Source organism: Phalacrocorax carbo, chromosome 10 (assembly GCF_963921805.1).
Source record: "Phalacrocorax carbo chromosome 10, bPhaCar2.1, whole genome shotgun sequence".
Taxonomy (NCBI): Eukaryota; Metazoa; Chordata; class Aves; order Suliformes; family Phalacrocoracidae; genus Phalacrocorax; species Phalacrocorax carbo.
Window position 1 is genome coordinate 10251413 of NC_087522.1, and position 288358 is coordinate 10539770.

Here is a 288358-nt window from a genome sequence, read left to right on the forward strand (position 1 = left end):
CTTAAAGCTCCACAAATCCTGAAGCCATTAAACACACAAAGACTTGGGCCTCGGTGGAGCTACTTGCATATTATTACATAAGTTTATACAAAGGCATTTAGCTGGTCAAAGACATCAGAAACCTAGATAATATCTATTTGCAATTATATGTACTAATTGGTCATGTAGCTCAGTGGGAAAGCTTCCATTTGCATACACAAGTGCCTGATGGATATTAGTCATCTGTGTGTACCTGCAAAGCCCAGCACTTCATGCACAGGTTTGCTAAAACCCAGCACTGACATGGCCGTTGATGCAGCCCTGCGCTTGAGAACGGCAAGATGATTCCCTCTATAAAGCCAATGGAAAGAGTCGACTTATTTCCCTGGAGTCAGAGCTGCTTTAGATTGCCCTTCAGTTGGAAACTTGGTTTTATCTGTGTTGAGTTTGGGAAGTTATCACACGCCCAGAGGTTGGGGTGCTTTTACTTACAAGCCTGTTTATGTTTGTGCACCACATGGAGCAGTTTAATACTTGCTTTTTTTGTGAAGCTCGAGTGTCTGCTTTTAATAAGATCGCCTGCAAGCATTCAGATTTGCTCTTGCATAGGGTAATAAATGTCTCATGTGCCTTTTAGAGGTCCCATTCCTTCAAAGCAGACATACAGCAAGCTGCTTTGCTCCCTTTTTTGGCCTAGGGCTTTATTCCACTCTCTCTTTATATATGTATATATATCCCATGCTATATACATAGTGTAGAATAAAGTATGTATGTATACATGTATGTATGTGGACTCTGGGCACGAAGAAAAAGATCTATATGTAAATATATGGAGTGAACCTTTTGGCAGGGAGACTCAGCTGTGGAAGGATCCACCAGGCTGGATCCTAAGACCACTGGAGTTGAGGAAAGACTCTCATGACTGGGAAGTTGTGTTCCTGGTCACATTTTTCCTCCCTCTCTCTTTCCTATTACCTAGAAGAAAATAAAAGCCTTAAAGCTTTACAGCTGGTGTAGTTTAAGGAAGTGGGGGTCAGCTTTTTGGTTGTAAATAGGGATTATTTGGGAAAAGCGATGGACAGTGCATTGTTGATCAAATGCCCAGGCTGTGTCTTTGCTTTGGGAACCTCCAAAGCAAACAGGTTTGGTACCAAGTGAGCAAACCTGCAGTACCTGGAAATAAATGAAGGCTAAATTCATCCCTGTTGTCTCCAGTGTGAACGATCTGGGGGGCGGAAAAAATAAGCAAAACATTATAGTTGGCTATTTCTGCTCCAGAAATACAGAGAAAGCCATGGCAGTGAGTATCTCAGACCCCTGTCGTGGTTCAGCCTCAGCTGGCAACTGAACACCACGCAGCCGCTCGCTCACCCCCCCACCCCTGTGGGATGGGGAAGAGAATCGGACGAGCAAAAGAACTTGTGGGTTGAGATAAGCACAGTTTAATGATTACAATAAAATGATAATGATAAATGATTATGATAATAATGACAATAATGTTAATATAATAAAAGGGAAAAGGAAGGGAAAGGGAAAAACAGGGAGAAAAAAAACCACAGAAACACAAACGATACACCCGCTCACCACCCGCCGACCGACGCTGCCCGTCCCTGAGCTGCGATTGCTCCCCCCTCCCAGGTCACATACTGGGCATGACGTTACATGGTATGGAATATCCCTTTGGTCAGTTTGAATCCGCTCTCTTGGCTGTGCCCCCTCCCCTCCCGGCTTCTTGTGCACCCAGCAGAGCATGGGAGGCTGGACATGTCCTTGACTAGTACAAGCGCTACCCAGTAACAGCCTAAACATCTGTGTGTTATCTCAACAGGTTTTTTTTTCCATGCTAATTTCAAAGCACAGCACTACACCAGCTAGAGTGAAGAAAATTAACTCTATCCCAGCTAAAACCATGACACCCCTCTGAGGCTTTTCCCACTCTGAACTCATGTAGTGTAGCCAAAAAGTACAGGCAGGATCCTGCCTTCTGCGACTGGTGGTGAAATACACTGTGAGAAATTCAGTGTTATGTTATATGCATTGAAGGATATATTTCCGTCTATATTTGCATCTAGATCCCAAGAGTATCTAGATCAGGCTGGTCTTTCAGTTTAACAGTTAAATGGAGAAGCGTAAGATATTTCTGAGTTGACCTGGGGCTGAAAGAAAAAATGGGAAAATAAACAGCCAATGGTTCCCATTTGGGATTATTTTTTGTCAGCTCAAAATTAAAATGGTGTTTGGGTTGGATTGGGTTTGGTTTTGGTTTTTTTTTGGTCTTTTAACTTTCCTTAAAACAGACATGAAACTGGATTCCAAAGGAATTTACCTTAAAACCCAGCAGCAAGGTTAAAAGCCAAGATATGGCCCATTTTATCTGAAGAAAGAAAATGTTCCTGTAGTGTTCTCAAGGCTGAAAAGCAGAGGTGTGCTGGAGCTGAACCTCACTAATCACAAGTACTGTATAAACACATGAACATTGCCCCAGATTCCTGGTCGGCGGGGCCGGCGAGCCCTCCATCCCTCCCTCAGCCTTGCACGCGGCTCAACCTTGGCTTTTGGCAAAGGCAAGTCTAGGAGCAACCGTGACTGATCCCAGAGAGATCTTTCCCCAGGTCTTGCCATGGGGAAAGCAGATGCATTTGCTTCATGATAATAGTTTACAGGAAGAAAGCCTTATTTTCCCCAAAAAGTGCAGCTTTGAAAAGCCACAGCTCTTTGTGGCTTCCCACAATGTATGTGAAAGACAGGTCTGGTCGCTGAAGAGTGTGCAGTTAAGTAGTACTTGAGAAAAATAAGCCACGGAAGTTGTTGGGTTTTTTGGACTGTTTTCAAACAATGAGCCTGTAAAAGCTGGTTAACTACTTATAACATGGTGCTGAGTCAAGTCCTGTTCCTCTGGATGGGAAAGACTCGTGATTCACTGAGGAACGTAAATTGTCGGTTTTTTATATATTTCTTCCATCCCTTTTATTCAAAATTGAAAGAATTAGTATAAATTGGGCTAATTTTTTGCTCCACCCGCCAAACAAAAATATTTTTGTTAATTAGAAAATTATTAGGTAGGTATATAGGTTCAATGCTGCTTTGCTACAAAGAATGTACTGAGGGTGAGGGGGACAGGCAGAGTTAGATGTGGAAGCAGAAATTCTCTAGTGAGATTTGATCTAGGGGGCTAAAACATCCACAATCACCAGCTCATGGGGGAAAAAAAACCTTTTTTCCTGCCCTGTGCAGCCCCCAAAAGGTTTTCTGGGAGCTTTAGGGGCACGGGTGGTCTTAGGGGCTGTTTCTCAGACCCTGAGACTGTACAGGTGTTATGTAACAGAAAAGACAGATTTATGCTATGTAAAGGACTCCTGGGGTGTGCACAGAGCAGGGTTGAGCCCTTGGACAGAGGCTCCAAGGGGAGCACCTATTCTTCACCTCCTGTATTCCCCCACCCCAGCAGTCGTCCAAACATGAGGCTTCCGGGGGGAAAAAAAACACAGAACATGTCATTCTTTGGTGAACTTTATTTTGACTATGCCTGTAACTGAAAAGATTTTGAATCAAAGCTGTTTCCACAGGGAACCAAAGAGTTCAGGATGTTTGTTTATCTCCTTGTCACTAATAAAACAAAATTGCTTTTCAAAATAGTCCTTGTGCCTTATGCAAACAGGCAGGGAATGATGCAGCAGGCGGGGAATGAGACGGGAAAATAAGTGATCTCAAAATTATTTCTCCATCTGCCATGAGGTTTGGGGAAGCTCCCAGGTCCCTTCGTTGTTGCGCGAAGCCCTGGGGATACAGCACCCTCCTGCCAGGAGGTGTTTGCTACTGCCTGTGATGTACAGCCCCTGTGGCCATCACGCTTCAGGGCTCGCAGCCCTCTGCGTCCCCAGCCTTGTACTGTGAGCGCCCGCTGACATGAGTTGCAGATTGCGTGTTATCAGAAATAAGCTACCCCTTTCTTCTCTCGGGACATCGCGGTACTAACACCTCTCTTCTCAAGCGCGTGCCAGACACAAACATCTCTCTCTAGCCCATCTTGCTACCCAGCAGCAACCTACCACAGAGGAATGGGTTTTCCTCCCTTGTCATTTAGTGACTGCAACCAACAATCAGGCTGGGAACCACCGGTGCTTTAATGAAAATATTTTTAGGGCCAAAACCTCAAATAGGACCCAGGGTAGCAACCTCCTGAGGAGCTGATCAATTGAATATAAGAATTCCTTGGAAAACCAGTCATTCTTTTCTCATTAGATGTGATTTTTATGCCAGATTCTCCTGTCAGACCCAACACAATGTACATGCTGGGGGCGGGGGGAGGATGGGTGGGTGGGTGGGAGTGGTGAGGGAGACTCCTCCTGGTGCAAAGAGCCAAAGAAAGGAGCCACAGGAGGGTGGCTGCTCCTTCCCTTGCTAGTGCACCCTGCTAACAATAGCCATTGTGTCTCCAGAGGGAGGAAAAAAACCAAAAATCACTCCATGTGCTGGGGCAACCTAATTGGATATTCAATATTTGTGTAACAAGCTGCAACCAGGAGAAGTAGAAGGGCTGTTGTAACACTCTGAGCAAATGAGAATGGAGGGACTCCCAGTGTGTTGCGAGCTGCAGGTCAGCCAGCGACTGGCAGTGAGGAGGGCTGGCGTGGGCATCTGTTGGGTTTACACCTGTGAGTTCTCATATTAAAGGTCTTGATAAAGCAGAAGAATGAGGCTCAAAGTGCAAGAACAGGAGAAAGGATGGGACAAACCTGAAGAAACTGCACTGCCTAAACCCACGCATGATCTTTCAGCTTTTTCTTAAGTAATGTTAGTTTTCTAATGTTTCATTTATTCCTGGCTAAATGAATGCTGTCGCCTCTGGGGCCAGCAGTGAAGATGCAATACTGGCGTATGAGGGAACTACTACATGGTCTTGCATTTGCAAAATGTTTTTAAAGGGCACATTTGTCAGCATATAAAAGCAACATTGAAATAATTAGGAATAAAACAACAGCAGGAAGCTGTGGACATGGCCTCAGATGGCAGAACCCTTCATCTTTAATCACTGATCTGTATCTTAAAATTTAGATCAAAATTAAACAGAGCTGAGACTGAAAAAAGCACACACCTCTATAAGTGAGTAACCGTGCCTTTCAGGGCCCGGTGCTGAATGCCTTTTTCCTAAACCCTTGAGCCTAGGTGGGAAGACTTCTTACCACACGACATAATGCTGCTGACTGACATCAGTAAAGCTCTGCACATGCACAAACGTCTGCAAGTTTGGTGTTTATAATCCAGCCAAGATTATAATTCTCCAGGGTGGGCCATTAATATTAGACGAAAGCTCAGATAATGACAATGGCTTTTATAGCAAAGAGCATTTTGTTACCTCCCAAGAAACAATAAGGTCCCACGTGTTACACTTCATTTTTTCTGGGCATTGGTCTTCCTTCAGGTAGGTCCTTTATAAAAGGCAAGGTATGAATCCAAGAACCTGACTTTACTCAGCAGAGTACTCTCTCAATTAGGGAGTAGAGATTTTTCCCCTCTGATTAGGGAAAAAAGGTCAGGAATGACCATACCTCTTTCTACCTAATTCGCCACACTTCATTATGATGCTCCAGAGAAGGCGGGGTGGAGGGGCGTGGGACAAGAGGAGATGGGGATGGCGGGGTGTATGAGACTTGGTAGCCTTCATGGTGCTGTTTGGCTCCTCCATGGGTCACAGTGGCTGTTTGAGCCCTTCTGCAAGAGGAAAGGTCAGGAGGCTTCCCTGCAATGGAGAGCCCATGTGAAACAACTCTGCCACCAAACAGTCAGCCCCATTCAGAGAGCAGAAAGAGATTTGCTGACTATTTTTGTCGTGTGACACAAACGTCACCCAAAGGACTGCTGCTGTCTCAGAGACGCAGTGCAAAGGTGTGTACCGTATCCTCCCACCGGCTTCAGGACTGTGCTTTCTGGGCCAGCAGCTCTGAGCCCAAGTGCCCTTGCCTACAGCTGTGTGCCACCTTCCACTGCAGTGCTGACCCACTAATGAGGGCTTTGACATTCCTCTTTCTAGTTAGATGTTGCCTTATTATTCAAATTGGAGGAGAGTGAGATAAGACAAAAAGCATGTTCCAAAAGGTTCATATCATGTTATACTGGCCATTAAACCCACCTTACTTCAGCAGGATACCTGGACCATGGCACATAGAAATACTGAGACCTAATGCTTACAAAGTCACTAATTCCTAACTTTTTCCAGAAGTTAAACACAGCAGAACATGTACTTCAGCACAGTAAACTGGTGCAAGGCTGTAATGTCTAGCAATAGAGCCCTGCTTTTTTTCTCCAAAAGCAAGTCTCAGTGCACCTCCTTCCCTTCCCTTTTTGCACATGCGTGTGTGTGTCCCCAGCACCCTCCAGCTCTGTCCCTCGCTCCTGGTGCATGCTCCCTGCCCTGCCCCACTGCAGTAGACTGCAGGCAGGCAAGCCCTAAGGCAACGCATGGGGCACACAGTAATATTTAACACTTTGCAGTTATTGATTAGTCACTCAGGGCCTTACAAACAATGCATCCTGAATAATAACATACAGTGAGCGCAGATGCAGTGACTGTCAACACATCAAATGTTAGGGAGAAGGAAAGAGCCTTCCCCAGAAACTTTTTTGCGCGGACAGGTGCAATTCTGTGTGGGTAGAATATTTCACTAACTTTGCCGTGCAGTAACGGATGGGTTACAAAACACCTCCAAAAAAAAGATAGAATAGGCATGTTAAAGCACAGAAGAGCTTTACATGAGATTTCCTTTAATATGAAGCAAAACCGAAACAATGCTGTAATTTTTGCAGCAACTCGCTATCGGCTCAGGGGCCAGGTAAGTCCACGTAAAGGTGAGCTGGGAGTACCAGATTTGGTTAAGCACGTCGAAGTGTGAGTGAGGCCTGTGGCAGGTGTTACTCACCGTGAGGAGGCCGTGTGGAGGGCTCACAGGGTTTGTGCGGGAGCTGCAGGCGGAGGGACAGCCTCGATCACTCTGGCTGCAGCAGCCTGAGGCTTGGCAGGGCTGCGCTCAACAGCAGGCGCCCAACGCAGCAGGGTGCTTTAAGGCACAAGGTCCCAGCAGCCCAAGGAGGATTTTTATGGGGCTCAGCCCTGCCAGTTGCTGCCTCAGCCCTGGGCTCTGGCTTTAGGAGCGCAGCTTGGAGCCCCCAGCTAGCAAAGGGAGGTGTGCACCCTTCAGAAATATTTGTCAGCATTGCTCTCCTGATGCTGCAGCTCATTTCCCAGTTATGTTTGGAGATGACAGTGCTGTCACTCAGCTGTGCTTTTTTACAGTCATTGAAATGTCTCATAGTAAACAAAACTCCCAAGCTCCTGAGGAATCCTGCCTCAGGAGGGAGTCTTCTCGTCAGAATATTGACTGGTGTTTTGCTAAAAGGCATGTGTTAAAACCTAGTCCCAACTTTGCTGAAATACAGAAGAAAATGGGATTAATTGGTATTACATATTGCTGAACTATTCTGTGGGGCTGAGGTAAGTGAAAGGGTTTGTCCCAGCACTATTAGAAATGTCACACGGAGGATTTCGTGCTGGTCAAAGTCTTTCAGCTAACAGCACCTACATGAGAGGGTGTCTAAACCCTCACCCACCAAAGGCTGAGCCCCTCCACTCTACGTCACTTCCCACCAAGCCCCCAGAGGAAAAAAATTAGGAATTAGAGAAAACAAATCAGAACAAAAATCCCGCAAACTTAGGCTATGCTCTGCTTTTAGCACACACTTGAGCTGGTTTTATTTGACTTTAAGCAATTGTGGCTTATGTTTTCCTTACCCTCCTTATTTTTAAACACTCTAAAAAAGACCGTCAAGGCTTGGTCTGGCATCGTCCATTGGCCCCGTGCTGGTGTTAGCCCCTTGCATGGACAGGATCTCCTCCATGGCACTGCGGTTCTTCCAGCATGCCAGAAAAAATTCCTTTAAACATGCCCACAGTGTAACTCATCTGACTTAGTGCTGCTGCTAACTGTGAGAGGAGAACCACTGAATCACTTGCAAATGAATATTAAATTTGGCTGGAAAAGGAACCAAAAGAAGAACTGAGTCAATGCAGCCTTTCTTCCCCTTGGGAGACAGCGCTGCTTTTGGGTGGCAGCAGAGATCCCCTTGTCACAGCCCGCGCATGCTGCAGGCGTGTTTAGAGTGCAGCATCTGCATGTCTGCATGCAGCCCTGGTGCTGAACGTGGATTTTTGATGTGCTGCAATGGCCATCACTTTATGGAATCTCTTAGCAACAAATTGTAGGGATGAGCCAAGACAAAGTTCTCAAAGTGTTTCACTCCGCTTCCCAGGGGCTGTGCTCCCCACCTCCTCTCGCAGGAGGAATAAATGTCGCCTTTCCCCGGCAATGACAGGGCAGGCTGATCCAAACCTTTCGTTCATCCCCATCCAGACCCAGTGAGACCAAGGCGGGACCCCGTGTGCTCCAGGGTGCACAGGGCAGATGTGCTGCCGTCACCCTGCCGGGTCTTCTGCAGAGCGCAGGGACTGCCCGGTGGGGTTTTTGCAATAATTCGTGTTTCTCTGTAGGACCTACTAGATAGCTCAGGTTTCTGTGGAGCCACACTAGAAAAATGCGGATGAACTTGTCAGAAGACACAAACTATGCTGCAGTGTAAGAAAGATGGACATGGAAAAGGGCCAGGCTCAGCTTTTCTTTTCACAACCATTTAAGTGTCATTTCAACATATTTTAAATAGATAATATTTACTGTTTTTGATTCAGCATAATCCATCAAAAGTCCTAAAAGAATTAGAGTGAGAAAAAGAAGTCAAGGATGGTCAGCAATTGAGCCAAAATGTTAGGCAAATACAGAAAGAAAACCAGCCTGCTTGTGTGAGAGCAATAGTATTTGGGGTTAATGACACATTTTATCCAGACTGGAGTGGTGCAAAGGAAATTCTCAAGACTTAAAAATATTGCTATAAAGTGAACCGTAGTTCTTAGCCAGCTCTTGTTTTGAAGTTATTTATTTACCATGACTAAATCAGACTTGAAAGTGTGATCATTGCCTCACACGTGGCATTGCCTGGGCTCTCTGGGCACCAGGACTTGAGGCACTTGGAACCCAGGGATGAAACGCTGCCGGTTCCCACCAGCAGTGCCAGCCTTGCTCCAGAGCTTGAAAATAAAAAATCATTAACACTGAGTTTCTAAAATGCATTTCACGTATGTTCACGGTGATGCTCATGTAACAAGATTAAAGCATAGGTGCAGAATCAAATCGCTGCCTCACTATTTCTCATCCTGCCCTATTTTTTTTATAATTAATCAGCCTGGAGACACTAAGCAGCCAAGTGTTGTGGCAGCGCAGGGGTGATTTGGGAGGGGTCAGTGGGCTGCAAAGCTCCCAGTAGCGGGACCAGCTCCTGGCTCAGCTCTGCAGCCCCTGTTGTAAGGGTAAATGTGTTCTTAACTGTGTTCACCTGACCATCACTTCTCACTTTCTGTGGCCGGGGAGCAGGGTGAGACAGGCAGCATTTCAAACACAGGTGTGTGTCACCTCCCCCCCTCCCCCCCCCCAAACATCTCCGCTGTGGGTCAAAGAGAGTGTGTCCTGCTCCCTCTTTCCCTGCACAGGCAGCCTCTTGATCTGCCATTAATAAGGATGAGAAAGGTAGCTTTGGGGAGATTCTGGCTTCAGTTATGTCAGTGCCACTTTCAGATGCCTTCAGTTCTGTGTGACGCACATCGGGCACGAGCCGAGCTGCACCAGGCGGAGAGCTGGGCTAAAAATAAACCTGGAGCGTCACTGCTGTGTTAGTCTCCCGTTAAGATTTCTTGGTTTGTTTTATTACATCTTCAAGGCCAGTTGAAGGTGGGGGGTGGGGTGGGGAATGCAGGGCGCGGGGAGGAGGGAATAGAATTTTTGGGTTTGGGGCTGGATCAAGAGCTAGCTGGTACAAGTCAGTGTCATTGCGTTGAGTGGATACACAGCAGTACGGTCACTTTGCTACTGGTTCACACTCATGCTAAGGCATTCTAAATAAAAAGTATACAGTTTGTGCTAATTTTTAATGCATTCTTACATTGATACCAGTGTATTTTATGTTAATTAAATGAATGAACAAATTAATTCAGCATTTACCTACCCATGTAAAAGAAAGGGACCGTGGTGCAACTCAGACTCAGCAAGTAGCTGAGTGTTGCACCCCAAAAGAAAGACCGGGGTAACAGGAGGTGGTGGTTCAGCAGACCTTTGGTTAAGGACTTATCGGCTCCATGGAGGGGACTAAATCAGCGAGAAAAGCTTCTGAACAGGGAAGTTTGGAAAGAAAGTTCATGCTTTTAAATATATTCGGACATTACAATAATGGTCTGGAAGGTGTAAGGTCTCTGCAATGCTGGTCCCCATACTGCAGGTGCCAGGTACACTTTCCCCAGCCCATTACCGTGGGTCAGTATCTGCATGGGCAAGGGCACGGCCGCATCCCGCCCCAGTGATGGGCACCACGCAGGGCCAGGGTGCTGCCCTGCACTGTGCCTCCCTGGGGACACCCGCCTGCCCCTCGGCCCGTCCTGCTGTGGCTGGGCTGCTGGAAATTAGCTCACATCACTTTTAGTTTTTTTTCCTGGAGGCAAAAAGTTGTTTCTTCTTCTGAAGGCCGAGGCCAGTGGCGTTGTCTGCTAATGAATGCAAACCATCAGTGAGCAGTAATGGAAAATCTGGGATGACATGGCAGGCAGTGGCTTGCTTTCAATGCACAAAAAAAAGGCCATTTAAATTTAGCGAGGAATTAAAAGCACATATAGGCGGACTCCATTAGAAAGTGAAATATTTGATCTTGGCTATTAATCTTTTATAAGAATACTTTCATTCCTTTCCCATATGTATCTAGTGATAGAGTTTCATAAATGAGATTGCAATAAAATGTACTTTATGTTTCTAGTCAAAACTCTTTTATTATTATGCAAGTCCTAGTTAGGGAAAAAAAAAACAATTACAGAAGAAGGCTAAGAGGAGTAAATTATTTTAAGTCATTTATACAAGTGAAATCCTGCTCCTACTTGAAGCCTATGCATTCTGCAATACTAAAATGCCTTGGGAAAGCATTGCTCCATCACAGCCATGCTACCATCTCTAGGATAGCTTATAGGTAGTGGAAATACAAATAGAGCCTAAGAGTGGCTCATGTAGCACTGGGTTGCAATGTCTCAAGTCTTGACGCCATCCAGACACATGGGGACTGACTACAACCTAGCTATACCATGTTTGTTCATTATTATTGACCTTTTCAGAGCTGTCTGGGAGGCTCTAAACTGTCTCTTACAGTGGCTGGGAGAGGCATGTAAACCTGAGAGACTGCTTGGACCCCCCCCAACACACTGACCCCAGTGTCCAGCCTATGAAGCTAAAAAAAAAAAAAAGGCCACAAAAAAAAAAAACCACAACCCCAAACCAAAGCAAACACCCATCTAAACACCACCCAACCAAAAAAAACCACACCAAACCCTGAAAAACACCTAGCCACCGCACTCCGCAAAAAAAATAACCCAACGCCCACAAACTAAACCACCAACAAAAAGAAAATACCGTTTGTAATAAGTTTCTTCAGCAGCCAACAGACTTGCAAGTTCAGCGCACGGGCTGCCCTCCTGCAGCTCTGTCACCCTGTGACTGCAGCTGCACAGCGACGTGGCGACGCATTGCTGCACTTCTCCCAGTTGCTGTGCCTGTAAAAGATAAAAAGTATGGACTGGTAGACTTGGGGCAGCACCAAAATAGTCCAGAGCCCTGAGAAAGGCTGCCGTGACTGTGCAGGCGGTTCTGAGGCAACGAGCTCAATCAGCGGCGCTTGGAAAGGTGCTTCACCTTCACAGAGCATCATCTGGTGCTGGCGAGTGGTGTGGGGGCGTCAGCCCCATCCTTGTCCCTGAGCGGGCTGGGGTCATGCCAGGGCTCCCGTGGTGGGACGTGGGAATCCAGCCTATATGGTTTTGGATGGAAGCGAGTATACGGCCCTTGTTTTAGTCTAAGCTGTTCTGGCGTCAAGCAGAGAATGTGCTCAGACGCCCTCCCCAAGTGTCCTGCCAACCAGAATTATTCTGCAGTTCTAATTTTATATATCTATAAATGCAGACATACTCGTGTATTTTTATATATATGTACATTCACATATACTTATTATGTTTGGCCTGTAATTAATGTGAGCTGGTGCTGCTGGAACTCTGCACCACCAGTGGACAAGGGCTGTACAGCGTTTCCATTTGGCTCGTGAGGCTGGGAGGCGCCGCGCCTCCAGCTCTCACCGCTGCAGCTGCGCTCCGCCAGCGGCTGCCCTGCCCAGGACGGTGGCCGGCTGCAGGGGCTGCAGCTGGAGAGCTGCATGGTGTGTTTTGGTGGAGGTATTAATTCAGAGGTGAAGGGACCATTGGCAGCCTGAAACCAGCACAGAAGAACACGTCCGAGAAAAGGAAAAAGTGATGTACATCTTACAGCTTACATTGGCAGATTAAGCACAAATGTCTGTTTTATGCCTTAAATATCTGGGCACTCAAAGCCACGTCATAGTCCTGCTGCATTGCAAACATCTTTTCCATTCAAGCAGGCTGAGAGACGACCCAGCAGGGACCACGGCACCTGATCATTCATGCTGCTGCAGAAAGCTTTGCTTCTGGATTCACAAACACTGGATTCAAACATTTCCCCAGGACAGGGCAGTTATTGCTGCAGAGGAAACACATACATTTACGTCATGCATTATCTGAAGCTGAGGAGAAAAGTCCAAGCTGGCCTTTTCTAGAAGAGGGGCACAACTAGAGTCTGGATCAGGCTTAAATTTGCAAAATGCAGCATACCTATAGATTCTGGTAATACTATTAATAACCTGACACGCCTTGCCCATGAAATTAAGGTCCTGGTGTGAAACCACTTCGGTTGCACGCTGTGTAGAACAAACTGGTGTTTGGCAATTGATGCCAGGCAGCTCGGTGTCTGAGCCAGCCCCCACGATTTCCCCCAGCTCCAGGTTCAGCCCTTCCTTGGCAGGGCAGGATTAGCAGTCGGTGTCTCAGCTGTGCCCTATTTCATAGCCCTGCAAGCCAGGGCTTCCAGCCAAGAGCAGCCAGGTGAAGGAATAAACCATGCTGAAGTGCTGATTTGGCACCAACATAGCCAAGCTCATCTTTCATAACAGAATGAAAAATTGCCATCCATGTCTGGTTTTAACTATAGTAGAATATCATGAAGCTCCTGCTTTTCAGTAATTACTAGACAGCAAAGATTTACAGCTGTTTGCATTTGTGAAGACTCAGATTACTAACCGTTTCTGATTTTTTAGAAAATAGGCTACAAATTCTTTAGCAATGGATGAAGAAATGTCAAATATCCAGGCAATGAAACGAAATCCTTATTGTCAAGGCAATTAAATACCTTGTTCCTGTTGCACTTGGTTTACTGTGCCTTCCTAGCGGCAAACTGCTCTACAGTGAGTTTTGTGTCATTACCATGAATTAACCATGTTCTACACTCTATAAATATTAGTTATGATCAAGACAAATTAAGCATAGCAGATGCAAAAATGTGATGATGGTATCTCAAGCAGACAGAGCTACATAGCCTTTCAAGCCAGCATGACACTGTAGAAGAGCTCAGACAGCTCTTTCTGTGATGCACTGGGATTTTTTGTGCATAGCCTCCAAAAGCATGCAGATTCGAGCTGAAGTCCACAAAGAAAACACTTGACATCTGGTAGATTGATGCTTTTTTTTTTCCCCTCTTTTCTTTAAAGTAGCGGCCAACGACACATTTGGAGATAATTAAAACAAAGGTTGAGCTTTTTTTAATATGCCACGAGTATTAGCAGCTGGTTGAGGAATAAGCCAGCAAAAAAAAGCAGCAAACTTCTTATACCATCTAGCAATAAAAGCAGGCTTCATAACTGAGAGAGCAGCCTTTTTTTTTTCTTTTTTTTTTTCCCCCTCTACCCTCCACAGAAAACCTTTTCTTTGTGCCAGGACTAAAATATTAGCACTGTGTTCCCTCCTCTGTTTAAACAGACCTCATTGCATCTAAGTGCCAAAAAAAGTGGAATTCCTGAACAGCAGGTGAAAAGAAAACACAAGATCAAAAGCAGTTCTGGCTGCCAAGAGAACCTGCAGCACTGCTTGGGGGTGCATGAAAAAGTCACGCAGACTCCTGGTGGTGTCAAAGACTTTTGGAAGGTCATCAAGGAGTTTTTTTTCAAGCATCCCACATCAAAAAGCAGCACTAGGAGACAAACCTGCAATACATCATGAGGCTGGTGCTAAAGATACCAATCACACACTGGTAGGAAAATTTAACTGGTTTTCCCCATCGCAGCCATGGAAGCGGCTCTAAGGAATCAGGGCTCAGAGTGGAGCCTGTGGTTAAGAAAATACATTTACATGCTCGCACTGGGTGAACGTTAGGCAATGGCTGGTTTGGGTCTGTAACCCCCTGGGGGAAATACGGAAGAAATTTGTCTTTCTGAGCTCATCCTTTCAGTAAAGGCAAAGGATCCATATTTTGCTGTCCTTGTAACCAGCCAGCCCTAACATTAATTCCTATTTCTGCACCCAGCTGCCTATTCGTATGCCCACGACTAAGTCCCTTCTCTTTGGGATGACGTACGCTCTGGGGGTGTGTGGGGAAGAAACTGCTCCAACGCTCCGCATAGTTAACAGAAAAGAGACCTAAGTCAAGCTCTGTGTTAATCCCTTCTGCCTATCATTCCTTGATATCTTTGGAAAAGCCAGGGAGAATCTGCCCAAAAGTAGTCATCTGAGTTTGAAAAGTAGGAGAACTTGGCCCAAAAAACTTGGATGTGTCTCTGGCTCCCACAGTGCAGGCAGCGCTGGGAGCCCTGCAGAGTCCGACCCATCTCCCACCGCTGCCGCCGGCGGGGGCACCCCCCGTCAGGCTGCAATTAGCACCGTGCGCCTGCGGGGGCTCGGCTTGACCAGCAAAAATTGATTTCTGAAAGGTGTCCCTGAACATTTCCCCCGTAATTGCTATGGCTGGGAAATGGAGCCAGGGAAATGACTGACCAGGCAGCGAGCTGGCATCAGCCCTGGGATCACAGATCAGTAGTGCTTGGTCCCATTTTTCCTCCTAAATATCACCAAGCAGCAAAGTTCTTTTAAATAAAGACTTATATTAGTGGGGTAGAAAACAATACGAAGTACACATCTGTTCCTAAAGACAGCCTTTTTTTTTTTTTTATTTTAAAATTCTGCTTCTGAAAACACAGTATGACAGAAAGCAATTATATACAACTGCAGTGTTTTTGGTATAATACAGTATTTAATACATCCATTTCTTTTTCTGCAAAAAAATTTGCTTTGTCGGACAAAAAACCAAACTCCCATTGACAAAGAACACAGCTAAGGCACATTGTTTTCTGCTAAATGAAAGACAAAAGGGTGCAAAAACGGGTAGTGCAATAATTGCTGAAAATCACATTCTACTACAAGAAAAGCATTCTGACTTTGAACTTTGATTACCGGTCAATTTAAGACATTTCAATATCTCATAAAATATTCCTTTAAATAAATAGCAAAATATCTACATCTTTCAGTGTGTTTCATTTGAATTTCCAATTTTTTTTAAACTTTGCTGTATATACATGGTTTTCTTTTTTCTTATTCAATAGCTTACAAAATATTTCTGTACAGTTTTATGCATATAATGATCTATAACAAAATAGTTATTTCTTAAAACTATATTACCACCAGTCTTTGAAAATGACAGAATAGGAATAACTTATTATGGACTATGTTAGGCAATACAAAAATCCAATCAACCCAAAATAAAACCAAAATGACAAAGTCAGAAAAATAATTTCATTAACTCAAATTAATTCTTTTTGTTTCACAAACCTTGTTTTATATGTAAACCCTTTTCAGTTGCCTTTGGGTTATATCTGCATCTGAATACCAAAACAGGATAGGATTTGGGATTCCTAAAAGCACTGCAGCCTGCCGGGAATATTGGTGCTACTGAAACACGACAGTTCTCCATGGAGAAAAGTATGAAAGAAACCCAACAGATACAAGCCTTAGCAGCAGTCCTTGGTTTCTGCTGACTTTGACAACCTTTGGCTGAAGCTCCAAAACCAAGATTTCTGGAAATGCTTTTATGACTTTGATGACACAGCCAGACTCCTCTGTCTCCTAAGTGTACTGCTAGATTCCCAACCGTCATGCAAAATCTGGCCCCAAGTGATGAAGTTCTTCAGATTTTAAGACCATACCATTAAGAGGTTATATCTTCTCTCAGCTACCAGTACAAATCTGAAAGGAGTGGTACCACGTCATGTCAAAATGAGTGAAAATACCCCAGAATTTGCCTTGTGCATCTGAAAGCAGTCTGTCCTGCTATAGTCTGAAGATAAATTAGAAGTTATTAAGTTTGTACTTTGCAGGTAATTAAATCAACCTTCCTTACCTACAGTGAGTTGCGAAAGACAGAGCTCATAATTTCCCAAGGTCTGTATGAACATCCGAGCCTTCCTTTTGCCCAAAGGGAAGGTCATTTTCTTCCCTTAAAGACTGCATTTGTAAGCAATTTCTATTGTATCTGTGAAGTGTAAGCTGACAGCAACACAACTGAGCTGTAATAGAAATCTCAAGGTGCCTTTTATTCCTTCCACAACAAACAGAAAAAGTGAGCAAGACACAGACAACATCTAACTTCCTAACACAGTTTAAGGCCACATTTAGAAAGGATGAAAGTAAGGCTTTCTTTAAGGGGCAACGCACTGGATGCCACAAAGGGAACAGACACCGAGTAAGCCAAAGCTGATAGGATCCACCCGAGGAAAATCTGAAACAACATCCTAATTTTGCCCAGGAGGTCTGTGCCTTCTTTTGGATGTAAGCAGGAAAATAAAATGAAATGCCATAGACATCCTCCTCCAGAATATTCCCAGCAAACTGAAGGTGCTCTCCTAGCAAGAGGTTGCTATCTTCTCAGTCGAGGGTGTTAATTACAACAGAACCAGAGACAAATCAAGTCATTACAATATACAAATGCAGCGCAATGAACCGCGCCTAAAATTGTCACTCTGTTATCAGAGGCACCTGTACAGATCTTGCTGCTTATTTGGCAAGGTTACAAGTAATACTTCTAGGTTTTAACAAAGTAGAAAGAGAATTTGCATAGATTGTACATTCAGTTCAAGGAGATTTCTGGTACCTTTTTTTTGTTGTTATCAGGTAAAGGTGTTTGCAGACACAGTGAGGTAGCAGCTGTGATAGCACCCATGAGCAAAAGAAGGTAACCAAGGCAGAAGCAAAGAGCAGAGAGTGATCTACACACTACTGTTAGTATAAAGGAGCAAAGTCAACACGGTACCTGCAGTATCACATCATGAGGATTAATCGCTGCCAACACCACACTTAACCGGAGACAGCCTAATGCTACTGTGGTCCTGGGTAACATGGGCTGTAGGATCTTCTTGTCTCGTTTTTAAATGCTCTCAGCCTGATTCTTCTTTCCCTTACTGTGAGGGTGGTGGCAAAGGTTTTCAAAGGCCAGACTCTTCTACTCTATGCCTTCAAAGGGTGTTACAATTCAGAGCATTTGCTCACTCTTGAAGAGTGTACAGGAAAAAAGGTATTTCCCTACAAATTCTTCCTCGCTGCCCTTGACCCTAATTCACATTTGTTTGGCTCCTCTGTGCCTGGCTGCAGGAGCAACTCCCCTCAGCAGGGGCTCTGCAGGCAGGTATTCCTGCTCTCAGTGCCTCCTGCTGGGCCCCTAGACGGGCAGCGTCCTGTCCTTTCCACCGCTACGGCACTCCTACCCTCTCTGTGGGCATCAGATCGGGAGCTGTCTTGCCAGAAGCCTGAGGTTTGGTCTAGAAAAACTTTTTTACATGATGTTTTCAATTGTCATTTAATATGGGTTTAATGTAATGGCTCCTGAATCCTTAAGACTATCTTGGAGGCCTTGAACGGTTGAAATAAAAGTACATATGGATCATTATCTTTTCACAACCAGACTGAAGCAAAGGCCAGTGGGAATCACCACTAGCCACTTTCTACCAGGTTGGTCTTACGCTGTTGCTGAAATAATCACACCTACTATTACACATATTAAATACCCATGCCTGAAATTCAGGAAATTGCTATCACTTTTACCAATCCCTTCACGTGTGTCAGTACTGAGCTGACTGAAGGCTGCTCTCAAAAGCAAATGTTTCTAATCTGCAGCTAGGGTTTCTGAAGAAGCTTAAGGGATTTGGCTCACACAAGCACAAAGCTTCCCGCTCAGTGGAAGGCAGTGGAGTTGGCCAAGGTTTCATGTGGCCAACTCCTGAAGTTTTGGGATCTGGGAAGACAATGAGGAGGGTGTGATAGCCGTCAGCAAGCTGGCAGTTCTCTGACAGCTGTGCTGGAAGAGAACTAGAGATATCAACAGAAAGTTGGTCCTCATTGCCTGGCCCCAGTAATAATCTGGATCTTCTTTTCTTTTTATCTGGGAAGTCAAAGCTGAGATCTCACGGCATCAGTGCTTCTCAACCTTGCTGTGCAGAAGGCACCCAGTTTGTTCAAAGTTTTGTTGCAGCACAATTATGTCAAACTTTTGCACAGTTTCAGCATCTTCTTTACCGTCCGCCTCTCCCTTTGGCCAGGTTTAGAATATCCCAGTTTTGATTCACTGAATTCACTACTCTGTTCACTATAATTGTAGCTAAGAGTGATGGAGACTTCATTAGTATTGCAATTAGTGCTGTAGGAGATGGACGGAAGGTGCGTACACATTAGCTGGTCCTTTTGAGGGAGCTGCAGGACCATCGTTAATATGCCATTAAACAACTGTACATGCATTGTGCGCTGAAGCAATACCTGGGAAAGTCAATTTGTAACACACGAATGCACATTCCTGTATCTGTAGGCTGAGCAATAACGAAGGCTTCACAACAGAGATACAGATGGACTTCCCTGTATAACACTTGCTATCATGAAGGAATTGTTAAAATTCTCCGCTTGCCGAGAGCACAAAAAATGAAGACATACTTTCAATTCTAAAAAACCCTTGAATATCAGAAAATGAAAATACAAATATTACTACTCAGTGTCCAAATGTCATCAAAGAAAGAATTGGATAAATCTGAAAATAAACTGTCATTTGAGCTACTTCTATTAGCCTCAAGGTTCAACATTACCATATAAACAGGTTTGCATAATGCTAAGACTGACTTTGGACATAATTCATTACATCATGTATGTAGATATTCTGCATTTTGCCACATTCGTTTTCTGTGTAATACTGATTGATCACAGAAGTGTTACATGGCTATCGTGCAGCATGGGCAGGGAGTTAAAACGAGCAAAGCATTACACCCAGAGGACAAACGTGTGCACATGAAAATACACCCCCCTCCCACAGAAAGGGATTTTGGTCAGAACTGTCTTTCAGCCGGAGTCCTATTCAGCAGGAACTAGCCTTGTGATGGGAAAATAACACTTGCACATTCAAATGAAGATGCATAACTTGCTTGTTTTGTACAAACTGTGGGTCCCTGCTCTGAATTCTCCTTTTCACCAAATGTAAGATCTGTGAAGTTATTCTCTTCTAAAAATATCCAGTATTCATCACAGGCTCCAAGTGCCTGCCATTTCAGAACCAGAAAAGCCACTAAGCAGAACGTGGGTCTTAGCAGCTCTACCACAGCATCAGCTTGGAGCAAGCTCTGATCCCTGATGCAAAGTCTTGTTTTCCATGGTTTTTCTTCAAAACTACAGCACTTTGTAACTCAGACACAGTGTCCCATATATAACTTCTGTTTCTGTGTCTGCGTATTAACAGCTATAGTAGGGTTGTCATCTAGGTCTAAAGCTTGACACTGCCCCCAGAGGATGTTCCAAACACGGCAGCTCATCCTTTGATGACTTCAAAGGCAGACAGTATATACCCATAGCATTCTGTCACACCTTTTATTTATGCTGGACTTGACTCTGAAGTCCTTACTCAGCATCAGCACTCTGTGGAAATGTTGCCTGCGAAAGGACTGCAGGACCAGACTCTTCAGTTTTACATCACACACTTTAACAGCTGCACTGGGATTGCCAGCTTGCTACAAAACTTCTTTGTGTAGATGCTTTTTGTCTTTCAGAAAATAAACTAATATAAATTTTGGTTTGAGATATTTTAAACCTAGCATATAATGTAAATAGATATATCAGCAACTATTTGTTTTCTTTCCCTTTTTTGTACTGAAACAAAATAAATTGCACCTTACGTTTTAAATGATCAAAGTGGCAGATTTTCTTCTAACCACAAAAGACGGGATGGTTGCCACTTTCTGCTTGGTCTAGTTAATAATGAGAACTTGCCAACAAAGCACTTAAAAACGTTCCTGCTTAAGAATAAAAAAGTATCAAATTTAAAAACCAAGTTATCTGCATGCGTGTGTGTGTGGGCGCACCCTTATGCATATACTTATGTGCAAGACAGACTGAAGATTTTGTGACTACCCTGGTAGCCTTATTAGGAACAATCACTGACTGGGATTGTTAATGAATTTTATTGTGTGCCCTAAATGTGGTGTTCTTGATTTAATCTGCAGGGCTTGAACTGTGCAGTTGCCATTGCATCAGTGTGACTAAACCCCCGGATTTCACAGTGAGGATTGGAGGTTCCCAGAAAATTTGAACTTCACGAAGGAATGTTAGATTAAAAACAAGCACTGTTAAGAAAAACCCTACTGAATAAGTAATAACACTGTGTTTCTATTATATAAACCTGTTGGCAACCCTGGTTTTAAACATGCTTGCCTCTAGAGCCAGTTGAAAAGCTGGAACGTTATCTTCACTGAAATATTTCAACCAGCTCTCATTGCTACAAGCTTTCCTAAAACTACGGCTCTTGTGACTGTCAAAAATCAAGACAAAAAAAGAACGGGAGGTGTGAGGGGAGGAAGGCCTTTTCTTAATAAAGGCAGCTTCAGTTAGTAAGATAACATAATCTTCAAGCTGCAACAGCAGCACCTACTAATTAGTCATTGACTAAAACATAAATAATAAATACCTAAATTGTTCCTTCTATGCATCCGTTTTTGTGCCAGATAAACATTTCAATGCTCTGCCTTAATGCCAGCACAGCTGACACCACAATTTCAAGTCCAAAGCAAACTGCAAGTAGCTTTAAACCAATACTACAGAGAGAGATACTACAAGCCACCGGGATCTGTGTTATGGTCATTCTGCAACTGTTTAAAAGGGAATTCAACCTTTCTGTGAGATGCGATTACAGAATGATTTAAGGGTCTATCTCCCTCCTGATGTGGATGCTTAACTCTCATCAGCAGAAAGTTAGCCATCCACACAGAAGGGTAAACAGATACCTTACTTTATTACATCAACAGGATTTTTTTCCTAATTAACCCAACAGCTTTTAACAGCCTTTTTGGGTTATGTTGTTAACAAGAGATTACCACAGCAACAACAACAAAGTGCATGTTTTACACTAATGTAAAATGCATTAGTTGGAGATGAATTTACATATAAAACATATACTTTAAAAAGCTCTTGGAATGTAAATGGATTTTTTTCCTACTGTAGAAAATGCAGCTTAAAATGATGCAAAACATGCCCATTTAAAACAGGATGCAGCCTGCTAGAAATTCTGAAGACAGGCAAGGCTAGGATTGTTGCCAGAATAAAGTAAAAGCACTGAGAAATATGGCATTGCTCTCCTTCACGTTCAGCTCATGGCTTCAGTTGGGAACCCGTGTCCTGCACAGCCTTCCAGATGCCCTGCACAAGCCTAGAAGGACCCTTCACAAAGGGCTAGTAGATCTGAGATCAAGGGAGGGAATTAGTGTTAACACTTACTAGCCACTAGTCAGATTAGGGAAGAAATGTGTTGTTGCAGATTTAGGTCCCAATTCCACCATTTTACTGGTTCTGTGCAACTCCACTGCCTGAGAAAAAACTCAGCTCAGCTTACCAGCAAAATCAGCAAAGGGTGTGAGCAGACTCATCACAACCCACCCCCAACCTACACATACACACTTGCTGTACTGAAAGTCTGCAAAAATGCTTAGGTGCTGGTGGGCTTAGAAAAAAACTTGCAGATTTGAAAGGACTGAAATCCAAAATGCTTCTTTGTTCTTTAAACTAATACTCTTAGAATCCAGACCCTGAACCTGACTGCATGAGACATAAAAGACTAATACAGCAAAACACTACTTCCGTTTCGAGGTTATAATGAAATGAGTCTAAAAAAAAAATCTCTGAAAAGAATTGGAAAGTTTCTGCTTTTGCTCGTTTTCTCTAACTAGGATAACAACAGACATTAGCTGAGTCCAGAATTATTTTGTGTTATTAAAAAAAAGAGGGTGTACCATAATTATTTCATGTTCTGTGAGGTAATGCAGCCATACAGGCTTTAGCCTGCAGTAACCATCCTCCCCAGGAAGCCGAAGTAGAAGGGAATTTTGCTGTGATTTATTCATGGTAGCAAAATAATAAAAGCCTATGAAACAGCAGAGGAACAGACAAATTTACTTTTAAAAAACACTTTTAGCAGCTGCTCCTTCAATGCCCTCTCTGTGGCTTGCTGCCACAGCTGTTTTGAAACCCGCAGAGGCAGCGGGTGTGCGGTACGGCCAGGGCCCCATGGGACAGCAGAGGCTGTGGGATGACCGAAGGTGCTCTTGGCCGAGCTGATAGAGAGGGCAGTGCCAAAGGCCTTGTCGGAACTCTTTTTTTTGTTGTTTTTTTTTTTTTTTAAATTAATTATATTGCAATAAGTAACAAAAAAGTATAATGTTCCCTTAGGTTTCTGAAATCTGGTGTGAGATTCTCATACGAGCAAGGTTAAATTCCCTTTTAAAAAACCCTATGCCGGAGGAGAGCATACTGGATGCTACCTCAAGCGACCGTCAGGTTTGACAGGGCCCAGCTCGGATTTGGGGTCTGGGCTCAGGGAGCTCCAGGCTGTCTGAGCGCAGCCCTGCATGACTGGGCAGGCAGTGGGGCCGGTGCTGCAGATGTCCACGGCTGACCAGACGCTGCTGACTAGAGAGTCCACCCAGGCTTCCAGCCGGGCACCCACAAGCCCTGCATTCCTCTTGGCCTGGTCCACGCGGGCGGCACTGATGGGGATATTCAGGACGGGGTTCAAGCCCTGGAAACTCTGCTCCATGTACGCGTTCTTTGGAGGCCCACTGTGATACTTCATGGCTTCCTCTGGAAATGCAGAAATAAACCCAAATATTAGCGCATTAAAAAAAAACAAACAACAAAAGCTTCAGGATCTAAGGGTACAGCAAATGAAGAGGCAAAAGTTAGTGGTGCGCTATAGTCTGTTTCCCCAGCATGGAGGACAAACTGCATCCTGAGGACAGCTGGCTATGCTCAGCTTTTCAGCTCGTCATGCTCACCACTACAAGCTCCACTCACCGTGATGCTAACCCTGCAAGCGATGCGTTAGCAGGGTGATGCACTGAGACTGAAAGCAGCATCGTCATTATCACCACATACAACTGGCATCCCCAGAGCTGTAGGATACCCAGGCATGACACACAGCTGTTTGGCACAGCACAACAAAAAGGCAGGCCCAGCTTCAAGGGCATCCCAGCTACGAGCTATTGTCTGTACCTAGAGCCTAATCAACATGCAGCTCCTTCTTGGGAGAAACCCATTTTGCATTCAGGAGAAGCTCATTTTGCCAGAGAAGTCTGGCAGATAAGTCCTGTGCAGCTCAACACCCAGGGAAGGCTGTACTTTGAAATTAGGAAACAGTTCAAGGATGCTTGGTGTGAGAAGGCTGCTGACCCTTATCAGACCTTCAAGTGCTATCATTGATTTGTCTACGAGGAAGAGCCAAGATCTCAGCCAGTTTATTTTATTAAACTGATGAACCTTGCCCTACTGTGGAAAAGTCACAACATTTGTTAGCTCAATCTGCCTCCAAAAACCAGGTGGTGCCACTCCTGGCACTGGAAGAACCCCACCATGGCCTTCGACAGACCAGACCCAAATGAAAAATGTATAGCCCCAGCATCATTTCTGGAAGTGCTCCAGTCTCGCTGGGAAACTATTCTCTAATGACAATTATGTTTCAAGCACTTGTGCCGAATAATGGATCACAACCATTTCCTAATGATACTTTTCTTTGCATTGTGGTTGCTTTCCTTACAGTAACTCTTCTACCTCAGCAAAATGCAGTACATCACTCCAAAACTGTATTATTGCAGTAAAAATCCTCGTCAGGCTGTGATAATGCCTTCAAAGACCTTGGATTAGATACTGCAAGTCAGACTGCCCCTGTCTAAAGCTGGCTGACTTCTTAAGGTCTGAGAGTGGACCAAGGTGCTGCTCACAAAATCAGAATGGTACGCTCCAAAATGTTCCCTACATGCCTCTTGGGAGTAAATTTTCAACCATTTCTTTCTGTTCTCAGCTGACTTCCCTAGAATCGTCACTCTGGCAGCACAGAGGATCTGTTTAGCTCTGCCAACATACACACTGTCTAGAACATAAAATGGGCCCATTCAGGGCGCTCCAGGCTAGGAAAGCCACTGTGCTCAGATAGTGTTTAGAGGCCAGGAATTACATATTCATGGCTACAATTCCTTCCACATGTCCTTGCTGCCTGCACTGCAGCCTGACACTGAGTCCTTTCTTCCATGCAGAGGACAGTATCTCAGGCAGTGGCAATAAATTAGGACATTTACTTTGAGGGAAAAGGGACATGTAAGTGGAGCTTCACTGCTACGTTTGCAAAGTCTTTAATGTCAAATACTGTGCAAGTCCATTACTTCAAATCCACAATTAAATTAGTTCGGCACATCCCCATCACCATTATACATCACTTAATTGCTCCTGCATTAATCTAAACCCCTCTTTTTTTTTTTATATGGTAGATATCCACAATAACCTCTAGTCAAAATGAGTTTTTTCCATGCACACGTGTCAGAAGTGTGCTCTGCCAGAGCACTGCAGTTTAAGAAACAGAACAAGTACACGATTAAATTTCCTCCTTTGGAAGCAATTAAATATGGAAGACTCTTTGTCAACATATTAATTAAATAGGAACATTCTAAGTAAAAACTCCAAAACAAATAAGAGTTGGCATTACTACCAGGATCATCTGATTGAAACAGGCAATTCAGAGAGCTTGTTGAATTAAAGCCTGTTGTGCTCATGTTTAGTACATGGAACAAGAGAGACCTTTTTTCAGACAAGTAACAGGATGAAATGGAGCTTGGTCTTTACTCTGGCTCAGTCTCACACTTGTTCCAGGCTTCAGGACTTGGTGGATTAGCAGGACTGGAAGGAATGAAACCTACAGAAACTGTAGGAGCCAGTGCTGGCAATGCAGCAGGAGATCATCTTTTTCTCTGAGTCTGTGACCCTTGTTGTTTAAGATCAGTGGGCTGCTTTTGCTAAAATAAGGGTTATAACCTCAGTGTCTTCAACAAATTTAAATTTCTCCACTCTGCTATTGCTGTAATTGTGTCGGATATGCTATGCTTCTCACACCAACACACTGCTCTTTTGGTCTGCACCACTAAGTGACTGCTGTGCTCTCCTCCAGAACTGGCTGTGCTGCAAGGGCTCGCTGGCAGGTACAACAGTAATAGCCTTTAATGGGACTGAAAAGAAAATTTTTGGAAAAACCACACACAAGTATCAGCAGATAGGAAAAGACTGCTGAGGTCAGCACTAAAGGGAGCAAACCACTGTTTTTCAGTGTGTTAAGGGCTACTGCTGCCCACAGTGAAAATGTGCTTCTCCAACGTGAGAACCAATAGGGATTGCTTGGCCCCACAGCAGAACAAACACTCCAAGTTAGGTGTCTACATGTCCTATAAAGAAAGAGCTCGGTAACAGGAGAAAGTAAGGAGGATGCTGCTCATCCAAGCTATGGCAGATGTGGGATATTCCTCTTTGCATTAAAGGAAAAATAAATGAGAGGTAATCATGACTGTAACTTACTGGGCTGGGACATGAGAGGGACAGTGCTCATCCCAAGCCCTGAAATACTGTACTAAGAGGAGGCCAGAGCTACCGGGCATACTTTTAAAGCACTGACACTTCAGTGGTTGCTTATGAAAAAAATAACGAAAAAGCTTGCCCCTATGAGATGTGTGTTTAGCTATTTAATTCTGTACAGTTAGAGCAACCAATTCAAAATTAGTTGAATTGCAGACATTAAGCTAGTTTTTTTTTTTTGCCAGCAAACACATCCAAATAGCCCTTTGGCTTCAAAAGGACATGTATCAATGCAAAATATATTCCATTGACTCTAAACTATAGCTTTAAAAAGATGAGTTATTTTTGTTTGCTCTTCACTCTGGGAGGACACTTCATTTCTCAACTGCCTTTTCTTAGTATAACTTCTGTGGACTAAATACACAGCCTGTAGTCAGCTGCATAGCCTGGGATTTCAGCATTTTTGTGGGGGTTTGCTCTTCATTTTGCAGAAAAAGCAAATGAGTTTAGACATAGAGTGACAGAGGCTAAGGAACGAAAAACGTGGTTACCTTGGTACACATTAAGGCGCCAGACCTGTGGGTTTTTTTTAAAACAAAACAGCATGTACAGCTTTATTTCCTTACTTGAATTGTGTTGAAACCCTCTGGCAAAGAGGTAATTTTTTTATTGACATTTTGTTTGTTTTCTCTTGCAGCAAACAAGACAGTGCTGCATTTGCTCACTGTGAAGCTAATCGACTCCTTGTCAACTGGATCTGAACTAAATTTCAAGGCAAATCCCGGTCTTCAGGGTTTTTCTCAGAATAACGATTCCAGGGCATGCCTATTCTTCTGCAGCCATGCACTTGCCTGCTGCTATTACTGCATTTATCAAGAACATGTCATGTTACCTCTGGTTAATTTAAAGAAATCACAGCCGTTCTGACACAAGTTGCCACCCACTTTATAATCCGTATAGACGCAATTAGAGTTGATTAAGCCACTGCAAACAACCAACGGCAAAACAAAGGCTTCCCAGTATATACTTAATTAAGATGGTCTATAAATATGGATTAGGTTAAAAGGCCTTTGAGATGCATGTGTGCACTGCAGTACGTCTGCTAATGCCATCAAGCCTTTGAAAGAGGCGGCTGCAGGTAGAAGGCACAGGGACCAGGAGCTGGTGTTCAAGGCTCCCTGTCCCATTGTGGAGCACCAGAGATCAAAAGCAACACATCCAGGGCATGTGATCAAGCTAGGAACTGAACATGAAAGGCCTCTCTTAAAGAGAAGGAGGAGGATGCTCTTCACTGCCCTCCCTGTTTGAAGGAAGAAAGGTTTTATTTATTCATTATTTACTTTCAATCCAGTGTTTGGTATCGAGGTTTGGGGCTCTTTCTGCCCCAGATGTGAATCCGCCTACTGGCTCACAGTAACCTATTTAGCTTTAATGAAACTGGTCCTATACATTACGCGCATGACAACTCATTATCGCCACTCCAGCTGGGAGATTGCTGTGGAAACTTTGCCATGAATATAAACTCAAATTAAAAAATGAAATTGCTTTGGTTTCTTTTCTGCCCCTCAGAGGCATGTGTGATCATACTCGGCATGACTGCTTCACGTGGACTTTGTAGAGCAGAGAGGGGTGGGAAAGTGGGATGCAGAGCCAACCTCTGCTGAATTAGCTGTTTCCTTAGGAATTGAAATCTACTTGGTAGCTTGGATTATGATTGGTGCACTGCTGGCTAAATGCTCTAAATTATACCTTTTGTTTGGCTCTGCCTCTCCAGTCCCTATGCAGGGGACCTGAACATCTGGCCTCAAGCCTCCAAACTGCACTTAAATTCATGCTGCCTAAAGCAGATGGCAAGAAACCCCCATTCCTGTCTATTATCACTGCTAGTGATCTTCTGATCTTCTCCCTGTTTTGTCTCCTCCACATGTTACATTCCCTCTCTGTCTTGGCACAATTTAATCCTGGGGCGTCCTGCTGGTCCTTGGCAGCCCTCCTACGTCCTTACAGTAAGCATGGAGTACTTGGCTTTAACAAGGCCGTATGGTAAGGAACTCAAAATTGCCTTTTAGAAGAATAAAAGAAAATCTGGCTGTGCAGGACGTAGGGGGAGGAAGTAGGGTGTAGGGTGGAGCAAGTGAACGTCATTTCACCAAATTATTTATTTCACAAATTCATTTATTTTTCCTTTTTTTTCATTTATTTCTTTCTCCAGCCAGGCAAACACTTGAAGGTGCTGTCGAGCCAGAGGATCTGCTGAAGGTAGAGCTGATCAGTGACACAGCTCACCCTAGAGAAAATAGACACAGGTTTGGATGACTGGAGGGGAAGAGGAGCAAGAAAGAATAAAAAATATCATATTATAGGCTTTCCAATGGAATAGCTTTGGGAGCCTCATTTAGAGTGGGAACACGCCAAACCTCCCAGCATACTCAGTAGTTCCATATTAGAACTGATCTCTCTAACACTTACAGATCCAGGTTTTGAAAAGGTCAGTGAATGTGTGCTTTTAAAACAATTTACATTGTGTCAGTTACGCACATCTGGACACAATATCAAAGAAAACACCTGCTCTTGATTTGCCTTTATGGTTTTACTTACATGCACAGACTCTAGGCCAATATTAATAAATAAATTGGAATAGAAAATTAATAAACTAGCTGCATATACTGGTTTTATAAACTGTTAAACAAAATGTGTTTGCTGGTAGCTGTCCCATGATTAATTTTTTTTTAATTGTAATCATGAATTTTGAGAGTCAGGATAATGGAACGAACAGGTTTCACTTTGCTTATTCATAAGAGGAGCAAGTGGCTCCCTTCATGGTGCTGGGAAACTGAAATGAACTTTGCCTGGTTATGCTCTGTGGTGAAGTGATGTGTAGATAAGTAACGATTTAGGAAATACAGTGACTGTTGTTGTGTTCGTGCTCTCAAAATACAAGATTTTAGTGGCTACTGTGCTGCTGCCAGATTTGTGCAAATGCTTTTTAGAATGACACAGACAAATTACACACAAGACCTCGGACAGATTTTTGTGTATGTAACTACGTGGACTCCAGTTTCTACATCTGGAGTGTATGAGACAGAGGGGGCCAAATCACTATCAAGCAAATGACATGCAAAGTGGTATGAAATGTATCAGTCATTTAAAAAGCTTCTGGAGTAGCAAATTACTTTCCAGGGTAATCTTTCTGACAAGAGCTATAGCTTTTTTTTCCTCCGCCCTTTTTTTTTCGGGTGGGGGCGGTGGGGGTGAGGAAGGATGGTTGGAAGAAGAAAATTTTAAATAAATCCCTAATAAATCATATTTCCCTCTTCTGCTGACAACTCCTGGCTAAGTCTGATGTATGTTTTATTTTCAGTGTTAAGACATGACAATAATACTATCCCTTCATTTTAGAAGATTTTTGGCAGCTTTCACATTGTTTACAATAGTAACACAAATTGTTCTTTTAGAAATTCTAATTCTTCCGTCATACTCTCACAATGCCTTTATTTGGCAGAGAAACATGTATTTAAATAATAAAGTGGTGACAAACTGACAAAAGCTGAAATTCAAAGCTAAATGACAATTGCCTGCATAGACCACAATAGTCTCACTGAGACAGAAAGCCTTAAAAAACCCAAACAACAGGAATTTGCATTGTAAATACAATTCTAACTGCAGCAGAGTGTCACTATCTGCCCCTCTAATTAATTTTCTTTACCTTCATGCCTCAGACACCTGGAGATGACATATCACATCGTCAGTAGCAAACCACTCCTGAGGCTTTTTTCCTAGATAATATTGTTCCCAAGCTTTATACTTCATTCCTATAGTAGATTCTAGTTACCCTATGCATGAACAGGGCTCCTTAACAAAAAATATGAACCAGATCTTCTCCTAGGATATTAATGGGCAACATGGAGTAAATCCATAATTTCAGTGGAATTATTCCAGATTCAGAGTTTGGACTAAAGGGAGTTTTGCTTTTAAACCATAAAGTGTGGGCTCATGACTGAAGTCTGAGACATGCTTATACTGTCCACAGGGCTCTCATATTATAGGGAAAAGCAGCAAGGTTGCTGCTTTTACATGCCATATTTTCTACCCAGTTTATGCCTCAACTGTTAAATTAGCAAAGAACATAGAATTCATTGATTTCCAGGAGATGAGTCAGTAACAGCTGCATTTAGAAATAGGTTGCCTCAAACATTAAAATTTATTCCTTCTACACATGGCATTTCTTCACAATTTATCATTGCCTATTAGTTAATAACAGCAGTAGGTTGTTGGTGGTATAGTTTCTGCTTAAGAAACGATGCCACCAAATGTTAGAAGAAGAAATCAGTTAGTTAGCTCTTTTGCTGAGAAATGTGTAGAATCAAGCTCCTGTTGAGCAAGATAAGGGCTGCATTAGCTCTCAGCAGTTGTCTGTGGTGTTTGCATTACAGAAGCAGCACGTTATACTGGAAGGTAAATGCCTGACTCAGTTTATTTGCTGCCTTGTCAGGAGAACTTCTGAAAACTTAATAGGATCATTCCTGTATCTAGCAACTTTAAGATGTCTAAAGTTATGAATATTAATACTGGGCAGATGGAAGCACTTGAGCACATTAAGAGGAATGGTAAAGATATTCATAGCAACAAACTTGTTTTGATCTTACTGAATAAGAAACCAGGTGTGGCTACAAAATGTTCTCTCTTCTCCCAGCCCAATATCCTCAGCACTGGCTGAAGGTCCGAGCACTCGAACAATCCCTGTGCCAGTGTAAACTGCTGCTGGGAGCTTGTAGACATTGGCTCAGGGCTGCTGTGGTGGGGAGGAAGATTGCTGCTTTCTAAAAAATGTCAACGTGGGTCTGATAGTGTACTTACCGGGACCACTGTATTCATAGAAACTTTTTGTAACACAACTGCATTGCGTGCACTGAGCCGGTTTTGGCAGGTGTCAAGCAAGAGCAAATGCCTGTGCCTGGCGATATGTCAGGTGAGCTCTGGCCTATGGTAATTCTGTGTATTAATGCTTTTACCATCAAACATGCAGGTTTTGTGAAGACAACAGTCTAAACATCTGTAACTATGAGCAAATGTGAATGAAAAGCAGTAGAGAAAGGTTCTCTTTTTTTTCTATTTTTAAATTATGGCTTTTATGATAGCTGTTAGATTATTGAGATCCTGAAATTCTCTGGATTCTGAACTGTGCATATTTTAAAGATATAAATAGCCTTTCGTTCAAAGTGTCTGTGTTTTACAGACTGGATACAGACACTTCTACTTGTCTTAGTGCAACAATTTCTTCTGATTTAGTATCTATAAAATTCCTTTCTTTTCTCCTTTTCCAATACAGCACTACTTCATTTTTAACAGCAGCATTTACAGTGAATACAGACACAATAATTGGATTATTCTTGTACCAAATAACAAAACTTACCTTGTTTGATAGGCTGCCGATTAGAGAAGGTGAGAGGAGTAACAAGGAATTTGGTTTCAGCTACCTGCACCCAGTGGTACAGAATTTTTATCGTCCAGACACCGGGTCGCAGGGGCAAATTCAAAGGTGGTTTGTAGTGAGTAAATTCAGCACTGGATTCAATAAGAATATCATATGTTGCTGCAATTACATTAACAGGATCCACCCAAATGACAGTAATGGTGACATTGGGGCCTTTTCCCCATTTCTGCATGCCAACTGGCTCATCTGTTGGCCCGAGGAGTCCTCCAAAATTCCGGAAAAGTCTTTCCTTGGCATCCCATTCGGTGCCAATCTGAAATTGAAGACCACAGTGCTGTTACCATCATCTCTGTAAGTATCTGAGACCCTTACATCAACTAAGGGCTCTCAAGACACACAAATCTTATTACAGGAATTATGCATACATATAAAGGTTGGCAGTAACATGACCTAAAATCATAATGCGTACACAAATTGTGAGACAACCTTGAATGCTAGGCTTGGTTTTTGGTCCAGTTGTCCTCTTTTGATTGATATAAGGGTTTTCTTTACATTAAGAGTGACATAACAGGCTATAGCAGCTCTCCTTTTTCTCCACATGGAAGCTGTCAATAAAGGACCAAGCCTGAATACAGCCTATGGATAGAAAAAAATATGACCCGTCATCTCCTGGGTCATGAAAATGTATAATACTTGTGAGAGATGGACACTGCAGTAGAGACCTACCCAGTTACTGCTAAGGGAAAGGAAGAGGCTTTTGCTGAATTTAGGACAAATCACACCAGGTCCTTTACTACAATCTATCCGTGAGATGCTGTCTCCTTGCACTCCCTTCCTGCCTGATGTGGGGAGCTATTTCTGGTAAACTCTTTTCTAACTGCCATAACAGTGAGATTGTTTTTTATTTATTCACTAACTAACAGTAAAGCAGCTGATTCACAATCTAGTGTAAATATTTATTGGACCATTCTTTTGCTTAGTAGCTTTCATATTTCAGATCTCTTGATATGAATTTTAATGGTTAACCCATAACCCACAGGATGATACAAACTTAGAAGCTGTTGCCATTAACACTTGTACACTACTGAAAATAAGCACCTCTAAACAGATAGCATAAAAATGTAGTAACTAACTGGTATTCTGAGGCCAACTGAAATATATTTTACTATCCCAGCATAAATCTAGCAGTGTTTATGAGGCTGACCGTTAATGCACCACTTCCAACAATTCTTAAGAAGGCAACCTGGTGGACCACAGTATCAAAGGCTGCATATTTGCTTTTGGAGGAAGTGTCCACCTCCCTTCTCCCAAGAGGTCCTGTTCCCATGGTCTCAAATCAAAAGTGATCAATGCCAAACACAAAAAGATTTGAGGGACCCCATTTGAAGTGAAGAACAGGAGAACCCCTTGGCTCCTTTTGTCAAGCAGACATCTGACGTTATTTCTCAGAGAGACATACAGATGTTTTGGCCAGCCTGGTACCGAAACCCCTCACAGTCCTTCAGGTTTTTTCTGGCCTTCATCTCCAAACAGTGTAGATGATCTTAGAGTTGATTTGTTCTTTATACTACAGAAACCATGGGATTGTCTCAAGTGGTCTCCAGAGGCCCATGCATGCACAGACAGGATCCCCTTTTTCAGCATATGTAGATATTGAAGATTTCCCCAACACAGAGCTGTCCTTGTCCCTAATCTTCACCTCACATGGGCATGGTCAGAACCTGCTTTCCTCAACACATAACAAATAATTGTAGCTCATTTGCTTCAGAGATTTTTCGCCTAGATTTCATCTCATTTGATGAGGATAAGTCGTTCCAATATAATGCCAAAATCCCCCCAAATCCATAAAATGTAACAATTACCTCATGCTTACTACCACCGATACCTGTACTGGAAACTGTCCAGACCCCAAACCCTTCTAAATAAATCACTGTGGTGGACAGACAAATTACAGCAGGACTGGAAGCAAAAAGCTACAAGGCCAGTAGAATAAAAACCTACCATCCTAAATCCATCTGTCATCATACAAATTCCTCCTACCAGACTACGACACTGCAGAATATGAGACAAAATGAGCCATCCACCACTCTGCAATCAACACAGCAGAATCGCTGGTATTCCAGAGGTATTTCACCTAGCACACCAGCTAATCAAACCAGACAGCGTAGCCCAGATATCAGACCCAAGCATTGACTGCCTCGAGGAGCTGTCAGTGCGTACTCTCCTGACAAGACTGACTGAATATGTATGGAAATAAGCTCAGAAAGAAAATTTCCTGACCAGATCTTATTATCTACTTTGCCAGCCTTCACTGAATGCGGCCATGTCACACCTACTGGAGCTCAAGCGACCTGGAAAAAATAAAGCCATAACACGTGAAACAAATCTACACCCTCCTGGGCAAAAAAAAAACCTAGAAGGAAACTCCTTCCATCACATCCAATATTTCTTACTAAAGAACTCCTCAAAGAAAGTTTATGTCATCCTCAAAAAATCAACATTCATCCTGACGTACAACTATTTCACAGAATCATAGGATGCTCTGGATTGGAAGGGACCTTTAGAGGTCATCTAGTTCAACGACCCTGCAATGAGCAGGGACACCTTCAACTAGATCATGTCGCTCAGAGCCCCGTTCAACCTGACCTTGAATGTTTCTAGGGATGGGGCATCTACCACCTCTCTGGGCAACCCGTTCCAGTGCTTTACTACCCTCACTGTAACAAATCTTTTCCTTATATCCAGTCTAAATCTACCCTTCTTTAGTTTAAAACCATTATCCCTTGTCCTGTCACAACAGGCCTTGCTAAAAGATTGTCCTCATCCCCATTTCCCCCTGTTTAGTCTCTCATCCCTTGGAAAAGAAATCAGGAAGTTATAATCCCCATGCTCCAACCTCAAGCTGACATTGTTCAACAAGCAGGTTTCACAAAAGAAGTTATGTGTTCATATGTGCAAAGGTTTATTAGAGTAGAATAGAAGAGCCAAGGTTACTATTGGGTAAAAATTTTAACAAAATTGTTGGCTGGTTAAGCTCTGTGCAGGCATGTTATTGAGTTCCCTAATGTAAACCAGAAGTTACTACTGGGAGGAAGGGACAATTCTCACACTGGTGGCAATCACTTCCCATGAGAACCTGTCACAACACCACTGTCAGGGTGTGCAGGTCCATGAAAACAGCAGCACAAAAACAACAAGGAGAAGATACTGTCACAGAGCAGGCCCTCAGCAACACAAAGGCAAGGCACATGGGCACCCTGCAACACCCTGCATGCCTTAGAGCCAGGGCTTACACCAAGACAAGGTGCTGACACTGCATGGGGCTGTGCACCACAGGCACCTTAGGGAAAGGAAAGGCAAGGAGCTGCACACATCTGTTTACAGGATATGTCCTTTATGTCCAGTTTCCAGCTGGGGGACATACTTCCCCATGCTGCACAGCTTACAGCACAAGCTGCTTTTAGAAGCACAGTGTTCTAAAGAGAATTTTACTTAAAGCGCTAGTTAGAGGTTTATACCTCTTTCCTTGAACTCTACATAGCTGAGTTCCCAGTACTGAGATGTCTGATTTTTACAGGCAATGAGATACTACAGTACTATAATATTTTTCATATCCCCTTAAAACATTATAAGTAGGCTTTCACTTTCAAATGGAATACACAATGTATGGGATGGAATCAAGCCGTAATGAATATCTGATAAATCATGAAGGGATGCGGCACAGAAACTCACATTTTCCACATCATTATTTTAATCACCATGATTTTGAGCTTCAAGAGCAGGCACTGTGCACAGGGTGTGTTTGGAATGCTGGAACTCTCTCATTGGCTTAAAACTCCTGTTTCTATCTCTGTTCGGTCCCAAGATAAAATTTTCCCAAGATAAATTATGCCTTGATTATGGGTTTGTGTCTCATTGCTCACCACAAACAGGACCATTAGGTTCACACAATGCACACTAATTGCCTGCCACCTAGTTTATTTTATTCTCTGTGATGAATCACAAGTCTTAACAAGACCAGAAATGAACTTAGTGTTCAACTGATACTCGCTGAGCTGAGACTTTTAGTACTGTACAGCAAATCAATCTTCTGCCCGCCATGTAAAAGTTGTCACGAACCCAGGCTGGTAGGATACACACTGTGTGTGCTGTGCACAAGCCAATTTTAGGAGGTGTGGGAATCATCTCTCTTGGACTTCCTGTAAGTTTATTTTACTCAGCCCAAGACTGAGTGCAGGATCCATCTGCCATTGAAGCGCTATCATTAACCCCACTGGCCATTAAGCAGCCCAGCTGGCTGATTTTTTTCCACGTGTCTTTACATGGTATATGGTGAAATCTGCTACTCGGGAAGCAAAGTCTGAGAAGCAAAGCAAAGGAGTGGAGGGCAGGAAGGGCTGACTGGAGAGATCCTATCGTTCCTGCTGTAATTTCAGTTGTGCATCAGGGTCACAAATACACCAGGGGGTAATTCAATGTGGCATATTTGTGCTCTTTCTGCAGGTCCTGTTGGTGTGAGCTGGGAGAGGGAAGAATGATCTCAGCTAAAAGGTCCCCATACAGTTTTAAAGTTCTGCCAGATCATGGGGTGAAAGTTGTTGAAAAAAGAGCAGTAAGGTGTCCCAATAAGCACAAATCCCAAGTTTCTTTTCTGGTGCTTAACCTACGAACATTGATGTCCTCATCTTAGCTGAACTGCTAAGTTTGTTTTACACTTGCTGGACTTTGACAAAGAAGTGCCATTTTAATAAGCAGTAGCAGATGAGAGGCTTTCCAGCCACACTGAAGCTGAAGAGGTTAATGCTGGATTTATACCAGGCTAACTAAGAGAAAAAATTGGCTCAGAGGCAGAGACGCCTGCAGGCCAAGGGAAGGCAGAAAGTAAAATGAACAATTAAGAAATTATTAAATTATTTACTTTGTACCTCCTGGTCTTTTAAAATATGAATCATCTATGAAAGGAGAGGACCATTAAAGAATTTAGGGAGAAGAAATTATGAAAACAAGTAAACAGCCACCAAAACTCTTTTTGTGCATTTGAAATAGAAGAAAATGTTTCCTTGGCCTGAAAAAAGCTAACTGGTGATTAAATCCTTCCCATGCTTTGCACTCACATGGCTTCACTGCAGCAGCAGTTCCTACAGGGCTGCTTACAGACCAGCCGTGGTCTAAGAGGCAGTGAAGAGCGGCTCATTAGTTCTGTGGTATCCAGGGATCCTCCCTGCAGGGCAACACACTCCACAGAGCTGTGGGCACAGTGCAGCAAAGAAGCCACCAACATGCCACTTCTTCCCCCATGGGGGAGGCTGACACTGGGCACTGCTCCTCGAGGACATCTGTCAATCAGGCTCACGGTTGCTGCAGGGCTGATGTTGGGGAAAAAAGTTTGGTTCCAATGCACTAGGGTCATGGGGGACCTGGCAAGTGGCCAGTGAGTAAATTCCGGTCCCAGGCCTGTTTTCTCCCTACAACTGAGATGAAGTCAGATGTATTCTTTCTAAAGATTTTTATTTGAGTTCTAGAACACTAAGATCAACATACTTCTTTTCATCATACAATTAGAAAAAATTCTTCCCGCTGTCAGCCCAGTTGCTTTCAAATGAAGGACCCAGAGCAGGCATCAGGCTGAAAGTCAGATTAAAAGTACTAAATAAACAGCAGAAATACTCCTACAAATCACAAGAATTAAAGCTTGTATGACCATTTATCACTGCATGAAATGGCAAGCCTACCGTCAGACACATTGATAAATGAAACACACTTTCCATCCATCTCTTTAATGGCACATTAGTGTCATGGATTTGCCATGCACACCAAAACACTGAATCCTACCTAGGCATTTCTTAATTGCCCAAGAAGATGGTAATTTATGGACCTGGCCATAATGACTGGAACACATTTGTTCAATCAATTTTCTACCTTAATTGAAATTTGCGGCTTAACAAGAAAAATCATGAAACTAACCGCTCAGACAGTTACACCTTTAAAACAGAACACAGATGTCAGGTTCTATTAGTGGTCAACTTTCCTAATACATTTTAGGGTGCATTTTTTACACTCTATGTCAGATCCTGAGACAAATTTCCAGAAGAAATAACAGGATTTGTGGGAAATCTCAGCCACCACTGCAATAATTTTCTCTTTCATGTTACAACATCAATATTCTGCTCACATGTAGCACCAATGCCTCACTATCACTAATTTTACGAGGTTTTTTTCAGCATACTCTTGAGAGGAACGCTTACCACATCCCCTTTCACATCTGGAGCTGCAGAAACATGCCATTTTCCCCAGGTATCTCTCACAAGAATCACAGTCACACTTTCAAACAATCAATGTCAAACTTTTAAGGTACTGAGCCCCTTTTACAACAGTAAATGCCTTCAGTTTGTTCTTGAAACAAGAGGGAGTGAGGACACTCGGAGTAACGCAAGAAGTGAGGTTTGACCACAGATCTGAACCGGCAACATTATCTCCTTCATGGATATGCACTACACTAGAGAGCTACTCTCACCTAAAAATTACGTGGAAATACAGTTTGCAAAGGCTGCTGAATTATTATGCAATCTCTCCAGAGGCTCGTGACTTTATGCATGGGTGGCTACAAATACTTACCTCTGAGAACTGTAACCTTCCAAAATCACTTGGTGGACTTGCAATCTTAAAGACTTTCTTTGGCATCACCCATGTTTCCAAAGTTTCTAGTTTACTGACAGCCAGATTGGTTGCATGGTGCCTGATTAGGAAGCCTTGGAAACGGTCAGCAAGGAAGTAAAGGTGGACGGAAACTGGATGGCCCATGGGGTAGTATCTGTAAAACAGCACACGCACACCCTCATCAGTTACACAAGAGAGATATGAAATCTCCATTTACTTGGAGCTAATGGCTTAAGAAGCATTCATTTCAACTAGAAAATTCACCACTGTACATTAAGAGATTTCAAATGTATTCATGACTCATTATCAAATATTCTTGGGCTGTTCTGACTACCCTGAAACATTAGAAAATGTTACTAAGAATATATGCTCATTTAGAACATATTCACAGCTCTAAGCTCTTTAGGAGATACCTCTGCATGCCAGAAAACTTCCCTCCCTTACTGTCTCTTCTGGGTAAAAAGTGCCACCCAGAGATACACATTGTTAGGCAGCAGCGCTCTTTGCTAGGATAAACGATGTTCAGGAAATGTGTCTATTGCTCCAAATCAGGTGGCCTTCTATTTTTTTGCCTTTGGCAGGGTTAGTCCCTACAGATGCCTGGCAATGGCAGTGCCGCCCTCACTTGCTGTGGGACAGCAGCAGGCTGGGGACAGCAGAGGGTGCTGCGATGCCGGGCATGGGCGAGCTGATGCCCCACTCCATTCCCTGCATATAAATCTGATCCCCAACCAATTCTCCAAGGGCAGTGCTCTGTAGGGTGGCACTGCAGTGAAGGATACCAGGATCTGGTCCCCATTTTAGGTCTCCTTTATTTTAAGAAATAAAATTCACATTCCTTAAAGACTTGAAGTTGCTTTTGCCATGGATTTTTTTACTCATAATTAAAAATAAACTGAAAAAAGGTCAAAGAAATAGGAAAAACCACTCATTGGGAGATTGGGAAGCCTTCAGTTACAGTTTGGATTTAAAGACATTGTAGTCATGGTTTCAAATAATTAAAATTTATGGTCAGTTGTCTGCTATAGTCTCAGAAACATCTGTAATGATGTTTGTGTACATATGGATGCATAAATAATTAAAAACATGTTATTCGTAGCTCTGAAACCAAGTATTTTGCTGCTTTACAGAACTGACATTAACTGTGAAACAAGCATGTTTACAGCACATTTAAAACCAACCAGTATCATATCTTCCCAGTCAAATCGGCTAAGTATGACTCCTCATGCTAGTTATTACATCTCAAGACATAAACACTAAGAAGAGCTAACCAAGAAGGACTTCCCTTTACGTGAGACCCGCACCACCCAGAAGGAAGTCTAGTGCTTGAGAAATAAACATAACAAGACAGGGCACAAACAGGGCAGGCACTGATGGGCTGAGCAAAACCACAGCAAAGTTACACAGCCAATACCAGCAACAAACTGACATCTGTTCTGAGTACTAAGGCCTCCTGTTTTATATGTGTGCAGCAGCAAATATTTAAAATATCCTTGAAATAGTTTGAATAAATTGTCTCTTGGCAGCAGTGAGTAAAAATGCCTAGAGATGGAGAGAAATAAATTAAATCTCAATCACACATTAATGCTGCTTCCACTGAAGATGCTGATATGCAATCTAATTTGGTACCAGAGCAGTCTGCAGGGGGCATGGCTTTCTGAGGCTGTGAGCTAGCCCTTGTTAGAAAAGTGTGCAAGGCAGCTTGTTTTATAAAAGTCTCCTGGGATGCTGCGGGTGGGAGCATGGGACTGACTCCAAATGTGATCTGAAGCACTAGAGGCTTTCCTCGCAGTGCCTGCAGCAGCGTGAAATGAGCTGGGGTGGTGACTGCAATATCAGCTAACTTCGTGCTGTTAGCCCCAATAGCTAAGGGAATACTGTTGAGGTGCTCAGCCCAAATATACCCCTGCCATTACCATATTAGAGACATGCAAAATCACGAGGGGGAAAGAGGAAGTGAATATATGCGTACACCTAGAAAGACAACGTAGTATCAAGAGAGAAGAGATGTGAATCACAAAGCTGAGGATTATCCACCTTTCTGTGATTTAAACTGGATGCTGACTCACAGTGTTTTGAGGGGGCTCAGGCAGGTATGAAAATGAAGCCTCCACTCAATATCACTGTTTGCAATTCCTCCCTGCACTGTTCCGTGAGGCTCCAGCCTACAGTAAAGGAGCCATGCTTTATCCCAGAGATGGCTGCAATCAGCAGTGGATGACACGGCTTCCCTATCTATAATCTGAGCAAGCTTGAAAAGCACCTTGAGTTCCTGTGCAATGAAAAGCTCCCCAGAAATGAAATTGATTATTGATATTAATCATCTGGCAAAAGGACCGGCAAAAGGAATAAGCACAAAAGTAACTGTCAAATTATTTCAGTACTGGTTATACATAGCTCCCATCCTCTCTGCTGGCTCCACTCTGCAGGACAAATGACCCAGGACTTCTTTAGGTCTGCCTTTATTTCATATAAGGAAGGCATGGAACTAGTGATTATTTCTATCTAATTGTTATTGATCTTTTATTGCTTTGCACCAGTAACCTTTACCTGCAAAACTGTAATAGGATTCTGGATCACTTATTGCCACATCTTTCTAAACGGGACATTGCTCAGCATTTCCATGGCTAAGTAGGAAGGTCAAGGTGTGTTCGGTTACCTCTTGAGAACACAGAAAGGGCAAAATCCATTCATCAAAGCACAAGGAGTGTCTTCAGTATTTGCTGACTTATGCTATATGTGTTTTCTATTAGGATAAAAAAAGGCAGGGTCCAAAAAATACATTCTGAAGAAGGAATTAAGAGATTGTAATGTAAGACTTTAAGAGAGATGAACCCTCTCTGCTTTGAATGTAAACAGCTTCAGATGTGTCTGCAGGCAGCAGACATCTATCATGAAGAGAGCTTTTTCTGTTCAAGTCTAACTCCAGGAATTCTTCCTTCAAATCTCTTTTAGACCGAATTCTTCTTTGCTAGGCTTATAGCTGAAAAAGGAATCTAGAGTACGGGGTGGGGGGGGTTGCTTTTAAACAATATGGACCTTTATTTGCTCTCTCACTATATATATATTTATGCATACATATATTTTATTTATTTGATGCTAATACTTGCAATACTTTTGGCACAGACAGCTGTACCAAGCAAGCAAATAGAGCTCAAGCAACTAGTTCTCTGTACCCCATGTATGCACCCAGGGGAACGAACAAGCAAGGACCGTTAACCTGCCTGTGTTCAGATTAATTCTGAAATCCTGTCCTCTGCTTTTGGTAAGCATAATAGAGGTGAACATAACCTCTGCTGCAATCACACGGAGGCTTTAGGAGCTGCGGGTATAATACACTTGCTGAAATTAATCAAAAAAGCAGCAGTGGGGGTAGCACCGTCCAACTGGATCCTGTCAGTCTTCATAAGGCTGGAGAGGAGCTCCTTCAAAGTGCGGCAAACAGGTCACATAATGTCAAGCCTGAATAACCAATGCTTTATTATGGGCATAAATACTCCTGGAAATAAGTGCTGCATACTTGCAGCTGCCTGGCCCTGTTTGTGACAGTATGCTCCAGCCACCACAGCCAAGTAGATGAACCTCTGCCTGTACTCAGCAGTCCAGTCTGTGTCCCCCGAAACACCCAGAAAAGGAAAGACAGACTCAGACTAACCGGCAGCTGTTGTCTCCAGCAGCATGGAACGAAGTCTCGGCTCTCCGCAGGCCCAAGCGGGAGAATGCATGGTACATGGTGAGGGCGACATCGCTGAGGGTGTGCACACCGTCAGGCTCATCATACACGTTCTCCCAGTATGACCGGAGGCCGGGTGTGCCAGATGGGTAGTTGCCATACAAGTAGTAGTCCAACTGGCCAATTATCTCTTGATTCACTATAGCTTCAAATTTGCGGGCAAAGAAAGTTGGCCTCGCTGTCTGCTGTGGTGAAAGGAAAAGACATTGGAGTGAGTTCCCATTTTCAGTGATGACACTTTGTCCTAAGCAATGGGTTGGAGTTGATGACATGAACTGGTTCTCCCCATGGGCAAAGGTGACTTAAAAGGACACCTTTGTAACCATTTGTCATTAAGAGTGTCATTAAGATTCAGATAAACACTACATAATTACTCAACGAAAATGTAGGTGTGCCAATCCCTTTGTACCAACAGCCACGCCCTGCTGCCTTGCTCTGGAAGGCTCTCCCAGTGCTGGAGGGGTGGGGAACACTCTCTAAACTGCCGTGTTAGCCTGGAGATGGTGCAGCACTGGCATGTGTTTCTAGCGGTTAGGCTGGGAGCAAAGCATCCTGTGGCACAGGAGCTCAGAAGAGGCAAAGCAGCATTTTGCATGTATGGATTTGCTGCTATGGTGTGTTAAGAGGACTCTGCGAGAGGTGCCATCTGTGGCTGAGGTTTCTCAGCTTCTGACCGGTCCCATACGGGTTCTTTGCTCTACACTTGACAGAGTCTTGGGTACCTTACTAGTTTTTATGCTACACAACTACCATTAGCTTTTAAAAAGCCTTTGTTCTGCCTTGCTCATATTTGAGCATGGGTTCTGAGGAGCTGAGGAGTTCAGAAGTGCCCCAGATGGTTGAAAAATTCTGTTGTGGATGCTCAGTTTTACTATGAGATGGTGCATGCTGTGGGCTCTCTGATGTCCTCCTCTGCAGCTTGCTTTGTGCCTCTGTGGGAACTGTGAGCAAGCCTTCTAGTGCCATATGTTCATCTGAGAGGCTCTCTTGTCAGGCAAGTGTCAGAAGTTGCCTTTACATCTATTCTAATTTTGAACTTTCCCTTGCCGCTCAGTTTACCTCATTGCTTTCTGAAATGTCGTTGTGGGATTTTTCCCAGCCTGGAACAGGTCAGCCTCTGCAGACTGGCAGGAGTTTTTTAAGACTTGCCATTTATTCTGTGCTGGAGACTTCCCTGGGACTGGTGTTTGGGACAGCAGAGCTACTCTTAGATAAAGTCTCATTTGCTCTTTTTGTGAGTGCCTGTGTCACTGACTTCAACCGCGCCTGGTAGGCAGCATATTACAATAAAGAAAAGATCTCTGTTTCAGTGCAGTCATCATTTTTGTGCTGTAGGGTAACACATTCCCCATCCCACACAAAGCCTGAACAAACATGCTTTATGCAAGGAACTCTGAGGAGCTGCAGGGATGGAATTGCAAATCTGGTGACCTTGAAATAAGTAGTTGTTCATTCTTAATAGAAGATACATAGGCCAGATACAGTTTTGAGACCGAGGGCACCCTTGAGCACAAGGATTTGCTCTCATGTCTGCCTTGAGGAAACTGTATCATAAAGTAACCAATTAAACTTTTTAAGGCAGTCCTGCCAAGCCTGGGTGATTGAAACCTCATGACTCTGGCCCCCAAAACCATGAGATAAACTTAAATGTAATCACATTGACAAATATTATCATGAAAATTGATTTGTCTTGTGCTATGTAAGCCTCTAGCAGGCACTCTAGTCATCTTTTAAGCTTTTTTCAAAGATGAAAAACACTGCTTAACAGTGAAAGCCAGGAGCTTCATGAAATCATGAAAGCATCTGAGCTGGAACTTTGGAAAAAACCCTTTGCAATAAATTTGCAAGAGTTACCAAGTAATATTGGTACAGTGAGAGCTGTGTCAAGCTTCCCTCCTTTCTAGCACAGCAGATCTAGCAATGAGGAGTAGTCCAAAGAGCTGCTTTGTGACCTTGCCAAGCAGCAGTAAGTCTCAAGGGCCAAAACACAGGAGAACCAATCTTTCAATCTTTTATTCTCCTGAAATTAAGAGCAGAGCTTCCTCACACCTTTCTCCACCTTGCTTGATGAGGTAAAAGCTTCCCTTCCCACTCCCTGCTGCAGCCGTGCAGCCAGACAGCTCTCTGCACCCCAGCATAGAGTGAAGATCTTCTTTGTGGGTATCAGAGAAAAGACCGCTTGTTACCTGGAATCGGTGGAAGTCTGCTGGTTTGAAGTCATTAGGTGAACAACCACACCAGTCAACAATGTGCTTGTACTGACACTTGCAACCGAGTTTACGGTTCCAGTTTGTGATGCGCAAGTTGTTGTCCACCATGGTGTCACAGTACGGGCTATTTTCCAGAACAGTGTGAAAGAATGACTGCAAGAAAGACAGAGGAGATCAGTACATTCAGCTCCTCAGACTTCCATTTTCACCTTCACTTCAGCCCATGGGCCTGTAGCTAATGCAGGTGACTTATTTTCTTTCAAAATGACAGAATTAACAAGCTCTGTTTTTCTGCCATATATTAAAAGCACTCTACATGTACACATTCCATAGAGCATTAAAAAAATCACAACACGCTACAGACCCAGGCAAACTGTAATAACATACAGTTGAGGCCTTGTTACAACTACCTGGCACAGAGTAATTGTACTTTTTCAGTGACCAGCTTTGGGCATCGGGAGTCCAAAGGACTCCAGGAAAGGTACCACTACCAGTAATGGTTTTATTTTTATTTCAGCTGTATGAGCAATTCTAAGAAATTCACGTTATTTCTCTTCTGTAAGTTACTCTCTGGTCTAACAGATTTAGGACTATTTTCCTGAGCAATGTGTTAATGATATATCTCAAATTGCTTCCTAAGAAAATTCTCAAACCTTCACCATCACCCTGGTTACTACGAAAAAAAATACAGTCTCAGACACCTCTTCTGTCGGTGTGTCTATCTTCAGCATTCCGAAAGGCATTGCTAGTTGAATGGCCTTGTTCTGAAACATACAGTTCACCCCAGGCACCAGAAGGACATTCTGCCTCCTGCAATTACATCTGAAATCGTAAGTCTTTATTTGCTGACTCAAGGCAGCAAGGAATTCCTATTGGGCTGTCCTAATTATATCATCGTAATATCAGCTGTTATATAAATCATGTGTAAGGGGACTGATACAGCAGGTTAACAGGTCAGAGAAGGCAGGGTGATTTTCAGAAACCAGCTATGTACTGCACAAAGAAAATCTTGTAGAAAGAAGCTATGGAATATGATAAAAATTTGCCCTGTAAGAGATCATTTTTGGAGCAGTGACTTCTCTTTAAAATCAGCAATGATAAGACCTATAAATACCCAGCATCACTTTAGCATGGCTGGCCCCCAAATAATCCCCCTACCCTTTTTAATGTTAAATGACAGACCAGTGAATATGGATTTTATGCTTGAACTGTTTGGTTAAACCCATAAAGGCATCCATTCTCATTCAAGCGAGAGGGAAAAAAAACCCCACCCTATCCAATTACCCATTGCCCTGTGTCCTTTTATAATGATACAGAAATTTCTCCTAGATAATGGATGAACAGGTTATCAGAGTTGAGAGAAAAGGTGATTTTTAATAGAAACGGGATTAAAGCAGAATTATTCAACATGTATGTGGAATAATAAACCCCTATCAAAAGATGACAATCACTGTGCTCTACCACAAGCTAATGAGCCTAGATTTGCAAGACTGGTCTCATCAATCTCCCAAAATGTTCAGGGGCCACTAGCGAGGAAGGAAGTTATCCTTTTAAAGACAGTCATCAGGTCTTTCTTGGGATGGCTGCATGCTACATACCCTGGGAAAGGAGCCTGACAAGCCAGGGGAGCAATGTACCTGCTGAGGCAGGTGTAGCACAGCCTGACAACCTGCCAGGCTCTGTGCTCTCTTTGTAGATAACGCATGTCTCCCTGACACACTGCTGCACGCTACATGAAAACCCATCCTGGTGTGCACTCCCCTTCTGCATCACTTGAAGCCAGAGTGATTTCTGAGTGATCTAAATGATTTGTGACTATGCCTTCTAGCTGAGTTTTGAACAGAACAATAAACCTTTGTTTGTAGTGTTTTTATTTTTAAAGAAAAGGGTTGGATAATAGCAAGGAAAGCTACTTTTGAAGACAACTCGCCATCTCTAATGGCCTTCAAAGGCAAGCAAAGGGCAGCTGGACTTTTGGTTGTTCAGTAATAGATTAATAGGCTTAGAAGTATAAAACAAAGCAACTCCTTGCAAAAAAGTCCCACAAACAAACAAAGCAACTAAACAACTGCAAAATTTCTTCTAACTCTAAAGGACTTACTTGTCATGGGAGTAAAATTCTCATTATCCACTGTGGGATGATCCAAAGCCCAACAAAATCAGGTGAAAGCCACTCTGACTTTGGTGATCTTTTGGACAAGTGTAAATGTTGCAGTTTTGAACACAGAGAGGATTGCTTTGAATTTACTTACCTCAGCAGGAAGCAACGTGTAAGAGTAAAACCTCTTCATCTTTGTTACTAGATCATCATTAGAAAAAGTGACATACTCCACAAACTTCCTGTTCAGGAGAAACCAGTCTGACCCTCCATCGACTGTGATTCCTTCTGGGATCTTCCTGTCTCCCAGACGCCACATGTGGGTATCGCATTCCAGGAAAAGCCGATCCAGTCCTTGTTTTCTGATAAATCTGAGGGAATACAAAAGCAGCTATTAGAAGTTAATTTGTATTTTGTTATCATGACTAGCTCTATAAAGAAAGAAGCTACGTTCTCAAACAAAAAAGGATAAAAAAGTCACTTGTTTATATTTCTGTTCTACTCATAAATAATGTAGAGAGGTTTAATAAATGATTAATCAGTTATACATTCAGTTACAGGGGTAAAGATCAACAGATTGCTTTTAAACATCATTTACACCTTATGCTGCCCTAAGACAGAACTGTGCAAGTTAGAGTTGTATGGCATGAAAATCCCTAATGTTCATTAACTCCTAACAAACCACTGCAGAATAACCATAACACGAACAAGAACGAAACATAATCTATGTGATAGGCTTCTGTCTCTAAATAAATACACAGGTTTTGAAAGACAGCAAACCATACATAAAGGTAAAATGACCAATTTTCTCCGATGCTATTATTCCACAAATTTCTCTGTTGGGGTATAGTTAATTGGGAAGAAACACAGTTGCATTGCTCTTCCGCGTAGAATGAGTATGTTTGCTCCATTTTCAAGTCTATGGGGAACAATGTTTTCTTATTGCTGAACCATGAATAAGAGGAGCAACTGCAAAACTGTATAGTTATGGAAATGAATTATCTGAGACCAATATAAGAAGAAAAATAGTTGAAAAATCAATCTATGTTTGAAAACACTTTGGACCGGATGCCCAGACATGTTTTGAGACTGTCTGATCCAGGTTTCTATTTTATTCCATTTTCAGAATTACTTCCCAGATAGGGAAGCAGAGCAGCCATGAATTACCACATGGCTTTGCAAGGGGGACCGAGCGCTGTTAATAATGGTGTGTTGCTGTGTTGAATAAACCCCACATGTTCTGAGCAATAATAAATGCTAGCTAACCAGACCATTACAGTAACTAACATCCAAAAGACCACAGACCTCACTGGATGTAAGCACTGCAGGCTAGCAAGGGCTGCCACACCTACAGTGAGGAGGACACCGTAAGACCTGTGTTTCCTTCCTGAACAACATAGAGCTACACCAGGTTTCTTAGAAAAGTTTTAGGATTAGGAGGTCAAGAAGACATTTTAGTGGTCCTCAAACACACACAACTGAAGGAAGGGGAAAAGAAATGAAAGTTAAGGAACACCTCCAAAGCCTTCTGGACTCCTGCATCTGTAGATGTGAGTGTTAACCCTGTAGCCTAGCTCCGTGGTTAAAGTTTTGTTCTATACCAATCAAAGAACTGAGACACAATTACGAAATGGTGCATATTAATTTTCAAAAGGACCGTAAATGGCTTCAGGGTCTATGTCCTACTGATAGCTATGTCTCTTCTCACAGTATGAGAAGGAGAGCTCCTCTGTTAACACAACAGTGCAGAAAATGTGTAGATGAGAGTGGAGAAATTTTCCTTCCATGAACAAGTTTCTAATTTCATGTTCCATTATGAAGGATAATAGAAAAGCCTTTCAATTTTAATGCAGTGCTCTGGAATGTAATCTTCAAATTCAATATTTATGCAGTTATCTCCAAATCAAATATTAATGTGCCTGAAAGTTTGGTAATTTATTTATTTCCCTCAAAACTAAATGCTCATTTGAGTTAATTATTTTAAGAAAATAATAGAATTTTATCGACCATATTTAAATAGGAATGTAAGTTCTTTTCCATGAAATCATTTATTTCAACTGCTATCTCTACCAATCTATCACCCTTCATTCTCATTTTCAAATAGAAGTTTCTTTGACCACAATAGAACCCCCCAAACAAAAAACCCCACCTGCCCATTTCAAAAACCCCTCTACTTACAAACTCCCTCAGCCTATATTACATGACAGGGCTTACAGTTAACGAATACCAGAAAGCTCAGTTGCACAGCTTCAGCCTCATTGCCTGAAATTGGTAATAGAAGAGTATGGCCACACTCAGGATGAGAAGGTGCCAGCAGATCTAGGCTCACATTTTCCAAAACAGTTGACAAGCTCCTTTTTTGCATACATACACAGTTCTATGACTTTTTGAGCTAATGGCTTCGAACAGCAAATCTCAGCACATGGAGTGAAATAAGACAATTCTTGGGAGCATTCTCGGAGTGTTTTCACAACAACTCTCAGTCCTTACATCCTATGCAACAAGGTTATTAGAAGAAAACTAAATGTACTTTCCAAACATTATCCTCCAGCAAGGCAGCGTAACCCAGCTGAAGAAGAGCAGCAATGCCTTTGGAGACCTGCAAAGAGATGGCCCTTTTGCTAATGCTTCTTGAAATGTTCCTAGAAACATCATATCATGTTTTAAATACCAGTAACAACCGAATAAGAAGGCATTTCTGAGAAGGTTCACCTTACTGGGCCTGCTTCACACACAGTCATTACACCTGAACAGAATAACACATATATTCATAGCAAATAATTTCCTTTTATCTATAATGCAATAATTTATACAAGGGGCTCTGAAGACACAGTTCTCCATTGGGCCATTGCTTGCCCTCTGTTTATGGTCCTTGGGAGACAAGTGGACCAAGTATATTTCAGATCTGCTAGAAGTTGAATGATCCTGCCTTTGGAGGAGGCAGTGGGTTACCCTAGCAAGCCTAGGCTGCACTGCTGGCACACAGAGAGCTGAACTGCAACTAAAGTGGAAAAGGTATATGAGGCTTTCTTTCTCCTCCAGACTATCTTCTAGGATGACTGGTGCTCCTAGCTACTCCAGCAATAGCAATTTTGGCACTCAGGGAGGCAAGAAGTTACTCTAAGCATATTGGATATTGCCTGAGGGAAAGGGAAAGGTACAGTTTGTATGCCACGTAGGCCTTTTCAAGAAATCAAAAACCCTTAAACATTACAAACAGTTCATAAAGATTCTTGACTAGCCATCCAACAATGCTTGCAAGCAGCCATTGCTGAAAAGAAAGATAAGAAGATGGAGGGCAAAAGCATGACCTTACTGATTTGTTTTAGTCTTATGCTGTATTTCTGTATTTCATTAGTTTCTGGTTATACTCAATGTAATACCAAAACAGTGTCTTTTATGAGGGCATGCTAAGCTTCAGAGAGCAATGAAATGCAAAAAATGGTGATTTTTTTCCCTCAGGTCTTTCTCTCTTGGGTTTTACAGGACATCTAGCAGACAACTCCCAAACTGAAGTAGAAAAACTGGATTAGTACAGCATTTCATTAATCTTAGTAAATTTGGAAAAATTCAGGTGCTTCCTGGCACCCTGAACTTCAGGCAAGACTGGCACACCTCTGACAAGCGCAAATGTGCTTGCTAGGATAATGACATACAATTGCACCAAGGTATCGTTAGCCAAATACAACAGAGATTGCCATCAGATGAAGACACCTGACCTTTCGCCTGATCTAAGACAAACAACAGGAGGAAAATAATGATGATAAGAAAAGAGGGTCAACCAGGAGAAAATAAAATAAGACTAGGGTTATTAAAAAGCGTGTCATTTTACCTTATTGCATGGAACACTCCATCTAAGACATTTTATGCTTACCATTAATCAATTTTAGCTCTTCCTAAAGAGCCTCCAATTTGGAGGAGCCTGGATTGCATTTGCAAGTAAGCAGCAAGCATAGCATAATATGAATGTGCCTTGCCAACTGAGCTCAGCAATCAGGCAACTACACAGGTGAAAGGTCATGTTTGTGCCCTCACTATGTGCGGATGCAGCCTCAGGGTTTACATGGTTCCAGATGGTTATTTTTATACTTTGTTAAAAAAACCTACTGTCTGCAACACGTGGTCTATCACACTGAGTATAGATAGTTAACTGTCCAGAAGCTCATGATTGCAATCCAGCTTAGGGAATCCCTCTTATTTCATAGTGTATTTAAATATTTATTAATGCATTTCAGATGAGACTCTAGCATTGTGTAACACATAAAGCATTTATAAGATGTTTAGCACACACTCCTAAAACACGAACATAAACACATAGCTCAGCTCTTCTTATGATGTGTTTTGACTACTAATAAATATTGTTGCACAGTTACTTAATATCAGCAAAAATATCACAATCAAACATCACCCTTTTGGATAGTTTTCTGCAAGTGACACTGCAGCATACCACAGCAACTCTGAGAGATGCCTGCTCCTGAATGCTCACACTCATGCAGTATGTAAGACAGAGAGTTTGCTGCTTCTGTTTTCCAAAGTCAAGGAATGAATAAAACTTTCTTAAGCATTAAAGGCTATCAGATTGCTAAACGTTACTTATCAGTAACTCATCACTAAAGGGTTTTTGTCTGGAAAGAATACATTTGTTAAGGTTTAAAAGGTTTCTTCCTGTATGTTTCCTGTTTCTGAACTCTTGCCTAGAAAACCTCCTATCGACATTTCACTGTTAACCAGGTGCACCTACCAGGACCTCATCATCATTACTCACTTTACAAGAATATGAACTATGAATAAAAGTTAACAATACATCAGCAAAACAATTCATCCCAAGTCGAAAGCCAATACCAAAGCAAGGATCTGCAGAGCTTGGAGCTCCACTAGCACCACATCCATGTTCTCCTTAATGTACGTGGACAAACTCTGCATATTGCTTTGACACTACGTTCTCCTCTTTTAACTCTCTTTAGACAGAAATTTGAAGAAGTCAGCCAATTTCGGTGGGAAAAGTCAAGTAAATATTTTTATGGATGAGAAATATGAGAGGCTCTTGCCAGCAGTGTTTGTACAGCCACCTTGGAAACACTTACCAGAGTCAGTCAGTTGGGAAGCATAAAACAGTAACTTGCAATTTAGGTGACCAAGTAGAAAGCACAGAAGAGTAATTTGACAATCTTGAGTTCAACAGTTGCAACAAGTAATCTGTGAGCAATCTCTAGGCTACAATATATCTCCATAAACCAGTTACTGAATAATTCTTTGTAATAAGCAAGTTCATAAAACCCAAACCTGCATAGCGCAGTTTCATTCCCTGTCCGCTGCAGGCCAGAAATCCTGGCCTCCACTGGATATGCGATGAATTTCCAGTTGCTTACAACACAAGCTTGCCTTCACCCCATTTCCGTGAGTAACTCCATTCTATGAAGAGTTAGACAGTATTTAAAAAATCTGAAATAACTCACAAGTGGCTATTTAAGCAGTGTCTATACTGTACCAGCAAACATCTGTTCTAAAGATATGATCTGGCAGCATGTTTCCCAAGACCTCTTTCTGTCATGCTGAAGGCCTCCAGGGCTGACCCCCCACTCCCAAAATGGAGTTGAAACTTGAAAAGGGGAAAAATGTCAAAAAGAAATCGCACCTACTTAGACTGTCAAGATGAGGAAGATTTCCTCCCCAGTATGACAGGCCGCACGCAGAAAGCGCAGAATGCACAATTCCTGCTGTTTCAAAAGGCTATGAAAAATCCTCTTAGTATAGATAAAAATGAAGAAAAGAGAAGGAGAAAGTAAAATTGTAACCTGGTTTCAAATGTGTTTAAACTGCAGCATCCTGAATGCAATATCATAAGGTTGAAAGCAAACTTAGCTTTCTTTAATTCCCTTACTCTGAAGAAAATATTATAAAACACAGTACTATCCTAACAGTCCCCTAAACTTTAATGCAAATGCACAAACATCAACAATATCATAAAGAACTCTCTTGACTGGATTTGCTATAGTGAGATTGGGTTTATTTCACATGCAGAAGCCAGACCTGTAAGTAAGCACATAAATTGAAATGCTTTTAGTAGCTTTGCCCACTGTGCTATATGCTCAGAAGTTAACAAGGAGCATAGGGAAACCTTACTTTTAAAATACGATTAGTGTTTGTCATTCGCAGCTCTACACGCCCTACAACAGAGGAGGGCACCAGACCTCGTGGAGCAGCAGAGCATGGCTGGTGTGTGAATGGAAGCGTGGCTCACCCTGCATCGTGGGATCACCAGGTGCCCCTTGGCGAGGACAGGGATTGAATTCAGAGCAGAAAACACAGGTGACATGGCCACGAAAAATAAATCAGCACTGAGTTAATGACATTTGTTCCTGCAGTTTCTGTGGGTCTGTAGGAGCTGGCCTGCAAGTCACCACAAAACCAAGCAGTTACCACAGTTGTTTCCAATGTATGTTTAAACAGTCTTAAACTCAGTGTGTAAGTAAATCTGGGACAGACAACTGGTCTACTGCCACAAATTGCTGGACAATATAAAGTATAGATTATTTACAGCATAGCAAAAATGGGACAGTATTTTGACTGGCTCTTTCAAGTTACAAGTCTACCTTGAAATACTATGTTAAACATGGCCCTTCTCAATCAAAGGCATCTTTATGGAAACCAAACATCCATGGCATTTAGGGTATTCCACACGAGATGCTGTTGAATACACACATTTTATCTGGTCATTATTCCATCTCTATATGGACATGATTAGATTTTTCAAGCTTTACAATAGGTGCCTCATACTCTACATAATTTGTTTCTGCTTCTTTCAGATGTAATTTTCTCAGTATATCCATTTAATGCTTTAGTCATACCACATCTTTGCATTATGTTTAGAAGAAATTCCTCACAATTCATTCTTCTCACCCACCTTTTCCTAAGCATTAACTTCCACCGGCTTCAAAAAATCTTACTTTCCATCTTCTGGAAATCTCTCCTTCAGAGGAAGTCTTAAAAAGCCTTAATGCTTCTCAATATTTCAGTGTTGCAGGTCAGGGAGCAAACTCTTCAAGTATCAAAAAAAACCCCAACAACCCTCTAAAATTGTTGTAGAAAACTTGCAGAGTCTATTTTTTCCACTAATGACTCTACTAGGAATTGTCTTGTTTTGAGAACAGTTCCATACAGTCCCTCATGAGTACAAGGCTTGGGAGGGACTTCCAAAGACTTCCCTGTGGGTTTCTTTCCACTACTCTTCACTTACGACATCTTTTAAGAAACACTGAAACAGTTTTTACAAGGATAAAAATGTAATACCTTCCTCTCATGATCAGGAAGGCCACAACTCAAGTGATTTTGTTTCTTTTTATATAAAAAGTAAGCAAAAACAGAGAAAAATGATAGTATGCAGAGATGTAGCATGAATTCACCACAGAGAGGCTCAATGATATGGAACCTGACATTCTGCCATCTATTTGTCTCCAATAAATGTCTTCTCTAGAAGATTTCTTGTCCTCTCACCTCCTCTTCTTCCCAATGCCCATATGACTGAGCAGTCTCCGACCTGGGAATGCTGCTGGGCCTAAGCAGCTAAGCTTGAACCCACCTCATCTACACGATGCTGCTGCTGGAGCAGCTAAAGCACACGGTACTGCTTCCACCATGGCCAGCAGACCACAGCTGCTGCAGACCCCGCAGGCAATGCAAAGTGACACACCACACCGCGCAGAGCACAGCCAGGTGTCACCACAACAGCATCTCACAGGGTGTTTCCACTGTGCTTAACATCTCCAGATCTGCGTACTAAATGACCGAAGAAAGGAAAGGAAATGGGTATTCAAACTTTCCAAGTGACAGAGGGCAAGTGTGAGTCACTTCCATACAGATTTTCAAGCTACCAAATCAGGCTATTGACCCATGGTAAAACAGGGCCAAAAATATCTGTCCAACTTAAAAGGATGTTCCCTGCTATAACTGTTTCATAAAATGTTGCAGAATCTTGGATGAAAGGACACAAATGCTGCTATATATACACCATTGAAAATGAAGCGTGCAGCTCAATGTTCTTCAATAGCAATCACATTTCTGATTACTTTACTGGTACCTTAGTTTTCACCTCCTTCCTAATTCCCCCACCACAAATCATGGCTACTTCAAACGTTCTCACTTATAGCACTTTCCTGAACTGGTGGATGATCTTGCATGTATAATCCACCAAGACCACCAAGCATCCTGTTTTGTTGCACGTCAAGACATATGGCTGTTTTTACTGCGTGTTCCTATCATCTTCAACCTATTTTTGTTTTGCATTGACAACTTAGCATTGTTTTCCAAAACTGTGCAGAAATAAAAGCCCTACAAGGAGGCAAATTGTCAAGCCAAAGCAGTAAAGGCTTTATGGTCCCCCTAACGCTTAGCATAAAGCAATAAGGATCATCTGAAAGTTAGCTGTAATGTCTAAAATTTTTAAGTGCCGTCTCTCTTCATAGAAAATGCATGTTGTTATTTCAGTCACTACAGTTCACATGCAACTGTTGGGCTGAACAATTTACAAGCAAAATATAGATTTTCCTAGTCTGTGTGCTTCAGAATACTGAAGCATTTAAAAAAACAAAACAAAACAAAACAAAAACAAAGTACGGCTGAGGGAAATATGAGCCAAATGAACCACCAAACGTTCCACATGAGTAGCAAAGTATGCACTGCTGGGAGCTAAGTGGTTAAACTATTCTGGAAGCAGGGATAATATGTAATTTTTTTTTCCTAGTATTTGGGTACTTAACTGGGCGATTCCTCAGTGCAATACACAACAGCATTTACTGTGTGATTCATTTTCTAACTGACCACCAAACCACCACCAACCCAGTGTACAGAACGTGAATGAACAGCATACGCCACGGTGCAAAAAAGGCACGTCTGAAAGGGTGATAAAACAGATATGCATCAGCAGAATCAGACTGGAAGAGGTGGAGGTTTTGGGAATGTGCTCTGGCCCTTTGGGAGTTAAGGTCTCTATATAGCCTCTGAGAACTGGGATGGCCTTGTGATACTTCTTACTAAAAGTCATACAGTTCAGCAACACCTCTGAAGGTATGTGGACCCAGGATCCAGAAAGGGGACAAAACAACCATAAGAATAGCATTAATGAGGGGAAAAAAAACAGCACAAGAAACAAATTCAGATACATAACAAACTTTTAATGGCCTTTTCTATAGTTGTTTGTATTCTGCATATGAGATCCAGATTCCTCTAAGATGCAACAGCATCCAACCTTCACAGCATGCTCACACAGTTTCCCAAATGACTACTGTAGCAAGGTTTCTAGAAAAAACCCCACCCTTTTTCCTGCCTGTTGTTGAAGATGTCACATTTGACTGTCTTTATATTCTGTAATACATCAGCCAGGTGCTGCTCCTGACAAAACCCCAAATCTCCCAGGTGTTCCAAATTGTAATAGCTTATACAACCACTGGGTTATTCTTTTGCTTTTAATAGTCTAAGACACTGAAAAGAGGAGAAAATGTAAGTGTTGCCCATGAAGCACTATGTAACGACTCCAGCCACTGTATGTAATTTCATTTCATACTTCCAGCTCTCTAAGGAAATAATGCTTCTCCAGCTGAGTTAAGGAGCCATTTTCATGTCCGTTCCCTTTTCTGAAGCCACTAAAGGAAAACCAGAGCGATGCACTTTTTAATGACTTTGGCATAACTAAAAGAAAACTTCATTCTGTAAAAGGAAGCCTGGTTTATCTCCTTATTTGGCAGTAAAACATGTACTGATTGTGAACATGGCTTGAATACAAAGTACATTGTAATTGAGCTGTAAAAGCATTTCAGTTTTAAGATGGCACTTCTAATCTTTCTCCCTCTGCTGTATGATCCAGAAACTAGGATGACTTAAAATTTGGAGTTTCCAGTTGTTTGCAAAGCAGACTTAGACAGTTAAAAAGCTTATTGTTTAGGAGCCATTATTAATCCACAAAATTAAAAGTAGCAGCAAGGGTTATAGATTGTTTTCAGTGATATTTAAATGCTTAGTTCCTGTATTATTAGTTCACTTGTTTTGAGAAAAACACCTTGGAATAGCAAAATTATTATTGTACGTGGGGCGGCAGTCAGTCTAGTCCAGTGTCCCCTCTGTTATCATGGTTTTAACTAGCCATTTTAAATAAAAAATCCTGTTCGTCTGTTTTGAGATAGGATGTCCCAAGGGAGTTTTCTCCTATTGCTCAATAACTTGGGAGAGTGGCCTATGTCCCAAATCCTTTCCAAAAGCTGTCTTTTTTTTAATTATTATTTTTTGTTGCCCAACCTTGACTCTGTTGCTTCTGTTCTAGATGTTTCTAAGCCCTTGGCCATACCAATCTCCCCGTGGGATATTTATTTTCCACAGGGCTGTGACAAAGCAAACGGCAACATTTAAAAAGTAACTGGAAAATTTAATAGAAAAAAAAAATCATCCCTTACTCTTAAATGAGCAAGTCACCAAGTTTGGCTTTGGAAATTCCCCAAGCAAAGGTCACAGAAGACTGGGAGAATATTGTAAGGAAGCACCATTACCCCTTTTTTTCTTCTTCTGCTCCTCTGGGGGACATTGGCTTGTAGGCAGCAGGACACAGGGTGGCAGCCTAGACGGGCCTTCGGTCTCATCTCACTTGCCTGTGCTTATACAAGGTATTTCAGTCCAGTGGATTTCATCATTCTAACTACAGGAATAAACCTCACCAACACGACCACAGTTTACACACCTTGGGTATAAAGTGAAACTCAATTGGAAATTGTGCATCAAATGGGCAGAGCAGATGGCACATTTACTGGTTTAGACAGCTCAGAGTTACTGAAACACTAAAACTGAAAGATCAGGCTAGAGATCTTCACATTAGATACAATTTCTCTCTCAAGAAGTGGTTGTAGAGATGGAAATTCACCCGCAGTACAAGCAGAGGGCTAACGGCTTTTTGATCAGTTTTTGATACCAATGGAATGCATTTTTACCAAATGCCAATATTACTCAGAGGCTTCCGCAGCTGCTGGCCTGAGTCCTGTCTCTACAGTTAGCTGGGCTATGCAGGAGGAGGGGAGCCACTGTATCTCCGTGACAGAAATTCTGGGGACCTGCCAACGGGCAATGTGAAGGAATCCATTCATCCAGTGGTCAGCAGTGGGAGCGCTTATGGGACTCAGGGACTACACAACCATGGTGGACAGAGGCAGCAAATCTGCACTCGTGTCCCACATCACGTTCCCAGATGCACAGAGAATTTATGGTAGAAATCCAGGAGAAAAAATAAAACAAGGCAACACATTGTAATAGGCTAAAAGGTATTTAATTGTTTATACAGTCAAATGGAAGCATTGAACTAATAAATGGGTTGTTATTCCTATGAGGGGAGGACAAGCGGCACATTAGCTCATTTTATTATTAAATTAATAGCAGCTTAGTGTGTTCAGTTGATACGAATTGTTCTAACCCAGCTGAGGTTAGCTTGATGCAGGCACGTCATAATTCATTAGTTATTCTCCTTAGCCAGCTAGGGAATTTTAGAAGAATCAGGTGCATCAGAAGAGCAAAAAGGTGTAGGAGACCAACTGCTTTTCCCTGGCCATTTCTCTTCCCTTTTCTACTTTAACTCTGCTGTCAATCACTATTGCCAGCTAGAGCTGAGCCTGCCAATCACTGACACCCTGCATTTCCCAAACTAAAGACTCTCTTGTGAAAACTGTTGACTCGGATTTAAATATTCCTCACAGTATTATTTTTTACTACCTGTTACAGAATTTCTGCGTGCACAAGATGAATGCTCATGAGGACTTCATTTAAACAGGAACATGACAGAAGTGATAAATCTAGTGACAAGAGCAAGAGCAGCCAAGAAGTGAGGGAGACCTGTGTGTTATTCTACCCACCCGCTGCACTGAACACACGACTCAATGTGTCACATCCTCTGTGTACATTATCTGAACCCAGCCTTACAGCACGCTTGACATTTTACAAAATAAAGAGATGACCTGGTGACCAAGGCAGAATAAAACAATATTTTTATATGCAAAGCCAGAGGGACTCAGCATATGGAGTTGCTGGAACTGTTGCAAGACTGCTGTTATGGTACAAAACTATCAATAAAAAGGAAAAGAAAAACTATCAATAAAAAGGAAAAGAGGACCACTGCAATCAGATGGGAAAGATCTTCCACCTGCAGAGGTTGTTTAAAACTTTGGAAACACAGTGTTTGGTCACTGCTGCTCCCTCAAACCACAAAGCTGTAAGTATCACCAATGTGCTGTGGGAAACATAGTGCATCCCCTTTTCCCTAAGACCCGTGCAGAGTGGAGGAAGAGGGACATTGATCCAAGGACTTCAAAACTGTAGCACATCCTGATAACCGTTCAGCCACCATCCTCACGCTCACTAGCATGTGCAGGCTGGTACAGGCTGGTACAGGCTTCCACACCTTGCAGAGATGCTCTGCTTGCACACAGCTTTGTCGCAGACCCTGGCTAGCACAGGTCTTGGTCACTAGTGTGGCGGGGACCCACTGGGGCAGAAAAGTGCTCGTGTGGGACAATTACTGCTTGCTCCCGAAACACTGATCTGTGCCAGGCCCCAAGAAGGGAGCAAGCATCAGTCTTCTTAATGTCTTCCTCCCGACAATAGCATCTTTACAAACTGATTCTGGGGAGGAGCCATTCTGGACCAATAAACAACTGTCCTCAGGAGAGGGTTTCCTCCTCCTTCACTTCACTTTCCTGGACTAAGGATTTCTTCACTCAGGTAATTCTGGAAAACTGTCCCTATGCAAAAACTCTCAGTGCCATGGTTAAAATAAGCTGAGGAAAGGGCCAGCTTACCTTGCATTGTCCCTGCCGTGTGATTTCAAGAAGTTCATATCACGATATCTGGACAGGAATGCTACTAGCTGGTCATTTGTCCTGCAAGAGAAAGAACAGAAGATGCACAAATTACACTGTGAAAACTAATACGTTTAGAGTAATTTATATACTTATTGCTCTCATTTGTGGACCATCTACAGACTTTTTGAAGAAGCAGTTGCTGAAAAAACTTCCAGCCTGCTGCTACACTTCATTGCCTCCCTCTACTCAGGAAAGGGTACTTCGAAAGAAGCACAGCTTTATTACATCTTAATGAATTTCATATCGACTCTTGGCAGATGTTTTAAGCATTGTAACAGAATACGTATTAAGTAATACTGCTCAGCACTTTTAAAGTATGAAAATCCAACTGCAAGATGACTGCGTTGATAGTCCCATTTTATATGCTTTGCTCGATCTTTCCTACAGAATTTGGTTAATTATCTATTGACATTTCATTTGTCTTCATTTTTCACAAAGAAGAGGCCAAGGTTGGAATGCATAAAGCAAGAGAATTTGGATGTCAAAATCTCAATACAATTAATAGGAACAAAGAAATTTAGAAGGTTAATTCCAATTAGTATGACTGGCAATCTGACACCAGTATTTTCAAAATTTCAGCTGACATGTCCAAGAATGTATTTACACTTGACAGCTTTTGTGGTCTGTTATTGCTTTAACAATGGAGCAAAACCATTCTCTATTTATCTAGGTCAGCATATTCTGGAAAATTGAATAAATGATATTAAAAAGATCTTCATCTCCTGAGTTGCCTTCAAAACCACAACATTACAGATACAACACCATTCAAACAATGGTCTCTAATGGAGTTGACGGCAGAAAAACTAAAGATAAAACATCTGTCGCCAGTACTGTATCTTGAAAGTATTTTATTATTATAAGTCACAGAAAACCAAGTTAAACCAGAGTCCTGTACAAAATGCGTTTAACTTCTGGGGTCAGGCTGCAACAACTTGAAAATATTATCAGCCTAGTAAACTATCTTTGTTTCTCATAAAGCCAAATTCTTCTGTCATCACAGGTAGCATTTCATTATTGAACTGATGAATAAAGAACAAGTTAACCATTGATTTTATCTGGATCAAATGAAGTATCTGCCTATCAACCAGCCTGAACAACCAGGCTGTAGGAGCCTGAGACCCTCCTTCTATGCTCACTCATGTGAGTTGTAATACCTCCCAGGGTCAGACTCTGCATCTCAATTTGGCAACCTCAGAAAACCGCTTTCTGTATAGTAAGTTGTGCAGATTTTCACATTTGCTGCTCCAGTGATTCTCCATCTTACTGGGATGAATAGACATTTAGTGAATTTACTTAGCAATGCTTCCACATGAAATGGTTTCAACGGCTAACATCTTTGGGTGAGTTTCTAGGCAAAAGCTGGCATGCAAAAATGATCTTTAGAAATATAAACAACTTTGGAAGTGCTTGAGCTTTGATTTCCTTACAGGATAAAAATCAAATCAACTGAAGTAACAATCCACACCACTCAATAAAATATCTTTTCTAGATTGCTCACCAACCTATACTTTGTTTTTCAGCAGTGCTCTGCCAAGTGTATTTGGACTTGGGGCTGCCATACAAACTTTTCAATTCTTCATGCCCACATGATTTCTAGTTCTCAAAAGAATTAATAATTGACACTTTCCCACTGGTGGCAACTTGGTCCTAATTCTAATATTTTTAAAAAAAGAACTTATGCAGAGTTTTTGTCAATTAAGTACGCTTCTTTCCATGTGTGACAACATGGAAGTAAAACATCACATTCCCATTTGGTAAAACTTTCTAGTTATTTGACATTTAGATTTATGCAGTCAACCAATTCTGTGCTCAGCATGGGAGCACGCTGAATTTCTGTTAAGCGTTCATTCAAACTGCTTGTCCTGACCCCAATATCATGAGGATGCTGTGCACCACCTCTAAATTATTCCACTACACAACATTAGAAAGAAAATCAAAGGTACTGAACATGCCATAGATGCTAATGCAGCTGCTAACATCCTCCTCACCTCTCAGAAAACTCTGCCTCCAGGGGTATATTTTGTAAATGCCCCTGCTGCAGATTGCTGCCACACTTAATCTATGGTGGCAGCAGAGTCTACACCATTGCAGTGCCTCTGGCACTCCTTCTGAGAAATACTAAAGACATGGGCCTATTTTTTCTTTAAGTAAGGCAACGGAAAGCTGAGATTTTCAGCTGAAGACATCACTGGGAGCAACATCAACTCCACACTGCCAAATTAAAGTCTGCTACAGCTCCAAAATTTCAGGGATAATTCGCTGAGCATAAATCTGGCACAAAATCTTTTACTAACCATCGCAGTGCAACAAAAAGTAACAAGTCCAACATATTTCTAGTATCTCCTTCCTAAGAAGGAAATAAAAAAGCCATGGGGATAGGGAGAGTAGTTCACGTTACTGATTAAAACACACTAATATACATATTACATGCCTATCAGTTTCCCTAGTGTGTAACACAGCACAAATACAGATCAAGGATAAAGCCTTTCCATAGTTGGTGTGTGAGGCTGGAGCTGATGGATGCGTCCACACAGCTCTCACTTTTATTTTCTTTTGTTATTAAACTCACTCGGAGGGTAAGGCACCAGGGAGGAGGATTAGTCAGCTGGTTACCTGTGCCATTAGCCAGAAGGGAGGACAATCTGAGAGTAGTGAGGCTGAGACAAAGTGTGCAGGCTTTCAGTTGTGCAGCATGCAGAGGGAAACAGGAAACTAATCCTCCAGTGAACCCAAAGCGTGGTGAAAAATCGTGCATGTGGGAGGGCTTCCATGAGAAAATGACTGATGGGGAAATAAAACATTTTTAACTTCATTGATGCAGATTTGCTGTTAAGAAAGGGCAGGTCTGCCAGCTGGGATGGAGGAGCCCATCTCCATCAGAACTTTGCTTAAGTCACCTCAGTAAAGTACTGCTGCTCCCCTCCTGCAGCAAGGACAGACAGAGGTAGCAGGAGCAGAGCACTGTGCCTGCCTGCAGAGATGCCACACAGTGAAACTCAGCCAAGCCTCCCATGGGGTCAGGCTCAAAGAACGGGAGCAATTGGCCAGGCAGGCAGGAGGGCTCCAGAGGCAGCAAAAGCAGCTCCAGGGCTTCTGGTGACCCAGCCCTTGGCACTGCTCAACCTGGGGATGTGGGTGCGCCTCTGGGCTGGGGCTCAGCCTGGGGTTAGGGTCAAGATTAGAGTTAGAGGTCTATGAAAGAGAACGGCGAGTCCAACAGCAAGAAGGGAACTCAGAAGATATTGTCAAAGCAAAGTAAGGTCTGCCGCTAGTGTTTGCTCATGAGCAGTGCCTGGCCTGGGACTAAGGTGTCCCAGGGTGTGAGCAGGCTAACCAGGCACTCAGTAAGCACATATACATGCTGAGCATTGCAAGAATTTCAGAATATGGTGTATACACTGGGGACTGAAATGGAAAACTGGAAAGAGAAACACTGACTTTGTGTTTGCATTGTCTGAATGTGCCGGCAGGTCTGTCCAGGAAGTGGTATGAGTGCATCCCTGCACACAGCCACAGGCAAACACTGCAGAGAACAAAAGGCAGTGCTGGTCTTGCTGGTTTTAAGCAAACCCCCCAAGTCCTGGGGACTAATCCAAGCAAAGAGCAAAGAGCAGAGATCCCTTAGTTTACAGCTGTGAAAACAGATTAAGAAAGTCTTTGGAGAATCTGAGAAAAGGAAAACAAGCAATTGTTACTTTTGGAAGATAGCAAAGGCTAATATAAATATCCTTGATTCAGCAAGGTACTTAATGCATGGGCAACTTGAAGGACGTAAGAAATAGGAGTCACTTCAATGGGACCGTTCATATATCAAAACTCATTCAATTACATAACAGTTTGGCTAAGTTAGATCAAAAGTTCAGAAAGTTTTGGCAGCACACATGTACGGAAACAAGATATTTTGATTCTGTGTAGGAATCAGATGAAGGAAAGAGCAACTGGTTTGTTGGATTCTGGGGTTGGACTCTGCCATTGTGGTACTGCAGGGGCTGCCCCTGCATGGCAGGAGGCCGGTGCCCCTCTCCAGAGGGATATTTCAGACACACTGGTGTTGGTCTGCCTGTCCCAGTGTAGACCCTGGGGCTTCCCCCCATCCACAGCCTGGACAACCAGGGGGTTGCTGGGCACAGAGCAGGCTGCAACTCTGCAGACAGATGAGACCCTGCTGGTTAAAACAGGGGGCAGTGACAGTAAGAAAAACTTCCAGATTGCTGCAACCCAAAATGCCACCAACTTAACTGAAACCCAGCCCAAACTCCAGAGCCCACCCACAATGATGTCGTGGCAGAGGCAGCGCTGCCAAAAATCTCTTTTCGTTTCTTTTCTGCTTCAGTGGGTGAGGTGACAGGTAGGAAGGTTCAGCTTGCCATCTCACAAGTGAACTCACCAGTGAGGTCTTCAAAAAATATCCTCATTTCAGGTAAATCCCTGGACTGGATTTATAAACTATTTCCTTTATCAAGGACTAGAGTGGGCAATCTTGTTTCAAACTTCATAACTTCATGAAAAGTGCTAGGGGCTGCAGTGCACCTGCATACAAAGTATAGACAACTCTCTGTCTCCTAGCGACTTACAGAATCACAGAATGGCAGGGGTTGGAAGGAACCTCTGGAGATCACCTTGTCCATCCCCCCTGCTTGAGCAGGGACACCCAGAGCAGGGGGCACAGGAACGCGTCCAGGCGGGGTTTGAATGTCTCCAGGGAAGGGACCCCACAGCCTCCCCGGGCAGCCTGTTCCACTGCTGCCCAGATCTGATCTATCAGAAAGGTAAGGCTAAATAAATGTTTTTAGACATTATGCACGCATACAGTGTTTCTGCTTGGAAAGCAGCTCTCGTAGTGCAGTATTCTTTTGTTACTGGCTCAAGGTTTGAGACAAAATCTAATGAAATCCATGGAAATCTCTCTATGGTCTTGCTGGGCTTTAGACTTCTACAGGCAACTTCATTCTCTTCAGCCCTGCTTCATTAGCAGTGCCCCAGAAGGATGGCTTTTACTGCACTGGCTCTTGCCAGGTCATTCTCAGCACTTCATTCACCAGGAATACCTCAAATTGTCCCAACTTAAGTGTCTGTCATGAGCTTATCCTGAATTACATGCACAAGCATAGGCTAGGGACAGCTGCTAAGCTGAACCCAAACTAAATTCCATTTTTAATCTTTATTTTCTGGTGTTATTTTCTTTTATTCTCTTTTCCTAAATGCCTGCTCTTACATGCAAGCATGAGCACTGAGATGTGGATTCTGCTACCCCTTCCAGGCAGCTGTAACTCACTTTGACCACAAATGTGGTTACTTGTAAATTACAATGTTGGAATATGAAAAGCAAGAGCGAGACAATTAAAATGTGGCTTTAAACTTCTTTAAAACAGACCCGCTCAGTCCTGGTTCCACAATTCTCCAGAAGGGAAGGGCAAAGACTGCTGGAAGCAACAGTATCTTGGCCTCTTAGTGGTTTCTCTCCCCAAGCGCTAATCTGATTTGAATGTGATATTTGCCTTTAGTGCTTTTGTCACAGTTGTAATCTTGATGTGTGGAAGGGTTTTTTTCTTATGCATTTTCTATTCTGACAACGACACACTCCCAGCATAATATAAGCGTGCCTAGGATGTGACAATTCACAGTACTGGTTACAGTAAGTAATTGCTATGTTAACCACACGACATTACTGAGAGGACAGGCAACAGCAGTATCGGAGCTCCTACAAGCTGCCCAACTTTTCTCCAGCAAACCATCCCAACAGAGTTAGGTAAGTGCTTAAGAGTTGTTCGCTGCAGTGACCAGCAATCACCAAACCTTGGAGTCCTTACAGCTGAGCACAGACCAGCACCTACAGCGTTGCTGACAATGGTTCTGCAGCCACAACTCTGAGATTTTTTTCATGTATTTACCATATTTTACAAAGACAAAGGCTGTATTCCCTAGGAGAACAATACTGAAGTGCTGAACTGAAACAGCTGCACTGCAGTGACTGAGATGATGCTGTGTCATGACACCAGCACCTGTGGTCTGAGGGCAGCTCCTGAATTCAGGCAGCAGGTCTCACCAGACACGAGACATGGACATATGCACCTCCATGCTGGGCTGTACGCTTGCTTTCAGTGCAATTCCAACAGCCTAGGTTGGTACAGAACAACATACCCACTTGTGAGGAGATGGCGCACTGAGAGTGGATAAAGTTATTAATCATGATTAATTTAGCGTTATCTAAAGGCAAGCCTGCTAGCTGCTGCACAAGACCCTGCTGCTGCAACGAAGAGGGATGTGAGCACAGGGAGAGGGTTAGTCCTCGCTGTGGTGAACAGTGGTGTCAGCAAACATAGCGGCAGTTCTACCATGGTGTGGGTTGCTGGAGAGGTAGGCGAGTATCATGAAAGCAGCTGAACAAACAGGAAAGCATTTGGGAGAGTAGGGCAAGGAGGCTAATGTGGTTTGAAGCAGCAATGAAGGGCCTCTGAAGCAAGAATGATGAAGGCAAACACATAGTCAGAAGAGGCGAGTCAAAACGGTTACAAGTCCCCTCAGTGCCCAAAGCCTTGGTATTTCTACCCATACCCGCCTGACTCCTCCCCAGTTTCCTTTCCCAGGATCACTGTGACTGTGCGAAGCCCTACAGAGCCCAGATGTACGGCAACCCCGGCAGCTCTTTGCCAAGAAACTATTTCTAGAAGGTCCCTAGAGAAGAAGATGACTTCAGAGAAGAAAACTGGAATTGTGGGGCAAACTTATCTCCTCAGAGTTAAGCATTCTATTACTCCATGGTTAAACATGCGGATGTGCACAGAAGAGCCTGGATGTGGAAAAGCTTTGATTTTGCTACCTTCTTTTCGATAAATTCTAATAATTATGATTAAGCTTATTGATTTCAATAAATGATTAATCTTACTTAACGCATTATTATAAAGTATTAGGACATGCCATTGCTGTCAAGACCCCTGTGGCAGCAGAGTTCCTTCTCAGACTATTCCTGGCCTGGAGCTATCCTGTCCTGCTGCCCTCTCCCTCTTAGGCAAGCAGTGTACCCTTGCATGCATTCAGACCGGCTCACCAGCTTCTGCAGCTGCCAGCAGCCCTGCATCACCCTGAGGTGCAGAAGAGGTGGGGAGGAAGGAGAGCAATCCACGAGATGGGGAAGAATTATTGCAAATTCCCACTTACACCTGTGTGGCACCCAGTGCACTCTGAAAGCTTTGCTCCCCCATCTGCTGGGGACATGGCAGCACTTGGCAGTGAAGCTGGGTGGCATCTTCCTACTCCAGTAAGGGACCCCAATCCACACTGGCCCTTCCACCATGCCAGCTAGCACACGTGTGGGTGTGTGTGCATGGCATGCACAGGTAACCTAACAAAAGGATACATCAGCAGAATGATTCAGTGGAAAACCCAAAAACCTTCAATACCTGTTGCTGAAGGAAACACTTAGAGCAAGATGATCAACCATGCAAATGCATCCCCAGAGTACATGAAAAAACTTCTCACTGCAGAGTTCATCTCACTGATGCTCCCAACTCCTCTTCTCTCCCCAAAGGCAATTATGTGCAAGGGGAGGCTCAGAGGAGCCTGACCCTGGCTGTAGCAAGAAAGAAAAGACTTTGCCATCTAAAAATGCAAAGAAAGCGGAAGGCTATATTTAGCCATCGCTATCTATCACCAAACAAATATTAGCACGGCAGGCATTTCTCAGAGAAGCTGATTTCCCATAACAGCAGTCATTCGTAAAACATACCATAAAAACGAGAACGACAGATACAATTTCGGAGGCTAACTGCATGTGGAAAGCTCTAGGTGACTGTTAACACCTCTGCTTTTACAACAGTGTTGTCTTAAATGGTTTGTTTTGTCTTTCAAGTCAGGTTTAACAGAGAAACAAGATAATGGAAGAAAACTATTGCTTTAGCAGCTCAGCTTACTCGAGTACTTGAGAGATTAGAGTTCTGCTCCAGCAGCAGCGCTGCCATCTGGGCTGGGAAGTTGGACCCGTGTATTTCAAAGCATTAGCTTTCTGCATTTTGATGCTCCAGGCACTGATCAGTCATCATACAGGATGCAGCTACTCTCAGTGCAGCTCTGCCAGTGTTGTATGACTCTCAAGACATTTTATTAGCAATACAATCATCTTTGCTGTACTTTCAATTACTGCTTCCCATTCAACCATTGTCTATTTCCTACGGAAAAGAAAAGAACTAACAGTCACAAAAGAGTGAAAGTCTTCCTTAAATGTCACACTGCTGAATAAACCTCTTCCTAGTGAGAGTACATGAATGCTTGGGTACAAAGGAGATCTACTGAGAGAAAAAGAATATACTCCATCATCTGCTTCCTGAGCCACTCCACAACCCATTTTCTATAAACTCAAGGCTTCAGATGGCATTCATAAAATAAATAAATAAGCCCACTGCTGACAAGCAGCAGCACATGCTTAAATGAAAATCCTGAAGAGACCATATAAGAGAATTCCATCAAGGATTAATGAACAAATGTGATTAAAACCATCTACAGCTCTGGATTGCTGCCAAAACGCTGCCAGCAGTATTTGATATGTAAATGCTTAAAACATTTGCTATGTGCACAGCCGTTGATGCAAAGCCTCTATAGAGAGTTTCTTCATCTAATTAGATATTGGTTTAGCAAACTTTGGAGTTTATAAAAACTCTCAACGTCTCATTATTCTTTTAAAATAGAATATCCACTTGGTTGGAATGTTTTCCAGCTATATCCCATGAAACCCTGAAATGCCTTTGGCTAATGAAAAGCTCGAGCCCTGTATCAGCTAATAAACCCTACAGCTTTTATGATAATAATAAATACGCACCACATGCACTCATTAAAACTTTTTAACTTGTTGCTTTTGACTTTCTTTAGTGATTTTTCTAGGCATAAAATAATCTACTGAATTTCCAATTATTTTATAGTGCAATTTCAATGCAAGCATTTAAATTATCCCGGATCTTTTCTATACAATGACCACTGTATGTCTGATCTGGTAAAGCACTTGATGTGCTTAACTGTGGCACATTTGTTGCTCTTCTGAAATGATGTGACTTTCACACTATATTCTCACAAATTACTTTATGGGTAAGGGTCTACATGTCTGTGTGTTTGGAAGCAGCATATGCAATGATTACACACAAGACTAAGAGCTGCCTTTCAACTAACCTTAGATCTCTTAGGCGCACAAGTGTACTTATTAAGAAGACTTTTCCGGGGATGTCAATCCAGCTGTACCTTAATTTGTCCATCTCTACTCCACAGATATATCACACAACTCACAATGGTTTGAGATTTAACCCACTGATGTTTACAAAACATTTTTTAAAAAATCCCTTCCATCCCAGGGGTACCTCTGAACTGATCTTAGGAACTCATTTGTTTGTGACAATGGCATTTTTTGAGCATCCTTACTGCTGTGATAAAAAGTAAAGAAATAAGAAAAACACTGTTCTGTAACACCATGTGATACGTAGCTCTTTCTTCCCCAATTTTAAAGCAACCTATGTATTTCACAGTAAAAGTATGAAATGCATTAAAGTAGTTTTCCTTTCATAAATCTAATTTTATGCAATTGCTAAACCTAGATTATATGTGTGCTTATCAACAATGAATGCACTGAAAAAATGCTTGAATAACAAAAGCTTCTGAAGCTCCTTCCAAATGTGCAACTGCGCATAACCTGGTACACATGAAAATAATCACAGAAAATCAGCTACCTGCAGGACAAATTATTCCCTAAATAACCTGGTGTTGATGCATTCAACTCAGAGGCATTTTTCTAGAAAGGAAGGAAACATTTTACCCTGATTTATTGAACAATTTTCTATTTATTTCTCTATTTAAGTGTATGAATGATCAGCACACCACCACTAGTACTTTTTTTTTTTTTAAATCTTGCTAGCCTAGAGCTTGAGTGCCTGACAGATAGCCTTTGCTAAAAAGTCCTATAATTGCATATTTCCAGCAAATATTTTTAAGTAAAGCCAAAGACATGTGTCTAACTTAGATAAGGACTAGAAAAGTTGTTAAAGGTATATACTGTAGTAAAGCAAAATTCCTTTCCCACTACATTCACAAGAGATGTTAATTTAGTTGAACTGCATATATGGAGGAAAGCTCATTTTTACCAGTGCTGGCAAAAACTGTTCATCAAGCCTTGGTGGTATTCCCATTATTCGTATTAAAAAAAAATATTAATATAATGCAGATTGGTGAAGAGAAAAGAAGCCATGTAGGGTTTAGAGACTTCAAATTATAGCTTGATCCAAAATGCTTAGCATGTTTGGGTAAGTAACCCAAAGTTTTGATATTTACTCAGCATTATCTCAGCTCCAACTATGAGATGGCTCTCCTAAACTAAGGTGCCAGTCTTGAGTAAGCAGATTTCCTTTTGGCATTGGCACATTTCATGTTCACAAGCAGAAGTTTCTGTTCGTGGGCATTAAAAAAAAAAAAAGAGAAAAAAAAAGTTGTGAAAGCTATTTAAGAGAGAGAGCTGCCACGTTTGCCTGCTCCCCACTTCAGTCTCTGTCTGCCTGAAGTACAAGCAATTTGTCTAGCCATGTTTTAGTCTGTTTATCTTGGCTCTGGCACACTTCTAGTTTGTTTCCAGCCTTTTTTGGCTTTTTATCCCACCAACACAAATCTGCAAACTGAAAAAAAAATAGCCTAACATACAACCTTCTGTTTTAATTTTTGTTCTCTGGTAGAGGCAATGGTTAAATATTACCACCCCTGCTGTGGTTACAGGCATGTAAGGGATAAGCCACATAGGTGTTTTGTGTCTCTTCTGCCTTTGCAGACAGGATGCAACATCCTCCAGCAGTAGAGTGGAAGGTGAATGCCTCTGGTCCAAGGCGGGGGCCACAGAGGGGCACTGCTGCCACACCAGAGCCAAGCAGTATCAGGATCCTCAGCTCAACTCCGCTCTCCCCTGAGCAGCATAATCAATTACTTGTTCTTTTCCATATTTACTCTCCATGCCACATGGCGGATTTTCAGAAGACAAGCCAACAACAGCCATTGGTCTGGTTCAAAGTGAACTGTTTAATTTTGAAGGGATGAGAGGCATCAGTGCATGCAGGGGCAGGGGAGCTTGCACCTATTGCAAAGAACTTCACGGGAAACTTGTCACACGCAGCCAGATGGGTTCAAGACAAAGTACAATGAGGCCAATGTTCCTAGTCACTTTAGCTGACCTTCCAATAATAGCTGCCATTAACACTTTAGTCAGCAACTTTCCAAGGTAACTGTGGTTAGGATAAATGGAAAGAATTATGATTTTCATGATAAAACTGCACCAGTTAGGTGGATGACACCAATGAGTCTAAGTGTGAACGCTTTTAACCTTTTTCTATTAAGACTGTATGAAGTGATTGAATGCAGAGTGCAAAGATAATTAACACATGCTATCTGCTGAAAATTCAGTGTGGAAAGGCTATTTTAATATTATACTGTCAAAGGTCTATCATATTTCCACCTATAAGGAAGTCGAGTGTTGACATAAATGATCGTTTTGATAAGACAGTGAGCAGGAAGCAGCAGCGTACTTGACTAGGTTAGATACACAGCTTTAAGTGACGTTGTTATTTACATTGAGATGCATGTTTAAAGAGGATTCATGTCCAGAACATCTAAATTTAATGGTGTTATTTACTTAATTTTAACCCCGCGAGGAAAAATAAAAGAAAAAAAAGTCTTGGGTGTTATTTTTGCTCTTTTCAGTGTATTCCTATTTAACAACTTTTATGACGTTAAGGGTTTTCTCCCACTGGAAAAAACTTGCAGAATGACAGAAGCATTGGTAAATGCACTTTCTGCCCATTCTTCTATGAGGTGCATGTTGAGAAAAAGCAGTACACAAATGAACCATTATTTTATTCCTCAAAATATTAATATTCTTAGTACCCTCAACAGTGAGACAAGTTCTCTCGTGCAATTCCTTTAATCAAAGAAAAAATACTTTTTTTTCTATCCTCTTTGCAGCTGATAAAGCCCTATGCAAAAGACTGCCTTTCATTATGTTTTCATAGCTGTAATGCTCCAAAATCATTGCAGTGCACTCAGTTTACACTAGCATAAGCCAAACCATAAACCTGGCTCTGTGTTCTTGGAATGGGCTATGGGAAATTGTAACAAAAGTTTTGTGGCGTTTCCCGTTTTAGAGGTTAGACTGATACAGACTGTAAAGGTACGTTGTTAGCATGTGTGGATAGCATGTGGATAGTTAACGGATAAAAATTAGCACTGTCTTCCTATCACTCTGAGCACTGCTCTGTTTGTCCTTGCTTATGTGTTTCATAGTAGGTAATTCTCCCAGGAAAAGTTCCTGAGCAACCATTTTTTTTCCATAAGGCCCGTTCATTAATGTGTCAGAGTGGCAGAAAATGTAACTGTTGCCAGTTACTACATGACTTCTAAGAGTTGCTGAAATGTATTTGCCAAGACAACTTATTTTCACAAAGTTGTCTTTACCTATTATTACAACAAGCCATTGCATTACTAGTCAGCTGCATCAATGTAGAGGTCAATATAGAAAACTACCACATTTAACAAGCTAACACATGAACTCTTGATGGACCAAAACACAAGCCATCCCCTGTTGATGCTAGGATACAAGCACTACAAAGAGTTAAGACAGACATGACTATCCTGTTTCTCAAAAAGAACTGAGCCCACTTAATACGCTTGCTGAAAATTATCTAACAACAACAACGACAAGTGAAAGACTTGCCTAACCAGCTACTAATACCCAAGGATATTAAATTATTAAAAATAAACATGATAAATTTTTAGGTTTATCAAAGCACTGGGATTTTATTTAGTACAGAATGATGCTCCCTGCTTTGCATTTTTTCAGTGTTTGTCCGCTGTTGCATATTCATGTAGAACCTCATCTGCCTACACGATACATCCCATGTTGATGAAAACAATAATCACTGATTAAATAAGCAACTGGAGTGAGCTGTAGAAATTATCACGTCCATTACTCTAATTAGTGAGACTTTGGTTAAAAGAAAAAAATCTAGATATTAGGCTGAATGGAATCTTTTTGTTTGTTTATACTGTGTGTATTCTACATGGCATATTTTATATTCAGCAATTTTTTTTCACCATCTCTGAAAATAAATTGCCAAGAGTTTTGTGTAAAAGAGAAGAAATTAAAATCAAATATGAACATAGATTTAAAACAACCATTCACTTCATCTAGTTTATACATTGCCACATCCATCTGAAACTGTTTTTGTACAAGTCAATAAGAAAAATTATTTGCTCATTAGGTTGTGTAATTATAATAAAAAATGCTCACTTTCTTCCAAGAAAGTGGGAAGAAAGAGACCTTGAGAATGTTTTACGTGAAGAAAGCTCAGTCAAAAGCAGTATTAACACTGCTGCCTTCTCCACCCTGCTCATCATTGCAGAGTTTTTCCTGCAGACCGCAGAGTTGGTCAGTCTGGGGGTGCGATCCTGCTGCCCTGCCAGAGTGGAGACACTCCAGCACCTGTGAAGAAACACAGCCATGTGCACAGCACTCCCCTCCTGAGACATCTCACCCTGGGGCTATGATCCTCGTCATCACTCGTAGAAGGATAATGTGAGGGTGACACGAACACAGGTATCAGGCTAGGCCAGGCTGCATGCCAGAGATGGATCCAGTCCATCACTGTGGGCTGTGTATTCCTCAAGACTCGTGAGAAACCTTTGCTTCTCTGGATACAGTTGTTAAAGTGTCACTTTTCCAGCTTAAATGTTAAATCTTGGTAATTTCTCAGTTTCTGAAATGTAACTTGCTCTTGCTCCGACTGTGTGCTCCCCATGGGCCGTGATTCACCCTGTCACCCCACCCTCATCCATTTGTCATGTCAGAAAATGAGAGCCATTCAATCATATTTTCCCCATGTCACTTTCAGAATCAGCACATGCCTGGCAAAACACCAAAGAGCAGTTCACTGCAGAACTTCAGTGAAAATGCTCCTTCACACATACTCGGCTGGCTGCTGAAGCCACTCCTCCACAGCCCCTCTGCAGGGCCACCTCCCAGCTCCATGCAGGGGAAAGCACGGCAGGCATGCTCCCAAATGCAAAGGTCCAGTGTCTTCTGCAAAGCTCTTCAGGCACGTTCCCTGCTGCCACACAACACAGTGGCTACCCAGCGCTTCATGTCAATAAAGAAATGGAAAGTACTCATGCTAAGTTTGCAAGCAGCAGGAAACCTGAGACCACCATCCCACTGCTGGAAAAGGGAGCAGGAAAGTCCTTTCTGAGGGGCCACAATGTATAGCTTAGTCACTCAATATTGGTACTGGGTCTTGCCATCTCCCTGTTTAATTTGTGGCATAAACCTAGACAAAAAGTGGCCGACATAGTCTCACCTTGCTCTGAGAGCAGATGGACCTTCTAATGCTGACAGAAAGATGTATCTCAGTAAAGAAACTTTTTTTTTTCCCCATCCCACACTTCCCAAGGGAAAGGGAAGAGGGAATGTACACTCATCCAACGACAAGCTTCAATCTCCTAACAAGAGTTATCCCAAGAAATGAGTGGTGGGACTGCACTAGCAGAGGGGCCATGTGGTGCTCTGTGCCAGGGATGCAGCCAAGAGTCCCTCCTCCTCCCAGTGAGACCCTGTTGCTCAGGCCCTTTCCCAAACCTCATTTAAAAGTAAAGTGAATTAGAGTAAACAGGCCCTTCCCAAAGCTCCTCATGGGCCTGCCACTCCTCTTGATCCCTCAGCTGCAGAATCAACCTGTCGGAGTGCATCAAATCAAACAACCAGAAGGCAAAACGGGGAAAATGGGGTCAGGCTAATGGGATTTAACATTAATTCTGCACCAAGCCTGAAAAGGTGGAAGAACAGGGCCTGGGGGATGAAAGGGATAATGAACTGAGAGTTGATGGAAGGAAACTTAATTGGTTTTAACAACAGAAGGTCGCATTTTGTTACCTTTATTTGGGTTGAGTAATAATCTTATTTTGACAATTTATGCCAGCTGATGACTTGCCCTGATCTTCGTTGGGACTGTTTTGGAGTCAGTCAGTGAAGAACGCAGCACTGGGGTGAGGGGCACAAACGTGTGGCAGAGGGGAGGTCTAAGTAAGAAAACTACAAAAGGAACACATAAATCAATTAACTGATATAACTGGAGCTGACAAGACGACAACTGGGAGGGTGGGAGGCTGGTGTTCCCACTCACTGCTGTGCTCAACAGAGCTGCAACCAATACCGTCTTTGCAGAGATGAGATAAGTCTTTGCACTCATGAGATCAGAAGAGAACCAGTGTTTCACTTCAACTAAACAAAAGACTGTAAAAAAGGCATGTGAATATAAGCGAGGCATTCTGTCACTAGCTGCCAAGCTCTACTGCCTAGCAGATAGGAGTTGACCTGGAGCGACACCCTGGTTGTCTCTGCCCTCCCCTGTTGCAATGGTTCACAAACCTGGAGGTCCTCCAGGCACTCTGTGATGATACCCAGCACTGGTATCTCTTGACACACCACAGGTACCAGTTTCACATACAGAAAAAAGATCAGGATGTTTCAGCCTTCAGCTACAGTTCTGTAGCTGCCACCAGCAACATGACTTGAGCCCTGTGGGAGCGGTTTCAGTGCCTACACGATACCACCTATACGAAGATTTAGCAACAACACTGACCTTCACAGAACATGCATAGCCATGGTTCCTGCAATGGAAACCATCTGGAAGCTACCTTGCACCTGACTGGCAAGACACATCCCATCTTCAGAATACAATGGTCTGAGTCAGTGCTAAAACATCTTCCAAGGCTGCCCCAATTATTTAAAGCCGTAATGTAAGACAAATAACCAATTTGGCATTACAGACTTTTTAGCCTTCAGCTGCCCCAAGAAGGCATTGTTTCAAGATTACTTGCTAGAAATCATTTTGGGGCAGCAAACCTTTAAACAGAGATTGACTCTGTATTTGAAAAAGACTTGGCCCCAAACCAGTTCCTAATGTGCCAAAGAGTGCAATTATCCTGATGAAAGGTTAGGGATGCTTGTGCCTACAGCTGGTTCATCAAGTAATGCTGAACGATGGATATAATTAAACGGTATGCAGCAGAGTAGAATGTGTGCTACAATGAACCATTTAGAGTCTCATCCCCTCCAATCAGCCTGGAACTACAGAAGTGCAGTCACAAACACAGTCAATGGTATTCAGCACCACTATTTATATGGAAAGAGATTCAGAAGTATCATATAAATGCATTGCAACTAATAGTGCTGTGAAGGGTGAGCAGAAATGAAGTATTCAAACGTAATAAGGTACAACTGTAAAAGCCAACTGGCCACTAATTCTACCTGGGATTGCACAGCAAAATGTAGGTCTTGAATTTCTGCACCACCAGGTCAAATCTTCCACAATATCTCAAGATCTAAAGTTTTGACTAGGTGGCACTAGTCAAGACTGTCAAAAAAAAAAAAAAAAGGCAGCTGGGGAGAAAAAGCCACATTCTGCAGCACATCCCAAAGGATAAAGCATACACAGAGTGCCCTAATCTCTTCTGATCCACCCAAGCTCTGCAGCCCTGAACACGCACACAGGTATTACTTTTGGTCTACCGAGACATGAGAGCTGAGCCAGGCCTCCTCTGCAGCATTCACAGACTGATGAAGTGGGGTTCGTTCCCTGTAGAAGAGAACGAAGGTGAAGGAGCCTCTTAAGCAACTCCCATGTAAGGGAGCACACTGGAAGATCTCAGCCTCGTGCTTCCCTCCTCTGTCCTGCAACCACCCTCTTCCATCCTACAGCTCCTGGAGCCTGCGGACTGGAGCATCAGCATGTGGTGTGGTCTTAGGGACTTCACTGAGTGACGGCAGCAGGCAGACAGAGCAATACTGGATGCCTCTGTACAAGTTAATACAGTATTTCCCATCAGCACTCCCCATAAATCCCAGGGAGTGAGGCAGCTGGTAGCCAGCTGGCTCTTACCTTGCACGGCAATTCTAGGGAAAAAGGAGTTTCCACTGGATCAGAGTAAAGGGAAGAGGCAGTTGGGACTGTACCCTTGTGGCACCCTTGCTCGGTAACTACAGTGGATTACTACTGTATTTTATTTATACAGAAGCACTTTTTAAAAAATATCAATTGTTTCAGAGCAGCTTTAATTCTGTTGCAAAGTATTTCATTCAAATCAGCCCTTCAGCTCATTCACATGCAATAATCCTGAATAAAAAAAAAGTCAAAGTGCATAATTTAATATCAAGATAAGACCAGAATTTACGTATAAAATGGTTGAAAAATCTTTAACATCAAATACCTCTCAACTCTTATATATTGAGCCCTGTTTTGGAGGAAAAGAGTTCATCTGTTCCTCTCCTTTCTATTTCAATATCATCACTGAAAGACTGAATCAGAACAACATTTTTGCTCACCCTTTAATGGCCTTTCGGTTCGCAACTATTTAAGAGTGACTTGGGAAAGGTATTATAGCACATGTTGTTGTTTCATCTTCACTTTGAACTGCCACCAGATATTATTTTGCAGCTGTTATATTGTAAGTGGCATCCTGAAATCTAAACCAAAAAGTGTCTTAATAGCAATTTCAACAGATTTTTAATTTCCTGAGGGAATTCAGAGAGGCCACGAAGGGAGAGCGCGTTTAAAAATGCAGTGCTATAATAGGCATGTTTCCCTCTTTCAAGCAGTTTTAGCTTCTGGAATTTGATGATTTTACTCAATTTTCTAAACAAACAAACAAACAACCAACCTCCCAAAACCCAAACCCCAGCTGATGAGAGACTAAAGAGTTTCTGCTCATAAAACCCCAGGTAAATACCATAAAACCTGTTTCCCTTCACCTTCTGTTACCCACCTCACCATTAAATCCACAGAGTAAAGCCACTTGAAGCAAAGTTGCAGGGGAGCGCACAGGGGAGAAAGTCACACTTGGGATTTCCCTAACGACCAGCATCCCACTACTCTCTCAAACCCCACTGCAGCTTCTTGCCCAGGAATGCAATGAGCAGCTGAGTACCATGGGAAGGGCTTGCCAGCATGGGACAGCTCATAGGGAATTATGTTAACCATGGATTTAAAGTACAAGCGCCATTCTGCACGAAGGACCCTTTTTTTGACTTGGTTACCCCAGACTATTTGTACACAAAGAGACGTTCTAATTGAAAAACAGGTTTCATAAGTAGCCCTGGAGCTGTGAAAGAGAAATAGTTGAGCTGGCAAAATCCCTCATACTGCTCAATGCCTTCCTCAGCCCCGACACATCAGTTACTCTTACAAAAATATTATTTTAGATATTATTCTAGCATCCTAAAGACTGTGTTGCCTAGGAAGCAATGGTACACATTATCACAATATTTGTACTGTTATTGTTTATAGATCAAGAAGAATGGTATCCAGTGAAGACTTGCATTTAACTCTTTTAGGAGATAGAAGTTTTTCTCAGTCATAAATAAGTAAAAAGTAAACGGCATCCAGAAGGCAAATGGCAAACAGATGAAAACCGTTTGGCTCTTCGCTGGAGAATCTCCCTGTGAGCAGCCCCAGAGCCAAGACAGCAGAGAAGAGGATATCAGCCAGGCAGCCCAGCAAGTGCTCAGATGCTGCAGTGCCCATCAAACTGTAAAGCTTGGCATCTGGGGCTTTCATCTGCCAGGCGGTCCTCTGAGTGTCCTCAGACGCTGGCTCAGATGCTTCAGTTCACATAGGAAGAGACGAAGGGCTGAATGTTTAGCACTGTAATCAACTAGATAACGTGTTGCCAAGTACAAGGGTACGTTGAGTAATACTGCTATTCTAAAAATGTGCTTTATTGATGCATCTTTAATCTGTATGCACTGTGGAGATGCCTGTACAGCCAAACCAGTCGTAATGTAGAGTGCGTTTATTTCTGTTGCCAGACTGAGGCTGCTATGGAGAAAATTTCTGAAGTACTAAATATCCCCAAAAGTTACTAAGAGCTGCAGATATCACAATTCTCCAAAAGCAAAAGCTGTTTTATAGCCTTAAACCCAGGAGGGGAGGTGGAGAAAGAGTAACATCAGCTGCTGTGGCTGCACAGAGAAAGGGTGCGTCTCCCATCACTAACATTTGCCAGGTTGAAGAAAATGTTATGTTAACACCAGATGTAAATAAAATTTTTAAGCCACATTCATTTCAACATTTCACCCCACCCATCTGTGACCACGTGCAAAAACACTGCTTTGCCAACCACTGATAATTTCACAGTAATACAGAGAAGTGGGAAAGCAAACCAAAAATATAACCTTCAAAATATATATATAAATCTCAAGCAAATGTGCTGGCAAAGTGAGGAAAGAGGAGGAGAAAAGGTTATTTGAGGGATTTAAGAAAGAAAGCACATCTGAAATTCTCAGAGAACGCGGATTCAACAAAAATACTGATAAAAGTTCCTTTTTGGACAGGAAAAAAGATTCCCTGTGCAGCGTTAAGAGTGGATTGACGTCTGGCTTGCTAGATAAAGATATTCTGAGCAAACAAAGCTGCACACAATGTCACTGACAATACTGAGATAAAAACCTCAGGCACTGGCATCTTAACAGATGTTGTACTGCAAAAGCTAGCTGTGCTGTATTTCCATCTAGATGTATAGATATGATTTACCAGTGCTTCAGTTCAGGATAACATGTGAAAGGGCACTTTAAAGAATGCTGTATTATTTGCCTAGTGCCCAGTACATTATTCTAGTGGCAAGGCCTGCATTTCAGAGCAGCATTGCAACAGTTGGCTCCATATGGGGTGTAAGGTCAAATTCAGCCCTGGAAAGTCAGTATCTTTTATACAGGCTTCTATGTCCATCACCAGCTTATATACTGCCAGGAAGGAAATATCTGTAAGAGACAGCTCTGAAGTCTGAATCTCAGTGAGACATAGAACTGTTAAATTAAATCAAGTCAAAATGATGGGGGGTGGGCTGCCTTTTGAGCCAATGGTTTTGGTGATCATATTTGCCATTACACAGCTTCCATCAGCCCTGCTGGCTTTGAGATTTCTAAGTTCATAACCATCAAGAGGGCACAACTGGGTCTCAGACATTTCTCACAAAGCTAGTGTGCTGTATGTGAAAGTTACTTGTTTCAGTTCTAAGAAGAGATTTTCCTGCATTTCCAATATTGCATTTCAAGCCTGCACACTGCAAAAGCTGAGAAGTTTTGCAAAAGCAATGGACAGCTTGAGTCTGGTTTACTCACTCCATGCAAACTGTATTTTCTCACTTCTGTCCTCCCAGTCACCTGCTTCAAAGTTTCTGTCATGTGGTCAACTGCCCAGGTGTAGTCTGGGCAGGTCATGGTAAATTTGACAGAGAAAAAAAATCATCCCTAATGTAGTTTATATGGAGTGGTAGTCACCCATGTTTTGCAGGGCATGAATCTGGGCCAGTAGTTGAAACAGGGAAATTGCTGTTCTCTCAGGTAGTTCTAGCACCTGAAAAATAACTTGAAAAAGTGCTGAAGCATTTTTCCCAAAGGTTGAACTTCTTTCTAAAACCTGTTGACTATAATTATTTCCACCTGCCACTAGGATGAAAACATGAAGACCTATTGCCTCCACTTCCACCTTTTCACTCTTGGCAAACATTTGCTGTGCAAGGACCTCGTTCAGAAGTCATCACTTTGGTTTCGTATTAATTCCAAAACTTCATCTGGCTGCTCGCAGAGAAGAATTTTAAGTAATTAATCTTCCTCACAGCCATTTTGTCTTCAGTTTCCTTCTTTTATATCCAAATGCAGCAGCCTGGTATAGCCCCAGTGCAGGACCTGGCCATTTAATTTATTAGAGATGAAAGCTGTGAAGACGACAGATGAGTGAAAGGACAGCTTTATCGCTATTAGGCTCTCTACGACATTCAGATCTGGTGGGAGTTCAAATAAAACTGTTGATTTTGGGTGATTATCTTCACCAACAACTCTCTTAAAAAGTCAGAAGTGCTGGTCTGCTGGAGGAAATGCAGGACAGAGTCAGATGCCTTCCTGCTGCTAGCTGGTTGGGCTGGAAACATTGACCTGAGAAAAAGGCTTACCTACTTCAAAGGGCATCCCTCAAGTTTCTCAAGGAGCATTTAAATCTGTAGATGAATACTGCTATTTAGCATTAACAATGTTACCTTGACCATCAGAGGACGACACAATGAAACAGGAGCAGGTCAGTCCATAGTTCTTTGCTAGCTCATCTTTCTTAGTTTCTGAGTGTGATTCTGACTGACAAACATGATGTCCATAAATTACACCAAATTGGCACCTGTTTAAAGGACCAGCCCCCATCAGATCACCCCATTCACTCCCTGGAGTCTGTAGCCACCCTTCCCCGTCCCCGGGTGCTATTTGTATTATGATACATATTTCATTCAAGTTCCAGACCAAAACCTCTATCGAATGTGTCTCATTTCACCAAGTCTTCACAACACAGGCTTCTATGGAAAATACGGCCGTACAACCTTTATCCTAAAATAGTACCAAACAGCGAAACACAAGTTGTTTCACTGGTTTCTTTTAAGTTTCTTTGTTATACGTGATTGCTCATAATTGAAAATGCAGTTGTATCTGCATTCCTAGCTCTGTAAATAAGCCACTCTATTTTCTTACTATTCTGAAGCACTCCCCAAGCTTCTGCTAATCATTTTGCTTGACCTTTATTAAAGACCAAGCATTAGCTGGCAATTAGATTTGGTGAGCCCTTTGGTGATTGAGGCTCAGTGATTTACTGTAAATTATAAATAGTTCAAATGTTTCACGATGTTTATTCTTTATACAAGCTTTGTGGCCAGGTAAGCACTGACATGACATTCACTGTTAAATGATCTCATTAAACTTCTTAATTTAAGTGGTGCAACACTTCACCTGCCACATTATCCAAGGACTCCTGCAATGCACATTAAATATTCAGCATCAATAGATGCTCTACCATACTTCACCTTGTTGGGAGTGAAATTTCAGTCCCTGAACATAAGGTTGACTACCTGACGCTGTTTGTCAGAGGCAATAAATAATGCAAATAGATACCCATGTAAAGCAAGAGGTTAATCAATAGATTTCCCACAGAGTTTTGAAAGAGGTTCTCAAAAGAAAAGACTTTAAATGATGAAAAAATACCACTAAAATTAAAAAGGAAAAGGAAGGAAGGTTCTGGTTTCTTTCATTTTTTTTAAATGAATGCAGTGACTGTGAGAGATGATTTCTTGAGAACCCTGAAGGCTTGTGCCCTTTTTTTATTCACAACCCCAGAGCAAAAGTAGGGGCAGTCACACAACCTCCAACCTCAGAGTCACTTGTAGAGGGTTTCTCTTTAGCCACTTCATCCCTCATTTTCCTGCTGAGAATGTTTAACAGAGCTGAATGGAGTCAATGTTGGATAATGCACCACATCATTTCACTTAGGCCAATAAGTAGCATGCTGCCTCATGACTAAAGGGAAACTATTTTTGTTGGAGGCACCTTTATGTCCAGACCTGTTTGCCAGCGATTTCTACTGCAGTAACAACTAGAAGCACATGGATTAGGACCTCCTTTGTGCTAGGTGCTGGACCTTCAGAAACTAAACATTAAGGCATGAGGAAGAATAATAGGGTATCTGAATCTTCCTGGCTTGCATATGTTTTATTTTACACATTTTTAATTGTTTCCCTCCCAAAATGAATGGCTCTAATATTTTTTTCTCCTTGCCTTTATATAGTATGATCCTTGACATTTGCTTCTGGATGTCTCTTCTGAAGGGTGAAGGGCTCCTAGCAGTTGTAACGTATCCTGTGAACATACCAGACTGCTCCCTGGACAGATTTAGGCTTCATCATATAGTATTAACCCCACATACTGAAAGTGTTTTTCTGACTTTTAAGGCTGGATTAGCTTTTATTATCAGAAGTAGTAAAGGTTTCCATGTTACAGATGGAACAGCAGATGGGAAGTGAAAGCTTAATGTGAAGCAGCCCTGGATAAAACTATTAATCCACAAAATTCATATGTTCTTATGCAGGGAAACCTAGCAAAAACTACTGCATTATGACTAACCAGTGAGAGATGTGTAAACTGCCCCAGCCCATTATCTGACAAATCATGGCATGAGGTCTGAAAGAAGGAAAAAAACCCCTCAAACACCCTATTTACTATTTCCTGGAAAAACAATCAGCTCTCGATGGGTATCCAGAGAGGCAGTGCCTTCCTAAAGATTATAAAGAACATTAATTTATAGCATCTCCACTATGAAAATGAAATGGACTCATATATATATTTGATAACATTTTTCCAGGGTTTATAGCTGTAATCTTCCATATTCAAAAAAATTTACAGTACCTGTAAGTTACTGTCATTAAAGTTGGAACACTTTTTACTATTTGTTGAAGTGCATGGTGAGGAGAAGCAGCACATTTCCATCAGTTCTGGTAACAGAATACTTTGACAGAAAGGGAAGCGAGGACTTCAGATGCCTGCCCAGCTGCCGAGAGAGCTCACCACGCAGCGCTCAGAGCAGCTGCAATGGAGAAGCACGACCTTCAGGAATTTCCCCCATGAAGAAATGAGCGCCTGGAATTCTTCCAGCTGAATGGCACTTGTTTAGAGTTTGAATGACTGCAAGATACCACGGCATTATTACAAAGAATCCATTAACACCGAGCTGACTACAGTCTACTCAACAAATCCTGTGATTGTTTATGGTCTTGTCTGTAAGTGACTGATCCCATTTGGCCTTGTGGTTTAACTTGTTCCACAGGGAACTAAGAGCACTTGAGACTGCCGCAGGTCATGGCCTCAGCATTACACGATGTTTAGGGTAGACTCAACACCACAGAAGGACAACTGGGTGTATCTGCTGGAACTAGTCTATAATTATACTAGTCCTTCAGCAATTATTCTCCTACAATTTATTTTACTTGATTTAAAGTGCCATCACCTAACTCTTCCTTTATGGTCTTGCTTAGTTTTTATCATCAGTATAGTATTCCTCACTGAGAAAGTGAACAATAGGGAATAACAAGCTAATTTTTCCTGAAACTTGAGAGATATAGAGAACTACATGCTCTCCCTTACAGACAGGGATAATAGGTCAAATTGTTAGGTCTCTTCCTGCTGGACACCAAAAGTATTTAAATCAGATGCAACACGAAATATTGTGATTTCTTAATTCAAATCCCTGTGTCCTACCAATGCAATTTCCGTGACTCTCATGCACTTCCCTAATTTTAATCCCTGAAATGTATTGCATTTCACTGACCAGGCTTAGAAATGGGCACCAGCAATGAAGCCTTTTGGCAGTTCTCACAAAATCCTTCCTAAGGCATACACTCATGGTTTTTTTCATTTTTCACTTCAGTGGGGATTTCTGTCTGAGTAGCAGCTTCAGGAAGGGACTCCCACACTTTGAGAGAGATCTTGCAGAAACCTAATCAGCAAAATGCCATGAAAGCATCTAAAATATTTCTTTTTTTCTGAGTATTAAAAGCATGTTATGTCATCACTCATCAGAAAATCACCCAAGAAAGTTACTACCCCTTTTATCAATTCATTTCAACATATAGGGAAACAGAAGTCACAAGGAGAACTTCCTCTTTCCCTCTTCTTGATAATTCTTATAGCCTAAAACCAACAGTTTAAGGAGACCTGTTTTTTGGGGCAGCTTGAGTCTTCTGGGGCTTCTTTTGGATGTAGGAGGGTTTTTTTGGTGGTGTTTGGTGTGGGTTTTTTTTGTTTTGTTTTGGGTTTGTTTTTTTTTTTAATGGACTAATGTAGTAAACCTTATTGAAGGCAGTTGTGGGGCCTGGGTTATGTAAATCCAGAAAATAAAATTTAACTTAAAATCACGAGCCTTGTCATGTGGTGGTGTGTGAAGTTCTTTACCTGACACCATTAAATAAAGATATTCAGGCAATGGTTTATGCTGAAGATATTATTGACTCCTAGCAACTTATTTGTCATTTCTGCTTTCATTATCCTCCGCAGAAAAAGTACTAAAATAAGGAAGAGGAGATCATTACCTTCACTGAATCTATATTCATACCTTCAACACTTTCTGAGACATCAAATCAAACTGTTGATCAAAACCCTGGAAGGGAGGAATCCTCCATGCTTGGGGTTCGTTTGGAAAGATCCAGTACTTCATGCTACTTTACTCATCCTCTCTTGCAGGTGCCCCTTGGTGGAAATAACGACTAAATAGTGCAGCCCCTGCTTCCTCTGTAAAAGTGAAGAACCAGTGCTGCTAGCCTGCTCACAGATGCAGTCCCTCCTAGCTAAGCAGCAGGCACACGGGGTACAGTAAGGTGATTGTCTCCTTGGCTAAAGTGTTGTTGTCAGACACCAGCCTCACCAAGGAGTCTTCTGCTATAAGACAGAAGAAACTGCCCCTCTGACCTCTGCTTCTTGCAGCACAGCACGGACATGTCATCCCTTATGTCCTACAATACATACTTCCTTTAAGAACAAAACACGTACATTCTTAAAATACTCATTGTACCTGATTGGGTAGTCGGCAGCACTGAGGTTAATGAAGAAATCCCATGGCCAGTCACTCATCTCCATTAAGTCCCTCATGGCCTGCAGGTAGGTGGACAGAAGACTTGCTCCTCCCCAGATAGTTGCCATTCTCCAAGGAGTGACTCTCACATTTGGGTACTGGTGGGCAAACTGGAGAACTTGCCGGTGCAAGTAATTGGATCGCTTTACAGGAGAAAAAAGTAATACATTCAAATTACTCTGTCCAAAATTGTCCCTCCCTGTATTCACTCACCACCAACTCTACTTCTTCACTCACTGAGCCCTGCCATTACTTTGCCCTCACTCACTGTGGTGCACAACCTTCTTTTGCTAAATGCTAATTTGGAAATGTACAGAGATCCCTGTTTAATGCTCTTTATTACAACTACCATAACCACTGATCAGTGTAACTAGCTCTTATTTATCATCTGTCATCAGCAGATCCCGAAGGTCTTTCATAAAGGAGGTGACTGTTACTACATCCCTTTTACAGTGTGAAGTAAAGTAACTTGCCAAGGCACCTCGGGTCAGCTCTCCATCCAGTGGGCCACTATTATCAGTCTGCATCAACTTATCAATTACTGTTCACTAAATGTACAACAGACAGACATGGATAGATACTCATAGACATACAAGGAGAAATGAAGGCTGCTACATAGAGAAGATAACAAGAAAGAAAAAAAAAGGGGCTCCAAGTATATAACAGATGGAGAGACAAAAAGTGACATGCATACTATGCAGCAGAGGTAAAGAGAAGATGAAGAAGATGACAAAGATGGGCAGATTGACAGATGGCGCGACAGGCAATTTATAACCAATGATATATTACCTTGTCAACATGAATGTAATAAAAATGGTCTTTATGGTAAATAGCCTTAAACATGCGCTGGAGCTGCCGAGAAGCTCTGCCATGAACAACCAAGACAAATGCGATCCTGACTGGGTTGGCTGGCATGTATTCTACGGAGTCCTCATCCCACTGTACATTGTTGTTGGCTTTTCCTGTTCAAAAACAAAACACAGGACATCTCTGAGTGTATCCACAGGGCAGGGGTGCAGAGAGCAGTATACATTTCACCTCGGCTCTTTCTTCAAAACCAGTTTCTCAGGAGAAGCGAGAACTCACAAGGGGTGCCAGCCTGTGTGCCATCAAGATCATACCCCTCTCCTCCATCATTGTATGGTCATCATACCATGGGCAGCAGCCATGCCAGCCTTCCCCATGCAGCCCTGCCTGCGTTCCTGAATCTGAACAAGGCTGCATGAACACAGCTAAGTACCCAAATGAGTCGGACCAAGCTCTACCTGGGTACGTACATTTGTATCTTCAAAGGAATCACGTCAAAGTTTGTAAGCACTGTTCAAAGTATTAAAAAAATACCAAGGCCAACTTCCCCCCTGCTCCCCAGATATTAAACCCCCCATTTATCAAAAGATGATCATTCCCATGATCAGCACAGCTCTGCTGAGAAGCTGGTGAAACTCTGTGAAAGCGGCTGAGGATTATCTCGACTGATAGCATTTATTTGGAACAGATGTATCCTGGAACACCTAAATGGCAACCTTACGGTCCTATTTAAAGTTTATGCTCATTTTATCTTAACAGAGAAATTTCTGGTCTCCATTTTCTAAAGCAAACACCACAGTGTAAGGTTAAGACAGGATGTACTGATGAACTGAAGAGCTAGAGGGACATTTTTACTCAGGAATTTAAAGTGCTTTGGTTTGTATAACAGCTCAACAGCTCTTCAACTCAAAAACCTGAATACAATATAAGAAAAATACAGTTTTATCCAAAAACTGATATTAATTCTTCAGTTAAACAACCTCTTGAGTGCTCCAACTTTGTGAGGACCTTTCTCAGCAAAAATGATTTGGGAAGAACCTGAAATTTTTAGTATAGGCAGAGCAAGGAAGCAAAGTGTCTCAAAGCTCAAAAAACCCCTCCTGCCCCAATTTTTCTCTTGCATATTTTAACTTTTTCTTTTTTTTAAATTAAAGGCAATATTATTGTCTCATAAGTTACTTAGCCCCTTCGCCCCCTCCCCCCACAAGCTACAAGTTTTCAAAGTCCTAAGATCTGCCGCAGCTAAATGTGAATCTGCAGGGGCGGGGAGCTCGGCTGGGTTTTGGGCATCTCAAGACTCCTTTTGCAGACAATGGGGACACAATAGGCTTGTGCTAGGTTGCAGGACAAACTTGAGGCTGCACCTGGGCAGTTATCAGACAGCGTAAGTACAGCCACAAAGCCCATTGTGCCTTCCAAAACATCTACAGTTATTAAAAAAACATGCTCATGTCTGTTTGGTTTGATACAAGGAACAAGAAAGAAGGCATTTGCCAAGTGTGAAGAGAGAGTAAGCAAGAGGGAAAGACACTTTTTCCCAGGTGTTGGAAACTGGAAACATATTTTGATAAAAGTAGACAATACAATTTTTTAAATGTATTAATTACAAAACAAAAAGTTGGACATAGAAACAAGGCCTTTGTCTAATCATTCTTGTTGCACCTTTTTCTTATTAAAGGGAGTAGCATGAATTCAGAAAAAACAGACCAGCTGAAAGTTTGCAGAGCGCTGTCTCAGGTTACCTGCACAGTTTGGTCCCCTTAATTGTACTGAAATGTCGTGAGTAATTGAAACACTCCTCTTAGACAACCATGAGAGAGAGAGATCCTGCTGCATTCCCCCAGAAAGCGATGGTTTCAACACCTCCCATAATCTTCCCTTCAAGTTTTATCTCCTTAGCAGTGCTTCCCTAGCACACTTGCTTTAAGTCAGAATCTGTTCTTTCCATCCTGGAGGTCCAGGAAAGTTGTGTGTGTAAAAGATGTACCCAGTCTCTGGAATAAGGCTCTTTGACGGACTATATACAGGGCTAAAAGCAACTATGTGCTGATCCAGGAATATATATACATACTTAACACTGGAGAGCCTACAAAGTCCCAGAGGCTCACTGCTCTATGCGAAAGACCCTTACCTCTCTGCAGCCCCTCAAGAAACATATATCTGCAGTAGTATTGCTCATAAATTAACGCAACTTTGTTGCCCCAGTCGCATTCAGCCTACCCATCAGGAAATTTCTAACTCCATTGCATCACTTGTAACTTTAAATGGGATACCAACAACTTAATTGGCATTTCTTTAAAAAAAGCTCCACCACTAATTCAATAAGACTCGCATGAACAGCATTAAAAGATTAGAAAAAAACCCTAAATTTAATTTTGTCTATTATTTTCAGTTTGTTTATTATGGCAGTTTGCCTATGCTTAGTTCTACTGTTTCTCCTGCATAGCTGATGAGCTTCCCAACGTGTGTGCTTAGGACTTTTGCACAGCAACAGGGACAGAAAGGGACTGTGAAGGAAAGAGTGCTTGCAAGGAGAACTGGTACAGGGGAACGAAGAGCAATTGCAATTGTTAAAACAACCCATTTTTCTTTTAAGCTGCTTTGATTTCAAGCTGATGATGTCCCATCAAGAGACTCAAATATTTTTAGTGGTTTTCATTACATTTTTGGATACCTCTTTTCTGAAATTAGTGGCTTTCTGCAATCGTATGTAGAGGGGGAGGGGAATTTAAAATAGCCATATTGTGGGTCTTTTAGTTTAAACTAACTTGCTTTCAATACCCACACTATCATTTGTCTAGGACTTACTGAGAACAAAATCCTCCCAAATTTTCACCTGAAATTCCACCTTACTTCACTGGGTTTCTCTAATAAATTCGTATAGTGACTTATTTTCCTCTCTGCTATTTTCCTACTCTAACCTCTTTTTCCATGTGCTCCTTCCTTCTTTCTCTTTTAGGTTTATGTTTTTATAGTCCCATTTTCCACCTGCATACTATTATGGCTTCTTTAATCTAATCCTATTTTTGCCTGCCTGGAATTTCATGAAAGTAAGAACACTGTATTTTTTCCATCTGTCAGAACATCAGCTACTTCTGCTCTGTACTCTTACTTCCCTGGCTTTAGCCCATGGCTGATTAGCACCCTCTATTCTGCAGACTACTCCACTGATAAAGAATCAGCCGGGTTTGCAAATAAGATGAAATTGGCAGGAAACATTCAATTGAGATTCTGCTTAGTAAAAAAAAACCAGTAGGACTTCAGAGCTGTATGAATGATGACAAGATCTGAATAGCTCTAGCCACTGCATTTTTATAAAATTTGTGAATACCAAAGTCTTGTACATCATGTTAATGCCTGCATATTAATGACCTGCCTCTCATGCAGGAGCGCATCCCCTTCTGGGTGTTAGGACAGAAGACACAGAAGATGCATGAGACTATTTCACTTACCATTCAGCAGTGATAAAAATCAAAAACGATTTTAAGGTAGAACTTGAATCTGATAGCTACTTCAGTGCCATCACTATGTTGCCATTTGCCACATGCACTAAAGCTCACTCATGGTGCTAATTCAAGTGGCCTCCACCCTCAGTCACTTCAGTTGAACAAAAAGCTGTTGCCAAGATCACCTTTCTCTCCCTGGCCCTAAAGAGCTCGACAATATTTTCACCTCTGTTCACTTTTCTCCTTCTTGCCCACCAGGTACAGAGGAGTCGTGGGCAGCTTCCTTCCTCCGCAGTGCTCCCTACACTCAGCCTTCACTACCACTTGCCATTATCTGCCTTTCCAAGAAAAATGAGTCAAGCCAGCACAGGAGAATTCCCATCTTCTCTTCCTGCACCAGTTGCTTGGGACTGGAGCTGCACCCATCTCACATAGAAAGCTGCTCTGAGTGCGAGCACTGCCTGTCGAATTAACTTTCCTACGCGTTTAGGGAAGTTCATTTTTCTAGGACAACTTATGCAGATCGGTGTTTTACAAAATGTAATAAAAAGCCCACAATATCAATACAAGGTAAAGCAAAAACTGTGAAGAATATTATGTTACATTTACATCTTGCGAGCACAGCTCTAGCCTCAGAAATAGCTTCACACATATGACTGAGTGGGGAAGAGTGAATGGAGTGTCCTTTTTGTGGCCATCTGGCACAGGTGAAACAGTAGCTCTGGCCTGGAAGCAGCAAGACTTGTCTTAAACTCCCTCAGATTTTGCTGTTTCATTACACAATGCAAACAGTGGATATAGGAGTGATTTCTCATGCTGCCTTGCTTCAGAGAAGCTGCCACATGGAATCTCAACAGAAGTGGCAGCGCTTACCCAGCTCATAACGGACATCTTCCAGCCCTTGTATCATAGCAAATTTATGGAATACATGGAAAACAAAATGTGGCATTTTGCTTTGTGACCAAACGCCTTTCACAAACTTACTGAGAAAAGCAAAAGTTGCCCTTCCTGCTTCTTGCTCGAAGCATGACAGGACTCACATCAACATGTGCTAGCAGAAAAACTCGTACAGGTAACAGGAGAACCTCAGCTTTAGTGCAATTTCAACTTGAACTTACTAGAGCCCAGAGAAATCAATATTCATAATTAAGAGTTTAATCTTCAACTATTGCAGTTTTACTAAATGCCAGAATAATAAACATAGCGCAATCATTTTCATATTTGTTGTGGTCCCACATTACGGTCAATCACCCACCAATATAACTCAGAGCCAACCTGCTAATCTTTTAATTCCATTGCTAATTAATGAGATCATCAGACTTCTCTAGCAGCACAAAGCAATCTTTTAATGAATTTTGTGAGCCACATTATTTTGTGTAAATCAATCCATCAACTTCTATTCTCAGCTTGGTATTGTCCTGGCTGTTCAACAGAATACCTCTGTGCAGAGATACCTGGATGCTGCTGACTTCATCTGAACACAGCTGCGTATGTGTACTCTGCCTTGATAGCATGAATCAATGGATAGAGGACATCAGAAGAGTTATTGATGTGTAGTTCAGGACACTATTTACTGCTATTACATCCATAAATGCAATCAGAAGCCCTGTCATCATAGCGGGAGTACTAGCCATAATCACTCAGAAGAGGCAGAGCTCTGCAGTCCCTACTTAGACTCACAAGAGCAGCCCCATTCCCTCCAGCAGGACCATTTCTGCAACAGCCAGCTGAGTGGTAGTCGCTGAACTTGGATTTCCACAATAAACTCCTTCTTTTCAATTGCTCAGAACTCATGACAACACAGCAGGTTAAAAATTTCCAGGCTTGGCTTTTGTCTGGATATGTTTTCCACTTTGGTTACAGCAAAAACAGTTTTGCCTTGTTCAAATGGTGACAAGATTAAAAAAAATAAAAATCCTTCATTTAGAAAAAAACAATTTTTGTAACAGACCTAGTAACAGAAGTAGTTGGAGTTATATAAAAACAACAAAAAACTTCCCTGAGCAATTTACCAGTGAGACATCAGGACCTGATGAGAAGTCTTTGTCTGATAATAGCAATATTTATCTGGACTTATCCAGAACTCTTGCTGGAGTTAAGGCCCAACGATCCATTACAGCAAGTGCCTCATTTGCCATCAGGCTCGAGAGGGGATGTTGTGTCTTCCTGCAGCACCCTCCAGCAGACACCTTGCACAGGCAACGTAACTCCTGAAGCACAGTGTGTGTTAATCATACATAGATGGAGAAGCAATTTTTCCTATGCCAGAACCTAGAAAACTATCTTTAGTAACATTAATCCCACCTTTGGGATACCAGTTTTCACCTCCAGTCTCGGAAATGATTCATTCATTTCCATGGTGGCCCTTGCAAACATCTTCAGTGAAAGAAAAGATTTTAGGTGAGTGCTGATTTTTTTTCTAATTATTATTACTATTTATTTGTGAAATGCCCACTGGTCTATTCACTGTGTATAAGACCCTTCTGGCAAATAAGGGTATTCACCAAAAAGTAGGCTGAGCAGCATGTGCTGTTTTGGTGAATATATATACTGACAACCAACCAGCCACACAGAGCTCTGTATCACAGACACGTCCTGCTTGCTACAAGGCCATTGCCTGCTTTCCTGTGCTTCTAAGAAGCAGCATGAACTAACTGTGTTCAGCATCTCAGGAAATCAGCACCTTTATGTGCCAGCTGAACCGAGCACATCCACAGTCCAGGTCAAAGAGGGGCTGGGTTCACCTCTAGCGAAACAAACCAAGTTCCTGATGAAGATAATTAGCATGACCGGTCATATGTGTGCCTTCTTTTAGTGGGTTTTAGCTGGCTCAGCAAAGTAAGAGAAGTGACATTAGCTGAGATTATCTCTGTGCAACTGTCCACAGGGCACAGGGATTTGGGAGCGATGTTTATGGTTTACAGAATTAAATGTTGCTAGTTACATTATGTAGATTTCCTTAAAATTGCTGTTACCCATACTTTTTATCTTTGAGTTAGTGTTGAGCAGTTCAGATAAAATTTCAGAAATCATGCTGCTATTGAAAAGTGGATATTCAATTTTTTTGCAGTAATGTTTTATCTCAACAACCCCGCTCTAGTATTTTTCATTCTCAGACTCTACCACAAATTACAGAAATAATTTATGACCCTTTGTAAGTTCATATGATCAAGTAACCCATAAGCAAAAATCAATGTGAGGTAGGCGGGAAGCAGAGAGACATAATTTACAAGCACTCAATGCCTAGTTCATTTAACATTAAAGAGAGAGTCCAGTATTGTTCCTTCCATGCTGAGCAGAAGCCCTGGCTTGGAACAAAGGGGCTGCTGATGTGGGTATTTTGAGTCTGCTTTAATGATTTCAGAGGGTGACAGTATAAACTTAGGGCAGTCAGAGGAGAGGAACCCTGCCTTACAGCTGGACAACTCCCTTCAGAAGATCACTGGAAATTTCTCTACTGCAAGTCTGTGAACTGAGAAGCAGCTCTGCCTCCCTGCAGAATTTCATATAAAAAGGGAAATTCTCTGTCATTACAGATTTAGGTTGAGTTCTTCTGCAACCCCTGTACTGGACATATTTCTACCTTGCCTATGAACAGAAAAATTAAGTGATTGAAGGAAGGAAGGAAGGTAGGAAGATAGAGGACACAGGCAGAACTGTTTCATATTCACAGCTGGATTGTAAGAAGATTAATTGTTTCTATCTTTTCTCGATGACAAAAAAAAAAACAAAACTGTTTTGGAATTTGAAGGAAAGCATTTCCATCCCAGCTTTGTCATCCTTCCGTTATAGCTACTTAACATTTGTGCTGCATGCACCACTTCCAAGACTCACTCAAGAACCCACTGGGGCAGGTATCATCTGTTAAGCAAATCCAGGAAGTCACACCCTGCACCAGAAAACTTTGTGGCTGTTTTTCACATGATTTGAAGGACTCAAGGTAAATGAAGAAATATAAGAACCTTGAGAACAAACACAGAAATCTTTTGTATCACAAAATCTGTGAAAGCAGTTGGGATAACACAGGACTGTTCAAAATCAATCTCAGTATAGAACTTCAGGTTTTGTGTACGTGCACGTGCTGCAACAGCACATTTATATCCACTAAATTTCAAACAAAACCAGGGAGCATTTGGTTTGAAGCAGCCTGCCATATTTCAAACAAAAACTTTGTTCTGTTTTGCAGTCAGTCTTGAGTAGTTACTGAAACCATTTTTATAATTTGCAAATGACCGACTAATTATCAGATACTGCTATACTGCACTTGCAACACAAACTAAACTTAATTTACCACGATACTTATCTAGGCAGGCCAATAATCGCAGCAACAAGCTGGCTTTTCTGACTATTCTAATTATGAAAATGGTAGCATCCTGGGAGACAAATCTCAATTATTTGCTGGAGTGTGTTAGCCAAGCATTCTCTCCCTTTTCCCACTGACTGTCATGAATAAATAAAGAACACTCAAAAGCAACAGTAAATTAATTAGTGTTGAATTAGAATGAATTTCCTAATAATATTTATCAAATCAATTAACAACCAATTAGCATATCATGATCAGTGTTATTAGGGTGAATATAAAATGCCTTCTAAGTGAGCATTAGGTTATTTTTACTATATTCAGTGACATTACTGGACTTTAGAGAGGTAATATAAAGCAGATCCAACAACAGATACAAATATTCCTTGCAAAGACTATTCACTCTTCTCGCACCGTATACTTTTGTTTGACTTAACATTTGGGAGATAACACTCTTGGAAACCATGAAAAAGAGAAATACCACTATTTACAGGTACCTGTACCATTACAGCCCCAAGAAAATGCTCTAAGAGACATTTTTCCAGCTTGGCTCTCAGGACTACCAGCAGCACATTTAGAGAGGGACCCCAGCTCATAGTCAAAACTTGTGGAGACCAACCAGATAATCAACGAAACCTGGAGTAATTCCTGAATGCGCCAGTTCTGTGACAATACACTCAAGAAAAAAGAAAAAAAAAAAGCAGTCCTGTCTTTTATGGTTAACATAGAAGGCATGAAGGTCTTATTAATGTGTGAAGCCACCCTCCTTTCCCAGCGAGCTCCCTGCAGCACGAGACACTTCATTCAGGTCTTATGGCCCAAGAGCTGACCCCGCCCAGCAGAGCAGCCACTGTACCAGAAACCTTATGCTCATTAGGAGAGGAGAGGTTACAAGAAAGAAAAAAATGCAGTGAAAGGGCTGAGATGAGGCACGTGTTTAGACATGTTATCCACCACTGATTGCTGCTGAGGATGCTCCTTTCAACAGTCCAAAACTGATGAGAACAGGAATTTTTCAGATGAGATAAGTCATCCCACCACTCCTGATAAAACTGAAGACAAACTCAAACCGAAGCATTTATAAAACCTCACCCACTATCTGCATTTTCTGGACGCAACTACAGCCATGTCAACAGCACTCTGGCTTCTACAAAACCAGCACTGCAGTGGTGGGAGGTACCCAGTTCAGCTGGGCAGCTTGTTTGGCTGGTGCAGACTACGGGCCACCAGCACACCCTTCCTGCAGAGCCCCGCTAGGGCGGCTGGTGACTGAGCTGCTCGCAGTCCCCTGCCCCTTTGATCAGTGGCAGCGTGGAGATTCACACTGCCCAATTGCACCAACATAATCTAAGTGACTAATTCAACACATCAGCCTCTCCAAACAGTCTGTGGAGACAGAAGGACTCTCCAGAGGCTGTGATGGCAATAGAGGCAGAGTTGGCCAGAGTGGCAACAAGGCTCCTTTACAAGGCTTCTTTCTGCTGAGAGACTCAGGTTTCTCTCAGGCAATAGCGGTGGACCGTATGTACATCAGTCTCCTCCTGGTACAGTACAGCTGTTGCCTGGGGACATGTGTGAGGGAAGCCCCAGAGGTGCTCCCAGGTCCTTCAGTTTGCCCTTAAGAACACCTAAACTAGATTATCAACCACTGATTTAGGTGGCCTGAATTACCTGAATTAATTGCCATCACTATGGCAATAAAAGATGCGTGAGATATCAGATTCATGTACGTGTAAATACCATAAATAATTATAAGCTCTGTGTGTGTGTATACACACATGGTATACACTGGTAGGTTACTTACAAAATGGAATTGAAAAATTTAAACTAAAATGCCACACCTAAAAACTAGCTTCCCACTGAAACAAATGCAGCTACTGCATTCAGAGTGTACATTTTTCAGCATGTGTGCTGACGCATATTGCCAAATATCCTTTATGTCAAAGGATACTCGTAAGCAATGGTTTTCCCAAATGACCCAAAGCAAATCTCCCAAGAAAGAGAGCTGCAGAAGCACAGGCATTCTGTTTCTGCAGGCTTTCCCTTGCAGAACCTGTGATTTCTTGTTATCTCTGGTCAGCAAAACCAGCACAATATGGGGATGTTAGTTCTGCAGATCACAAGGCTCAGCTCAGCTGGTACTCCCAGCAAGACCAGGACATTTGCAGCCTCCCTGCTTAAAGTTCCCCAGCTTGTCACCCACTGCTTAAAGGGTCCTCAGGTGACACAGTCGTTTTGATAAGCAGAAGTGGGAACCATTAGACAGGAATTAGAGCACTAAATGCTCTTCAGAGATCTGAGCCTTCCCTTAATATTAGCATTACTCTATATGATCATTTTACTTTCCTTTGTATTGTATGCATTAAATCAGCTAATTCTGTGTAATTTAAATTTCTAGAGATGTACATGTCCTTACCTAGTCTACCTCATACTCCCTACATAAAGTACTTCTCATTTGTCCATCTGAAGAGTAACACATTAATTACTTTATCACTGATGAGTTCTTGTACTTCAAGAAAGCTTGTTACCATGTCTACTACTTAAAGGATGAGTGTGAATAATTTTACCCTACACAGAAGGTAAAGAGGACCAATTTTTTCTTAGTATATCACTTGTCAGACAGAGAAATGCAACATAATTATATTGTGACATTTCCAACAGCAAATAGATTCTATTGTACGCAATTAGCACTGGTTCCTTTGGCAGACTTTAAAAGATTACTCATATGGCATGCTAAGGTACAGTAACATTTGACACCACATTACTTTAGCTAGATTTTAACATAAATGGACAGGTCAAACCACAGAAGAAATAGATGGATGTTAATTCTTGCACAGGCCACCCTTATACTGCGAAACTGTTCATTAACAGTGAAAATATTCAGGAGGTAAATATGCACATTTTAAGTAAAAGCAGCCACTAGTGACAATAAATACTCTGGATCTTACAAAAAAAGGGGGGGAGATTTTTGGTCTGTGCACTGTGTATTACAACCTACATCTCTCTTCCTGGAGATGGGAAAGGTAGAGCTGGGCTCTCCTTCCTGGCTGGAATGCTTTCCAGAAGCTGCTTCTGATCAAGAGGGATTAGTAGAGATGGTTTAAGAAGAAAAATCATTGGCATTAATCCTCTAAACATTTCATAGCCAACATATCTTTAATACAATCCCTCTAATCCAATTAGGGTGCCTTGAAAATCTTATCTTGAATTCCATGCTTCATTGTGATCGGTTCTGTGCTAGTGAAACATCCATTTACAAGACAGCTGCTAAACGCCTGCTCTGCTTTCCAGCCTGCTCTTCACCCTCCGCTGCAACTAAACACAAAGCCTGCCCTCGAACAGGCTGACTCCAGTCCTGCAACTTGCTTTAGCAGTAAACACGTGTGCCCTGACACTTTAGTCAAGGTGAGCATTCCCAGCAATTTCAAAAGCAACCTCGCCACCCAGAGAAGAGATTTTTCAATATTAAAAACTCTTTCATTCATAAACATATAATTAAATATGCACAAGAAGCTGAAGACATAATTTTACCTCCCCATCTCACACCTGAAAATCAGTTACTTAGAAACTTCACTAATAAGAGGACTACAGCCTTAGCAGGTATGGGTATGGATGGGTATGGGTATGGATGCTGGCCTTTTAACATTCATCCCTTTGACACAATAGGGAAAACAAATCCTAATGCAATGTTTTTGCAAGCAAGAAAAAAGTAACTACTTGTTACATAAGCTTGATTTTTAAAATCTTCTCATGAAAATTAGTTGGATCGCTTTTCACAAGGATGTATATTCACACTTATCTTTATGGGCAAGGAATAGAAAGAAACAGCGTAGTCTTGTTGCTAAAATAAAGGACTTTCCCTCTATCGCGCCATCACGGTACAAGAACCACCCATTAACATACCACTAGAGGAAAACAAAGGAAAAATCAAATTGCCGGCAATGGAAAATGTTTAACAAAAGCAAAATACAGTGATGTTTCTGTATTTCACTAGACTTTTCAGTTTTGTTGTTAAAAAAACCTGAATGTGCAGAAAATATAATCTTATTGACTAAATAAGTTATTGGCTGCTGTTAAAAGCATCTGGGGAGAATTTGTATGTGAAATACATGCTTGCAATAATACCATAATTTATAAACCAGAGTTATAAATTTCTCTCAGATTTTAACAAGGCTATGATGCCCCTGGACATCAAGGAACTGCTTAAACAGTAACTTGTAGAAGTCTGCTCTATACTGCAAAAGATTAATATCTGTGCAATGTTTATAATAAAAAAAATTAATGCTGACCTTTTACAGACAAAAATTACAATGTATATTATTTCTAAATTTATTTTAGCTCTGCTCCTCAGAGTCAGTCTTCCCATTCTGCAACTCTCCACTTCATGTTAGCAATCAGAGGCACTATATTTGGCACCAGGCACTTACCATTCACTGCAGTTGGAACTGATCTTGCCCTTCCAGCGTTGCTGCCCGCGTGCTGGCAAGGTTTTAGCAGGACCTTGGCCTCAGGGAGGCTCTGCTTGTGTGCAGCCTATCCCACACCACTGAATTTGTGGAGTTTGGCAGAAGTGAGCATGGATCTCTAGGAATAACTTAACGGTGCAGCGTACTATGAGACAGGGCACATGTCCAAGTAGTTATGCATTTTAATTTGGTAAAGCGAGTGCTAAAAATGCTTTGAAGCTCTAGATGTAATTCAGTAGCACTGGCTTCCAATATAATTGTTTTTTTTTCTGCCACCTGCTCACTCATACACAAGCTCTTTGACAACCCCTACCACAAGGAGAAGCTTAAAAAAACAAAAAGCAAAAAACAAAAAAGCTTGCATTCAGATGTAATTCAGTTCCTTCTTCTCTAAAAAGATGGAGCCCCAAACTAGACAAATTCATTCACAATTTGTTTTTTATGGTACCGTAGGGCATAAAAATCATCAACTGGCAGCAAAACTGCTAAGCAAAACTAATTTAGGACATGAAAAAGTGCGAAACACAAGAAACATCTCACAGATTGTAAAAAGACATGTTTATTTAAAAAAGAGACTGGGGAAAATAAGAAATATTGGCAGAGCATAGCAGTAGCAACCGAAAGACTCCCTGGCTGTCAGCTGGTTAATGCTTGCCATTAACTGCAGATTCCCAAACTGAAGAGCAAGTGCTCCGCAGCCCTCAGACACCAAGCACCTGAGTGACAGCAACTAAATCAGCATTTCGGGTAGGTTAAGCCAGTTCTTCCCATAATCAATATTTTGAGCATCCTCAGGAAGAAGAGGATGAGGAGGTAGAGGGAGGAAGAGAAACAGGGAAAAAGCCCCAACAGGTTTGTTGCAAAAACAGTTATATACTTCACTATCTGCAAGGGTAGGATCAGTAAGGATCCTAATGCTAGCAGCTCAAGTAAAGAAAGGTATAAAATCACAGCACTGAAGAATCAGGAATTTTTGAGGCCTCCAGTTATAGCAAGGTCTCCAATTACTATTGCAGCTGCTGCTGCAAACACTTCTCAGTGGCTGTGAACTATCAGGGACTCATCCTTCTCATAGCTTAAAAGCAAAACCCCCCCCAAAGATTATTTTTAATTGTAGCTAAGGATAGATATTACTTTTTAAGGCAAGGCGTTAGTTAATGAGTAGTAGCAACATAATTATTTTCAGCTGATCTGCTGGACTCATTTCAGTCCATCTCCTGCTATGCAGCAGGAGTCACCCATCTGAAATGAATGCAGAATTGACAGTGTAAAATTAGTATCAAAAGAGAATTAGCATGTCTGAACCAAATTCTGCTAAGTTTGCTCATGTTCCAGCTCTGAACAATTCTTGATCTATATAAATGCAGATTAACTTTGAGCTTCCTTAACAATCCCCCATTCTAGCTAAAGGAATCAAATACAACTGAGCTGCAATTTCCTTTAAATACAATTTCTTTTCCAGTATCTTTATTTTGACATTAGAAGAATGATAAAAAAATCTCTTTATGTTAGTTCCCAAGACAGTATTGCTAGAAGGCGAATGGTTTACCCATACACAAACCACTCACTCTCTCCCTTTCTTCTGTAAGACTGACAGGGCAGAACCCATCGCCTGGCCCCCACTAAAGCTGAGTAATTTTTGAGTATCCTTCTCCTTCTGCCATAGCGACATCTCCCTCTGGAAAACTGTTCCCTACTGGTCTGAGCACCTGGGTCCTGCTACACTAATTTGAAGTGTTGGAAGACTGTAGATCTGATTAATACTGTCAAAAATATGGGCCAAAGTAGCCTGTTGAGAATGCTTAGAAGAGTCTGCAGTGGTATAACTTATTTTTCCCCAGGCAAAGTTGTGATTCCTTAGCAGATTCTGCCCATGACTCCTTTTAAAAGTCAGCTGGTTTTGCTGTAACCTTGCTTTAAAACATGTAGTTGTATATTCATATCTAATCAGTTTGAGTATTTATTTCTAGGGTCAGCAAAAAGTTTTTTCACACTCGAATCACCGAATCATAGATTACCTTGAGTTGGAAGAGACCTCTAAGGATCATTGAGTCCAACCCCCTTTTCCTGACAGGACTACCTAAAATTAAATCGTATGACTAGGAGCGTCATCCAGATACCAACACGCATTTACTTCAAGACATCCAATATTGGCCTGCTTGTCTATAAAACAAACCGCAGCGTGCAAATTGCGCTGCCTACGCAAGGACCGCACAAAATAACTGCTTATTGAAAATACTGCACCTAATTCTTAAAGGTTAAGAAGAAAGCACTATATTTCCTATCAAAGCCAGGTTACTATTTAACTATTCTAGTTTATTCATGTTAAACAATTCCTTCCCTTTTTACGTGTATATTCAATTTAATGATAATGCTTATCATCAGCTGAAAGAAGTTTTTAACATTCCCACCAACGTTGACTATTATAAGAAGAAACCCAGAGAGAGCATACCTCTAAGGCAGTACTTCAAGAAATTTCCTCAGAAGGAAATCTTTTAGAATACTTCAGAATATTATTTTAAATAGGCAAAGTAAAGAGAAAACGCAGTTTGCTTACGACACGGACCTTACTGTCACAGTAAGTACCATCTTTTCCTTATTGTAAAATCACTTTCAATTTCTGGAATGACTTTATGGAAACTAATTCAATATCTTATGACACCAAATGCTTACCGTTCAGCAGGACAACTTTCAGAGAGTTGAAGACAAATCTGAAATAGAATGCCTCTTTGCTGGCAACCCTTTTATTAGAACAAAATCACTCTCCAAATCCAAAAGTCAACTAGTATGGAAAGGGTTAATATTATGTTAAATGAAGAAGTACTTAAAAATAACAATTACACCTGACGCTATAATTACATTGCCCTAGTGTATAATCCCAGAAGAACAGAGACCTGTTGCCAAAGGTGATTTAAGTGTTAATATGAAACCCAACGTGTGCTCATTTTAATTACATATGTGCCTGCTGAGAACATATGATAGAGTCCAAAAAGCTAATTCATTGTCAGCATGACAGCAGGAACTAATATTAAATCTTGCACACCAAGTAAGTTTTCCAGATTACCAATTACCACACAAAAACAGGACGCATTGCAAATGTGGTAATCAGCATGGAAGTAAAATGCTAACAAAATATTGCTAAATAGAGCTCAACTCTGAGCCAGCAGTGGGTATAAGAAATCTCCAAATAGTTCATCCTTTCTTTTCAAAAGCAGCAGCGTTCAGTTGGTCTAACTCTAACCCCCTTTACACCAGATTTACACTGACTTTCACCGTGTTGATCCTCACTGGCACTGTAATAAAGTGGTGACACTGCTGTCTATGAACCTCATTAGTTAAAGTACACACTTAATTGTTAATTCTCTTTAGCAATATATAACAACAGTTCAAAGCAGATTTTGGATTGGCTTTTTTTTTTCTTCTTTTTTATACTTAGCCTTAATTTTTCTGCATTCCAAAGATATTACTGAGTGTGTTTGTGTTCTCTTCTCACATACCCCTGACAGGTTTCTGGCACTGAAATGATGTTAAGAGTCAGTTTATACCTTTTAACCCACACCAGCACGCTAAATGCATTTTGATTTACTTTTAATTATGGGCATATTCGTGCATCTGTCAGTATGTTCTAAAGAAAGTGCCTGGAGTACGAAGAGGAGAACCCAGAGCCAATGCACACCAATGGGCTAACCCTGGGGATATGAGACATAAACGCAATTTTGAAGGCAGCAGAGACCCAGCCAATACATCTAACTGCATCTTTACCTGCCTTTTTGTTACTTTACTGATGCATTATTAATTAATAACTACTGAGCCTTCCCAACAGAGCATTTTAAATAACAGTTGAATTTCTTTATGGATAATTATGAATCATAAAAGTATGCCTGCATGTTCAAAGCAATAAAACAAGCCCAGGTAGTGAGCCTGAACCGCAGGGGAAACTGCTCTTTGAAGCTGGAAGTTTTAGGGATGCTAAATGCTTACTGTATAGTATTACACAATTTCCAGTCTAGCTTAATCCAATTAATCTGAAGAAATGTAGGATTTTCTGTGTTTTGCCTCAGCATAGGCAAATGCTTTTTGAAAGGAATATGATGGCATTTTAGAGAAACTGCAGGGTTGGTTAGGTTCATTGCTTTATCCAAATGACGCTACTCCAATTTAGGCCGCTGAAAATTATCATTTTCAGTTCTTAGTTAAGATAATGAAAATTGTCAAATCACAATTCTTTCTACTCAAGATTTATGCAAATTACGAAATATGTTTCATCAGCTTTGAAATGTGTTATTCAGGGTTTTCACATTCTGCTTAAATTCTGGACAAACTCTGTAAGTTTTGAAGGTTTATTTAGGCCAGCTTTATGCTATTGCAGCTGGATAGTTTTAGATACAGGTTGAAATAAATTTGTAATACTCAAAGATGAAAACTCATTGGAAGATCCTATTTATCCATAGGATAATTTTTTCCATCTCTACCTCAAAAAAAGTAAAAAGCCTCCCACTATTCAAAGAAAATTGCAGTGTTAGCATTAGCAATATCGCCGCCCTTAAGGCGGAAAGGAACTTGCACTTCCCGTTCACTCTTCACTAGGTTTAGTTACCATCTGAATGAGGATTTTATTTTTTTGCCTATTGACTGTGCTTAATATTTATTTTCTAGTGTTTAAACTTGTACACAGACAGCAAAAGGGCAGCTTGAGCTGTGCTTACTGGTCCTATTATTGGCCTTCTAGACAAATATTCCAGGCCCTTGCCATATAACACTTAGTAGATGAAAAAAACCCCAAGTTATCTATATGGTTTTCTGGACCATGCAATATAAAATTATTAATCTGTATTTAGGCAAACTCCAGGCAAGAGAACATATGTGAGGACATGCAAGACAGGGCACAAGTCCACCAAGGCTTCACCATATTTGGGCTTTTTCAAGGGGCACTTGCATGGGCTCAGTCTTACCCCACTAGCTCTGAGGCACAGATCCAAATGCCATTCCGTGGTTTTGTTTCCAGCTCTTCCAAGGCCACATGTTTCTATTCCACTGATCCACCGTGTACTTTCTATATCCTGAGCACAAATCAGTCAAAGACAGGCTTAGTCATCTGGAGTAGGTGCTCGACACATCCTGGCAGACAAAGTAATTGTGGCCGTTCTCATCTCTTTGCCTCCAGGAATGAGCCACCCCACAGACCTCTGGAAGGATTTGTGTGTGCTCTCTGAGCACAGCCAGTATGTGAACTCGATCTATTCTGCTCAGCCCTAGTGAAAATTTTTACTTATCTTTCAAAGCAAACAGAATTTGCTCTCAATTCCCCAGACAAACTACTACTACTATTTTATTTCTAATATTTCTTTCTGTCTCTTCATCTTAATTCTTCTGGTTTATGGCTCAGTCCTTCTACAGGGGCTCATAGCAAATAGAAAGAATAATCTCTTTCCTACTTTCAGATATTAAGATGGATCATTATTCCTCCTAATATATTAGAAGATATTTATCAGTTTGAGTTATGAGTCCTTTCTGACTGTGAAGATTTAAACGTCGATTTAATGCCAACTTAAAGACTCCTAAAAGTGTAGGAGATTGCATTAGATAAATAATTTAACAATAAAAGGTATATCAAGGCAGACATTATTGCAACCTTCTACCAATCAATCACCATTTTCCATGTTTATCCAATTTTCACCTCAAGGCTCTGTACATCCAATTGCCCAGACATATACTACACAACTGAAATAACTTCATCATTGAGTAAAATTGCATAGCCATTAAAATCCTCTAATATCAAGATAGCTGACATTATGTTAAATATTGGCTTCAATTCCGTAGGGTAATAAATTCTGGCCTAGATCCAATCTTTCATGGATAGCTGATTCATAATGAAAAAATTACTGTTTTGTCACTTTACCTTAGGAAATTTAGTGTGGAAACCAATACAGCACCGGGCAGTCTTCGAAATATATGATAATTAAAAACACAGTTCCCTTCCTATCCACCCTGAAACAAATGGAACAAATTTGTTTTGGTGCAAAAATACTAGACATGCTAATAGCTACCAGATCAAGAGAGAAAGTTACTGTCGTGCTTTTCCCAGGTCTCTAATGCAGAAGCAATCAACTGATGCACTGCACAACCAACGCCTCTTACAGCAGCCATCACACACAAGTCCCTGTACCAGGTTGAAGCTACTGGGCTGAACAGATAAAAAGGGAGGGCAAACATCGCAGAAAACTTTTCCTCTGATTTCACATTTGTGCATTGCTGTGGTACAAAGCTGGAGAACCACCACCAGTGACGTGTTAATAAATTTGTTGAAGGTACAGTAAGTCAGACTGGACTTAGAGCTGGACTGCTCTCTTGCCTGCCCTCATCCCCGCAGCAAAACACCAGGGTTTTTCAGGGATAGAACTACAGATTTTAGCACTTAAATTAAGTGACTCCAGAGAAACTCAGTTTGCCTCCTTAAAGATACTTTTGTTCAGCAAACTCCTTTAGGGGACTCAGAAAAAGGTTGTTATTATAACAACAATACCACCACACACTAGTTTTCCTCTGCATATATTTGCAATGGAGTTAAGTACCTGTTATCCCTGGTCTGTACATGGCATGATTTGTCTGAAGTGTCCCAACACGCCTGTGACACATCAAGGAATGAAACCCAAGTTTCCACAGTGCTAGTCTAGGGCTTATTTTCTAGTTAGTGCTTATATAGTTGGTTTATGATATGCCATAATGGAGCACATTCTTGCTGTCACTCTTTAGTTGGGAGCTCTGTAATGACTTCTCTGAGTAATCACATCCGCAGGTAGAAATAAACAGACTTTGAAAAATATTCTTTCATCATAGGGGAAACGAGAATCTTTTTTTCCCCTTCTTCTAAAGGAGACTTCTGCTTGGATGGATTCCAGAACAACTCTGAGCCATTTCAAGCTTGCACTGGGGCTCTCTAACATCACTCTTATTTCTTCCCTAAATTTTTGCAGTCTGCAGCAACAGAAAGCAAACATCATGAAAAACAGAGATGATCCTGTCTGCATGTTTGGCAAATTATGCCTATAAATGGCCATAAATGATAGAGAGAAATGAAAGCGTGTGAACTTGTGTGTTAACTGGAGCCTCTTCATTGTAAACAATGGAGCTGAATCTAATGGGATTTCTCATTAGGAAGATCCAGAAGTCGACCACTTGGAGTAGATTTCCTTTTGGCTGACTAGGTGAAGAATGCCAGAGATGTCTGAAGCCTCCCTGCAGTATTCCTTGGGAGCCTGACAGAAGTGATCTTCCCATTTGCTTTTTAGGGATCTGCTGGTAGAACAGTTTCAGAATCGTAATTGCCATAAACTGTTCTTATTCCCAAAATACTGGACAGATGTGCTCTGCTTTGGACCATACACTTCAATTGACAGGTAAGACAAGAACCCCCAGCCCTGAATACCTCTTTTCTCTTCTTGATCTTTGCTTGCTCCTGTAGGAACAAAACCATCTTATTTGTCCTCAATGATCTTAAAAGTATGGATATAGAAGTGTACAGAAACATTTTAATGTGCACCAACAGAGGTTATTAAATAAAGTTACTGAAATAAGATATTATTTAAGTGAGGTCATCAAAGCTAGTGCAATATATATCAGTTAAACCTCTAGCCCACTTTGCTTGTAATACTTCATAGGGAGCTTGGGTTTGTCTTTACCTCCTGGCAGAAAACAGCAGAATTAGTTACAGAAACACATCAGCTCCACATAGCCTTCCTCTGCTGTGGCTTGGTAAAGCCAGTGTGTGTTACGTAGAAGTCTTATTCACAATTAATCTCAGTAGCTCTGTTCATAATTAATCTTGTAGATTTATTCACAGTTAATCTCAGCCACACCTCCATTAGCCATTTGCTTACTCTGGCAAGGTGGGCAATGGAGCCAGGCTGGGTTCTCCTGTCCAGCTTTGCCTTCTTTAAGGGAGTATATTCCTTACAATGGTTTTGAATAAGCAACCAAAGTGTGTGGCTCTTTCTCAGATAGAGAATGACTTTGGGATAGATCCTCAAACCTGTTCAGAAACTTACAGATATATTACTGAAATTCTTTCAGAGCATCTACACCTAGGTCCCATGCAAAAGAGAAAGCACAAATTGGTAAAGCATATATTGCCCTAAATTTCTCTCTTAAAATTCCCTTTTCCTCCCCACTGTTCAGTAAATTGCCCAGAAAGAATCACAGCCCAAAAATAGATGGAGAACATGAAAATGTACAGTTCTGTTTAGCCATGATCCTGTCAAGCTCAACAATATTACGCAGCACAGTAACACACTGCATACACAGAAGCTTTCAGTATAAAAATAGCATGGTTTAAAATACTCCACTGCATGGTAATACCCACTGGCTGGATGGAAGCCTTCCCTTCCAATTAAAAGCACAGGTGAATAAGTAGCAAGATTGCTTATGCTGCTATTTACAGCTGCTCACAAGCAAAGGTGCATTCTGACTGGTGATGTGTTTCTCTTACAACTTTTAATGAGCTATACAAATGAATCAAGGCTTCAACCAAACACTCCACCATTAGTCTGGGCAAGAAAGTCTCCACAAAAGAGAAGCAATCACCTTACAACAATGGGAATGATACACGCAATTATACTGTAGTTACATGAAGGGCTGCCTTGAACTTCAGTTGAGTTGTGAGGCTTCCAACAAGATCTGTAGAAAAAGATCCTTTTGACAAATGGATTTTTTTTGTTGTGCTTCCTGACAAGACCTACAACTGTTGCAGACTATCACGCCTCAAGGACAACTGGTCATTAAAGTAAGCAAATGCAAGCCAGAGGAATTAGCAAGAAAGTGGCGGATGAGCTCTGGAGATTAACTTCTTCAAGCTGATCCACACAAAGATGATGTGATACCTTTACGGTGTCATAAAGTTTTCATTCTCAAACTCACAAAGCTGGCCCCCAGACCATCTGCACGACAGAGGTCAGAAGGGTGTCCTCCTACAAGAATCTTCATTTGTCATAGTAGTGATTCCTCAGAGTATAATGCAAGGTAAGGAGAGAGGTGTCTAAATAAAACCTTTTGATTCATGAGGACGCAAGCTTTTTTTTTGTAAACTCCTAGCATATCTCAAAGGCAGCATCCATACTGCTGTTAATAAAAATGTGTGAAGTTGAAGTTTTCACTGAATTTCACTTTCTGTGGAGAGCAATGTGGTCCCTCCAAAACACAGCCAGCAAGTATATGCAGTAATGATGAATAGAAAACCTGAACCCAAGTCTGAACCAAGCCTTTATACGCTTACAAATGAGCTTAATATGTACCACCCACTGACAACCTAAAGGCACCCACTCTCCTCATGCTAGAATGTGCTAGAAAAAGCACATTTTTAGGAGGTAGAAGGGCCTTTCTTCAAAACCTTTAACACCCAGAAAAGTGGTAGCAGCACAACAGAAGGTGGTCCAGCAGGGGAATGCAGTCAATGGAGTACGGCCAATGCTCTCCTGTCAGTGCTGCCTGTAGAAGAGTGTGTTTTATCATGAGAACAGTGTTATGGAGAAATTCTGTTTTACAACACAATAAGTGATTCAGCCCTGCAGAATAAACCCTATGAATTTCACAAATTGAGCACACACAATTGCTATTCAAATTATTTTCAATAAACTGCAAGAGTTTGAGTTAATAGATAATGGTTTTCCTGAGGTATAATTCTGGATTTTTGGCTTAAGTCTCCCACCATTCTTACAGTGACATCCACTGTAAGAAGACAGATGGGTAAGCACCAAACACAAGAGATGGTAATGATGATTTGGCTTCAGTAAGCTCTAGGAGAAAGGACTGAAAAATTCTATGGCCTCCCTAGAGACCGATGAGAAAACTAGAGAAGGGAAATGATGGACTTTTGTCATGGACATTTCAGTAGGGCCAGGACTTTAAAACCAGTATCTTATTTTGATAGTAAAAATGTAAATAGAATACTGCAGCATTAAACTAAGCCCAATGCACATAGCAGAAAATACTGCGAGTTGGATGTACCCTGTTCTTCCTTACAAAAGTGCCAACCAGGAATAACTTCTTTGACACAACTAGATGATAAATCAGTGACATATCATCGATATTAAAATAGTGACAGTGGGGAATCAGGGCTATTCACTTCTAACACACTCTCAAACTATCAAAGATGAGCATTTATTTGGAAGACTAAATATACATCAAGCAATTTCAAAATCATTTCCAAGGTTGCTCAGCTGCAGATTCTTGTCATTGACTTTTTCTGTAGAAGTCATGATTACCCAGGGAGAAAAAAGACTGATGTTTTAAAACTACCTTCTGCCTAAGAAATATTTGCAACAGAAACAACTAAATTATGGTCTGGAGTCTTAAAATGGCATTAATGTCCTGTAAGATTGGCTTCATGCCTAGACTGTTGGCATTTTAATTCAGAGTAGATCCCTTAAACGACTCTTCCTCATTTCCAAGGAAAGGCATTACAAACCAGCCACTGGCTCATAAAACCCAGCGACTCCTGAAATACATCAAATAAATGTACCCTTTCAAAAACCTGCCTGAAAAGGGGTGCGTTGTCTTTAACTATATACTTAACTATTTACATAGTTTGTTACAGAATTAAGGCATCTGTTTCAAGAAGCCACAAAAGAGGAGAATTCTTTGTCCCAGCTCAGGAGGAGGGAATTAAATGTCAAGACTTTTCCCCCTAATTATTTTAAAAATAATACAGTCAGTGCCACTGACTTCAAAACAAATTGTGGCAGCCTCGAGCTGCAGCTAGTGTGGGATTTCTGGGACACGGCACTCCCCCATTCTCAAAATCACGGTTCATCAGCTGTGGATGCCTGTGAAAGCACAGTATTACTTCTCTAAGTAATGGTACTTAAAGAAGTGCAATGGTTAGAAAGGCAGAGCTGAATTTCTAGCGAGTCAGCCCTAGCAATCACACAGTTTTGTTATCGTTGCAAAGTCAAATTAGGAAAGAATATAACATTGAGGCTGCTTGTGCAACCTTAACTCAAGTTCAGTTCAGTACGACCATGCATCCACATCGCACAGCTCCTTGCTTAGCAATGAATAGAAATAAGAGAATTAGATGCCACATTTCCTCTTAAAGGTCTGTCCACTAAAATCACTGTAATGAGTCCACTCCAGAGGTCCAGCACCTGTTTTGTAAGAAAAAACCATGACTGCCAGCATAGCTCAAGTTTTCCTACCACAAGGGGAGCTTGTGTTTGGTGGTTTTCTTTTAGGTTTTTTGTTTTGGAGTTTTTTGTTTGAATTTTTTTTCTTGTTTCCCTACAACCCTACCAGCTCATACCACTGTATCAACAATTTTCTCTAGCCATAGTTGTATTTGACTCTCCCCTCTGACACTGTCCACAGGTTTCAGGATCAATGGGAAGCATTAGCAATCACTTAAGTGCTTTTCTTTCATCTCTGTACATACACAGTAATCTTTACCAAAATATTCACTGAGCTTCTGCAACCCTCACGTTCCCTTCCCAGGAGGTTTGCAGCGAGGACATACTTAGCCATTATCCTCTCCCACGCTTGCCCACGCTCCCCTTTTAATACTCCATAAAATGATATAATTTTCCAAAACAGAGGCTTGGTGAGAACTAGGGCTGCGGACCATAAATTTTCCAGCCCTTCTGCCCTCCGTTCCCTGTGTCATGCATTGCTCTTGGCACTTCCTTAAGATGCCATTTGTCAAGATGTTTTTCTGCAAGTCTGCTGCCCTGGCCTGTTGGACCAACTCTGCAGCTGCCAGATCCACAGGTGACCAGACAGGCCTAACATGTAAAAATGTGACCAGACAGCACCATCACATGGAAAAAACAGAGGAACATCAGTCTGATTTCATTCTCCCACTTCTAAACTTGCAGATGATCAGACAGGAATTGTCTTGTATTTAAATGAAAGGATTAATTGGCACAGACACCCAACAGTTTTCCCCTCACTCAATTTCTTCTATTACCAAAGCTGAAACTGCACAAGACAGCACTGACAGAGCCAGCCTGTGCTCATAATGGCCTTATTTTGGGGAGAAGAATCTCTCAGCCCTGCAACACCACAGCTAACCCATCCTGGAGAAACACCAGTCTCCTGTCCTCTACACTGTAGCTATCCCCAGAAATGCAGGGAGGTGGCAAAACAATGTCACCCTCTTTTGGGATGCCAAGGATGTCTCTAGCAATTCCAGCTCCCTTACAAGGTGTATGCAGATCTTTCTTCTGCAAAGAAACTTGTCCAGTTTCTGGCCCACTGGCTAGATCCAGTTTCTGAGGATAATACATTCATTTGGCCCTCTGCCCAGGGAGCAACTCAGCTGAGAGCTGGGGGAAGTGTTTCAGCAGCTCTTACATCAAGGCTGACTCATCACTCCCTTCAAATGACCAGAGTGCACGGGTCACCCAACAGCAACAGAGGGAGCCCTATGGTGGGACACCTGCCTGCACATCCAGTCTGGTGACAGCAGCTGATGTGCACTTTGGGTCCTAGTATTTACATGCATTTTCATCACCTAAATGATATACTCCAGTCCTCATCTGTACAATGACGTAGGGTCCATCTTCAGCTAAAACAATGAAGTATCTTTTCATTACTTACATCCTAATTTTAACTATCCAAACTTGCACATGTGGCCATAATAAAAGTTAATCTGAGAATCACTGGCAACATACATTCTTCATGAGATCTCACTTTTCTCCTTATAGTGCCACAGCTTCACTGATTTTATTAGAGTTGGTTCTCCTTTACACATGTGCGGGGAGAGGAGAGACAGACCACTTATTTCATAAACTCATTTCACCTGAAATGCAAGTACTGAATCTTGAAATGGCCCTTTATAGTGAAAGAAGGGCTGGAAACATGGTTTCCAGAACTGAACACAATCTCTGTACACACTGTAATTACATCTCAGTGTTCTGCGTATGGCTTAAATGCTATTAATTGTAAGCAGTTTTGTTCCACAGGATGTTGTTCACTGATAACTACTCACTTAGGGTTATTTTGCAATTAGTTTATTCACAGTAAATTTATTGCAACTGGAGTCATCTGTGGTGCAGCAAATTAAAATGCTGTCTGGGCTGCACATGCAGTGGCTTTTACATGCTCCTTAAACCATGTATAGCTCACCACAGTAATACTGTCACACTAACAGATTAAGCATACAGAAAAGCAACAGCAGCAGCCGATGTCATTCGGAATGCTGAAATCCGGAGAAAAAGACAGATTTGGGGTTCAATAAATCTTTAGGTCAAACCCAGTGAGTCCAAAAATGCATTGCCAAAAATGTCAAAGCTAAACAAAGCCATATGTTTATATGTCACTGTCTGCATATGCATACATACTGAGCAGATGAAATACTGTATTTGCTCAGTTACAGCTCCCATTCTTTTCAAATTATATAGAGGATGCCCTCATTTCCACACCTTGAAGAACTGCTGTGCTCCACCCCATAAGTATTTGGCATCTTAGTGGTTTATCCTCTCCCTCCCTCCAAATCATACCTCTTTCTGTTGAGTGCTTTGAAGTAATCAGATAAAACCCTTATAGACATGCAGATTGCTATTACCTGTGAGTATTACTTAGTAAACAGAGCTCCAGAGCCCTTTTCTCTCAGTTTGAAAACCAAAAGGCGGCTGTGTTTTATAAAATGAAATGGAAAATTTTCTTCTCAGCAGCCTGTAAGAAACACAAAATTCTTGCTTCAATGTGCCAGAGCAGCATTATCAATAAGCAACCAGGGAGAAAGCAGTCTAACCTGCAAAGAACTCTTTCAATGCTGATGAAAGATGTGGAATGAGGGTAGCTTGATTATTTTTCTGCTTTATTTATGAGTTGGGTTTACCCTACAGGGATGAAGGTAGCAAAAAACCTGTTTGATTTACAAACTAAGAAGAAACAACAGAAAAGCCAAGGGGAAATAAATCAGGCTCACTTGAGGCTCTCTGCTTTCCTAGGGACTCTTCTTTTGCCAGAACCACATCTTAGAAAACACCTCTCAAAAAACACTTGTTACATACTTTCAGTCTATCTAGGGCCACAGATCTGGGTCAAGCATAAAACCAGTTGGGTAATTCATCTTAAGGATTAGGCCAGAGTCTCCCCTGGGGATATGGAAGCCTAGAGAATCTGCCCCAGAGGAGGACTAATGCAGATACCACTTGGCACTGTGCCTGCAATGTTTCATGGACCTGGTGCCAATGACTAAGGAGGAACCATGCTGCACATCCAGCAAGCTTGCAAGCTAAGGGATTCAGAGCTACGCACTACCATGATCCATGTGGGTGTGAAAAACAGAATTCAAGGACTCAGTCCAGCCAGTGGGTCAGAAGCTGTGCTCTTTTCATCACAGAAGGAAGACTGCAGGTAGAAGTCACAACTTTAATCTGCATGTCGAAACGTGGAGCTGTGTAATTTTAATGTCATTGCTGCCCAATAATCTGGGCAGCAATCTCAGCAGTCAGGGTCACAGTGGCCATTCTAAATTGTACTCCTGCCCATGGTAATACGGGATTCTGCCAGCGGAAACGTGGCTCAGATCAGGTCACTTATGCCTTGTCAAAAAGGAGTTTATCTAGGTACAGAGTGAAGCTTATTTTAGAGCCAAGAATTCACATTGAAACTTCTATTTCATCCCAGTACCTCTCCACAAGAGGGGACCATGTATGATTACAGACACAGCTGGTCCAGGTCCACCAACAGCTCTAGTGAGAAAAGCAAGTCTGGCACACCAGGGGAACTGGTGTCTCTACTCTGGCCTGTACGGGACCAGGCTGGAGATAGCCCCAGCAAGGAAATAATCTGCCACATTGTCCACAGGTTGCTGATCTCCCTATCACATCTCTTGAGAAGAAATGAACTCCCCAAAAGAATGTCTCCCTGTACCTTCTCCCTAGCCTGCAGAGGACTGGATTTGCCCTTTCCTCATCTAACCTTGTGCTGAGCCTACTTTTCCCCTCTTACCTTCACTTGACTACATTTCCCCTCAAAACACACTTCTACAAACTCCAAACATTCCCTTCTGAGTGAAGGGTGACTTGCAAGCTGCCTGTTACCCTCATCTCAGCTGTGACTTTGAATAAGGCTTCACCTAAAACCTTTGACACCAATCCCATTTCGTAGTGTTTGCGCCCTGTTTTCAGGACCGGCTGCTGGTAAATGCCAGCTCACATGCTCTGCAAGTCAGGTAACTGGTAAAGTTGGCATGTCCTGTTCTGCTGCTTCAGCACATTGTCTCTGCAACGTCCTTAGAAGAACGGCAGCCCATGTCCTCTTGTTCTCATGGAAAGAATGCCTGCATGTCAAACAGGTAGCAAACACAATGCTCTTGGTTTTAACAATCCTTTCTTTTATACACTGAATATAGTTATATTCTACTTCCTTTGCCTGTTGTCTTTGGAAACAATAAAATACTTAAAAGAAAAAAGAAACAGCTTGTAAGACCCTGCTCCCATTGATAACCACTCAGGTGAATGTATCACTTAACATTTATGATAATCCAGCTGGATGGAGTCATGTCCATGATAGATAGTTATACTTAGCACTTCATGGTTTTGATCACCTGAGACAGGATCCAAGAGGATTAAATGCTGGATAACATCTCAATGGAAACCATAGCACTGGGAACACATTTGTATGTTGGGACAATGGATGAATGTGCTGCTCCAATGCATAAATATTTATACTTCACAGCTCTGCTGAAAACAGACAGGAAACCTTTTTTCAAACGAAACTGAAGGGAATATCACTCACATACTGAATACATTGAGACTCACTCCCCAGATGTCAGACTTCTGCTGACAAACAGCATATAGGTTTTTTTGTGCACAAAGTAGCAAGACTTCTACCGTTACCTCCCCTTTCCAGCAACCCTAACAACGGGATGTCTTATATGCCCAAAAGATCATGGCCAGTGCTTCACAAACATCTCCTAACCAAGTTCAACTCCTTTAAAGAACCTTTGGAGTTGATGAAGACACCTTTGATGAGGGATGGAGCCAGTCTGTGAGTGAACAACAGCAGTATTTATGTTTTGCAGTGGGGAGGAAAGATCTGAGACCACAACACACAACTTACGCAATATATCTTTAACAGGGCTGTAAAATTTGAAGGACCTACCCAGTTATATACATATAAGGCCTTTTGGTAGGCACTGGGCACCTTCAGTTTTGGGGTTCCTACATGTCTGTCTTCATAGTTCTGTATTCCGATAGTTGAGAAGTGAGTTCAAAGTCTGGATCTCCTCTGTAAGTCTGTCTGATGTCCCAATCTGCTTGTGCATTGGCGCCTCCTGCATAAGCAACTCATGTCCCATTCCATGTGCTGCTGCTTTATCATTGCCCCACAGCAAAGCTCCCAAATCTAATCTAGAGCAACCCTGTATGTAGCACAGGATGTCCAGCTTTTCTGCCAAGGAAATCTGTTAAAGCTGTTAATTTCAGCTGTCAGCATGGGCAGGAGGAAATAACCTTGAGGCAAAGAAAAAAAATCAACATTTTCCACAAGGATCCATCTGGCTAGGTTAAGACATCCCTCAATTATTCTTTTTAAACAAGCATCACTGCCTAAAATCAAAATCTAAATTAAATACTAGCACTGCAAACCTAAAAATTGTAGCCACAGTCTTTCTACACTTTATTTTTTTAATGTGGTATATATCCATACCTCATGAGTTGTTACTAAATTCACGTGTATTTTACAGTAAAACCATATTTGGACAACATATCCATTTCTCTAGTCATGTTTGTAGCTCCCAGTTTTCCTGGATGTTTTACTATGTCTTATCAAAGGAAGCATTTATACCGATGTGCAATGTACATATGCTGAAAGGCTTCAAGCGTAAAAGGTGACACTGTTCTTCGTTCTAAGACCATGTCATTATCCTGACTGCAGGGCATATGAGAAAATCTGTATTTAAAAAAGAAGCAATAAATATTTCTTGATAAGCCTGTTTTTAAGAATGGAAGTTGTTTAAAACTTCTGGAAAGCCACTCTGCATCCCTGGGAGACAGATTACCAGGCAGGGGATGGAATCGTAGGTGTGTGTGTAAAATTACACACAGCTGCAGTGTGCGCCCACACTAATAACAACACATCTTCCAGCTCTCTCCGGGTATCACTTGCATATTTGTATCTGTGATGCATTTACCCTACGCAAGTTATATGGCATTGCTGACATTACTAAGATATGTCCTTGATCCCAAAAAGTGTAGGACAGTGTCTGCAAGCTGCTGACCTCCATCAGCTTTCTCACAGACCAGAGCTGACTCTCCTGCCATTAGAGAAGAGGGAAGGATACCAAGGGCATGCTTATCACAGTGGATTCCCTGAGTGGCACCCCAATGGGACCTCAGGGGCATCCTGATGCTCAGCCTCTCACTGATGTCTGGTTTTACTCAAATCTTACCTCTCTACTGTTCTTTTATCTTCCCTTCAACTTGTGCTGCCTTTGCTGTCCCTCTCCCTGAACTGAACACCAAGTATTCTGCCTGCTCCATTAAGTCTTTATCCCCAATGTTTGCCCACCCAGCTTAACAATTTTCAGTATTACCATGACAAGAAAGGGAGAAAAAACACCAAGAGACATGGTAAAAAAATAAAACAAAACAAAAGTCACAGATGCACTAGGGTGGGAAATGGGGTGCTCACACTGTTCATCCTAGTAATATGTATCATCTAAATTAAAAGCCTAAGCTTCCTATTACAGAGAGATGCTCTTGTTTGGAATCATCCTCTGGGGCACCTCCTTTTTTCCACTGCCTGACAGTTTAGCTTCCTAACTTAGGCAAAAGGAACATGGAACCTCCTCCCTCCCACACTGAAACCACCCAATGGTGGTTACCCAGTAGTAACCACCGCTTTGCAATGGTGCAATAAACAGGTAAGCCGTGGGACCTTAGAGGATGCAATGAAATATTCCTAATGAAAGAAACAAAACATTCCCTAATACCCATGGCTCACCATGTTTACTGAACCATCTCAAAACAAGACCTATTCTCTTCTTTATAAAAGTTCCTCTGCACTTTCAGCTCGGACAAAGGCATTGACATATCCTTACAAGCATGGGCTGATGTGTCAATTAGAGGATGAGGACTTTGGACTTATGTAAAAAAAAGTGCTGCTGCAGATAATGCTGTTCCTTGATCAATATGTACTTTGATCAACTGTTCAATTTTTTTTTTTTTTTTTTTTAAAAAAGCGCACTTTACTGCATGGGATGCTTACAGCTAAATGAATGGTGGCACTCTTCTTGAAAAGTAGGAGAAGGTCAGTTCACATGTGCAAACCAACAGCAAGCTGAGAGATAATTCATGTATCTGACTGCACAGAGAAACCAAAAGCAACAAATCAAAGCTTGGCTTCAGCTAGCAGAGGTAACTGACTCTACAACGGTGATTTTGAAAATTACTTTTGCTGATTGAAGAACATTAAAAATAGAAGTAAGCCACAAAATTGGATTTCTTTCCCATGCTTTTGGAATTTTTTAAATTATACTTCTGATAATTACCTGGGTTATCAAAATGCTTAGCAGTCCTGGTATTTAGCTAGAACTCCATTGTACCAGAAAAATGGCCATACGGCCATAACAGCAATGGCACTCATTTATTCGTTAGCGTAAGGCACCAAAATTCACCATGGCTGTTCCCTGATCCCCAAAAAGTACGCAACTCCTGCACAGAATAACAAGACTTCAACTACTCTTCTCTGTGTCTGCAGATTAAGAACTAAAAGAAACAGGAGTAGCAGCTGAATACCTAGATCACATGCTATAATAAAAATCTGGTAGAAGTGAAGTGAAAAGAAATTCTGTAGGATTCTACCAAGGATCCTGTGACATCCATGTAACTCCCTGGCTAAAACATCCTCAAACCCTCCCTAGTTTTCACAGACCAAGTACATTATACATTCCTACAATAAAGCAATTTTTTGTCATCAGAAGGCCATTTCAATTTTACAGAATCCTTCCCCCAAGATACTGGGTTATTTCTCCTTCGCCATCTACCAACTTACCCTCCAGTGTACAGAAACGTGTCACCTTCTCCGGCATCAGCTTTCCATGCTTGTGCTGACAATACACCTCTGCGATCTCCTGCCGACACTGCTTAGTTTTAGACCGGGACATGGCTGAGATTGCCTCTTTGCCCGTTACCTCACACTTTGGTGGTTGGTCGTATCTCAGTTCAGGGGAGCTGTTTCCACTTTTTTTTAAATGGTGCTGTCTGGGAGATCTGTGAATCTCCTTCAAATTGTTGGTGTTGCTGCTGCTGCTGTTTTTTCCAGGGTGATCACTGAATTGCACCACCTCATTGGAGTTCTTTCCCAGCAGCAAGTTCTCCTTCATCTTCTCCTCTTCCAGTTTCTTTCTCAAGTGCTCCTTTTGCTTGCTAAGGGGTTTTTTCACCAGCTCAGACTGGTGTTTTTGCCTCTGAGTCCTGGGAGCAAAGTTACTGTTATCAATATTTTCAAAGTCCTTGGGGACTGAATTTTCATTATTGCTGTCTGTTCGCATTTTCTCTTTCGGTCGGTGGGAAAAATAGCCATCCTATAAATGGGGAGAAAAATTATACTCATCTTACTACAAATAGTCATATCACATGCGTTACAAGCATTTCTTACATGAAAACATAAGTCAATTACAATTCCACATCCTGCAAAAAATCCCCATGTTAGGGTTCATAACAGAGAGGCGGAACTGAGAGAGGCCTCTGAGCTGCCCAAGCCAGTGCAGACAACCACTGCCTGCACCACCTTCATCACCAATCCAGAGTCCAACCCCCAACTCAGATGGAGCAGGGAGGTTTTACACAGGTTTGTGAGCCATTACTAAACAGAGACTTCAGCCTGACACTACTAAAAATCAATGGCAAAACTGACACAGGTTTTAATGGAGCGAGAGCAGGTCCTTCAACACTTTCCTTCACTCAATGTGTTAATGACTGCGGTATCCCAGGAACTGCCCCATTCCTTTGCAGAAAGCACCACACAACTTTATACCTGAACTTTCTTTTGATGACATAACTTTGCCACAAACCAAAGCCTTCCTAATGTTGTGGTTTTTTGAGTTTTTACATAATAAAACTTCAGAGAAGTGTTTCCCACTTGCACTGCACCCTTGCTGCAGGTAGGAAGCTGTGGTAGCGTCAAGCCCTGTGTGATAGCATGAGCAGCTCTAGACGCTCAAGCTCCCTGGGAGGGTCAGAGCCAGGCTCAGATGTCAGCTTTTAACCACCATGTTCCTCTTCTCCACACTGGGCATGTTTTGATACATACACAGACCATAACGTTGCAATGTTTAAAATATATCATATAAAGGAAAGGGAATAGACCATGTGAAATATTTGTCTGCTGCAGAATAATGCTTTGCTTCATGATTTCACCCCTGCCTCCACCTGTTACCATGGGAACTCGTCCTAGCCCATCAACAGCAGAGCACGTTTACACCACCAAAAAAGCGCAGGGTTATCCCAGGGATCCTAGAGACAATAGAGAACATGGCAATCTGCTCTAGAAAACACTAGAACAAAACTAAGACACACTTATATGTGTATATTACTATCAAATGGGAACCTATCTGATAGCCATGGGTAGGTGAGGTTGAGCTACCTTTGCTCCAACCCCAGAAACTAATCCTCAGGCTAGTGGGGGACACAATTTTTAGACCTGTAGAACAGGAAATATCTCAATTTCTTAAAGTGATCAGTAGCAGATGAAATCAATGGGGAATTGTTATTGAAACATCTGAAGACAGGAGTATAAATACTGATAGACTTTTTGAGTCTGTCCTGTTTTCTTTCCACTGGTGAAAGACCTAACTAAAAATCAGAGGCTGGTAAATGACAGCATCCACTAACGATGACTGATGGGAGCCACTCTTACCGCCTATGAACCACATTTTGTATTCAAGACATTGTACCAGCATTAGCTAATTGTTTCTCACACCTCTTCTGTGAGGAACTATTTAACAGTCAGGTTTTGCAGAGGAAGGAGAGATAATGACCTATCCAAGGCCACGCAGGAAGTCAGTATCACTTTGACCTCTGCAGCTCAGCAATGAGAAATGTTTGAATAGTTTATTCATTAGAAGATGTGGTTCTGTAAGTGACAGAAGTGATTCTTTATTCATTAATACCTCCATCTCACAAGTAGCTTTAACTATCAGACACAGAGGAATGCAGATAAGTTTTTAAAACAAAAACAAAAAAACCCCACAAACCAAAACCCAAATGTTTTTCAACCAAACTATTTTTAGTTTGGAGAGAACTTATCTTTTTAAAAAAATTATCTTTCTAATATCTAAGAGCAGACATGAAAACAAATTCTCTCTCTGTAAAAAACAGCATTTTTTAATGGAATCATAGAATCATTTAGGTTAAAAAAAGACCATTAAGATCATTGAGTCCAACCATAAACCTAACAATTGTCAAGCCCACCACTAAACCATATCCCTAAGCGCCACATCTACACATCTTTCAAATACCTCCAGGGATGGTGACTCAACCACTTCCCTGGGCAGCCTGATCCAGTGACTGACAACCCCTTCAGTGAAGAATTTTTTCCTAATATCAAAACTAAATCTCCCCTGGCACAACTTGAGGCTGTTTCCTCTCATCCTGCTGCTTGGAAAAAGAGATGAACAGCCACCTAGCTACAACCTCCTTCCAGGAAGTTGTAGAGAGCGAGTCTCCTTTTCTCCGGGCTAAACAACCCCAGTTCCCTCAGCCACTCCTCAGAAGACTTGTGCTCTAGACCCTTCCCCAGCTTCGTTGCTCTTCTTTGGACATCAAAATGAAAACAGAGCAAACAATGGTTTCAAGACAGCCCTTATTCCCATGAATAACCAAACTAAAAGGAAAAAAAAAAAAAAAACAAAACCAAAAAACAAACAAACCAATTATTTTCAGAGTCCAGCTCCTTTTGCTTAGCCTACATCTCCAATGTATCTTCAAAGAAAAAGACTGCTCCACACCCAGCAGCAAACTGCAAAATGAGCAAGTCAAATGTAAAGCTTACTAACATCATACCCAAAACATCTCCACTGAGGTGCCACAGCTCTGAGACTTCAGATGTTTGATAGCTGTCATGTTTCTTTTGTTGTTCAGCCAACTCCAAAACCTCAGCTTCATTATTCCACTTGTACACTTTGACTTGCTTTATTTTAATGCACTTGGATCTTGGATTTGTATATGTGAAATAGCTCAGAAACTTTAATTGTTTGTGCTATCACATTTCCTCTAAGCTGGTGCCGGAATTCACCTTTTTTCCCCCTCATCAAATGATTAGATGCAAGATGCCCTGCACTCTTGTGCATATATCTCTATATTTATACGTGCGTGTCTATATATGTGTATATATCTATAGAGCTATATGCCTAATTTAAATTACACTGACCACAAACATACCGTGACTACCCTTTAATACATACATACTGTTCCTTTTTTGACAGCAGGGCATCATATCAGCCCTCCAATGTAGCCAAGAACACACAGAGCCATCTGGAGTTGCAGATATCTGGTGTATAAATGAGAATAACTAAACAAGGCGCAAAAGGGTTAAGATAAATCTGTGTGGACGGTGCAATCCATAACCACAGTGCATCAGCCAGGGCTTTCCCTTGTCTCTTTCAACTGTTTTGTACCCCAGTTATATGAAACTTAAATACAAGAGGCATCCAAGATGTTATTAATTCTATTAATACAAATTTTCTTTCCCAAACAGAGCCTCAGCTATTCTTTATAAATAGTCCTTAAACTTCAACAGGTTAAGACGTGAAATACGAAGGAAACTACAAAAGAGAAAAGGCGAACTTTATTTGTTGGATTTCAACAGCAGTGTATAGAGTGCTACAGGGACACCACTCCACAGTAATGCAAAGTATTCCTATCATTAGTTTTCATTGTTAATACAGTTTAAAGCACTTTTTATTGGTAACTGGAGCATTCCACCATGCTGTAACTTAGGGCCAAAATATCCAGCTGCAATGATGGGGGTGGGGGGCAGGAGGGAAAATCTGTCTTATTCATGAAACTCCTTCCAAGGTCTCTAAAGGCGATGCTGCGATAGGATATTTCTGTGTATCTTGGCAACATTCCCTCTCACAGTCTGACTCTTGCTAAATGACTTTTGTCTTTAAGCAGAAAAAAAAAAATAATTAAATCCTAATCTGTACAGCAAATGGCATGTTGATAAAGGGGAAAGGAAGGGAGAGGAGATGTTCACTGCTATTGGTTTTTCGTGGTAATTCTTATTGCCCACAAATGAGACACTGGCCCAAACCAGAGAGACAGGCACACACCCTCCCATGTCCCGAGGAGCGCACAGCCCTGCCCCACAGTCTGCCCTCCTGCTCCATCCAAACCTCTCTGTAGCTTGACAAAGCGTTGAAGGATAAGGTGCAGGGCCATTCCTGTTTCAAAGAGCATCTGACATGATACTCATGATGTTTCAGTCAAGATCTTCACACTCCATATTACCACCCCTGTGCCTATCAGTGGCCAGTCAAGCTGTGCGGGTCCCCCAGGACTGGTGGAGGCTGCAACTCTGAGTGTTTAAGCAGAGCGTTCCCACCTGGCTGATGCTCTGCTCTACACGGAGCAGTAGAGAGATGTGATGAAACCTCAGGAGAAAAAAGCAAAGTAAACAACAGATTTACTGGTGTACAGTTCACCTCTTTAAACTGTTTTCCTCCTTCAAGTGCTTTGCCCCCCTCTGGGAAATGCCTTTCCAAGAATACATGCTGGAATTTGAAAAGACAAATGAATTTTAAATGCTTCAAAGGCAGACACAAAACTAAGCTCTACTGTAACTCTTCCCTGCCCGCAGGGACAGCAAACACGACAAAAGCTTCCCGCCACAGAGGACACCCAGTGTCTGCAAAGATGTCTCTCTGGGAGGAGCAAGGACTAAAAATAAAGTACGGTCTGTAGAACAACTGTACCAAGAGCTATAGATATACACAGTCAAATCCAGCCTTGTGCCACCCCACACCTGTCGGTGCAAGTGTTAAATGCCACAAAACCAGAAATCTCCATTCACCTTTAATCTGTATTTCTCTCACAATAACTTTCACCAAAGTCAAGCATGATTTTTACAGCACAATGACTTCAAGATAGGATCCATATGTGACAGCAGAATGCATATGTTTGCAGTGCAGGGGAAATAAAGCTCAGCACTCTGAGTTTAAAACAGCAGCAGCTGCCGACAATAAAATTGTGAAGTGCAGGGGTTCAAACAAAAGCAGCACATCTGGTTTTCAGCTGGCTACAGGAGGATGGGTTTGACTCGCTCTACAATATTTAATTTTACAGTGCTGGATTAATTGCAGACTTCATTTGCCACGGATGTCTAAGACATTCAAGTAGGGACAAAGTCACTCCACAGAAAGATGATCTTGGAACCAGACATTCCCAGTTCTGACAGTACCATGGGGTGTATGTCAGTGGGTTCACTGTTTATCATCTTTTTCAACTTTTGTCTAGCTATTAATTAGTAGCACCTTCTTATCTATCTTTGTGCTTGCAAATCACATGAAACACACTGAAAAAAATGGAAGGTTATACTGCAACTAAATTAGAAGCAGTGAGCTTATTAATATAGCCTGTGTGTATCCACAGTCAAAGATGAAAGCAGCATTTTCAAGCCAACACCTAACACTTCCATTTTTTGTTGTTGTATAGACTTAATCTCATCCACAGAATGCACAAAAAAGTTATTATGGAAAGCACCATTTTGGTCTTTGCAATACTGTATTTTTCTCTAGAACAGACATAGATCGGAAAAGGCTCTATCCAAGGCTATTTGAGAGGCCACCCTATTAAAATGACTCACTATTACAGGTGTCAAACACAACACATGCCACCCAAAAGCATGTATTTCAACTGTGCTTCCACTAGAGTCCTGGGAAACACTTCCTTTCTGTGTGATTCTACACATACTTCTCCAGCAGCCCCAGAGTGACACAGCCTCCCTTTGGGGACTAATAGCGAAAATTATGTCCCCTTCCCGCAGGAGGTCATGTTTGTAGCTCAGTAATGACCCACTCGTGCTCCCAGCGCCAATGAAGCACAGGATCAGGTCAAAGTATGTTTTCCCACATTTTAAAAGCCAATTCAGTTTACAGCCTTTATAAAGAAACCTTTGCAGGGTTTTCATCACTTTGTAGCTCCATATTTCAAAGACCACGTGTGACACTGCAGGTGTCTATTACTGAACACAGGCCTAAGAGAAGGATTTCCACAAACAGAAATTTTCTGTCCTAACTTTAACTGGTTCTCAAAAGATACATGGAGAGGTTAACTGATGAGTACTCAATGATAAGAGCCCTGACAGGGAGACTTTTAATGACTGTGGGGCCTCTTCTGTATGTGCGCATGCTGCAGTTCAGCAATAACAAGCAACTACTCCCCAACTGGGAAGGAACAGTCTGTACCCAGGAGCGTGCATGAGATCATTGCCAATTACACACTGATTGCCATTGATGCTAAAAATAATAATAATATAACATTAATGCAAAAATAACATTTTAAGCTCAGAGTCATTGCATGTAATGAGAGATTTTGAATCCTGCTCCAAATTCTGCTCCTTGTTGAACACATGGGTTTAATTCTCCAAACTCCACCTTTAGTGTGTTTTATTAAAATCTGTCACACAAAATGTATGCTCTTTGGTATATTAGGCACTATAACTATGGTAACTGAGGGCCTGGGGCTCAGGTACTGCCAGCTTGATTGAATTCGAAGTCACATCCACGTCAGGAGAGAAAGCCCAGGTTTCTGCAGAGATGGAGGCAGAGCCTTTGCGATCTACTGAGAAGACCATGGAATAAGTTGATGCTGTTACCTACTACAGACCCAACAGCAGCTGCCACTCACTGTACCTGGCACAAATAGAGAGAATTTAGAAGAACTTTACAGCTGTCTGTAATGACAAATGGATTTTAATAACAGCCTGTTAACATTCTCAAAGGCTTTTGCAAGTACAACACACCGCTCAGCCAGACCCCAGGTAGTTTACATACCTGCAGATTGCCCCCATGTTTTTCATTTGCATTTGTCACATATATCTGCCTCTAAGTTAAGCACATTGAAGCATAAATGTGCATTGGGGTTTGCCTGTTTTAGAAAATCTAGGTCACAAATTCTCATGTAATCTTTCAGGTACAGTTCTGTTTCCTGCATGCTAAAGGCAGGAAGTGAAAGACTATGGCTGCAAAATTGACCACGGGAAAACTCCAAAAAACCAGCACATTCTCTGTGGGTTATTCTGCTGTAAGACTAGAATACACTACAAAGCCATTAGGAACCAACTCACATAGTTGAAGGGGTGCCACTGCCAACAGCCAGGATTAGGTGGTATAACTCTTAATTTTTGCAATATGCAAAAAGCCAACACTAGACCAATTTCAAATCTGCCTTCAGAGACATAATCTAATGTGCATATAAATCAGCAGAGACACAAACATCAGCAGCCTGATGCGCACCAGCTCTGCAGACAGCAAGGGCATGCAGAGTGTGTGTGGCTGAGGGATCCAACTTGAGACGCCAAATCCAAGAGGAAGAGCCCAAAGGTGTTCGTTGCATCACGCGGATCATTTCCTCCCGACAATAAGAAAATGCTCCCTTCTCAGGAAAAGTTATTCGTTGTATCAAGGAAGTCCTATAAATACTCACAGATGGACAGACCACGTGCAATCAAGCCCCAAATGGCAAATGTTCACACTTTCAGTTTATCTGACACAACTGATTTTCTCCCCAGCATAGAGGGATTTGCTGCCTTTTTGTACTGAGAACGTATTCTCATGTTCTTCCTCTGGCAAAGCCTGGTACCTTAAAGACACAGCAAAACAAACCAAAAATATGCATGTGCACACACTGAGCAACAACAAAATACACCGACCTTCCTCTAAATAAAAAGTACTAGACATGCTGGCGTTGAGAGTCAGGTATAAATCAACCCCCTGTATTATTAAAAATCTACTTTTTTTTTCTCCTGTCATATATTATAATACATAACAATTATTGATCACATGTGAAAATATGCAATCACTGGGCAGTCATGCAGGATCACATGTCTGAGACAAAATGAGTGCCCAGAGCTGGTGCAGACTTTGCTGGGCTGAGCTGTGCCGCTGCAGGCTCCAGACCAACTCACAGCTTGAGGAGGTGGTCAACAGCTTCCGAATCTGCACCATATGTCAAAAGCCTCAAAGGGACCTGGTCAGTTTTAACCAGACCATCTATTTTACCTGTCCTGTGACCATGAAGAATTTAAACAGCACTATGAGAAGATAATTAAAGCAAGTTTCTGTTAAATATTAATTACAGCTCGGTGACATATAATTTTATAATGCTTGTTAATTATTCAATAATGATACCTTCCAATCGCCAGAGGAGTCAGAGGACAGCATCTCTACAAGCAAAGGCTGCTCCTGGATTAAATCCTTTTTTTCCTGCTCCAACCTTTGCTTATTTGAGGGCTGTTTTTTAGTTGAAACCAAAACCTTTTCCCCAGCAGAACTACAAACTATGGTCTTCAGAACAAGAGCAGAAATTAGAAATACTCCTCATGCTCTAGTCGGCTCAAAAATCTGCCTTCATCCCCTTTTTTTGAAACAGCTGGGCACCCATCTTCCTTGGCACATGGCCAAAGAAACTTCTTTAGACCACCCGTTCCATAGGCAGCTGTAGGCTACCAAACTAAGGAGCATGGCAACTTCAGCCCCACAGCAGATTACCAAGGCCGTCATGGGAAGCAGCTTTGCTCCATTCTCCTTTTCTGCAAGACTCCAAGAAAAACCATCTTCCTCCATTACCGTAAAGTAAAACTACAGGGCATTTGCCTGGAATTGTCCAAACTCTCACTCTTCTGCTAGATGCATACAGAAGGATGGTCACCATCAGAATGATAATAAATAATAATAAAAGAAAGTCACAGCAAAGAATTGGTGAGCCAGGCAGGAGAATGAGTTAGATCCTCTCTCCCTTCCCACTGTCAGACACAAGCAAGCCCATTCCCCAGGATGATCGAGCGTGCAGGTCTGACACACTGCTGGCTCTGCAGGAGCTTCAGGCACCTCACCTGTGTGCTGCAGCCCACTGTGATCCAGAGGCTGAGCATCACAGCAGGAATCATCTCCTGTGCTCAACGGCACTGATTTTGACATCCTTCAGACACTCATTTCAATGGCTCAGAAGGCCACTGGGTCAAGGAAGGTGTTTTCCCAGTTAGGGTGGGACTCTGCTGATACTGAATCAACTCCAGATCCAGTACTCACCCTATTGTCACCTGTCCTACGACATCCACATCTTTCAAACTACAAAACAACCACTGCTCTGCTTAAAGTCATCATGCAGCCCCAGGGATGCAGACATCCTGCCGCGCCGTCAAGACAAACAAGAAATTGGGAACTTTAATCGCAGATGTGGTTGATGTGCCACGAGACCCTTGGAAAACCAAGTACTTTTGGCAGGTTTGGACAAATGCACAGCCAGAGAGAGCAGGTGGAGAAAAGACAGCAGATGTTAATGTAGTTAGATTTTTCCATACGTTTTTCCATTTCCCTGTACTAAGTACATTGTACTTTAATTGTCAGTGGATGAAGACTTGTGAGGAACATATTAAGTTACTTTATGTCTGACATTAAAGAGGGAGATACAAAAGGTGAAAACAAATTTATTTACTTTGAACTTGCAAGCTGGTAAAGACAAAAGATGTAATTGTTTCAAATACAGTCAGTCCTTTCTGTTATGTAAAAAGATTATGAGAAAAAGTGATCATTTTTATTGAAAGGGGAATTCTGAGACTTGAAAAAGCATGAGTCCTTCATAAGCTCTTCAGGATTCAGTTGCACAAATACTTACAGGCACTGCTAGCCCAAAACTGTTGTTACACTTGCATTTCAAGGCTGCAGAGTAATAGATGGACCACCACAAAGCACATAGCTACAGGAGACCCTGCACTGGAACATCTGCATTGGTAAGTAATTGTTTGGAGGATTATTTTTCCCTTTATTTCAAAAAATGTTACCATTGATTTTTATTTTTTCTTAACATCAGCCTCAGAAGTGTGTTCCAAAACAGTAGAAACTACTTTGTAAAACTATTGTTAATAGAAGTTGGGTTTTTTCCTTGCTGCATACGTAACATCTGTACATTAAGGAAAGATGTTCTGGTTTGAAATAAAATGGAAATAGCTTCAAAACTTTGGCTGCTTTCCTCAAAAGACTTTTTCTGTTTCCTGGTAACATGTGACTTACTTTCAGAATGATTTAGGTTAGGGAGTAAAACAATATTGCACCCCTCAAGAGTCCAAAGAGTTTTTCCACATTTGCTCCAGCTTAGCGCAGTAACTGTATAAACAGCCATATTGTATTAACAGCAATTTCAAATGTTAATCTGGATATTAAAAAGTTCAGAATACTGTTAGATGGAGCTGTGAAAGCACATATCCATAGTATTTAAAAAATTGACGACTTTGTTTTCTGCTAATTTAAATTTCTCGGGGAAAATTTGTACTTACACAGGAGGACTGGAAGACACCACAGAGTAGTCAAATTTATTCAAACTGTAGCAGAACTTGATTTATAACCAGTACCTGCCCCCACTTTACACATATTGCTCCCTTTCAAATGATGCTTGATCTCATTAGCAGACTCCAGAATAATGCACATAGCCCTTCCCTTGGCAAAGGTCCTTCCCAGTCAAATTCACCAACAGTAACATCAACACTAACTGAGTTCGGGCAGGTTTTTTTGCCTGCATATACATATATATGCACACACTCATATTTTAATGGTGTCCGCCTCTGCTTTGCAGCGCAGCTAGCTCTGCCTCGGTGCGGGCAAGGGAACCCACCCTTGCATGACATGACACATTGTTCCATTCCCAGGCGAACAAACCCTCACAAGACCGTTCACTTTCAGCAACTGTCCTGGAACATTTACCAGCGTTATTAACCCTCCTGGATTCATTTCAGCTTAACCACATCATTAAACAGAATGCACCACAAAACTAGGAAAGATGTGAAGGAGGACTGGCCTGACAGTGCAAAACACGGCTTCTGAGGAAGCTCAGAAAAACCCTGGAGGTTTATTTTCCTACAGCTTCTTCCCAAGAGAAAGTGGGTCTTATAATCCTTCCAATGAAGAGTTCAGACATGAAGGAGCTTACAAAGAAGTCAGCACTTTCTCAAGGGAAAGGTAATTTAAGTGACTTTTTATGTTAATGTCTGTTACTTTGTGGTCCTTGAACAGGACCCTCAAACAGCATTTGAAGAGACACACAGTTTTATAGAGTAGCAGCAGATACTAATGCCCCACAACTTTTTAACAGGCGCGTGGCTACTTGTGCTGTTCTCACTCCCTCCTGAGAACGCTTCGCCCAGGGAATGGCACGGCACAGCGCAGCGCCCGTGTCTGCACAGGGCTGGCCCTTGGGCTTGCACATCATCATCTTCTGGGGCGTGGGATGGGAGTTCACCAGGTAGGGTCAGGAGTAGTATATCTATATAGATATTATTCCTGATGGTTATTCTGATACTGAAAAGAATATGTGACATTCTGTTTTTAATTATCACCAAATTGTACTGCTTCATTATTTGACAAAGGTGCCCCAGAGAGATCACATATAAATCAATAACACAAAATCAGTATAGAGGTAAAGCTCAATCATTTGAATGGTCAGAATATGGACATGATAACCATGCTGAATACTGATTACCAGCCAACCTGTTAATCTTTTTTTTTCCTACCTCCCCCTCTCAGTGATCCACCCCATAAAACCCAGCACAGCTAATCTGAATTGAATTCCTCTGCTTTCATCTCTATTTCTTTCATCCAAAATTCAGCCAATATATACTTTATATCTTTCAAAGCAGTAGTAAACACTTGAAATTGCTTCCTGGTGACTTGTTATTAACTGGATTCCAACTAAATTCATCTGGAGGCCTATTCCAACTCCAATCTAAACAATCTCGAGCAGCCCAGGGTGAATTGCTGAGACACACAATAGGATCTCTGGCAGCTATAGAAATTAAACATAATTAAAATATGGATGGTAGAAACTAAAGACGCCCTCATGTACAAATGAAAACATCCTTGTAAAATACAGTCAGTTTAGCACAAACGTATTCAGCCTTAATTAGGTAGAAAATCTATTTCGATGAATACAATGCAAAGAATAATAATGAACTTCAGGATTACATTTTGTTACTTGGAGGGAAAAAACAACACAAATAAATGGGACGTAATTGGAGCTTATTTAATAGTCTCAGACTATCAGCTTGAACAACTATAATCATTAAAGACCCTGCAGTGATCTTCTGCTGATAAATGTTGTTAAATCAGAATTACAATACGACAAGCATGAAGAGCAAAGCCTATTAATATGAGCAGCACTAAAAGAAATAGATTCATTCACATCTTTTTTTCACCTGCTCAGCACCACAAGTCTTTGAAACAAGCATGTAGGAATGAAAGGTCTCCATGTTTCCTCTTGTTTTGAGTGACACTGAAATACGAACATTTTAGTATTCGTGCTTACTGCAGATGAGCAACAGTTATCCAGTGCTGGATACACAGCAACACAAAATTTGGCATCATGAGGCCCAAATATATTATCCTGTATCTACTAACTGAAACGAGCCAAGCAGACCCTTTCATGCTCCTGGACCCTAAGGACTGGGAGGGATGGGTGGACATTTGCAACACTTGCTTTAGTACAGACCCAGTGAAGCTGGCACTACTTCTTGCTCGTGACAGACAAACTCTACTTCTACCGTTTCAGTTCTACCCATGTTGGCCAGGCTACTTCTAACCAACTCTTCTCTCCCCTGCCCATTCCCCTGAACAGAGAGATGGCAGAGTGGAAAGACTGTCTGTTATACTTCTTTCCCAAAGGACTGCCTCAAGGTCACTGACCTCAAGTTGTTCCAGAGCTGCTCCACAGCTTTCAGTGCAACTCCGCCTTGGCCATCCCTGCTGTGGTGGTAAAGCAGTGACCAGGTGCAGGCAGGCACATTGCTCACAGCAGCCCTGCACTGGGCAAGAGGGAAATCCTCTCTCCTGTCAAAACCACATATAGTTTGCATCCAGCAGCCAAACTTTCTGCCCATATAAAACTGGCATGACTCCTATAGGTTCATGGATGTGTGCCAGCCAGTGCTAGGAGGCGATTTAAAAAAATTAACTGTTCTCTGTAAATTGAAAGCTTAGGCATGGATGCTAATCCTGGAAGGTGTCCTGCCCTCTTGATCATGGGGCAGACTTCCAGACCCATGACAAAGCAACTCAGGAAAACAGGTTTTTAGATACTGGTTTCTATCTTCACAGAAGGTTCTTCTGCAAGATCAGTAAGTTATATTAATAAAATAAAAACTGAATAGGCCAGAGTTTATTATTACGGTCTCTGCCACTTGCCTCCTTAGCTCCTCTGTCAGCAGTTCAGCCTTCCTGACCACTCAGTCCAGGACCTGGCCTCAGCAAGCATTGCGTATATGGTACTGCATTCTCTGTTCTTGCAAATAAGCTCTTTAAGAGCTATGCAAATAATCAGTTTTAACAGCATGGTGAAACATAACAGAGATTTGAGGTTAAAAGAGATAACAGAATACAGATTTCCGATAACAAAAAAAGATGCACCTTAAGTTCAAAAACTTGTCGTTTTACTGGCTCCAGTAATGACTGGGAAGAATATATGTATTAGTAGAAGCCATCATAAATTTTCAAGGAAACTGCCCTCCACCCTTACTTGAATGGATATTCATTTTGCAGACCAAAACCTTTTTCTGTACTCTACTAAACATGCTGACTACAGCTGAGCCAAATACCAGATTGTATAGTGCCGTACTTTCTTTAGCCACATAAGCCCTTCACTCATGCTGTAAGCACAGTGCTGTCAAAACAGTGATTTGTAATTACACTGCATTTAACAATGGTCATATTTCCATAACTTCCCACTTACAATTATGCCAAAAACATGGAATCACTCCACATAGTCAATGATCATATCCCAGCATATACACATCCTCAACTGACAGAACTAGATCAACATAGCACAGCATAACATTAACTCAGCTAGTCACTATTCATAGACTATGCCATGCAGAAACCTCAAATCAGATATACTACACTGTTTTAACTAACATCATTAGGTTAGCACATTACAAAAATACTTCTTTCTAAGGGCAACCACTGGCCTTGCAACTATGTCAAAGATTTATTTATGATCAGCAGGTTTTCACGTGATCTAAAATAAACTTTACCCCAGGGACCTTAAGGAAGTATAACAGCTTCTTCTGAAAGCATGGGGAAATTCAAGTCCTATTATGATTTTATATTCTTGGTGGACACATAATTCAATAACTCCCTGCATGCAAGAAATTTGCAATGTCTTCCTTTGCGACATGGCTATTCACACTTCACTGACAGGGAGCCCAATGTCTTTGCAGGGACAGGCTCAGGCTTGCAACACTGTACAATGGTCGAACACACCACCATAAGCAATACCCTCCTTCAGGCCCTGGTTGAATGCTCTCCAGTCCCTCTTTTACAGTCTTCCCTAATTCTTGGACAAGCTTTAGAGTTTATACTCAGTCCTCCATCCTATGATCCTGGTTTGTGAATTTGTATAGGGTGAAAATTTTCTTCCAAATAAGCCCAACAGAGTCTGTGGCATTACTGTCGACATGTACTCTTGACTGAGGGCTAAATATTTTTTTTCATTTCCAGCATTATAACACATGTTCACTCACACAGGTATATTAATGTCATATTAGTTACATGTCATATATCATTACATATATCTGCCATTCTAACTCCCCACCTGTGGTACTGACCATTCTTGAACACTCAATGAACTAAAGTCATGATTTGGATATCTACCATGAAACCCTGCCCCATTCATGCTGTGAACAACTTGCATCCCTCAGCTCTTTTTCCCTCTTATTCTCCCAGTCAACTACCTGCCACTGAGGAAACCATAAATAAGCACTAATAAAATATCTGATCAAAGTAACAGCTCTGGGCGGTATTACAAAGTCATTTGCTTGCTCGGTCATCAGCAGAGGTGTGTGCATGTTTTAGGAGCTCCACACAACATGCTCTCTTAGACCTCATCCATGAGCATGAGCAGTATGTGAAAAACCACATAATTAACTTCAGCAGCACAAACCTGGGCAACTTCTAACTTGCATACCTAAAGGTTCAATGGATCAGCCATTTCTAAAGTAGTCAGAATTTCCTTTGTTAAAACAAAACAAAAAGACAAACATAAAAACCAAAACAAAAAATATTTACAGCCACAAAGAGAAAGAGTAATGAAAAGCAGGTCTTGTCTGTCTCTGTCAAGAAATTCTGGTTTATATCCTTCTCATATCTCCCTATTCTAAAGCAGCAAAATAATATAAATGTAAAACTTTAAATTTGGGTCTACAAATAGATATTGTGTGAATTTTATCAAATTTACCTGAGATTTTGATAATTTGCCTTCCACAGCATTAGCACTGGTCCAAATCAAGCTGTGTGGGAATATAACATTACCAGTACACAACGGTGGCATTGTTTCCTCTTAACTGGAATTAAACAGTAGCAGAACTTGCAGGATGAAGTTACTACCTTTGGCTTTCTAACTAGTCACTCTTTGGTCATCTGGATTTTTTGCTTGACTTCGCAGCACTCCAACTCCCAACAAGCATTGTGATACGGTGAAAGGCAAAGACACCTTTCAGTCAGTACTCTATTTAGAGTGACCAGCTGTTAGTGACTCCACACATTCAGTGGTGCTTTCTCTCATTGGGCCGATGGGAACTTCATTCACAGCTTGCCCTCCGTTTTTATATCTCAAAAGCCTGGCATGCAAGACAGGATTTGCTCTTTTATACACAGGAGAGTTCTCTTTGACAAGCATATTTAATAATCTACAGCAACCTTGGTATACATACTACTGTAATACACTTTTTAGAAAGAAACTTTGTTTTGAGAGTTTTCTGGTTGCTGGAACACAGTTTCATTTACAGAGACAGACAGAACATACATCATGCTGTGTGTATCTTCCAAAATGTGTATTTCCCATTAGTATTCTTACTATGCCAACCAATACAATTATCAAGGTGACACGTGGCAAGAATAATGCTATATATTTACCAACATAATAACAATGCTTCAGCAGAGCAGCATTTTCAAGGGTTTGAATAAAGAAAATCTCTCTCTAAAATCTTATCTAGGATGCATAAACTGCAAAGATGAGAGTATTGCCAGAAATCAGCCTAATGGAACTATTGGTATTACAGATTTGAAGCTAGCAGTTTCTAATCCATGGTTTGTAAGGATGGATATATCAACAGCTCTACATGAAGCAATACCAGCAAGAGACAGACACACACTGTGTACCTTTTGTCATGGGTGCAGATAAAGTACTGTCAGTTTGCAGGCTTTGTCTGTTTGGTTGCTGCTTTCCGTATATCCAAGAAAAAACTACTATTTTTATCCTACTTTGCCTGAATACCTACTGCCTCTCAGTGACATAATGCCGCTATGAGAGAATTTGGCAAGTTTCCAGACTTCGGGTCCTTGTGCACATCTGCAAGGCTTCAGATCACTTCCCAGGGAAGCAGTGTGTAAAACCCACAGACACCTCTATGCTTTCCTGGAAAAGCTTTTTGTGGTGACAGGTTGCAAATAATTCCCTTTTTAAACTCAGGGGAGTTTAAGGAGAAAAAGCATGGGAAAGATGCTGGAACACAGGGTTTTACCAGCTCCTTGGCTCTCGCTTCCCCTGCTTCCCTCTGCACCACCCCCATGCTGGGCAAGCCCTGCTGCACAAGAAGGATGGCACAGAAATGTTTCCTCAGGACTGTGCTGGCTGGAATACCAATGTAGCCCAGCAATGAGCTTTACAGCAAACAGGAAGGAATTAAAAAACCCTCTGCCATGAAAGAAACAAATAGCCGGAGATGAGCTTTCCCAGCAGGTACCACATTGCAATTCAGAGCATGGCGGTATCAGAGATCAGCACTTGCAATACAGGAGGCTCCTCTAGGAAAACAAGCTCTAGGTTCTTATCACTTATAAAGTCAGGACCACTGATAATTGTCAGCAGATCTGAAATTGTTGCCCTTTACTACTCTTTATTAGCATCAAATTATGTTAGCCAAACAGTTTTGAAGAAATCTGATGCAAACAGAAGCCTGCTGTAAATACTGATGTGAAAAGATGCATTTTGCATGCAATGAAAGCCAAGAATAAGTTGTCATTTTAATTCAAGTGTTGTCCTTTATAATAGCAAAAGCCTTTATCAAGAAGAAACAACATTAGGCCCTGTCTGTGGCCCAGATTCTTAGTTTATGCTCACGTAAATTTTACATACCTCTGAAAGTAAATACTTTGAATGACTGTTAAAATGTACACAGGGTCCTAGAGTTGCTCAAGGAAAATCAAAAAGAGCAGATATAGGAATCTAGTAGGCAACATTTTTTCTTTGCGTTGAAACCTCTAAGATAATGAATGCGTTGGAAAGAGCAACAAGCTTATTATCACCCTTAACACTTTGACCCAACGCATGAGCTTGGCTGCTTCCAGTAAACAAAAGGTTTGTGATGATTTTATAGAAGTGATTAAAATAAGTACAGTCACTTGAATTATTTTTCCCTTCCCTGTTCATGAATAAATATGCGCTAGTTAGCCAAAAGTCCCCATTGACCCAGAACACTGCAGCAAGACAGAAGCAGTGGTTGAAAAAAATCCCTATTCATCTTATCTGCCATCAATTGTCCAGGGAACAACAATTACAATGTTACACAATGGCTATAAATACAAATTCCTCTGCCTGCACAGTCAACAAGACTGTTCTCACATGTAAGTCTATTACTTCAGAGCTGGTTTTATAGATCAAGGTAAATTCTGGCAGTCCCCACTCAGAAATCAATAGAAAGGAGACAGCCAGCCTTTCACTGCTGGCATGCCACATAGTCCCCACATAGATCCAGCACGATACAACATGCTCCTGCTCAGAAAATACACAATAGTCTTCATCGGTGGGTCAATGACTGAACTTAGTACAAATCTAGATCATGAGCTATGATCCATGGCCAAAGCTCCAATGGCCAGCATCGAGACTGGCTGTACGTGCACGGTGCCCAAGCAGCGGATACAGCTTGAGACACATCAGCTTCCTGTCTCTCACCTGGATGAGCAACACTTCTACAGGTGATCCAGCATTATCATTCAGTCCTTGGTCCCTTAAAAGATGCCAACCATGGACTGATTTTTAAATCATAAACAGCAACTGCTTGGGTAAAATAGGAGGGTTTTTTCCGTTTTTAATTTAAAGCTGGAATGTGCCTTATCACCAACAAAAATGCATAGGCAGAAAGCAAAGAAGTGAATTAAGTACATGTTTTTAACTGTACTGAGCAATTGGATTACTTGCAATGCATATACTTTAATGCAATCTCCTATATGAAACCAATACTTTTTTTTACAACATATTTCAGATATTTTAAAAGATGTTTGGTGAACTGTCTGGCATAGCAACTTCTGAAGCTCTGAACACATCTACCAAATGGAAACTGCCTCCAAGCATGTCCAAAATAACAGACTCCTTAGCAAGGAACCACTAACAAAACAGGACAACATTGCTTGAGAAACTTGCCAAAGAGCGAGCTTCCTTTTTCCCTTGTTCCTTACGCCACTGCTTTTATTACACAAAAATACTTTTACCACAAGCTGTTCACCAGTTTCTCTGCGGTTACATTCGTGCAAGCCATGTGGAGAACAGTGTACACAGTGGGGACTGGGCAAAATGGTAGAATTCAAAGCAGCCAATAAAACAGTAGATGTATCCATGCTGCAATTCATCTCCTCACTCCCTCGCCATTTAGTATCTCAACAAAGTTTTACAGGATTCAGTTCACTGAAGAAGGAGGCACCTAAACTGGAGCACTTGCCAAGAACATGGGATCCACCACAAGAGCAGAGATCTCTCATGGGCCCACCGCCACAGGAACAAGGCTGTATTAACAGGGCAGTAGCTGAAATGAAGTACTTGTATATTTACTTCCACTGCTCTTCTAGCCATTTTGGAAGGCAGAGCAGGGAAGAATGGTGAAATGAAGAATACCCAACACCAGACAAAAAACATGCACTAAGCCAATAAAAATTGAGTCTGAGCAAGGAAATCGCACACAGGAGTAAAAACACAGATACACAGCTCAACAAGCAGGGAAAGGGCAGCGCCAAGCATGCCAACTGCGAGTCAACTATCTGACATGAAAAAAATTAAATGACAAGTATTTGCAGGAAAATTGTTTAACACCAGTCCTCTTGAGTGTCAATCTGACATTCATTAAGTGCAAAAAAAAGTCTTTAAGAAGCAGCATTTAATTACTCACAGAATGTTTTAATTGCTATTATAAAGCAGTTGTTCTTAATTACAGATCATATTAATACAAATATGATCCGATCATGATCATTAGGATTTACTGCAGTGATCTTGTTCACTAACACAGAGTCTTTAAAGTAAAATGTCATTAAAAAGCCATGGGAACGTCATCATTAATGTGTGGGTAGTGTAATCTTAATTTCCTCCTGCAGATATTGAGCTGAGACCAATCATGCAAGATTTTCCAGTACGTAAAACAACTGTCACTTTTCATTACAGAGAATATGAAGCAAAAGGAGCACTGGAATAACAAGGCTGAAATAAGTTTTCCAGATTTGGAAAATCCCGTGCCACAGTTTGTCCAGGATCACTTTTTTCAAGGGCTAAATTTTCCCAGGAATTCTGAAAACAAGGTGTAACGTCCCCTTGTCAGAGTTCAGTTCTGGGTCGGCAGGTAAACCAACAAGCCAACAATAGACTACTCAACCTACCTCTCATGCAGATGATGGCACAATCTCAAGATGGCACAAGTCAAGCAAGTGCAGACTGAAATCAGCACATGAGGATGCTAAGGTAGATAGTCAGCTTTCAGAAATGTTAAACGAAGGGCCCAGACTGCTGAGATCCTGAGCATTTTACAAAATCAAGCAAGAAGAAAGGAGAATATAAAGCAAACACCCATCTAAAATATAATACATGTAAATGTATAGGTAACAAAAGTCATATACATTCATCAGAATGTACATGGTATTAACAATGAGAAAGAATGAGGAATGCCATAAATATTACAATCATACTCTAGAAAACATAGGCAGTTTAAAGAAATTAGCACTTATTTAGCCCTCAATCTCCTTCGGACTATAATTTCTGACCCAGTCTTGAACCTTGCTGTTGGGCATCCTTCCTGTCAGATGCCATCTACAGCTGATACAATGCCCTTTGTGTTTGTCTTTTAATCTTGTCACATCTCTCTGCTTCTGCTTTGGTGTTCAATAGTTCACCTTTTGTCTGATTGCTGCCTTTGCTTGGGTTCCAACCTTTGCAGATCTGGAGACCTGTCAGACAAGGAACAAAAGACTTCTAAATAGATAAGGGAACATAAAAATAGCCATGGGTCAGGTTCTGCTTGCAGTTACAACAGTGGCCGGATTGTGTGAAGTGCTGTCAAGATGAGTCAGACTTCCTCATCTGCTGGCTGGCTGGTGAAAGCAGATGAGATCTCCAAAAACTTTTCAGTCTTAAAGCTGTAACACAGCTTCAGGTGAGGACCAGAACACCAAAGCAAAGGAGAACTGCACCTGTTCCCCATCCGATCCGCCCTTGCACTATATCTACCTACATGAAGCTGCCTCTTGCACTGCTGGACCAGCAGAGTTGCATCAACATGAAGGCCTCAGTGCCGGCATGGCTCAGGAGCTCATCAGGATTTAACACCTCTTCCCTGCAACAGTGGCAACAAAACCACCCAGAGGCATACTGGGATCAAAAAAGCCACCTGTATCTTTCAGTTCTTTGTCAGCAATGGAAGTCATCAAACAAAACTTCTAGGCTTCTCCCTAATAACCCTTGAGCTCAAAAATCTTACCTCTTCTTTCTCAATGACCCCAACAAATTGGCATCAACACTTTGCTTTCTTCTTTTACTATTCATCCCAAAGTTCTAGATAAAATAACATTTTCCAATTAGCTTAGTAGCTTAGATCTAAAGGTTTATTAGTCAAACTGCCAGTGATTTGAGTACAAATGAAAACGTGGATTTGACATTTCTAGCGGTTCACTCCCCAGGACATTGTATTTCCATGGTTGTCAAGGTGCTGGAGCAAGCTTCAAGATTGCACCATGCAAAGCTGAAACAAGGATGGGAGTCCTGGCTTTGCTGAAGGCTTCTAGGGCTTCCAAATACTTGGGCCACATGCCGCAGTGCACCTCAGAAACACCCACTGGAAAAAACCAGCCTCCATCCACCAGACTACGGGCCACATGAAATGAATTTGCAGGCGGTGTTGGCCCACAGGACAGAATCCCCCCAGCTGACAGGAATAGCAGACTTAAGTGGTACTGCAGCCACAAACATTGTGGCCACGACATTGGTACAAAGGTAGAAAGGGCTAAATCAAATGGAAGTCACTGGAAAGGTTAACAGTGTCCTAAACCGAAGTTAGTCTGTAAGCCTTGTATGTCATGGCACTGCAAAGCCAGCTAACTACAGCAACAAAGGATTTGCCAGATCTAGCAGGCATTTATTACCCCACTGCAGAAGGATACGGCAGTTCGCGATGTTCAAAGAAATAAGTATTTTTTCCTATTACAGGTAAACTGCTTTGACGTTATGCTCCTTGCACAATATCACTATCTCAATGTTTATGTAGATCACCTTTATTAAAGTTGTATTAATCAATCTCCCTCCTACAGATATGATGGTGGTCTTGGAAAGACGAGAAAGAGGCATTCAAAAATGCACGCAGACTACATATATTATTTAACAGAAATATTTCTCTGTGTGTAAGATGAAGAGTTAACCAAGCAATTACAAGTCAGGATAAAGCTTCTCCAATCCAAAAAACTTTATGTCCTAAAATCTGGTTTATGTTATCACAAAAAACAAATAGAAATGGATTCCTTGTTCCTTTCCCAGACACTTCAATCAAATTTTTGATTCCCTGCAAGTCTCTGCCTGTTCTGCTGGTAATGACCTTCAGCCAGGAGACTGAACGTGGAAGAGCACACAGTGTTTTCACAACTTTCTGCCTTCCTTTAATTTGCCATCTCCAGCACCACAGTCCCCGTCTTGAATTATCACTCCCTCAGATAGGCTCATATTGACACCAGATATTTTCCTCCTACTTTTCAAGTAGCATTACAGTCTTTCTGAAGATGCACACAAAATGAAAATATTTGTAAAACTGTGAAACTGAAATACGTTACATATGCTGAAGACCAGAGTAAAAACAGCAGATGCCATTATTATGCATATTTATTATATATTTACATTTTACATAAAATCTACATCTTATACCTCCCCCCCCCCCCCCCCCCCCCCAATATCAGCAAACTTATCTATCAAATAGCTTTTTGAATAAAGCTCAGGAAAAGCCTGTTTGTCTTCACTGCAACCTCATAAATTTGCAATCTCGCTATTAAGAATCCAGTTTACAACAAAATAAGCAACAGAGTGCATGGAAGGAAAAAAACCTTTTTTGTCAGGCATCATCTGCTGATCCAGTTAAAGGACGCTGGATATTCAAACAAGTAGTTAAAATGTAAAAAAAATATTATCTGTTTTGCAATGGCAACAGATAAAGCTGCTGATGTGGCACTTTCCCAGTATTTGAACACGATGTCCAAGAATTACAAGGTTTGTAATTGGAAGCTTTTCATGCCCCAATGAAATTTTAGGTACTAAGGCACAGAGAGGCAATTCCTGCTGCTTATTTAGAAAAGGTTAGGGAACAAAGGAAAAAGTCATCACGTTTGCTTCATCTCATACATTCACGCAATTCATGGTGACTCATGGCTGCTGACAAAGCCTGGGCTCCCAAGCAAGCCTAGGGCTTTTTGGTGTCATTTTTTAAAGTGAGGATAGCTGTAATTATCATGCAGATGACACTCATCCCACTAAAACAAATATGCGCATAAAATAGCAAAAAACCCAAATACATTAGAGCTAGATGAGACCTGGTTACGGGACCAGCTCTGTGCAGCCTGCAGAGACCAGCAGCAGCTCTGGGAGGCTAACAGTTCACACTGGTTTTCCAGCAGCTCGCTTCCAGCCAGAAGGTATTTCCTTCAGGCAGCAGCAAACTGTGCTGGACACAGACACAAGTCAATCCAGAATGAGGCCTGAGGCATATGAATCTTGCAGCACAGCACTAAGTAGAACAATCATGAAGTAGTACGTACCTAACTAAATAGGGCTAACCTACTGATTTGTGAGAATTCAAAAATCAATAAGAGACAGGAGAGAGAGTTGCCCAGACCTGTAAGAGAAACAGAAGGCATTTTCCATGGGAAAACTACAGCTCATCTAAAGCAAAACAGGAGGCAGCAAATTCAATTTGCAGATTCAGCAAATTCAAAGGGAGAAAACAAGGATGATTTATCTCTTGAATTCTTGCTGCAGTCTGTGGCCAGCTTTCACTAAAATGCAGTAAGTGTCTAGTGCTTATACAGCATCTTTCATCTCAAACACTCCATACCACACATCTCCACTGAAATATGGACATTTCAATATTAGCACAAGCACTAAATAATTTCCACCAAAATCCAAAACACACTATCTTCCTGAAGTGGTTTCGAAAGCTGTGGGTAAAAGACTTCCCAATTAAGACATCCTATATAAATATCAAAACAGGACTCCTATAACCAAATTTCCCTTTCTAGAAAATCTAAACAAAATCTCATTTGGGCTTATAGTTCATTTTACATAAGGGAGGCTTCACAACCAGCTCACAGAGTCCATATAAAAAGAAATGAGAATGTACACCAACATTAAATTAGGTAAAGTCATGAAGTCTTTCTGACAGTTCTGGCAGCTGCCAGTTTGTGTTTCATTGATTTTATAGGTCAAATAATAGACATTGTTATGCCAGATGTTTGAGGTCACGATCATTAAATTATACTTTAGCAAATCCAAAAGAGCTTAGAAGGTACCCATATGGTCCACAGCTGTTTTTAGCCAACAGTAAAGCAAATGTATGTTGCTATAATAAGAGATACAACTGCTGTACTCCAGTGACACCATTAATTTAGAAACTACTGAGCAGAAGCTAGCAGTCCCTGCTATCCTAATTGTTCATCTGCATCAAGGAATTATTTGTCAAGTAAACCACACTGGTTACTCCGTGACATATAAATCAGGACCAAGCAGCTTTTCAATAGATCATGGCCATCACAGAATTGTGGTCCGTACTGTTGCTTAATGTGATGTGAAGAAACAGAAAACCACGCATGCACAAAAAGAAGTGACAGAAGGTAGAAACTTAAGAGGAAAGAAAAAGAAAGCAGGGAGTTTACATGTTTTTCTGTATGTCAGGGCCTCAAGAAGACAATTCCAGATGAATTTGAAGTTACTATAGCGAATTGACATCAAAGAAATGAAAACTCTCATACTATATTGGAGATTGTTTAATTACCTAGCTGCCAACATTGTTCGGTCCCAAAGAGCGCTGGAGATCAGAAAGGTGCAAATGTCACAGCACGTGCAGGAAAGTTATGCAGACAACAGATGTGATACAAACACTCAATGTTCGGCTTAGCAACTGTCGAGAGGGTGTCTATCGGTATCATGTAACATATATGTATGACTGCAACCAGGCAGTTCAGCCACTGACATAGCCTGCATGCTCTCTGCATACCTGAGCTAAACCTGGCAATTGCTGCCGATCATCATTCTTAACTGCTATTTCTTTCACAGTCAATCCTTCATTAGCTCAAGCAACCTGCACACCAAGTTTCCTCACTGCCTTTTGTGATCTACCTAGCCAGTAAGCACTGGCAGCTACAGCAGCCACCTGCCTGAACCTGCTGGCCACCTTCTTGGCCATGGCAGGAGCCCACCCACATGCCTCACAGCAAAACTGCCTGCACATTTCAGTACTTTTACCTTTCCAGAGTACAACAGAAAACATGCAATGCCATATTTCTCAAATGTAAAACACAGAGAATTCATCTTATTTTCCCAACACGGTTAAGATGGATAGAAAACAGTATAAAAATGAAATATTGTCCAGGAATTACACACCTCATCAAGATGATTATCTTCACCTGAAAACCTCCTAGTAGCTATTACAAAAACCATATGGACAGGAACACATTAACTTCTCCACTCCTACCTCCATCCATAACCCTTGTCCAGTTGTTTTACAAGCTCTTTGAGGCAGGAACTGCCTCCCACACAGTGCACCTCCCTACCATGCAGGACAGCTCTGAGCAGGGGCCTCTGAGGACGTGCCAGATTACTGCTGACAAGCAGACATCAAGTCTAGAAACTTTCTTTTTTGAAGAATGTCTTTGCAGTTGATCTTAAGCTTCCCACAGAAATTTCCATAGGCTTTCAGAGCCTCATATTGAATGACCTGGCCTCACAAGCCACAGAAACTCCTGGAATGGACTAGCATAGGAAAATGCAGCAGTTTGCCACCCTGGAGAACCTAACTGCATGGCAATACACAGTGAGATTGAGTCAGTCGGGAATTTCTTTTTCTTTGTTTAGGTTTTCTTTTAGAAATGATGGGAATGTGAATAATTTAAGATGTGTAGTCTGCTATGCAAGAATAACACAAATTGAGATATAACTGAGACAAGCTGTAAAATGGTATGTATGCATGGCTCTGAATTCTTGTTGCCATTCGAAGGAGCATAAGGGCTCACTTAGAGCTAATGAATGACAGTTTTTTGTTTTGCAAGTCCTGGGTTTTTAACAAATCAGTTATTACAAGAACACTTTTTAATTCTACACAGGGAATTTTTCCAGGTGAAGAAGTTTCCTAGTATAGAAAAAGAATCAGTCAAATCAGGGACCCAAGTAGGTCCCAATACATACTGAAGTTTTAAATAGTTACTCTATGAGATATGTACCTTCTAAACACTCTCAGCCTTATTTACTCACATAACTATATACACAAAGGATGATGGTCAAGGCTATGAAGTTACCTGCAAAACCAGCAAGGTGATAGGTGTACCACAGCATTATAAATTATCCCTTAAGTAGGAGGGATGTGGGAAAACCTGGACAGAAAGGACTGCTCATGTGCTCTTTCTCCTGGTTAGTATGTTTGACTAACCAAAATTACACTCATGTGCTACTGTTCCTCTTAACAGCCTCTACAGAGCAAAAGCCAAAAAGCCAGATGTTTCTGTGGTGCCAGGAGGAGCCCAGGAGCCGGACACGACCAGTGGCTCAGCACGGCCACATTTCCATGGGCTCTGCCCGTGTTTATACACAAGCTATAAAGTCTAAACTCTTACATGATTTCTCAGAATCTAATTTAATGGCTTTTTCATATATTAAGGTAAATGAGAAATACATTTAATATTTTTAAAAAGCCCGCTAGGCTTAGCAGGAAGACAAAAAAAAATTCAAAATTGAAAAACAGAACAAAACCCACTTTTCTTCCAGCCTTACTGTATGCAAAATAGAGATGACCAGGAAAATGAGGATCACTTTTTCCCACCCCACCCACAGATCTGGGATTTTCTCTATTTGCCTTTCGCTTTTACTAGAAGGCCAGAAAAGACACTATGAAGTGATACATCTGAAGGATAATGTGCCACATAATGACAGGTCTATACCCCTCATTAAAGATCTTAACTTTTATACTGAGGCCAAGCAGGCTATAAAATATGAACTCATTGCTGTATCCTCCAGGTAACCAGTCTGCCAATTTTGCCTCACCCCTTCTTTCTCATTTGTTTCAAAATACTCTTTGTAGTTGTTATTTGGAGGAGAGACAGACCTGAAACTGTCTGTCATGTGAGATGGAGGCAGAACTATCACCACCATGATGTGGTAGCAAAGGAGGCAAGAGAGCAATCAGGATTTTATGATTTTAAGATCTGGTATGTCATTAAGTGGCTGAAGTACAAACAAGGAACAGATCAATGCAAATATTTTCAGAGTTAAAAGAAACATCTCCTAGTACTAACAGCAACCCAGAGACTAAAAAGGTTTCTTTTACTACTGTATACTTTGACTGAACTAAAAAATGATGTTCACTGCTAATTTTTTTTTTTTTTTTTTGAGTACAGAAAAGGAATTCTTCCACGGATCTACCTTGGAGATTTTTTTCTGAGTCTTGCATTTTCTGAAAGAATAATGTGACTGTCACACAGCTGCTGAAAGAGTGCCCTGTCTGCAGCTGCAGCCCCACGGCAGTAGGCATGTGGTGCAATCATTATCCTCCCCACGTAGACTTGCAAAGTGATCCCTGAGCAAGCTCTGGACATCTTGGGATGGTCTCTAGACAAAAACGGCCTGTGCAGAAGCACAGAGGTGCTTTCAGCAGCCGGCCACAGCTTGCAGAGGGCAGAGCCTGGTTGTGGCCACAGGAAGCGCCTGGCTCTGTCGCCCTGGCTCAGCCGCCTGCCCAGCACCTCCACGTAGATGGCATGTTGTTGAGAGGGGAACGGGTCCAAAACACTAGGCCAGCTCTGAGGAGGTGGGTCTCAGAACAACCAGTTTTGTCACCATCCCCTGTAACTGCAGGAAAACAATCTTGCCATGAACCCTTCCAGGGTAATTCTCAATATAATTCTCTGAAAAGCAGCCTGTTAGCTACTTCCCATAGAAGCCTTCAACATCCTTGATTGCTCCTGCAACAATTTGGAAATTCACAAAACATCCAGCAGTTATGTTTAAAAAAATTTTTGAAAGTACAGAAAAAACCCTCCTAAGGAAAAAAAAACAAACAAAGACTGCCTTGTCAGGGCACATCTTCAGCTAGTAAAACAGAGAAGCTCTACTGCTCAGTAAAGAATTGAGTTTAAACCAGAAAAATGCTTTGATGGAGGCAATTGGTTTCCATTTATTTAATTCAGTTGTTTTATAGGCAGTGATAGTGACAAAGAAAAGAAAGTCAAAATTTTGCTGGGCCTCCTGAGAGGCCTGACAGGCTCTTGCACCACTTCATGTGGCAACGGCACTACCTGGGAGCCTTGGGGACCTCGGTCACTTTAGATTACATGCTTGCTCTTGAAGGTGGTGGCTTTTCTCAATCACACCCCAAACTTTTTGGGGTACTTTATGAAACAAAGTGTTATAGAGCACTTTGCCAGCAAGAACCCCACAGACACTCCTACGATTTACAGCCAAATTGTATTTATTTGGGAAGACTCTTGTGCCTTTCAGAGCTGTAGGAGCTCTCTGTACTGGAAGGGGTGGGGTGTGCCCTAGCTGGGAAAGGACCTGGCTCTGGGGCTGATGAAATCATCTCTTCCACACCCTCAGCTTGTGGCAGCCCACAACTGAAGAACAAGCAGAGTGATGCCTGTTTAAACTGAAAACAGAGTACTACCTTTTTAACCAGCCCCACAGAAAGTCCCACAGCAAGATGTGCATATGCAAGATTCAAAATAAATGTACTCTGATTCTAATGCAGTTTTATTTCTAAAGAGAATTTCTGCTGGTTGATAGAGTTGGTACAGCCTGAACTTAATAGTCTAATGGAAGCAGCTCTCTGGAGTCCCTAAGGATTAGTGGAGACAAATTATAATGAGCACATCAGTGGCATAATTGCACCGCAACCCAAGAAGCAAAGAACAGAAAGTTTAATATTCTTTGTTGCTAACTAAAAATCTTAAAATAAGAGCTACAAAAAATTTAGGTGGCCATTTACTGCGTATCACTTGTTTCTAGATGCAAGATTAGGCGATGAGAACTTACTCGTGCGGCTGCCAAGGACAGTACCTCCTCCCCTCAGCCCAAGAACGGATCGGCCTCTGCTGAAAGCAGCAGAGGGACCTCTGCCACATTTATGCAATCAGTGCCTGCACGGCAATTTTTTAAATTCATGTTCAGAAACACATTTTCTTTAATAATGGCCACAAGACAGGATTATGCTCCTACAATGACATTGCAGGTGATTTTACACCAAAGCTAAAGCAGGTTTTACAATCCTGCTGTTTAGATGCACTGCTGGTGAGCCTGAGAGAGATTAGAATTACCTAACTTTATATATACATATTAAAAATCCATAAGCACCATCAGTCCATCCCCCCAAGGTTTTTCCAAGGTGCGCTCAGGGGTGTCAGACAAATGCTGGAGAGCGCTTACTGGCAGAAGGAACATGTGGCAGCCTTTGCCTCCCACTGCCCCAAATCTGTGCAACTCCCTCAAACCCACTTGAGCACAGGCCATTCCTGCCAGCAACAAACCTGCCTGCGGCCTCTTCTATTTAATTTCTTTTGTGCAACTTTGGCTTCAGTTTATAGCAGTGCTCTGCAGAATATGAGAGTACAGAATCAATGTACATTTACAACAATGAGAGCTTTTATGCTTACCATGTAATGTAGCTATGCCTGATATGTTAAGTCTTTGTAAAAGCTAACGATCCTGTAACTGCATGATGGTACTCTGGTGCTCTCTATTCATTGCAATCAGAAGTTTCAGGGATTTATTTATGAAAGAAGTGCTGTAAAGTGTTCCCAACTGAAAGCCATGATAGTTAAAAATCTTTCCTCTTTAGAAGGAATAATAGTAGTTTCCATGAAGAGGAAGTATTTTGGTTTACCTCCGAGGTAAAAGGACTAACGTAAAAATCTGATGCTGCTGTGTTTTCTGTATCTTCAAATTCTCTGCCCATTTTTCAGCTCATCCCAGTGGTGTGAGTGGTATTGAGCTTACTAACTACCCCAACTTCTTTTGTTGTTTTCAAGACATTTCCTGAAATATGAAGTTAAGGAAATACTGCAACCATTTCAACTTGCAGCAAAATCGGTGATTTTTGGCAGTGGAGGAAGGCAACATAACAATTAACACTGCTCCCTTCAGCTTTTGTGCAGAGACTTTCATATACTTAGCATGTAGTCTGCTAAGTCTGTATTTTCTCTTATGGGAATTCAAAATGCTAGAATCACAGAATGGTTTGGGTTGGAAGGGACCTTTAGAGGTCATCTCATCCAACCCCCCTGCAGTGAGCAGGGACATCTTCAACTAGATCAGGTTGCTCAGAGCCCCATCCAACCTGACCTTGAATGTTTCCAGGGATGCAGCATCTACCACCTCTTTGGGCAGCCTGTGCCTGTGTTGTTGTCCACATAATGTGGACACATAATGTGTCAGAAGCAGTTGGTTCCATTTACTGTGATTAAAGCTGGCAGGAAGACATCCTGACTCCGTAACACCTCTTAGTTACAGGTTCCTAAAAACTGGCAGAAATAATATCCAGAAATCCAGCTGCTGCAGCAGGTCACACATTTACTGCCATCTCAGAATGCCTCTATTACAAAATCCTCTGGTTTTAGCTGTGGAAGCACTAAAACTAGTCCAGCTTATTTATAGTGATTTAAAGAGATCTTCATGGGGTTACACCTCAGCATAAATATAAATGGTCAGCTAATTAATGCGTAGTTCAGCCTCCTCCTGTGACTAATAGAAAGCAATAACTGCTTCTTGCAGAGAAACCAGACTTAATTCTCCAACCTTTTCCATCTTATATTGATCCAACTCTTCTGATTTCAGTACTTTAACCAGCCTATATTTTTTTATTATCTCCTTACAGTGTAAGTCAGTGTCCCTTCACTACTGACATTTTACAACACCTATCAGCGTTCTGGCTCATTACCAGGTTTCTTAAGCTCTACGTGAAACACAACAATGGCAGAAGTCTGTTGGTAACTGGATTGTGTTAGCAGCGAAGTTCAACTGGATAGATGGGATGCTTGGTAGAGAAATGGTCCTCTGTACAACAGCAATGGTTGCACATGTTGGAGCTTATCATCTTCAGATTGAAAGCCAGCCTATACCATAAAAGTCAAGCATAGGTTTTTCCTAAATAGGCTGAGGTTTTTGCACCACAGCGAAAAGAAAATACAAGAAACCCTGGATGATAAATGTATGGGAAGACTGTGTCACCACTGTGCAGTATTTAGTTTTCAGTCCTTCCCAGGTACAGACCTACTTTAACTGACACATTTTAATATTGTTACTACAAAGCAAATGGTGAAATTGGCATTAAATTGGATCTATCAAGTGGTGCTTTTGATAGAGCACATGTGGTTACACGTGCTTTTAAGGTCACTGGGATTATGTATGGTTATTTCCCCTTTCTGTTTTTAATCAGGTCTATAAACTGGAAGATTATAGATAAACTGATGAGGAAAAAAGGCATCTTTCTTTTCTTCTTCCCTATCTATATTATACGTAGAAAGAAAACAAGAGCAGTATAAAGCCAAACCTATTTAATCAGCACTTTGGTATGGGCAGTTTCAGATTTCAGAAATATCCAGCTTTGCAACACTAACCACTTGCACAGTGACTTCCACAATCACAAAAGTTTTGTTTTAGTGGCCAGGTAGCTTTTGTCTTTTATGCCATGTACCTTCAAATGAAATAATCTAATAAATACATTGAGATTTTAGTTGAGTTTATTTCTCATTGGACAGCCTGATTTTTCAGTGGTTTAACTGAACTGGATTTCTGCTGTAGACTTGGATCAACTCCTCTGCAGAGCTACTCAAACAAGGCATCAGACACTGGCTCTGGGCATCTGCTCCTCTAATCTGACCCTTCTAAAAGTTAGGGAGAACTCTTCAGGTAACTAAAAGCATTGAACAAAACATTGCGCAACTTCTTTCAATTTCATTGTCAAGAAAGTGGTCGGGTTTTGTATTTGTAAACTAAAGTAATCTTGATACACATAAGAGTAATCTGATACAGACATAAGCTCACTTCTATTCTTTCATTAACTCACCCATAATTACAGTTGCTTTTCTGGAATTCTAGTTGGATTGGTTTTAGGGGGTTTTGTGGTAGGTTTTTTTTGTTGATTGTTTTTTGGTTGGTTGGTTTTGGCTTTGGTTTTTTGTCCAAAGCACTGGATTTAGAATCAGGAAATCAGGTTTTTAGGTGCAGCAAAACCTGATTTCTCTAATCTCCTAATGATGGTAAGATCACCTTTTTTCATATGGCTTAAGCAAGAATAAATTCATCAAGCCCCTGAGCTTTCCTGGGTGTATGCCCAGATGAAGCATTTCCCAGGTCTGTGCCATACCTGCGCTCTGACATACAAAACCTCAACTTATGCTGCCAATTCCGCTGGTGACTCTTGAGAGTAGTGGCTCTGATAGATGTCATCAAAACATATAAGAAGTTGTATCAACTACTTTACAAAAACAGCACCAGCCAAAATATTCACATTTCCACAGTCTGTGGCTACAGCCATTACTATACCAATCAAGTTTCTCTAGAAGTGCTCATTTTACATGCAAAAATGCTCACTTTAAAGTACATGACCTACCTTAAGTCTGCATTTTCCCAGAGTATTATTCCTACTTTTCCCACATGCAATACTTAAAGCCAAATTTACAAATGTATTTAGCAACTTAAAGATAATAACTGGTACCTCAGCAGGTACCTCAACACCATAAAAGCAGGCATGGGAGTTACACTTCTATTTCATGAAGCAGTTTTCCTGTATCTTTACATGTCTAAATATCATCATCCATTCTGGAACAGATCTAACACATATGCTTGTGCAGAAATGGTCCTTGCAAAGCAGAATTCCCCACTACAAATGTACCACTGCAGAGCATCTTTGAGCCTCCAGATAAGTGCAGAATAAAAACTCATCTCTGGGAAATATTCTGCAACTGTCATATTTGACAGTGCACCTGCTTTGCATGGTGGTAAGAGTGACCCACTCCTACAAATTGGACTGGCACTAACCTTAGTGACTACAAAGATTATTCCGAAGCTTGTATTACAGCTTTATGCAGGATGAAGTCTGCAAGATCCCCAAAGGCTTCTCTGCAACAGAGGTTGTTATTCTGTGTTTTCCCCCAATAAGGGGCAATAAAGCCATCCCAGAAGTATGGTTATAAACCAACTTTAGAAAGCAATATACACTTCATGGTAGCTGCTCTGTATCATTTTCCAATCAACACTAGTTGGCTTCTAATTGATTTTATATTATGTCCCTTACCAGAAGTAAGAATATTGTGTTTACTAGGGCGGCACAAAGAGGGCATGCCTATTCTTACTGCTATATTTAATGCTGCTGCTAATCACGGAGATTAGACTGAAACAATTACAACAGCTAATTAAAGAACAATGCGGTTTTTGGCATCTTTTCTCAGAGACGACTATTGGGAATTCCTAACTCAGGCAAAGCAGGGATAATTAAAAATCAAGCTCTGGTTTCCCCTGCACTGGCAGCTGGATCACGCTGATTAAACTGCAAATAAAGCACATGAAACCAATGCTTTGTAGTATATCCAATTTCACTTAAAAGGGCCTTTAAAACAATCATAAACAGAGAAACAGTGCACAGCAAATTATTTAGCTGAAGCTGGATATAGTCTCTTCACTGCAGTTTCTTCACAGCTTACCATCTTTTACGTAGAGCATGGGACAGTAGTTACTGGAGGGCCTGATGAGCCACTGAAACCATTAACGTCCCTTCCAAAGGCATTGCTGTTCAAGATGTCATGAAGACACTAAAAGCAACTGAGCTCAGCTTTAAACGCTGGCATAAAAATTTGGAAGTCCCTTGTAGAAAACACAGAATTGCACCCAGTGACACCTCAGGCTGTTACTGAAGAGCAAGACAGGGCTCAAACCACTTTCATCAAGAGTCTGGAGGGCTGAAGAGTTGGCACAAATAGCAGGTACTTTATGACAGCTAGAAGTTCAAGACAAATTTCCAGCTGCCCAGTTAGGGCAAAACTGTAAGTAGAATCAAGCCTTGTCCAAGATTACCTGGTACTCCGTCCACTATAAAACACCAGCTACAGAACAGCAACCAGTGCACCCCTTTCTCATGCTCAGACCACAGCATCAGCTGCAGTACAAATGCAGTTACCCAGACAGACTTACACAGTTCTACTTTATAATGATGATTATAAAAATAATAATGTTTGGTTTTGGCTAGCATTTACCTATAAACTTCTGAGTCACGCAAGAAGAGTAAGAAAACAAAAATGCTCTAAGACATGAAGGGTGATGCAGAAATACCAAATTACTTGCCTTAAACTTGTTTTGGTGTTTAGAAATCTGCCTGAAGGTTGTTACTGTGCTCTCTGGACAAGTACTTAATGCTTTGTTAAGTAACAAGGGGATCCTGTTAAAATTTTGAAAACTAATACCAAGAAATTTTGTATTTATGTAGCTTGGTGGAGAAACATCAATATTGACTCATTTTCACTGATCCCACTAACTGGGCATACCTCATACAAACTTCATATTGGTATAACATAGCTACGCCAAGACTGTAAACCAAAAAGAGCACCACATTCCTTCTGAAGCAAAACTATACAATATACTTCTTAACGTATAAGGCTAAAAATAAACAACAACAAATAATAAAAAGCAGGGAGACTGCACTTGGAACCAGCAATACTTACGTTAAGGGAAAGTGCTTAAGGAGCAGAGTGCTGTTGCCAGATGATCCAGAGGAAGGCATATAATAAAGGCAAAGTTTTCCAAGATAAGACCTTTCCAAGTTTTTGGTAAATATTTGAAAGTTTGGACTACAGGCCAGAAAATCTGCTAGGAAAAATCATTAGAGAGACCAAAGGAAGGGGCCTTCTACCTACCTATGGTCTTACAGATTACACAGCAGTCTTGCTTTAGACACATGTCATTGGAACAGTTTGGAAGGCTGGCTCAAAGTCAGTTAGAAGAAAAGTAAAGTTATAATAAAGGTCCTTGGAGAAAAAGCCTGCTTAGCACAGTCATACCTGGGAAGAAATGCTCAGGTGCTCAAGACATAACCAGCCTGGGCACATAAGTGTTACAAACATTGTATGGGCTTTTGTTATGAAAGTATCACCAGAGTGACAGGTGGGTAGCATCTTCTGTGAACCCCCCTTTACCCTCTGCCACCAGGAGACAAGCCCAGGACAGTGCAGCTATGTCATGTGCCAGCACAGCTCTCTATTATCCAAGCATCAATTCACAGCCCTACCTCAGCTTAATATATGAATTTGGTGAAGTTTTCAAGTTCACAGAGGATTTTCAGACTCTAAACTCTAGAGACCTCAGACACTCGACTGATGGTTCACCATCTAGTTCGCCCACAGTCCCTATGAACTCTCACCTTTTATTCTCTTCATTGCCAGAGCTAGAACCATTATTTGCATTTAGCTCCATTTCTTTAACCACATTTACCCAGGACAAAATTAAAAAAATTATTTTAGCACCCTGCACTCCCTAGAAATCAACAGCAGCAATCAGTAAAAGAAGCAGACATCGCCCTTATGAAGGGCTGCAAGGAGAAGCGGCTGTCAAATACCAGTAACAGGAGACGAGAACCAAAAAGCCTAACAAACTTAGTGACCTGGCTAGTGACTCATGGTGTGATCTTGAAGAAGATACTGCAAGCACTTTGTGACTCCATTTTTCCTCCAAATAATCAAATGGTGATTGACAATGACTATGATGAGTCCTTTTTGTCCACTTTCTTGTTTAGATACACACATGCTTTATTACATGGACACAAAATATTCTTTATTTTAAGCTATTTGTTGTTTCCTATTACTTTTGTTAGTCTCTGGTAACACATAACAAGTTCAAAGAAGCCGCTTTCATATTCTGCTCTGAATTGACAGGTTTGGTCTCAATGGCTGAGATGATATCTCATGCTTAAATGAAATTTGGCAAAGAAAAGAAAAGCACTTCACAGCTATCCTTCTACATGCAGTACCATTACATCTTTATATACCTGTGTAGAAGCTATGTAAATTTTCCCTAATAATGATGTTAGCGTAATTGTTCTTTCCAGGCTATGTTCCAAAACCAATTTTAAACTTGGAAAAACTATGAAAGTGGAAAAACTACTTCAGTTTTTACGTAATAATAAATGCTTGAAAGGATCACAACATTTTATAAGGTCATATATAACACCAGTTACGGCACTACAATAATGTGTTATTCAGCTCCAGCAAAGAATATAAATCCTTGAAATGTACATGGTTAAAATGTGGTTTAATTCTTATTATCCTCTGGCTTTGACTCAAAGTTCCTGCTGAGCGTTATAATGCTCAGATGATGCATACTCCCTGAGACTCTTTAATTAAACCTTTAATGTAAGACTTTGCCTCTGGCTATTGGTCACACTGCCTGGCACTTGCATTTACAGAGGTACCACCTACCACTTCTGTTCTACTGCCCAGCCTCTGAGCCAGGGCTCTGACCCTCAGTGAAATATGCACTATTGGTATTTCTCTGGCTGAGGCAGACTGGTCCTTTGGGCAGACATTCAATGTTTGCTATTGCATGGTTGAGGTTTATGGCAAAAACATGACAACTGGGAGTCTGAGAAAATAAAATTCCTGCTCTAACCTTTCCTTTTTTCCCAAAGAATTTCAAGGGGGGAGGGAGGATATGGATGCTTAAGACCAGAAGGTTGCAGCACACATGTTACTTCTGTCCATTACTAGGATGCATTTCCACTATGCTCTAAAGGCTGGTATAGAAAAGACTTATCCAAAATCTGTATTTCCTGGTGACTGCCACTATTCACGCAGCCTCCTGCTCTGCAGCACGTCAGCGGGGAGAACGCCTGAACCTCTAGGACTCCTCTGGTACGCACATGCATAACGCAGCACTGTGCTTAAGGAGTATCTTCTGCTCTCTTTTTATGAAAATATCAAAAGATCTGGTTTTGTTTTGAAGTGAAGTGCAAAACCACTTCAAATCTCTAAAACTTGTAACTGCTGAGAAAAGTTTTTCCTACTCAGCTCTGCGGGTCTCTCATTCAAAGGTAACAAGAGCTGGATGCCTTTAAGCACTCTGGCAAACACCCTTCAGCATTTTTAGGAATTTCTCTGCACATGTTTGCACAGCATTAGCAGTCCTGTGATTGTGACCCACCTAATGGATCCTTCTTCCCTACCGAATGCTGAAGCACTCATTTTAAATGCAGTTGCTCGCATGTGTTGACTTAAAGTGCATGCATCTCTGAAATTCACTCCCTTTCAGCATTACTGCCAATAAATAATTAAAAAGCCTATTAAGACAGCAAAAGCCAATTCACTGAAATTATAAGCAAATGTTTTTGCATCAAGGGCCAGAATTAGGGAAACGCTTAAACAACACCTTCAATTCGAAGCATTCACATTGCTTTGAATGAACACATGAGCATTCACATTGAGGCAACTGCCTAACTTGCAAGTCTGCTTGTGTTTTACTGAGTAAGGGCTATTACCCAGCTCTGTAAATTATTTTCCCTTGTAGAAACATATAGTTAATCAAGATTTCAAAATATCTAGTGAAAATAACAGTTTCATAACTAGAAAGATGAGCTACAAGTCTAATTTCAGCCTAAGTCCTATAATTTTGAATCTGAATAGAAAAATACTGCATTTTCCCAGCAAATAGCACGACAAAATTTAGCCCCCACTGTATTTTTCAGATGTCAAAATACTTGGTTATTCAGATATATGCAAAGGCAGACAATAATGGAAATAAGGACATCAAGAAAGTGTTCTACTCCAGCCAGCACGTTTACCTATATGGAACAAAATAAACTGCCAGAGAAGGAAGACAGATATTAAGCAAAGAAATCTCAGTTAGAAAAACATTCAGATAATGGAAAGCATAAAACTAAAAGTTAAAACCTAATTAAGTAGGTGAAACCTAGGAGAAAACGCATATGCTGCCAGAGCCACAACAGTTACGTCAGGAAGTGACAAGGGAGGGCAGGAAGGACTGAAGAGGGACACAGACACTTAAAGAAATAATAAACATTCTGCTGGGAAAAGAGCATCTCTGCCAGACAGCAAACCTCCCTCTCAGGCAAGTGGCAAGCCCTGTTGACCCTCTACAGCTTGAATTTCCAGGATGACCTTCCACAGCTTGCTAACACTATTTTCATGACCAGCAAAGATCTTGGTGGGGAGAGGGGGTTTGATGATCCCAATAAAAAATGAAACCTGCCAGCTGGGTCACCCCAAGTCCTTGACTGACTCTTTGCAATGCCCGCTTGCCCACTGGGGAGCCTCAGACTCACACTCCCTCACATGGAACAACTTCAGCACAGCAAATGGATGACATTTACTGAATGATGCCAATATTTGCTGTTTTAGTTTGTGGTTACACCCAGCAACACAGCTGGGATTGAGGGAGTAGACAGGCTCAGCTGGCTGTTTCAGGAGCATCTTCAAGGAAATCATGGTTTTGAAAATAAACGACCTAATCCTGGAGTTGAACAGATTAGCTCAGGATGTAGGACTGTCTTCAGTGGAAAGTCATTCAAGATAAAACAGAGCAAGAATTCACCTTGGACCAACAATTCTTGATTAACTTCCTCTGCTGGCAAGCTTAGTGTAAACTAGGCACTATGCCAAAGCCTCCCAAATTACTCTGGAGTGAATGTAATAAGAAATAATGCTCTCATATTTTAACAGCATGGCCTTCAGAGTGAATTTTCAGGTAATGGTAAAAAGTGGGATAGACCCATGGATTACTCATGATACTGGCACTTTTTGTCAAAATAAAACAAAACAGGTCTTCACTAACTTCTTTCACTGCAGCTTCCAAAGCAGTGTGTGTATCATGGTGTATGATGCACAGGGAAAAATTGTTGCTTCTAAGCTGGAACAAGTATTTATCAAAAATATCAATGGTAGTACAAGACAAAACAGTGGGAAATTTATATTAAAAATATTTTTATATGTACTACATATCCAGACACAATCTATAAATATCTGTAATATGAACAGGGTCTGCACACCCCTGGACTCACAGGCACCACAAAGGCTCCACTAACTCCACAGAAGTTACTCAGCGTTCTGCTGTCACTGGAAGTGACCTACAGGCAACAGCCACAATCTGGACTTCCACCTTCTGGAGTCACAAGAAACAGCTACACATCAGAAACCTCTCCTTTCCATGAAGACAAGGGCCAGCTGCTTAGTCAAATATATAGGCTACTCATACACATCTGCTGTAGAAGAGCTCCGCATGGTCACTACTGCAGAGTATGACCCCAAACAAGAGTTTCACTTGAGGTTTTTGTTTCTCTGAAACTTTTGTATTTTCCAAGCCCGTTAGTTTGCCTCAGGTGAGTCAGAGCCACACTGGAATTCACAGCCCTCCCACAGGAAGTCCAGAGGAGCTCTGCCCAGCAAACGTCCACCCATCCAAAACCCACAGAACTCCCCAGCTGCAACCAGAGCAGCTCCTCCTGTGTGGCACAACCTGTAATCTATCAGGTACCTTTTAAATAAACCCCACCTTGCTGAACTAAATAATTTCCTTATGAACAGCCAAGTTATACGCACGCTAAATCTTCCTCATGAATAACCAAATCACTGACAGTAACAGCACTTGCACATCACCAGCACTTTCTGGCCTGGGCTACCAAACTGCCATGTGACTGGGAGAGTAAAACACTGCCAGCCACACCTTATGCTTGGCAGAAATGGACTCCTGAACAGGGGTCAGACACAAGAAATCTGGAGCAGAGATGTGGGTCCATTTTAACTTAGGCTCCACATCAAAATTTAAAAATAAAAAAAACCATCAACAGTTTTATGTCTCTGTGTGAGTTTTGAGAGGCTGAACTATAAAGACTATAGTGTTACTTCACTGGAGAAAAAAACACTGAGAAAAGTACGTCAGTCATCAGTTTGATGTCTAAAATAAAGAGGCAATAACTTCTATTTATTCCATTTATGCTACGTTTCTGTGTTTTCACAGGCAAAGGAATAGGCAGCAGGCCTTGAGAAAGGTTACCATGAGCCTGACCTGGCACTTACCGATAAAGCTTCATTGATTTGTTATTTAAATTGTCTTTTGTTTTTTTGCCCTTTTATTTTTTTCCAAACTATTAGTCAAGACTAACTTTTTGACCTTTTCAAGACACTTTGTCCAGCTACCAGGCATCGTGATAAAAGTGCCAACAAAAGTTCAAAGCTGAGCAGCCAGAAAGGTGCTCTGGAAGCAGCTGTCAAACATTGCATGTTTCCTGCTTACTAAGAAACCAAACGCTGTTGAAGGCCACAATCAAATTAGCATCTACATAATTTGCAAATAATTAACTCAGTGTCATTTTACAGGCACTAAGTGCTGGCTCTTCTAATATAACAATTTTATTATCAGCTTTTATAAAAAATATTTTGTTTTTTGTAAACTCAAATATTAGAAGCCAGTCATATTATACGCAATTACAAACATTAGCTAACACTTACTACACAGGAGAAAGTACAATTAAATGCCAGAAGACACAGGAAGAAAGAAATAATAATCAAAATTGTTTCTGGTTCCTGTGAAGCCATGGAATAATATGCATAATAAAGTATATTATACGCAAACAGCAAGAAGAAAACTGTTTCAGGGCTACAGTTATTTTAAAGCTTACTCTCCAAGCAGAGCCAGGAGTTTATCAAACCTGCTTGTAGCATGACCCTTCTTGCAAGTTCCTCTTCAAGCTTGGCTTTGCTATAATGCATACAAATTATTAACCCGTTATGAATGTCAGCACCTGGCACTTGCTACCTAACAGAAGCTTGTACCACAGGCTCCCCAACCGCTAATTTCATCTTGATTTGCACCTTAGAATGGCAGATTTTTTTCTCCAGTTTAGCAGCACATATGAAATAGGGAAACAGTCCTGCAACAAGGAGAGGAACTCACCCTTCCCATGAGGGACAGCACAGCTTGCACTCTCCAAAGTCCCACTGCTTTGCTTGGGGGTCACAGGGCAGCATGGTCAGGGATGCCAGCACAAAGGGGTGGCGCCCTCCCAGCCTAAGCAGAGGGTGCCTCTTGGGCAAGCACTCCCTGTGCAGGAGAATCCCACACCTTTCACAGAAAGAAGCAGCCTTGGCAAGGTGTTGTCTTTGGTTTTATTTTCCTCTGAGAATGGACATAAGCAACACTTCAGGGTGATGGGCTGTGAATGCCAAACAGCCAGAGAGAACACATTATGGCTCTGCCCAAGGGCTGCAGTGGTGCAAGATTCAGAAACCTCACATCCTCGGTATTTTCACTGCATGACAGATTTTGCTAATCCTGTTCTGAGGCTGTCAGCTCTCTACACACACATACAATACGTGGAGCTTAGGCAATAATACAGGGTCTGGCTTTAGCTTTGAAAGGCATGCCTCAAATTCAGATGCTCTGCTGATTACTGGATGCAGCCTCCAAATGCTCATACTCTTCAGATAAGGTTATCTAACACATAGCTTGCTGTGGCTGGATGCAGTCGAAACATACCTGATAGAGGAGTGCAGGGCTGCCTATGTGACTGGACATGACTGCAACAAAAAACATTGTTATAAGTCAAGACAATAAAACATTCGCATCTTTTTCTTTTAAATCTTGCTTTGGGTTCAGCACTGCAATCTAACCAGTTGCAGTCATTTTCCCAGTCAGAACACAAAACACAGGAGTATGTAATACAGATGTTAGCTCCATATCTCCATTGGGTTTACCAGCTACTAAAATACTTTTATACTCTATGGCACAGTTAATTCCTCTTCTAGCAATACCAGTGAACTCTGACAATGAGGCAGAACTACAGAGACTGCAAAGGTACATCAACAAGGCTGTAAAACAAGGCACTCATAGGAGGAAGGTTAACGTGAAGGAGTGCATATGCAATCTGTGAAGTGGCCTAGGCAAGCGAGCAAAAGAACCTTCTGCATAGTTCGTCCTACTTCTGTAAATTGAGAACAACAGTTTTAGAAGTAGGTTCTCCTTGTACTGTGGTCTCCAGTACTTGAAGTACTGGGCAATAATAAAAAAAAAAAGAAAGAAAAAATTCTCAGTGTGCTACATGAAAGTAGACGTTGCCACTTCAAAGTTGCCCTGGCTACAAAATTATTGTAACTAAATCTGGAAAACACTGCATTCAAAACACAGCTGTGCATATCTATATTTATCCAATTATCATCTGACTGTTTTTAAGAAATTATTTTTGCATTTTTATTTGCTGTGTTATGCTTCACCACCCAAAAAATGGAATTATCACTTTAAACCGCTTTGCTACAGAAGAGCTACTTATGCCATTGAGGTCTAATCCCAGCGTAACCATAGCAAGAGAAAATTGCAGGGGGCGGGCCGGGAAGCAGCAGCATCACAAGAGCCTTTTCAGTTGCATCTACCTGTAGCTGTTACAGAACATGAAGCAAAACGGAAACAGATCCCACACTGCAGTATCATTTCAAACCAATCCCAAAGCAAAATGCATCCCGAGATGTTCACCGAGAACACCACACAAGCGGTAACATCAGACAAGGGTCACCTGCATGTAGCTTTTCATTCTACCTGCTGCACAACCTTCCACAACTACACACCAGTCACACTGGCGACTCTCCAGGCTGGTAAGTTGACCTGCATTTTACTCACTGCTCACATTAATACAATAAGTCACCTCCTCAGCGAGGATAAACCAACGGTCAGGAGAGGCAAAGTGAATCATTCACCAGAACATCCAGTTCTCTGTATGTAAAGGGGATCCAGAGAAAAAGAATATATATATTTTAAACTACTGCAACGGAAATTTGGTTTTAGGTAAGAAATGAAGGCGTGATACACAGTGGGACTTCAAGAAGTCTCCCTGAAGTCATCTGCACTTGAGTGGGTGCTTGTAATTAAGCATGCTTTCAAATATTAGTCTAGGAGGTGTTGAATGGGCATCTACCTAACATTTAACTGGAAAATACTGTGTGAATTCCTCCTATCTTGCTGTTCTGACACAAAGGGATGCACAGGAGAAAGGAAACAGCTGTAAAACTCTTAACAGCCCCTCACTGTAATATTGCAACTTCCACAAATATATATTGTATTTGCAATCTGTAAGATATGAAGTACTTATTTACTTCTAGATATATTTATCAGAACAACTTCTAGATATATTTCACTTAAAGAATACCAACAGATACCCAAGGATCCAATTAGTCTCAGAATATTTCAGTTTGTTGGCACAATTCCTATTTGCTATCAGAACAGTTCTGCATTAAGCAATCCACCAGACCTCATGCTATCAAATAATAATCATTTATCCTTTAGCCCAGATAGCATTATTCTGGAATAATCAAGAATTTTCCTGTACTGTGATGTCATTTGAAGTGCAGAGCACGACAGCATACAATAGCTTTACTGTACAGCAGAAACAGGGTCACAATTACATAACATAACTTAATTAACATAATACATGTATCTTCCTTTCTGCCAATTTGCCCTCTACAATAACAAGAGGCAAGCACAGAACTAAATTTTCCATCTGAGGCTAAACACTTCACAGGCATTAACTACTGCTGGTAAGCATTTTGAATGGTGTGCAAATTAAAAGGGTACTGAAAAATCAGCCTCTGCTGGGAAATATCACAATTCTAATATCTTTTTAAGATCTTAGCTTGGAAGCATAAGGCTTTGGTAGGTGTACTGTTAAAAATATTCATAATTAAAGATAACTGCGTAAGAGCACCTCATGTTCCCGAAGCTGCATCATGCATGAATGGACTTACGGACAATTAGAAACTTCCCTATTTCTAGAAAGGACAAGAATATTTTCTCAAATGAGTATTAAAAGGGACAGACAACCCACTGGACAGGTCACAAATACTCTGGCAACAAAAAAAGAAACAATCCACTGCTGAAATGCAGAGATTACAAGCTATAGTTCGATTAAATGAGAGCAAGGATGCTTAGCAAGCTCTGGATGCAGAGTTCAGAGACGAGTCAAAAATACCATCCTGTCCACCACAGAAGTTCCCTTCTACATGTGCTGGGACTGGAAAGTTTGCCCAAGCTGTACCTCTCCAAGAAGAGATTTCATTCTCAGCGCTGTCCATTGGACAGCTTTTGCAAGCACCAAGTGGACTGAAAATGTACTGAAAATATCAAATGTCCTCCAAAGAACAAGATAAAGGAATTACTTATTGCACAGCACCCAAGCCACTGTGAGCCAATGGCTAGGTGCTTTTTTCTCCATAAGTTAGAAAGCTTTATATAAGCTTTTTCTCTCCTTTTTTTTTTTTAAGTAGTTCCATATCAGATTCAAGTTTTACAGCATTGGTAGGAAGGAATCTAAGTGACACATTGCGTGTACCTTCTTCATGCAACTGATTGTTGCAAAGGTCTCCACTGGCCTTCAGTGCCTGACTTCTCAGTTTGTCCATGGAAATAGTGCAGAAAACAAGGGCTGGAGATGCGAGCTCAAAGTCATACGCTCTTCATTTCTTTCTCCCTCTCCCATGACCAAATCACATAAAACTTCATGTGTAACAAAAGTTAAAACTTCCCAAAATGCTGCACAAGACTGAACCTAGGTATCTTCAATGCAAATAATATTCAGTTAAAGCTGCAGAGTATTTCCCACCTATATCCAAAAAGGACCCACTCAGTAGATATATTTGAAAGAAGCATTCTCCTCAAACGACCTAAATTCTCTTTCTTGTGTGATTTAACAGTGGAGACGTTTCTAGACGCTGTGTTTCTGGGCTTATCTTTGCCAAAATCAGCATATCTGATTATTCGACAATATCAGCTCAGCAATTTGATTGCATTGGGTGTTTCTATGGGGACTGCACTACAAGGATTTCAGAGGTAAGCCCATGAATTCTACTTGCATTTTCATGTTTTTCAGTGGGAAGGAAAACATGCTGTTTCCTCCTCACTTTGACAGCAGAATGCAAAATCCTCAATTAGTGAGTACAGTCATGACAACAAACGGTGGAATTTTCTCCAGTGGCCATATATCCCATAGGCATTTCAGCTCTTTACTCACTTCAGCACCTTATGAAACGGTGTGTGTACCTCCTCGTCCCGCAACTGTTTATCTGCATTTTGAAAAGCAAGTACCCTGGGAGTTTACTTTAGCTTCACAACATGATTTTATGAAAGACTCCATATTTTTGGTGGTACCAGTCACAATCATCTTGTCACAAAAACTGCAAGATGCGCTTTTTCCACAGGCTCCAAAATTCCTGGATTGATGATTTTTTTCATGAATACAGACTACAACTGGAAAAATCCCCAAGTTTCTAACTTGGGAGATAACCAAAAGACTCAGAAAGTAATCCCACACACACCTGAAACCAGAGACACAAAAGATTCAGAGTGTTATTTTTAGTCATATTATTTTGAAAACCAGTTCCCTAATTATTTAATGATTCTTTTCCATATGACACACTAACAAATAACGCAATTCTTACGTAACCTTACTGGGAAATGCTGATCACATGCAACTCAGGTGAAATCAGCTGTGCAGCCCCCAGCGAGGCAGATCCTGACCAAGGCCACGCACAAAGGGCAAAACGCTCACTTACCTGCAAAGGCAATCATCTCTGTTTTAAGATGCACAATTAGCCAACTTGTACAGCTGCTGCTGCTGCCATACTTGTGCTCTGGATCCAAACAGGGCTGACAGCACCCCATCGTTCCCAAACAAGAACTGGGCAAAAGGTGCATGAGATTTCCAGGCAGCAGCGTGCCTCCTGATAGCCCCTCTCTTGCCTGCAAGCTATGAGGGCAGATCACAGACCTAAGTCCCTCTTGGCACTCACAGCTGAGGGTTATGGTTTTAAAATTCTGGGTTGAATGGAAGAAATAATTAAAGGTCAAACAACTGAGTACACAATTATTTAGAGAGTCCTATAGGCAATAAAGTTATTTGACTCGTACCTGATGACAAAGGCATCCTGCCAAGCGCTCGAAGAAACAAACCAAGAGTACGCTTTTGCTGTTCAAAGTGGCCACTTAATCGTGAAGTGCAACACCCACAACAGAGTGGCACACCGCGAACCTTCAGTTCCGAGTCATTTACCGAATTAAGTCAGAAATCAATTTCAGAGAAGGGAATTACAGGATAATAAATACCTTTTAATATGACAATTTTTATTCCTTACATGATGCTCTCCGGGGCAGGACATTTTCATTCTAAAAAGAACTAGCTTTTAAAAAAAAAAAATTAAATTAAATGGTAGAGAGGACAATAATAAGCAGACTTCTTCCCTCGTTTCTTTAAAGGCAGTACTGTTAAAATCCAAATTTTGTCTGGGAGTAATCAGAATCTGAGCTGTGCTCAGAGACAAGAGGCTGACATCGGTAGGAGGTACTGAGCCACTACGCTGCAGGCAGGGTACACCCCAATTACAGAAGGGTATGAAAAAGCAGTCTGGTTTTACTGTATTATGACAAGCACACTGCTGACTGTACTCAAGCATCAATATTTACTTCACCAGCGTGGCAGAGCACTTGTGTTCCATGGGAAGAGGCCTTCAAAGCATCTTTCACACTGGCTCTTTGCCAATGCAATCCTCTCTGGACTGGCATCCCCCCTTGGCTAAGGAAACTTTCCATCTGAAATCCTCCTGGAGTGGCATATGTATTATAGGCACATCTCGCATTTGGATTCTGAGTGTGCATGTTATTTCAACTATCTCCAAGTTTCACACTTCAGCAGGACCTGGGAACTGCACCCATCATTTAAAGGGAGGCTGCAAGCTACCAGCTGTTCTCGCACAAGCTATCCTGGTGAGAGCATCTTCTGGAACCTGCACAGCAAAAATCAGTTCATATTTTGACTTCTAACAACACAGAAAAAACTAGTATGCTATATTCTGGGAAGAAGAATTGTAACTTTTTTTATTATTATTGCCATAAGCTTAGAAGAGATGCTACTGACCTCCAAGTGGTGGAAAACCAACCGCTTACCACACAGACATGAGGGTGCACATCTGCCTGCTGCAAGCTTAGCCCAGCACTCCTCAGACTGTGGCTTTCAAGGCAAGCACTGCAGCGCACTCATGCTGCAGATAGCACTGGTGAAGAGAAAACACCTGGTAAGGGTTACCTCTCACAGGTGAAAAAAGAGCTAAGGACTGTAACTGCTGCACTGACTACTCAGTCCCATTACCTGCTATGCAGAGACCCATTCCCTCCACCAGCTGCAATACTCCATGGTCCTATATCAATAAGCCTTAGAGGGCTCCCTAGCATCTGATCACACAACTTTTAGCAGTCACAAAGCTACAGCTTTGGAAGAAGACCGATAATGACCTCTCTAACCCAAACACGATAACAAACTCCATTGCTCTGAGGGAATGAAGAAAAGGGCCAAAATTTATCTCTGGGCTAACCGCTGCTGAAACCATTACATTTGGCTCCTGATACTTTTGTGAAATGAAGGATGGGAAGCGCAAAATGCAAATAACCACAACCTCACTGACGGAGATAGCTTCTGAAATAATGAGAAAAGTAGTTACAAACAGAGTCACAGCTGTTTCAGATGTTATGTGCAACCATCTCAGCTCCTGAGATTCTCTCCATTTTCTTCATTCTCTCCAAATTACACTCAGCTTCTCCTTGCATGATAGTGCAAACATGCCTGAACCCTCCAAAAGAACCTGACAACATGACCTTATCAAACACCTCAAGGATGCTCAGGGGTATCTCGTTTTGGCATTAGCACACAGTGGAATTTAGGAATAGGAAATGGGAGGTTTGTTTTCAAAATATTTTTTCCAATACAGTAAAGACAAAGTTTCTGTGTTTCACCCTAAATGAGTATCATTTTGCAACACAGTGCAAATAAATTTGCCACATCCTACTCCCTCAAACACAGCTGATTAAATAGTTGTTAATCTGCTGCACCAAATTTATACATTACATGATTCACACTTGTTGCACACCATTTGGCATCAGAAAAGCCAAAGGACTGTTGTTTGTGAGTTATATCATCCCACTTAAAAAAAAAAAAAAAAAAAAGAACAGGATGAACAGAACTACCTGACTGCATCATCTTTTGACAAACTGTCCCAGCACAGATAGGCAGAAATAAATCAGACCAATCCCTGATATACTGCTATATTTGATTAGCATGAGTAGTATGATTTGGCAGTCTAATCTGAACAAAGTATTCTGATATGCCTCTGAAAGACAGAAGAACATGAGGGAATTGTGCAAAAATTATTTTGTTTGCAGAACCATCTTTTCCCTGGAAAAAATATAAGCTGAAAACACTTGCTTAGCTCTCAAGTAAATGCTTTCCCTCTGTTCACTTACATACAACCCGAAATATACCTTTATAGGGGAATTCAGAGAGATCTGCTGAAGCTGAGCTGGTTGGAAGAGTACCCATTCTCTCTTGAGATCACTTGCAGCCATACCTGTAAAATTTTCAACAGTTGTACAGCTGATTGTAAGACCAGGGAAAGGAGGGGAAATGATACGTAAAATTCATGAGAAGCCTCCACAATATGGTCCCCTTTTAACACGCAGCACGGGTTTGAAATGTCAACATTCAAAATACCAACCAAACCAGAGCTGAGACAGGAAATCAGAGGGCAGTGGAGAGAAACTCTCAAATGAGCTGATTCATCCCAAGATTGTGCAGGAAACCACCAAAGCAGAGAAGGTGTTCACCAGTCTACTCAACACGTCTCAAATGAATGCAGCAGTACTCTCCACTCCAAAGAAAAAGGAAGAAAATAAAGCATGCGGGGAAACTTCTGCGAATTTGGGGATTCTTTACTAACCATATTAGTTAAAATCCTGTTTGAGTCGGCAAAACATTAAAGCTACTGGTGTTATTTTTCTCACAGTGCTTTTTCCCAGCAAAGGAAACAGACACTTGCAGCTAAGACTGTGGCTCAGTCTCAAACTGCTAACCTCTTACCCTGGATATAAATCAACAACTTCCACTGCTAATGCAGACGCTTTTGACCACTTCACCTAAACAGAAACATACCCCTAGAAACCAAAGTCATGCCCTGACCTTCAGCTGTGATACCCAGATTTACTTCCACCTCTCAGAGACAGACAGTCCCATCCCTCTCCATATCCCAGGATACCTGCCTGGTCTCACCTCATACACCTGAGCAGCCCCCAGCAGTCTAGAACACTCTGGGATGTAAGTGCATTGCCCACACTGAGTTGCTTTTGGCTATTATCTTCTATGTCAAGGTTAGAAGAAAGCAGCTTTCTACAGAAAATGGATTCAGAAGTGGAGGTGGCTTTGAGTAACACTGAAAGAAACATCAACACATATAAGCATACACTTAATTTCTACCTTAATTATTCATTAAACAATGTGTTTATGCCCTCCCTGATCCCAAAGATATTAAGGCCTCTTGTAAGCACAACAACTTTTGGAGTCACCTGTCACTCCTGCTGACAGTCTGAGCAAGGAGGTGTCCTGGTTTCGGCTATGACAGAGTTAATTTTCTTCATAGTAGCTAGTATGGGGCTATGTTTTGGATTTCTGCTAAAAACAGTGTTGATAATGTGGAGGTGTTTTAGTTGTTGCTAAGTAGCGCTTACACTAGTCAAGGACTTTTTCAGCTTCCCTTGCTCTGCCGGGTGCACAAGAAGCTGGAAGGGGACACAACTGGGACAGCTGACCCCAGCTGACCCAAGGGATATCCCACTCCATATAGCATTATGCTCAGCATATAAAGCTGGGGGAAGAAGAAGGAAGGGGGGACATTCGGAGTGATGGCATTTGTCTTCCCAAGTAACTGTTAGGCATGATGGAGCTCTGCTTTCCTGAAGATGGCTGAACGCCTGCCTGCCCATGGGTACTGGTGAATGAATTCCTTGTTTTGCTTCATTTGCACATGCAGCTTTTGCTTTACCTATTAAAGTGTTTTTACCTCAACCCACAAGTTTTCTCACTTTTACTCTTCTGATTCTCTCCCCCATCTCACCAGAGGGATGTGAGGGAGAGGCTGGGTGGGACTTAGCTGCTGACTAGGACTAAACCACAACAGGACGTAATGGGGCGAGAAGAGTGAATGGCATGCAGGTCAGCGAAGATGCAGACTGGCAGGGCAGGACAAGGAAGTGGTATGCTGCGGCTGAAGGCATCACCTCAGCCAGTAATCTGCTGCAGCTGGCAGCTGTACCAACTGGAGCTGATGATCTCCCTTTCACTTCCTTCTCCTCCAAGTGTGAAATTCTCTTGCTCATACTCACATGTGCATTCTCCCCTAGTACCTTCACTGACACAAACTGATGTTCTTACACTATTTTAGGTCAGTAATAGAACAAGTCTTCATTATTACTGTGTATTTCTAGTTCTACATCATGTATGGATTAGTACTTTATTATGTACTCTGTGCTTTGATACCACTTCATAATGCCACTGTGTATAACAATCTTTGTGTGATCCTTCCTTGCCAGTTTCAACTCACAAAGGCTTGGCTCCAAAGTGAGGTCCATAAAAAAGATGTAGTAGGTTTGTTGAAACAAATAACAAAACAGACAAAAGCTTTCCCCAGAGAACGGCCAGCAGAAGACAAAGGCAGAAATATTTATGCAGTCACTAAGGGACATGTGTGTTCTGAATAAACACTCATCTTCAGTATGCAAGGACCATTGCCTTTGCTGTCTCCCAAAGATCACTGAGAATGGAAATCAATGATGCTGCCTTGTTAGAAAACACAAATCAAAGCATCAGGGACTTTATAAAATCCCTTCTGTCACTTTGACCTTCTGATGCCAGGCATCTCCAAGGATTCGTTATCATTCATTGTAATGTCTAAAGGGGAAATCAGCAGTGTAACAGTATTTTAGAATAACACACTACCAGCAGGGATCATAACAAAAGCTGAGTAGAATCCCATGAATGGATGCTTGCACTGCCTTGAGGACTGCATCCTGTCTTCTAACAAATACAAGACACTTCTGCTGTTGTCCAACTGAACAGGCCCCTTCCTCAGCACCTGCACCTACTGTTCCCTGTAAAGAGTCTGGTTCTCCTCTTGCCCATACAGTCATGTTGGGAGCTACTGGTACTGCTGTTGCAGCTGCACCTTCTCCAGAGCCATCAGCGCAATTAAATATCATAAATACGGTGGGCAACAGCAGATCGGCCCTCTCTTTCAGAGGATCTCTTGTAAGAAAGAAGGCAGGGGGAAAGAATGCGCGGGGCAGTACTAACCTGAGTCTCCAAGCTGGTGTAGGGACTAGGAGGTTCAATCTACAAAAAGAGCAGACAGAAACAGCCATTACTCTGGAATAGTGGAAAAGAAGGTGTTTTGAGCCATTATTGGTCCAAAGTAGCACTGTTTGGAACAAACACACCGGCCTGAACAAAGATGACAAGATTTTTTTTAAAAGAGATCCTCCATGTCCAGGCATCCTACCATTGCACAGGAATTACAGGATCTCTACAATATATGGATGAGTAAAGGAAGTTGCAGTAACTGGTGTATATCAGAGACAGATTAGCTACATAACAACCCAAGGCCACATGCAGGGCCTTACATCTTTGACTTAATCCTTAGATTACAATTGACTGGTGCTCCTGTAATTTCAAGGCATTAGAACCTTTTCAGAAGGTTGATCAGGACTTGATGATGATCAGGTTGCCCACATCCTTGGCAAAATCTTTCCTCCCAACAGCTGCAGTTATGCCGTGGTTGTTTTGTTTTCCATTAAAATTTCATACTGATGACGTGCCTCTCCAGCTCTGCACGTTATATGTGCAAGCACACCGTGCATTTTCTACGGCCCAGCATCTTCCTTGGTGTCAAAATCTGAACTTTTAACTTGGCTTGGCCAGAGGATTCAAATGTCATTAAAGATCTTCTAAACACAAAAGCACAAAAATGGCCTATTTAGCCAGTTAATTGAGAGGTTAGAAAGAGATGACATCCCTACTGGAGACTCCGTCATTAGTGTTCGGGGATTAGCGCTCAAGCAAAATATTTAAAGGAACATCTTTTAAAGTATAAGGGACATTTAAAACCTCAGTCCTGCTGGTCCAGGTATTATTCTGCAAGGTCTCACTTTCTACAACATTCTGTTTAATTGGAAAGCCTAACAGAGTGGACCCAGGTCAATGATACTTTCCCTTTAATCCATCACATCTGTTGAAATTAGACCGCTTTAGTTTAGTGGAGTAAATTCTTGTCTGTCAGATTATCAGGCTCCTGAGACTACTTTTAAGTTTTGACACCCCCAGATACTCAGGTCATTGTGATTCTCACTTTGGCTAAACCATACAACAGAATGAAAAAAAATATCAGGCTTTCCTCCAAGAAACTAAGTATTCCTTTTAATTATGCCTGTAAAGCAGCTTTTGCTTTAACATTCACTGTAAATATACTAATGAAGAAACAAGGTATTAACCCGGGGAAAAAAGTCAAGGAGGAAATTGGCCTTGTAACCCTCCACGCTTAAGTCAGTCATGGGCCAGGCAGCACACCGTGCCCAGGTGAAAAAGTCTATGATCACCTCTGTCACACTGCTAATTTAAATGTAATCTTTCATCAATGTGTTCTAACACCGGAGTACCATTATTACACACACATAGTAGATACTGTCTGACAACTGGCCGAATGATATCAAGACTGGAAGGAGACTGAGAAACCTCAGTGAAATCCAAATATCATGTAACCAGCTAAGCTGCTGGGGGGGAAGAAATCACCTGAAGGTGAGAGAAGAGGTGAGAGGAATCTTGTCCTTGGGTGGCTTTACATTTCTAAAAACAAATTATGTCAGCACTCACAGCTCTTCTCTATAGGCTTAGCAGGGATAAACTCATCTATTTTGCAGCTGGACTCAAGCGATGCTGGTTTGGTCACAGCATTGTCCTACATTGTCCCACTCACATTTATATCATAGCAGGAAGATCACAATACTGGCAGGTGTGTGTGGTCCAGATAGAATACAAAATGTGTTTAAATAGAAAGAGCAAAATACTACTGTAACAAAGAATGGCCCAGCTGCACAGACTTCCCTTTGGGACATCATCTGGATTTTCTCAGTTGCTGCCAATCTGATTGTAGACAAAAGCTTTTTCAGTGTGTACTGTTCACTTCCAAAAGACATTATTTCTACAAGAGGAAGCAGCTACTGTATGTATAAAACATCCTGGAAAGATCAGGGGATTCCTGTAATAGATAAGGCTTCAGACTATTAAAAAGCCAGACCAATTAAGTCCAATGCTTGCTGAGAAGAACAGATTTCTTAGGGTAATTATTAATTGCAAAAGCTTTCTTGACTAAAGAAAATTGTAAATATAAAACAGGTTTTGAATGGCATTATTTCACCACATGGAACATGATGCATCAGCATGGGCTTATTAAACTGTGATGCTACAGTTTTTCCTGTTTATTTTCCTCCTCCTCATTTTGGCTATGGTTACCTGTATTAACTTGTACTTTAGCCATTGTGCAGGGAACCTGTACTTTAGCACTGCAGGGGGGCCTGTTTCCTGCCATCAATGGGAACTCACATCATTCATGTACATGACATGATGTTTGCTTCTGAATTACCCGAGGAAAAAAACAAAGCTTGGCTTTTACGGAGAAAAGGTAGGAACAAACCATCCCCATCTCTCCCTTTTTGCACCAGCACAATTGCTAGAAATGGTGCAGGTTTGGTTTTTTTTCCCCCCTTTCTCCCAACAGCATTTCACGCAGTACAACGATGCTGCCTCTCAGCATCCAATGACTGTGAAACAAAGATGAAGAGACTTTGACTGTTTCTGGATGCCACCTCTGCCTTGCACACAAGCTACTACTTTCACTCAGTGCCTCTGCTTCACAGACACACTTACAGGTACCACACCAAACACAGCTCTCAGAGCTGACCTGAAGGTCCCCAAAACGCAACCATGGAAAATGCATCCCAATTCTTCTCTCTAAGTGAGGCAATAAGGAAGCTGAGGAGGGTGGAGAAGGAGGGAGGACACAAACATAGTCAAACTTGAAAACTAAGTGCAAAAAATAGTTTTAAAATTTGAGCTGAATGTCAGCAACTTAGAAGAAAGGCTTTCATTCTTACTGCAGGAAGGGGCATGTTCTTAAAACTATCTACTTATCATTAGTGCCAAATAAATCCCATTTGGGTAATCCCACTGATCTTCCCCAGCTCCTGTGTGCAGCCTGATGCAGTTATGTATGGTAATGTGCAGAGGAATAGCCCTCATGTGAGGGATGACGGTATGCGCGCTTTTTTTTTTTTTTAGTTTAGGGTTGTTTGTTTTTTTTAGTGACAACCTCTCTGCTTTGTCCAACCTGCCTGCTCTCATTGATTATTAAAACTGCTGATGAAAGGTCTGAGTCAGACAGCAAAGTTCTCACTTGTCCATATCTACAGATGGAAACACTAATGAACAAACAGCAGAACAACCAGCACCATTCCGAGCAAAGTTTTGCTTGGTCTGTATATGCTCCACTTAAAGCCTACCAGGTTTCAGCAGCTTGCAAAAGTACCACAAGAGTTGTTACAACTAAACCCTGGGGACATCAGCAATCATCCCAGCTGAAATTTCAGGCTGCCATTTTTCAAGTGCTATGAATCATTAATATCCAGTGCTTGTGATCAAGTGAAATCTGTAGCAGAATTGGAGTGTAAACGGCATGGTGTTCCTGTATAAACAGCATGACCTATTTATCATGTTTAAAGACTGATCAGTATAAGGATGTTTACTATTGAAAGGTGACACTGAGTATAGCAATTCTAGTCGGGGGTTTAGTTATCATACTTTTCATAAAGGGTTAATATCTCTCTCACATACACCAAAGATACAGCTGTTTTCACAGAGGTTGCAACCTTCCCAAAACAAAACTAAAGGATGGGAAGACTGAGAGGAACTGAGGTACAGACGAATAAACCAACTACAAAGTCACACAGGAAAAATGACAGAAGTCCTAAGTCACTGTCCAAGGCCTTGACCACAAGACGCATCTCTCTCCCACGCCACGAAAAACGCTTTTCTAGCACCATTTCAAAAGACATCAGGTTTTAATACAGTAACTCAATCTACACCTCAATCTAATCACACATATTTTTGGTGACAGTCCAAGACTGATTGCAGGAAAGCCCAGTGCTTAGGCTCAGCAAAGTGCTATTGGCTGCACTGGACCCAATCCTGAAGACATGCCTTCTGCTCGCTGCCCCTTACATCACTTCTGGACTGTGCACTTTTGGTTCCCATGCAGCTCTGTTCAGCTTTGACAAGCATGGCAGCCACTTGAAAAGCTTTTTTTGGGATTTTTTTTTTTTTTTTTTACTTGATGGGCTGATTCTAACTCAGTTTCTAGTCACTTCATCCCTGGAGGCAACACTGATCTGCGTGTGGCTTGGTACAGGCAGTGGCTCCCTACCAGCAGTGCCAGTTGCAGGTGCCCTCACCCCTGAACTGCAGTGCTCACACAGCAGCAGTTTTTCACCCACATTTTTGTGCAGCCAGGCCCTGACCCACACAGGGGAACTGAACCAGCTTGAAAGGGTCTTTTTAAAATTTTATTTATTTGTTTCGTGTCATTTTACAGCTGAATCAGTTCCTCACCCAGCTCATGACACAAGGCAAGGACAGCTGTGCTGGCACAGCAGAGGGATGGCCAGCAAAACCAGGAGGGGGAGGATACAAAGGAAGAACCAGCAGTGGGGGACAGGGTAAGGAGGCAAGTAGCAGTGACAAATGCCAGCATCACCACCAGATACTTCTTCCCATGAAACCACAGTTTCAGATTAAGACACAAAAGATTCACCTAAAAGTGACATTTCACACATCCTCTCCAACAGCTCTGTTGCCTGCAAGGCAGGACCACATAACAGCAGCTCCCTGTGTGGGCAGTGCTGTTTTTACAAATTGCAGTTGAGGGCTACAACTATCCCAGGGCACTGTGGCTTCACCTCTTCTGCTGACTCATTTTATGACCCAAGGGTTTGTTAGCCTGCCAGCCTGTGGTTTTTATCCTATGCTCGAAATTTGGCTCAAAACCTTTGTATATTCACAGAAACAAAAACCAAACCAAAACAAATAAAAACCAGGATTGGAAGGGACCTCCTGGACTGCCCTTTCCCCACGTTTCTGCCCACCTTTCCGCTAGCAAGAGGGAACGCAAGTCAGGTAACCTCCCACACATCACAAAGACAGTGGTGGCACAAGCACCCCAGAGCAGCACCCTGGGCACCAACACACAGAGACAGAGAGGGTGCGGCATGTGCCTGAAGTGAAACCCAGCATCTTATTACAGGAAGTGTTCAGTAACCTTAATTGTAACCCTTAAGATATCAGTCACGTTAACAACTGCCTCTACACCACCAGCTAGCTCACACATGCTGACTTACCTGGAGAAGAGAGGCTTCCTGGCAGTGCCAGTACGACTAGCCTGGACAGGAGCGGCCAGGCCAGGGGTACAAGCAATCCTAAAGTCACTCGGCTCACGTCCTCGTACTGCAAGGCAGAGGGGTCACAGCAGCAACATTTCCAACACGCTTAAGCACATTCTAAGGAGCAGGGCTTGTGCAACAGGATGTCATTTATACCTCAGGAAAATAAAACCCAAAAATTCTCTTGCAGATCTGCTTTTTATCACACTGCCCACCATTGCATAAAGATGAAAAGATGGGAAGGACTTGCTAGTACTAATGTATCCAGAGCCTCAGTGTAACGGCTCTCTGCAAAGGATCCTTTCAAGAAAATACACCAATTCCATAAAAATCTCAGCTTATCATCACAGGCCACATAAATCAAAATTTTACTATTTCTGCTGGACACCTTAACACACATCCAGGAGGCTCTAGTACACAGGTGTAAAAGCTATTATTTTACTTCTTTTTTCCTCCTCCAAAAAGCAGCTAGAAGAAAGGAAAAAACTACAGAGAATGTTTCCTACTACACATTAATAACAATTATTCAATGAAAGACTGATCTTGCCAAGACAGGAAATTAGCACATTTGCACCATCCTTCCCCCGCGCGCCCCCCCCCTCCTTTGAATGAATAGTGGTTCTCAGGAAGAAATCACTGTGTTATCAATATACCATTCCTTCCACTACTTACTACAGCTGCAATGGCCTGGAAACAAACATTTAGAGAAGACAGGATTTCAGCCAGTGTGGCAGGCTCTAGGCAAGCAGTGGCAGAAGCCAAGTCCGAACTGTGTACAACTTCCCGTTACACAAACTAACGGTGCAGAAAAGCAGCAGCCAACCTGTCTCCTCTGCAAGCCATGTACCCGAATTTTCATATGACTGAGAGCCGCAGACACCATATCCTTTGAAGAGACAGAAGGGAAGAGAGGGGAGATGGAGCGTGCAAGCTATGAAAACAGCTTCTGAGGAGCAGAAACACTGACAGATGTAGTTAGCATGAAGCAACCCCCTGGGACAACCAGCAGGGCCAGGCTGAGCCCCACTTGCTGTCTCCCTTCCTCCAGCAGCAGGGACTTGTGTCATCCAGTAACAGCACAGCCCCATTGCTGGCCAGCATTGGAGCAGGACAACAGCTGCTTCTCAACTGCCTGAGAGCCACCACCCGCTACACCTGGTACAGACCCAATCTCAGGTCTCAGCTCTGCTCTCAGTGACGTGTGTGGCACTGACAGACACTGAAGCCCCAGGAGAGGGGAGAACTCCTGCAGCGAAGCCAGCATGAGGAAGATGCAGGCACCTTCCAGGGGCTCCTCTCTCAACTAGCGCCTGTGACAACATGTGGCCATAATGGAGGTGGAGCAACCCCAGCCAAACATGCCAGGTGGTCCTGCAGCTCCTGCGAGCTCTCGGGATACCGGAATATGCAGAGAGGCTGCTCCAAACCACTGAGCTGCAATTAGTGCACTCACTGCTAATAGCGTCACTGATACACAGCTTAATGAACCTGTTCTTCAGTGGCAACATCAGCCCACGTGGCCTCTGCCAACCCTTAATTTTGACAAATGAAATGTTTGTGCGGCCAAATTGGAGAACTGGTCCTAACTCAAAACAAACCATTGGGGGAAAATACATTTAAGCAAGATCATCTCCTATTCTAGTTTGCCGAGAAACTGCGAAGAGTGGGAGGGCAGCTTAAGCCAGGCTATCCACTAAAATTTAAGACACAGAATTTCATGGTTGGCTCCATAAAAGTACTATCTTGGTCAACACCCTTACACAATACAGGCACTTAATTTGGATTCTTACTCTGCACACTTTGAGCTATTCTCACTGTTCTCAGTTGTAGCATACCTAGGAGAGAGGACCAGGCAGAAGAAACAAGAACAAGAATACAAATACATTGAAACTACCCATAATCCTTTAGAAGAGGATATTGATCAAGTAAAGCTGCAGCACAGGTGGAAAGAAACAAACCATAGAAAGACACATACTGAAAGGGGAAAGTAGCACATGCAGCAAAACCATGGAGAAGATGAACTCTATAGAGATACCATTTACAATACAACAATTCAAGACAAAATAGCAAAATCTGAGATTGAGACCCTCAGTGCTTACAGCTTTCCTCCCCACTCCATTTCCAAGTGCATTGGAGGTTCTGTCTGGATTCATTACAGGGGAGTTAAAATAATCCAAATTACAGAGATTAAAAATAGCACAGTAGTGAATAACTTTATCAACAAATACTTGAGTGTGGCAAAGGCTTACCACCCTTTGCCATACCAGGACAGCTCTTCCATGTGAAAGAAAGGACATTAGAAAGCATTTGGATATTAAGCCCGTGATAACAGTATTAGAAATGTGAAGAGGCCAAAGCTGCCGGGTTGTTTCTACTCAGCCACTGGGCAGCTATAGAAAAGGGCAGTACTTTCATGTTTTCTTACCTTGAAACAAGTCAGCAGGGCTTGAGACATAACAGTTCACATCTGCTTAGTCCTTGACTAGCTTGATATAGTTTGTGAATATTACCCTCTCTGTGCTGAGGTACATATCAACTGGTAGAACATAACGTTCTGGTCAAAAAACTGATGTGCCCAATGCCTCTGCACACCAATTCTGGATATTTCACTGCCAGAAACAACTGCAGTGTCTTTAATAGCCAGTGACTTTGGTAAAAATATGCTCTAATCCCTTGGATAGTAAAGTAAATCAGTGTAGTTCCTTCAAAGCCAGAAAGCTGAGGGTCTGCCCAGGACTTGAGCACAGCATACGTGTCTTCTGCCAAATGGACAGTCACGTGCTTATCCAGCAGTTGAAGGGCACTTCAGTTAAATCCAAGACCTGCTGCTTCCCTGCTTTTCCACAAAGATAAATCTGTTTTCTTGTCTGCAGGAGCTTTACAGAAGACTACAGTCATTTACAGAACCTGAACTGCATCAAAACCTGCTATTCCTTAGGCTGCAATAATAGTCAGTGCCTAGAAATAGCCTAGAACTCTCATATGCATCCATAAAAACCATTACCCAAAATAAATCCATACCATCTTACTGAACACTTAAGCCACAGACTGAATCTTCTGTCTATTAAATCTTGAAATTCCAGTTACAAATGAAGCTGCTGCTACCCCTACCTTTGGTGTCTTTTACCACATGAAAAATACTTGCTGCCACCAGCTCAGCACAGACCCCTGAACTCAGCCAAGGCCCAGCTGCAGCAGTGTGCAGATACCAGTAGGAAGCTTTCCCAGATGTCTGTAAAATATGTCTGGCCACAGAGATGCGGCTGCCCAAGTACTGCTTTGACATTTTGAATATGTCAGCTACACAGGCCAGACATGATGTCTCACAGGTACAAACTGAAAGACAGTTAATGTTTTAACTTATTAACTCAGGGCAGGCTTATCTTTCAAGCCTTGACAGTTTAACACAGTATAGCTGCTTCGACACCCCTTTTCAAATCTGTGCTTAAGAATGATACATCTAACAAATTCAGAGCAAAGATCAACTCTCCTGCTCTCTTTAACAGTTTATTAAGAGCAGACAGGAGCAGTGGCTTTGCTGTGTCCTAACAAACCGAACAGTTTGTTTTGGGCAGCAAACAAATTTCAGCATGAAGTACAAATGCATAAAAAGACAAGGAATATGAATCTAACAGATCAATATAAATGGGTTGTTTAGAGATGGCAAAGTGTACCGGCTGATACTAAAAAAAGATATTTCTCCCTGCATGCCCCAGCTCATCTCTGAAAGCCCCACAGCTCAGCACTTCTCTAGCAGATGCTTCCCTGGAAGCCTCCAAGAGAGCACCCCAGGAGTTACAGCCTGGGTACAATTTTGAGTATAATTATATTCAGGCACATGGATGTGGGTTAGTTGTTGTTCTAGTGATGGAAGGGCAAAAGGAAAAAAAAGAAAAAAGATACATGTCCTTATGCAACATTTTCACAATACAGAGTAACCAAGTGTTATAAAAAGCTACAGAGAAAAAAGCACATGGAGGGAAACACTAATTCAGTTCCGTGTATAAGCATAGCATTTAAAGGGAAAAAAAAGAACTGTCCTGGCTGACAACAGCTCCAGTCATCATCTCTGACCAGAACAATCCCAAACCACTCTCCTTGAATATTATCTGAAACAGGACACAGTACAGAAAATCAGCAGGAAGGCTGTGACTGAGTTCAAAGATCAGGCTCATTTAAAGTTTCCAGACAGATACGTTACCAGAGGAAAATTAAAGCCTGCACTAAGGAACACGTTCAAAACTTAAATGAGCAGCCAAAGAGGACAGGCTTCAGGCACAACAAGCTTCAAAGCTGAGTCAGGCACTGCTATGGTGTGAACAGAAGTCAGCCAGCCGGCAGAAGAGTTGCATATTTCAATTGTATCTATCACAGGTAATCATGCTGGAAATCTGTACCAAAGCACTTGGAAACGAAAGAGGTATGGTGGTAGGCCAGTTTAAGTGGTCTCTGCATAACCCCAATAACAAAAACAATAAAAGAAAAAAAGCACATTTTCACCTGATTTTGCACTGCACAGAAAAAGACAATCCCTGGTCTCAAAGAGGAGTAAAGCATGGCTATTCAGTGAGAGCCATGCTGTCATCTAATGCTGCGAGGACTCGGTTCAGCTCTTCACCATCTTGCACCCTTCTGCAATCACTTGGGCCCCCTCTGCAGAGGGGCGCAGCCGGGCAGAGCCTGGGTCATGCCCTGAGCATTTCCATCCTGCTATTCTCATGCACAGGATCTGTCAAAAGAATAAACTGAGGACAGCAAGTGGCTGGGAACACTGCCCTAGGTCTTTTATGAGGGAAAGGGAAAAGAACAACAACAACAACAAAAAGACGAGGGGAAGTCAGCTTCGTTAAGAAAATCCAGCTACAAATCTTGAGGGTAAAAGAATGAGAAGCAGCCTGTGTAGCTTTATACAGAATAAAGCCTGCCGGACAAATTTAATTGCTTTATTTGTTCTTTGACAGAGTTACAGACAGAGTGGATTAAAGGAACACAGTGGAGGTCATATTTTTTGGATTTTAGGACAGCATCTGATACTGTGTCTCACAAAACCCTAATTGAAAAATTAATTCAAAAAGACTTGGGAAGGACCAGTGCACAGCACTGGAATTGAGAACGGGCTGCAGGACTGTAAACAAATGATAATGATAAATGGCACTGTATTGAGCTGAGGGGAGGTCGTACTGAACAAGTTCATTAATTACCTGGAACAAGAATTAAAGAACACACTAACAAAATCTTTAGATTGCATTAAAGCCAGACTGTGTCTGATGGATGCAAGCCTACCGTAAGTTGAAGAGGACGTGCCCAGCACCAGGATACTGTTCCCAGATCCTTGACAGGCAGATCAGACACACTCAGGCTACAGCCGCTCATCACCCATCCCCCTCACCCCTCTCACACAGACCCATGCACTGGCCACCCTGAAAATAAACATAACTTTCTCTGTCTCCTGAGAGTCAAATGAGCTGTATCACAGAAATTCAGTCCTTCGCAGATGTCAGGTATACAGGAGTCCACTGACAGGAGGAAGGGTGAGACCTCCATTCAGGCACAGCCAGAAAACAAACAATCCCACCACTACACATAATACAGTGCCCTAAATTCCACCAAGATTTGTATTCTCCATTTCCCTCATATAGCTGAAAAAATTGTGGTTTTATGCAATAACATCCCTAATAAATCAATTTAGGACCAGACACTTCCTCTGCATAAACTGAATACATTCCAATCTTTAGGAGAGGTGAGGGAAAAAAAAACCCCCAAACCCACAAAAAACAGAACACACACCCCAGCCCCCCCCAAAAAAAAACAAAGCCAAAAAAAAACGCACAACAAAAAAAATAACAACTGGATCAGAACAGAAGTTGGTAATGCTGATTTTTAGAAGACGAAATAGATAACTTTTTAAAGTATAGCTGCTGATTTTCAGACTTTGGAAGTACTGAGGGGTCAGCATCAGGCTGAGTTTAATCAATATGCTACACGAAAAGATAAAGAATATGCAGGTAGAGCAGCAGTTTTGGCTCCCTTCTGCAGTTTTCATGCCAGAACTAAAACATATTTTTCCCAAATAACGGAACCTATCCATCATTTTTATTATCAGCCTGGATGCAGATCCAAGTTTCATCACTTGGTAAGTTGGAAAAATCTCTCCTCAGCATCTGTGTGTGTAGGGCGCCCATAAGAACACCTCATTAACTCATTAAAGAGGATTCTCACAGAGATTAGCTTAGTCAATCCTCCATTTAGCTACCAATCCATTCATGTGATGCCATTAAGCCCCTCACAAACAGCCAAGTACTTAGTAATACACTGTAGGAGTTTGGTTTTGTATCACTATACACCACACTGGTATACACAGCTACTGTATTTATGCTGAATCAGTGTGAAAACTTCTGTAGCCCAAAATGATTGTTTATTTTCAAAATATGTGAAACGTTCCCATGTGACCAGCTGACGCCAACATGGCTGTACTAAAATGGGACACATGGTTTATTAATGCCCAGTTCCAATGATTTTAAAGCATTCTTGAGCAAGCCTTGTTCCACCCCATCCATTTAAATGGTATGGCAAGAAAGAGGCACAGGCAAAAGAAAGAGTTGCAGTAATACCCAGTGGAAAGCAACTTCACTGCTGCTCACTCTCTGAACAGGGAAGCAGTCAGCAAGGAACCTCTCATCCCCATCCTTAATTTCCAGGTTTTCCTTCTTTTCCTTTTTTGTCCCCTTTCTTTGGTGCATCACTGCTGTCAGACCATCTGTAATCTATTCTCTATAAGCCTCCTCTTCATAAACAGCACAGCTGCCTCTGCCAGGGGAACCTCCCTCTCACTTCTGAAACAGGTTTCCAGCACTGCTTTGGCTCACTACAGTTGTGACTGTGGCAGGTGCACCCACTCTGATAAAGACCGGGGCTTTCCGACTGTTGAAACAAAGCAGCCACTGATTCTTTTCATGCCCTTATGCCTTGTTGGTGACTGTAGCATGTACCCAGTCACCAGCGGACAGAGTCCGCAGGCAATAGGAACCGACACGATCATGTATTACCCTAGTCAGGTTTGACTAGGGTATAAATGGGGTCCAAATGGAGTCAGTCCTCCTCAGCGCAGCAGCTCTGCAGTCGGGGAATCTCCCCTTGGCTCAGGACACCACCCAAGGTAACTCCCCGAGGCCGAGAGCCCTTGCCTTATTAGGTGAGTGCACACCTTGAGTCATCGTTCTAAAGCTTAGGAATTCTCAAATCGGTGGTGTAGTATTAATTCCTGTTGGCATCCTGTACCTGTGGTTTACTACCATTTGTCAGAGTACCAAAACACTTCTGATTAGTATAACTATTATTTTGGGTTACATCACCTGCCTAATGTGACTTTGTGCACCTCTGTGACAGTGACGATGGCAGAAAGGCTAAGTCTGCCACTTCAGCATATCAAAACAGGTATTCTGTGTTGGTAAACAGCAATTGCCATCTAGACACAAGATGGCCCTCGAGCAGCTCCATTTTGCACTGGCCTTCAGATGCCATGGCAATGCTCATGTAATAACATGAACACAGAGTCTCACAATTCCTGCTAATGAATCTCCATTCACCGCACTGCAGTCAGGACTGCTTCCACACATGTAGGTGTCAGGAGATTCGGCCCATCTAATTTCCTAACTTTAATACAGATGCATGATTTTATTTTCAAGCTGAATAATTCAAATAACATTAATTCAGTCCCATCTGCTTAAATGAACCCGATTTTTAAGACACTGACTCTTTTATATGTCCACAGTGCACTTTTATGCACAGCGACGTGCAGGATTCAAACCTTCAAAACCAACTTAATGCTCTTGTTAAAAATGCTCCAAAACTGTTTATTGCAATTCACTTAGTACAGTCCCAGTAAGCCTGCAAACTGTTCAGCTCAGACCTAGCAACTACTCTGTTACTAACTGCACAGAGAATATGCCCATCTGATCCACTCTAGAAAACACAAAATAACCTCTGTTACTAGAGGGTAAACATGGCAGCTTGCTGGATGTGCAGGAGAGGAGAACCCACTGCCCTCAGCTGCGCTGCCTGGTCCCGGGCAGTCGCCTGGAACTGATGCTGTGCAGTAAGTGGCTTTCCATATTTCAGGAAGTCAGACAAAAGATGCTATTAATGGCACTTGGGTCTGGAGGGGGGGGAAATCCTTGAATGTAAAGTTTCAAGTGACTGCACATTGATGAAGTGGAGTAAATAGCAAGAAAGAGTTGCCCACAGAAAAGGATTTTGTGAAAGGGAACTCCACAGCTTGATAATATCACAAGCACCCTAGGAATTTGGAGAATGAAATGGGAGAAACTGTGGGGAGACTGAAGTTAAAAACTGCACACTGCATGGTTCATTTTCCTGGTAATTCCTTTTATTCATTGCTATAATCAACTTGACATGCAAAGCTGTTCCAAATTTACTGACAGCTTTTCAGCTGACATCTAGTTCTCAAGGTATTTTTTAAAAAAACTTAAATAGCTAATTATTCATCGCCTTAAACCAGGATATATAACAATGTCAGGAAATCATCTGTTCGAGTTATATCAAAAAGCCTTTTGGGATTAGTTCATCTCCTTTGTATGCTGCAGAAAACGCTCACTTGTAAACAATTAAATCATCATTTGAAATCTGTCTACACTTTTAGAATCTCTGAATACAGCCTGAAAAACCATGTAAACAAATACGTTATCATTGCATCCAGGATCCCGTGCTGAAAGGTCTTCTTCCATAATATCTTTTTTGCAGGAGGCTGAAGGCTGAATTTATGGCCTAATACAGGCTCTCCGTAAATCCCATAACAGCACATCTAAATAAATATAATAGCTGCTTAAGTAGATCAGAGCTACAACATTCTCAGGTCATGCTGAGAGCAGAAGACATGCCATGAGAATATCAACGGATTTTGACACAGAGACATATTCACCTCCATGTAAGAGTCATGTCTTGTACAAAAATAGGCATTTCATTTAGCCATAAGGGTTCAGCCTTTGGCCTGAAACTACAGTAATCAAAACCTCATAGTACCCTGCTTTAAGATGCAAAGCTCTTGTGTAACATACATGTTTTAAGAGGTAGCTGGATGTCGCTGGAGCAGAAGCATTTAAAACCAGCTTTAGATTTCTATTTGAAATTGAACCTATTTCTCCTTGGGCTCCTACTGACTTGACTGCTTTTTTATGGGCTGTATCTTTGCAGATTAATACAAACACAATGTAAGCAGAACATCCCATAGGAAAAAGCTCCTTTACAAGCCTTTTTTTGGCTGAGCACTCTAGCAGTAAGTTACCAAGCCTGGACAGCGCTCATTTGCACATACAATTGTAACTGTGCAACGTGCAGGCTAACAGTTTCCATAACCACCACTGAAGTGAACAGGAGTATTCTACTACCCACCGCATATCTCAATTTTGAAAATTTGCTTTTGCAAATATATACCTTTACAAATACACTTGTCACCCAAGGTTTTTGTTTTAGAGTAACACCTACGGTCATGAATTTGAATCTATTCTACGTCTCTGAATGAAAAAATCTGTACAGTATTGAGCTGAAAGGCCAACTTGCTGTTACCGCTTCACCACTAATTGTATGATTTCATGGCTTTAGTAGCTTGCTAAACATTTTGGCTAATTCGTCTTAATCACTGCAGTCATACCCTTTTTATTACATAATTGCCGACCCAGTTAAAATAAAAATTAAAAAACCTATCTTCTTCCTTGTAGAATGGAAGGCAAGTAGGTCCTTGTGAAACCACAACTTCCTTCCAGTTTGTGGAAGAAAACACATGGCATTCATAACAGCATACAGACGGAGGGGAGGCAGACAGCACATCATTGTTTCAGAGGGGAACTCCTTCATAGCCAAGAAATCCTCTGAGATGGTATCACTGCACATTAAGGCACAGAGCCCTGACTTCTCCTGCACTCAGCGTGCCTTTTGGCCACAAAAATGGGCCCTGGACACTTTCTGCCAGCAAGCCAGTGCTGGTATCTGGGACAGTGAATTACTACAGTGGAAATGAAAGGTATGACAGTACAGCAAAGACAACTGACACAAATTTCAACGGTGTTTCCGACATCCCAAGTCCCCTTCTCAGCCACACTGAAAAACTCAGACTTGAATCAAAGGCAGGATGGATGAAGCCAGTTCATCCCCAACTCCCAGTGGACAGAATTTCATAGACAATATTGCACAAACTCCAGAACAAGCATTATTTTTAATGGGAGAAGCAGCTAATAACACAAGCACACCCTTCTTTCTGACACATAACAGGTGAAAAGAAATAACTGACTGTGCTACCTAGACTGCCATCCATCTCAACAAAACACAAAGAAAAAAAAAAAGCACACTTTTTTTCCTGGAAGCAGGAAATCATCACGTAAGGCCATCAAAGAAGATTTCTACTGACACTCATCTGTATTTGAGCACCTTCCACACATCAAGCAAGCGCCAGTTTCCCAGTGGGTTGCACGCTGTGTGTCTAGCATTTCTCCCTCTTCTGGGCTGAATTTTAGTGTCATTGTGGTTATTCCTATAGTTTGATTTTTGTTTTTGAAAGGCTAAGAGCTACCAGAAAATAAGGATTAAAAGGACTAGGTGAGTTATGATTGAATCCTGTCTAAGGGGCTGCTCTATGCCTCTATGAACAACAGTTTATTCTCATCTATCATGTGAAATTTTCACTATCCAAGCACTGCTCATAACTGTTGTGAGATGCACACAGAGGAAAATGCAGGGTTTCTTTACTGTCCTGGGAACCATGAACTGCCTTTAAAACACAACTGAAGCTAAATGGGAGGAGTGTGAACACAACCCTGTCATCTTCCTGGGAGCCTGCATCAGGGGAAAGTTATCACTCCCCCCCCCCCTTTCCTTTTTCTTTTTTTACCTAAATAAAACTGAGGGGTGTGTATTTCAGTTTCTGACAGGATACATTAAACTAAACCAACACGGAAACTGTATTCTCATGGGATGTTGCAGGCAGGTTCTCCTGCAAGCATAAGTAAAAATTTCCTACCTGCTGGAACAAAACCAGCACTTTTGGAGATGAGTGCAGACTGACTATCCAGGCTTGGGTGTGGGGGGGAAGGGATGGACACACTGGGAACAAAACAAAACAAATCAAAATCGCTACATATACATCTCCTCTTTTCTTGAGGATACTATCACAGACCTAAAGCATAAACAAACACTGTTGCTCTGTCAGAGGCAGATAATTTACTGAACATTACATTGCTAATAGCAGTATTATCCAAGAAGCAAGTGTTTCAGGGAGAAAAAAAAAAACCAAAACAGTAAAAATCAAAGGAAGGTGTTTCTAATTCTAACTATTCCGCAACTGACAGGTGACTGCCAGGCTGCAGATAGGAAATTTGGTTTTATCTAACAGGAAACATACCTCAGCTCATTCTGTTGGTAGCTTCCGTGAGCAACAGTTCCTTTAAGTAAAGGCAATATGTATTAAACACATCAAACTAAAAATGACAAGATTCCTATATTTGAAAAATAACGCACTTTTTCAATATTGTATCATACCTAATTATATTTTTACAGAGATAACAAGAAAGTTCTTTTTCTACCGAACAACTTAAAATACAGAATTTCCACAGCAAAATCTGCCAGTCAGATCAAGGGTGTTCAGTTCTTCCTGAGGCAATGGCTTTTTTTTGTTTTGAAGAGACTACTAATATACTCATTTAAAAAAAAAAAAAAAAAGTAATGTATTCTTACTATTTTGATTGAAAAGAAGCTGAAAATGTCAGGGTAAATAAACCGTAAGTCTATTCTAATATGAGCTAACACTGCTCATGCCAGAGCAACCAGGAATTTGACTGGCTGAGTTGGGTATGTTTTTAATTTGGACAAAATAGAGCAAGTCAACAGATCTGAGTTGGTGTTTGTAAAGAAAGAATCATCAGAATAGCAGTCACTGGCTTTTTAAAACAGATGTATTTGAAAGCAACCAAAAGTATACCCTGAATTCATTCATTCCTTAATGACCAGGAGAAAACCTGTCCCAGGCACCTGAAATGGAGCTCGTGCTATCTGAAGTCAGGGCTTTCTCAGTAAGCAAGAAACACCACTGTACTAAGCTAAGCAGAAATGTAATTAATGCACAGCCCTTTAGAGCTGTTTTAATGGACTGAAGTTTAAGAAACTCCATGACCTTCCTTAACATGTGGTAAGCAGGATCTTTATATAGTAATGCTTGGGCCTTATCCTTCAGTTCAGCTAAAAAAAAGACAACTCATTTCCAGAAAAGGAAGCAAGGAAATGAGCCTCCGAGTTTTTGATTGCTAGCTGAGGAAAAGTAATATATAAAACCCTAAAAAGAAAGAGGTACAATGTTAAAAGTAAGATGACTCTGAGTACTGTAATTAAGAGCTAAAACCTGCAGACAGACCTCAGAAGGAAAGAAGCAGAGGCACGGGTGGTCTGGATCATATTAATCCTGGCCAGTCTTCTGGAAGTAATGAAACATCCAAAGGCAGATTTAACGATAGGAGATGGAAATGGTGTGTGCGTAAACCTGAAAGGTCACTGAGTTACTACTGCTCCATAAACAAATAGATGTTGCAGCAGTTTACAAGGGGGACACGTCCTTTTGCTATGCTTTAATCACCCATAGCAGACAGATCATTTGCAGAAGAGGGAGGCTTCAAAGCAAAGTACACATAAACTGTTACACCTTGCAAATAGGGGCAAAAAGCTGTGAATTCATGTCATGAGAGTCAAAAAAAAAAAAAAAAACAACCCAGAAAACCTCCCACGTGATCCTGGAAAATCCTCTGCTAGGATATGGAAGTATAGCTCTTTTTGTTCTACTAATGCAAAACCATCTATAGCACAGTCAAAACATTTGAGAGGAGTACTGCATACTACAGTCTATAAGCTCTGTGCTATAGTTTGTTCGTAACACTGATTTATTATAAAATATTTCGGTCAAAGCTAGTATGTGCAGATGTAATTCTACTCAGACAAAAAAGTTGTTCCATTTTATATCGGGATTTAATGTATGGTTCTCTCAGGTACTGCTGGAAAATGTAAGTACCTCTATTCTCCAATTTCTATACTTTCTCAAGAACAGACACTGCAGTTTTAAGGTCTGCTAAATTAATGATCACCAGTAATCCAGGGTACAATTGTAGCAACTAACATCTGCCAGTAATTTGATCATGGGTTCCAATCTGATCTGATAATATAAATTATTCAGAAGGCACAAAGTTTTACTTGCCAATTTCGGCACAGATCTGAACATAACTGGACAGGATGAGAAAACATCACTGCTGAGGAGGAAAAAAATACCATCAGGTAAGGTGTGAAACATGTAATTGGTTTGTACTTCACTGAAATGTGTTTCAGCAAGAGTGGGGGGAGAAAGGCACTGCAGAAGAAAGGAAGCATTATTCTTCCTGAACACTCAACCACATACATTCAAACACTGATGTGCTGCAGCACTACTCCCAGTAAGCCCAAAATGCCTCTTTACCATTAAGAAGTTCCCATCCTTTGCCCCATCTATAACCACAGCTATGGACATCTCCATTTTAGAGCATTACTCCATAGTAACTGAGTATTCAAGATGTCCGCATCCTTTCTACCTGGAAATACACTGTGATGCTTTTCTAACCAATGCTCTCACAAAACTTCCAATAGAGTGGATTATTTTCCTTCCTACACTGCATCACAGCTTTGAAAACCTTTCTCTGAATTCACCAGAAAAGTCCTTTGTGCCTTCAAAAATTCTGTTAAGCAGTAAGAAAGACTTGAGCTTGATTTCTGATGAAGAAAATAAAAACACAATTTTAACAGCAAGTTCTACATGCAATAATATGAGTTGATCACCTACTCAGGAGCCAAAAAAGGATATTAACACTTTATAAATACCTTTAACTATTCGACAACTTTGCTTTTAGCATAAACTCCTCCAAAATCTATGTTCTTACTGCATGGGATGTAGGAGCAATTACGATGCTCTTCCCTTTCACATGTATATCCTGGGATGAAAACCATGCCATATAAATCAGACTTTTACTAAACAGGGAGATTATTGTATTACCTCACAGCAACCTATTACAAATTAATTCCCTCCAATTTAAAGCCAAGTATGCCAGCTGATGGTGTCTAAGAAAAAAAAACCTAAGTGTCAGGCAACGAATAAATTCTAATGGCAATTCTGCTCACTGCTGCACAGGTCTTGAAGGCAAAGCAAATACTTTCCTCCTGCACAATCACTCCTTGTTAATGGCAAGGCAGAGATCTCTCAGAATGCAAACACTCGCTGTGCCGGCATCCTATAACACTTGGCACCAGAGTTCTAACTTTGTTATTTCCCTGAGGAGCAACAATTTTCTTTGTGCAACAGCAAGTCAGTGTGTCTTTCCAAACCTGCCTTACAGCCAAGTTTTACACTTTGGTGAAAGAAGCCCATTGAGCGTGCCTGCCAACACGCAGACCGCGCTCGGGCAGCATCCCAGGGAAGCAGGGGCAGAGAGAGAGCACTCCTTGTCAAACAGCACTCACCTGCGAAAGCCCAGAGTGACAGACATGTTAACACTTGGGATTATTGAAAAGACTGTTGGCCAAATTAAATGAATAATGATTATGAGGTTTTAAATAAAGCAGTTATGAAAGTTATGGGGCCTCACTTTTCTTTTTCTTGGACAAAAAATTACTTCACTGAACCCCACACAGTAACGCCTGTTGGGCAAAGAAAGCTGGGACTGGCTCTTGAAATTAGAAGTTACACAGAGATTCAACCTTCAGCTGCTCAAAATACAGCTGAGACACCAGCTGAATATCTGCCACTTTGTCTCACCTCGTTTACACACAACCTCATCTATAGTTCTTGCAACATACTAGCCAAAACTTTTCTCTTTTGGCTATGCTTCCTGAAACAATCAAGGTATTTGCGTTTCAATTTTTAGGGGGCCACAGTTTTACTGTCACCATAAGATGCTGTGGGGTGTTTTCCAAGTACTTTCTAAAGGACACACAAACAGCCAATCCCATTCAAGTTCACAAGATAGACGTATGTTCAACATACACTGGACTTAAAATTTTGCACAGCAGAATACTTAAATATTTCTGAACTGACATCAGACACCACTACAATTGCATCCAGATAATGGATTCATAGTAGCAAATACATTTGACAAACTTGGGTTTTTGGTTTGGCTTTTTTATTCTGCTCATTATTTGCATAACTGACCTTCTCAAACGCCAGCAAATAGCACGGTTATCTCTCAAAGTATCTCGCCTAGTTATACCAAGCTAAGTTCAAAGTTTAAAAATGTAAATACTTAAGTGCAAGTTTCAAGACCTCCTGTAATAAATATTCTGTTTACAGAAAGAAAGTTCAGCGGCAGTACTATTTAATTTCTAGGTAAAGCACCCATAAATCTCTGTTCGTGCTGCAAACTGAACAAAGCTTCATCATTGGGATAACGCTAGAGGACACCACTTCCGAGACTGGTGGGGAAAAAATTTTTCTCAGGGGTGGGGGGGTGGGGGCTCAAGCAGGCAACTTGCTTCCATCCCCACGGCACAGGAGCCTGACTCATTCTCACTGTTGGTCTCTCTCACAGCCACATATCCTGACATCTGATTTCATATTCTTACATGCAGCCACGAAGTAAAAACGTACTTCCAGCATATGATTGCAGATGAGCCCAGAAACAGGATTGTCTTGCAAAAAACCAAACCAAACAAACAACCTAACAGCAGCTCAAAGCTTCGGACAAGCTTTGCCACAAGAATAAGTTGTGAAGAGCAGTGGAAGGCAATTAGAACCATATTCACAAAGCAGCCACTGCAGCCCCTGAGCGGTGCAGGGAGACGGACACAAGTGGAAGCAATCTGCACTGACGGAAGAGACACTCTGCACTGCCCACTGCTCAGCTCCCAGAGGGACCGAGGGCAAACCCAGTCTAGTCAGCGGACCAAGAGTTACCCCATCCTGCCTAGTCTAGTGCTTAAAATGTTTAATCAGATGCAAAAAAGAACAAAGTAATATTAGGCATGTAACATCATTTACAAGTCTTTTTAACTGTCAGGTGCAAGTATCAGAAAGAGCGGAAGTCTGAGGCATGCCACCATGGAGTATTCTGAAAGTAAAAACTGGTAAAAAGGATCTCCAGACAAAAAAAAAAAGCAGAGCAAAGCCCTCCTACACTTCAACATGTAATGCAAAAGCTCTTTAGTCTGCTTCGTACAAAAATAACAGGGCTAAGTTGATTACTCACAGGCTATCAATTAACATATTCTTATTCATATCCTCCCAACAACAGCCACAGCTGGAAGCCAGTGATACCACTTGTCACGGATGAACCAGCCTACCACGGCCACCTTAACCATGAAGCCAGCTCAAGGTCATACGGATGCTCCTTAAAAACTTTTATACAGTGCCATTAAAAATTGTGGCCAAACACATTTTGGATTGTGTAGCTCACAAAATTATACCAATTGCCTGCCTACGTATCAGTAGATACCAGGGATAAGCAATTTTATTAATAACTTAAGCCAACCTACAAGAGTGCTTAGGAGGAGAGGACTTTGGCATATTCGCAGGGTGTATGTAAATATTTCTGCCTGACCTACCCTTTTACGTAAGAGATGTAACACCGCACTGTGCACGTAGCTTAATTTATTCCCTCTATGCAAACCATGGCCAGTTGTGATTTGAGTAAAATGAGAAAACCTTATTGCAATAACTGTATTATTTCAGGCATTAAAGTCATACTTCCACTTTCAGACTTATTCTCCTTATTTAAAAAAAGAGGGGGGATGGTTAAGACAATAGTGTTTAGGTGATCAAGTTAAAACATAAGAAATTGAGTTGTTCCAGCTCACACTCCTGTGGGAAAGCTCAAGCAATGAGCTAGGGCTGCCTCACCCACCCCACTGATCGCAGCCAGTCTGGGACACAAGGCGTGGCAACCCAGAAAATGAAAGATGAATCGGTTTTGGTTGAAATAAATGATGCATGCACACACACACAAAATCAGTTGTTGGCAGTGTTCCCTCTAACACTTGGTCCCACCCTTGCATCACAATTTTAACAGCCAGCCAGCAGCTCTCACACATTTTTCATTCCCTTGGTGAATAACTGGGAATTTTTCAAAACTGCTGAGTCTTCCTACAATGGCCAAAGGCAATACTAACTGTGGATGATGTGGAGAGATGCATGTCTTCTTTGATTAAAAGCAAGCATCAATCCTGACAAACGAGAGCAGATTCAGGTAGTCAACAGGCCTTGATTTCTTTTTCTAGATCTGCCACCAATCCTTTGCAAGGCCTCAGGCGTACATTTCTGCAGCAGTTTCCTCATCAGACGTGGCAACATACTCATGCACATTTACAAGGCATTGCACTTGCACTGAGGTCAAAGAAAAGCAGGAGTCTTAATTTTGCCACAGTGTTTACTGCAAGCTTTGAATGCAATGAAGCAAACTTACTGCTCTGGCAATCTCTGAAGTAGTTGCTGCTGCTACTGCTGGTATTACACACTCTCTTGAAAGGAAAGGAAAGAAAAATAAAAGAAAAAAAAGGCAATAAAATCACAATCTAACATTTTACCAGATTTCCAGTAGTATTATGAAGTGGATTACTCTAACCTAATCCAATCTAAAACAATTTGATGGCAAAAATTTGAGCTATTTCAATCTCATACTGCAGCCTAACCTCAACAAAATATTACGGGACAAAGAAGAGGTACCTCCTTCACCTGAGGGCTCTCTTCCTTTCAAAGTTTAAAGGCTTACCACAAAAACAGGTGTGACAGCATTTCAAAAAAGGTTGCAACCCCGTTTTTCTTCTCAAGTTGCAATCTGTAGTCTGAAACAGAGCAACTGAAATGATGGAAGTTACTTTTGTGATAATCTCTGCATTTATCTTCTTTTTCAAAATCACGTAATACGGCTTTACCCTAAAGGGATGACACCTGAAACAAATATAAACATAACTTCACATTGGCCTATTACATCATAGCTGTAGGGGGATAAAAGTTAGTAATAAAAAATTAACTTAATTCCTGCCTATAGTTGGGCAGAAATTTCACTGTATTAAATCAAAGTTGGTTTTTGGCCGGCCCATGCTCTCTACCTTAGTAAGCTGCATCCTATTAGAACAGCATTGTGGAAATGAACCAAGTTACACCACTACTACCTGCCAGATGTCTACCAGCCCCCAGGTTTCTGTAATTTATATACACTCCAGAGGTGACTATGTGTGTCTCAAACACCTGTTTGAAAAAACACAAACATGATTGCAGCTTCTGATGGTATTTCTTATGGTATGCCCATGGAGCACTTCAGAACAGCCACAGAGCAGCTGGCCAATGTTCATACCTCCGCTTTTTTTTTTCCTTCTTCATTAAGGTTGGAAGACCTCTAGGATCATCATGTTGAACTGTCAACCCAACACCACCAGACCTCCTAAACCATGCCCTGAAGTGCCATGTCTACGCGTTTTTTGAACACCTCCAGGGATGGTGACTCTACCACCTCTCTGGGCAGCTTGTTCCAATGCCTGACCACTCTTTCAGTGATGAAATTTTTCCTAATATCCAATCTAAACCTCCCCTGATGCAGGTTGAAGCCATTTCCTTTTATCCTATCACTAGTGACTTAGGAGAAGAGACCAACACCCACCTCACCACAACCTCCTTTCAGGTAGTTGTAGAGAACAATACGGTCTCTCCTCAGCTTCCTCTTCTCCAGACTAAACAAGCCCAGCTCCCTCAGCTCTCCTCATCAGACTTGTTCTCCAGACCCTTCACCAGCTTCGTTGCCCTTCTCTGGACATGCTCCAGGACCTCCATGTCCTCCTTGTAGTGAGGGGCCCAAAACTGAACACCATATTCGAGGTGCGGCCTCACCAGGGCCGAGTACATGGTCATGATCACCTCCCTGCTCCTGCTGGCCACGCTATTCCTGATATAAGCCAGGATGTTGTTGGCCTGCTTGGCCACCTGGGCACACTGCTGGCTCATGTTCAGATGGCTGTCAACCAGCACCCCCAGGTTCTTCTCCACTGGGCAGCTTTCCAGTCACTCTTCCCCAAGCCTGTAGCATTGCACGGGGTTCTTGTGACCAATGTGCAGGACCAGGCACTTGGCCTTGTTGAGCCTCATACAATTGACCTTGGCCCATGGATCCCGTCTGTTCAGATGCTCTGCAGAGCCTTCTTATCCTCAAGAAGATCGAGACTCCCACCCAATTTGGAGTCATCTGCTAACTAAAACTTCCTGCCTTGCCACAGGAAGCACACGACACAGGATGCTACAATACTTACACCTATCCAAACCTAAACCAGTAAATCAGGTGTTGACCCCAGATCCCACGCATGACAGCATTTTCTGAGTAAACCTACAATACAAAAGTTTTGGGGTTTTTTAAGTTTAAATGCTGTTTTTGCAGAATGGAGCAATAAAACTTGTTCAAGATAATGCTGGCAGGTTACTAAAGAGCAAAATGCATGCAAGAAACTAGGGGATCCCAACACGGCATAAGGGAGAAGCAACTAGTGATCCCAGTGTTAGCATTGATGGACATAGTTGAGATTTTCAAAGGCAGCCAACTTCACTCAAAATTAATGGCATCCATATGCCTAAGTGTCATCGACTCTTCAAAATGACAGGTGTTAATAAATATCCAGCTGCGACCTAAATAAAAAGCACCAAATGCCCTCTGCATGGTGCCAGAGATCTTCAGTCTTTACTGAAGTTCCTGAAAACCATGGGTAGTTGGCACCCATAAGAACTGGGTTCCACATATGCACCCCAAAAATTCCAAAGCTCAGCTTGGGAGCAGTCTTCACTTTAAATCTCATTACTTTACTACCTAGCACCACATTTCAACAGAAAATCACCTGGAGGCAACAAACAAGAGAGAGGAAGAAAAAATAATATATTATTTTCTTTTCCTATGTAACGTTCGTTCATCCCTGTCAATAAAAAAAAAGCAGAGATGCTCCTAATTGTGCCTGTGTAACCATTGATCTTTAAAAGAAAGTAGTCACTGAAAATTAAACAGTCATTTCATTTCAGAAGACTCAAAATTCCAAGAAAAAAAACAACCAAACAAAAAACCACACAAAAAAAAAAAAATCAAACCACACAACCCTGTTCTGTCAACCAAGGACACATCATTGTAACAAGTGGATTTTATAATGCCATAGGCCTCATCATCAGCAAATGCAAATTATTTTCAGCACCAGAAAAACTATGCAAATCATCTAACCATTATTTATGCAAAGCTGCAAGGCTGCTGAATGTATACCAAGGATGATCTGCTGAGCTGGCTTCAGCCACTACAGGAATTTAAAACAGACATCAACCATCCACAAAACTCAACATGCACAGCAACCCTGCTCATGTTTACAGGAGTAGGAGACAGATTTATACAGCACTGTGACTGTATACAACACTGGCCTCATTGCAACCCACATCTGTACAACAATAAAAAGTGTTCTTAAAATTATGTAGCCTAGTACAATGACATGTGTTAAATACAGCCACAAGTAAGCTGGGAGCAGAAATCCATGAATAACTGTATTGATTGCAGTAAAGAAAACCTGAACGTATTTGGAGTGGAGACAATTCCTGATGAAACTCTTTCCATTTGGTAAAAACACAGACATCGTCTTACACCTTTCCACGCAGTGAAACAATAAAACAAACCCCCAGACACTACCATAAGAGTCGATGGATCTTCCAGCACAAACCAAGTCTGATGCTTTGAAGTTAAATTTAATTCTTAATATGAAACAGAAGTCGAAAAATTTCAATTTCATTCTGTGAAAATTCTAGATAGAATTTCTTAAATGTTTTCTATGCTTTTCACATTAAGTACATCCAAAACATCTACTCTGTCAATCTAATGCATACATTATTCACATATGTATATTACTATATATTCAGACTATATTGTAACTAATGGGATAGAATGAAAGATGACAACAATGCTAGGAGGGTGGCAATGCAGTAGTGCTTCTTCTGGTCTCCAGTTATTTAAAATCTTACAGTGAGTTTTCACACATGGCAGGTGTGCTATTCTCAGAGAAACAGCATTTTCCAATGCCAACTGCTCTGTTTAAACTAACTAAACAAATAGTCAGATCTTCTAAAGCGACTATCTAGTCTATCTGTGAAGTTCCTTACAGAAGATGCTGGCTCAGACAGCATCTGAGAGTTGGGGGTACCCTTGGCTGCAGTGACCATGAGAGGGCTGAGTTTAGGATACTGCAAGGTAGAAGCAGGGTTATGAGTCCGGTTACAACCTTGGACTTCAAGAGGGCCAACTTTGGCCTCTTCAAAGACCTGCTAGGAGGAATCCCATAGGCTAGGGCTCTGGAAGGCAGGGGAGCCCGAGAAAGCTGGACAGCTTTCAAGGACCACTTCCTCTGAGCTCAAGAAGTGTATCCCCAGGAGGAAGAAGTCAGGAAGAGGAGCCAGGAGACCTGCACAGAAGAGCAAAGAGCTTCTAGAGAAACTCAAATGGAAGAAGGAGGTTCACAGTATGTGGAGAAAGGGACTGAAAAGGCCACTTGGGAGGAATATAGGAATGTTGTCAGGGTATGTAGAGATGTGATGAGGAAGGCCAAGGCCCACTTGGAATTAAATCCGGCACTGCATGTCAAAGATAACAAGAAGGGCTTCTTTAAATACATCAGCAGTAAAAACAAATACATCAGCATCGTGGAGGACAGGAGAGGTGCCCGAGGACTGGAGGGTAGCCAATGTCACTCCAATCTTCAAAAAGGGCAAGAAGGAGGACCTGGAAAACTATAGGCCAGTCAGCCTCACCTCTGTCCCTGGAAACTGATGGAGCAGTTCATCCTGGAGGTCATCTCCAGGCATGTAGAGGACAAGAAGGTTATCAGAAACAGTCAGCATGGATTCACCAGTGGAAGGACATGCTTGACCAACCTGATAGCTTTCTATGATGGCGTGACTGGCTGAATCGATGAAGGGAGAGCAGTGGATGTTGTCTGTCTTGACTTCAGTCAGGCATTTGACATTGTCTCCCTTAGCCTCCTCACAGGCAAGCTAAGGAAGCCTGGGTTGGACGAGTGGACAGTGAGGTGGATAGAGAACTGGCTCAACAACAGAACTCAGAGGGTCATGATCAATGGAGCAGAGTCTGGATGGAGGCCTGTCACTAGTGGTGTTCCCCAGGGGTCTGTGCTGGGTCCAGTCCTGTTCAGCATATTCATCAATGACCTGGACGATGGGATAGAGTGTAACCTCAGCAAGCTCGCTGATGATACCAAGCTGGGAGGAGTGGCTGATACACCAGAAGGCTGTGCTGCCATCCAGCGACACCTGGACAGGCTGGAGAGCTGGGCTGAGGGGGAACCTCATGAAATTCAACAAGAGCAGGTGTAAGGTGCTGCCCCTGGGGAGGAACAACCCCAGGCACCAGCACAGGCTGGGGCTGAACTACTGGAAGGCAGCTCTGTTGAGAAGGACCTGGGAGTGCTGGTGGACAACAAGCTGACCATGAGCCAGCAATGTGCCCTTGTGGCCAAGAAGGCCAACGGTATCCTGGGGTGTGTTAAAAGCAGTGTGGCCAGCAGGTCGAGAGAGGTTATCCTCCCCCTCTACTCTGCCCTAGTGAGACCACATTTGGAGTACTGTGTCCAGTTTTGGGCCCCCCAGTTTAAGAAGGACAGGGAACTGCTTGAGCAAGTCCAGTAGAGAGCTATGAAGATGATCAGGGGACTGGAGCATCTCCCTTATGAGGAAAGGCTGAGAGACCTGGGTTTGCTCAGCCTGGAGAAGAGAAGACTGGGGGGATTTCATCAATACCTATAAATATCTAAAAGGGTGAGTGTCGGGATGATGGGACTAGGCTCTTTTCATTAATGCCCTATGACAGGACAAGGGGCAATGGGCACAAGCTGGAACACAGGATGTTCCACCTGGATGTGGGAAAAAACTTCTATCCTGTGCGGGTGCCAGAGCAGTGGCACAGGTTGTGGAATGTCCTGGAGACATTCAAACCCCGCCTGGACACGTTCCTGTGCCTCCTGCTCAAGCAGCGGGGTTGGACACTATGATCTCCAGAGGTCCCTTCCAACCCCTACCATTCTGTGATTCTGTGACATTGGCTGATTTTATTACCTCTGGAAATACAGGCAGTTACTCTATGCAAGAATTACTGGTTTCAAGTATTCACTGTGTTTGCCAACAGCCCTTAGGAAACTTCCCCATAGAAAATTCTGCCCCTTTGGAAAGCAGAAGCAAGGCTTTTGAGAGTCACCTTTCCAGGGGTCCATGACAGTAACTTGCCTGACACGTTATCCCTTCACACTCCTAACTTTGTGTGCTGCTGCTGGTCCAAGTTTCCCCCAGCAACAGAAGAACAAACCTGCCAGTGCTCAGCAGCTCCACAGCCGTGCTGTTTTGTGGCCACCGTGTAGCACTAAGAGAAAACAGGAACTGGCTCAGCCATGGCCGTGCCTTGGTCGTGGGTTGCTATGAGCACCCAGCAAAACCCAGGCTGAGGCTCCTTGCAGAAACCCTAAACAGGAAGCGTTACAGCGGTGAGAGTACAGCACATGCACTGCTAGGATTTACGGGGGGGGGGGGAAGCAGTTAGAGGATGAGGAACAGTGATAACATCCATGCAGCAATTAGGAAAAGAGAGGAAAGGGTAGAGATATAAGAAAACCACATAAGATAGGAAGTTTAAAAGTGGGAAGCTGAGAAAGATTTTTACAGAAAGCACAGATGCGAGCTCATCTTCTTGAGCATCTACCTGTTTTGCAGGGGCTGGCAGAGCGTAGCAAAGTAGCAAACATTAACGTCATCTCCATTACAAGCACTTCAGCAAAAATAAACCTTCCTCTTCCCAAAAGCTTAAGCTCTGCCCTGAAACATAATCCTCTGCTGCTTGCTCTTCTGCTCTTCTCCTTCCGTTGATCATTTCAAGTGCTAAGAAACATGTAGTCCTAGCTGTTTCCAACATAGTTTTCATTAAAGATACCCCTGCCTCCTTATCCAAAGGATTAGAATTTCAAAATCTACAGCTGAATGAAGCCTCTAAAATTCCCTTTTAAAAAAAAGAGGCCTACAAACACTTAATGAACAACCAATAACCAATATTGCTGCTCTGTCATAAACTTCTTCAGGGATTCCTCTGTATAACATTTACAATCCCTTTGCACAAGACTTTCAGCCATGCATGAATTAGATTTGCAGTGAAAAACGGTATGAGAAAACCATCCTTTTCTCAACAGGCAGGTGAAATGGCAATGTTCCAGCACAGAACAGCTCCCCTGCACCCAATAAAACTCCTGCTTTGTCATTTACTCGCTCACATTTAAGTGTTCATCTTTTTGTTACCCAAGTAGCAGCACGGAAGGCTCCTGTTACACCAACCTCTATAGCATGAAATAGAGATTTTAAGGAGATTAACAATGTTGGAAGTATTTCCAACCAACACAGTAAGGAGCAAGAGTAGGACATCCTAATTTGGGGCTCTGGACCATCACCTAACATACAAGCCTGCTGCAATTGAGAAATCAATACCAACACAATTATGATAGCCCGTAACAACTAATTACTCTAACACAGAAACTGCTACAACATTCAGAGAACTTGTGCAGGAGAGTACAAATAAAACCTGCAGGTGTGCAGGGCGCACAACCTGTTTACCTCAGATTAGACTAGCAAAACTTCTAAGATGCTCCATAAATACAAAGATACAGAGGGAGATACAAGCTAACCACATACTTATCAAAGCCCAGTTAATTTATTTTTTCCATCAGCTATGCCTAGAATATTTTGGCAGAAAAAAGGAAATTTATTTATTTTTTAAAGGTTCATTCTCTCTACTCCCAACAAGCATTGCAGACACTGTTTAATGCCCCTTTTTCCCTGCAGCACGTGCTCTAAGACGCCACCCTGCCTCAGCAGCTGTCCCTACATCACTGCTGCTGATTGATGTCACTTTAAGCTGCCTCCTGACCCCAAGCGAGCGTGGTATTAGGCACTCACTGCTGTAATTCAGAAGTAGCGGCATTTGCAGATGCGCGCCATCCAACAGCGGCTGGCAGTTGTGCTCATTCAGACCCCATTAGCATGGTCTGTCCAAGGCAAGTCCACGCGGGTGGAATACTGATGGGCTCTCCACTGCTCTTCTGTGCCGTTGGGCTTTGCAATGATACAATTTTGACAGTGCTGGGTCTTTACTGAGAAACTGCAAATGAACCAATATTTACTATTGTGATTTTACAAGATGACGGAAGCATCACATCCCAAGTAACGCCTGCAAAAAACTGGCCGAATGCAGATCAAGCCACCATGTCAGGAGTCCCCAGAGGAGGAAGAGCTGCGCACCTCTGTCCACAGAAACCCATCTGACATAACCTTGAAATAAAGCCTACCAGAAGTTTCTCCCTGACAGTGTCCACATCAGGCCTCTTGCTCTCCAGAGAAACAGAACAGCCATTTATGTTCGGAAACACTCTATTCCTTTGCCTCCAGAAGACTTTGAAATCACACACACGTTTAGTTATTCCATGCAGGCATGTGAACCTTTGCACTTGGCTGTTGAAGGAAAGATTTATCCTTGAAGTAAAAATCAATCACATTAACAGAGCGACTTTCCAAACGCCTGCAGGTTCACTGCAAAGACAGCACTAATTCTTTTTTTAACTTTGAATGAGTTAGACAAAGCATCTGCTCGGGGCTTTGTTTGTAGGAATTAAATGTTTATGTGAGATCCCTGAGAATTTTATGTAACAGCATTTACCACAAAAATAATGTTCCCAACCAATTTTTCTTTTAATTAGTATTCAAACACAGCATTTCTCAGGGGTTGGTATTGTAGCAACTGTTTCAAAGCTCTCAAATTTGTTCTCTTCTGAACTAGGAAAATTTGGCAAATAGATCAAACTTGAGAGATATTTAAAACAAAAGGATAAATGGCAATAGGAAGAGTTTGACAAGCTGATAAATAATCAGAAAGCTAAAGAAAGAACATCTTAGCAGAAAATGTTACAAAGAAGTAATTTATTTTGTCATCGAGTAACAGGCTTCTATGAGATAAAAGTCCATTTTTTAAAAGTTTACCATCCCTGCAGTTCAAGGATTGGTTTAACTATCTTAGGCAACAAAATGCTGCACAGTTTCTAACATGACTCTGCACTTCTGACAGCAGCGAACAGCAACATGTACCAGTCAACATCTGTAAATCAATCTGCTGGGAGACAAGAAGTGCTAAACGAATCAAAATTCCTAGTAAATAGCATATTGCAGAATATTTCTATATAGATGGATACAAGTAAGATGACACAGAGCTCTGAAGAGAATCCGACAGAAGAATGCAAAGGTAAAACACACAAAGAACAACTTCAGGGGACAACAATAAAGTTCTAAGAGTCCTGCAGTCAAGTTACAAAAAAAAAAAAAACACAAAAACCCCAAAACAATCAACCCCAGAAGTTTGAATAAAAAGAAAGCAGTTTGATTCTGATAGCTTCATAAAAGGCCTAGGACCAATTACATATGTTAAAGTAGCAAAAGAGTGGTTTGGAAGAGGCATTTTGCTGGAAAATTTAGATGCAGGGAGAAAAAAAAAAAAAAAAAGATTTAAATTTGTGGAAAGCTACAGCTAAGCCTTTCTTTTGTAACACACTTCAGTTTCCTAAAGCTGAACAGATATTTATGCACAAACCTGCCTTCAAATCAGAAACACATACACTCTCCTCTGTTTGTTTGTTTACTTTGCCTTTTTTACAATACAGACCGACCAGTACATGTAATACAAAAGCCCCTGAATGCCCCTGCTGTGAGTGGGGCCTCTCTATGCTGAACATATAGTAAAATAACGTTCCTGCTTCAAAGAAAACTTTCAAGATCCATAGAGACAAAAGACTAAATGCAGAAAGAAAAAGAGGCCAGCAAAGGCCACAAAAAAAGGTCAGCAAGAGTAAAACTTATGAGTCCTGTTTCTCCTGTATCCAGTAGTACCCCTGCAGAGTCAAGAGGTCTCCCAGAGTTGTCTAATCCTTTCTCCCACCCCCAGTAATAAAGTGTAACATCCTCTGAACTCAGGAGGAGACAAAGGACAATAAGAGAAGCTAGTCTTGCACTGTGCAGAACAAAAGTCATCGGTATATAGTCTTCCTCACAAAGCTTAAGTGTAAAGTTCACTTCTCTGCAGGAATCAAGCACAAAGATCACTCTATATTTAATTTAACCAAGGTAAAGTTACTGCAGAGGTATTGGACAACTTCACCAGATGGCCTGAACTGCAACTTGTAATATTAATCTAAAATTATTGCTAGAACTCAGAAATTCAAGGTTTAGTAAATTATCAATGCTTTATTAATCAAAAAATAATTCAGGGTATGAATTTGAAATTATAAAATTAGAGAGTCTTTACATAGTATTAATCTATCCATCTTTGGCTGCTTTATCATGAATAGTGATTGATTCAGTATGTATTCTTACCCTAAGACACAACATTTTAAATGTGGTTCAAAACTATATAGAAAGACACTACCAACCGCAAGCTGGCAGCAAGAGCTATTAAAACAGTGAATAAGTAATGTACACAGTGATACTTTCTGAAAAGCTGCCAGATGACAAAGATAAACTAACAAGGTCAGCACCTCACTTGCTATGTCATCTTCTATTTCTCCAAGTTTACTACAGAATTTAATTTGGTGCATAAAATAACATGCTTGCCTAACTGCAAGCACATTTTACTTTTGAAGACAAGGCTCTGAGGCCCTTGTATGTTACATTTTGCTATCCTATCAGCCCTTTCAATTTTTTTCAAGCTAGAAAGATGCCAACAGGCAGCTTGAAATACAGGCACATAAAAACCAAACAAATAAAAGTTACTTTGTGCATCAGTTCCTGTGTGGTTTTAACTGGCATCACATCCCTACATCCGAGGTGGTACTTCTGATTAGTCATCATCTCAGCTGAGGTTATCAAGTTCTGCCATATACCACCTACCCTCAACTGTAACGTATTCCAAGCACTCCTTACAAAAAGGATACTCAACCTCTTCTTCATGATGACATGCTCTTCTGGTACTGAGAAACAACTCATAAGTACAGAGAAAACACTTATTGAGATCTCTTAGAAGTGGAGGAAAAAAGCAAGCCAAGAAAGCAGGATCTGTTTTTTCTTTGACAAAGGGGTTTTTATTACAGCTTTTAAAAAATAAGTTATCATCTTGGTGATGCACAGAATTGCTGGGCTGTGTTAGAAGAGTCACTCTTTAGGAATAAAGGAACAACTCCACTTAGACACCTTCGAAGCAGAGGTTACAGGTAGCCCAACAAGAAGGAATAAGACTGTTTTTCTGTTTGGCCTTCTGAGGTTTTGCTGTGCAAGAACACAAAGCATAAACTGAAAGTCAAACCTATTTTACTCTCCTCCTGAGCTTCTACAACACTAGATTTTAACCTGTATTTTAAGCAGAGACATAGCAATCCTTCGCATCCAACAACTGGATCAGGAGGGCAGCATGCTGGCAACCCACTGGTTCTGGATGTGGGGTGGGGAACATGGCTGGCAGGGGTCAGGGACTCAAGGTCCAAGACCCAGAGAGAGAGAGGGGAAGGAGGAAGAACCTCCCCTTGAGTCCCTACAGATAAATAAAATCCAGAATATCCACAGGTCTTTCAGGAGCATAGATGAATAAAACTACCAGACTCACTGCAACAGAGAGACTACATCCTTTCTGCCCTGGATTTCCCCCCAACCTCCCTGCTTGCCCCCAGTAACCCTCCTTCTCCCATACTTCTGCTGCCTACTTTGGCTCCCAGCAGCAGGAAGCTGCTGCTTCAGCCTAAGGCATTTGCTGGATGCACAGCTGCCCAGGTAGGGGGCAAGCCACCCCGCAGCAGTGGGTATCTATTTTTTATGGTAAGACATTTAGAAGTACAGTGTTTCTCTGGAGCAGGCTCACACACATGAGGAGAGACTAGTTGTTACAAGGACCAAGGACCCTCTCTCAGTAGCGCTACCAAACTTATTCTAGGTTTTTGGACCCCAGAGAAAACCCTCAACATACATTTTGCAACAATAAAAATTAAAAATTTATTTTAAATATTTATTTATAATCTTTCAGGCAACACCTAATCCTGGCAGGATGCTGCTCCTCGCTTCCTAACAACTTACTTCCTCTAGCAGTGTCCTGTCAACACCTCCAGGATGGAATTGCTCATTGCTACATCACAGACTCATAATTCTTCACCTCTTTATCCTTTATTTTGCTGATAACTTCTGGCTGATTAGCAAGACTTAATTTTCCTTTGCCGAAACTGAACTGTTTATGCTCCAAACTCCTGATGACACGTAAACACTGGGGGGGAAAAAATACAGAAACTGGCAAGAGATGGGTAGGATCCTACTGACCTCAATAACCAAGGAGACTGCAAATAAGGAACAAGATACCACATTTCCATGCTGTTAAAAAGATCATCAGATTATCAGCATTTGTTTTAGATAAAGACAGGCTACTTCCCAAATCTTTATTTTATTGTGCTTTCTGTTCCAGCTATACAGAATCTGTTTCAAGAATGTACTTTGTCATGTTCCAAACACAAAACAAAACTTAGCTGGCAGTTTTTGTTACAATCACCAAGAAAAGTTACAACAAGGAAAAAAAAAAAGTAACAGGTAGACACTACTTCTTACCTGAAACAGTAGGAAAATTTAAGTATGTTCCTTTAAAAAAAAACTGAAGGCTTTGCACAGCTTTAACCCAAAATCAAATGTGACAAAAGCTTTTGGATGTGCTGCAAAAGGCTAATAGTAACCATTTTGTTAAGAATCAAAAAGCTAGTCTGTCACAGCAGCACAACTCTGCACACAACCTATACTCTCCAAATACCTGAGCCATGTATGAATACAAATTTCACCATGTTATCAGCTGAAGTTCTTTCTCCTCAAGATTCACTCTTCACAGAGGTAGTGTCCTTGTCTTCCTCTATGCAACAAAACACAATATTCACCAGGAGTCTAAAGCTGCTTCATGCAGCATGAAAGTCCTGCACCAAAACAGTAACTGGGAAGGGCTGACACCCTACCGCCTTTCGGGGAGAGCATTAACCCTTTTATCTCCTCCCCAGGCTTTTGAGCAGGCCATGGGCAATGTGCACATATAAACACATATCTATGTACATATGCATATTCAAGTAAGGCTGGCTGGTTAGTCGATAAATGGGGCATAGCTAAAAACATTTATTCTAGATGTATTTGCTCATGCCATATTTGGGACAAGTGCGTTTCATAAGCAGGGAGAAAAATCCATAAATGCTTTGCATTGTCAAAAGAACCCCAAACATTAGCTCAGGACATCCATGCATCTGCCATCATATAAATGTCACATGATGACACACTGCTTTAGATAAGGGTAGGATTTGTAACACCTCTCTGGCAATGTGAATCAAAACTGAACTTCATTTTGAGTAAGAAATATTAAAGGAAACATTGATCTGATAGAAAACAAATGTCAAACTGGCAAAATGCTCCAGGTGACTCCGCAGTCAGTCACTACCAATTACCACTAAATATTTCAGGCTTACAGCTGTGCCAGGAGTTTATAACTCAAAGGACAAAACCTGAAGCAAACAAGCCTTAAGGTGAAATCTTAACTTTTCCAAAGTAACTGGGAATTTTTCCTGTGGCTTCAGAGGAGTTGAGAATTCACACTTGATGCTACATATTAAAGGATGGTGGAAAATCCCATTTTCTTTTAACTCTAAGTGATCTTGAAATGGTAGAAATTAGAAACATCAAGTAGCATGGTGTCCTTGAGCCTAACAAACATACATTAGCACCAGGTAAAGCTCCTGCACAGTGATGTGGATGAATCACACACAGCTGTGTGCAAAGACAGTATTTCACTTAAAGCCCGGACCCCACCACCTCTGTCTCCCCTGACCTTCCAACACACCACATGCACAGACACATCCTGCTAAGGCCAGCATGGCAGAGGCCACAGAACCTTACCCTGTGATACCTATACTAACTTCTAGTTACCCTAGAGCCTCTAGTCTTCATTTAAGAGACTTCAACATCAGAAAATTCACCACCTTCCTAAGAAACTGCTTCCACATTTACTTGCTTTTACCATTAATAACATACATGCTATTTCAAATACCGTTTGGATCTTTCCCATTATACCATACTATATTATGCCACCCTTATAGGGCTCAAACCACAATGCTCTTTGAGAAGATGCACACCCACCCAAAGCTGAAATTTATTTTACAACAGTACTTACAAAATATAAGAAATGTGATATACCTTGTTTTCATTGGCTCTTTTAACATCCATGAGTAACTTCTAACCTTTTCCTATTACTAGTATTGAAAAGCAACAGAGAAAGATGCTTCTCATAAAACAGCTGGTATCATAAAGAACATACACAGGTGAAAGAAGCAATTTCCAGGGAAATGGGGGGGGTGGAAGTAAGTGCATGTTTTATCCTGCTTCTTCAGAGAGTTCACTTTGGGCTTTTCACAGCCTCAGAAGCATGCTCACCCGTTCTCAGCTGGCCTTTGAATTAACTAAAAGAATATGAACTCAGTAGCTATTTCCTAAAGCACATTACTTAGGACCCCAAGACCTCAGTGCCAGCCACTTCAATACATTTTCCTCCAGCCACCATGATTATCAAACCTAATTTTTCTAACTGACTGAAAAAGATGTGCCCACCATTATTCACACTTCCATTTCTGCCTATAGTGACTTCAGAGGAGACTTTCCAATGTACTTTCAACTTTAGGATAAAAATTCTCCTTGGAGTGGAAAGTCATGACAAATTCCTTTGCACTGTTTGCTCTGTTTTTACCCCATAGCTTAGTTTGATGAGGACCTCTGAATAAGTTTGGCACAGGAGTTGCACTGACTTTCTGCACAGAAGTGGCATAAAAATGCCATCAGTGCAAAATGCGATGCACATGAGGAGTCATCCATTACCAATCAGTCCAAGTACGGAAAGGCTGCATTACAGATGCAGCTAGCAAAAAACCCTCGTTATCACAACATAAGCCATGAAGTACTAGTTTGTGTTGGTTCTTATCACCTCTGACCCCTCCAAGCTGTCATCCAAAGAGGAAACAATAGTAACACATTACATGGAGATAGAAAATTGACTTTTTTTTTTTTTTTTAAAGATTTAGAGTAAAAAAAAAAACCACAGTTTCTCTCACGGATAACATAACTCATTGCAAATACTAGTTTAAAATTACTCTTGAAAAACATGCTTAAAAATAGCAACTTGTTTGAAAATAATTATTTGTTTTAATTGTATTTTGCTTTATTTATATAAAGACTAAATGGTCAAAAATATTGATATTTTGGAACAAGTCATATGTTCAGGACTTGGGCCAATAGCCCAGAGTAACTAACCCTCGCCCGCTTCCTATGTGGTGGCTTTCCTCCATGGTAAAAGCACCTACCAGCTGAACTTTGCCAGCTTTGGGAGTGGATCAAGCAAACCCACAGACCAGCACCCTACGTGTGGAATCAAAGTGCCCACACGGGGACTTAGTATCATGTAAACTACTACCAAGATAAACTCGCACCTTCACTTATCTTGCCATCACTTTCCCATGCTGAGAAGTCCTTATTTATATTTTTCAATATCTAAGAGTACTGTGGATTCATATCAAACACGAAGCATTTGCCAAGGTCTGTGGCTGCACAAATAAAAGCTACGTGCCAGAAATGTGCTTCCAGAGGCAATATGCTAAGTACCAGCTACAAAGACACTCTACAGAGTATGCAAGAAGGGCACAATGTGAATTTCTACAACCATTTGCTTTTGCTGTTTGATCAAAGTTGGTCTATCTCTGCAAAAAGGGAACAAAACTGTGTTACTCAAATGCTTAGAATCAAAAAATTTTCTTTGTTCAGAAAAGGGAGGGAGGAACAGAAGCAGAAATGCACATCAGTGAGAATGAAAAAAAATGAGAGCAGGAAAATCTGATCTTTAGAAAGAAAAGAGGTGCCAGCAGAGAGGGACCACAGACACACACGAAACCAAGTTTCCATGGCGCGCTGAGGGAGAATTCAAACAGAAAGTTCCTCTCTATGCCAGTGATGAGTTGTCCTGCAGGTGAATCAGACATGTTGTGTGGGATGAGGTGTGGCTGAAATTTAAGCCTCCAGCACTTGTGATACAACTCCGGCAAAGTGCTGGAAAGCCTTGTACAATCGGTTACATATGTGGGCCCTGGGGAGCATCCATGCCACAGTGCAGCAACTGAACACACAGCTGAATGTTTCCATGTGTCACTGCCCTGGGCTATGGGAACAGCAGCAACAGCAATCTCAGCCTGATGTAGGAATAAAGGAGTAAGTTTTCAATAAAAAGGGAGTTAGGATACAAGCAACAACAGAGTTACCAAGAAGAGCCATGAGTTAATAGAATAGTAACAGAAATCAGCAACTCTGAGATAATATCATCCCACACGGGTTGTTTCTAACAACTCATGAGTTATCTTCCTTCCATTAGCATCTGATACCTCTAAAATCCCTGAAATACATAGTCTGAAGTAATTATTAAAACATAAGTCCTTGCATGCATGTGCCAAGAAAGTAGTCTTTCTTTTTTATAATTCTTTTTTTAAACACAATAGCAGCTCCTGTGAAAGTAGTCAGATTTCTCAAGCTTGCCTGGAAGCCTGAACATACATCTGTTTTACTATACAAACCATGACCTCATCTTTAGGTGAGCTGTGAACGCTGTCTAAGATTAGGGCATCTTGGAAGCACCCTCTGCTCCCAGGGCACATCCACCACTGTGGCTCAGGTTCACTGAAGAACTGGGCATTGTTTATAGCTTCCCCTTCCCACCTACACTGTCAAACTCTGTTCTATAAACCTAAAGATCTTAAATCTCACAAAAAATTCCCTAAACAGGGAAGATAATTGGAAAAAGAGTAGGCAGGGAGGCAGCCTGCTCAGTGTAGCAACAAAGGGTTGCCTTTTTACTAAATACAGACTGCAACTTATTCACAGTTATTCCTCTTTCATTGTGTGAAGATTTTCTTACAAAATTGTTAAAATTGGCATAACCAGAGTTTAGCCAAAATTGAAACACCTGTAAAGGGTTTCTGTACAGCACTGATTTTTATGCTGTTTTCACTCGAGTATGCGCCAAATAGCTGCTCCCCAGAACTGTAGGCAAATACCTGTTCACATGGTTCAGGCAGTTTCTCCAGGAACGGGGCACAACCTCAGCAGCACATCACAGTGTGCTCACAACATTTCCATGTGGTAAGAAAACAACTTTTTGGCTAATTTAAACATATCTGGGTAATTCATTAAGTGGTTAATGAACTGCTAACACAAAAAGTATTATTCAGCAAGCCTGTTCAACTTGGCAGGAAGTTTTCTTGAGTAAGACTGAATTGTTTGGTCAACAGATTTCTGCACACAGAAGTTTAAGTTGCAGCTCAATAATGCCTTTAGCAGTGTAGTCTTATGAACTGTATTGCCGGCAAGGAAACATCTGCGTTCATTTTGTACATTCAGCTAGCTTTAGAGCATTAGGGATAATAGAAAAGCTTCTTCTCAAGGACTTAGTGCTCACAACTCAGCAGCTGGAATAGCCAAAGGTTTTTGGGTTTGGCCCGTCCCCCTCTTCATACACACACAGAAGGACTACTTAAGGAGATTGGTAATCCTACAAGAAATATCAAGCTTGCAATACATTAGGTATGTTCAGAAGTTATTCATATTTATCTTGATATGTGCAAACCAGTGGACTTCATAAATATCAGTGTTGAAACCTCAAAAATAAAATGCGCAGGAGTGAACAAGCACAAGCTTTCACTAATGGCAAGTGAATGCTGGGCTGCGGGAAACATTGCCTTCCATTAACTACATCCAGACTGAGCACAGGTTTTAGGCTACAGATGTGTACAGCTTATGGAAAAATTATCCTGATTACAGATGCAGCAGAAAGAAGATAAAATACATTCCCTCCCACCAACTGCTCTGAAGCAGAAACAGCTGCTGCGGGGCAAGCCAGGCACAACCCCAGCCCTTAGCACTAGTAACAAAATCTAACTGGCAAGTGGTTACCATCACTGTCGAGACCTGGACAATCCATCCCACCAAACCAGTCTCTATCAGACAGCTGAAGCAGGAGCATCTCTTCTCTTGTGACAGGAAAGATGCTAGCACAACCCACCTGGGTAGGCTAACGGCTGACAACTGTTTTTTCAACGGTCATTTTTATTTTTGGCTCAAACAAATTCAAGACACTGAAACTGAAACAAAGAGAAGAACTTGCCTGCTTTTGGGAGACCTGCACAGGGTTACAGAGGGCACACGCCTAACACACAGAAGCAGTATAAAACAGCTGCATTTTGCACTGGTATTGGAATAAGAATCTGCACAGCAAAGTACATCTATGCAGTCTCCTTAGCCACAGTAATCCCCAACAAATATTGTGGCAAAAAAAGGACCCTACACTTTCCTTCAAAAATACCTTCCCTTCTGTATTCCCCAGTGAGTCACTTGTCAGGTTAGGAATGCTCTTTAAACCCTCAAACTCCTTTGGCTGACTGGTCTATCTGGGATAGTCTCCTTCCCCACCACCCAAAATGAAAAAAAAGATCAGACAAGGATGTTTGGTAAACATCGCCTCTCAGTGCAGCTTCAGACCATGTGTTTGTAGTCTGCCAGGAAGCAGTACACACAAACAAGGTCCACTATCCAGTGACTTACTCCTTCTGTTTGACTAAGGGGAAGCAGAGACAGCCAACCCCATATTTTCCTCCTCTGCGAGAAGGCCACACAGCAGCATCCTGTAAAGCTGGGAGTTGAATCTATGTCCAGTTGCTGTCGCACAGCCTTAGACACAGGACCTTTCTTCCAAACCCTGAGGTTTTGTTTTATTTTTCATCAGACTCACAGAATCTCATTTAGGTTGGAAAAGACCCTTAAGATCATCGAGTCCAACTGTTAAAAACACTGTTAAACAACCATTAAAGCTGACACACTGTACAAGCTGACCAGAATACACCACAGTCATTCAACATCAATGTTTGCCTGGCAATCAGCCAGTGTTAGGTTAAACTGCAGACTATCACGTACAAGTAATTTGAATATCTCCTTAAGTAGGGATCAATACATTTAAATTAAATTCTAACACAGGTAATCCACTTGAATCCAAAGCAGGCATTTAAAACCCATTTAAAAACCCCACCCATTCCTTGCAAAGCAAAATATTTCAAAGCAACAGTTAGTCTGGAAAACCCTGGCCAAATCACGCAAATGAGCAACTCTTGCTTATACTAATTGGCACTGAGACTCACAAATATTTGACCGCTATGGAATACAGGTATGTATGCATGCCTCTGTTCACACAAGAATCGCAAAACTTAGCCCTGAATACATTTTGCCCTAGTCAACAGAGAGGGGAGGAAACCCAGAAACCACCAAACCACCAACTCTCTACTAAAGAGATGATTCAAACTCCTATAACATCCCTACACCGCTACAAACCTACAGCCCTAACCATAGCAACAGATTTAAACGTTTGAGGATACATTTTGCCGTCTGCAGGCAGTGTAGAACAGGCAAATGCTGAAGGTGTTTATTTTAAGAAAACAGGAAAAAGTCTTTCAAACTGGACAACTACAAGTTAGGAAGAAAACAGCTTACCAATGACAGCAAGCAAGGAAAACAAAAACACACCAATTTATTCAAAGGAGAAACAGCATTCCATAACAGACTTACTATTTACCAAGTGTCTAATAGAGATGTGAAGTACTTTCCTCTCCAATTACACTCATCCACCTCATAAGCAACTGTGCTACCAACACAGTCCCAGCTGTGCTGCTGAAGTCAACACCATAACTCCCAACAACTTCAAACTAGAGCTTGAACCAGCCCCTGTAACCCCTGAGAAAACCTCCAGAAACAGGAGTGAATTGTTCAAGGAGGAGGAGGAAGTTAATACATAAGACTATGTTAAAACTAACAACAAAATACAAACACTTACTAACAAGCAATACAAATAGCACCTTGCTCACTGACTACCAAAGGTTTCAAAGCACTGAAGAGGTTTGCTTAGGTGGCAGACTTCAGATCAAAGCCTGGCTAGGTCTGGTAACTAAAGTGGAAATGCAAGCCAGCATTTGAATCCAGGACAGTGTGAAATTCAAGAGCTTCCTTTCACTCATCCCTTCCAAGTGAGACACTCCACAAACAGAAAGCATCTAGAGTATAATACGTGACCATTGAATGCTCATTACAAAATTACAGTGACACTTCAAAAGCAACAAAATGCTCCGTCAGTTGTTGAGATGTCCACATTGTCCAAATAGTCCTTGAAAAACCATTTGACCTGCAAGACCCTTATTTTCCCCCGCAATCACATTCATTCAGGGCCCTTGATATGAGAACTACTGCAAATTTTCATCAGTGCAACTAGAAAGTGAAAATCCCCTGAAGGACTTAAACTACAGATGGAAATATTCTGTTCATAACATTCTGACAGCATGAGATCATTGTTCATCTGACAGACTGGTGATGGTACTGAAATGGACAAAAACCAAAACGCCTTAAGTAACTGTGTCAAACTTGTCGGAACTCCAGTAAAGCACTTTTTACTTATATATTTGGCAGTATAAAGGCAAACAAACCCTGTAACCTTACTTTCACATAAAATACCTTTGGGTCAAATTCTATTGTGTGGAATATGTGGATAAACCCGTGGATCCCATAGCAATCACAGAACCAAAGTCCCAGGCCACATGAACCTACCCAAAACGCCAAATAAACCTTGTTCTTTCTCTGCATCAACTACCTCTCAAAATGAGCACTTGTTATGAGATTCACTTCTGGAAAATTCCTGTGCCTGAAAGCATGATAAATGGATTTAGATTTATCCCATTTTTAAAGTGATTGGGCTCCCTAAGGTCCCACAGAGCTCTACAGCTGACCTCCAACCTTCTATTCTTACCCATACAGAAACCTGTCCCACAGTTTAAAACCTGAACTCTCCTTCCGCCCATTTCATCAGGCATTTCACTGAAGTCCTAAGCAAGGGGAGCAAGCATCCCAAAAGTCAGTCCAGATGCCACTGCAACCTCAAAGAAGGTGGGCCAGTGCTGTTTGCTTTCTTTAGGTATCCAGGGGTGAGAAAAATCAACTTCAAGAAAAGGAACCAAACAGAAAAATACCATATTTTATAACAGTGGCGTGAGGGTGAGGAGGGCAAATCACTGTTTACACTGTCTGGAAAATGAACAGGTTTGTGACGATCTTTTTCTAATAAATAGTCATTAATCACTTGCAGTCACTTAGCACAGGAGGTCATGCAGTTCCAGCCTGCCTAGTGTAAATGTTTAATACTGAATTAGATTAGAAAGCCTCAGGAAAGTGTCATCGTAGCTAGAGTGCTACCTGCTAATGGAAATTTTCTTTGGTTTCAATATTATCAGGGCCTGACCTGGGCTTTTGGAAACAAGATGACATAATCTTGCTATAAAGTCATGGACACAGCAAACATCACAACTGCTAACTACAGAAAGCCAGACAGCCATGAGCTTATTACACCATTTTATCACTGTACCACCATAAAATACTATCACCTATTTTGATCATATCTCTGTTATTAGAAACAGGAACACAGGGATGATGATCAGCCTGTAAGGCAGACTGTGGGAATCTCCAGCTCCTCCTGTGTGGAGCTGCACAGCATGTGGGTGCTGCCATGTCCTGGCACATGACATGCCAAAAATACAGGCACGAACATCCTCATCTGTGTGCACAGAGCTAAAAGAGCAGGATTCAGGTGGTTTTACGAGAATATTTCATAATCTTCCTCCCGCCACCCCTACTCAGTTAGCAGCTCAGTCAGAGCCAACTACAGTTATAATTATCGCCATAATTATTATTTTAATAAGAACCAATGACTTATCAAAATATTGCACTGAAGACTTGCACATCTTTTCTTGTAAGACTGCCAAAAATCTAGTTCATTGCTGAGGTACTGCTCCATGTACGCTGCTAGCAGACAGCACCTCCAAGTTTCTATTTATGCAACTGAGTGACTAAACTCAATTCAAGTGAATGCCAAAACATAAGCAATTTGAGGCACAGTAGCTGTGCAAAGTACTATTATTCTCCTGGTGTATACACACTAACAGCTTTGTTTACTACGTTTACTCCTCTTCTGCTTTTTTGCTTGGGTTTTACATACTGTAGGCCAATCTGCTGAACTTAGATGCCTTAAGTTAGCCACCTGAATCCATATTTATACTTCTGTGTCAGGCATCCATAGAAATATTTAAGTGCATAAGCAAACCTGTAGACATCTTAGTCAATATAATTAGGTGCCTAGATTTATCTCCAGTGCCCCAAATGTGGACCTCTACAGGCAACAAGTTGCTATTTTTCACAAGAGTATTTTTTTCTACCAGGTAATACTAGCTTGATAACAGATTAGTTTTTCTTCACATGGTTGTTCAAGATGATCCAGTCCAGATCTTTGGTAACTCTCCATTTCTATACAAAAGTCCAACTTCAATTTTCACAACTAGCAGATGGCCATTTACCTAGCTACACCTCCACGTACACTGCCCGATTGAGGAAAAAGTTCCTCCGTTAAAAAAATAACTGATGACCCTGGCAGCTGTGGGGCACTTCATCAAGGGTGGCCAGTTGTCACCCCGCTAAGTTTACAGATAGGACACGTGACACAAGGACTCTACCTGCCCCTATGACATGTGGTTGTATGTTTCTGAGGAACTAAAAATTTGTCATGGAAATGTCACTTTTCAGGTTGTTCATCTCCCAAGTAAGGGTCAACGGGCTGGATATAGTTTCACAGAACTCGCTTCACTTTAGTCAATACAGCCAAAACCTCCATCGTTTTTTCTTTCAAAGATGTTTTAAGTGAGCCATGTGTCATCCAGAATCAAAGAGTGCAATTATAAAGAACAAAGCTAACTACAAACAGGCTGAGTTTTAAGAACAAAACTAAAGACCTCTCAGAAATTCAGAGACCATGAAATCCAAAACTCACTGTTCAGAATTAAGTCAGCAAATAGCATCAACTCTAAGAAAAATACTCAGGCTCCACCACCATAACTGAACTGAAAAAGTACATCTGAAGGGCAAGCAAAGGCTGCAGTATGAAGTAAAAATGAGTGTACATGACTCATTCAGTCAAATCCAAGTCAAACTAAAGTTTGCAGTGTCATTCAGCTTTGTAGAATTGTTTTAAATAAGCATCCCACTTACTCTCTAATAACAGAACAGCAATAAAGCAGTAGCTTGAAAACAAAATACATGTGGGAAGCATTCAAGATCTGACCTCAGAGTCAACCATGCACTAGTGTGAAATCGTTTTTAGCTAACTTTTTTCTACTAAACTGATATTCATTTATTGTGAAGTTTAATTTCATTGCCACAAAAAAAAAAAAAAAGCCAATTATAGACAAGCTATAAATAGTTCATTCCTTGGAGGAATCATCTAATCATCTCTAAAAATAAGAAGTCACATGATTTAAGTGTCCTGCACTGACCCGTTTACTGCTTCACATAAAAGGATGAACTCAGCAAGGTTACACCATATGTAAGTTTAGGCAATATTACACATTGCTCAATTTTTATATCCACACCATTAGAAAGCCTGGTCTCCTCACTTCTAGCTCATACTCAAACTCAGTAAAGCATTCAGTCCTGTATCTAATGTAAAGCTTGGGAGTAACTCCATAGGAGGCACAGGTCCACAAGGCATCGAGACTATTTTCTGCTTCCAAGTGAAGCCTGGAAATCTCCTTTACCTGCCTGAAAACAGCTGGGCAGACAATTTACAATACTAGCCTCTTGCTGATTTCTTTCTTGATCCATCCACACTAATCAATCCTTTGACTCATCCTACCCTCAGGCTGTATAGTGCCAATCACAGAGAAATTCTGATCAGTGAGTGGAAATCACTGAAGAACTTGTGCGAGTCCTGTGCTGAACAGGTCCCTGATGGTAATACTGCAAAAGTTACACTCATGACTCTTGCTAAGTGCTAGCAGCTATACTTGCTATTCAGCCTGTAAGCTTTTCAAGGCAGGGACCTTTCCTCACATGTGTCTGTAAAGCTTCTAGTGCCCAGATGGTGCCATACAAATGAATAGTAATTATATTTCCATGTAGACCATTATTGTGCATAATGTAAATTACTTTCACTGATCCAGGAGGAAATAATTTTCTCATTTTGAAATGAAAAGAGAGAGTAAAAATAATGATTACTTGTTTGACGTTATTATTATAACAATAATTACATTTGTGGGTCCAGAATCCTCAGCTGGTCTGCACTGGCTTTAATGGAGCTATGCCAATGCACGGCAGCTGACAAGCTGGTCCCAGTCTTTGCTGAAGATCTCAAACTATTTCACAAGGACTGATTACTTCAGACCCACACCACTTCCGTGAAAGATGGGAAGTTAAAAATTAAGCACACTTTGTAGACTGGGAAAGAGATACATCAGATCTGGCATGTGAGGAATGGATTCCTACAATGGCACAGCAGGTATCTGAGCATCACTGCCACGGAACCTGTCCCTTGCCAGCACAGAGGAGCAGGCTTCTGTAGGGATTCAGACCTCAAGTGAGCTGAATTGCCTTCTGGAGACACTCATCTCTCTCCGTTCATTAGAAGGCCTTAGACTGCCTGAATTTAGCACCCCAGTGTCTGTGAGATTCAGCCTGAGCATAAGTGGTCAAAAGGGGACAGCCGTAATCACCAGCACCAAACATGAAAGGGACAAGTAAAGTTGGAACCTGCCAGGGCTCAGCTCCTCTGGGAAAAAAAAAACCAAACCCAAAAGACAATTATCAGACCAAAGAGGACTAGGTCTGGACAGCCAATAACTGAAAACCCCAAAACCACATGTCGCTTTTAGCTGTGTGGCTTTAAATGTTTTGCTACAGACATCAAGAGGTTAGTGATAGGAGAAAAAACACAGGACACTGACTTTTCCTGCTCCCACAGAACACTCTCCTGTTCAACATGTACTCTGCAGCACAGCAAAGGCCTACCATTACTCAAAAAAAAACAAAACCAAACTGAAGAGGGACTAAGGTTCCCAAGACTAAAAATCAGACTCCAACACTTGGAAGTATTACTCCTCATAAACTGCACTAATACAAGCAGTTACACACACCAGCACTCATGCACCCTGCAAGTATCCATGCAGGGATGCTCCTACATCTGCCCAAATCAGACACCCCATCAGCCTAAACTAGAAGAAAAAAATACAGGACATTGTATCTCACTTAAAGAGTCACTGGAAAAGTTCCAGTGAAGTGCCAGACCTAATTTTGACACTGTAAAGAAAAAACTGGAAGTATTTTATTAAAATTAATCCTTGAGGTTATATGATTTGAGTGCTCCTACTTCATGCTTTCATTGTACTCCTGTCCCTTCATCAAGCACTAATAAGATGCTGTATCACATATCATTGACTTTCAATATTGAAGTGAAAAAATATTTTGAAAAATATTTCTCAATACAGCTAAGATGTGGCAGGTAATGAGGGCCTTTAACACACCAAAAAGTATCCATTTTGCAACAGCTGACAAGAAGTAAATGGGATTTGTATGTTCCTGTACAACAGCTGGTCTTCTCTTGCTAAAAAATGAAAACGCTTCTACTTCAAAGGGAGCATCTGCAAAATCCCATCGTACATTAAAGACTAAAAAGACCAACAAAACAAAAATACACCAGTGGCCTGAAAAAGACTTCCGATGGCATAACCAATTAACACAGATCCATTTCATATAAGTATCTTTTCTGTGGGGATGTGGGAAAGTATTAACGAGGTAACTGCTTCAGGAGTCCATCAATCTAATCTGGTTCTAATACTCTTCTTAAATAATGCATACATTAGTTCTCTGTTACTGAAAAGATTTGTTTGTTTTATTAATGTGTGCCTTGTTAAGTGCTAAGACTTCGTAAAAATCGTTACGCAGCTTCTAGCTGCAGATGTATTGTCTCCCCCCTTTCCCACTACAAAATGATTAGTTGTCTCCATTCTCCTTTTCAATTATTATTAAAGCTGTACTGCAGCGTGATTAAGCTCCCGTTAACAAGCAAAACTGTACTTCATGGTCAAGTCAGTACTATGGACTCTTTCTCTAAGAAATGTATCATTTCTGGCCACATAACAGCTTGATGCCATAAATGTTATTCACGATCTAAGGTACCTTAGCTAAGCGTTTGCACTGAGATCAGCAGGTGTACTAAAACAAGCAAGGACCCAGTTTCCAGAGCTTGATTTACACTGGACTGAAGTTTCACATGTAAACAATTAGCTCACATTAAGCTCCCTTGCACTTTTCAGGTGCGGAAATCTTTCTGAAAACCATTTTTCCCCTCATTTCTTATGTTCAGAGATTAAATTACTGAGGCCACAAGTCTATTTCAGCAAGCTACCTAGAAGGGAAGATGTTTAAATAGGTGCCATCCAGTTGTGTCATAATATATGGAACCTATACATTCATCAAGTTAAGCAAAAAGGATAAATTTGGGGTGAAATAATTCTTTTTTTCTTGAAGGCTCTTTTGTTTTCTGGAGCTTAACTAATTATTTTATGCTTAAGTGCAACTTTTAAGACTGAAGTCCTAGTGACTACAGTGAGCCTTCCAGCGGGTAGCCCAGTTCCTTGCCCAAGGCAGGAGCTCTCCTTCCACGCCCTCCTTGCTCCCACCCCAGTCAGAGTTACGCTTTAATGCAGGTGCTGCACTGAAACCTGTGGGCCGTGCAGAAACTCACTTGTTAAGTACCTCCCACATGGATAACACACTGATGCTTGGCAGAGGGTAGGCCTGGGCTGAGTGTTTGTTTCTGGCACAACAGTGCTGGGAAGCCACCTGCAGAATCTAAACATTAGAGGGGTAAATACTCTTCGAATGAAAATGCTCTTGTCTCCAAATCTGAAAAAAACATCAAGCTTCTGCTTGATAGGCAAGGTCAGAATTCTGCACTGTTCTTACTTTTGGGAAGCATTTGGAACAGGCAGGGGGGAGTATTTGATGGATGGACTTTAGAGAAAGTGGAGTAAAGTTCCCTGGGTTTTATTTGCTGTATGATTCCCCTAGTTTTCTCAAGCATTTCGGAGTTGCTGCTACTTTGCATTCAGTTACAACGACTGATCACAGTTTTTATAACTGTTAGTGTTGAATAGAGTAGCAGCTGGATGCCTTTCCTAGTTTCAGCAACCAACAGGTATTACAGAGTTTACGCACACATTATAATAATTTTTGCCTTCTTGCATCTTTAACCTTGGTGGAACCCAGCATGCATCACGTAAGTGAGCCGAGGGAACAAGCAAGAAATATAACCTGCTTGAGCACATTCAGCTGACCAACCCATGGAAGAGAGGGACCCAGCCCCACTCTCCACACGCCCAGGAGAAGAAATACCACGTTTCCCACTGTAGAAATGAAAATAAGGAAGATAGACACTAGTGATCCACAGGACTGTTCTTCCCAGATTAACTTTTGCTTGGAGTTAAAACAGATAATCCTCACTGTCCCCAAACACACCACACTTTCTCCTTTCATTTTACCATTCTGAACATTTCAAGCTATTGATAGCTACATTTGGTTCCTTTGATAGCTTCACGCTGAAAGAAATACACCATTTCTTTAAAATGGATACACAAAATTTCGGACTAAAGAAATGCTTTGACCAGCAGGCAAGAGCTATATTTCACTCAACTGACACAGTAACAATATGCTGGCATTTTTTGCTTTATGGAGAAACAGGCAGTAATGAAAACCCAATGGTGCCACAGGGCACGAAGGAGCATTATGCGTCCACAGCCATTGCCTTCAATGCCTAATTCCAAGGCAGGGGCCACAGCTGGGTAACGCGAGCACATCACTGCAATGCTCAACTGGCTCTCAGTGCAATGCTCAGTTTGAACTAAGACCATGGCAGATGCCTTGCCGTCACGTCCCTCTCATCACCAGCAGCCCTGAAGCAGGGATTTGCATTCCTTCCTCTTCCCTTTGGGCTCCCAACACACAACATTTACCACCCAGCTCCTTCCACCATCACTAGCAGGCTGCATTAAAAAAACCTGAGACTAAGTAGCACACTTACAGTATTTTCACAAAAAGATGTTGCATACTTTTCAAACATAAACACCCTTATATAAAAATCAACCCGTTTTCCACTGGAAAGCGGCTCTGTTGAGAAGGACCTGGGAGTGCTGGTGGACAACAAGCTGACCATGAGCCAGCAACATGCTCTTGTGGCCAAGAAGGCCAACGGTATCCTGGGATGCATTAAAAGCAGTGTGGCCAGCAGGTTGAGAGAGGTTATCCTCCCCCTCTACTCTGCCCTAGTGAGACCACATTTGGAGTACCGTGTCCAGTTTTGGGCCCCCCAGTTCAAGAAGGACAGGGAACTGCTTGAGCAAGTCCAGTAGAGAGCTATGAAGATGATCAGGGGACTGGAACATCTCCCTTATGAGGAAAGGCTGAGAGGCTTGGGTTTGTTCAGCCTGGAGAAGAGAAGACTGAGGGGGGATTTCATCAATACCTATAAATATCTAAAAGGGTGGGTGTCGGGATGATGGGACTAGGCTCTTTTCATTAATGCCCTATGACAGGACAAGGGGCAATGGGCACACGCTGGAACACAGGATGTTCCACCTGGATGTGGGAAAAAGCTTCTTCCCTGTGCGGGTGCCAGAGCAGGGGCACAGGCTGCCCAGAGAGGCTGTGGAGTCCCTTCCCTGGAGACATTCAAACCCTGCCAGGATGCGTTCCTGTGTCCCTGCTCTGGGTGTCCCTGCTCAAGCAGGGGGGTTGGACACTATGATCTCCAGAGGTCCCTTCCAGCCCCTACCATTCTGTGATTAATCCTTGCTTGCTTTTGATACTTGAGTTTTGCTGAATGAATAAAGTTTGTGCAAAGGGTGCTGAACAGCTGCAAAAATCATACATGGTTGCAAACACCCACTGAAGTCACCACTACTGATACAATTTGTACATCTTTAAAGGTATCTATAACCTGGTTTAATTAAATGTGGAAAAACTGCAGGAAACTGCTTATGAGTAATGAGAGCTCCAGATGTGGCCAGGCGATCTAGCACAGTAAGTGTTTTCAGTTGCAAAGTAGCTCAATTCAAAATTGCTTCTTCCTGCCAAGTTGGCAATTCATATGCAATTATGAGCAGGTACGGTGGCAACATTTTTTACTACAGTATGATGTTATTTTATTTTCCAAATGAAATTGCTTATTACACATATCTGACAGCATTTAATATTAGTCTAAATACCCCTTAAACACCTGGTTCAAAGGATTGTGTTTCTTTTCCCACAGACACAAATTACCAAATCCTCACATTACGTATGTCCAGCTCAGTAAAGTGAAATACATGAGACCATTTTAGTCTTGTACGCAGGTCAGAGACAAAGAAAAAATATGATAAATAAAAACATTGTGTGCTGGTTTTGGCTGGGATACAGTTAATTTTCTTCATAGTAGCTAGTATGGGGTTATGTTTTGGATTTGCGCTGAAAACAACATCCATAATACAGGGCTGTTTTGGTTACTGCTGAGCAGTGCTTACGGAGAGTCAAGGACTTTTCTGCTCCTCACCCCACCAGCGAGTGGGCTGGGGGTGCACAAGGGCTTGGGAGGGGACACGGCTGGGACAGCTGACCCCAGCTGACCCAAGGAATATCCCACACCATATGGCGTCATGCTCACCATATAAAGCTGGGGGAAGGAGGAAGCGGGGGACATTCAGAGTTACGGCATTTTTCTTCCCAGATCACCATTACATGTGATGGAGCCCTGCTCTCCTGGAGATGGCTGAACACCTGCCTGCCCATGGGAAGTGATGGATGAATTCCTTGTTTTGCTTTGGTTACGTGCATGGCTTTTGCTTTACCTGTTAAACTGTTTATCTCAACTGATGTGTTTTCTCACTTTTCTCACCATCCCACCAGAGGGGGGTGAGCGAGTGGGTGGGGCTTAGTTCCCAGCTGGGGTTAAACATTGACACACTAACTTCACATTGCAACTTTCAGACATTGGTTTGAGAAGCACTATCTTCTGCAAAGCATCCAAAAAACTTGTTTGTGAAACTTTATACTAAATAAAGGATCTTGTAAAGGCAGTTAATAGGGCATCTGTGTGTTAAAGGCTCTCTTCAGTAAGTGAAAAAAGCAGTCAGGTATTGTACCACAGACAAACATCTAGCAGCTTTTTAAGAAGATACTCCCCAAAGGTGTACTGAACACACTGCTCCATTAACAGACCAAAGATACATGAAAATGAATATTCTTTTTTGGTTAAAATCCAAGACTGAGAAATCTTTGAAAAATCCTTGCAGGGTCTCTCAGACACGCACAACCCAAAGTAATTTGGATATAATGGGTCTACTGTGTTCGCACCAGCCAGCTTCTCCTACTGCTGCAAAACAATTTGATATACACAAACCACAGGAAACTTGGATTAAGAAGGATAACAACTTCGCTCAGGCATTACACAAATCGTATTGTATTGTGGAAACACAGCAACATTAAAAAAAAAAACAACCTTCTTTCACGATTCTGTATCATGGCATTCCATTAAACACAGATTTTCCTCATGAATTGAGTCTGAAATCAGAACCGGGCCTGCCTCAGAGACAGGCAACATAAGAAGGGTTAGATAAATCAACATTTGCACGTCAGGAGTGCCTGGGAACTTCACCTACCAATTTAAGCAAGCTGTCAGGCTGTTGAGGCAGAAGTTTGCAATAATCCAATCTCCCTATCGCTTTTCCACCAAGCACACATTTTAATCAATAGACAGATGCTTAAGTGTGGGGTTTTGTATTCTGACAAAGTAATTTTAAGGATGGCAGCTACTTCCCAGTGTGTAGGTTAAGCAAAGCCACAGGTACCACAAAGTCACGGTGAAGAAGTATTGCCAAATCACCTCTTGACAAAGCACATTGTCATGCACACTATCACTTGTCATCTCACGCATTGTGGGTTTTTTTTTTATTTTCATACCAATGTCAGACATGTGAGACAGCCCAGGGTGATCCATGCTAGTCATTTAGATAACAAGGGGCAAATAGGTACACTCAGCATGTGTTTTAAAACATTTTTTCTATTTGGAATCCCAGTGCTCCATCTTTAGGTCTTTGATCAAATCCGTATGCACAAAGGCGTGATTCATAACTGTCAGCATCAAAATAATCATATTCTACGTCTACGTGTCACCAGCACAGAAACAATCAGCTCTCAGCCCAAACTCAGCGTTTGTTCCAACATACCAGGCTCAAAACTGATATCGTGCCAGGACGTTTGTAGGACAACTGCTAACTGCGCTCGTTCTGACACTGCCCCGGAGCCCACAGAAGAGGATTATTTCCTAGAAAGCCTGGTGAGCTGGGAAGCGGGGCTGGAGCCCAAGACACAGCCTGCCCGGGTACCAGCACCTGCCAACCTTTGATAACCCACACTGGAGAAACCAAGAAGGAAAAAAGCTGGAGAAGAATTAAAGGCAAAAGAATAAAAGACTAGATGGATAGGAAAAGACACAGAGTGCAGAGTACTGGAAGAAAAATAGTGGAGCCTGAATAGTTAGATTTACAAATACAGCAAGTACCAAGATACAATTTTGTGTAGAGATAAAAATTGAACTCAGTAAGGAAGAATTTTCACTTTCACATCTAGAAAGCACAGCGGGATCTGCACACACTGGATGGGTACATACTACCTTTCAGAAAAGTTGTCCCAAATGTTGGAGACAGACACGTGTGCTCAGGGCACGGCTCTCTGCAGCCTTTCTCTGTGGTCAAAACACCCACAGTCATTTGTGAGGGTAAATCATCCCTGAGCCCCAAGCTCTTGCTTTCTCTCTCAAGATGTAAACAGAAATAGAGCAACAAACAAAAATATGCATGCATACTTTAAGAGGCAACATTTGTTTAATGTAAGCCTACTCCTAAAAGCATTGAATGAAAACCAAAAGGAAGCTTCTCTTGAGCTGAAGAATACTACATACCAGTAGTAACACCACTGCTGTTTCTGAGGTTTGCATTAACTGACCAACACTGTTAATTTGCTTCTTCACGTGCCTATTAGAAAATTCAGAAATGCAACTGACAATAAGGCCAGTTTTGCAACACCTTGCCGTTCCAGGCCTGAATCACTCAAACGAGGAGTTTGCAAAAGAAAATGGTAAGAGATAAGGCGACAGCGCACAGGTTCAGTACCCTTGAGTTTTTAGCGGTTAATAAGACGATTGCATTAGATTTCATCGCCTGTCACCTACTGGGCCTGACAGAGCTGTGCAATAAAGAATAGCGCCTGTGCGGTTTTCAGGTGAAAAAATTCAAGTAGAAGTAAAATGAACGCCGAGGAACGTATCGGGCAGGCGGCTCTCCGGCGAAGTTCGGGGATGCTGAAACGCCCGCTGCAGAGGCGGGCAGTGCCCAAGGGGCGCCGGGGAGCGGAGGGTCCTACCCACGCATTTTCTGGCGTTGCGGCCGCGGCCCCCCAGGGCGCCCCCGCCCCGCGGTCCCTCCGCCGTTGGCCGCGCCGGGGGCGCCGGCAGCCAGGACCCCGGCCGCGGGTGGGAGCCCGGGCGGCGGGGCCGGACCCGCTCCGCGGCGGCGGGAGGTGCCCACGCGAGGTGGGGGGACCAGAGCCCCGGGCGACCGCGCCTCGCTCGCCGCAACTTCCCCGCGCCGCCCGGGCAGCCCCTCCGCCGAAGTGCAGAGAAGCGCCGTGAGCCGAACCAGGGGCACGGCCGCTCCCACTCCCGCCGCCGCCCCCCGCCCGCACCTACCATCGCCTTGCCGTGCGGGGCGGCGGGTCCGCGGCGCTGCGGGTGCGCCCGATGGTCTCCGCCGCGGTCTCGCTTCTCGCGGCCGGCGGCGCCGCCGCCGCGCTGCTCCTCGCCGGCATCGAGGGAGGTGAAATTCCAGACGAGGAGGGTCTGCAGGAGCAGCACGGTGAGCGCCGCCACCAGCGCCGAGCGGGAGCGCCGCGCCAGCCGCCGGGCGCACGGAGCGGCCACCATCTTCGCTGCTGCTGCCGCCGCCGCTGCCGCGCTCCCGAGAGCCGCCGCATCCGCCGCGGCACGGAGTTTTCAGCCGGGCAGAGCCAGACGTCAGCAGGAGGAGGGCGGAGGTGGGGAAGGAGGGGAGGGGGGGCGGGAAGGCGGAGGAGGAGGTGTGCGCGGCGCGTGGGGATGGGGGAAGCCGGCGGGAAGCACTGGCGGCGCGGCAGCCCGCGGCCGGGCGAGCCCGGGGCGAGGGGTGGGGTTGGCGGAGGAAGAGGAAGGAGGAGGAGGGTGGGCTAGAGACGGAGGAGGAGCGGCAGCGTGGGCTGCTGCTGCCGGCGGCGGGCGGGCGAGCCCCAGCTCTGCAGGAGGGGAAGGGGCCGGCGCGGGGCGGTTCCGCGCCTCACGGCGGGCGGGGGAGGGGGCGGCCGGCGCGGCGGTGGCCGGCGACTGCCATCTTCTGAGGGAAGGCTGCCGCGCGCCGCGGGCGGGAACCGGGCGTGAGGAGACGGGCGCGAGGCGGCATCTCGCCCCCGCTCCCCGCCTTCCACCGCTCCCGGCCGCCGGGCCGTTCCCCCGTGAAAGCTGGCATTTCGCCCTTCTTCTAGTAGTATTATTATTGATTATTTTTTTTTTTTAACCGACTTGGAGACAATTCGCGCCGAACTGACCTGCAGTCGTTTCAGATGGGGCTTTTTCTCTTCGGCTGGTCACGTTAAAAATGGCTGCAGCAAAAACGCGTCACGGTTTGCGCTCCTTAATGAATGAAAATTTTGACGATAAATCGTCAAACTTCCACATCTTATCAAGAACTCTGCGTATAGTCATTAATTTCCCTGCCATGTAGCTCTTGACCAATCTTCACTTCTGACAGGCTGTTACTCCATCTCTACTCAAAGTAGACCCAAGTGCGAATTCGGTCTGTGGGGCCTTCGGTCTGTGCAGGCCTTGCCAACGGCCAGGTGGTTTGACTGCTTGCAGCATAGGTATGCCTTTAACAACACTGTTGTTTCCCCTCATCTGACAAACAGTCATCCCCATGTACGATGCTGGCACAAATGCGTGCAATCTGTTTCATGGGCAAAAATGGTGCAAGTCCCACAAGACTGGGGGGGGAACGACGGCGGTTTAAGCAAAAGGGTTTCTGACAGCATTTGGTCTCAGCAGAACAAGAGTGAGGTGCAACACCTCCACAGCCCTGCAAGGTTTGCAAGTACCAGGCATAGGCACGAGGTGGCTGTAATTAAATGCCCAGCATCTAAAAAGTGTATGTAATGGATAGCTTTAGTTGCCTTTTTCTCCCATACTAGTATTGGCTTTCTAATCTGTAAAATCTCATTATCTGATGATGTAGTGAAGTAGGGAGTTTTTTTAATCTGCCTGCACTGTGCCTCTTTTTGTAAACCTAATTCCACTTTACAAACCAAATCCAAAGGTGAAAAATAATATCTTCTGATAAGGACAGTGCATGCTCAGTCTTAGGTGTGTCCTACTGAAAGCATGTCTGGACAGAAGGTTTGTATCCAAAACCACAGTAATTTATAGGCCATAAAGATCTGAGTCTTCAGTGTAAAGTCAGCCCTGTGTATGGGTGGGAGCCTCAGCATGAGACACTTCTGCACTGAGTGAAAAAGTGGAGCGGGGAGAGGAGCAGGCTTCTTCTGACAACATCCTCCTTTCCCTCTATTTATAGAGATTATATAAAATCTGGAGAGTGCAGTAGTTATGGCATTCATTTTTAAAACCATCCTATGACCAATGACCACTAACTGCTCAAAACATCCTTCTGTTGCTAAAGAAAACAGCCAAATAGAAGTAAGAGGAGGATAATTTAACTAATAATTTTTTCCTGTGTTGATTCAAACTCCAAAGTAAAAAAGGCAAGGCTGAGCTTCTTGAGAATTTGAAGATGAAAAAAAAAATCACAAAACTGAAAAACTGAACTGTACAAATCCTAAGAACAAACTAAAATCAGAAATTACGTAAGAGTTAAAACCATTAAATGGACATTTATTATCACATTCATGAATAATGGCAGCTCGAGTGAGCTACATTGTATCAGAAAATATTTAATCTGGCTACACAGAGGACATTTAAGAGAGTTACCACTCTGAAAATTCTTGATGTTGCCCATGTTACGTGAGGCTCTTAATATCTAGCACAACAAATATAAGAGAAAAACAGATTTGATTCTTAATAGACAAGTATTACGATAGTTGCACTTAACTGTCAAAGAGATGGTGTTTTAAGCAAGGATAACTAATGTGACCTGGCTAATTTGCTCTAAAGTCCTAACACATAATTGGCTTAAATATTTTTTACCTCTGCATAGGTATGTAAATTCAGTCTGGGTGTGGTTGAGAGGAGGTGGGGATCAATCCTGGCTACTCAGAAGGATGTAAAAAAAGAACCATATTCCATTCCATTAGGATTTTTACTCGTATCTACTGTGCTAGATTTACCTACCCTGTTATAAAAATACATTTTCTCCTCCTCACAGTGTAGACATAGTCTAAAATTGAATCAAGTAACCAGACTTTGTACAAAGAAATAAGTAAAGTTTAGAGAAATGTTGATAAGCAATATCCTTTCCTCTACTTTGAACAGCTTACGGTCCATCTGGTGAACAAACGCTACAGGCTTATCTGAACTCCAACTCGAGCTGACTCATAGGCGGTTTAGAAGCACATTCTGTAATCAGTGAAAGACTAAGTTATTTCAGAGCGAAGATTTGCATTTTTCTTAAAAACAGTCATGTTCCTATCACATAAAAACTTAGATTTCAGATATGTGTTATCAAGGTGAAGGGGAAAAAGGAGTATCTGGGAATGAACTGAGAGGTATCTCTAATATACTCAGTCTTAAAAGAAAATCTGTGAAGAATCCAGAACAATTAGCAAATTTGTGTATATTATTTTAAAAAATTCGTAACACCTAAGGAATGCACCTTAGGAATAGAAAAGATTGAAAATAGGCCACAAGTGAGCAGTGTTTTATGAGCAATCAGCAGTAGCGGTATCTTCCTGAGGTTTGGGCTTTTCCCCTGAAGTGGCAAATTCTTTTTTTTCTTTTCCTTCTGTCACTACCAGGAATGACATTCCACCCCTAATCATTTTAGTGAAGCATCGAGCAAATAGAGGACTGTGGTAGGTTGGCACCATGAATATTCACTATTCCATCTCTTCTCTTCATAAACAAACCCAAGTGGCGCAGAGGGACGGTCAATGGCAGTTGGGGTCAGTTCATCACACATTGTCTCTGCTGCTCCTTCCTCCTCAGGGGAAGGACTCCTCACACTCTTCCCCCACTCCAATGTGAGGTCCCTCTCATAGGAGACCATCTTCCATGAACTTGTCCAATGTGAGTCCTTCCCATGGGCTACAGTTCTTCATGAACTGCTGCAGTGAGGGTCCCCCACGGGGTCACAAGTCCTGCCAGCAAACCTGCTCCAGTGTGGGCTTCCCACAGGGTCACAGCCTCCTTCAGGCATCCATCTGCTCCAGCGTGAGGTCCTCCAGGGGCTGCAGGTGGATATCTGATCCACCATCAACCTCCATGGGGAGGGGAGCAGCCTGCCTCACCATGGTCTTCACTGTGGCCTGCAGGGGAATCTCTGCTCTGGGACCTGGAACACCTCCTCCCCTTCCTTCTACACTGACCTTGGTGTCTGCAGGGTTGTTTCTCTCACATATTCTCACTCCTCTCTCCAGCTGCAGTTGTGCAGGGTATTTTTTTTCCTCTTAAACATGTTATCCCAGAGGTGCTACCCCCATCACTGACAGGCTTGGCCTTGGCCACTGAAAGTTCCATCTTGGAGCCAGCTGGCACTGGCTCTGTCAGACAGAGGGGAAGCTTCTGGCAGCTCCTCACAGAAGCCACCCCTGTAGCCCCTCCGCTACCAAAACCTTGCCATGCAAACCCAATACAAGGACATATACCTTTTCCCCAGGAGGCTGGCAGTCTTACTGCATCAATCTGAAAGAGCAAAACAGGGAAGAGAATTACTCTTTTGAGAGGCTGATAAAAATTTCACCGTGTCAGACTACAGTTCAGTGTCTGCTCTGCAACAGGTTCCCAACTCATTGCTTCATGTTTTTAAACACTGGCGTCTTTCTATGCTGTATCTTGATTCTTTTGGGAAATGTATCTTGATTTTTTTTGGAACCACAGCACCATCATCAACTTACTCTATGTTCTCCAGTTCAGTCATTTTATGGTTTACATGTACATTCCTCACCACTCAGGTATACTGCACCATGAATATTCACTATTCCATCTCTTCTCTTCATAAACAAACAAACCCCCAAGATTCCTTGCTATGTACTCATTTTACATCTAGCTACTCTCGAAGTCAGTTATAACAGCCAGGTTCTCTCTTAGTGTGCACTGGCAGAACTAAAGTCAATGGTGATGTGACCATTGTGTGCAAGAAACACCTTTAGTTCTGGTGGTTTTGTAAAACTTGAGATTCCAGCAAGCCATTCTTAATCCACTCTTGTTCCATTTTGCCATTTAATTGTTTGCAAACGCAAACTCTGCTGTCAGCGTCTATGCAAAAGCCAAATTTTTAACACCAACATTTCATTCTGGTAACAGTACCTGTAAATTAGCAACTGAAAGAATCCTTATTTTTCACTTCTTGGCTAGTACAGTCAAAGACAATAAAAACAGGTACTTTTCTATGTTCAATTTATATAAAATATGCAATACATATGTGGAATATATATTACTTCTTCCTTCTGAGAGATAAATTTAGTTCAGGACCTTGGCATATGCTCCGCTTTAGGAAGTGAAGGAAAATGGAAGAATTATTCCCTTCACCATCACATTAAAGCATCCCTTTTGCTTTATAATCTCTTACCATATATAACCTTTTACTACCAATGAGGGGAAATGTGACGTATATGTACTTTATATACAGCCCTCAGTGTGTGACAGCTTTTTCTTTTAGCCAGTGGTCGAAGATAATCACAGAAGAGTTACCCATATGGTCTTGCCATGTGGCATTGCGGCATTCTGTCTCCAGTAAGGAGATATTGCAGTTCACAACTTCTTGCAGTTCTTTTTTCTGATGTTCTCTCATTAACTAAAATTGTATTATTATCCTTCTGAGTTCCTTGCCCAAGTGCCTTGACCACACTGGCTAGTCCCACAGAAGACAGCGTGCTAGGGGGAGCTGGTACTACCTGCCCATGCATGACAGGGAAATTTTGCTGAACTTCTGCGTAAATTGTCCAAACCCTTGGACCGAGCTGCCCGGGACAGGGAAAGCATGAGCGTGCTCTTTTCCCCTGGGAGAGAGGAACAGAGCAGGTAGTCTGCATTTCCTGCGGCAGTTCCTAGGAGACGAGTTAGCAAAGAAGTGTTTCAGCTTACCTCTGAAAATGGTCTGTCAACATCACAGACTTATCAAGGATATTATAAACCAAAGACAATTATATAAATGAACTTGATAACTATAATTAATCTTGCTGTATTTAGATAGGTGTTAACAAAAGCAGGTGCAAAAACCTGCTTGGTTATAATTTGGATGCTACAAGAAAAGGAAGTATTCAGTCAAGGTACTTGATGTGCCTTAAAAGAAATACAGTTTTTGGAGGAGTAAGGCATTAGTCCCTGTACAGCAAAGATGACTGTGTTGTACACTATATGATTTCTTATTTTAGAAGCTTTTGAATTAATTGAACTGGTAACACATTGTAAACACTTGTTATTGAATCAGGGAAGATTTTAGTAAAGATGATACCTCCTTTACAATCTTTGAGAATTACGTTAATTTTTAACAGTTCAAGAACTGACTTTTACCTATGCCCCAGATGTTCCATCACAATGAAAAAACCTCCATAAATAGGACCAAAAAATGCAAGAATCATTGAGAATCTAGCAAACATACTCCTCTAGGGAACAAGTTCCTATGTTTGCAAGGCAAGAAGGCAGGTCCTTGAAGTGCAATGGAGACTGAGGAGCCAGAGGAAAATCCTCATGAGCTAGCTAACTAACAGCAGTTAGTTTTGCAGTAGCAGACAGCAGAAGTATCTTGAAATGATCTTCTACATCTATATGGTTTTGGCCTTATAATGATGTCTACTTTGATGAACTTAAGGACTGGGAGGAAAAAGAGCCGGTAAACCAATCTGTTCACATCAGCAGCATCACAAAAAACATACCAGCTGCCTGTGATCTCCAGAGTCATGCTGCTGGCCATGCCTAAGCAGCAGCTACTACGTAGTGACCACTTGCACACACATGTAATCAGTGGCTTGTTCACTGGTTTGCATGCCTGCAGCTGCACAAGTTATGTACGTATGGAGATGGCCAAGTTACGCCACAGTACAGCACATACTGTTGTGACCACCATTAAGGAAAAGGTGTGGTTTGGTGCCCATCATCATGGCTCCATCAGTTTTGACAACTGATATTTATCTCACGTAAGAGCACCGTAGATGTGCTGACCCTTCAGCAAGGGCCACTGGAGGTAGTGGCTTGCTTGCTCTCTGTGGTCTCACTAAGGGAGATTATACATGAGGTACTAAGTCCTGCTGCTTCTACTGCCTTCAGGTCTGCCTGGTAAGATGGAAGTACTTATATGACTGCAGATCTACCTTTTGGGTAGCACAAGTTCTTGCCATGACAACTCAGTGCTGAAATTACTGGTTCCTTCCACCCATTGTCTTATTAAGTTGCGGGTATGGCACATGTCTGACAACCTGTTTGCCTGGAGAACATTCTGCTCCGAAAGGCCCAGGGGTGTTTGTCACAAAGGATAACTGTTCTGCCAGTGACCCAATGTGCAGGAGACATCCACTTTTCATCTAAGAACCCAAAGAACACACTCCCCCATAACCCACCATAGGTGCGTAATACATGTGCTCCATTGCAGACTTACTCGAATATCTACATGTTTATATGCACAAGATCCAGGCATGCACATGTATAGGCATTTTTGAATAGAGAAATAGATGCCATGGGTAAAACACCTTAGCTTACAGAATACAGATTGGGGTTGGAACTTAAATTACACTAGTTTGCCCCAGGAATCACATTAATAAGTGTTACTTCTCTGGTAAAGGCAGAGAAGATTTAGAAAAGAAACTAAATATTATTCAGTGAAAGGGAAAATAAGTAAGTAGACCTTACAGTGATTACACTGTGCTTGTAAAACAATTCAAATAGAGTCACCTCTAAGTCTTTGACACTAAATTACAGTATAAAATAAACTCTTCAGGAAGTTTATGCAGCAAGTTATTTGTATATAATGTGCAAGCCACCTTTAAGATCAAGCAAAATGTTAAGTTATGGTGAATTTTAGTTCTGATTAATTTTGAACCACGTAGTAAATTTTGACAACACATAAACGATCCTATTTGATACAATCTACATTCTCAGCAAAGTGACTGTTACAATGTATGGCTCTCTTTTGCCCTAGATAAGCACCTGGAAATTCCTGTAAATTCAAACAGTTAGGTCTCAACCCAGAAAAGCACTTAATGACATGTATGATCCCATTGAATCTGGTAGCATACGCAAGAGCTTCAAATAAAGCATGTACTTCTGATACTTCTGAGCTTTGCTGAGTTGAGACCTTACAGAATCATGCTATACAAATCAGTTTAAAAATGTTCAGATGCTAAACTTGGCTTGAAATTGAATGTAACCGCTCATCAACAGCGATTTCGTAGGCTTTTTTTTTTTTTTTTTTTTGCTGTATTTGAAAATAATTGTACAGGGTTTTTAAGTTGTTATTCTCTTACCTGCATATTCAGAAATATTTTTCAGGTTGCTGTTCACTAGTAGGCATGAGGTGTTCCTTCCTGAAAATTCACATGCAACACGTTATTGTCTCTGGATGCGCTTTGCCTGTGGCTGAACTAGGAAACAAACTACCCAGCTCAACAAAAGCTTATCCGATTTATCTGATGAGAGATTCATTTCTCCTCCATTGCAGACCTATGAAAGAAAACCTCAGAGGTGCAGAATAGGGAGGGGGAGTCAGCATCCCTGTTTCTCCTTGCTTAGCAGTGGCCTGCTAAGCTTTTGCTTAGGAAATGAGCTTCTATAATTCATTTGTCTAACAGTAAACATCTTCACATTTCATAAGAGAGGTGTATTTGTATCCAAGTCCTGTGGTGACATCCAGGCTGAGAGCTAATCTAGTCCATAGTCAGATCATGCAGAGAGTACTCTGGAAATGCTCTGATTTGCTATGCAAGCAGGTCCACCGTGTAGTCACGATCCCAAATCTGTTTTCCAGCATTGTTGCTGCTCCAGGAAGCAGGATATAGCCAGCTCTTCACACAGATTTTATGCATGCATGTGCAAGCCCGTTTGCTTCAATATATAGCCCTACGTTTAATTTGTAAAACTGTTGCTAGAACGTTGTTGCAAATACACTCAGAAAAAGAGTAGATTGCAGCTGGCTGGTAGCATAGGTTGATTGCATTTCATAGCCTTAATCTCTTCACCTCACTTTGCATACAACTGCCATCATCATAATTATCTGTCTCCAACTTCAGAAGGAATGCCAAAGATGAAGCTAGAGTCTGACCCCGTCTCCCTTTGGAAGGAGCCTCTTCAAGTCAGTTCTAAGTCACAGGGTTAAGAGCAGAGGGAAAAACAGACTTTTTCACCATTTTCAGTACATAACTTTTCTGTGACTAAACAAAGAAATTTGTATGATATACTGTCAATCTGACATCTGTTTTAAGCATTAAAACATAAGTAAAATGCCAGGATACTATATATTTGTTAATGATCAGTTGCTATTTATAAAATATATTTAAATGAATAAGGTAATGTGCTTGTTAGCTAGCAGAGAGACTCTAGGTTTCTCCTCAGTCAGTTATATACAGGTAGGTCTCACACTTCTATTACCCCTTCAACCCCAGTCTTCCAGATCTACACAACTGTTGATGAGACTGTAGCTGACCCTATACAACACTGAAAATTCTCAAATGGCCACATTCTTGCCTAGAACCTGAACCCACAAACTTGGTAGCTCATCTTGCTAGATGAACTATATGCTGAAACAGATTCTTATCTCAGACTTGGACTTACCTGAGCACAGATGGAGAACGCAGATAGGATCTGTAACATTTATTTTTAAGCCCCATGTTGCAAAGGAAGAGGTTTATTATGCATTTTGTGCATTAGTCTCCTTTGTGCTGCATATGATTGGCAGAGATTTTCAGTATCTGGCCAAATTCTCTTACAGCCTCATGCTCTGAAGAAATCTGTCTTAGGTTAATCTATATTAGGAGCAATATTCAAGTTGACTCTGCGCACGTATGAAAAATGTGTTTAAAAAGCTCTAGCAGATACAATCCTTTTTGCCTTACTTTGCTCCCTGCTGTTGTTGGTCTCCCATGGGATTTCTTGCAGAGTGGTTAAGTGATCTATACTGAGGTTTCAAAAGCAAAGATAATAGGAGCTCTATTCATGGGTTAAATACTTAGCCGCTTTAATACAAGATGTGTAGGAGCAGCCCCTAATGACATTCAAATCTTGTTATTGCTGTGCTTCAGTGTAGGATGTACTTGGTTTTGTGGCTGCAAGAAGCAATTGTCAGAGATGACTGTAAATCCTGAACAGCAAATAAATCCCACAGCATGTAGAAATTATGCCTGATTCTGCTCTTACAGCAGCATACATCTTTGGACTTCACTGTGCTTGCTACTGACTTACACCAACGTGAGTGAGATATTGCAGTCAATGGCTTGTACCATATCTACCATCATGTCTGACTCTAGGGGCATCAGCTCTTCATATTGGTGCAAAATTTCTAACTCTTCCTTTGCAAAAGACTGCTGCCTATTCATAGTGTCTTGGCTTGTGAGCATTCCCCTAAGACCAGCATTGTGGCAAGCTGTGAGCCTTCAGTGAGTCTCATGTCCAACTTATTTTTCTTATGCCCTCCATGGCTGGCTAGCTCTTCCCTTGCCTTCCCCTGCTCCAAACTAGCAAATTTGCTAATACTGTGGAGAAAGCCAAGCTTTCTTCCAAAGAAATGCAGATTCTAGCCGAGTACACACAAAATAATTTCATTGTTCTCTGTGCCTCTGAAACCTTATGAACCACCTTTGCTGCAAGGAAAAATTGTCATAGACATAGATCCAGAGGCATATCACAGCAGGCTTGGTTTTACTCATTATTCCATCAAAGACGTTGAGAACAAATATTAGAACCCTAAGCAAAACACAAAGAAGGAGCTGCTTGAAAGCCAGACTCATATTCATAACACATAAACTAGCTAGATTAATGGATTAAGAGATCCATTGATATTAGTTCCATTTGTTTCACATACACAGTAAGACTCTAGAAAAAAAATTTAAGACTAGGCAGAGAATCACTGGTTGATTAAATAGTATTGTAAAGTTTATTGCTGATTAAGGCCAAAGTATTTAAAGATGCACAAGTGAATCTGGTGTCCAAATGCCACTGAATTTCAATGGATGTGGAATGCATGTAACCAATTTAAATCTCTTTGAAGACGATGTAAACTGGGCTGCATAAGCAATGCTGACATGGTGTATGGAATGGAAACATAGGCACTTGTTAGCCTGATAGCATAATTTTGGCCTTTTTAAAAGGCAAAATAACCTACTCAATGACCATAGGCATTTTCTCAGTTTCACGTGGTAGAGTACAAAGTGTTGTAGGTGTCAGAATAACCTTCAGAAAGGTTATGCCACCCAATCGACTGTAATCACTGCACTGCTTAAGCAGCCTCCTGCCACCTGATTTGATGATGACAAAATGAATCATTCTAGCATGGGCTCAGAAATGCAGAGGAAGCATTCCAAAGATATAAGCGCAAGATAGAATGGATACTTGCAGATCAAATATAGATGAAATTCATAATACTGCATTTCCATCAAATTTCTCATTTTTCTTTCACGTTTCCTTTACCACCACTAGCTTGGATTATGATTTATTTATTTGGTATATGAGGCATTATAAACTAAATATTTAACTTAAAATTAAATATGATGAAACTTGATAGACATCATGTAGATTTTAAAATTGGTGTGAATCACAGACATTACCATCAGTTCAGGAACAGGTTCTTAATCCATTTTTGCTGTGCATAGTGTAGTCAAGAGAACAGTTTTAAGTGTGTCTTCCCATCTCTCTCCCACTTCCAATTTTCAAATTCGATGTGTTTGTTGAAATAGCAAAGTGATCTCCTTACAAACAATAGATGGGGATTCATTTGGAAACAGTTATAGTGCCTTTAAATAATCTGGTATATTTAGTTTTTATTTTTATTACTGCATGACTGAGATGAAATCACCAAGTTTATCATAGGCTAAGAGCACACATAGGATAAGTGACTGTAATTCAGCTGATGCACAGCAAGCTTCAGGATGCAAGGAAAAATTATGCTGGACTAAACTGAGGTGTAAATTCCCGTTACCATTTATAAGAATGTAATTCCTGCAGGTATAACAAGATCTTCTGTTTAAGGTATTTAGGGAAAGGTTAACACTAAACTAGAAAGTCAGCATGCTTAGAGAGCATATGACTGATAAAACATCCATATGCAGCCAAGCCGCCTCTGAAGATACAGTCAGTAGCACTTTCTGCTGGCCTGGGGACTGGGCTGGAGACACACACATCATCTCAGCATCCAGCTGTCTTAGTGGGAGAGATCATCAATGCCAGCCACTTGTCACCACTCCCTGGTGGAGATAACTCTACTGAATACATTTACAAGCACACTCCTGTAGTTCTTCAAGCAAATTTGTCTGAGATAGCTCAGACTATCCATTTAAAAACTGTTCAAATTTGTGCAGTTGGCTCCGTCAGAAGCCTATTAGATAGCACTCTCGCAAACTGCTCTGCTTCAGAGCAGTAGTAAAGAGCATTTGAGGATGGTGACCTTGTCCTCTGACACAGCTGGATTGGGAAACAAGTAGAAAGGAGTGAAAAGAGCAACCCGGGTTTCTAAATAATTGTGCAAAAGGGCTAAAGAAAAAAGCACTTAGTCCTACTATAGAGAAACAGAAACCAGTACCCTGAACGGGGAGGAATCCTTTTAGCTCTGCTGCTGTTTGTCTCGCATTGCCATTTGGTTCCTCTTTTAGATTAATCTGTGAAATATCATCATCAGCCAAACACAATAACTAAGACCTGACAACAAAAGCACAAGTATCATGGGAACTATCAAAAACCTTTGGAGGAAAAAGCCCTGTACTCTTTACAGAGTCTCAGGAAAAATACCCATCTACTATCGTGTTAGTGTTTTAGAGGAGCCTCCAAAGTTGGCTTTCTTTTCCATTAAGACAGGATATTGTTTACACCACTGTAACTGTATGTCAGAATAATAGCTTACTGTCAGATAACTTCAGCAGTGGTGCAAATTTAAACTGACGTGCAATATCACGAAAGGGCCTTAAATAATTACAAAAGAGAATCACATAATGCATTTGCACTTAGTACACAGAAATACATACTGGGAACATTTCAAGTTGACAAAATAGCTTTGAACACCTCAAAGTGGCTTTTCTTCTTTTTTATTAAATGAACAGTTCAGCTGATTGAATTTTGAGATATTGCTGAAGAGATAAGAAAGGTGAGAAGTCAAAAAAAGAAAGGTGGTAGGATAAGGCAACAAAAGGCAGTGAAGACACACAGAGATTATGAAACAACGTGTGGGTGAGCTGCTCCAGCTACTGAAGAGATCAGTAGACAGTCAGGAAGCCAAGCCCGTAGGCAGGCGTAGATGCTGCCAATGACTGACCTACCTTCTGTGGCCCAGAGACATACCCATAGCTTCATCAGAAAAGGTGGGGGGGGAGAAAACTTTCATTTGCTAAATAATACTAGATACTGGCAAGAAAAGCAATAATTAAGGTATGTCTCAAGACAAGCCTTTTGTTCACTGTGTACAGTTCTTCCACTCTGAACAAAATATTGCCTGGGCCAGCATAGCAAAGAGCTGTCTCTGAAGTCCAATTAATTTCAATTTCTCTCTTCCCCACTGTCACCAGATCTGGGCAAAAGATTGGGTTTTAATCCTTTCTCTGCCACCGACGAAGCCATAACAACTCTGTCCCTACATCTGGGAAGGAATGTGCTAACAGCATATAAACTGAAGGAAATTACTTCCCGACTGAAGCAATGAGGCACCCAAGGGGGTAGAACAATAAGGACTTTATCCTCGGCCGGTTCCTGAGCTGATATACGTTTACAGCACCTCTCACTAAAAGCCAACAGGCAAACTCTTTATCTAAGTCCTCACCACAGTATGGAGTAACTCCAGAGGGGGTAAATTCTATGACACAGCCTGTCTGACTGCACATCCTGTAATGCAAAAAGAAACAATAAATGAAAATATACATTACACATCTTGGACAAAATACTAGTAAATATGCTAATGGCCTTCAAATACATGTAAGACTGTTGCAAAGAGAAAGGCAATAAATTGTTCTCTGAGTCCAAATGAAGATAGGACAAGGAAACTGCAACAAAAAATATTTAGAAAGACATTAAGAGAACTTTCTAAGCATGGGTAAGATCATCTGGGGAGGTTGTGAAGTCTCCACAAAAGCAGGTTAGACAAATAAGCTGTCAGGCATGGCTTAAGCATTTCTGATTTTCTCTGAGGGTAAAACGAACTTTCAGGATCCCTTCCCACCCAATATTCTACAGTTCTACAAAATATGCTGGTGGGTGAATGAAAGGGACAGGAGCCCTGCCAATTCCATGTGGAAACACACATGAACTCAATGTTTCCTGTCTGCAAATTGTAGCGTGCTAGAAAAATACTTTCATAGTCACATGTATTAATAAATGGTATGATTTTACTGAAAGGATCTAAAGAAACAATTGCAATAAGGTGGTCAAAATCATGGCTTAAGAAACATTTGCAATGAGCATTTTTTATCTATCAGAAAAAGGAGATATGAATTCAGTGTTTCTGAAAGGCTGGCTGCACCCAGTGAGCAAGCGCTGCATTTACCACTCCAGCGGGCATGGCAGTATGAGATGCTGCAGCACTAATGAGCTTCAGCCAAGGCCTTTGTAGGCAACTCCTTTGAGTAGTTCATTTAGGAGACTAATTTAGCCTTTAATTGACCGAGATCATTCCTTCAGTTGACAACAGTTATTTTGCATGTGGATACCTGGCTGTTTCATGCACGTTGCATGCACGGCGACTGCTTCTGGACTGAGATCACCAATTCCCTTGAGAACCCTTGGTGATCAAAACCGTTAGAATGAACAGCTAAATACAGCTTTTGGCAGCCAAATTTCAGTTTCGTTGCTGTCAGAACTTCACTTATAGTGGCTGGGCTATAATTTTCAGGCTGGTAAAACCTCAGTTGTCATGTTTGGAGTTTCTTTAACATTTATTCTAAATGCATGAGTTTGATTTGTGTAGAACAAGTGACTTGCAGTGGTTCAGGGATTTGGCAGAGGTTCACATATTTCACAAAATTTCTGTTTGGCCTAGAGGGGTGTTACAATTCTAGATAAAGAATGTGCTTTTTTATACAGAAGTAATTTGTAATAGAATAAGTTCCAAAATAATTCTGTGTAAATTATGAACTAAGACAAAAGCAAAATGATCTTTGTCTCCCCACCATGGGAATTAATTCAGATTCAGAAAACATATGGAGTTGGAAGAGTCTGATTTGACACATTTTGCAAAATATTTTGTGGGTGAAAGCAGGGGAAGGAAGCAATTCTGTTAGCATTAATCTTGAGCAGGAGGCCTAGAGGTGAACCACTTAAGTTTCCTTTCAGTAATCCTTTGAGTTGTCTAGGATCCTTACATAGTGTTAGGGAGCAGAAACACTTCTCTGAATCATACCTAGTAACAAACCAAATTACAGTAAAAGCTCTTTGATGAACAACAGAAAGGACAAGACTGCTGAAATCTGCTTCCTTTAAGTAGGACAATTTGGATTATTTGGAGGCATCTGAACATGTGGAGAAGTCTGGGAAGAATCTGAAAATGCCATATTTTCTAAGACAAAAGACAAAATTGTACCCTTTTTGGGTCATAAGATTTTGACCTATATTTACACATGGCTGCACCTGTGGACTAAGCAGATATATGTGTGAGGTTTTATTTTTATATTCAAATTTGGGATATTGGTAAATGCAAATGACGGAAAAAGTTGATATGAATACATTGGCACCAGTTTGCACATCGCCTCATCGCAAAGAAAGAGATTTGGGACTATTCTTCACCTTCATAGTTAACAGCAGAGGCCTCCCCTGTAAGTTGGTTACCTATTGGTAATATTGGTAATATTTCAACTTAAGGCTGAGAAACTACAAGCTCTGAAGAAGCCAAGGAAGAAATATAATATTTGAGCATGTTTACTGTAAAATGAAGGGCTGTTTTATCTCAATCAAATAAAACAACAAGTGGACTGCAAATCTGATATTGAAATAAATCCAATTTACTTTCATGTAATTGCTTATTTGATTCTCAAATATGACATGAAGTTAGAAAACAAATTGATATTCTGTCACTTCTGTTTCAGTAAACTTAAACAAGTTGCCCTTTAGGTGCATCTTAGATGGAACACTACTTGATCTTCATCCCAAGGAAATCAGTGTATTAAATTTGTTTGAAAAATTGTTATCCAAACCATGACGCCTTTTCAGACAGTGTTTGAACTGCATACTAAAAAGACCAAATTTCCCCTGAGAGCCAGCACAAGCACAGAGAAGATGAAGTACTGTAGTATATCCCCCCTCTGCAAGAAACTATCAGCAATAAAGGTACAATATAAGCTCAGACAAATACAGTAGGCACAGAAACTGCAGAAGTGTTATGAGCATGGGCCATCTTCCTCCTCTTCCTCCCTCCTCCTGGCCAAAATGAAGACTGTTTTATGTGACCTTGATGTGCCTCAAGCATTTGAATATTTGAAGACTAAGAAATTTATATAGACTCTGTACTGTCTCAGCCATTGTCAGAATACTACATCCAGCACCAGAATCCACAGTTGGTGAAGTTAATAAATTGAAAGGTGTTAAAAAAAAAACACAAAACCAAAGGAATAATGGGGGGGTTGGGGAGTGGGGAGGGTGGTTAGGAGGAACACCCTTTCTGCTGAAAGTTTCTGGAAGTTGAAAATGTTTATTCAAATAAAAAAAGAATTAAGACCATTGTTCCAAATTCAGACAAAAAATTGACACTAGGTTGTTTAGCATGGCTTACAAGGTCAGCAAGATTGGCTGGCTGACACTGCAGCTGGGCGTCTTAAGGAAAGGTCAGCAGCAGTGATCGAAATAGCCTGTAGAGCTTCTCCCTGAGGACTCTTAGGGAATAATCTTCATCATCTGTAGTTTTAAGGTCAGGTTTAGGAAAAAAAATCCTCCTAAAAGGTCCAAGACATAAATAATTCATGTCAGTGCAAGGTGAGAGAAGATCACAACAATGGTCTCTGTGGTTTTTATTTTAATTTATGAACATTGGAAAAAGGTTGTTCTAGACAGATTATAATTTTTAGTGATACGTTCTACTTTAATTATAAAGAATTTCACATTAGTTCATATGCTTAAAGTTCCAACTATTAAAATTAGTGTTACAGAAACAAATATTAATAAAATGATGATGAGGTAGGACAAGTTAAGAGTGTGGCACTAAGTGCCGATAGGTATGGGTTGCCAGTTTGTAGGAACTGAGGACGTTAACTGAGAACTTCCAGAGCAATCCAGTTCCACCCTTTCAAGAGTTCTAGTAATGTGTATTTATACTCTGTATACAAAAAACCATAACTACCTCTAAAACATTTAGATTTGATGTAATATGTCCTGTTTCCCCTGCTATTGTGCTCTTGACCTTTAGATAATAAATAACATTAGATTTCTAGGCTTGTCGAGACTTGTCTCTAGGAGGATCTGTGGGTAACATCCAGATGACCCTTCTTTCTATCCTTGTATCTTCTTGGAATAAGAAGCTTGATGCCATGTTCTTTGCTGACAAGATCATTTCATTCGGATTTCACTGTGATTCTACATTTTCTGGTTTATGCCCTGTATTCTTCTGGCACATATTTGCCTCTAAATAAATTTAGCCTATTACATCCAGGGGAAGAGCGGGATACTTTTCCAGGCAAAATATTTGCAGACCAAAAGACTGACAGAAAGCACTAGAAGAAGCTTTAATTCAGTACTTGAGTAATACAAGTCAGTTAAAACTTCTCTTTTTTTGCTGTGCTAGGTGTGATGTCAGGTCAGGAAACAGGACTCATTAATACCACTGTAATGATTCTCATTGCTGATGTCAGCATGACTGTGGAAGAGTGTAATAAAAGAAGATGTGGCTGAAGACACTATAGATCCACCTGATCCAGCGACTGCTCAGGTTCCCACGTATTTTCATGACAAACCTCCTTTATGAGCTGCTAATAACTCACTGTCATATTTCAGGCTGAAACTCCTCAGGCTTGTAAACTCTAAATGAACATAAAGCTGAAGTTCATACCAGAGATACATCCAGGCTTCCAGCTGAAGACTAACATTGATCTGTCAAGGGTACAAAGCATGGAGAGCAGAATGCTGTCACTATAGTGAGTGCTGCAAAAATCAATGCATTTGAAATGGGAATCAATCTATTGAGGCTGGTAGATTGCAAAGAGATCTTGTATTCTGATTACAGTCCTATCTGCAGGAACTGGGGGCAATTTAGTGAGCTAACTCAGGGCAGGGAAAGAGCTCTCAGCAACATGCTACAGTAATGTTATCTAGAGAAAATGAAGCACGGATGTCAAAGTCCACTTTGTGAACAAGCTAAACTCTTAGCCTTGAAAGTGTTTATTTAGATTATTATGGGAATTTTTAATGTAAACTTTAGCAATGTTCTCATTTGATGCATATGTATTGAGCAGAAGGTAATCTTTTAACTTTTAATTCCTCTGGTGGAACTTAAATTAAGTGAATCCAAGGATACTGTGAAGAAGGTAAAAGCAGCCCTCATACTCAATGTATCTTGATGATGTGTCTGTCCACACAGCGCACAGGGTATGGTATGAAGGTACTGGTTTTGGTCCCAGAAACAACCCTTTCACACCAGTGCAGTGACTTATTCTTGGCAGTCGCAAAGGAAAGCAAGCATCAGTGGCTATCTAGCTCATTTAGACTTCCAGAAAAAAAACCCTTCTGTCTCAGTTGTCTTCCAGCATTCTCCACAGTCATTTCCAATGTAAGACCTTCCCTCCCAGTGCCATGAGCTTCAGCTTTGAATAGTCAACCCTCTACAGTCAGATCAATGATAGCCTTCTTCATCTAACAACTGCAGCAAGGCTTATTTTGTTAATGCTTTCTGCTTGGGTCTTTGGAATATGCCTCTGTAGGTCATTTGTGCCAGAATGATTAATAGAGGAATATCTGTCTAAAGCAAATGCTAATGGGGCAAGGGTGCCAAAAATGTCAGAGTGCTCACAGACATAGCTACAAAGCTCAAAATATGCATAACAACAGTAATGTCACCTGTAATTCCTGTGGGCTAATTAGAGAACTGGCACCCATGCTGCTGCCATCACAGCCTTCAGCTTCACAGTCCCCATACTGACCCAACACAGAGACTCAATCTGAGAGCCCAGGGACAAATATGGGATCGACTACCTATAACTTTTTTTTAAACAAGGACACAGCGGCTATTATTCAATTGCATTTTTAATATTTCCTCTGTATTCTTGCATCATTGAAGGTGCTGATTTGTACATCAGGTAACTTTTTAACCAAATAGAGAAGGTAGTACAAACCAGATGCATCTGAAACATACTAAAAAAAAAAATTAAAAAAAAAGCAATGCTGTTTTCTAGAATTTAGGGAGAAATTCTGCTGAGTTGCACAGTACGAGTCATTCCACCGAAACCAGGAAGTTAGCACAGCTTTACTCAGTATGAGGAATAACATCTTATTTCACAAGATCTTCCTAAAAATCAAAAGCATTAGAGCCTGTGAAAGTAAGGTCTCTAAAACTGGGTGAACCATTTTCAGCAAATCCCCACTTCCAAAATATAATCACTTTCTCTGATGAGGAGTTTTCTACAAGCAAAGCCCATTTGCTTCTGAATTTGCTCTTCACAATTACTTAACAAATGGATTATTGAAACCTGTTTCACTGCCATAATTTGTGCTTTGCAATTGATTAGCCAAGTCACGATTTTCCTAAGGGAGAACTTCCCATGGGAGAGCCATGAGGCTTACAAAGAAGTTTCAAGAGCTGTGTATTTGCACCTCCTCCAGGGTGTAAGCAAACATCCATTTACATTTGCATGTGCAGTAATAGCCCTTTTAATTAGGAGCATGGATTTGTCTGTATAACTAAGTGTAGGGCAGCATTATTTCTAAAACAGATCAGTGACTTGAAGAACTCTTTCCCCTTCTTCATCCCATTGTGGGTGTATAAGTGTTGATGATTGTTTTAATAATAACAAAAAAATCAAGGAAGGACAAATCAAAAAAAAAGATTTAAGTGATTTGTAACGTGTAATGAAGTGGAAATCTGTGCAGCTGAAAGAAGGCTTTGGACCAGCTCTTCAGGCTGGAGTAACTGATTCTGCTATGCCACAGTCAAAGCATTTCTGTTGGTCTAAAAGTCCTACCCAGCACCTGACCATCAAAGGTCGCTGGACTTAAATCAGCTTTTGTCTCCAGCCCAACCTATCTAGTTTCCACCACCAGGATTTTGCAGAAGGTGGGGTGGAGAGGACAGAGGTATCCCGGAGAGATATGCAAGAGGCATAAGCAGAGTGGGACTGAGATTAGAAGATTCAGAAGCTGGGGTAAGTCTGGATAAAAGACCACTTTTTTGTGTGTGTGTGTTTAACCAGAATTACTCTTTAGCACTCAACTGAAAAACCTTATGGTAGCATAACACGAGAACAGAACAACAACATCTTCAGTCCCAGTATGTAGTAATGTTTGCCTACTGAGACTTTTTTTTTTAACCTGTGGAATAAATACCTGCCCTGATTTACATCTAATGCAGTGTACTACATTTTTAATTTTCCTTCTGTGCTCACTACAGTTCTTTCATCCCTCCTACCGCATTGTGGTAATGATACAGTGATATAACATTGATTTTAAAGCTCTCATTTTCTACCTGGTTCAAAAAAAATAGACGAAAAGCCTACAACCTGATTTCTCCTCCCAAAATAGAGTATCACTGGCCTGCCCTACAACATAGGGACTAGGAACAAAGGTGAGGCCACAAAGCTGAGCATCAGGAGCTCACTTGAAATGGGGGTGGAGGGACAACAAACAACCCACAAACCAACAAGAATGACAACAACAACAACAAAATCTGAAAGAAGAAATGCAATAAAAATTGGGTAAAATTCTCTCTTGAGTAATGCTGGATGAAATCCAGGCTAAAATCACTGAACGGTGGAGCCGTTCCAATTTATGCCACAGCAACATCAAAATACTTCCTTCTCCTCTATAAACATCCTTTAATTCTTTCTGGAAAATGGAAGAGTACCACATGTGACAAGTGTTCTTAAGCAGCATGCTGAGCACCAAATGTGAACTATAATTCATAATTCATGCTCAATTAATCATAATTTATAAGGAATCGCTCTGTTAATGCTTCTGCTAACTACCTCTCAAAACTACTATTTTTGAGACATGCAGCCAGAATTTTAGTTGTTGTGACTTTCTTTTGTGAGTGACAGACTATGTAGACCTTGGCAGCTGTCAAAGACAACAGCCTTCCCTCAATGAGAAGAAAAAACAGTTCTCAGAATTGCAAAAGGCTAAGAAAAGCTCTCAATGAGAAGCAGAAATGAAAGTGCGGGAGGGTGGAGAACGTCATCTTTTCTCGTGTAAACACCACTGAAAACCAGCAGAAGGAACGCTATGTAATCCAGAGCCTTGGGTCAAGCTAAGACATGCATAACCTTAATTTAGCAAATGAGAAATTTCCAAGTGATACAAGTGAAAGAGGAGAGGTCTGGTATCTCCAGCTATTGTTCTAGAGCTATTTTCATGACAGCCAGATACCAAATCCTCTTGATTTAGGGGAATAAGCTTTACCTTCATGTGCTGATATTTTTGATAATTGGAAGGAGGAGTTAAAGACAGGTTGGCTCGTTGCTCTACTTGATTCAGATTCTGACATAGAGACAACTGAAGTTAGAATCACTAAGGCCAGACACAGAGTTGATGGACCTGGAATCATCCTCTCTGCCCCAGGATGTGTTTATGGATATTAGAAAGCTGGACATTTCCTTATTCACAATTTCTCAGCCATATAAGCTGGCAAGAAGAGCAGTGCCTTAATGAAACCTAATGAAAAGGTTTTAGAACAGCCCAGCACATATTCAAATAAATGTTTATGCTAGAAAACATATATAAAGTACCATAATGAGAGAGGACAATTATATGCAGAACTGATGCGCTTTTCTACCAATAAAATTGGGCTTACTCATCCATGCCAATTAAAACCTAGGGGCCACATGGAATATATTTTTCAAACTTCTTGCAGTACCGTTCCGGAAGTCTGCAGCCCTCAGTATTCTGGGCTTTCCAGCCACGGGAAGTTCAGCTAATTGTATTCCAACCTGTCATCACTAGAGTTTGGGGGTGTTTTCTTTACTTCTTCCTCCCTCTCTACCTTCTCATTTTTAACAGCTATTTTCCATCTCAAACCAGTAGAACCTGCCGTGGAAAGCTGAGCTCAGCATTAGTAAAGCACCACTCCCGGAAAATCTCTTGGAAACTATTAAAACAGGTAACGAGGCACCGTTCTCTCCGGAATGCCGACTCCTGGCTGTTACCAGCTGTACCGCGGTACGAACCGCGGGAGCCACGCAGGGCGGAGGAACGGTTACGCATAGGCGGCGCCACCGCCGACTGCCTCACCCGCTCCCAGCAGGGCTGGGGGGAACCGGGAGGGCCTTGAAGGGCGGGGGAAGTGCCCGAGTGGAGGGAAACCCGCGGGCGCACCGGGCCGCACCCCGGCCCCCAGCCTCCGGGCGCGGGGGGGGAGCGCCGGAGCCTCCGCGCGCCGCCAGGTGGCGCCGCAGCACCGGCGTCGGGGGCGGCGCCGAGCCCCGCGCGGGGCCGGGGTCTGTCCGTCGGTCCGGCCGGGCCCGCGCAAGGGGAGCCGCTCGGGGCCGGTGAGGAGGTGCTGCGGGCCGGCAGCTCGGCGACCGGCCGGGGAGCGCAGCCCCAGCCCGCCCCGCGCGTCGGCGGGGGCCAGGCGCCGCTCGGCGGTACTGAGCCGGTTTGCCCCAGACCTTCTGAAAAGGCAAGGGAAGCGAAGAGAACCACCGAGGGGAAAACCCGACCCAGACACCGGCGTATTTAAACCTTCAGAAAGCGCCTGCTGTTGTTCACTGCGGCCTGGCGAGCTTAAGATGTAATCAGCTAATTAGGGGACGGGTGGGGAGAGAACTGGCCAAAGCTCATAAACAGATCCTTCTTCCCGTTTTGGTAATTTAAACCCACATTTCAGAACAGTAATCTAAATTTAGGGAAACATTGTGCTCTACGAGGCTTCATATGTTTGTGCCCTCAGATCCCAGGCTGTCACAGTAATTAAAAAAAAAAAGTCTCAAAGGACTTTATAAAAATAATATTTATGTTGCTGCATATATTTGTGTTGTTGCAGCAGAAAAGCTTGGACACACAGGTACAGAAATTTATCTAAATCACCCAGACAAAAACCAGAAAAATCAAGGTGTTTTGCATTCCTGTGCAGCATGCTCCAGTGGTCCTTTGTAAATGGGAGAGGTGGAACACCCCCCCGGCCCCCCAAGACAAGTATCTAGTTGCATTGTCTTTAATGCACACAGGCACAGCTGTAAGGGCCTAAGTGAATCCAGAGTCTACTCTGAGAGCACACCCCATGCGAACTCTCGTCACTCTTGCCAATCTTTCTCACCAAGCATACGGTTTTCTTTTGCTCTGCTCCTCTGTGCCTTTTTAAAGGGGAAAAACGAAACCTGCAACTATTGCGGCATGCATCTAATTTTTAATCCCAATATGTCAAAAAGCTTTTTATCCGAGGTAAAAGGGCTATATTCACACTTAATATCCATCCCCCTGCATCCCCAAGTATGTCACACCCCGAACTGGGTGGTGGGAAAGCTGAAGGCATTCCAGTGAGCACAAGGGTCTGACTCCTGCTCTGAATCGCTGTGGCCATAGCCTCCCCCTGCGCTGCTGGAGCTCGGTGCTCAGCAGCAGGCAAGGAACAGCGCACCCTGCACCAGGACGAGCGTCCGGGCTTGGCTTGGACAAGATATGTAAAGCTGATGCAACTTCTGGCTTGTGATGGTTTGGATGTGAGGTATCCTTCCCTAGTACACAGGCTTTCTACTCCATCACTGTTTTTACTTCAAATGAAGAATCCAATTTACATTTAGATTTGGCCTTGAAAGGACAGAAATAATTTCTTCTTCTAATGTTTCAATTTTAGTGTACTCGCCCTTGCAGAGTTAGCTGGTGCCCAGGTAAGTGGGATTCCAGTGCACTGATGCCGAATGCACAAGAGCACTCCCTGTGTGAGACCAGACCTGACACCCCAGAGTCAAATGCATGGCCTCGTCTACAGTCACATCCTCTGTTCAACAACGAAAGTACTTTCAACAGCCTGATCCTGAAAAAATACCCATGCAGGAATAAGTCTACTCAAATTCAGAGTCCCACAGAATCAAATTAAACAACCCAGGATCATAAAGTTACTCTTGTATTCAAGGCTATGGACAGTTGGATCTGACATTTATTTTCACAGAATCACAGAACAGTTGGAGTTGGCAGGGACCTCTGGAGATCATCATGTCCATCCCCCCTGCTTGAGCAGGGACACCCAGAGCAGGGGCACAGGAATGCATCCAGGCAGGGTTTGAATGTCTCCAGGGAAGGGACTCCACAGCCTCTCTGGGCAGCCTGTGCCCCTGCTCTGGCACCCGCACAGGGAAGAAGTTTTTTCCCGCATCCAGGTGGAACATCCTGTGTTCCAGCTTGTGCCCATTGCCCCTTGTCCTGTCATAGGGCACCACTGGAAAGATCATCTTCGTAGTTCTCTACTGGACTTGCTCAAGCAGTTCCCTGCCCTTCTTGAACTGGGGGGCCCAAAACTGGACACAGTACTCCAAATGTGGTCTCACTAGGGCAGAGTAGAGGGGGCGGATAACCTCTCTCGACCTGCTGGCCACACTGCTTTTAACACACCCCAGGATACCGTTGGCCTTCTTGGCCACAAGGGCACATTGCTGGCTCAGGGTCAGCTTGTTGTCCACCAGCACTCCCAGGTCCTTCTCAACAGAGCTGCTTTTCAGCAGGTCAGCCCCCAGCCTGTGCTGGTGCCTGGGGTTGTTCCTCCCCAGGGGCAGCACCTTACACCTGCTCTTGTTGAATTTCATGAGGTTCCCCTCAGCCCAGCTCTCCAGCCTGTCCAGGTGTCGCTGGATGGCAGCACAGCCTTCTGGTGTATCAGCCACTCCTCCCAGCTTGGTATCATCAGCGAGCTTGCTGAGGTTACACTCTATCCCATCGTCCAGGTCATTGATGAATATGCTGAACAGGACTGGACCCAGCACAGACCCCTGGGGAACACCACTAGTGACAGGCCTCCATCCAGACTCTGCTCCATTGATCATGACCCTCTGAGTTCTGTTGTTGAGCCAGTTCTCTATCCACCTCACTGCCCACTCGTCCAACCCAGGCTTCCTTAGCTTGCCTGTGAGGAGGCTAAGGGAGACAATGTCAAATGCCTGACTGAAGTCAAGACAGACAACATCCACTGCTCTCCCTTCATCGATTCAGCCAGTCACGCCATCATAGAAAGCTATCAGGTTGGTCAAGCATGTCCTTCCACTGGTGAATCCATGCTGACTGTTTCTGATAACCTTCTTGTCCTCTACATGCCTGGAGATGACCTCCAGGATGAACTGCTCCATCAGTTTCCAGGGACAGAGGTGAGGCTGACTGGCCTATAGTTTTCCAGGTCCTCCTTCTTGCCCTTTTTGAAGATTGGAGTGACATTGGCTACCCTCCAGTCCTCAGGCACCTCTCCTGTTCCCCATGACCTTTCAAAGATGATGGACAGTCCCTTAGCAATGGCATCTGCCAGCTCCCTCAGCACTCACAGGTGCATCCCATCGGGCCCACGGATTTGCGAGGATCCAGTTTGCCTAAATGATCTCTAACCCAATCCTCCTCAACCAAGGGGGGGGTCCTCCTTTCTTCATATTTTCTCTCTCTCCTCTGGGGGCTGGGATGCCTGGGGGCCAGCCTTAGCAGTGAAGGCCAAAGGAAAGAAGTCATTCAGTAACTCTGCCTTCTCTGCATCCTGTGTCACCAGGGCACCCACCTCATTCATCAGCAGAGCCATGGTTTCCCCAGTCTTTCTTTTACTTTAAATACATCAGTAGAAGCCCTTCTTGTTATCCTTGACACCCCTTGCAGATATCGTTCAAGTGGGCCTTGGCCTTCCTCATTTTATCTCTGCATACCCTGATAATGTTCCTAGGTTCCTCCCACGTGACCAGTTCCTTTATTCCACATACTGTAAACCTCCTTCTTCCATCTGAGCTTCTCTAGAAGTTCTTTGCTCATCCACGCAGGTCTCCTGGCTCCTTTGCGTGACTTCTTTCTTATAGGGATGCACCAATCTTGAGCTTGGATGAAGTGGTACTTGGATATTGACCAGCTCTCTTGGACCCTCCCCACCTTCTAGAGGCCTAACACATGCGACTCCTCCAACCAGGCCTTTGAAGAGACCAAAGTTGGCTCTCCTGAAGTCCAAGGTTGTAATCCTACCTGTCATCCTGCTTCTACCATGCAGGATCCTGAACTCCACCATCTCATGGTCACTGTGGCCAAGGCTACCCCCGCTCTCACATCCTCAACCAGACCATCTTTGTTTGTTAGTATAAGGTTCAGCAGCACAGCTCACCTCATTGGTGCCTCCACCACCTCTGTCAAAAAGTTGTCCTCGATGCTCTGCAGGAAACTCCTGGTTTGCACACGCCTCACCATGTTGCTTTTCCAGCAAATATCAGTGTGTTTGAAGTCACCCATGAGAACCAGGGCCTGTGACTGTAAGGCTACTTCCAGCTGTCTGCAGAAGACGTCATTGACTTCTTCCTGATCAGGTGGCCTGTAGGAAACACCTACAACAGTGTCACCCTAGGCGGAGCTCAATACATTCCAGTTGCTCCCTCACATAAAGAGCAACTCCCTCACCTCGCCTTGTTGGCCTGTCTTTCCTGAAAAGTATATAGCCATCCGTGAGAGCATTCCAGTCATGTGAGCTATCTCACCGTGTCTCTGTAATTGCAATGAGATCGTGGCTCTGTGACCACACACAGACCTCTAGTTTCTCCTGTTTATTCCCCATGCTGTGTGCATTGGTGACCAGGCATTGCAGAGAGGTAACCGAGCATGCAGGTTTCCCTGGAGGGGTGCACAAGGACTTGCTACAGCCATGCACACCCTTGACGTGGTTGGTCTTCTGATTGTCATCCCATGAAGCAGCTAAGGCACCTTTGTCATTGCTCTGGTTGGCCTGGCTTATTCCCCCATTGGATGTGATGGCATTAGCATTGCCACTTTGGACCCCATCCCCCGAGTCCTTCAGTTTAAAGCCCACCTCACCAAGTTGGCCAGCCTGCTGCCAAAGATTCCCTTGTCCCTTCTAGACAGGTGGATTCCATCCCCCCCTAATAGGCTATGGTTCCTGGGGACAGTCCCATTGTCATAAAAGCCAAAACCCTTGTGACAGCACCAGCCATGTAGCCGAGAGTTGATTTGCATTATTCCTCTGTTATTTGCTGCCCATTCTTCTCCAACTTGTAAAGTGGAGGAGAAGATGACTTGGGCACCAATATTTTTCACTTGTTCCCCCAAGGCTTTATAGTCTTCCTTGGTTCTGCCCTGGCCCTGGCTTATAGCATCATTTTTTCCCCACATGGAAGAGTAACAGCAGATAGCAATCTGTGCTCTTGACAAGCTGTGGCACCCTCTCAGTGATGTCTTGGATCGTAGTTCCTGGAAGAGAGAAAACCTCCCGTGACTCCCTGTCAGGTTGGCAGATGGGCGCCTCAGTGCCTTTTAAGAGTCACCCACTACAAGCACTTGTCTCTTTTTTATAGTATCCCCTCTGTGCTGCTGGTACAGTTGCACCTTGCAGACCTTGCTCGTGAGTGCAGCTGCTAAAGATTCATATCTATTGTTGGTAGTGATGATGAAGGCAGAGACTGAAGCGGAGCCCTGCTTTTGCGGGTCCAGTGGTGTCCACTACAGGAACATGGTTCTGAAACCACCTATCGATCTCTGCCTTGGCTCTGCTAATACTGCACAGCCTTTTAACTCTTTCCTGCGACTCAGCCACCTGACACAACAGGTCATCAACACATGCACACCTTGTCCAGGTAGTTAGCTTTTCATCAAGAGAAATTCTGGTCTGGTGCCAGTCAAAAATAACCATCCCTTTATCTGTGTTTCATTTCTCAGCTATACAATTAAAAGTTAAATTCAAACCATCCTATTCCCTGTGGACCCTCAAGGATGAAAGTTTTATAGGTCTTTAAATACATTATGTATCAACTACTTGTGTCTGTTTTCTAACAAATCTCCCATGGATTCTATGGGGAAAGCATAAAACAATGAATTATGTATCCAGGATTTTCTGCTGATCTCAGTGTGTAGTTGTTACAGTGTTTGGAATAAAAGGAACATAGCTATTTGATAATTAATTACACTCTAATTGCATTCACCTGGGAAAAATAGATGGCACTAAGAGGCAAACAGGGGTCAATAATATTAATATAGTTGATCACTAATCCTGCATATACAAGTACCAATTAGTTAAACAGAGGCAGTGATAATTTGCATGAGGAATGCTGAATGTTGAGATAAATTATACATGTAGAAAGTAAGAGAAATGAAGCTATCAACTTAAACCAAAATTGTGATCTATTTTCCTTTTTTCAGGTTACATTTAAGGGACCATCATCAAGGGATGTCAGATTACATTTAAGGCTTCTGTGTATCCTGCAAGTTGAGCTCACCTCCATGTTACCTTGCCTTTAGTGTAATAAAAGGTACACGCTTGGCTTGTAGTGTTTCAAAAAGGAAGGTAAGCAGGAGACATCAATTGATGTTAAGTACTGGGAAGAGGAAGAGACCAAAGCACAGCAAGGATATTTATTGAATCTGGCTTCCAAAGTGGCAGTTGTGCCTACACTGCTCGCTCCATGCTGGTATTCCCATACAAGCCCTGCACATGACTGAGCATCCAGATCTTTAACTTCAGCGAGATGACCAGACCATGCTGAGCATTAAACACATGCAGAGCTGTTTTATGGGATTTGAGCTTAAAGGAGAACAGATGGAGGCTGTAGCAGCTTGGTTTGGTACTTCTTTTACATATCAGTTAGGCAGCGGAGAGAGCAAACGAGGCATAACATTGACAAGGAAGGGGACCTGTGCTGCTTAGAAGCCTCTCTGAGCTGTTCTGCAGGTGGTTCCCAACACTGCGCACCCAGGTACCAGGTGATGGGGATGACCAACCACATGGAAATGGCACTCTTCCTTAATAATTTTCATGAAAGGCCACTTTCTGCTCTGTCCAAGCAGTGATTCTCAGCAGCATTAACAATACAGGGTGTTTTCTGTGGGGTCTGAGGCATGCTTACGGCAGCAGGTTAACCCTGGGAAGAACAGGAGCACTGATGCCTGCCCACCACCACAGCTGGACTGTGCGCAACAGAAAGTGGCAAATGTCTGGTCTTATGCTTCTGCAAAGAGCTTCCCTCCATGTTTTGGAGTCCAGCTGTTCTATATTAACGTATGTAAGAGAGATGGAAAAACAGGCCTATTCACTTTTATATAATGACAACCAGATGCTACAGCATAACTTGGCCTAGAGATGGCTGGAAACTGGCTGTCTGCTCATGGAAGGCAGTTGGTCCATCTACCACGGAGACGAACTGCTGGTGAAACTTTATTACTTAAGGAGGGTGGAGTCCTGGTCTTTCATCTCACATAGGGGAAAAAATAAAATAGATGGAAACCGCCTTAACCACCGCTGATTCATAGGATATTGCACCAAACCACAGAGAGAGGTAAATTTTGGGCAGCTATTTTGAGAGCTCTTATTAATCTTCAGGACAGCAGAGCTTTTCCTCCAACCATTCACTCAGTAGTAATGACACAACTGAATAGAGTCTTTCATGGGTTTGATGGTACAGAGCTCACCCATGACTCCTTGGCTTGTGCCTACAGTATATGGGTGTCACATGTGAACTCCAAGAACAGCAAAAAAACAGTGCTGCTGATCATGTGCATTTATCTTGGAGCAGTCAAGAAACAACAGTTTAACACAATGAATGAGAGCATGAGATTTGCGAGCACTGATCAAGCACTTTCCAAGCTGAAACATTGATGGCTCTATTTCAGTCGGTATCAAGCCCAAGTGGCCAAGCATTCCTTACAGAAGGCAACAACTGCAAGCACTCACACAGTGTGGTGCTTCCAGGGCTGCTGGATTTGGAGGAGCTCAGCTCTGCCCTTGGCCCGAACCAGGCTGCCCCTTTCACACACCTTCAGATCAGATATTCGCCTCAGGCATTGCCAGGGTAGGAGAGGAAAAAAATTCATCATCAATAAGCCTTGCAGCATGCAGAGAGAGCAACATGCTCAGCTATGAAAGTGTAATGTCTGCTTTTGCTCATTTATATTGCCATTTAGTTATTAGGGACTGATGCCTCCTCTCTTGAGACTTGAAGCTAGTTAAACATTACCATCTTCTTTCCCTTTTCTAATATGCAGTAGGTGTAACTACTGCCCACCCTGCTACATGGACTTCATACATGATCAAGTAGTTCTATACAATTTTATTATTGCCTTGCTAACTACTGCTCTTACAGCTCAAAAGCACTTGCCTCAGATGGAAGAGTGGAACCCAAACTTCTTGGCTAGGGTGAAGAACTATTATATACACTATTCAAAGTGCATTATTTTTAATCTGAGCTATGCTTGAAGATACTGACTGTAAAGTTATCCATAATGAAGTTTCTAGACCTCATAAGGACTCTGGGACTCCTGTGTGGTTGTTAGATAAAAATGAATATGCGGGAAGTCACAGCCATTTCACAAACAGCAATGAGGAACCTGTTCTATTTAATTACAGCACATCTGTAAAAAGACAATTTCTCATTAAAGGCTCCATCAGAAGTCCATGGAATGAAGAGCAGGCTGCCCAGCATGAGGCCAGGATCAGGCCCTCCAAAGTATCTGAAACATAGCTGTTAATGAACAGCAAGAATCCAAGTGTACCTTTGCTGGTGGGATCCATACCTGGATTTGATTATAGACACAGCCACGTACATCCCAGATCCTCAGGAGCATTGCTCTCCCACAATAGTTCTAACCTTGAAGAGAACTTGAGCTCTCTCATCAGTCATGTTCCTTACAATAAGTCTACATCCTTATGTATTCTCTCTGCCAAAAGGCAACTTTAAAAATGCTATAAAATAAAACTGTGTACAAATTAAACAGTCAACACATTTTACTGCTGCTCAGTAAGTAAAATGCTTTCACTGTGCTATGCAATCTATAACTGCTGAAATTACTTTCATGTGTGTTTATAAGTCTTCCTATATTTTCTCCTCATTACACCAAATACATTTTAAAAGCTTGTTAAGATAGATTTGTTGGTGTTTTGTATCTAGCTGACTGTGCATGTTAAAGGCTTTCCATGCGACTTTCCTAACTTGAATCACACTCTTTTTCATGCTGCTTGTTAAAACACGTATCATTCCAACCATGTACATTAATTGGCTTTTCTAGGGAAACAGGGCTCAGTGTATGAAGTCTGTCATCCTGCTTTGTAGCTTAATTATAAAATAAAATTATTTTCCTTCCCCCCAGTCAGACTATTTGCTCTGGATTTTTTTTTTTTTTTCCTCATGCTGCTGTTTTACATTCCAGGGTTGTGTAACTGATCCGTTAGGTCCTACTTCAGTGGCTGCTCCCAGGGCTGGTGGTTAATGCAGCGCTCGTACGAAAAGCTGCATGCACTGCGAGGGTCCTAAACCATGCTTTTAAGTAGTTGAATCTGAGATACGCTGAAAGAGAATCATGTTTAAGCTAAAGTCCGCCGTTATTGTAAAGTCAAAGGACTATTTAAGTTATTGGGTGATGACTTGTGATCTTCTGCATCTACCCAGTCACTCTACAGCACAATGGGGGCTGCCACATTCCCCGAAAACAGACAGCTTAAACAGTTTCCAGGTAGAAAGAGGCGACAAACCTGTAGAAAACAGAGGTCTAGTAACTCTTACTGGAATCGACCCTCAATGATGGGAATGACATCAAGCTTGTTTGAGATGGAGGCTCTGAATGAAGTGCCCACAATGAAGATACCAGTCTTAACTCCACTGGTGTTAGTCCTAAGGGTTTTCTCTGTCAATAGCAGAATCCTTACTCAGTGGTCTATAGCACAGCTAGAAGTGAAGAGCATCCTAAATCAGACTGTCTAGAAGCAGAGGTGAGCCCTGGTGGCACACCGCAAGCCATGAAGCTGAAAGATAAAGTCACGGTCTCAGCAGCTGTAGTCCACAGCACAACTCCCACCAACTTCAGAGGCACCAGGAACTCCCCCATGAAAAAAGGCCTTATTTCTACCAACTGAAATCTAACATACCAAAGAGGGATTTTTAAAGATATCCAGAACTATAAAAAGATTCCATGAAATTTAACTTTCTTTGCTACGGCATCCTGCTCATGGTCTAAATCCACTGTTCCTACCTAGCGGCTCCCAAAACTTCCTCTCTGCTGAGAAGTCCCACCTGGTAGGCTGAGTTTAATGCAACTCTTCAACAGTGGAGTGTTGTAGAACAGCAGGAACCAGAAGCACTATAAAACACCTATGTACCCTAAAACTTTCTTCCTTCTCTGACACACTGAGTACTGCACGTTTTAAAGGTCTGATTCTATAGCAAGTCTTCTGAATCACAAGGCAGAATCTTGACTCCCTGCTACCTGATCAATACCCCAGTTATTAACAACTCCAAAGTGCTTTTCCATAGCCCTGTTTTAGGATGGATAGAAAAGGATAGATATACTTCATCCACATAATGTTTCCCACTTGCCCTTGTATTTACCTGTGAAAAGTCCTCATTGTTTAGAGGAAAAAAAAAGCAAGGGATAAAAACAAAACATGATTTTTTCAGATTTGCATAAAGCCACAATAATTTCAGATAGAAATCAAAATTATCAAACTTAACAATACACATGCTACTGTAAACTTTACTTCTTATCACAGAAAACCTAATCTCCCTTTACAAAGAGATCAGGGTTAACCAACACGCAGGTCTTCTGGCAAGCAGACCCCTCTATAAAGATATTCAGATAAAAATCCTTACTTTAAGAAAGGCACCAGGATCCTCAAAGTTCTCCCTTCAGGCTGAACCAGCCCACTCCCTCCTGTAATGGCAGGAAGGCCATATGTGCCAAAGAGATATTGGCATCATCTGTAACTAGGCATTCTGTTGATGATTTAGGAAATCTGTTAACGGGAAATTAATTGGAATCAAGATCAGCCAATTGCACAGATTTTCCCCTTGATTAACACACCCACTTATCGACAGGATGAATTACAAGTTGTGCCATTCACTGATGTAGCTGAGCCCTGGGGAACTTGTTGGTGTCTTTGCAGCATGGTGGCATTTACTGTGTCCAAGAATCGGCCCATGCTAGAAGGGTTTGCAAAGCTGGAGGTACCAAAATAATAAGAGAGCAGGGAGTGCAAAGCTCCTTCCCATGCAGCGCCTGCACTGAGCTGGGGATGGAGCTGATGGTTCTCATCTGCTTGATTTCAGACTTCTCAGTTCTAAAGACTAGAATATCAGTACAGTAGCAAACATGGGGTAAGACTGACTATGAGCTGGAAAAATGCGGCACCTGGACTAGAATTAAGAAAGTACTAAGTGGGGAAGGTTAGCTAAAGTGAAGACCAGCGCAGCACACGGTGCCTTCCTGCTATGGCGAGGTCCGCAGCCACCAGGGCTTCAGCCTGTGAAGGTCTGATCTCTATTAAATCTTCATGACTTGCTTTGCCAGCACTTGTGCTATTAGAGGTAGCCTACAGACAGTGTCTCTGCTCAGTCTTTGCTCTTTTTCCCCCCCCCTTTTTTCCTTTTTCTTCCCCTCCCACCGTAAGCAGCAAGTGCTGGTATTTCTACTGTGATTATGGTTAGCATCAAATTTTCCTCTTTCTTACATTTGTAATTTTGGTGGCCTCCTGGTGAAGCCATTGAACCCTGATTAGTGCAGGGCAGGTGTGGAATCAAACCAGGTCAGTAAAGGCCCAGCAGAGGTGCTGGGCTGAGGGCCCTTATCCCCCCAGATGCACTCAGCACCCCAACCTCTCTCCTTTGTCCCACTGTGTTTCAACAGCATCTTCAGAATGTGCCTGAAAATACCCCCAGCATCTGCTTACCTGTTGGTGTTTATTTGCTTCTTTAGTCCCACAAGTATTATCAAATTATTTCTGAATAAAACCCAGATGGGATTGCCACAAGCATTCAGATTTGGCCTAATGCTGCTCCACTATCACGGGAAGAGCATGTTTCTATGATAGCTTGCAGTTGGCCATGTAACTTAAGGCAGTCTGTTTTCATCTGAGTTCAGTGTTTTACAATTCTGCATTAAATACCGTGAATGCTAATGAGAGAGCCCTGTAGCTGCTTGGGCTGGTCTGTAACATGGAATGACAGGTCCCGAAGGAGAGGATCAGACTGTCCTGTAACGTGACAAGTCCGGCCACGTGATAAGTTGCTCTTCTGACACATTTCACATGCTGCCTTGTGAAGAAGGACAGCCTTTTATCTCAGGTAAGAGGCATGGGTTGGAAGAAGCTGATGATCAGCTTTGCTTTTGCATGGAGGGGAACAAGCTGCAAATTACCTGCTGTCAGTAGAAGGCTGAAGCCACAGCAGAAGGCAGAGTCCTGTGGCTACGCAGGGTACTGGGCTGGAAACAAGATGTGCATTAAAAGGGGAATATAGCCCTTGAAGGGGTACTGAGCCTTTTGAGGCAGAAAAGATTTTGCAGAAGAGATGTCTGCATAAGTAACGTCTTTGTAAACAGGGATATATGGAGATGAGAAATTGCTCCTAGAGCTCTAAGAAAATGCAGATTTACTGCTTTAAGTAAAAAGAGAAAAAGGGACACCAGGCTGTCCCCCTACCTTGCAGGAAAAATATTACTACTTTGAAGTTCTGATGAATAGCTGTGAGGAAGGCTGAGTAGGCTTTGCGCACTTTCAAAGACAGAGACTGAATCTGAGCTCACTTACAACAGAGCATGATCGACCTCTGCTTGCTGTGAGAGAGCAGTGGGGTGATTTTGTGAGGTGTCCCATGGCAGCATGTTCCTTCCCGGCCCCTGGCAGCCTGGCTGCACATGGGGCCCAGGGGTGTGTAGGATTTGAGCACTGAGAAATCCCCTAGCACCCAGTTTCATGGGATGGGGAAACTGTTTTAGACACAGTTCAGGAAAGCACTGAAATTTCTTGCTCCCAGGTGTAACAGGAGTTCCTAAAACACCAAAAAGAGCAAAACAGAGCGGTAAAGCTACTGGTGACGTGCAGTCAGACTTTGCAGCAGAGCCATTCCACCAGCATTTTCTGGAGGGATGAGCCGACATCAGACACAAAATCCATCTTGTGAGGCCAACGCCAATCCACTGGGCACCTGGCATCAAGGCACATCGCTCCAGCAATCACTGCCTGCCACAAATACACACGTAAATCATGAGCTTTGCATCCAATTAGTACTCAAAGGCATGAAGCTTTTTCTGCATTAGAAATGTCTAAGGAATTAATTTCCAAACCACTTGCTTTAAATCGAATGCTTTCAGAGTGTTTGGAGGGGGGCTATTTGTTTGGATTTTTTGTTGATTGCTGTCAGGTTTACACTGAATGCCAACTCCTGCTGATTGTACCTGTGCAAGAGAGGCTATTGCAAATACCAGAGACTACAGTTTACCTTGCAGGAGACTGGTGCCTCCAAGTCAGTAAGGGTAGATACTACCCCCCATCACCTCAGAGCACTGTGGATACATTAGTGATCAAAATTATATCAGATGTGACAAGATAAAATTCTTTGAAATAAATATTGAAAAGTTATGTCGTCTTTTCACTTATCTCACTCTAAAGCATCCAACACTGGTCTCTCAGAACTGAACTGACCAGGGATTTCTTTATCATGGATAAAATTGTTTTATTTCATCCTGGTGGAGGAAATGACATGAAAACCATGCAGAAAACAGTCAAGTTTTAAGTATGACAGGGAAAAAAGCCAAACAGAATGATTTATGCTAAGCTCCTCATTCGCTGACCATCCCAAACCGTGTCCCTGTATGGAGCTATTAATTAAAAATACATCAAACTTGATTCAGTTTGCAGGCATTAGAGAAGTTTCAACAGGAAAAGATTAACCCATCCCTTCCTCTCATGCCACTTACAGAAACCACATGGTACACAGAGAGTCCCAAACAAAAAATGGGATCTTATTTTGCTGCCAGACAAAGTTGCACGGCTCTTCTTCAGTCAGTCAAACTGTTAGTTATTTCTAGATGAGTGATAGCATTTTTTACATCTTAGAAAACTTCATGAATCATATTACACAAGAGATCAAGTCCCAATATTAACAAAACTACTCACATAAAAAGATTTTTTTTAAAGACTGATGATTAAGGCAGAACAGATTTTTAAGATGCTGCAAATGAAAACAACTTATGTGATCTCCTCCACTTGTGAGGAGGTGGGGACCGCACCTCTGATGGAGGGCACATTTATGTTTTGGGCAGAGGTACATATATACACTCACACATAACCTACCTTTCAGAAAGGCCACTGGCTACCTACATCTCTCGAGTATGCTGCTTCTCATTATTTTTAGAAGTAACAGAGGGAACAAAGGATTTCCTTTTTCCCTCCTGAAAGCTGAGGTGCTGCTGTGTTGAACAATTTACTATTACAGTGTCCCAGCCTCAGCAGAAAACAGAAGGCTGCTGTCTGGCTGCTTCTGTCACCCACCACAGAGTGCCTTGAAGTCGCATACGGGGATTGAGGCACCTTTAGAATCATAGAATGTCAAACTCCAGGCTCCTGTCCCCTTGCTTGTGTTGAATCTGATGACTGGGCTAATCAGAGGGAAAAGGTAGGGTTTGGGATTTTGTGGGACTTTTTATGTGAGTTAGTTTTCCATCAGGTTTGGCCAATCACCTCGGCAAGAACCAAAGCAAAAGGGACCGCAGGAATGCAAAGACACGAGTGGAGCTGGGAGCACTTCTGACAGCAGCTGCCGTTAAATAGGCTTAGGTGTAATGTAAGACTATACCTTAAAGGGACTAAGGATATTTATATAATCTGAAAGCCAGAAACAATGCTGAGGAAGAGAGTGAAAACTGGAGATAAGCAGAAAAAGGTATGCAAAAATAGCAGAGAGATCCATTAATACGCTCTGATTCGAGGCAATAGATCTGTTTCTCCTTTCACTCATATGAAGCAAAACCCATCTGTTTCGCTCATGTTGCTTCAGACTAACTCTGAACTCATTTAGGATTTGTTCAAAATCCTACAGCCTAACTACAAACTGGGCTGTCAGTCATAACCCACTGCTGGGTTTCATTGATTTGTGTGCTTGGGTGAGACTAAACATGTATAACCTTGCAAAATTCAAAAGGTAGATCATGTGCAGAGCAGTTACTAGAGACACTGCCTTCCCATGGTGGGTGTAGGCAAGTTTTAAAAATTATTCTGTATTTAGTTATTTGGTCCTTGAGGTCACCAGATCTTAGCTGGCATTTCTTCTCTAGACTTCCTTTAAGCAATTGTGGGTGTTTGTTTTTTTTTTAATGAGAAGCAGAAATCTCTTGGATTCTTTTTGACAGCCAATTTCTGTTGTCACTCAGAGAACAACAGGCTCTAACTTCTAATCTTGTATAGTTCATCTTTTACAGTAAAAACTGTAAAAGTTGGCAAAATGGCAAAATCATCTGTTAATGGAGGCAGAAGCACTTGCATGCTGATTTACTTCTGAAAGATTTAAAAAAGATGTTACTGATAGCTTGGAGAAATAACTATTTAAGAAGTCTACCCAAGTTAATATTTTTATTATTGTTTGCTATTTATACAGCAACACAGATGTCCTTGTTGTTTAACAGGGACACTCATCATTTATGTAACACTTTATATTTTGAAGACCCACAGAAACATTAACTGTTTAATCCTAGCAAAATCCCTGTTTGGAAGAAGAGTATTGTTATCTTTCCTCTACAGATGGGGACATTTCAGTGGCACATCTCTCTGTCTTGCCCAAGACCACAAAACGAGAGGCAAAGGCAGGCTGGCAAGGGGACTCCACATGCTTGGGGCCAGCTCTGGCCATGCCGGGTGGCTTTCCTCAGTGAGAGGACAGCCTCACATTTCAGAAGATCACTACGAGATTTCTGATCTGCTGCCTATTTCCATGGGCCTTCCTGCCTTTCCATTTATTCATGAATATGAAGCAAACCCCCCAAAAAACACAGATACATTTTGTATCTGTATGTGGTATGTGCTGACACGCAGCATATGATGTGACACCGTGTAACGCAGCTCCTCTAGATGTAAAGAACAACCCAATCTCTGTAACTGTAGTGTTAGAGACTCCAAGTATGGGCAGCATGGAAGCACATCTGAGCGCTTCATACCTGACTCAACCGCCAGAAAACAGTACTAACCTTCACACATGTAATTATCACCTACACGAATGCCAAATATCTTCCATATGATCACTGCTTTAGAGCAAAATTCGGAGGCAACCACTAGCGGACACTCAGTGTTACAACTACCCTGCTCATCACCTAAAACCTGGGCACAATTCTTGCTCCAGCCTGGGCTCCCAGGCTTGATCCTGCCGCTGCCTGCACAGGAAAGGAAGCCTTGCTTCACAGAAGAACAAGAAATATCCAGAGTTTTTATTTGTTTAATTTCAGGCCTTAAATTGGGGAAGACAAAACCATGGTACCTCCCTATGTGAACTGCTGCCTTGTCTATTAAACCAACAGAAAATGGTTTCTCATTTCATATAGACGCTACTATCTTGAATTTCCCAGCTGTTATCTGACAGATATGAGCATTGGGAGAGAAAAATAAAACAAGCATAGTGTATAAACAACCCTAGGGAGTAAGTTTTGCAGACTCTGAACATCAATGATGTGCAATTCTTTGTTTGCTGAGATGAGCAAGTACACAGGGAGAACTGTATACAACAATTATGTTAAAACACTGCACAGCGCTTGAGCTTTAAATATCTCAGAGGGACAAAACATAAGTGCAAGTTGCTCTGAAATGAAAAGAGAGGTTTTCAGCTGTTTCTTTAACAGGGTGAACCACAGTAGGTAATCTGAGAGAGCTTGTATTGGAAGAAATGTAGACATCCCTGGGATGTCACTATGGACCTCAACTACAGACCCTGCAGGGATGAAACAGAAGCATTGTTCGCAGAATTTCTGATTAAAAAGGTAAAAACCCCAAGAAACTAATGAGTTTTATTCCACATTGTATTTCTATTAAAAACTAGTGGGACGTTGTAACATAAACAGATATATAAAAGACGACACATACTCTCAATGGCTGCCACTGTGGTGCGCGAGGTTTGCTCAGGAAGGAGAGCTCTTGTCTTGGGGATGTCTTTGGAGAGGCCACATGCTCTACAATGACAGCTCCTAAAAAATTTCCTCCCCTGGCAAATTGGATAAAGCCCACAGCAATATTGGGCCTCAGATGCATGCCTCTTCTTTTTGAGACAGGCAACACAACACTTTATAAAAACAGATCTCAACATCTGTTTATTTGTCATTTTTTGAAAGAAATGTCTATCAGCAACAGCACTTAATTTCTCACCAGCATCCTCCACTCTTTCAAATTTCTTCAAATCATTTGACAGATGTCCTCCTTCCCCCCAGACTTGTTCTCTTTTAAGGCTTAATTTGAATATCTTACTGACACAAAACTCCCCACTAATCCCAAAGACCTCAGTTCACTCTGCCACAGATCCTTTTCTCAACCACCCAGCCCTAAGTATGAGTTAAAGAGCTAAGTATAAAGAGCACAAGGAAAATAACCAAGAAAGCTTTAAGTAGCAGAACAGTTCCAATAATTTCTTTAGCATAAATAATATTATCCAAACCATACCTATTAATATCATTTTACAACACTAAAGGAGAAGAAAGTACACTACATTTAGCTTATAATGGCACCAGGGTAATTACAGTAATGGTGCGCGCCTACAGGAGTGACACAGATGTGACAATAATCCTTCCAGCAGGGAAACCCAACCTGGGACACCAAGACAGTGCCATAGATGATGTCAGGAGAAACCGTAAGAGTGGCAAGTGAAAACACATCAAAACCATCTTTCTGACCTCAAAATCAATTACAAAAATTACCTTACAGATCCATTGATATGATGGCTGTTTACTGCAGAACAAGTGCAAATATCAGCCGTGGAAGACCTGACCATCCACAAGCTGATCTTCTGTGCCAGGGGCTAGTGGGGGCACAAGCTGGTGAGGGTACTTTACCCCAGAAAGGCTCTGGTCCAGCAGCAGTACCCCTGGCCTGGCATGGATGAGGCAGGGAGGGCTGGTGCACCAGCTCCAAGGAACTGCTCTGGGCTCCTTCACTGCCCTCCCCTGGGCCAGAGCTTGCACACAGCAGGCAGTCCTTAAATGGGGCAGATAAAAAACAACAAATCCTTTGTTTTTGCAAAAACCCTGGATTTTTTTTTTATTATTTGCTTTTCCCCTGTATGTTTGACATCTTTGCCCACATTCAGGATTTAAAACATTTAATAAAATGAGAAACTCACTTCATATTGAAATGCTGGTATTTCAAGCCAGCAGTAAATATACATAAGGTAATAAAAATGACAGCCATGTCTCTTAAAGAGCTTGGAGCAGTGGGCCAGCTCCATGCACAGAGCCTTCCTTACGTAAGAGGACAGCCCTGCTCTTCAGGATTCCCAGTCAGATCTGGAAAACCTGTTCTAAGCACAGCTTGCCTCTAGCCCTTCATTTCCAGCAATTCTTGACCTCAGGTCTCACCGATCCCTATGGCAGGTCTGCTAGATGGAACAAAATGCCAAAAATTAATGAACAAAATTAACAATCAAGGGAAAGGCAGAAACCTGTTTATTCAAATAATATAAAGATTTACACTCCATTAAGCCTGTTCTAATCCCCATGTGGAAAATATGAAATATTCTGAGCTTACACCAATAAAATCCTTGGTGGCAGACAGAAGGGGCATATGTTTAATGACTGGAAAGGATAGACCAATATTTTTAAGACAAATTGAGACAGTAAGGACTACAGAGCAATCAACTCTATTTAAGGATCAGCTTGGGAGTTTTTAAAACTACAAACAGAAATAGGATTTTGCTGTAAGCATGCTATAAATGTAGAGCCACAGCAGACAGGGAGACATTTTTTGCAGCATTTATAAAGGCATCAAAGTGTGGAGGATAACTCCAGAAATAAGCTTCATTTCTCAAAGAAAATGTATAAGTGTTTGGAAGAACTTGTGAAGTTTCACAAACACTCAAAAGGTTTGGGGTCTTCCCATCTGCTATGTAACAAAAACACTGCTTTACCTATGTTAAGGTTATAAAAGTATGCTTCCTAAACAGAGTTGAAGTTATGTTTCCTTGACAATCACCTGCAAAATACCACAGGTAGAAAAATCTGTCTGAATTTTGTTCTCATGACATCTACACACTGCCAGAAGTAGTGGCACTTTGCAGGTACAAGTGCAAAGCTTCACAGAGAGTTCAGTTCTAAAAAGAAAGCTTTTAAAGTTTTCTGCAGCACCTAGCTTGCTTGCTGCCCTACAGGTCTCCCAGTGAAGCCTGAATTTGGATGGTCAGTCTTTTAACCCAGTCACCCTGCAAACCCTCATCCCCTCCAGAGTGCCCTGCAGCATCACAGTGCCAGTGCTAAAAGAAAAGGAAATATGACTGCCAATAAATTAAATAAGCATGTAATTAAAAACAAAACAAAACAAAACACAAATATTTAAGTCTCCCAACAGTAGCAACATGCTGTAGACAGAGGCCCAACACGGCAATCTGATCTGCTGCCCGTGTCAACCTTGCATGATGACAAGTTTTGCTCAAGAAGCCCAGAATCAGGCCCAACGCCTGGGTTAAGTAATTCAGTGCTGGTCCAATGTCAAGTGAGTCATAACCTCAGATATGGCACACATGAAAAATGCTGACCAACCAGGGTGTTTCGGAAGGCATGGCCTGAATAACAATGTGTTGCAGCATTCAGCCATCTCTTGTTCACTAGCCTCCCTGCTTGTTTGAAGGTTTCTCTCCTCCCCCTATTGCAGACAACATCTGAAAGAGATTAAAACGCTTCCTCTAGCCACGTGTTAGACTGTTGAAGCAAGAACAAAAAGCCATAAGTGGAACTCCAGACACACAATATATCATTTTCTAAGCACCATGTGTCCTGCCACTGGTTTTATTCACACTCTAAAAACTACAGTAAGAAAACATTAAGGTGATAATAAGAACCATAAAGGCAAAGAAATTCATAGGCAAGGACAGAATAAGGCGTATTTCCTCAAGTATCTTGGCACAAATGGCTGCAGGAAAAAGCTGTCAGATAGCACCCCTCGGTGACTGGGTAATGAGGGACACAATACAGCAAAATCTGTTTCAGCCTTCACCACGATTTTTCTTCCTCCCTCTCTTGCTTACTTGGCTTTAAGTGTTTTTAATGTGATTTTAATGCAGTGTGTGTTACATGAATAAAACAGTGCAATGGAGGTATGGGCTGAAATCTTTCCTAATTTTCCATGGATTAGGAAGGGGTAGTTCCTCAGTGGTTTGTAATGTGTAGAGTTTACACACCTCTGCTAGTCTCTACAAGAGGACATCATATTGATGCTAAGAGCTGACAGTCAGCTCGTCTTGTCATTGTAGAGATCTGACCTTGGTATCTGAGACTTCCCCGCATTCTTCATTTTAGGAAATAAACTGCTTCCTTCCACATTAGGAATTGATTCCTGCAACTGCCATGTACTCCAGCAAACAGCAAAGCCCCTCCTCATTCTCACTAAAGGCTCTGGCAGCTGCAGAGCTCAGCCTCCGACAGGCACGGCTCTCAGCAAGCCGCGCTGTGCACATCCCCACCCCAGCAAACAGCCAAGGACACAAGCAAATAGCCTTTGGTCAAGATTTCCAGCTGCATCTCAGAACTTCTTGAACATAAGCAAAGGAAGGAGTGCCGCAATGAAGATGAGGGTGGTGAGAAGGTTGTTTCAGTCCTACAGCCTCTAATTTTCAAAGATTTCATTCAAAGCATGCCATGGCAGGACAGCAGAGCTGTCAGACTCATACGCAGGGGCACGTCAGGCTCGGGGCCAGTACCTTCACACAGCACTCGGTGCCCACGTGCACTGTGACCCAAACCCTGTGGCTCTGCACAGCCACTGCGCCGCGAGAAACAGCACGGCCTCTGTCAGGCTGAAAATGGGTTTATCATGCATTTTGCTTGATGATGGGCAGGAGGGAGAAGTCAAGAAGGGTAGAAGGTGTCACTGACTGGGAGAGATGGTGGATGACAGCAGTAGGGCAGAAATCTGTCCCCATGAAGGGACAGCTGAAGCTACTGGTGACTGTATGCCATAACCCAGGGGAAGCTGCTCTGGTGCTAGACGAAGGAGCTTTGCTGTAGAAAGTAAAACAGCTACAGAACAGCTTGCTAAGAGCCATCCTCGCTACTTCTGATTCACACCCTACCGTGTTGCAGAGAAATGCCTTTGCTAGCTGCAGCCTCTTCCCTCCTCCTATTTCTTCTTCCCAGCCAAGAGCTGGGACGGGAGCCAGCAGGCTTTCAACTTTGTACACTTCGCAGTTAGTCACTTCTCGTGACAAAGCCCATCCTCGCTCGGTCTGTTTGCGCGCGGTGTGCAGCATCACCCCCGCACGTGGGTGCGAGTCCGTTAGCCGCTCGGCTTGCTCCATGTAAGTGCTGCCGCTCATTAGAGGTCATTAGCAAAACGCCTACACCACAGAAGTGTTCACCAGAGGCTCGCGAAAGCTTTCACTCAAGCTTAGATGAGGTTGTGTTAATAAAAAAGAAGGGTGCTGTTATAACACTTACCGATCTTAGTGTATTTTTGGAAGGAGAACCTATATTGAAGCCACCCTCTGCTGTGCGGGCGGAGCCGGGAAGTTTGCATACAGTATCATCTCCAGCGCTCACAGCCTCGCCAAATGCTACGTCCAATTGGGGAAAATTCACACATGAAATGTAGGATGATGTAATAGCTCTAAGTGGAAGCCAAGGAATATTATCAGTGCAACTTATTTAATATTTATGTTAGGTTGCACTCAGAAGCTTTGAAGAAAATAAGGGTCTTGTTATGCTAAAGGGCTGTGACAGAAAAGACACAGTTTCATCCTTATAAGATCTTCTATACTAAGGACCTGAATAAGAGGTGCATACCATAAAAAGGCAACCAGCAGAGAGATGTAAAGTGTTCCTTACATTTGCATTTTTCTCAGTTCACCTTTCAGCCACTGTGAATTTTACAACCTGAGCTCACTGCATGGGACCTCTTCTAAAACCTCTGAGAGAAACCTACATGCGCAATCAATGGCCCAGTCGCAGGGGCTTTAACAAACCTGAAAGTGGTGTCATGCAAGCAGGGATGAATGAATGTGAGAAGATCAAAGCGATCCAGCCAATAACTTATGGCAGATTTCTGTCAAGAGCTACAGGTAAGATAACATCAAACCTGAAAATCAGGAGTGTAGGGACATATTTACATTTTTACAAAAGTTAACTAACCTTTCCAAAATGCCCCAGATGTTTTAGTTTCAGTTCACTTTGAATTTTGGACTAGAGGTACAGATTTTTTGCTATTCCTCCCAAAGATGTTTCCACAGACTTACTTATACTGTTCCTTAGGGGAAAAGAGTTTGATGTGTGTTACTGAGCCTCTCTGCATATCATGTGTAAATCTTAAACACTATAGGCTGTGTCTAACTATGGTACTGCATCTACCTTTAAGACATGACTAAACAATCTGTACATCTCAACCTTTGCTGTAACAATTCTTTGAACAACTGAACCAAGAATCCATGAGTCACTTAGGCATTTTTAGCAGCCCTTAGGGATCAACAGCACATCTCAGGTTTGACTCTTTATACCTGGCTGGGACAACAGGGACAGGCACAGGTATCCAGAACTTCGCTATGCCAGCACAGCTAAGTCTTCTAAAGAGAAGTAACTTTGCACAGCACATGAAAATATTTATTCTGTAGCATCAGCATTCTTTACTATATTTTTTGTCTTCTTCCAGGAGAAGAGCCTGGACACAAAGGACCAAAAGAAAAGTGCTGAAGAAGTGGTATGCCCAAAGAGATCTACTGCGCCGGTGGAGAAACCCTGTGCTCCGCAGCCACACCAGCCAACCTGAGCAAGTCTCAGCCAGTGCCTTTGCTGCCACTCATAAAGGGCAAGGAAGAGTTGAATTTCGTGAATCACACAAATATTGAAGGCCACCTTTATGGATCTCTGTTGTGCTTTAGCATGTGAACAGACAAATCTTACCAGCACATCAGCTTGTTTTTTCCATGGTGAACTTCTACTGTTTCTTGCACATTACATCACTCTCTCAGGCACTTAACTGCTCTCAAAAGCTTCTGAAGTTATGTGTTCTGGCTTTCATTTTTACTCGGTGAAGTGCTATCTAGAAAGCCCTGCTTAACTTCCCCCACTTATGCATGTTAATGTGAAGAGACTACCAAGGCAGAAGCAGAGGCTGGGGAAGGAGCACAGTGAACCTCCATGGTGTTACACTGGTGCAAACTATTATAGAATTTAAATACAGATTTCCTGCACTTTCTTAGGAAAGTTAGTGCTTGCTGAGACACAAGCAGCATTTCCTTTCCCAAACAAATGGCTTTAGTAACACTCCGGCAGCAGCCAGGCAGTTAAAACCAGACCCATTAGCCACTTATTCGTCAGCCCCGCAGTGCCTGGCTTCAGTGGTGTTAGCAGCAAATGGAAGAGCATGATGATATTTATTTTTTACAGCTGAGAACTGTGATAAACAGTGGCAGGCAGCAAAGGCCAGTCAATTTATATTTCTTCCAGTATATATTCTTAAGAATGGCAGTCACTATTATGGAAGCTATCAAAAAGCTAGCTCTGACCTTAAATAAGTGTGCTCCTATGTCAGGCAGTTCCAGGAAGGAGAATTTATGAGGCAGATGCTAAATTCAGGGAAGGACGAAAAGTTGGGTTACTCTTGCTAGAGATGCCGTCCAGGTTCACAGTGCAGGATGCAGCCACCGATATTCAGCCATTTGGTTTAATTCTTTGTGCCCCTTTAGGATAACAATTTAACTACATTTAACATTTGGGTCAGACTAGCTTCTGGGCTATTTATTATGACTGTCTAAACAACAACACACAAGTTCACAGGGCTACAGGCTGCTACGTGTACAGGAGGCAAGCTGAGCCATACATGTACGCATTAACTTTATGTAAAGAGCAGAGAGGAATACAATTAATTCTGTGACTTTATAGACAAGAAAAAGTGCTGGAGGAGCAATTCTTACAGTGCAGGTTGGCTACCTTTTGCATATGCTTTCCTCACTGAAAATTGTGCATAATAACAGAAAATCTTTCATATGTCCTTTTGTATTTCAGAGGATAAAAGCACTCATTAATAATTTCCTTTGCCTAAGTATGTCATTCTTTTGTAAAAATGGAATCCCAGCCATAGTACAATGTGTCTTATTTACATCTCTTCCTGCTTTAATAGTGCTTTGCAGAAAATGATTATTTATTTTTATGAAGCCAGCTGAAAATTATATTGCTCAAATTTCTTTTATATATTAATTTGGAAAAAAACCCCAATAAATTACTTGGCCCTCCCTTCAGCTCTACTGAATTTTTTATCATTTATTAAATGGACTTATTTTAAGTTCATTTGCAAGCAAAATGGTGTTAACTTAAGACCCATTCATCATTTTCTTCGTAAGAAAATACCAATGAATGCAAACTAATTACAAAAGTAGGAAAAAAAAAAAAAAAAAAGAACTGACACTTTCTTCCTCTCTTAAAAAGATACTTGGAAAAAACCCAACTTTCCTACGCAGTTCAGTCAACCAGGTACTGCTGCATTACCTAAACACACCCCTCCAAAGACTTTTTAAAAGGTGAGACAAGATGTCATGCTGTCGGTTTACCATGCAACCTATTGCTTTGCCCAAAGAAATACCAGGTTATTGCTGTTTTTCTCAGATATTGTTCCTCCCACTGCTACCCAGCATTTGCAACGTGCCTCTGACGCCTGGCCACAGCCCCCCGGGGGCTGGCGGGGCTCCCAGCCGCTGCAGGCTGCAGCCATGCTCTCGCAGGTGAGGCCAGGCTATCTGTGCCCTAACATCTGGCTTGTCCAGAAAGAAGCAGGGTTTTGCCTACGTACAGGTGTTTTCAGATTTTCATCCTAGGAAGGACTGTTTTGGGGGAAAAGTAATCAGGGAAAAAGTAGTATTTTCCTTCATTTTGCACAGAGCCAGTAGAAACATTTGGATTTTGAAAAATGAGAAAATGGCAAAGACTGAAATAGCATCGGTAGCAGGAGGAAGGAATGAAAGGGAAAAGAAGCAATGTTTTTCTAGCATTTCCCTCCTAGTTTGATTAACTTGAAAGCAATTTAAAATACAAGTCAGCTCTACACAGAGCACAGGCACAGCAGCACCTCCTTTGTATCACTTCCGCTGCCAGCAAGGGGGAATCGCTGCTTCCCTGCCCCTTGCCAGCTACCACTTTACTTTCTCTTGTCTGCTCGCACCACTTCTGCTGCCTCCCCTCCTGTCTTTGTCTCTTCATGAAACATCCTGGAATCCAGCCCAGCTTGTTCAAGCTCCCAACACATCTTGAATTTTAATTTACTCCCATTTGAAGACATCTATCTCTTTTTTAACCCAAGCCACAAGGAGAATGAGCCAATTTATTAGTAATATAAGCCAAAACAAATCTGCAGAGAGAGCCTGGTCTGTTCACTCTCGGGACATCTCAGCATGTCCAGCTCAGTGGGGATGCTGACTTGAAGGGGTGCAGGTAAGCAAACTGGGGGCACAAAACTCACTGTACGGTGATAGCCCACTTTGGAAAGATGCTACAAATACTGTATGCATCAATGGTCAAATAGATGATGCAGTGAACAGATCAGTTTGCCCTGTGGGTCAATGAAATACTAAATAGCCTTCTGGCTGGCCACCATTGGTGTACCATTACCATTGCCCTCTGTCAGGTGCAAAAGAAATTAGTTACAGCTGGTGAAGAGCAGGTCTGAAAGTCAGTGCCCCTCAAAATTTGAGTGGGAATGTTCCCTGTCTGTCACCATGGAATGACCATACTTCCGCTGCAAACCCACCTACTCCTCTGGCTTGGTGTCATGGTTTCAGCTGCGATAGAGTTAATTTTCTTCACTCTAGCTGGTATAGTGCTGTGCTTTGAAATTAGCATGGAAAAAACCATCAGTAAACAGGGCATATTGCTTCTCATCTTCTGGCAGTGTGTTATACAGTGGGGCTTCTTCAGCACGTGCCACCTCCTCCTCTGGTGATATTCCAAAATCTTTGCCTTCTGGCCAGTCCATAATCACTTCCAAGATTCCTGGGCGACTGGGGTTTCCTACTCGAGCCCGCTGGGTGATCAGTGCAACCCATTTACTCCACGTAGCATCAGTTGCATGGTGTGTAGAGGGGACATTTCCTTTGAACATCCAGCCCAGCACTGGCAGTCGGGGTGCCAGGAGCAACTGTGCTTCAGTACCAACCACTTCTGAAGCAGCTCGAACCCCTTCATATGCTGCCAATATCTCTTTTTCAGTTGGAGTATAGCGGGCTTCGGACCCTCTGTATCCCCGACTCCAAAACCCTAGGGGTCGACCTCGGGTCTCCCCTGGTGCTTTCTGCCAGAGGCTCCAGGTAGGGCCATTCTCCCCGGCTGCGGTGTAGAGCACATTTTTAATATCTTGTCCTGCCCGGACTGGCCCAAGAGCTACTGCATGAACTATTTCCCGTTTAATCTGTTCAAAGGCTTGTTGTTGTTCAGGGCCCCATTTGAAATCATTCTTTTTCCGGGTCACTTGATGGAGGGGGCTTACGATCAGGCTGTAGTGTGGAATATGCATTCTCCAAAAACCCACAACGCCCAAGAAAGCTTGTGTTTCCTTTTTGCTGGTTGGTGGAGACATGGCTGTTATTTTGTTGATCACATCCATGGGGATCTGACGACGACCATCTTGCCATTTGATTCCTAAGAACTGGATTTCTCGTGCAGGTCCCTTAACTTTACTTTGTTTTATGGCGAAACCAGCTTTCAGGAGGATTTGAACTATTTCCTTCCCTTTCTCAAAAACTTCTTCTGCTGTATTGCCCCACACGATGATGTCATCAATGTATTGTAGGTGTTCGGGAGCTCCACCTTGTTCCAAAGCATTATGGATCAGTCCATGGCAAATGGTAGGGCTGTGTTTCCACCCCTGGGGCAGTCGATTCCAGGTGTACTGGACCCCCCTCCAAGTAAAAGCAAACTGTGGCCTGCACTCTGCTGCCAGAGGGATTGAGAAGAATGCATTAGCGATATCGATTGTGGCATACCACTTGGCTGCCTTGGACTCCAGTTCATATTGAAGTTCTAGCATGTCTGGCACAGCAGCACTCAACGGTGGAGTGACTTCATTCAGGCCACGATAGTCTACCGTTAGCCTCCACTCTCCATTAGACTTCCGGACTGGCCATATGGGACTGTTAAAGGGTGAGTGGGTTTTACTGATGACTCCTTGGCTCTCCAGTCGACGAATGAGCCCGTGGATAGGGATCAGAGAGTCTCTGTTGGTGCGATATTGCCGTCGGTGCACTGTTGTGGTGGCGATCGGCACCTGTTGTTCTTTGACCTTCAGCAACCCCACCACAGAAGGGTCCTTCGAGAGGCCAGGCAAAGTAGACAGCTGTTTAATTTCCGCCGTCTCCAAGGCAGCTACACCAAAAGCCCACTTGTAACCTTTTGGGTCCTTGAAATACCCTCTCCTGAGATAGTCTATGCCAAGGATGCACGGAGCCTCGGGGCCAGTCACAATGGGGTGCTTCTGCCACTCATTGCCAGTTAGGCTCACTTCGGCCTCCAATACAGTTAGCTCTTGGGATCCCCCTGTCACTCCAGCAATGCTGATTGGTTCCGCCCCTATATAGTTTGATGGCATTAAGGTGCACTGTGCACCGGTGTCCACTAAAGCTCTATATTCCTGTGGGTCAGATGTGCCAGGCCATCGGATCCACACAGTCCAGTAAACCCGGTTATCCCTTTCCTCCACCTGGCTGGAGGCAGGGCCCCCCTAGTCCTGATCATAGTATTCATCACTCACTTCCGGTAGGTATGAATCACGGGTGTCTCTGTTAAGATCAGTCAGGCCATCAGCACTTCTGCTCCTCTGTCTAGAGAATTGCTTACGGGAAACTGGGGCAGCAGCTCTCCTGGAGAAACTTCCCTGAGTAATTGTTCTCCCTTGCAGCTCACGTACCCGTGCCTCTAAGGCTGAGGTAGGTTTTCCATCCCACTTCTTCATGTCCTCTCCGTGATCACGCAGGTAAAACCATAGGGTGCCCCGTCGTGTGTATCCCTTCTCTTGAGCCAAGGGACGATTACTCCTAATGGCTGAGATACTGGTCCGTACTGGTGGGGAGTAGGACATATCTTCTTTGAGTTGCTGGAACTCTCGGGACAGTTTCTCAACAGCAGAGACGAGCGAGGAAGAGAGATTCGCTTCATATTCCCGGAGTCTATCAATCAACTCAGCCACCGTTGGTGTCTCGTCATCTTTCCAGGACATCACTGCCAATGAGTTTGCATACGAGGATGGTGCGCTCCGTACAAACTTCCGCCACATGGGTCGTGTGCACTCGGCTTCATCTGGATCTTTGGAGGACCGTTGATCGTCCAGGTCACCATAAACCACCTCAAGCACGGCTAATTCCCTTAGATGCTGAACGCCTTTCTCCATGGTCGTCCATTTTCCTAGGCGAAATACAATATCTTCTTTGAAGGGATACCTCTCTCTCACCGCGGCCAGGAGCCGCCTCCAGAGGCTGAGGGCTTGTGTTCCTTTTCCAATTGCTTTATCAATGCCCCCTTCCCTAGAGAGGGATCCCAGTTGTTTGGCTTCCTTCCCCTCTAATTCCAAACTACTGGCCCCATTATCCCAGCATCGGAGCAGCCAGGTGATAACGTGCTCACCTGAATGACGCCCGAAATCTTTCCGTATATCCCGCAACTCACTCAAGGATAGAGATCGGGTAGTTTCCGTTTCTTGTACACATGGTTCCTCCTCCTCCTCCTCTTCTCGTGATGGCCCTGGTTCATCGTAATCTCTTTCTAAACGAGTTGACTTTCTCTTCCATGATTTCTTCTTGCGTATAGGGGCGACTGATACTGGCACAGGTTGGTCCTCTGGTTCAGCTGCAACGCTTGGCACTGGGGTTTGAGTAGCTGCAGTGCCTGTCGTGGGGGTTTGAGTGGCCGCCATGCTCATCACCGGGGTTGGAGCAGCTGCAGTATCTGTCGCAATGGGTTGGGTGGCTGCCGTGCTCATCACCGGGGTTGGAGCAGCTGCAGTATCTGTCGCAACGGGTTGGGTGGCCGCAGTGCTCGTCACCGGGGTTGGAGTAACTGCATTCTCTGTTGCGGCGGGTTGGGTGGCCGCCGTGCTCATCACCGGGGTTGGAGTAGCTGCAGTCTCTGTCGCGGCAGGTTGGGTGGCCACAGTGCTCATCACCGGGGTTGGAGTAACTGCAGTCTCTGTCACGGCGGTTTGGGTGGCCGCAGTGCTTGTCGCTGGGGTTGGAGTAGCTGCAGTGTCTGTCGTGAGGGTTTGGGTGGCCGCAGTACTTGTCACGGGGGTCGGAGTAGTTCCCTTCTCTTTCCCTTGGGGGTACTGAATAGTGTTAAATAGGGCTCGATAGGCATAAGCCAGACCCCAGCACATGGCAGTGATCTGTATGTCTCTGGAATTGCCAGGGTGACAACATATTTCCTCCAAATGTTCTACTAATTTTTCAGGATTCTGCACTTGTTCAGGGGTGAAGTCCCACACCATGGGGGGTGCCCACCGTCTTAGGCATTTGCCCATACTTTCCCACATACCCTGCCACGCATAGCTATCAAGCCTTGGGACAGATCTCTGGATTATATTCTTAACTTGCTTACTAACCTTAGACAGATCTGATACCACTTGCCAAAGCAATATCAACAGATGTATCTTAACTACACAAGGATGTTCAAGATACTGAAAAGTTGTTGTAAGGAGGGAGGAGACATTACATAAGATATTAGCTACGGTGCCATTCTGTATTTCCTCCATAAAAAACTCCTCAGAGGAGGAGGTATAATTGCTAATTGCCTCCATGAGGTGGTAGCTGTAGTACAGTAACGGCTTCCATGCAAAACCTAAATAACTGATAACAGTCAAGGCCAGTGTTTTAATAACAAGTCTCCTAGGCAAAATATCTCTAATCACTGCAGAGCACAGCCAGCTGACAGAACCAACAGCAAGTTTTAACATGTACTTTACAATCAGCATGGTAAAGACTGGACAAGCTAATACTGCGAGCAGATTAATCAATGCTGTGACCAGCAACTGTTATTATCTCAAACCCTTCTTGCCCCACGTTGGGCGCCAAAAATAGACTGTCGTGGTTCAGCCTCAGCTGGCAACTGAACACCACGCAGCCGCTCGCTCACCCCCCCCCCACCCCTGTGGGATGGGGAAGAGAATCGGACGAGCAAAAGAACTTGTGGGTTGAGATAAGCACAGTTTAATAACTACAATAGAATGATGATGATAAATGATTATGATAATAATGACAGTAAGGTTAATATAATAAAAGGGAAAAGGGAGGAAAGGGAAAACAGGGAACAAAAACGCAGAAACACGAACGATACAGCCGCTCACCACCCGCCGACCGACGCTGCCCGTCCCTGAGCCGCGATTGCTCCCTCCCTCCCCCGGCCAGCCCCTCCCAGGTAGCATACTGGGCATGACGTTACATGATATGGAATATCCCTTTGGTCAGTTTGAATCCACTCTCTTAGCTGTGCCCCCTCCCCTCCCGGCTTCTTGTGCACCCAGCAGAGCATGGGAAGCTAGACGTGTCCTTGACTAGTATCAGCGCTGCCCAACAACAGCCTAAACATCTGTGTGTTATCTCAACAGGTTTTTTTCCATGCTAATTTCAAAGCACAGCACTATACCAGCTAGAGTGAAGAAAATTAACTCTATCGCAGCTGAAACCATGACACTTGGGATTGCTCCCTCCACCCTGGGGGGAGCATGCATCACCAAGCGAAGTGGGACCTGGGTCAAGCAGGCTCCGCTGAGAAGTGAACTGAGTCTGGAGTTGGTGTAAAACTGCTAGGGCAGGGTCTGGTCTGTAGAGGTCTGTAACCCACCAGGACAGGGAATCTAGTCAATGAAGTCTCCCAACCAAGCCGTTCCTCTCTCTCATGCAACCTTTTTCTCAGGCCTTCCATTGCTTCAACCATCCCTATAACTAAAGTTACTTTGATTTTCCTGGGCTTTACTTCTGTGTTACCCTAACAGGACACTGTCAGTGATGACTGTGAACAAAGATGTTAAACCTCCCTGGCCCCAGTATTGACACCAGGCATACATGACTAGTGCCTGGTCTCCAGCAGGACATCATGTCCCTGATCACAACCCCTTGTGACCACCAAGAATTTTCTAGGGCAGTTGCCAGAGTACTGCAACTGACCTGAAAATAAACAGACTTCGCTGAACATTGTGGCTGGCTGTATATACTTTTTGCCAAGTAATAATTAAGTTACTTTTACCCTTTCATACCACTGCTTTCATCTCTTCCATGAACCTCCCCTTTCACAGCCTGTGCTCTTCGCAGTGATGCTTGTATTCTATTTTCCAGCACTCTTATTAGGGGTTTTTCTCCGTCCTGCTGACAACCTGTCATGCTAATAAGAATGAAGAAAGTGTGAAAGTGAATTAGTGTAAAAGCGTATGACAGGTTTTTCCTTTGCTCTCCTCATGCTCACCCAGCACAAATTCCTGAGATAAGTAAGATGCAAACCCCATCTAAGTACAGCTGCCCTCAGGACTTGGTAATTAGCACTTGTTCCAGCAGACAGCACCCCTGAGCCCCCCAGCATTGCTGGGACCAGAGAGGTGGGCACCGCGCTGGAGCCAGCCATGGCAGCGGGGCTGCAAAGGGGCCAGTACTCAGGGACTTCAGTGCCTCGCAGACACATGGTATGGACCTAGGCAGGTGATTAGGCCCAGTAGTCTACTGCAAAAGGTCAGGGAAAGCCTCAAATGCCCTCTAAGCCCTATAGTGCCATCTAGAGCACCCAGAGCTGCAGCTCTGAGTAACCAACCTGATTTCGCACAGAGACCCTGCTGTCAGCACACCTCCTGCAAGGCACCACGCATTTGGTAGCATTTCAAAGACTGCTGGCTGGCAACAACTGACCTCAGCTTGGAGGAGACTTATAGTACGCAGGAGGTGGAAACGGGAGCTGTAGTTTACCCCACCATTTCCCTGCTTCTACGTTCTTGGGGGGAGGCATGAGATGCGTCTGCCCTGGGCTGGCAGCGTGATCTGCCACCACGCACCCAGGGCAGTGTAAAAGCACATTATTTAAGAGCAAAGGTGACAACAAAAGGTGTAACAGCAGCACAGACTGTTCTCAGAGCACATTACTGCCTTATCTGGACTCTATCTGGACTCACTGGCTGCCTGGCCGGTAAGCTTTCCTGCCTGCTGATGTCGCATTTCATTCTAATCAGCATTTAAGTTGGTTGCACCGAAACCCCTTTACTATATGTTTTATAAAGAACAAGGTAATCAGAATTAATTTTTGTCAATGAACGGAAAATTGACAACAAAAATAAATGGGGTGGGGCAAAATGGGAATCTTCCTTGAACATGATTATAGTTCACAAACATTTTCCATTTAAAAAAATCAGCATACTCAAAAACAATTAAACAATTCCAAGTAAAAACATGTGGGAGTAGGAGAGGGTGCAGTGGAGGCTTGCCAGCGGCTGCCCTGTAAGTGCACACGTTAGCATGGATCTATCTGCTTTCGGCCTCCTGCCTGTTCTAGGTGCTGCCCATCACGTGCTAGTTGTAAATGATGTGCAGCGAACACAAATTTGAATGGAAGCAATCTATGAAAGCAGTTTAAATCATCAGTAAAAGTATTATTTTAATGCATTAGACTTTTAATTCTTGTCCTAATTTGTTGATTAATCATCTTAATTGCTAAGAAGACAATCAGTCAATCCTTTTCCACTTTACTGCAACCCAGCAATCTTTCCCTGTTGCAGCTCTCTGTTATGATTACAGAAAATGGAACTGCTTCAAGTGCTGATCACAGAACTGCATTTCATGTCTCCTTTCATGGGAATGCACTTGTAGGGATACTAAAAATATAGTGGACTATTTGTTGTATTTCTTTGATCTATAGATAGGACTCCTCTGTAGGGGATATTTGTATTGCATTTGGAGCAATTTGGATGTACTTATCCTAAAGTTCAACCAAGTATTTTTCATCTCATTTTAAAGTTCTGTGCCTGCAAGAATTAATTGTACCAGAGTGAAAGGCCAAACAAGAAACCACGAGGACCAAGTGACCCAGGGTTTTTGTAACAGGACACAGAGCTGCTTTGCTTTGTTTCATTTTATTTACAGCTGTGACTAAAACTTATTTTCCTTGTGGCTCTTCTGGTGACCTGTAGGTTATGAGTTGACAGCGGAAAAACATCTACTCAAAGCTGTTCAGTCCAAAGCTAACTTAAGATGGGGTCAGGAGGCCAGTGGCAGGAGACCCTTGACTTGCTTTCTCCTGCAAACTGTGAGAGGCTGATCCCTGGGGTGGGAGTCATGGCTGGCACCAGGACAAGTGCAAAGAGACAGAGATGGCAAAACATTTCTGCATAATGGCATTCGCCGTGCTCTTCCTGCTGCCTTTATTAAGCACCCAAGCTGGAGATCTTCAGCTTCATATGATCTTATCCACTCCTTTTCATTATAAAAGAAATCTTGTGTCACCAGCACATATTATTTTTTTCCAGATTTGCAAGTCCTTTTCATAACGTATAATTTCTATCCCTGGAAAACCCATTTGCTTGGACTATTTGGTTTTTAAAAAAACCCTCAAGGTTGTTATTCTCAAAATAATAAAAAAACAGCAGGTGTGCACAGTGGAACACATCACGTAAAACTCCCCGTCACTTCACCACCAACCCAAAGCACAACCTACTGAACAGGATAAAGGCACACATATGCCAGCTTTTAAGATGATGTTACAACCGTAAGTCACCATTTAGTTTTGCTACAAAAAAAGCAAAGAAAAACCTGTAAAGCATTCAAAAGGACAAGAGACTAGCTCGCTACATGTATTGACTGAGTATTTATAGTTGCAGCATTCAGGAACGCAAATTGAAATGAATCAATGCCAGCAGGGATGCCTAAAAGACATAAGTGAGAATTACAGCAATTAAGAATGTCGTCTCTAAGGAAATTAGAACAGTCCATTAATTACAATGCCTTAAAGGAAAATGAACCAAAACGAGAAAGGAAGAAATTAAAATATCAGGAAATTAGCAGAAAAATCTGGGAATAGAAAAGATAATGAGCACAGTAGGTGTTTCCCACCATCCTTTTATTAATGACAAAGAAATGAAAAAAAGAAGCGGTGATAGGAACCAAACCACCATGAATAATGGAGCCAATATATTCTGCCACGAGATCAATGGCCAGCACACTCAAGGCTTTGCTGATGTAAAAGTCCCATCTGTCATTAAATTCTGAGGAAACTGGTTCCACAGAAAAGAGTGCAAAAAACCAAAGTGCCAGGCTAATCAGTACAGCAAAAGTTGTATTTATGAGACACCGTAGCTGGAGCCCCAAACGGTTGTAAGGAGAAAAATGCATGTTTTACAGCCTACAAATAAGTGGGGTTCACTGTGCTAGGACCATGCGCACACTGGCGGTTCTCTTGCTTCACCTGCTGCAGGTGGAAATGTGACTGGTTTAGTCCAAGGGCCATATGTTCTCTGCGTGTCCCAGGTGTGGGTTGTTGCAAATCCTGCTGAGCCCTAAGAACTCCATGTCTGGTATTCAGAGATGGCCCTACACAACTCCTACAAACTCATCTTACTTTTGATATGCTATAGACCTGGCACAGTAAAACTTCTTGATGGACAGCTTGAATGTAAAAATGTTGGTAACAAATAGTCTCAGTGCAGTATGTCTCCTGGCCCTTTATCAGCAGGAAGGTGAAACACCATCAGCCCATTTCAAAGCCTATATGGTATCTTGGATAAACAACACACCATCATTTACTGCTTGTGAACTTTCAATTCTTTTTTTGGAGAATAAAACTTTGCCAGGTCCATAGCAACATGTACAGCTGTACAAACAGCTATCACTGGTGGCTGTTAGAGGAATGGTGCGACACCCACCTTTCACTGAGGATACTTACAAAAACCTATTATGCTTCCCCTTAAAACATCGGCTCCAGATAAAACTACAGACACATGCACAAGTTTCCATTAGCAGCTCTTCCAAGATTTTTTGCCCATTTGTATAAAAGAGGCAAAAATGAACAAAGTGCAAGCGAGACAAGATCCCAGAGAAGCTGTGCCTTGAACAAACACTGGCACGTCACGCAGAGATCAGCATCACCGCCTGCATGACTGACTAGAAAGACAACGTGGGGACACTTGACACTTCACCTTGCATGCCAGCTACCTATCCAAGATCAGAGAGGGTGAAATTAGGTCTGCTCTGTGCCCAATTCCTTCTCCAATCCACGGACCACAACTTTTCATAGAAGGAGGAGCATGCCAGAGATGCATACCCCTATAACCTCTTCCTCCCCTTAAACAGGAGCAGCTCCAAGACTCCTCGCTTCGGCTTGTCATCCCCAGCAGAGTGGGCACAGGAAGGTATTGTCTGTGTTCCTGACTAGTGTGACAGCAGTGGGTTTGCTTGCAAGACAGCCAAGTGTTTCTGTGCAGCACAAGGGACAACATCAGATGGGAACAGTCTGCTGGAGAAAGTCCTTCCTCCCGGATCTCAAATGGCTGGAGAACTCAATGTGTCAGCTTCATATTAAGGTATTTTTTATTATATCTAAAATCAAATTTAAAAATAATTTTTCAAAGCAAACTGACTTATGAGGATGTGATTTTCATCTGCAGCTGAATATCAAGTACATGACAAACATCAACATCATTGACTCTCTAATGACCTCATTTCACAGCAAACCTGTGGACTGCTGGACTATTCCTCCCTTCACAAGAAATATATGTAGCGTGTATCTGTGTGTCTCAGACACCACATTCTGGAAGATATTGAAAACATGCAAACCCCAATGACAGGATCAAATGAAAGACCCAAATAGCTTGCAAAGCATAATCATTGATGCTTCTTGCTGATGGCATCATGCTGTCATGCTGGTTTTCAGGTTCATGAAACACATTTATGCAGCTTCTAAGCTGAAAACCATCCTTGGCTGCAGGAAGGTGTTTCTGCTTTTCTGAATTACAAAGCTTTGCCTTTTCTCCTTCAGGCTCAGCCAGATGAATCCTGATGATCTGGCTGGAGTCAACTGCTGCTGCTTGACTGGGTTTTAGCAGAGACAGTTTTGGTTGTGGAAACCTGCAGAAACTCATGACAAAAGTGAAAGAACCATCTCCATGACAGACTCCCAGTTAGGATAAACTGGCATGGCTGCTCTCACTTCACTGAAGAGCTGGGCCTGTATCTTTTCTGTCTACTTTCTGTCTGTACTCTAAAATGTCCTTTCAAATAATTGAATTTTGGTGACAGTTGAGGCATTCAATTATTTCTTTAAGTGCAAATCATGCATTTCCTTATCTGTTAGTTATATATCTCTAGTACAGATTGAACAGCACCTGCTGACTGGATGAATCATTTGCATCCAAGTCACCAAATGGGAACTTAAGGACCTCCAGTCCTGTTGTTGAAATTGATGCTGCTGATGCTGCCAATTCAACTCCTGTTGCTGATACTAACCAGCATCTCTTTAAAATGATTACAGCATTCAGATAGGGCCATAAAACTACCAGGTGGGCTATATTTCGTACTGCTTCCTAGTTTTTCTACATTCTTCCCTATGGGAATGGATTTATTGGTCCCATCAATCCCCCTTACAGTCTTCAGCATGGGAAGAAGATGTGACAGAGTTTTAACATCTCATATATTTTCTGAATTGCATGATCATTATAACCAGCTCGGCACAAAATACTGTTTTGGTATTTAAGGCAAAACCAGCATTTGTTAACTTAGATGCAGATTAATGTAAATATATATGCATATATATAATAGAAAATTTTTATTGTTTATTTAAAGCTCTTCTAAACTGCATTTGCATGAGAACTTTATTCAAAAACACACAACTTTTATCAGGCCGGATTGCTCTCTAGCAAAAGTTGGCAAGTGAATTCCAGTCAGTAAATCAGAGCCTGCGGAATCCAGATCTGTTGCTTGTCAGGGGACTTGATAAAAGTTTTTTTTTTTTAAGGAGAACTCATAGGAGATAAAAGATGGCTCAGAAGTAGAAGAGAGTTCCTTGGTTTTGGGGCATTTTTATGTTGTTTGTTTGTTTTAGAGCAGATGCAAATTTTAACTGGAAGACAAAGGCAGCTTTCTGGTTCTTAGTAATTTTAAGCACAGTAAATCGTTGAGTCTCATCTAACTGATTTTTGGTAAAAACACTGATAGCATTCCTTTACAGTACTTTCAGAATACCACATATTTATTCTCATAGTGCTCTCGAGGAGGAGGCAGGTTAGATCTCCTTATAGTTTCCCTGCTCTGGAAAGCACTGGCATGCCTTCACCACAAGGAACTGAACCTGCCACTGAGTCTGCCTGGAGCAGTGCCAGCCCACAGCCATAAAGTAGCAGATGCCCAAAACCCAGCCCGGCTCCCCTGCCCCTGCAGATTCACATTTAGCTTGGGCTGAGCTTGCTTTCATGTCTGGCTCTGCAAATATGCCCTAAACAACTCTGTCAAGGTCTTGCCCATCTAACCTGACAGAGTCATCTTTATACAACTACAGTCTATAGCATCGCTCAGTCACAAGGAAGGAGGTGGGGCCTTCCTGCCTGCCCATAAAGACTTGTTATGTTCTATGATACAGGGAAGGGAGAAAAGTAAAATTCTGATTTACAGCATCCCTCTTTTTGTTTCCTGCAATGCATATCGAACACATTGACAAGTTTAGAGATCCATATATTTGCTCCTGCTTTTTGGTTTGGTTTCATTTAATACCTTGCTGCAAGCCTTGCATGTCCACCAAGGACAAAACCACAACTGATGCTCATTGAGAAAAAACCCCAAACATCTCAATGGCTATTATCTGTACAGAAATATGCCTAATCCCCCTCTAGCAGCGGGTGTGAATGACTGTCCACAGATGATGGTCTAATGGTGCTCTCCTTGTAAACAGCTGGACACCAGAGCTGTGAAGAATCACAGAATCACAGAATGGTAGGGGTTGGAAGGGACCTCTGGAGATCATCTCGTCCAACCCCCCTGCTTGAGCAGGGACACCCAGAGCAGGGGCACAGGAACGTGTCCTGGCGGGGTTTGAATGTCTCCAGGGAAGGGACTCCACAGCCTCCCTGGGCAGCCTGTTTTTTCCCATGTTTAGGTGGAACTTCCTGTGTTCCAGCTTGTGCCCGTTGCCCCTTGTCCTGTCATTGGGCACTAATGAAAAGAGCCCAGTCCCATCATCCCGACACCCACCCTTTAGATATTTATAGGTATTGATGAAATCCCCCCTCAGTCTTCTCTTCTCCAGGCTGAACAAACCCAAGTCTCTCAGCCTTTCCTCATAAGGGAGATGCTCCAGTCCCCTGATCATCTTCGTAGCTCTCTACTGGACTTGCTCAAGCAGTTAAGAAGGCTGGCTGAAAGCGAGATTAATAACTGCAAATATTTTTCACCCTGTCTGTGTGAGGTACGGAGAAAAATGCAGCAAGTACTCTTACACTGTAGCCATGAGATGAGCTTTTTTTCTAGACAGGGACAGACCTCTGGAGAGTCATGCTGACACTGGCAAGGAGGCAGTGGTGTACCAGCCCCAGTGCAACCTCAGTCCCAGCACACGCTATGTAGGCTGGATGTAGCACTGAAATAGTTGCTGCATACAGGACCCTGCCCATAAAACAGCAAAAGTAGGTCCTTCTGCTGGAGTTTATTCGCCAGAGTCAGACATGAAAAAGGAAAAAACAATAGACCAAGTAATCCAGCTGAGCAATTACAGACAAAGCCCCTGCCAGTTCTCTGATGCAGACTTTGAGGAACTTAAGTACGTTTAGAAAGTTCATGAGTCTGGCTTTGGTTCTCTAACCATCAACTGAGTGTTTAAATCGTTCATTTTCTTTAATTAAGGAGGGAAGAACAACTTCCTCTTTCAACAATTTATTTCCCCAGTGCTGCTTTGGCCTTTCGGCATCATGATGTGAAAGACAGAAACTCGGTGAAAAGGACAGCAAGGCAGATTTCTTTCTGTGTTCCCTTCTCAGTTTTCTAAAGTTCAGTGAGTTAACACTGTTCTCATTAATTAATTCTGAATTTTAGCAATAGTTTTAATATAAATTACTGACCGATTGTATTTCAGCTCTAAAAAGTGCTAGGAAAAATTTACCAAAGAATACTTGAATACTTGCCCTTCAGAAGCATGAAGAAGAAATAAAACAAGTGCTATCTTATTTTCCATAAAACATTATTATAGGCCCCAGGATGAATATGTTATATTTATAGCTGGTATAGCCTTTCACACAGATTCATACATAAGAGGTTCAAATATTTCTATAAAAATTTCATAGGAATTATTGCTTCTCCATCTGCTTCAATGTCCCTCAGGCCTGTCCGTACCTGTGCAATGCCCTCAGTCCCCAACCAGACATGCAATCGCTGTCTCCCAACAGTGACGATTCTCCAGTTCTTTCCAGCTCCTTCACCCCTGCATTCCCGCTTCCCCACCACGACGTCCCCGTGTCCTTCACGCCTCCTTCCCGTGGTCCTATGTCCACACTTGCTTTTTGCAAAATCTTCCTGTGGGTTTGTGCTAACCTCCCACTTTCCTGCTTACACCTTTGCCTCTGATTTGGCCCTGCAGGCACAGCATCCCAGCTGATGGTCAACAAATACACACTTACAAGTAAGAGAGTGCAGACTGGGGTTTTCTTTCAGTCAAGCAAAATTCATAGATATCTGAAACATTCTGCCTCAGACTGCAGGCACCTCATCTTTGCTACAGCTCAAAATTCAGGCAGGATATTCTCCCCTGAATTCTTGTTTTCCCACTAGCAGCATCACATAATGAGTGACATGAACTAGGAAGAAAGTGACATTCGGGGTGTTAATTAGCATCAGTGGTGCAGCGTCCCCTGGACATGCTCATGTAAACAAAATGCGGGCACGTGCCAGGCAGCCGTATGAATGCACAATAAAGGGGTAAAATTAAAAGCAGCCTAATCTTTAGCAAAAATTCTCTGCTCAAATAAATTATTCTAAAAAGGGAGAGGGGGATGAATAAAATTAAGGACATTTTAGCTGTAAGCACCCAGGTCACTGGTTACCATTCTTTCTGACCTACAGGTTAAGGAAAGGTTTTAAAACCCTTTGAATGCCTTGGCATTGAATACTACTTTTTTCTCGCCTTTCTGTAGTCAGGTTTTCTATGAGATAATTAGTGTTAGAATTTAGACCAGCCAAGTCCATATCCTTGAACACGTCAGGCCTGAATAATTTTCTGCTTTGAACATTCCTTCATCTCTCAAAATGCCAAATGATTATGTATTAGCATTTTAAATACTTGAATTTGGGTTAATTTGCTTTTTCCATGTAAAGAGGAAGGTGGAGGTGGGCTGAAGGAATTTTTTTCTGACTGTCAGAGGTCTCCCCCACACCCTCTGTGGGTCCCTGACGTGCAGCAATCCTGCCTGGTGTGCGTCGGACACCTTGTGATGGTAACAGTCAGCTAAAAAACAGCTGGCCAAAAATAACAAGCCTCTGCTATTGTGGATCAGCATTCTGCATTTCAGTACAAATGCCAATCAGTTAATTAACTGCCTACCATTATTTATTAATTGCAATTAATTACAATATTCCATATTCTGGGGGTTCTATAGGCACAGCTTTCAGTTAAGTCGATTTACCAATTTTGGAAACTGATGATTTTTTCGTGCAGTGTGTTCAATACTCTCCACATTCATACATCATTCTCCCTGCCAAGCTATTCTGCTGCCTTCTATAAATCAAGGACTGATGGGAAGAGAGCTGGTCCAGCAGCACACGGGGCCCAGAGTTCAGGGAATTGGGGACCCAGGCCTGTTTCAGCCACCCTGCGCCCGCAGGTCTGGAAGAAAAGCTCTTTCACAGTTCCCTGCTCAAAAGCAGAGGCTCCAGGCCTTGTGGTGGTATGATAACTGAGGCTTTCTGAGCTGGTCTGGTACAAGGGGAATATAAGACACAGCCAGATTTTCAAGTGTTTTGTGTGTTTTCCTGATGACACTGATTCTCAGTCACCTGCACCTTCTGCTGTCACATCAGAAGCGGTTGCGTGTCAAAGGAGAAATACATCTTGCCCTTTTCATTATACTGGTAGAAAAGGCTGGGACAAGCTGCAAGTAGTGAAGAGTGAGGTCCACTGGTTTTAAATCAAAGCCTAAATGTGTTCCTATTCCCTTTTACTCAGCAATTTCTACACGCTTTCCCTGTGTGCAACAGGATCTCCTGAACCTGGAACAATGTGAGGGCTTCATCTGGAGGGACAGTAGCCAAATTCCTGGGATGGAAAGAGTTTTTCCATAATTGCAAAGCCAAGAACTATCCAAGACACTTTTCTCTTATTTTTCTTCCCCTTTTTTTCTTTAAGACCTAAAAAATTACCCTCATTTCTTTTTCCAGCTGGTAGCTTTTGATTTTATTGGGAAGGAGAATTATCAGATCTCCATTCCTCTGCTTTCATTGCATGAGTTTCTCAAATGCCTGAGATCTAATGACAGCTCAAATGATTTCACAGAACTTAAAAGTCAGAAGACATTATTTGGTTATCAAATCTGACTGTTCTCCTCCTTCCCTCTGTAAAGCACAAACCATTAAATACTATATATTTACCCCTCAACTGAGCTCAGTAACTGGGGGCAACCACTGCAGTTCCCCAGAGATGAATTATCTGTGTACCAAAAGAAGATGGAGGTACAGCAGCACCAGGGCCTTTGCAATGGAAGAGAGCTGACTGAGAGATGTTTTTCTAGCACAGACCATAGACAAAGAGCACCCCCAAGGTAGGCAAAGCCGCTCTCTTCTGCTGAAAACTTTAGTTCTTTATTACATGGTGGCATTTTGCGTTTATCTCAAGTAGTCAGAAGATTATTTTGGGCATATATTACTACCTTAAAGCTGGAAGAAATTATTTTAATGTTGGAAGGATTTTCTATGAAAATAAAGAAGGAATGGAGGGATGACAGAAGATCTTACAAGTGTTAAATGCAAATTACTAACTTGATATCATGATAAACAGAACTGTCTGGGCACGCTTCTGCTGGCCACATAATGCAGTGGAGAACATCTGTACACTGCATATGTGCATGCTTTCCTCTTCACTTCCTGGCATCCCTCCAGCTAATATTTTTAAGATGTCCATATTGACTGTTTTTATTCCTTTTTGATAGCAAATGTTCTGTTAGTAATGGTATAGTTAATGGATAGGAAAGATTTGTTTCTGAGTATTTGGGATAATGTAGCTTTTCACTTATTATGAAGCCATATTATTTTATAGACACACTATCTCAGGCTTTCTTTTATGTCCTTTGAATTTGTGCACACAGCGTCCTAGAACACAACAGCAAACAAGCTCTCTACCAAACACATGGAAATTGTTACCACAGGAAAATACCTGGAATAATCTTATAACTTTTTAATTAAGATTTACACTTTTTAGGTTTTTTTCAAGATTTTTTTTGAAGACTTTGACAACTGCTGCAGAGACAAAACTGAAATGTATTAAATATGCAAGAAAGTACTAACGTAACATGAAGTTTGAATTACTAAAGTTATAATGTCAGAAAAATGTAACGAAAAAATGTTAGACTTCAAGAACAAGCACCAGTCTGTAATACATTTAGCAACAAACAACACAGTACACTGCCACATCCAGTAATAGCAATGTCTGATGCAGTGTGAGACATTTAAATAAAATCTATAGAATAAAAATTGAACTGAACTAGAAAGAATTAAAGTGACATGTCCAAATTCCCTGAACTGTTGCAAAGTCACTGGAGGCAGCTTCAGTGAATGCCAAACTTTGTTTAAAGTCTTTTTTTCACCACACTCTGTAAAATTTTTTCACCACTATTGCTGTCAGGGGTAGCAGTGGTGGGAGAAGGTGACATAACACTTCAGTAAGGGAGGGCACGGATCAAACTGGTGGAACTGGAGACGCCATATTCCTGATTTGCTCTGGGGGACACCCAGGCAACATACACTATAGCCCTCTGAATATACTCTGGTGGATACCTCCTGAGCTTCAGATGACAGAGCTATGTAAGGAGTAGTAACAAATTCTTGATCTGCTGAGCCGGAGAAGTGACAGGCAGTCTCCAAACACATTTTGAGCAGTTTGAAACAAGCAGCCCATAAGCCACCATTGCCATTTTGAAACACAGGCTTAGAAGACCTACTCTGAATGCTGTGAGATACAGTATCTCAGATAGGGAGAGCTGCTCTGCAGGGAGATCTGGATAGGCTGGAAGAGTGGGCCAGCAAGAACATTATCAAGTTCAACAAGGAGAAGTGTAAGGTCGTGCACCTGGGAAAACATAACCCAGGAGTGCAGCACAGACTGGGATCCACCTGGCTGGAGAGCAGCTCCGTGGAAAGGGACCTGGGGGTCCTGGTGGACAGGAAGCTCAACATGAGCGAACAGTGGCTGCTGCGGCCAAGAAGGCCAACAGGATGCTGGGTTGCATCAAAAAGGGCATCACCAGCAGAGATAAAGAAATCATTATCCCTCTCTACTCAGCGCTTGTCGGGCCACACCTGGAGTACTGGGTACAGTTCTGGTCCCCTCTATACAAAAAGGATGTGGACAGGCTGGAAGGGGTCCAGAGAAGGGCCACCAAGGTGATCAGAGGACTGGGAAGCTGCCATGTGAGGATAGGCTGGGAGAGCTGGGTTTGTTCAGCCTTGAGAAAAGGAGGCTTAGAGGGTATCTCATCACCATGTACCAGTACTTAAGGGGTGGCTACAAAGAAGATGGAGGTTCCCTTTTTACATGGAGTCCCATGGAGAGGACAAGGGGGGATGGACACAAGTTGCTCTTGGGGAGATTCCGACTGGACGTGAGAGGAAAATTTTTCACACTGAGGACAGTCACCATTGGAATAATCTCCCCAGGGAAGTGGTTGACTCAGCCATGTTGGACACCTTCAAGAGTCGGCTGGACAGGGTGCTGGGCCATCTTGTCTAGACTGCGCTCTTCCCAGAAAGGTTGGACTAGGTGATCTCTGAGGTCCCTTCCAGCCTGGGATTCTGTGAAACGATTCTGGTGCCTGGCTGTGTTAGGACTCAGAGGTGAGCATGGGTGGGACTGAATGTTTCTACTGTGCCAGGTTTTCCCACAGCAGACAAGGTATGCCTGAGTACCACT

The 288358-nt window shown here is 42.2% G+C and overlaps 1 protein-coding gene across 5 annotated transcripts; it reads right to left on the reverse strand.

Moving 5' to 3' along the window:
- Nucleotides 1–15146: 15146 nt before the first annotated feature.
- Nucleotides 15147–222997, reverse strand: XYLT1 (xylosyltransferase 1). Of its 5 annotated transcripts, none has more exons than XM_064461805.1 (12): nt 222344–222997; nt 167335–167373; nt 116431–116962; nt 85208–85380; nt 84359–84561; nt 58863–58943; nt 46193–46409; nt 43917–44093; nt 41653–41912; nt 37956–38151; nt 31320–31653; nt 15147–23155 (listed from the first exon to the last, which is right to left on the reverse strand). In XM_064461805.1, the coding sequence occupies exons 1-12, from the start codon at nt 222575–222577 to the stop codon at nt 22833–22835; spliced, it is 2769 nt and encodes a 922-aa protein (XP_064317875.1). In that variant the 5' UTR covers nt 222578–222997; the 3' UTR covers nt 15147–22832. The 5 variants fall into 5 exon arrangements, with proteins under 5 accessions (XP_064317875.1, XP_064317874.1, XP_064317878.1 ...); XM_064461804.1 differs by having other exon boundaries at nt 41653–41915; nt 222344–222996; XM_064461808.1 differs by lacking the exon at nt 222344–222997 and adding an exon at nt 175635–175796 and having other exon boundaries at nt 41653–41915.
- Between the last annotated feature and the right edge of the window lie 65361 nt (nt 222998–288358).

What these genes read in the sequence shown, in the direction of transcription:
- XYLT1 (XM_064461804.1), bottom strand. Translation starts at nt 222,577, where the DNA reads ATGGTGGCCGCTCCGTGCGCCCGGCGGCTGGCGCGGCGCTCCCGCTCG. An exon ending in ACGTTTCTGTACACTGGAGG is followed by an intron (nt 85,381 to 116,430) that starts GTAAGTTGGTAG and finishes GTTTTTGAACAG; the next exon opens with GAAAAGCCAACAACAATGTA. An exon ending in ACACGTTGCTTCCTGCTGAG is followed by an intron (nt 44,094 to 46,192) that starts GTAAGTAAATTC and finishes TCTTTCTTGCAG; the next exon opens with TCATTCTTTCACACTGTTCT.